This window comes from Balaenoptera physalus, assembly GCF_965194825.1.
Source record: "Balaenoptera physalus genome assembly, chromosome: 10".
Classification (NCBI taxonomy): Eukaryota; Metazoa; Chordata; class Mammalia; order Artiodactyla; family Balaenopteridae; genus Balaenoptera; species Balaenoptera physalus.
The window spans coordinates 16,115,145-16,403,502 of record NC_138889.1 but is presented as its reverse complement, the minus strand read 5'-3'; the positions used below and the strand labels follow the sequence as shown (position 1 = coordinate 16,403,502).

General features: G+C 43.0%; 7 protein-coding genes and 4 long non-coding RNA genes across 28 annotated transcripts in view; 5 read left to right on the top strand and 6 right to left on the bottom strand.

Moving 5' to 3' along the window:
- Positions 1–88,964, bottom strand: part of SIK3 (SIK family kinase 3) — a 249,758-nt gene extending 160,794 nt beyond the window's left edge. For 2 of the 9 annotated variants that reach the window (XM_082411038.1, XM_082411041.1), the window contains exon 1: positions 88,636–88,956. In XM_082411038.1, the coding sequence (XP_082267164.1) occupies positions 88,636–88,908 (273 nt within the window). In that variant the 5' untranslated portion in view covers positions 88,909–88,956. Of the gene's footprint in view, positions 1–88,635 lie in introns of all 9 variants that reach the window. The other 7 variants (XM_082411040.1, XM_082411042.1, XM_082411043.1 and 4 more) reach the window with 5 other exon arrangements.
- LOC309637122 lies at positions 30,377–48,914 on the top strand. The gene is made up of 2 exons (XR_014250424.1): positions 30,377–35,142; positions 35,567–48,914. It is a non-coding gene; the product is annotated as an uncharacterized lncRNA (long non-coding RNA).
- LOC309637125 lies at positions 48,615–52,675 on the bottom strand. Its single transcript, XR_014250427.1, has 2 exons — positions 52,261–52,675; positions 48,615–50,451 (listed from the first exon to the last, which is right to left on the bottom strand). It is a non-coding gene; the product is annotated as an uncharacterized lncRNA (long non-coding RNA).
- A 2,624-nt stretch (positions 88,965–91,588) lies between the features above and the next one.
- On the bottom strand, positions 91,589–133,381 carry LOC309637108. The gene is made up of 5 exons (XR_014250396.1): positions 133,296–133,381; positions 132,456–132,485; positions 125,361–125,465; positions 94,687–94,799; positions 91,589–91,821 (listed from the first exon to the last, which is right to left on the bottom strand). It is a non-coding gene; the product is annotated as an uncharacterized lncRNA (long non-coding RNA).
- A 41-nt stretch (positions 133,382–133,422) lies between these two features.
- On the top strand, positions 133,423–158,291 carry PAFAH1B2 (platelet activating factor acetylhydrolase 1b catalytic subunit 2). The gene is made up of 6 exons (XM_082411178.1): positions 133,423–133,571; positions 139,667–139,754; positions 148,652–148,741; positions 149,571–149,687; positions 151,312–151,434; positions 154,788–158,291. The coding sequence occupies exons 2-6, from the start codon at positions 139,674–139,676 to the stop codon at positions 155,064–155,066; spliced, it is 690 nt and encodes a 229-aa protein (XP_082267304.1). The 5' UTR covers positions 133,423–133,571; positions 139,667–139,673; the 3' UTR covers positions 155,067–158,291.
- A 7,823-nt stretch (positions 158,292–166,114) lies between these two features.
- Positions 166,115–182,842, top strand: SIDT2 (SID1 transmembrane family member 2; the record flags this gene model as incomplete). Of its 2 annotated transcripts, XM_082411068.1 has the most annotated exons (27): positions 166,658–166,840; positions 168,466–168,587; positions 168,875–169,039; positions 169,128–169,173; positions 169,589–169,690; positions 169,799–169,882; positions 170,673–170,772; positions 170,970–171,035; positions 171,952–172,045; positions 172,385–172,437; positions 172,793–172,804; positions 173,500–173,571; positions 173,719–173,799; positions 174,864–174,982; positions 175,285–175,358; positions 175,467–175,533; positions 176,088–176,161; positions 176,306–176,429; positions 177,288–177,405; positions 177,898–178,034; positions 178,235–178,343; positions 178,576–178,652; positions 178,828–178,874; positions 179,141–179,246; positions 179,880–179,990; positions 181,186–181,299; positions 181,373–182,842. In XM_082411068.1, the coding sequence occupies 27 exons, from the start codon at positions 166,658–166,660 to the stop codon at positions 181,433–181,435; spliced, it is 2,520 nt and encodes an 839-aa protein (XP_082267194.1). In that variant the 3' UTR covers positions 181,436–182,842. The 2 variants fall into 2 exon arrangements, with proteins under 2 accessions (XP_082267195.1, XP_082267194.1); XM_082411069.1 differs by lacking the exon at positions 172,793–172,804 and having other exon boundaries at positions 166,115–166,840.
- LOC309637121 lies at positions 182,557–184,600 on the bottom strand. Its single transcript, XR_014250423.1, has 2 exons — positions 184,158–184,600; positions 182,557–183,373 (listed from the first exon to the last, which is right to left on the bottom strand). It is a non-coding gene; the product is annotated as an uncharacterized lncRNA (long non-coding RNA).
- Positions 184,601–184,717: 117 nt separating this feature from the next.
- On the top strand, positions 184,718–190,043 carry TAGLN (transgelin). Its single transcript, XM_082411190.1, has 5 exons — positions 184,718–184,861; positions 188,252–188,443; positions 188,548–188,725; positions 189,013–189,115; positions 189,460–190,043. Exons 2-5 carry the CDS (start codon positions 188,264–188,266, stop codon positions 189,602–189,604), a joined length of 606 nt encoding a protein of 201 aa, XP_082267316.1. The 5' UTR covers positions 184,718–184,861; positions 188,252–188,263; the 3' UTR covers positions 189,605–190,043.
- Positions 190,044–190,294: 251 nt separating this feature from the next.
- On the bottom strand, positions 190,295–212,443 carry PCSK7 (proprotein convertase subtilisin/kexin type 7). 3 transcript variants are annotated; one of them, XM_082411070.1, is made up of 17 exons: positions 212,334–212,381; positions 210,650–210,771; positions 209,733–210,215; positions 208,870–209,004; positions 208,094–208,259; positions 206,804–206,894; positions 205,835–205,889; positions 205,243–205,381; positions 204,304–204,404; positions 201,623–201,790; positions 201,063–201,170; positions 200,542–200,644; positions 193,786–193,942; positions 193,170–193,264; positions 192,272–192,365; positions 191,939–192,056; positions 190,295–191,671 (listed from the first exon to the last, which is right to left on the bottom strand). In XM_082411070.1, the coding sequence occupies exons 3-17, from the start codon at positions 210,201–210,203 to the stop codon at positions 191,309–191,311; spliced, it is 2,364 nt and encodes a 787-aa protein (XP_082267196.1). In that variant the 5' UTR covers positions 210,204–210,215; positions 210,650–210,771; positions 212,334–212,381; the 3' UTR covers positions 190,295–191,308. The 3 variants fall into 3 exon arrangements, with proteins under 3 accessions (XP_082267196.1, XP_082267197.1, XP_082267198.1); XM_082411071.1 differs by lacking the exon at positions 210,650–210,771 and having other exon boundaries at positions 212,334–212,443; XM_082411072.1 differs by lacking the exons at positions 201,063–201,170; positions 212,334–212,381.
- A 460-nt stretch (positions 212,444–212,903) lies between these two features.
- Positions 212,904–262,591, top strand: RNF214 (ring finger protein 214). 6 transcript variants are annotated; one of them, XM_082411084.1, is made up of 15 exons: positions 212,904–213,036; positions 214,603–214,718; positions 217,211–217,256; positions 218,408–218,467; positions 223,053–223,193; positions 225,818–225,957; positions 258,131–258,227; positions 258,442–258,530; positions 259,120–259,210; positions 259,414–259,512; positions 259,711–260,087; positions 260,222–260,354; positions 260,569–260,673; positions 260,949–261,044; positions 261,960–262,591. In XM_082411084.1, exons 2-15 carry the CDS (start codon positions 214,606–214,608, stop codon positions 262,023–262,025), a joined length of 1,653 nt encoding a protein of 550 aa, XP_082267210.1. In that variant the 5' UTR covers positions 212,904–213,036; positions 214,603–214,605; the 3' UTR covers positions 262,026–262,591. The 6 variants fall into 6 exon arrangements, with proteins under 6 accessions (XP_082267210.1, XP_082267206.1, XP_082267211.1 ...); XM_082411080.1 differs by having other exon boundaries at positions 217,211–217,721; XM_082411081.1 differs by lacking the exon at positions 212,904–213,036 and adding an exon at positions 213,066–213,084 and having other exon boundaries at positions 217,211–217,721.
- Positions 262,592–265,919: 3,328 nt separating this feature from the next.
- BACE1 (beta-secretase 1) lies at positions 265,920–287,951 on the bottom strand. 2 transcript variants are annotated; one of them, XM_082411103.1, is made up of 9 exons: positions 287,171–287,951; positions 272,568–272,656; positions 270,834–271,050; positions 270,216–270,353; positions 269,372–269,506; positions 268,291–268,392; positions 267,785–267,934; positions 267,351–267,522; positions 265,920–266,705 (listed from the first exon to the last, which is right to left on the bottom strand). In XM_082411103.1, exons 1-9 carry the CDS (start codon positions 287,429–287,431, stop codon positions 266,464–266,466), a joined length of 1,506 nt encoding a protein of 501 aa, XP_082267229.1. In that variant the 5' UTR covers positions 287,432–287,951; the 3' UTR covers positions 265,920–266,463. The 2 variants fall into 2 exon arrangements, with proteins under 2 accessions (XP_082267229.1, XP_082267230.1); XM_082411104.1 differs by lacking the exon at positions 287,171–287,951 and adding an exon at positions 275,909–276,108.
- Positions 287,952–288,358: the final 407 nt, after the last annotated feature.

Below are 288,358 nucleotides of genomic sequence, written 5' to 3'. Positions count from 1 at the left end.
TGTGACAGGTGTCCCCTACATGGAGAGAGCTGATAAACCAGAGACAAGAGGATTAGGCTGCTATGTTCTCACAGGTATTGGAGGTGAGGCATGCAAGACCTACGAGAATACCAAAGTCTGACTTTTCTCTTTTTTCCACCTCAACTACCCTCTTCAGTTCCCAAGGACTGTGCCTATTACATCACCAGGGTTGTCTCAGCTTAGCGTGGGACTCTTCTTTCCACTCCCTGTCCCCAAGGCCACTGTCCTATTGAACTCTTCCTTTTAAGTGTTTAAATGCTATTCCTATGGAGGAAGGCCAAGGTTATCTACCCCACTTCATTAAATGACATTATATGAGTCAACCAAACGGTTACTATGTTTTTTAAAGAAATATATCTATATAGTGTAGGATGAAATCTGAAATCCCCACCACCCCTCCCCCCTCCCTTTTACAAATTGAAGCTGTAAAAGTTTTGTAGTAAGATTGCTGATCTGTTGCAAATAGATTAGTCAGGCTAAACCACAATGGGGTGAGAAGGAGTAATAAGAAGAAAGGCTGAATGGGACTGTTTAAACATGTTTATATGAGTATTTAGGGATGTATTATGATTACATTCTTAATTCCAAGAGATAGTTTTGGATGAGTCATTGTGTTGTACCATCCAGAGAAGAATTTCTTTCCATTGTTACACATAATAGAGAGTGGACTATTCCTAACAGGTTATTTTCTACAGAAATTAAACAGAAAAAACTCTTTTTTCCCAGAACCAGAAATTCTGTTGAGATTGGTGAGATTCTCAAAGAATTCAACATCACTTAGCCATTTTTTGGCGCTGAGAGAAGCTTCTTGGGATTTACTGAGGCTTCATTCATACATAAAATTCTGAAAGGTATAGCCGAACAACTACCATAAAATAAGGTTTGCTGCTTTGTAGTTTGACTGTCAATACAATTCCAATCTGGTTATTTCTCAAACACATAAAAAAAAAAAAATTCCTATGTTGTCAAGGGCCAAACAACACCATTTATTAAATCAGAGCAGATTCAATGGCCTCTACACAGGCCTGAAGAAGAACTAGAATCCTCACTATGCAATCAAACTTGAAACAGTATACTTTTTTTTAAAATAAATTTATTTATTTTACTTATTTATTTTTGGCTGTGTTGGGTCTTCGTTGCTGCGTGCAGGCTTTGTCTAGTTGTGGCGAGCAGGGGCTACTCTTCGTTGCAGTGTGCGGGCTTCTCATTGCAGTGGGTTCTCTTGTTGCGGAGCACGGGCTCCAGGCGCGCGGACTTCAGTAGTTGTGACACGCAGGCTCAGTAGTTGTGGCTCACGGGCTCTAGAGCACAGGCTCAGTAGTTGTGGTGCACGGGCTTAGTTGCCCCACGGCATGTGGGATCTTCCCGGACCAGGGCTCGAACCCGTGTCCCCTGCATTGGCAGGCGGATTCTTAACCATGCACCACCAGGGAAGCCCGAAACAGTTTATTTTTAAAACTTAGACCTCAAGAAGGAAAAGAGCTGCCTAAAGTCACAAAGGTAATGTCATAGCCAGGCCTCTAGAATGAAATATAAGTCCCTAGACTCTCAGTCCAGTGTTCTGTTTACTACATGATGCTGACTGCTAAGGGCCTCATCTACACAAACAGAGTGCAGTTTATTTTAGGGCAGGATCCATGCCCTACGTATCTCTGTGTCTTCCACTGACTCTTCCATATAGCTGAAGTTACAATGAATACTTACTCACTAATTACACCTAATCAACTAACACTTAATGATCTAATAATTTCAGCTCTTAAGAAATTTAAATGTTAAAGATAAAGCAATAAAACTTTTAGAAGCTAATATTAGAGGTTATCCTCATGACTTTATGTCACAAGCAAGATACAGAAAGCACTAATCTTACAGGAAAATACTACTAAATTTCATTACATTAAAATTAAGAACTTGTTTATCAAAAGACACCATTAAGAGTGAAAAGGCAAGTCAAAAAGGTATCTGTTAACACGTACAAACAAAAACAAAAGGACTCCTATCCAAACTATATAAAGAACTATCACAAGTCAATAAGAGAAAAAGACAAATAGCTGAACAGAAAAATCTGCAAGAGACTCAGACATCACAAGTGGCAAATAAATTCATGAAGAGGTGCTCCTACTATTAATCAAGGAAATGCAAACTAAAATCACAATGAGATACCACAACACTCCCATTATATAGCCACAGTTTTTAAAGTTTGACAATAACAAGTGTTGAAGAAGACGTAGAGCAACAGGAACTCTCCTATACCACTAGTGAGAAAATGAACTACTACAACTACCTTAGAAAAAAGTTGGGCAATATTGAGTAAAACTGAAAATAAGGAAATCTCATGACCTAGTAATAACTTCATTTCTGGGTATATGTCCCAGTGAGGCTGATATGTACCAGAATACATATATAAGAATGTTCCTGCCAGCAAATTCGTAATAGCTACAAATTGGAAACCACCTCAAATGTCCACTAACAGTAGAATGAATAAATTGTGGTATATTCCTGCAATGGAATACTATACAGCAAAGAAAAAGAACAAACTATTGTTATAAACATAACATATAGACAAAACCTAAAATTGGGCGAAAGAAGCATACGTATTTTCTAATTCCAATTACATAAAGCCAGAAACTAGGCAAACTGTATTGTTTAAAGAGGTACATTTAGGAGGCAAAACCATGAAGAAAAGCAAAGAAGTGAATATCAAAAAGTTAACATGTTTGTACACAAGAAGCTGGCTTCTGACATGCTAGGAATGTTCTATTTCTTGATCTGTGTGTGGTACACATGAGTATTTATAGTACAACAATTCACAAAGCTGTACATTAATTTTATTTTGCACTTTTCAGTATGTCTATTTTCTTTCCCCAAAAATAGGTTTTAAAGGAGCTAAGCACAGGCTAAGTACATAGTAAGCACCAATAAAACATATTATAAGCTTTTTTTTTTTTTAAAGGCAAGATACTATTGAATTGATGTGACACACTTTGGGAGAATCAAAGTACCTGTGAGCATGAAGCAGTCACATATGAAAGCAAAAGCAGTTTGACTCCTGACTGAATACGTCATTACCCCACGGAAAATAAACTGGTTGCATAGCTCCTTTACAGCCAAAGGAGGTAGAAGCAATTAAATCCCATATATGAGAAAGCACACAGTTCCTGGAGGCAGACAATGTGGATTTCAATGTTAGCTACTTGGCCTTGAGCAAATTACTTAATGTCTCCAAATCTCAGTTCCTTCATCTGTCAAACTAAGAAAATACCTGCCTAGCTACATAGCATATCATGAAGTTCAAATAAAACAATGTTTGTAAAAGCACTTGCTGAGTGGTAACATACCAAATATACGGTATTATTAAGCTATTGTACAATATTATTTTAGATATGGGTAAATCAAGCATAGAGAAGAAAATACCATGGAACATGAAAATATGAATACTTCATACCCCATACCCTACCTTTCATTTAGGATGTAGGAAGAGATGATGCCCCTAAATTGACATAAAATATGAGCCCCTAAATTGGCATAAAATATGAGAGGGTAGGAGAAGAAAGGATGAAATCCCAGATAATGTGAAAACTGAATAGCACCTTAGAGGAAAACCTGCAGCTGATACCTAAATACAATAGTACTCACTAATTCTGACCAAATGACAACTCCAAATGAGAGCGTCACTCATCAAATACCATTGACCTAGTCCTAAAACGTATTATTTTTGATGGCAGGAACTGATCTTAATCATCTTTATAGAAGCTTTAGGTGTAATACAAATAGAACAACAGGAAAGAAAGAGCCCCCTGTCAGTCCAATCAACTCCAATCCTCAGCAAGTAGGCAAATGTTGCTGGGAAGAAAGCAAGAAGAAAAAGAAATGCTATGACCATATGCCTCAGAGAATAGCAATTCTGAAAATGTGAAAGACTGGATTATTATAACATTTTAAAGGAAATGAGTAGATTGCAGAATCTCAGAAATGTAATGGACACTAGCCATCATAATAGAAGTCCTAATTTTACAAATGGAAAAATGTGATGCCTCAAGAGAATGAGAAGACAAACCGCAGACTGGGAGAAAATATTTGCAAAGACAAGTCTGACAAAGAACTATTGTCCAAAACATACAAAGAACTCTAATTTAAACTCAACAATTAAAAAAAAAATCTGATCTGGGGTCTTCCCTGGTGGTGCAGTGGTTAAGAATCCACCTTCCAATGCAGGGGACGCGGGTTTGATCCCTGGTCAGGGAAACTAGATCCCACATGCATGCCACAACTAAGGAGCCTGCAAGCTGCAACTAAGGAGCCCTCCCGCCACAACTAAGACAGGCACAACCAAAATAAATAAATAAAATTTAAAAAATAAAAAAATCTGATCTAAAATTGGGCTGAAGACCTTAAGAGACACCTCACCAAAGAAAATACACAGATGGCAAATAAGCACGTGAAAAGATGCTCTACATAATATGTCATCAGGAAAATGCAAATTAAAGCAGCAATGGAATATCACTACACACCTATTAAAGTGGCAAAAATCTAGAACACTGTCATCATCAAATGCTGGCAAGGATGTAGAGTAATAGGAACTTTCATTCATTGCTGGTGGTACAGCCAACTTTGGAAGACAGTTTGGCAGTTTCTTACAAAACTAAACATACTCTTACTATACAATCAATAATTGTGCTCCTTGGTATTTACCCAAATGAGTTGAAAATTTAGGTCCACATGAAAAACTGCACATGGATATTTATAGCAGCCTTATTCGTAACTGCCAAAACTTGGAAGCAACTGAGCTGTCCATCAGTGGGTAAATGGATAATTAAACTGTGGTACAACCATACAGTGAAATATTATTCAGTAATACAAAGAAATGAGCTAACAAGCCATTAAAAGACATGGAGGAAACTTAAATGCATACTGCTAAGTGAAAGAAACCAATCTAAACAGGCTACATACTCCATGATTCCAATTATAATATGACATTCTGAAAAAAGCAAATTTATGGAGATAGTAAAATAATTTGTGGTTGTTAGGGTTAGGGAGAGGGAGCAATAAATAGGTGGATCCACAGGATTTTTAGGGCAGTGAAACTACTCTGCATGATACAACCCATAATGCTGAATACATGTCATTATATGTTTGTCCAAACCCACCGAATGTACAACACCAAGAGGGATCTTTAAAGTAAACTGTGGGACTTTGGGTAATAATGATGCGTCAATGTAGGATCATCAATTATAACAAATGTACCACTCTGGTGGGGGATATTGATAATGGGAGAGGCGATGCATGAGTTGGGGTAAAAGGTATACAAGAAATATCTATAGTACCTTCCACTCAATTTTGCTTTGAACCCAAAACTGCCCTAAAAAATAAAGTCTATTAAAAGAGAGAGAGAAAAAAAGAAAAAACAAAATAAAACAAACAAAAAAACAACAACAAAAAACAGTCCAAAGACTAGAACTGACCTACTGAAGGTCACAGTAAGGGGCAGTTTTATTAGTAAATACTTACAAAGAGAGTTCAAAACAAAGTTCCCATAATAAACAGTTAAGACATTCACAATTAACAAAGCTCATGAGAAATCAAAATCTCCTCCTCTCCTCTTCTCCTCCCACTATTTAAGCTTAGAAATCAACCTTTTCATAACAGACTGCAAAATGTAGATTTTAGCCCCTGTAGGGCCAAATTCTCATTCATTCTGATTTTGTTCACTACTAAGCAATAACGTTTGACTTTAGGGAAGCCAACAGCAAAATCCTGCAGTTACAAAGGTTTCTAAGTGATAAGGCAGATACTGGAAATGACATTTTCCAAGTAAAGAATCTGAAACTTTAATCACTGAGGTTCAAAGTGGACAGTATATCAGGAAACTAATATTCTCTCTTTTTTTTTTTTTTTTTAAGGATCCTTAACATTCTTGAAGTTGGCCAACAGGTGATCAAATGGGGCAAGAATGAAGTTAATTTAACTGGGAAATTAAATTAATTATCTATCAATGTCCTTTTAAGAATTAGAAACTACTAAAAAGACTGAGATAAACTTTAATTTATATTGTACTTTAGGTTTGGACAAATCCAAAAACTGTAAATAATTGTGAATAATAATTATTAAGGGTCACAACTTAATGCTTAGGTGCCACATAACCACAAGACTAAACTAACAGAACAGGTTTAAAAAAAAAAAAAAACCTGAAATCACTGGAAGAGTATTTTATTTTATTTATTTATTTATTTTTAAATAAATTTCATTTTATTTCATTTCATTTCATTTTTGGCTGCGTTGGGTCTTCGTTGCTGCGCGCGGGCTTTTCTCTAGTTGCGGAGAGCCGGGGCTAGTCTTTGTTGTGGTGCACGGGCTTCTCATTGCGGTGGCTTCTCTTGTTGCGGAGCACGGGCTCTAGGCGTGTGGGCTCAGTAGTTGTAGCTCGCAGGCTCTGGAGCGCAGGCTCAGCAGTTGGGGCACACGGGCTTAGATGCTCCACGGCATGTGGGATCTTCCTGGACCAGGGCTCAAACCCATGCCCCTGCATTGGCAGGCGGATTCTTAACCACTGTGCCACCAGGAAAGCCCTGGAACAGTATTTTAAATGATTGTTTTGTTCCCTTAATAATACTGTCTAAGAATAAAGGGAAATTTGCTATTTTGAATTTAAGTGGTATAGAAGTTTCCAATAGGCACACATCGAACCAATTAAACAGAAGCCTCATATGCCCCACACAATTTCAGGAGCAGTGAAACTGTAGATCAGTGGCCTTATGTAAGGCACAGTGACGTAAATTCCATCTCCCTTGACACAAGATAGGGGTTGGATTAAGAAGCCTGCAGGAATTTCATATCACATTTCCATTCTTCAGTACTCATTCATTTGTATCATTTTGCTGTGACCTTCCTCTCCAGAGACATATATTACCGGGACCAGACACATAATCTCTATTAACCTGAGACTCTCCTACTAATAGGACTTCAGGCTTGGCAGAACAGAGGGCTGATGTTGCTTCTTCTTTCCTCAGTATGAAATAAAAATACTTTTTCCCAAAATGTACATGGATAATACTAATAAACACTGTGTTCAATATTAGAAAAAGAGATATCTCAAGAAATCCTTGTTAACTAATAGCAGGACTACAAAACAAAATCATTTTCTGTCCCTGTATTTTCCTTAATCAAAGAAGAACCTACAAAACAAGTATTTACTGATACTACTGAACCATAAGGGGCTACACTATTTCTACTTGAAAGGGAAGGGAAGTTCAAAGTGGCACCTTCCCCAAAGAAAAGCCCCACCTCAACCACCTCAATTACTACTAGCTAAAACAAAAACAACGACACAAAAAGAAAAACAACCTCCCAAACCAGAGGCTTGACTACATGAGCCAGATGAAACTATATATTCGTTTGTTCAGAAAAAGTAAGTGTCACAGCCAACTTGGCCAGTTCTCACAAAGCACACACCCTTGAGAAGAGCCTGGGTCATCCACGGTCATTTGGGCAGTTTCTCCACAAGAAGAGCAAGCACACCGCATGTGTAGTGAAAAACAAACACTGAACCTCCAGAACTATTTGCACAAAAGAAAAATGGGATCAATCTGGGCTGAGGAGTGGTGCTTATCAAAGGTCAACCACGTAGTACACGTTTGCTCAGTCTCCTTGGTAAAGAGCAAATGCACAGAAACCACTCCTTACCCAGAATTTTCCAAACATTAACCAATGCCCATAACAGCCTAGTGAGGTGAGTGAGGTTTTACAAACAGGGGGAGATGCCCTGAGGATACAAAAAGAAGTGAGGACCTGGCCCCTGGGCCAATGTCCTCTCTGCCTTTGACTTGGTATACAGACTACTCAAAAAAGACTGCCTGAAGCCTCTGTTTTCCACCTTAGTATAGAAAGCACCTCTCAATTCTCAATTTCACACATAAGAGACTATGTTTGAAGATATAAAGTCTATACCAAAGGTAGCAGGGCTGCTTTGCTTACCCCTTTGTCAATTATTATCAAAAATTCTATTAATTGGTTAAGGAAGACCTTCTGTCTATATATATACAGGCTTTATTACCAAAAAAAAAAAAATAGTTTTAAGTAAATTTTACTTTGTATTATTTATACTACCAGTCGCTACAGAAACAAAGTCCTGATCATTTTGTACTTGGGCATGTCAAAATCTTTTTATTATACAAGTAAATATGTCTGGGAACTGACTAGAGGAAAGCACAAGAGAACCACGTGGATGACAGAAATGTTCTATCTTGATTAAGGTGGTGGTTATAACATTTATCAAATCTCACTGAATTGTATACTGAAGATCTGTGCATTGCCCAGTATGCAAATTTTCCCTAAAAAATACAAGCATCAAAGATGATTATTTAACAACCAAACACGTGAGTTAGGAAGCACCAAGGGGAAGCCACGTATCACACCACAAAAAGACAACAGTCTCAGTTGAAAAACTTGCTCTTTTTTTCCTCAGCCTGTTATCTCCAACTTCTGTGCACTAAGTAATTACTAGGGAATCAAGTGGCCACGGGGCCTTCACAGCCTCCACTAAACAGAGAGGGGAGGGTCTCAGGGCAGTGTGGAGAATTGCATCTGCCTGTGAGCATGTAAACCACGTTCATCAACTAGAGTTGCCTCAGATATCAGGCAAAGTAACACAAACCATCCCTGTGTCAAAGGCATCATGGAAAAAAGCATAGATATCTCCTCTGAGGCAGATTAAGAAGAAATGAATTGAAATTTCATTGGTAACCACATGGCCCAAATTAGTCTCTCATAATTGTCAGTGAGATGCTTATCAGGTTGTGCAGAGCAAGTGAGGAATGTAAAATGGTACAAATGTAAATTGCCACTTTCATCAGCAAGTAGCTAAAAGAACATTTTTAGCTGAAAAGCCAGGTCTATTTTGTTCAGAAGTAAACCCTGAAATGAGTACATAACAGGATCTCTATTTCAAGGGTTAATAACAACACCTTTTACTCTGAAATTTTAAAAAGGGGTTGGCGGGGCGGGGAGAGTTCCTTCTTGATAGAAATGCCAGGTTTAACCATTGGCATGTCGGAGAAAACACAAGTGACACCCAAGATAACTAGTGTAAGCTAAATTACGTGTTCATTTTTTAAAATAGCTCTTTAAAATAACTCCAGTGCAACTCCAAAGTCATTCTTATTACTAGCAGTCTTAAAAAAAAAAAAAGTATTACCAACACTGGCTACATAAATGTAATTACCCATGCTCATTTCTGACATTTGCCTCTTCCCTAAAGACTACTAAATATAGCCACTTCAGCATGTAAGAATAGACCATCTTGGAAGATAAACAGGGCTTCAATAGTGCTTTATAACACTAAACTGATGTAAGGTTGCAATGTTCCCATGGGCTCATCCGGTGACACTACCAAAGTTAAAGCTGCAATGTTTTTCAGTCTCCTAGGCTGAAACATGACCTTAGAAATCATCTAATGTGGTTGTTTTCAAACTTCCAGATGACTTTCCGCCTTCTTTTTGCCCCATCACACTAAAAAGACACAGAATCATCCATCAATAATAACAGATGCAGAAAAAGAGCCACGGGTCATTTGGAAATGTGCAGCTACCACCACACCCCACATTTCCACTCTGTGCCCAGTCTAAACAGCTTTCCCCATATTTCTATCCTTATTCACAAGCAAACCAGGAGGCTACTCTACAGAGTCCTGGGACTCTGGGTAAATAGAGCTTGAAAAAAATCACTGATCTGGTCCAACCCTTCACTTTACAATTAAAAGTAAGATGAGAGGCAGTATGGTGTAACTAAAAAGGAGACCATGGAATAAAAGTCAATTCTGGTCCTAGCCCTTGCCAGGTGTATGACCTTGAGCAAATCTCTTAAACTCTTTACACTTCCTCATTATAAAATTGGTATAATCATGTCTCCGCCCAGTATTTTCTATAAAATTGCTTTGTAAACAGCAGAGCATTACATACAATATGGTGTTTTTTTGTCTTGTTTTTGGCCGCCACGTGGCTTGTGGGATCTTAGTTCCCCGACCACGGATTGAACCCACGCCCACAGCAGTGAAAGCTCAGAGTCCTAACCACTGGACCGCCAGGGAATTCCCAATAAGGTGTTATTTTTATTGTTAGGTTATTATAAGCCAAGACAACATGGTGAGTTAAGAGCACCGCCAGACCTGGAACTAGAGGCTCCTGACAGCCTCTCCAAGGCTTTTCTCACTACTTCACACAATACTTGTGTTCATTGCTAGACCATTCTTATTAAATTCTCAAACTTGGGTTTTATAATAACGATTTTTATCAGGAAAACAAAATGGTACCATGCATAAAGCAAAATCTTTAAGATTACGTGAAATAAATGTAAAAGCAAGGAATTTACAGTCTCTGCAAGCCAAAAAGGGGAAACACAGATAAAGGGGGTACTTGCATTTTGCACGATGATATATTGTGAATGCTCACCAAGGTACTAATGAAACAATTCTGACCATTCTGAGCTGCTGTGTGCTACTGATGTGCTGAAGAAAAAAATAAAAGCCTACAATGGGGCTTAATAATAACTTGAGGGCATACACATTGATCAGAACCCAACCGTTATTTTTAACAGTTAAAAATGTCACAAAGCAATACATGGTTGAACTCCAGGTCAAATATAAATACAATTGGACAAAGTAATCTAACCTACAAATCATACATTAATAAAAGACTGAATGGGCATATCTCTGCCACAAGCCTTACCACCTGGCTGCTGACCATTTAGTGCTCTCACATCTACTGACCCTCCAGCCACTGAGCGTCCCCACTCATAAGCCTAAAATGAGTCATTGCTGTTTCACCTGCCTAAAGGGTGAGGAGGAAACAGTGAATTTAAGAAACCAGATGGAAAAAAGGATGGAGAAAATAAAGCCAGAGACGTCATTAAAATGTAGCATGAATGGGGAAAAAAATGTGTGTATACATATATTATTCAAAGAATTTCTAAGACTAATGGAAAGCTTCTTCTCACCCCCAACCCCTCCAAAAAAACAACCCTTGGAAAATACTACCAACGTAATTTTTTTTTCAGAACACAAAAATTTCTTTTTCAAGTCATGTTTATAAGCTCATGTATATTCATAAAGTGATTCATTTGGTAGGAACACATAGTCATCCAGAAGCAGTGAACAAGCTATAGCTTTAAGTGCTCAATCTACCCATCTAGACTTAAAGGTTACAGTAGCATTTCTGGAAAACATATTACTCATCACTGCTCTAACTATACATCTCTGTATAGAAAACATGGAAAACAGGGTGGATTAGTAGTACACAAGTTTGTCACTGACAATGGTTAGAAAAGTCAAACCACGTTAGAAAATAGCATGGAACTCTGTTAACATCTGCATAGCTCATCATCCTGGAAATTTCACATCACAGACTATAAGCATAGGGACTACTTTCAGGGAAGGCTGTTTTCTGAAAATGATTCACCCTAAACCCATCTTCAGTGTCTAAACATGTGATGAGACAATGCAAAAATAAAGCAATGGGTCAATAATGCAACCAAATTATAGCCAAGTAAGGTAAACTAAACTATCTTGTAATTGATGGGTATGTCTTCCCTAAGTTCTGAGTAATTCTCCTCTTATTTCAATGAAGATAGTGCATTACACACATGCAGCCTGAACATACAGGATGCTTTTTATTACTGATACTAATACTAACTAAAATTTACAGAGTATTTATTGTTTAAAAAGCACTTGTATTATTATTACTACTACTATTATTACCTCCATTTTGCAAAAGAACTGAAGCTCAGAGAAAGGAAATGAATTGCCTAAAATTATGAAGACAGTAAGAAGTAATGGTAGGATTCAAATTCAAGTGCTATGACTCTAAATTCTGTGATTTTCCTTAAAGTTAAACCTTTTTTCATTTATCAGCATGAAATCCTTCTTCATGAAACCTTTCGTTCATTCATTCCTTTATCTAGTCAAGAAATATTTATTCAACATCTATGTGCTGCACACCATTCTCTTCTTAAGGAAACAAAAAGGGTATGCCTGCTTTAGGTGGTAAAGAAGTGTATATTACAATCTAGCATAATGGTCAAGGAAAGATTAATCCCTAAAAAAAAAGATACCAGTGTAGGAAGTGGCAAAAAGAAATGGGTATGTGGCACAATGGGAATACAGATGAGGAAGCCCTTAACTCTTCCTATAGAGGGCAAGAAAGCTTCCCATAGGAGGTTATAATGTTACCTGAATCTTGAACCATGAAAGAAATCTGGCCAGTAGATAGGGGAGGTAGGGGGCGTGTAGGAAATAAAAACAAGATGGGCAAAGGCCAGAAAATCCATATATAATATATTGAGGAAACTAGCTCAGCATGACTAGGAGCCAAATCAGGCACCACCAGTGAAGAAGATGGAAAACAGGTAGGGGCCATGGCGATCAAGACCAGGGTCATCGATGTAATGCTAAGGAAAATGGGCTTTGTTTTACTGGAGATAGAAGACAGTGAAGGTGAGTAACATGCTGAAATTTATGCTTTAAAAAGATCAAACTGGTTTTAGTGTGGAGGTTGGAACTGAGGGATAAAAGACCAGAAACAGGAAAATCAGTTAAAACTCTACTGCAGTAGTACAAAAAATATGAGTGCCTCAATTAAGGCAGTGAAAAGGAGAATGAAGGGCAGGTAACAAATCAGAAGTCTATTTCGAAAACAGGATCTTAAAACTTAGTGATTGACAAGAAGTCGCCAGGCAAGGTCCAAGGAGTAATCTAGGCTAACTCTCAGATTTCTGGCTTATACTACTGGGTGAAGAAGGAGAAGCTGTTTTGGTTAGATAAATAATGAGTTCTGTTTTAGATAACTGAATTAAGTCTGTGATATCTATGTGGCATAAGGTCAAGATGTCCAAGATACAGTTAGAAACTGGGCCCTAAAACTCAGAAGAGATATGGGATTTAGGAGTCATTTGGGTGTAAGTTGTAGTTGAAGACATGGACCCGTCGCTGGTTAGCCCAGAAAGAATATATATAGAGGAGACTGAGAAGAGAACATTAATGAACCCAAATATTTAAGGGATAAAGAGAAACAATGTTGGAAGACTGAGAAAAAGACAGAGTTGTAGGAGGAGAGCCAAGATAAGATGTTTGGAAACCTAGAGAAAAGAGAATTCAAGAAAGAGCAGGGGGGCACTTCCCTGGTTGTCCAGTGGTTGAGACTCTGTGCCCCCAATGCGGGGCCCTGGGTTCCATCCCTGGTCAGGGAACTAGATCCCGCATGCTGCTAGAAGATTCGGCGCAGCCAAATGAATGAATGAATGAATGAATGAATAAATAAATAAATAAATAAAAAAGAGCAGGAGTTACTGCAATTAAAAAAAGAAAGAAACTAAAGAATAAAGTTTTACAAAGAAAGGGGAGTATGAGGGGACGTACACTGAAACAATATTTCTGTAAAGTGTTCGTATTTGGCAATGTGTAAAAGTTTTCAAAAGCCTGTAATATACCTACACCCGATGACACAGTAATTCCACATCGAAGAGTCTATTCTAAGGAAGGAATCAGAAATCCTACAGTGGTTTATGCACAAAAATGTTCATCACAGGATTATTTATAACAGCAACAGAATGAAAATTTTTTTTGGCTTCATAAAAAGATAGTTTTGTTATAAAATAAAACATGGATACAGAAAGAAAAAGTAAAAGCTTGATAAGCTAAGGTGAATATTCTTTGTACCTGACATCGAGGCCAAAAAATAGAATGCTGCCAGCCACCCCAGGAGCTTCTCTTTGTGCCTCATCCCAATCATAACCCTTCTCTGTCCTCCAAAGTATCCACTATCCTGGTGTTTACAGTAATCACCTCCTTGTATTTTAATAGTTTAATTACTCAAATGTGCATCTCTAGACAATATTGTTTAATTTGGCAAAAATATTTAAAATGTATGAGAGGAATGGTTAAATAAATTATAGTATATCCATACAATGAGTATTAAAGTTACTAAAATTATGTTCATGGATAATTTTCAGTGATGCAAAAGATTCATGGTAATGTTTGTTGAAAAGAGCAGGACACAACCCCCATATTCAGTTAATTATGTAAAATTAAAATGCATAGAGTCAAAAAAGAAAAAGGTATAAAACAACAAAATGTTAGTGGAAGTTATATACAGGTAGTGAGATCACTTGTGTTTTTTGTTTTCTTCTTTAGTCTTCCTTTTTGCATGTACCAAATTTAATAATGTTCATGTATTAGTTTTTCCTTCTTCTTAAATTAACCTTTTTTTTTTTTTTTAGTATATCTCATTGAGGCTCTACTTTGAATCCCGAATAACTACTGCTGAACATCTCTTCCTGTGCTTATGCGCCATCTGCATATCCTTGTCAGTCAAATGTCTCTGCATGTCTTCTGTCATTTACTAATTGGTTTTTTTTCACTATTGAGTTTTAGAGCTCTTCATATATTATAGACACTAGTCTTTTGTCGGACATGTGGTTCACAAACATTTTCTCCCAGTCTGTAGTTTATCTTTTCATTCTTTTAACACAGTCTTTAGCAGAGCAAAAGTTTTTAGTTTTCATGAAGTCCAGTTTATCAAATTTTCTTTCTATGAATCCTGCCTTTGATATCAAGTCTGAGAAGTCTTTGCCTCGCTCTATATTCCAAAAATTTCTCCTGCTCTTTTCCTAAAAGTTTTATAGTTTTATGTTTGCATTATTTAAGCCTATGATCCAGTTTGAGTTAATTTTTATATAATATATGAAGTTTAAGACAAAGTTCATTTTTTTGCTTATGGTGTCCAACTGCTCCAGCACCATTACTGAAAATGCTATCTTTCCTCTATTGAATTGCTTCTGTATATTTGTCAAAAATCAATTGGGCAATGGCTAACAGGTACAGCGTTTCTTTTTTAGGTGATGAAAATGTTCAGGAATTAGATAGTGGTGAATGTTGTACAACTTGGTGATTATACTAAAATTCACTGAACTGTACACTTTAAAAGGGAAAATGTTATGGTTTGTGAGTTACACCTCAATTTAAAAAAAAATCCACTGGAGATATAGGTATAGGTCCCTATTCTGTTACTCTGAGTTCTCTATTGTTTCCATTGATCTATGTGTCTGTCCCTCACACAAACTCGATTATTGTAGCTCTGTAAGAAGTCTTGAAATCAGGTAGCATGATTCCTCCCACTTTTTCTTATATTTTGCTATCCTAGTTCCTTTGTATTTCCACAGATATTTTATATTGAGAATAATCTTGTCTATATCTACAAAAAAAATCTTGCTGAAAGTTTTATAGGAATTGTACTAAACTCGTATGTCAATTTGGGAAGACCTGATATCTTTATTATATTGAGCCTTCCAATCCAATATACACTGTTAGTATATTGAAATGCAACTGATTTTTGTGTGTTTATCTTATATCCTGTGACTTTGCTAATACACATATTATTTCTAGGAGTTTATCAGTAGATTGTTTTCTACATAGCCAATCATGACATCGGTAAAGAAGGAGATTTTATTTCTTCCTTTCTGACCTATATTTCCTTTGTTTCTTTTTCTTGCCTTATTGCACTAGGTAGAACTTCCAGCACTATGTTGAATAAGAGTAATGAGAACAGACATCCTTGTCTTATTCCCAATCTTAGGAGAAAAGCATTCCATTTTCACCATTATAATGTTAGCTGTAGGGTTTTTTGTAAATGCTTTATATCAAGTTGAGAAAGTTGTGCTCAAGAAGGCTGGGCCCTTCTGAGATTATGTATGAAAAGAGTCTGCAACTCGTCAAGGGGAAAGTAACTACTTGTATCTCTCTCTCCCTCTCTCATGTATATATATCCAAAGATCATCCTATTAACCTCAGAAGGCAGTATATGTACTATCTAAGCAATCCACTCTATGGTAAATTATCTACACTTGACTCTTTAACAATGCTAATTAAATTCAACCATGATCTTTCCTATCAGGCATTTCCTACCAGAATAGCTCTGTCATAAAGGTAAGACAATAACTTTGTTTTTTTTTTGTTTTGTTTTTTTTTAATAGATTTTTTTAAAGGAATTCCTTTATTTTTATTATTTATTTTTAGCTGTGTTGGGTCTTCGTTTCTATGCAAGGGCTTTCTCTAGTTGGCAGCAAGCGGGGGCCGCTCTTCATCGCGCTGCGCGGGCCTCTATCGCGGCCTCTGTTGTTGCGGAGCACAGGCTCCAGACGCGCAGAGCTCAGTAGTTGTGGCTCACGGATCTAGCTGCTTCGCGGTATGTGGGATCTTCCCAGAGCAGGGCTCGAACCCACGTGCCCTGCATTGGCAAGCTGACGCTCAACCACTGCGCCACCAGGAGATCCCTAACTTTCTGTTTTAAACTAGTAACCTAGATAACTTGGACAATTAGATTATTAAATACAGTAACGGCAGAGACTATGCCACACATTGCTTATATTCCTACTGTGCCTTGAACAGAAGCCAGAAATAAATCAAGCTATTGATTTAAGTCACTATTTTATGGCATCACTATACAGTTTTTTAAAAAGGAAAGGCCAAATGTTTCAACCCCTTCGAAGTGAATTATAATGGACTACATCACTATTTAAGTATGATGGATATTTACAACCTATAGAGAAACACAGTTTGTTTCCTACTTCTCAAATATCTCATCCAAATAATAAAAATGGGCTTCTTTTTCACATGTACTAAGAGGAGTCTGGATGAAAGGGGGGAAACACCCCTTTCAAGTTATAACAACTAAAGACTTAATATGCAGCAAAAATAATAATAAACATTACTTGTCTACTTTTTGTAGATTCCTTAGGAATCTTTCCATTGATCAAGATTCTATTAATAGTCTGAAGCATTTAAAATATTTTCCCTTCGATGGCTATCATAACGTAAGGTGGGGAAGGCTCAAAATGAGCAGACTGGTCTCTATTCAGGGTGTGTGTGTAATGTACACAAAGTCAGGTCCTCCTTGCAAAACTTTTTAATTTTTTTTTGAATTTTATTTTATTTATTTTTATACAGCAGGTTCTTATTAGTTATCCATTTTATACATATTAGTGTATATATGTCAATCCCAATCTCCCAGTTCATCCCACCACCACCCCCGCCCGCCCCCCCCACCACCACTTTCCCCCCTTGGTGTCCATACGTTTGTTCTCTACATCTGTGTCTCAATTTCTGCCCTGCTTATAGTCATTACTTATTCTGGAAGTCAGGCTAACCCACAAATTAAAGCATTTTTCAAAGATTTTATTTTCAAGCCACTAACTTAGAAATGTTGCTTTATATAAAAGCACTCACCCTGTATATGTCAGTATAACCGAAAGCAATAAATATCTATCTGCCATTTCAAGCAGAATAGAAGTTATAAGTTCCTACCCCAGCTCCAATATTTGGTGAGTGTTTACTCTTAGTTTGATTTCTTCTAGGCCTAGAACCGACTGACCCACACTAATTTGCTAAATAAACAATGGGCCTAAAGCTTAACTACTAGTTGTTAGTCATCAAAAAAAAAAAAAAGCGGTTTCTACTCCCCCAGTTTCTTTTTACTTCTAACTGGAACACAACCAAAACCCAGAAGGTAAATTCAAAAGAGAGAAGGGGGCAGGGAAACATGGCTTTGAGCAACCAAAAAGAAAATCAAAAGGTTCATGCAACCAAAGCTCATGCATTATGTTGAAGAGAAGGGTCTCTCGGGTCCTTACTAAAATCTTATTTTATATAAAAATCATTATTACATTTCTCTCCTGGTTTCCAGCCCACAGCATATTAAAAGGGGAAAAAAGTAGAAAGAGGAACCAGGAGAGAAAAAAATCCGTTAGAGTAGCAGTGACGGAAGAGACAGAAGTATTACAAAACAGAATTCAACAAAACATTTAGTTCATTCAATTCATGGGAAAGAGCCCTATACACTTCGGCACAAAAAATAATGTTCATAGTGATGACCCTAAGTTATCAAATAAATTTAAATTATACTCATATGTTCTGTTTTAAAAAAAAGAAAATATTAAATACATTAAACATACATATTCAGGAAAAGTGTCACTATTAAGCTCATGAGTCAAACAGATCTTTAGACTGAAGCATGTACTGGCTCTGTAACCTTGGACAAGTTACTTATATTCACTAAGACCCAGTTTCCTTATATGTAAAATGGAGCTAATAAAACACGCCTCATTGGGTTGTTGTCTGGTACTAAGAGCTCAACAATTATTAGTCATTTCTATTACTACTGCTCCACTACCACTATTATTCACGTTAAAAGGATTTCTATTCCAAATGGTTTTTATTGAGGTATAATTACACACAATGAAACAAACATATCAGTGTACCATTTGATGACTTTTGACAAATGTATGCACCCATGTAACTATCACTCCAATCAAGATCTAGGATACTCCCTCCAGAAAGTTCTCTCCTCTTTTCTACTCAATTCCATCCATCCACCTAGAGACAATCACTATTCTGATTTCCATAACCATCACTTAGTTTTACCTGTTCTACTATTCAGATAAATGGAATCATATAACATGTAGCCTATTGTGCCTGAATTCTTTTATTCAACATAATGTTTTTGAGATTCATTTCAAGTTTATCTTTTTAAATTTCTTTCACTGAAATCATAAAAAATTCTTTGTATGAATATGCTACGACGTATTTATCTGTTGGTTGTTTCAAGCTTGGGGCTGTAATCCACGTATTTTTTTAAATCATAGGGTATATAATGAAGATTCATTTACCAGTAGTATTCGCCATATAGAATACCTTACCATCGATATTAATAAAAGAAGCATTAATATAGAACATGTAGATACTTCAAGGTCTATAGAGGGCCTTTTAATGATTAAATAGTCCATACTTCTCACGCACCAATAAATATATAATTGAGATTTCAGTTACTCATAAAGCAATCTTTCATCATATCTGATGAATATTTTTTAATTCTGCAGATGATAAAGAATATCCTCAACACTATTAATAAATTAAAATCCTATACCTAAACAGGAGGAAGCTCCTGTGCCAACACTACTCTGGTTGATCCATTTAATGGAGAACTTCAGCATAACAGTCTTATATGAATTCAAACTCCCGATACAGATGCTAAACAATTTTCTGCCTATAGGAGGACAGTTCCCATCCATGCCCAGTATTGCTGAGTGCAGCAATACATTTTTACCAACATCCCTTAACACTGGTTTACAAGAAAGAACCTTATTTCCTGCGATGAGAAATAAGGCACGAGTTTAAAGAATTCATCTCTTTAGTCATTTTTAAATAATTAACTAATCTGTATAGCCAAAACCCATGCTCTGGCTGATAATATCAATAATAATGCAATTTCTCCCAACGCAAATACATTCTAAGTCAAGTTAACTCAGGGAGGAAATTCTGACTCATTAGTGAAGACCCTATCCTCTGTGAATTTAGACAATGACTAGGCTTAGAACTAGTTATCTAAGGAGAGTGGTTTTCAAAATAATGTCCAAAAAATACCAGGACTTTAGCAAACATTTACATTACTTTCATTTATTAAATAAACTGTAACTATTTTTAAGACTTCAATAACAGAGGTGCACACAGATGTGTTATGCCAATTTTAATAAAACGGAGACAAGCTCCAGGCAACTTCACCTACCAGGTTAACTTGCTTTTGTGCAGGACTCAAAATAAGGCTTCTCCAGCCATTTCTGTCCATCTGCTGAATGTGAAATTCTTTAAAATATGCCCTTGACTAGAAAGACTGTAGTCGTACACTGGTGTTTGTTCTTGTTGTTCTTCTTCTTACTCAGGACTGTGTATATCCACTCATGTAAAATGGTACAAGCACACACATATGCTGCACTCCATTAGTTGTCAGGCAACACTGCCTCAGCACATGCTCTAGATGACATAGCATGACTGTCACAAAATAAGTGAACCTGTAACATGAAAGTTTGGGTCCTTCTTGCCCTACTTTTATATTTATGATAGTATTATCATAAGCTTTCAATACTTTTTCAATAACTTAATGTTTGTGGTAAGGTAAAATGATTAATGAACAGTATCAATGAACCATATCAAAATATGATTAAAATTCTGAGATTGAAGAAAAATATCTAATAATGAATATAACAAGATTGGTCAGGCTCAAGGCAAATTGAAAATTAGTATTAGAAACCAATACCAACCAATTGTTCAACCATTATCAAACACACTGATAATAGTATGTGAAATGAAAGACTCTCATATCAATAAATAAGGTAATAGCTCTTTGTCAGTGGAGGTCACCTTCTACAGCAAGAAAAGATATATATCTCAACTCCTTGATACGTTTAGTGAAGTTAAACCTTACAAAATAGATTTATGATCCCTGTCAAGTTATGACATAGTTTGTTGGGAGGAGGGGGGAAGAGTGAGCATTAAAATTAAGCTTAAGGTTATTGGGGGGGTGGGGAGAATTCAAACAAAATTTAAATCTAACAATGAAAATACCACAGCATCGTTCAAGGTAAGTTATCACACAGAACATGAATAACTAGTACACACTCTGGAGGAAAAGCTTATTAAATTCTATACTACTAACACTGTAAAGAAGTTTATTGGATGAATACACTACTGTTTAAATATAATTATAACCATTATTTGAAACAAGAAACTAGAGAAAATCATCTACAATACTTGAATAATTGAAAGGCTAAAATTATGTGAAATCTCTACACTTTAACTAGGCAAGGTCATGAATGTTGAAAATCTCAAATTTTTTAAATGATATATTCATGCAAGTGATGATGCAAAGGGTTTATTTGTAAAACATGCACAATAGGAGGGAAAAAATTAATATTTAGATAACTTTTTAGTATGCCCTCAAATAAATTGGTTAAAACATAACGAGATATGTACTAGTGGTAATAAAACAATGACAGGAAAAACTGCAGAAGTAGTGTCTCTTATAAAAACTATTACCTAAATATAGTTTAAGTAAGAATGGCATGTTCCATAGATAAGCACGAGCTGTTAAGGAGATGCCAGTATGATTCAAACTATCAATTTATTAAGGCATGGTCTGTAAATTTCAAACTTCACAGAGTTATTTGTAACTATATAATGAGTTCCAGAAACTCTTCTTTCATTTGTGAAATTTGTTAGTTATCTAACCACAAGTCCTATTATAAACAGTTCAAATAAAGCCCCCGCCCCCCCAAAAAAAAAACTTGCCTTTTTTACTTTTCATTACTAAGAAACTCCTTTAGTATCTCTCAGTTACAACACAGCTGCACCAGCTGGCGCATCCTGCTAATACTTTAAATAATTCTGCCAAGCAAGATGGTGATGCTACCAAGCTTTACAACTGCAAATAATGTCAACGATAAAATTAAGACAAAATCTCAACTGAACATACAAAACAAAATATATTTATCTGTTTTAAAATTTTGAGTGAATAAAAGACAAAGACAGGCAAAGAGGATTCTTTTTTTTTAATGACTCCGATAATATTTTCAAACACGCAATGAAGATTTAAATTAGCCGAGAAACTTACTCAACAATCACTCCAAATTGAACAAGTATGAATTAAGGAATATCAGTGATTCTACTAGGAAATTAGAATTTCCCGCTACTCCATTTTAAAACTTCTAGAGCAGATTAACTGAAACGTTTTCAGAGCAATACAAACATGGCACAATGGTTAAAGGCACCAGATTTGAGCCTAGCTCTGCCACGTATTCACTATCTGTAAACTTTGTATTAGTTACCTTAACTCACTGTGCCTCAATTTTTTCATTTGTAGAGATAAAAGTAACTACCTACATTACTGGGTTGTTGTGTAAATCAATACACATAAGGCTCTTACCAGGAGTCTAGTGCTTGGGTGCTCAGAAATGTTAGATGCCGTTGTTGTTGTTTGTTGTTGTTAGGCAGGGTGGTCTTAAAAACTGTTACCATTTACAAGGACCCTTCTGTATAAACCAGGATTTTTTTTGATACTGCGCAACTGAAACAAAACACAAAAATAACCTAGAGCTCCCTAGAGCTCAAACATAGACTGACTTTCTTTAAAATTCAGCAAACTTAAAAATATATTTATACTAATTTATCAGTTTTGCACTCATTAGGGCTCCAGATAAAAATTCATTTACAAAACCTCACACTAGGTCAAAGAGCTCAGGACAGAAATTTTGGCTATAAAAGTGTTCTTTGAGAAACCAACCCAATCAGAAGTGGTCTTACACTCAACTTTTAAAATATCTGATATAAGTAACAGTGCTAATTCATCCAAGCTCAAAATTGGATGCTCCCAGGTGAACCTCTTTTCAAAAGAATAAAAATATTTCAAAAAATGTTTTGGGAAAAAAAAAGACAATGAATTATTTTCCTCTCTGTGAGTAGCAAGATAATCCTAGTAAGGAATGTGTGTGAGGCTCAGATGAGAGAATTGTTTTCAGTGAGAGAAGAGAAACAATAAAGAAAAAAATACAAAATTACAAGGGAAAAATAAAAATTAAAACAATGTTATGTGTGTTTTACCGCAGTTTAAATTTTTAATTAAGTCAAAATAAATTATTTTCCATGACCCCATGCATAGCATATAACTGTACTTCTCTAAAATCCAAGATCCATTCTTTTTGGACAGGATAGAAATAGGAAATAAAAGTTTCAAAAATAATAATGTAAGTAATAAATTGTTTCTCACAAAAACACAAAGAATATGTAAGTTGTGTTTTCCTGAAAGTTGAGATATTGTTATATGGAGATATTTTACAAACAGTCCTCAGAAAAAAATAACCGTAACAAAAGGAAATGTGGAAATATGGATGCTATGGGGACAATTCATGGGTTCATGGGCTCATTCAAAGCTTTGGAAGGCCCACTCTGACTCTACTTAAAGAAGAGTCAGCATTCTGACTATACTGAGAGAAGAGTCAGAGCTCCTGAAGACAAAAAGCTTTGAAACCTAAGGTAGTAATCATCATGGGAAATATTTTAGGAAATAACTCGAGGTTTGTGTTTTCCCCACAATTTGTTAGAGGGAAGGAAAAAAAAATGAAGATCTAACTATATCATCTCAAGAGCTCAGAATAGTTCCTTTAAAGTAAAATTTTAGACTCTTCTCCCCAAACAAAAATTGACATATCTATTGTCACAATGCCATCACAGGCAACTTACATTAATGTACGGTTAGTTCCTTCAGAATTGTTATATGCCACCAAGCCAAAGTCAGCACAGAAAATATATTAAATGACTCTCTGGCAAAACAGTTAGAGCTTCCAACAGGGCAATGATAAACATAAAATAACTCTCATGAAAGTTGGGGTATTATATAAAAATATGCAGATTCCTTTTAAATTTGAAATCCCCAATTCATTAAGAAATAAATCCCCCCTTAAAAGAAACTCAGAGCACCGTATCAACCAGGTCATTCATTCCTAATGTTACAGAGTGAATGCAGCAAAATTAGAACATGTTTTATACAATATTAACTGGTCATGTGAGATCTTAATTTTAAATGTTTGCTTGTTTACCTGCCCCCATGGCTAAGTACTGTACATCATTCATTTCTGTCTTTAAAATATTTGGTGGAAAATTAAAGCTAAGTAAAGGATACTATCATTTTCCCTCCAAACCAAAAAACTACTTAAGGTAAGTATTAATCTAGGAAGACTCTGGTGCCTGGTCTTTACCCAGAATCTTGGTTGTGTCTGTAGGAAGGGGGAAATACTGCTTTCATCAAGGCCAAAGGCAAACACTGTGCAGCCTGAAAAGTCTAAAAGATTCTGAGTTCTTATGAAATGTTCTAAAGGATCCTCTTGCCATTTGAGAGACAAGAAAACTTCCCAGGGTAAATCCAGGGAAAAATCAGAGTCACTGTAAAATGTATAGGGAATAATAAATCAACAACAGCCCTTGTCCTCAAGCAGCTTAATATTAACAATAAAAGTCAACTATAAGAGATAACACAAAGCAAAACAAGATTAACTGCCACATAACTCAGAGACAATTAGGCTGAGTTCAAAGGAGGGAATGGATCACCTGGGCCAGAATAAACAGAAAGTTTCCCTAAGGCTAAGAAGCATTTAAGCAAGGTAATGGGCAGAAGTTCTTAGAACCAGGAAGGGCACTCAGGCACTGTGCCTGTACTCTCATACTGATGAAGGAGGCCACCTTGGAAGGAAGTGGATCTGACACCTTTTATCAGCATTAAGCAACTAACATGAATGAGGATGGAAAAGAAATATAACTGATTTCCAGGTTCCTGCCACTCCCAAATAACGCAAGCATCAAGACCTAAACTGGGTAAAACAAACTTCAGTGACTCAGCTTAGGACCAGCTGTAAATGAAGTTCTGGTTAAACAAAACAACTGCTTTCTTCGAACTTGCCTCCTGTGTCAATAGGGTAATTGCCCTAGATAAAGAGACATCTTGGAAGGCAGAAATTATAAAGCAAAAACAAACAAAAAACACATGCACAACAAAAGAACCACCACAGAGCCAGTGGTTCAAACGATGCCTCGTTTCCTTGCCAAGAAACAAGTTAATTCCTATGCTAAATACCTTTCCTCTGTTTTCACGTGGTTTTTCAAATGCTGAATGCATCAAGAAATCATACCACTTAAAAAGTTCTAATGTTTTATGGCTTCTCTGTTTTGTTGTGTGTTCTGTGGTCGAGATCTGTTTTGTCTTATTTCTGAATCAAAAGAAAGCAGAAACCTTAGCCAGAATAATTTACACCAGATATGTGAATTTACATATCAGACAATTTTTTTTTAATTTATTTATTTACTTATTTATTTATTTTTGGCTGTGTTGGGTCTTCATTTCTGTGCGAGGGCTTTCTCTGGTTGCGGCGAGTGGGGGCCACTCTTCATCGCGGTGCGCGGGCCTCTCACTATCGCGGCCTCTCTTGTTGCGGAGCACAGGCTCCAGACGCGCAGGCTCAGTAGTTGTGGCTCACGGGCCTAGTCGCTCCGCGGCATGCGGGATCCTCCCAGACCAGGGCTTGAACCCGTGTCCCCTGCATTGGCAGGCAGACTCTCAACCACTGCGCCACCAGGGAAGCCCTCAGACAATATCTTTAAAAACAGAAACATCCTCCTGGGGACTCTTCTTATAAGATGATTGAACTAACGTGGCCTAAAGACAACCTTTTCCCCCTTCCAAGAACAATCTTCCTGTTCTCTCAGCCTCATCTGAACCTGCTCAACTAAACAAAGAATCACACAAAGAAAATTTCACAGAATACCAACTTCAATAATTTACAGACAAACCAACACATCCCTGGCTCCAGTCTAGAATAAGTTACAAGATTCTTTATTTGCAATGACTCTGCGCTCCTCTTCTCTTTATCCTCTTATCTCCACTCCTAATAATCTCATATTTCTTCCCTATACATGAATCAAAGCTAAGATTCTTTGAAACATCCCATACACTCACGCAGAATCTCTCAGATCAGAATCACCTCAGCTCTACATCGAGACTACAGCAACTCTCAGCACAGGAAGGTGACTCTTGAGGGTGCAGTTTAAAAGAAAAAGCATAATTAATAAAATAAACCTTATTTGATCAATAAAAAGATACTCATTGTCTTCATATTACAAACGCCAAAAATAAAGCTCAAAAATGAGAAAATATTCAGAACAAACTCAGTTTAAGACAGGGTTGCCATTAATGTACATTTGTAGGTGCAATGTACACTAGAAGTCTTACTGCATATCATAAATAGAAATGTTTCCTCTTCTCAGATAATAGTTTAATTTTGATAATTTTTATTTTAAGAGAGTATTTTTACTTTAAAAATAAGACAATTTTGTACCTATTTCAAAATACTACAAAAGGCGATAGGCATGAGATTTTTATGTTTATCAAAAGAGGCGATGAAAGCAGCAAAAATCTCTGATCAATGGCTAGAGCCACAAACTGAGCAACAAAGCCAACATCTCCTACAAAAAGTGAACTTACTGAATAAGAAAAATGTTGGAACCTAGTGCTTTGAGCTCCTAATCTAGTGCTCACTTATTTGCCATGAAATAGAGAACAAATAACCTAAATGTTGGACTACCATCTTCCCCAAATTAGAAAATAAAATAATGTGAAGTAGAGGAAAAGAAAAAAAAGAAAATCATAAAAAAAACAGATCTATTTAATACTTTCACTGAAATCTGAAGGTCTAAGTTCAAAGGGCATATTTTTTTTCAAAGAGAGAAGCAGCTAGTTTTACATTAAATAAAACTTCCTGTTCTATAAGTAACATCAGTTGAGCACTTAATATGTACTGGGTACCATGCTAAGTGCTTTCCATGATTATCTGGTTTAATTCTCCCAAAGACACTAATGAAGTACCTACTGTTATTTTACAGAGGAGAAAACTGAGGTTTAGAACAGTTAAGAAACTTGCTAAACTAATAAATTAGGAAGCTGAAACTCCCATACAGGTCTTCAGACTCCAAAGCCTGGATTCACCACTATTCCCTCCACAAGGAAAGCAGCAGTTTCTAGCCTAGCACTGACTCTTCTTGGCTATACATAAAATCCTGCATCTCCCCATACACTCATCTCTACCACTCCCTCAACCCACCTGAACTCTTGCTAATTGTTCTTTGTCATTTAGAACTTCTTACATGGCTAGATAAATGTCAACTTCAAAAAGGTGATAAGGAAAGTACCTTACAATCTTGAAACGCAGCTGATGGGCCCCTTTTCCAAAGCCTGGCTTGCTCATTCATTCATTCATTCAGATACTCACTGAGCACCTACTATGGGAAGCAGTGCTGTGTACTGATTAAGAGCATGAGATTGCTTAGGTTCAAATCCTGGTTCCATCACTAACTTAATATGTGACTTTGAGTAATTTACCTCTCACTGCCTTAGTTGCCTCATCTGTAAAACAGAGATACCTATAGGACTGTGGTAAAGGATTAATCATGTAAAGAACTTAGAACAATGCCTGGCACTTGGTAAACAAATGTTAGCTTGTATTATTACTCTGTGTGGGGGACATTTAAGCTAGGAGCTATGGGTGATATAAGTGATATGGCATGGTATGCCCTCTCTTCTCAAGCTTGCAAAACATCTGCATAAATAACCACAGACCAATCTGTAAATACTACTACAGGTGTTAGTAAATAAATGCTACATGTCCGAGGAAGGAGAGATTACTTCTAGCTAGACATCAGGGGAGGTCTCATGGAAGAGCTAGAACTTCAGCTAGACCTTAATATAAAGGTAGAGAACATTCCAAGTACACAATAAAATCACAGAATAGTAAAGAAATTGAGCTCCAGTAAGGAATTATCATGGGAGAATAGTAGTGAAAAACCTGAAAATGTGGGTAAGACTGGGGTCCAATTATCAAGAAACCTGAAGGTTCAAATAAGGAGTTCACAAAAATACTATCATATTTTAAAATGTAAACTAGTATTAATATTCCCCCCAAGTGGAATACACACATGGAAACGAGAGAGCGGAGGCGGGGGCAGGTAATGCGGGGGGGAGGAGTGGGAAAGAGAAAAAAAAATAGCAAAGCAAGTCAGGGGAGTTGCAGAAACCCAGGCTTACAGGTAACACAATCATATATACCAGCTTTTCTCAAACTGTACTGTGGCCAGCTAAATTTGAGAAAAGCTACACGCTCCACCCCGTTTCTCTCTTCAGGGATTCACAAGGCACACTAGTATTTTAAGAACTCTCAGATGTCCTATAGCAAAGAAACAGACTAATTTGGTTCACTGTTTTGTTATTTTGTTGTGGAACCCCTATCAGTCCCCAAACTTACCTGATGATTCTTTTCCTCCTAGAACATATATTTAAACATTGAGGGACACTAGTGTTCTACAGAACTTATTTTGGAAAACTTTGATACTAAATATCTGGGAAAATGGGGTGTGATCACATAAGAGAAAAGAGGTATCTTGCAGCCCTATAATCATTTTTTGAAAGGCCCTTCTAAGATCACAGACTACTCTGGAAGTCTCCCTTATTTTGTTTTATCCTAAGTGGCAAATAAACGAACTAAAGGAGTACCATGAGTATCATACTTTTTTTTCTACCTTGAGAACAACAAAAATTTTAAGACTATACTCCAACAACAATACAACTTGAATTAACTTTTAATGTCCTTGCCCAAAGTGGCCCGAGAATTTCACAGATGTATTTCCCTTTCCTAATCCAAAAATAAAAGGACTGGTAGAGCCTGTTTATGCCTACTCTCGTGTCTTTTTAATCTTTTTCTTTCCAATTTACCATTCTCTATTCTTCCATCCATAAGTGATTTTCCCTTTACTGGCCCACTTTTTTTTTTTTGAATTTATTAATATCTTTATTAATATTAATGTAACATTGAGTGAGAAGATTGTGAATTATATCAAAAGACAAAGTAGAAGTGAATAAATACAGGAAATACACAAAAAGAAATTTAAATCTCCAATGCTTGATATAGGCACAAAATCTTCACCAGATTGTAGAGTTACATCAGAATTAATCTTTATAACAGCAGTGATGTATATCCTGAAAGTGTATGTGCCAATTAATATAAAATATTACTTGTTAAAAAAAGAAAATAGGCTCCAAGAAGAATTTAACCATCAAAGTGCAAAATCTTAACTCCCTGAGCTTTGTATATGCTCATAGGCATACAAGAACATGTGTGTGCACACATTCATGTACAACAAACCTCAGTGTAGTGTGGTTATTAGACATGATATCTGGACACTGTTAAAAACAAGAAAATTAGCCCCAAAAGTAGTCACAAATACTAAGTCCCAGGTCACTATAATTTAGTCACTATAATTTAGTTTTAACTCTCCCAGAAATGCACCTGGGTGGAAGGCAGCAGGGTAAGGGAACCTAGGAGAACTGCTCTGCCATGTGGCTTGCGGTCTCAGGTTTTATGATAATGGAGTGAGTTTCTGGGTTGTCTCTGGCCAATCACTGACTTAGGGTCCTTCCTGGTGGTGATAGCATCACTCAGTCAAGATGGGTTTCAGCGAGAAGGATTCTGGGAGGTTGGTAAGACATATGGACTGGAGTCTCCTCTCTCCTTTTGACCTTTCCTGAATTCTTCCAGTTGGTGGTAGCTTGCTGGTTCTGCATTCCTTACCAGGACCTCCTGTTGTAAGATAACTCATGCAAGTGGTTTCTTTTGTGTCTGGCCAGGGCGGGTGGTTTCAGTCAGTAGTTTCCCTAACAACTCCCCCCTGAGAGACTTCATACTCAAGATACTTCTTGGGAATTGGGGTGGAGGTCCTACACCCTGCAGCTCTTACCCCAAAATTTGCCTTTGTTTCCTGGGCCCAGATATGAGCATCCTGTTAGGCCTCCAGTTTGACCCCTGTCTGTTTCAACTGCTTACAAGGTTCATCTCTGACAGGGTCCAACAGTTTCAGGCTAAATTGTTGTTACTACGAGGGTGAATACTGGTTTTGGGCGCAGAATACCTTGATTTAGATCAGGTGGAGAGAGATTTCTACTCAACTAGGCAAGATTATGCCCACTCTCAGCAGGAAGTAGTAATAGAAGAAAGAGACCGCTCCAAAGAGGTAAGGGAGGAGCCAGGATATATAGGGGTTTTTGCAACAAAGACCAGGTAGTCGGAACATCAAAAGATTAATTAAAGAAAACCAGATATCTCAAGTTAAGGAATTTAGCACTTTTCTGTTTATGGGAAGATGCAAGAGTCAGAGCTCAGTGAAATCATTCCTTTGATATGACCTTAGCTATCTAAGGCCAGTATCCTGTTCTTTCCCATCCTGAGTCCCCTCAGGATGCACCCTTGGGGGTGGCTGTAGTGGCTCGATGGCAGGAAATATTTTTCATTCCCACTTGCCATAACCTACCACCTTTTTAACCTAGTATAACTTCCTTATTTCTGCTCCCTTCTGCCTATAAAAGTCTTTCATTTTTTTTTTTTTTTTTTTTTAAGAAAGAAATCAGTTTATATTACAACAGAAAACATAGGCTTTAAAAAAATATCTTCAGGAAGTAGAATGAACTGGATTCTGGGTAATAGATAGTAGGTAAGAAGTAAGGAGACATTAGTGATATTCTTAGGAAGACATATTTGTAACCTCAATCAAAAAAAATAAAAGACAGTTGAAAGTTCTAAGTAAAATATACAATAGTATAAAAATGTTACAATCAGGATATGAAGCAAACCAAAATATGACATAATTTTATGTAGAAGGAGTATAAGAAAAGACAATCTATTTAACCTTAACTAGGAACATTTTTCTTCAGGTAAACCAATTGTGACATTGGACTAATGCACTACTTGGCTTTGAATCGAACAATGGTTACATAATCCCAAATTTTGATTCTAAAAGTTAAAAATCCAATAAACACTACTACTACTATCCATTTTAGTATGCTTCATCTGTGGAGTTAAATCAGTATTTCCCAATTTGAAAACACTGGATGTGTACTGGCCCACTTTTGTCCTAAATACCTCTGTCTTCTTTATTTCTCCCAGGTCCCTGTTGAAATTATTATCTTGAGCCTTTGGGCTCTCAGTATGATCAGAGAACACGTTCAACGTAGGTGACGACACCATGGGTGATAGACAGAAGGAGCACATGCTGCAGTTTCCCCATTCCAAACCCTAGTAGACACTGCCCATCCACCACAGCACTCCTTCCCACTAAACCCGAAGTGCTCTCAACAGCTATTTCCAATCTCCTGAAAGTGAAACTGATTTACACATAGGTTCTATAGTTCCCATCTGCATTCTTTAGATTCCACTGGCTGAAATGTGAAATGCACTGGCAAACACATCTTACAGGTTACAAAAGAAACACAGATGGTCTTGAAGGCTGGAGTGGTGTCTTATTGCACATCTGCATGAGTCTCGGTTTTAAAAGTCAGTACCTGCATCACAAGTGCCTGAGACACACACAGGGCCTTACCAAAATAGTACCACATCCAGGAACCTTCGTCCAGTTAACATACGTATGGATGAATAAAAATAATGAGGATAAACTTTAAAACAACCTTGAAATATTTTACCTTCTAGGAGGCTTTCCTCTACCCTAACTGAATGTTTTCAGTAAGTATGCATTTCATTATGCATTCTTCCTGAGTTGGATTTCATCTAAATGTGGATTACCATTGTAATTAAGGAAAACCAATTGGCAAAAATGCTTTAAGAGCAAGACCTCTTTTAAAATAATTAATATCTGTCTCTGTTCAACTAAAAATGTGGAGTGCAGCAGCATGAAGGAAAGTATAAGATTCATTCAATGACGGCACATAACTAAGCTAATTAAGATAAGTAAAAAAACTGTTTACTTAGTAGCCGCCAAATTCTATAAGGAAAATAACTGTTGCTGTAATTATGCAGTTTTGTATCTCATTAGCCACCATACTGGAAGATTATGTATTATGCAAAAATGATATTTGTTGAACCAATGAAATCTGAAGCTACTGTCAAAAAGTTGTGTTTATATATCCCTTTAGAACACTAAATCCTTTTTTCGCTTTTAAAACTAACACATGCCCACAAGAGTCCCCAAAACAGACTCTATATTCAAATTACAACTTATTTACTTCATCAGAGTTTCTCTAACCTGTGAAACCAGAGAAACGGTAGTACTTTTTGATTCAGCAAAAAGCATCACATCCTGCCCCACAAAGATGCCATGAAATAACACTACAAACTAAGGAAAGGGAAAGTTTAATAACTAAAGGAAAAACAGAACGGAAATATAGCAATTTCTAAACTGCAATTCACTTCTTTTTCTATCTCAATATTAAATCCGTACTTATCATATAAACAAAAACCTATTACCATATAAAAATAAAGTGAAACTTCAGTCCTCAGCTCCTCAGCCTAGGTTCCTAGACTGTCCCCTCAGCACAGTGAAGTTTATTTATTTATTTATTTTAAAAATCTTTACTGGAGTATAATTGCTTTACAAAAGTGTGTTAGTTTCTGCTGTATAACAAAGTGAATCAGCTATACATAAACATATATCCCCATATCTCTTCCCTCTTGTGTCTCCCTCCCACCCTCCCTATCCCATCCCTCTAGGTGGACACAAAGCACAGAACCAACCTCCCTGTGCTATGTGGCTGCTTCCCACTAGCTATCTATTTTACATTTGGTAGTGTATTTATGTCCATGCCACTCTCTCACTTCGTCTCAGCTTACCCTTCCCCCTCCCGCTGTCCTCAAGTCCATTCTCTACATCTGCATCTTTATTCCTGTCCTGCCCCTAGATACATCGGACGTTTTTTTTTTTTAGATTCCATATATATGCGTTAGCATACGGTATTTGTTTTTCTCTTTCTGACTTACTTCACTCTGTATGACAGATTCTAGGTCCATCCACCTCACTACAAATAACTCAATTTCGTTTCTTCCTATACCTGAGTAATATTCCATTGTATATATGTGCCACATCTTCCATATCCATTCATCTGTTGATGGACACTTAAGTTGCTCCCGTGTCCTGGCTATTGTAAATAGAGCTGCAATGAACACTGTGGTACATGACTCTTTTTGAATTATGGTTTTCTCAGGGTATATGCCCAGTAATGGGATTGCTGGGTCATATGGTAGCTCTATATTTAGTTTTTTAAGGAACCTCCATACTGTTCTCCATAGTGGCTGTATCAATTTACATTCCCACCAACAGTGCAAGAGGGTTCCCTTTTCTCCACACCCTCTCCAGCATTTATTGTTTGTAGATTTTTTGATGATGGCCACTCTGACCGGTGTGAGATGATATCTCATTGCAGTTTTGATTTGCATTTCTCTAATGATTAATGATGTTGAGCATTCTTTCATGTGTTTGTTGGCAACCTGTATATCTTCTGTGGAGAAATGTCTATTTAGGTCTTCTGCCCATTTTTGGATTGGGTTGTTGATTTTTTGATATTGAGCTGCATGAGCTGCTTGTAATTTTGGAGATTAATCCTTTGTCAGTTGCTTCATTTGCAAATATTTTCTCCCATTCTGAGGGTTGTCTTTTCGTCTTGTTTCTGGTTTCCTTTGCTGTGCAAAAGCTTTTAAGTTTCATTAGGTCCCATTTGTTTATTTTTGTTTTTATTTCCATTTCTCTAGGAGGTGGGTCAAAAAGGATCCTGCTGTGATGTATGTTATAGAGTGTTCTTCCTATGTTTTCCTCAGGAGTTTTATAGTGTCTGGACTTATATTTACGTCTTTAATCCATTTTGAGTTTATTTTTGTATATGGTGTTAGGGAGTGTTCTAATTTCATCCTTTTACATGTAGCTGTCCAGTTTTCCCAGCACCACTTATTTAAGAGACTGTCTTTTCTCCATTGTATATTCTTGCCTCCATTATCAAAGATAAGGTGACCCTATGTGTCTGGGTTTATCGCTGGGCTTTCTATTCTGTTCCATTGATCTATATTTGTTTTTGTGCCAGTACCATACTGTCTTGATTACTGTAGCTTTGTGGTATAGTCTGAAAAGTCAAGGAGCCTGATTCCTCCAGCTCCGTTTTTCTTTCACAAGATTGCGCTTGTTATTCGGGGTCTTTTGTGTTTCCATACAAATTGTGAAATTTTTTGTTCTAGTTCTGTGAAAAATGCCATTGGTAGTTTGATAGGGATTGCACTGAATCTGTAGATCGCTTTGGGTAGTATAGTCATTTTCACAATGTTGATTCTTCCAATCCAAGAACATGGTATATCTCTCCATCTGTTGGTATCATCTTCAATTTCTTTCATCAGTGTCTTATAGTTTTCTGCATACAGGTCTTTTGTCTCCTTAGGTAGGTTTATTCCTTGGTATTTTATTCTTTTTGTTGCAATGGTAAATGGGAGTGTTTCCTTCATTTCTCTTTCAGATTTTTCATCATTAGTGTATAGGAATGCAAGAGATTTCTGTGCATTAATCTTGTATCCTGCTACTTTACCAAATTCATTGATTAGCTCTAGTAGTTTTCTGGTAGCATCTTTGGGATACTCTATGTACATTATCATGCCATCTGCAAACAGTGACAGTTTTACATCTACTTTTCCGATTTGGATTCTTTTTATTTCTTTTTCTTCTCTGATTGCTGTGGCTAAAACTTCCAAAACTATGTTGAATAATAGTGGTGAGAGGGGGCAACCTTGTCTTTTTCCTGATCTTAGTGGAAATGGTTTCAGTTTCTCACCATTGAGAATGATGTTGGCTGTGGGTTTGTCATATATGGCCTTTATTATGTTGAGGGAAGTCCCCTGTATGCCTACTTTCTGAAGAGTTTTTATCACAAATGGTTGTTGAATTTTGTAGAAAGTTTTCTGCATCTACTGAGATGATTCTATGGTTTTTCTCCTTCAATTTGTTAATATGGTTTATCACATTGATTTGCGTACACTGAAGAATCCTTGCATCCCTGGGATAAACCCAATGGATCATGGTCTATGATCCTTTTAATGTGCTGTTGGATTCTGTTTGCTAGTATTTTGTTGAGGATTTTTCCGTCTATGTTCATCAGTGATACTAGTCTGTAGTTTTCTTTTTTTGTGACATCTTTGTCTGGTTTTGGTATCAGGGTGATGGCGGCCTCATAGATTGAGTTTGGGAGTGTTCCTCCCTCTGCTATATTTTGGAAGAGTTTGGGAAGGATAGGTGTTAGCTCTTCTCTAAATGTTTGATAGAATTCGCCTGTGAAGCAATCTAGTCCTGGGCTTTTGTTAGTTGGAAGATTTTTAATCACAGTTTCAATTTCAGTGCTTGTGATTGGTCTGTTTATATTTTCTATTTCTTCCTGGTTCAATCTCGGGAGGTTGTGCTTCTCTAAGAATTTGTCCATTTCTTCCAGGTTGTCCATTTTATTGGCATATAGTTGCTTGTAGTAATCTCTCATGATCCTTTGTATTTCTGCAGTGTCAGGTGTTACTTCCCCTTTTTCATTTCTAATTCTATTGATTTGATTCTTCTCTCTTTTTTTCTTGATGAGTCTGGCTAATGGTTTATCAATTTTGATTATCTTCTCAAAGAACCAGCTTTTAGTTTTACTGATCTTAGCTAATGTTTCCTTCATTTCTTTTTCATTTATTTCTGATCTGATCTTTATGATTTCTTTCTTTCTGCTAAATTTGGGGGTTTTTTTGTTCTTCTTTCTCTAGTTCCTTTAGGTGTAAGGTAAGATTGTTTATTTGAGATTTTTCTTGTTTCTTGAGGTAGTCTTGTATAGCTATAAACTTCCCTCTTAGAACTGCTTTTGCTGCATCCCATAGGTTTTGGATCGTCGTGTTTTCATTGTCATTTGTCTCTAGGTATTTTTTGATTTCCTATTTGATTTCTTCAGTGATCTCTTGCTTATTTAGTAACGTATTGTTTAGCCTCCAAGTGTTTGTGTTTTTTACGTTTTTTTCCCTGTAATTGATTTCTAATCTCATAGCACTGTGGTCAGAAAAGAGGCTTGATATGATTTCAGTTTTCTTAAATTTACCAAGGCTTGATTTGTGACCCAAGATATGATCTATCCTGGAGAATGTTCCATGCACACTTGAGAAGAAAGTATAATCTGCTGTTTTTGGATGGAATGTCCTATAAATATCAATTAAATCTATCTGGTCTCTTGTGTCATTTAAAGCTTCTGTTTCCTTATTTATTTTCTGTTTGGATGATCTGTCCATTGGTGTAAGTGAGGTGTTAAAGTCCCCCACTATTATTGAGTTACTGGCGATTTCCTCTTTTAGAGCTGTTAGCAGTTGCCTTATGTATTGAGGTGCTCCTTTGTTGGGTGCATATATATTTATAATTGTTATATCTTCTTCTTGGATTGATCCCTTGATCATTATGTAGTGTCCTTCATTATGTAGTGTCCTTCCTTGTCTCTTGTAACATTCTTTATTTTAAAGTCTATTTTATCTGATATTGCTACTCCAGCTTTCTTTTGATTTCCATTTGCATGGAATATCTTTTTCCATCCCATCACTATCAGTCTCTATGGGTCCCTAGGTCTGAAGTGGGTCTCTTGTAGACAGCATATATATGGGTCTTGTATCCATTCAGCAAGCCTCTGTCTTTTGGTTGGAGCATTTAATCCATTCACGTTTAAGGTAATTATCGATATGTATGTTCCTATTACCTTTTTCTTAATTGTTTTGGGTTTGTTTTTGTAGGTCCTTTTCTTCTCTTGTGTTTCCCACTTAGAGAAGTTCCTTTAGCATTTGTTGTATAGCTGGTTTGGTGGTATTGCATTCTCTTAGCTTTTCCTTGTCTGTAAAGCTTTTGATTTCTCCATCGAATCTGAATGAGATCCTTGCTGGGTAGAGTAATCTTGGTTGTAGGTTCTTCCCTTTCATCACTTTAAGTATATCATGCCACTCCCTTCTGGCTTGTAGAGTTTCTGCTGAGAAATCAGCTGTTAACCTTAGGGGAGTGCCCTTGTATGTTATTTGTCGTTTTTCCCTTGTTGCTTTCAATAATTTTTCTTTGTCTTTAATTTTTGCCAATTTGATTACTATGTGTCTCGGCGTGTTTCTCCTTGGGTTTATCCTGTATGGAACTCTCTGTGCTTCCTGGACTTGATTAACTATTTCCTTTCCCATATAGGGAAGTTTTCAACTATAATCTCTTCAAACATTTTCTCAGTCCTTTTCTTTTTCTCTTCTTCTTTTGGGATCCCTATAATTCAAATGTTGGTGCGTTTAATGTTGTCCCAGAGGTCTCTGAGACTATCCTCAATTCTTTTCATTCTTTTTTCTTTATTCTGCTCTGCAGTAGTTATTTCCACTATTTTACATTCCAGGTCACTTATCTGTTCTTCTGCCTCAGCCATTCTACTACTGATTCCTTCCAGAGAATTTTAAATTTCATTTATTGTGTTGTTCATCGTTTGTTTGCTCTTTAGTTCTTCTAGGTCCTTGTTAAACGCTCCTTGTATTTTCTCCATTCTATTTGCAAGATATTGGATCATCTTTACCATCATTACTCTGAATTCTTTTTCAGGTAGACTGCCTATTTCCTCTTCATTTGTTTGGTCTGGTGGGTTTTTACCTTGCTCCTTCATCTGCTGTGTATTTCTCTGTCTTCTCATTTTGCTTAACTTACTGTGTTTGGGGTCTCCTTTCTGCAGGCTGCAGGTTCGTAGTTCCTGTTGTTTTTGGTGTCTGCCCCCAGTGGCTAAGGTTGGTTCAGTGGGTTGTGTAGGCTTCCTGGTGGAGGGGACTGCTGCCTGCGTTCTGGTGGATGAGGCTGGATCTTGTCTTTCTGGTGGGCAGGACCGCATCTGGCAGTGTGTTTTGGGGTGTCTGTGGCCTTATTATGATTTTAGGCAGCCTCTCTGCTAATGGGTGGGGTTGCTTTCCTGTCTTGCTAGTTGTTTGGCATAGGTGTCCAGCACTGTAGCTTGCTGGTCGTTGAGTGGAGCTGGGTCTTAGCGTTGAGATGGAGATCTCCGAGAGAGCTTTCACCGTTTGATATTACATGGGGCTGGGAGGTCTCTGGTAGACCAATGTCCTGAACTCAGCTCTCCCACCACAGAGGCTCAGGCCTGACACCCGGCTGGAGCAAAAAGACTCTGTCAGCCACCCGGCGTAGATCTCAGCAACCTCAGCATATGATTTTCTTTCTTTCTTTGGCAGAGAACTTTCATCTTTTCACTTCAAGGAAGCAATTTACGGCTTCTCTTTGGCATATCTGAATTGCCAGCGTCACTACTCTGGTGCTTTGTGGCCATTATTAAGTAAAATCGGGGTCACTTGAACATAAGCACTGCAATACCACGAGGCACGAAGTGACGAATGGCGGGATGCGCTGGACAAAGGGAACACAGTGAAGTTTAAATAAAATTTAAAAATAATACTGAAATCCATCTTATATTCAACTCTCATAACTAAAGAGTAACAACACTACCACTTACAAAACCAACTCCAGGTGACATTTTCATGGGAGTTCCCCCAAAATGCCTGAACTCTTCATAATCCTGCTAAATATACTAATCATGCCTTAACATAGCTTGAACATAACAAAGCTTAGCTTCTGTATCATGTCGCTACTAGGATGAACATTAAACTGAGCTTCTCAGCCATAGGGCCCATGTCTTACTATTCAACCATATTTTGGCCTCCAAATCTAATTTCTGTTTTCCCTGGTTCTGAACTTAAGTTATATTTTATAGTATTATTGTATTTACTTCCTGTCAGTATTTCAAATCCTTTGTAGAACAAAACCCAGTATAAGTAATGTTTTATTCACCTTTGTGTCCTCAGTATTTAGTGCAGTACCTGGCATATAAATTCTTTTTTTTTAATTAATTAATTTATTTGTTTGTTTTTATTTTTGGCTGTGTTGGGTCGTCATTGCTGTGCACGGGCCTTCTCTAGTTGCGGTGAGCGGGGGCTACTCTTTGTTGCGGTGCGCGGGCTTCTCATTGTGGTGGCTTCTCTTGTTGTGGAGCATGGGCTCTAGGCATGCAGACTTCAGTAGCTGTGGCACTCGGGCTCAGTAGTTATGGCTTGCAGGCTCTTGAGCGCAGGCTCAGTAGTTGTGGCACATGGGCTTAGTTGCTCCACGGCATGTGGGATCTTCCCAGGCCAGGGCTCAAACCCGTGTCCCTTGCATTGGCAGGCAGATTCTTAACCACTGCGCCTCCAGGGAAGCCCGGCACATAAGTTCTTCATTCATGTTTCCAGACTTGAAAGCTACTGCCCCAGTGCAGTTCTAGCTCAATAAAATACCTACGGCAAATGACTATAGCAAACCTTAGCAATATTATTTATTGACCTGGATCAGAAGCTACATGCCCTGAGCTGGTGTTCTAGACAATGTTTTTGTCAATGAACAAAGGAATGTCAAAACTCTTTTTAAAATTGTTTTATTCCTTGAATCTTTTCAAAGAAAACAATCATGTCATTTTTACATAATAAATATAAAAACTCAAGTAGATGAAAGAGATTTTCAGATTTCAATTTGAATAACCATTATTTTTACTTACTTTTCTGTTTATTTTCACTTTCCAGGCTCTTTTCTTTTGAGTAGATGACAAAGAAACCTATTAAAATGCTTCTAAAATAATTTTTCATTTATCATTTATTTATTTATTTATAAAAACCTATCTCATCTCAGTGATCACAGCAGACCTGTATCAGTCTATTTCCGTACATGGCAAGGCATAGTATATCTATAATATAATTCCAGTTTGGACAAGATTATGAGTCCTGGTGACTATATTTTAATTATGACTCATTCAGACAAGCCAAGACATACTACTAAAAAAAAGTAAACTGCTGACTTAAAGATCTGATGATACAAAACACAGTAGATTCTGCCAGGTAATAGTGTTTCCCTCTTCAGCAGCAAAAGGCACCAAGCCCAGTCACTTTAAAGATAGACCTCTTCACCCCATATTTTGTGCTGCCCCCCCCAAAAAAAAAGTTAAAAACCTTAGGGTCCAATCTAAGTACCTACCTAACTGAGGCAAATCACTCAAACTATCCAATATTGAGGATAATAAATAAAGGACAATAACATATGCAAATCAGCCACTATAATTTATCCAGTTATCTTTCTTGGACACAAACAATGGAGACGATGTTCAAGAACAAATATAAGAGATAAAGACTAGTGACAGGAGTTAAATAGATAATATTTGTACACATTAAACTACCACAAGTCAGTTCTACCTACTTCATTATTCTCCTTAAGCTCCAAAAACACAAAACAGAAGAAAAGTCTTCTTTTCCAAAAGTTGTTTAGAAAGGATCTGTCAATGTATAACCAAATATCTGCTTACTGACGGGAAAAATCTCTGTTCACCAGCCAAGGGACTTTGGAGAATGAGAACTGCATGTGGCATCTCCCCTTCACAGCCTCCTAATTCCACACCAGTTTGTAGTTATTCTTGTACTACAAGAGTATCGGTTTCAGAATGTAAGCCTCATAAGCCCCCAGGAAAGCCATTCTAGTGGAGCTGTTCCAGAAAGTTTCACTTTAGTTCCACAAAGAATCTAAGAGGCCCAGTCCATGACAAGAGTGAACAGTAATTGCTCTCTTGGTTTCCGCCTCTGACCTATAAAGAGCAAAGCTTGGAGCTGTCTGTAATCCATAATCCATTTTAATATTCTGCTAGAACATTACAAAAATGTGGCTTTCACTAAAGGCCCTGGCATGAAGCTAAAATTGGGATTCTCAGTTACTAATCCTGTGTAGAATTTGTTCTAATTCTCAAAAAAGTAGAGGAAATTCTCCTTTCCCTCCCACCCCGCAAATAAAAAGGGCAGTGGTGAGGCCCACAACACTTCTGACAGGCTGTATAACACACTGTCTTAACCACACTTCAGATAAATAACAAGTAGTAGGCTATTCTTCTCCACGACAAGCAAGTAATCTCCATTATTTTGGCATCTATTTCTTAAAGTTTGCTACAGCTATCACTTCCAAAGCTTAGGCACTGTGTAAAAATGTATGGAGTAAATTGATGATTCTTCATTTCTGAGCTAGATCATCATCCAGTTTAAACTTTTTTTTATAAAAGGAAACTAGAGTTCAAATGTGTTAAGTGATTTGGCCAAGGTCACATGGCCTAGGGTAGAGTCAGGACACGAACTGGGGTCTCCTGACTCCAATCTCATGTTCATTATGACCAGAGGAACCAGACAATGAGACAGCTCTACTATTCATCAGTGCTAAGTGCAGTGGGCACTTTTCCTATCCATCTGTCTTCTAAAAGATACAGTCCCTCTCTGTTCTGCACAATAGCCTATGTGGAAACAGAGCACATATGAGCTATATCACTATTCAAGGGTCATTTAAACAAGCATGATGCAACACTGAGGCACAATGCCCATGTTAAATAAGCAGCAAAATACAACCAAATAAAGGCTTTATTTAAGCCAAATTATGTGTATATGTCCCCACTCCATCATTCAACTACAAACCTTCTTTAGGGCAGAAACTGTTTCTTCTTGATCTCTATATACCTTGGAGCATTATCTTCAAAAAGTTTTGCTTATATACCCCCTAAAATAAAACTGGGAGGAAAAAATCCTTCCTTGAATATTTTTAAGTTGATACTGAAATTTTTTTATCAATAGTTTAAATCATTGCAAAGGCTTGTACTTTCCTTTATAGATCAATATAGGCCAATTTAAAACTGACAACTAAAAAAAAAAATTTTATGTCATTAATTTAAATACATCCAATGAAATCTAAACACTTGAGCAATCTGATACCCACCATCCTCCATTTTAAAACTATAACAGAATCTTCATTTCCTATATGAAATGTTATACTATTTCTTTTTCTCCTTGAAATTATATTGCTATTCTTCTTCTTCCATACTATTTTATTTTAATATAAATAAAAATAAATAAATAAAAATTTTAATATAAATTTTTATCATCCTTTCCTGTAACGTATTGTTTTTTTATTTATTAAAGTATTTCCTTTGGATTGAGTTCCTGTTACTATTACTGGTAGCTGCAGTTGGTGAAAACAATGCAAATGTACTATAAATTTTGATAACTAACCATGAAAAGTTATTTCCAGTTTTGGAGATGCAGCTATTAATAAGATGTATGGAGAAGGGTATACACCTTGATAAAGAGAAGTTTCACAGTTGATGCCAGTGTCACAGCTATCCTTTTGTTGGAACCCTGGAGTATTTTACACCTCAGATAAACATACATCAGTGAGATTCAAGATGAGTGAAAGGTATGGCTTTTTCTTTTGTCAACCAGAAGAGCCGGAACTAAAGGGAGAGTAGGAAAAGAGCGAGGATTTTGCCAGTCTTGTCTTCAGACAACAATTTCAGGAAAGAGTATAAATGAACACTGAGAACTCTCAAAAGTAGCCAGCCTAGACAGCTTTAGACGTGCACCCCAGTTTGAAGGTCACTGCTCTAAAGCACCCAGCTGGCTTCATTTATTGGAACTTAATAAAATGACAACGATGCCTGGCAGACAGGAAGAATCAGTGTACACTTCCTGCCATTAGGCTAATCTTATTTTTCCCCATCTCTCATACATTTATTTAAATAAGACTAAAGTCTTAGTCAGATATGGCAGTGTGATTTATTTTTAAAACATACATAGGACTTCCCTGGTGGCGGGCGCAGTGGTTAAGAATCCACCTGCCAATGCAGGGGACAGGGGTTAGAGCCCTGGTCCAGGAAGATCCCACATGCTGCGGAGCAACCAAGTCCCTGCACCACAACTACTGAGCCTGCGCTCTAGAGCCTGCGAGCCACAACTACTGAGCCCACATGCCACAACTACTGAAGTCCGCGCGCCTAGAGCTCGTGCTCCGCAACAAAGAGAAGCCACCACCATGAGAAGCCCACACACCGCAAAGAAGAGTAGCTCCTGCTCGCCGCAACTAGAGGAAGCCCGCGCGCAGCAACAAAGAACCAATACAGCCAAAAATAAAGAAATTAATTTAAAATATATATATATATATATATATATATACACACACACACATATAGCTCAGTCTGCCAAAGAATAATTGATCAAGTTGGCTACCGTCTTGGTACCACTTCTACACATATAATGATTTTTACACCACAAACATTCAGATTACTTTGCAAAAAACCAGAAGGCTTTTTAAGCATATATGAAAAGAAAAGTGTGTCACTGATGAAAATCATATTTTGGACACTTTTATGAAAACCCAAGGTGATTTACATTTCAAAAATTAATAAAAATACTTTTAATTCTATAAGGCCTATTAAAACTTTCCTTATAATTCACTATGAGACAGATTTCTCAAGATCTGTGAGGTACACATCCAAGACGGAATGGCAAGAACTTTAGCCTATAGAATTTAACAGGTCAGAACCTGCTTTGTTTAAAATACTTCTTGATCTCTCTCTGTGTTAATGTATCTGTCTGGATTCTAAGGGATGGTAAGTCCATCCTTATCTGATCTGCTCCTACTTCTACTCTGCCCACTAGGGTTATAGGGCACTGAGCAGTTACCAGGCTTAGGTCTGACAAAGTCACCCCCTTCTCCCACTAACCTTTGGCCTCACTTGGAGCTCAAATGTAAGTAACCTTATACTCCTATTCCATCACACCAGGCAAACAGGTGACACCCCAAACCACATCACAGTTTAATACAGGAAGTTGGGAATACATTTTTTTGAGATATAATTCGCATACTATAAAATTCACCCTTTTAAAGTACATAATTCAATGGTTTTTTGTGTATTTAGAAGATTGTGCAACTATCTCCACTGTCTAATTCTGGAATATTTTCATCACCCCCAAAAGAAGTTCCATGCCCATTAGCAGTCACTCTCCACTCCCTCCTCTCTCATCCCCCTGTAGCTCCTGGCAACAACCAATCTACTTTCTGTCTCTATAGATTTGCCTATTGTGGACATTTCATATAAATGGTATCATACAGTACGTGGCCTTTTGTGGCTGGCTTCTTTCACTTAGCAAAATGTTTTCAAGCTTCATCCATGTTGCTGTGTTATCAGTACTTCATTATTTTTTATGGCTGAAATATATTCCGTTGTGTGGAAATACCTCATTTTGTTTATCTATTCATCAGTTGATGGGTATTTGGGTTGTTTTCACTTTTTGGCTATTATGAATAATGCTGCTATGAACATTTGTGTACATATTTTTGCGTGAACATATGTTTCAGATTTCTTGGGTATATACCTAAGAGTAGAATTGCTGGGTCATACGGTAACTCTATGTTTAACTTTTTGAGGAACTGCCAAATTGTTTTGCAAAGTGGCTATACTATTTCATATTCCCACCAGCAATGTATGAGGGTTCCAATATGGAAAATAAATTTTATTTTCCAAAATCTCTTCCTTTACAAGCCTTCTGCCTTCTTTAAAAAATGAGCATGAGGAAAATAAACTCTTTTCTCCACAATCCATTGTGTGTTTTAACAACTAGCTTATTTTTTAAAAAACATATTCTCTGTGAAGAATATAAGCATTAAAAGAGAATACAAATGGTATGGCTATAAAATATTGAGACTATCTTAACCAACACATTAGAATATTCACATCTAAATGAGTACTGTGCCTCATTTAATTACTTAAGGAGGTTATACACCCATTCCATCTTTGGAAACTCCTCTTTTGAAATTGCTTTCAAGGCCAGCTCATAAAAGTAGATAAAATCAGTCTTACGGTATCATATAGCCATACCTTTTTCCTGTTAAGGACCAGACACCATACTACCCAGCTTGATCACCCACCTAGTTTGTTTTGCAGACATGAGTTCAAATGATTCCTGGCCACTTCCACAAGTCCAATACAGCCTTTTGTTAAAAAAAAAAAAAAAAAGGGGAGAAAGAAGGAAGGAAGGGAGGAGAGTTTTTTTCCTACCACTGAGAATATTCTTCAAAATGGAGTTTTTAAATGGACCTTGTATTATACTACAATTATATAAGATATCATCATTGGGGGAGGCTAGCGGAAAGGTACACAGTACTCTATGTGCTATTCTGCAATTTCTTGTGAGTCTATAATTTTTCAAAATAAAAAGGTTTTAAAATACAGACCTTAAAAGAGGGGCAGAGGGACTTCCCTGGTGTCGCAGTGGTTAAGAATCCGCCTGCCAATGCAGGGGACACGGGTTAGAGCCCTGGTCCGGGAAGATCCCACATGCCGCGGAGCAACTAAGCCCGTGTGACACAACAACTGAGCCTGCGCTCTAGAGCCCACAAGCCAAACTACTGAGCCTGTGTGCCACAACTACTGAAGCCCAGGCGCCTAGAACCCGTGCTCTGCAACAAGAGAAGCCACCGCAATGAGAAGCCCGCACACCGCAATGAAGAGTAGCCCCCGCTCACCGCAACAAGAGAAAGCCCGCGTGCAGCAACAAAGACCCAACGTAGCCAAAAATAAATAAATACATAAATTTATAGAAAAGAAATCTCTTCTCTGAATCATTAAAAGGGAAAAGTTTTAACATTTCAATCTTTAGCAGACTTAATAAGAATAGAGTTGAAAAGGCAGAAACAGCTCTACTCATACTCAACAAAACAAAACAGGTCTGATAGAAAATAGACTTTCTAGCTTTGGACTGTGTCCCTTTAATCAAAAAACATTAGAGGTTCTCTTACACTCTGGGAGAAACTTCCTGCAAAGACCACACGCCATTCGCTGCATTCTGCCTGCTATAGGTAGGAAACTTCATTGTAATATCAAATTTCTGGTTCAAGAGCTCACTGAGGTCCTAAACAGACAGCTCTGTGTCTCTAATGCCATACTTTCAGAAAGCAATCATTTCCAGAAGATGTAAGACACTGACTGCTGAAACGCGGGAGGATCCAGCGCTTTACTATGGGCCAAGCAAACAGCACGACTGATTCAATGTTTATTGGGGGCCGCTGTGTACTAGATACCAGTGACACAGAGATGAGTAAAAGACAAGTTCTGCCTTCAAAGAAGCCACTGTCTATTGGGAAAAATACACCAAAAGAGTAACTGTAATAAAGGTGTAAATGCTATTGTAGACGTATGTAAGAGGTGCTTTGAGAATAATAATAATAACAGCTAATATTTATGAACTACTTCATATGTGCAGGTTCTATTCAAAGCATTTTTCTTATATTAATTCACTTAATCCTCACAATAAGAGTAATATTATCCACTTTTTATAGATTAGAGGCACAGATAGGTTAAATAGTTTTATCCCACTTCTACAGCTACATTATTAACCAAGGCAGACTGACTCAGGGATTTTAACTACCCACTACATGGCCTCTTAAAAAAGGACCAATTAATGTTGCCTGGAAGGGCAGTTAAGACTAAAGAGAGGAAAAAGAGTAGATTAACATATTTATCAATGTACCCACTCATCACTGAAGGAGGACCAGAAATTCACCAGACAGATGAGGAGTTTGGGGTGGAGCTTTGGGTGCTTATTCACAGGGAGTGGTTGAGGGGGCAGCACCCTAAGCAAAAAGAATGAAGAAGTAGCAATAACAGGGGAGGGACAAAGGCATGAGTGTGTGGTGCAGTCGCTGAAGCGTCAGCAGTCTAACCTATAGACAGTGTAGGACCCAACAGTTCCAGGAACAAGAGATGAGGCTACAAAAGAAGACTGTGGGTCGTGGGCCTTGCGGGTTCACATGGCAGGTAAGAGGGACGCATCTGAGGCCTTTACCGCTGAGTGACATGAGGAGATCTGCCTTCAATAAACATAAATCCATGAAAGGTGGGAGGTAGCCTGGAGGCCGGGAGACCAGTTAGGAGGTAATAATAATTACCAATAATTATTGTATTATTGGTAACAGTAATTCTGTGAAGAAATGATAAGGAGTGGACGAATGCAAGCAGATGCTTCTGAAGGAGAATCAACAGTACCTGGTGACTAACTGCAGGTGGAAGATAAGGAAGAGAAGGCAGACCGAAGAAGGTATTTCTCAGGCTCTTGTTCCAGGCAGAACAGGGCAAAAGGAAGATCGAATTTTGGGAGGAATCATAATAAATAATAATAAAGTAAGTCCTATTATTATCACCCTTTCGAAAATGGAGAATTTGAGGCTTAAAGAAAATAAGTAATTTAGCCAGAGTCACTAAGCATTGAAGCCAGAGAAACACCTCAGATAGAGTTTAAGGTACCTAGGGAGGTATCCAAATGTGAGTCTTTAGTAGGCAGCTGAATATCTTTGTATGGACCTCAGGAAAGCTGGGAGTCCTAGAGATACAGAGTTACAGTAACAACACAACCATACTATTATTACTATTCCTACTACTAGTATTTATTAAGCACTTGCTGTAAGTGAGGTAGGGTTTAAAGGTTTTACATACATTATTTCATCTAATCCACATGACCCTGAGGTAGGTATCACTATTCTCCTTCATACAGAGAAAGAAACAGAGAAATGAAGTAAATTGTTCAGATCTCTCAGACAGAAAATAATGGAATCAGATTCAAACATGGGTCTTTCTGATCTGGAGGAGGGACGAGAAGGGAAAGAGGACCTGAACATGAGTTGGGAGTAAGAGCTAAAGGACTGAATCCAGAAGAATATAAACACTTAAAAAGCAGGGAGAGAAAAAGAGTCACAAAGGGGCTTAAGAAGTAGTAGTATATCAGTGAAGGGAAGAGAGAAATAGGAAGGCACTTCTGTTTTGAAAACTAAAGGAAAGGAAGTTTTAAAAAAGAACAGGGTAATTAATAGTGTCAAATGATATAAAGAACTCAGATAGAACAAGAGTTTAAATTAGGTAACTAGGTTTATCAATGAGGCACTGAAAACCCTCCTCAGGTCAGTTTACCTGAAACTGCCGGGATAGACAAAAGATTACCATAGGTGTAGGAGAGAAAGAGAGGTGAAGAAACAGAAGTTAGGTGGTAAAAAGAAATAACATAAAAAATAAAGAGGTACTAGCGGGGTCAGTGAACTACACACTGTGTCCCATCTTTTCCTTTGTTTTTTTTAAGCAAAGCTTTAAAAGTGTAAAAAGCATTTTTAGCTGGGATATACAAAAACAGACTGCAGGACAAATCTGAGCAGTAGTTTCCCAGCCCCTTTTTAGAGCATGGTGGTTAAAAGCACATACTTTAGAGCCAGACTGACTGGATTAATATCCAGCTCCTCATTATCTGGGTGACCTTGAGCAAGTCACTAACTTCTCTGCATCTTGCTTTCCTTACCTGCAAGATGGAGAGAATAGCGGGAGCTACCTCATAGGGTCTTACGTAAGGATAAGTAAATACAAAAAAAGCATGTGGCTGCTGAAGAAAAGCCCTATTGATGTGGAGGATCTGTTAGAGGATCGGCAGACAGAAGAGAGCCAACAGAGGAGGTATGGAATGGAAAAGGTCTAGTTTTTAAAAGTCCCAAAGAAGAAACGGAGAAATAGAATGAAGACAGTGAAGGTGAATGCACAGAGCACAGGCTCTATCCCAAACGTTGGTCAAAGTATAAACTGGTTTGGAAGAGAGCCTGTCAACTTTTATCAAAATTTCAAATGTGCACACCTTTCAATCCTTTCTCCTCTTCTAAAACGTGTCTGTGCATGTATATCCAAGCAAGTATAAAGCTATGAATGCAAAGATGTTCCCCCTTCAGTAGTGTTGGGAAAATGAAAAAATGGAAATAACTTAAAAGTGCATCAATTAGGGGAAAGGTGAAATGAAATAATGCATACAGTGGAATCTTATCTAGCCATTTAGAAGAGATAAATATGCTGACATGGAAAGAGTCTTATAATTTTTTAGTTAAACTTTTATTCTGAGATAACTGTAGAGTCACACGTATTGTAAGAAATAATACAGGGAATTCCCTGGCTGTCCAGTGGTTAGGACTCGGCGCTTTCACTGCCGTGGGGCCGCGTTCAATCCTTGGTAGGGGAACTGAGATCCCACAAGACACGCAGCGCAGCCAAAAAAAAAAAAAAAAAGAAAGAAAGAAAGAATACAGAGGGACTTCCCTGGTGGCGCAGTGGTTAAGAATCTGCCTGCCAATACAGGGGAAAGAGTTTCAAGCCCTGGTCCGGGAAGATCCCACATGCCACTGAGCAACTAACCCCATGCGCCGCAACTACTAAGCCTGCGCTCTAGAGCCCGCGAGCCACAACTATTGAGCCCGCGTGATACAACTACTGAAGCCCATGCACCTAGAGCCCGTGCTCCGCAACAAAGAGAAGCCACTGCAAAATGAGAAGCCCACGTACCGCAACGAAGAGTAGACCCCGCTCACAGCAACTAGAGAGAAAGCCCGTGCACAGCAACGAAGACCCAGTGAGGCCAAAAATAGATAAATAAATTTATTAAAAAAAAAAAAAAACAGAGCTATCCCATATACTCTTTACCTAGTTTCCCTAAATAGTGACCTCTCGCAAAGCTATAGTTCAATATAAAACGTTAACTTTTAATATAAAAAACAAACTTAGAATAGTATGCGTATTATGTACACTCCCTTTTGTGTATTTTAAGAGTGCGTACAGTTTGTACATGTACAGAAGAAGGCATACACTTGACTGCTAGTAGTTGATAACTCTGGAAAATGGTAAAGGTTAAGGAAGAAAGAAAATGAAGGACACTTCCTTTGTGTACATTTACACTAATTGTTCTTACAGAGTGCATATATTGCTTTTACGATATCACAGGTAAACACGTAGAGGGATTAACTTTTGAAATAAATAGGGCACTTATTCTTTCGATCAAAGGGATTTAACATTTGGAAGCAAAGGGGAAGGAAACTGAGGACAGTCACACTGAAAGCTTCTATTTACTCAATTAAGCAGAATGGCAGCTGTGACTCATTCTGTCACAGCCTACTCACTGCCGGGCTCTGTTCTAGGCACTGGAGAATCAAAAATTAACCAGACAGGTGCGATCTCTGAACTCAAGGAACTCGGCACCTACCAAGGAAGGGAGACATTAACCAGAAATGACACGGTTATAACTACCGGTACAGTGCAGCACAGCAGTTTAGAACAGGGGCTCTGGGGCCTGACTGCCAGGGTTCAAATCCCAACTCTCCTACCAGATGGCTGTGTGACTTTGGACAAGTGACTTCACCCTCTTCACTTCAGTTTCCCCATCTACAAAATGGGGACAATTCTAGGCCCTATTTATTTACCCATCTATCTATCCCATCGGGTTGTTGCGAAAACTAAAAAAGTCCACATGTATAAGTGCTTAGAGTGGTGCCTGACACACAAACACTCAAATGTTTACTGTTATTGTTGTTACTCTCATGACCATTAACTATTTCAGGGAGAATCTGGTCTATCTTCAGGTCCATGGAAGGTCAGCAAAAGCTTTTCCAAGCAAGTGTCATATAAGTCCCAAAGAGGAGTCTGAATTAAACACCAAAAGAGAAAACCCGTCTGGCAGAAGAAAGAGAACCCTATGCTAAGAATGAGCTTGGCGTGTTAAGGATCTGAAAAAAGCCCGTGAAGTGGGGCCTCTGAGAGAAGAGAGATGGCTGGAAAACTAAAAAGGGCTGTTAAACTTGCCAGCTTATCTTTATCTGAATAACAAAAGGTGTTATACGGAAATAACAGATGTGCTGGGTTTTCTTAAATGGAGCACGTGGAATCTTCTGTGATAGAGGGAGGTGAACCTGAGCTCAACAAAAATGGGTAAAGATTTAGAAAGAACAGTCATTCTGGTGAAGGAGAAATGAAATCAACTACAGACAAGTAAGAAGACTACTAAAGAGAATAACAAGCATAGATGAGGGGGGAACTCATGAATTAGTAACAGAACAAATTAATACGATTCAATCATTTCTTGAAGCCCTACAGCAGGAACACGGAAAATGGGCAGTATTGTTCATCCACAGCTGGAGATCTGCATGACATGTGGGAGAGAAGAACAAAGGTGCAGGAGAACTGAGGATACTTATGACTCATCGCAAGTGACCAACTATGGTGTCCATATGGGATAAACCGATGCCAGGAAGAATGTCACAAATTTGGAGACAGAGAAGATTTAATGGGCTGGAGGCCTCAGTGAAATCAGAGAATACGTTCAGCAAATGGCAAACTGAGAAGGCAGGAAACTGTGTTCAGAGAGCCAAATTTCCAAATTTATGATTTCAGAGGTGGAAGTTCTGACTGGCCACAGGAACAGACTGCTACAGACAACGGGAGGGACAGATAGCTGCAACAAAGAAGATCAAGCCAGAATGAGATTAGGATATTGGACAAGTAAGCAAAATGGACATTAAAGGCACATGAGATCATGGAAGGAGTAAGAGTAAACTATTACAAGGATCAGAATTAAATTTTCAGTTACATTCTTAAATATAATACCATGAGGAATGTGTTTTAAAGTATCTGGACTACAACAGGGATGCCTTGCTAAAAAACAAAGCTTCACCCATTCATTTAGCCAAATAATTTTCAAAGACTTCCCTGCTATAGTAGGCATTCCTGACTAAAGCTCTTAGACAAACAGAGAAAGAAACTTTCTTGATTATTTGTCACAAATGGAGAGCAACCCTCATGGTAATGGTAAAAACTAAAGGCATAGACAAGCCAAAAACTGGGAGGAAATCTTTGCAAAACATATATCTGACGAAGGACTGGTATCCAAAATAATAATACTAAGAACTCTTAAAAGCTCAATAGTAAGAAAAAAAAAATTTAATGGGCAAAAGACCTGAACCTCACCAAAGAAGATACACACAGAGCAAATATGCATATGAAAAGATGCACAGTTTCGTATGTCATTAGTGAACTGAAAATTTAAAAATAAGATATCACTACACACCTATTAGAACAGCCAAAATCCAAAACACTGACAATACCAAACACCAGCAAAAATGTGAAACAGGAACCCTCTTTCATTGCTGGTGGGAATGCGAGATGGTACAGCCACTTTGGAAGACAATTTGGCAGTTTCTTACAAATCTAAACATACTCTTACCATATAATCCAGCAGTCATGCTCCATGGTATTTACCCAAATGAGCTGAAAACTTAAGTCCACACAAAAATCTGTATGTGGATGTTTACAGCAGTTTTATTCATAATTGCCCAAACTTGGAAGCAGACGAGATGTCCTCAGTGAATAGATAAATAAATTGTGGTACATCCAGACAATGAAATATTATTCAGGGATAAGATGAAATCAGCTACCGAGCCTCAAAAACACATGGAAGAACCTTAAATGCATATTGCTAAGTGAAAGAAGCCAACTTGAACAGGCTATATACTCTATGATTCCAACTATATATGATTCCAGAAATCTGGAAAAGGCAAAATTATGGAGACAGTAAAAAGGCCAGTGTTTGCCAGGGAGCGGGGGTGGGGGAGGGAGGAATGAATAAGTAGAGCATGGGGTAGTTTTAGGGCAGTGAAAGTATTCTGTGTGATACCATAATTGTAGATACATGACATTAGACTTTGGTCCAAATCCATAGAATGTACAAGATAAAATGTGGACCCTAATGTAAACTATGGACTTTAGTTTAAAATGATGTATCAATATTCGCTCATTAGTTATAACAAATGTACCACACTAATGCAAGATGTTAATATTAGGGGAGAGGGAAGGTAAGGAGGTATATGGAAATTCTCTACATCCTGCTCAATTTTTCTGTAAACCTAAAACTGTTCCAAAAAATAAAGTCTATTAATTAAAAACTAAAACTAAACTAAGGGCATTACCATGTGAGTCACACAAGAGAAAATAATGTCTGCTACTGGTGAAGAAATATATCCAAGAGGTTAAGGGTGCAAACTGCTTGAGCTTGATCTGGCTCTTCCACTTACTGGCTGTGTCACTTTGGGCAAGTCTAAGTCTCAGTTTCTTCACTGGTAAATTGGGGATGCTAATCATCACGGAGTTAAGAAGAGTCCATACATGTACAGCACTTAGAATAGTGACCAGAATAAATTAAGTGTTCAATAAATATTAGCTCCCTGTTACTCAAAATAAGGTCTATAAGCTTGTAAATCAACATTACCTGCGGGCTTGTCAGAAATGCAGACTCTCAGGCATGCCCAGATTTACTGAATCTGCTTCTTAATAAGATCCCCCAGGTAATTTCTGTGCATATAAGGTTGAGAAGTGCTGTGTCAGGTGGTATTACTAGCATCACAACTATTCTTCAACAGTGTCACTAAAAAAGGAACATAAATACTGGAAGAATCCAAATTATCGTTTGCTGATGATGATGACAGTCTAAAAAACAGAGAGATTGAATCGATTGTAATAATTAATGAATTTTGAAATATATGCTAATGTGACAGTAATTAAAACATGTAGTACGGATACACAGTTAGTACCCTTTATCAAGAGTATATGTTAACAAGACCATTTCAAACATGTAGGTAGTAAATGATAAACTACTAGGACAACTGGCTATCAATATTTTTTTTTAATTATTATTTTTTAATGCTATTCTTGTCTGCTTACATTCTTTTTATTTATGTATGTATATATGTATGTATGGCTGTGTTGGGTCTTCGTTTCTGTGCGAGGGCTTTCTCTAGTTGTGGCAAGCGGGGGCCACTCTTCATAGCGGTGCGGGGGCCACTCTTCATCGCGGTGCGCGGGCCTCTCACTATCGCGGCCTCTCGTTGCCGAGCACAGGCTCCAGACGCACAGGCTCAGTAATTGTGGCTCACGGGCCGAGTTGCTCCGCGGCATGTGGGATCTTCCCAGACCAGGGCTCGAACCCGCGTCCCCTGCATTGGCAGGCAGACTCTCAACCACTGCGCCACCAGGGAAGCCCTATCAATATTTTTTTTAAGTTAGATCCTTATCTCACACTATATTGAAAAACCTAAATATTAAATTTACAAAACACTAGAAGAAAATACAGGCTATTTTAAATGTTCACGTAGGTATCTACATTCCTAAGCATACCATAAAACCCAGAAGTCATACTAGAACTACAGTTTTTTAAAAATCTTTTATATGACAAAAAATACCACAAAAGTTAAAACTTAAGATAAATGATATGCGGAGAGAAAATACACCATATGTAACAAAGGATTAATAACCATAATATGATTTTTTAAAGGTCCTATATATGAATAAGAAAACAAACAACAGTCTTTCAAAAGCTAACAGAAAAAAATGGGGGTGGGGGAATAAAGTAGGTTTCATGTGCAAAGAGAGTTACAAAAGCTACAGTACAACAAAATAAAATAAACGCCCCAAAATTTATCTACAAATGTTTGTATGTACACAGGAAAAGGTATGGAAGAACATATACCAAACTGTTAATAGTAGCTACCTCTAGAGAGCAAAATGTGGGAATGTGGGACTGTCTTTTTCTTTATAAATTTCTACATAGGGGCTTCCCTGCTGGCGCAGTGGTTAAGAACCTGCCTGCCAATGCAGGGGACACAGGTTCGAGCCCTGGTCCGGGAAGATCCCACATGCCGCGGAGCAACTAAGCCCGTGCACCACAACTACTGAGCCTGTGCTCTAGAGCCCGCCAGCCACAACTACTGATCCCACGTGCTGCAACTACTAAAGCCCGTGTGCCTAGAGCCCGTGCTCCACAACAAGAGAAGCCACAGCAATGAGAAGCCCGTGCACCACAACGAAGAGTAGCTCCCACTCGCCACAACTAGAGAAAGCCCGTGAGCAGCAACGAAGACCCAACGCACCCAAAAATAAAAATAAATACATTTATTAAAAAAAAAAATTTCTACATAGACTGAACTTTTTACAATGAACATGCCTTTTTTTTTTAACTTACCTATGTTTAATTATAAAAGAAAAAATACTGATAGTTTTAGTGTAAAAGGCTAATATTTTCAGGAGAAATCACAAGCTTCCTGGTTTTCCCAGCAACTACTTAACCTCAAAATCATATGACATTTGGAAAATATATCTTCACATTATCAAAATTTTCCTAAGAATTCTTAACTAAAAATATGCCAACTTTTTGTCCTCACCAAATGGGCCACTGTATTCAATTTCCAGTGGCCCTCTGTTCAAAGCCGGTTCCAACCTAACTTCAAAAGTGAAGTGTCTAAACCAGACAAGAAATTTAGCAACATAACACAAAATATTGATATGGAACTCCCATGTCCAAAATATGCCTAACAGTAACAGACAGCAACTGTTTAAGGGTAACTGCAAGTAACTCCATATCCACTTCAGTTTCAATTCTGAATCATTTCTCACTAAACTGGAAAAAAAATTTTTTTGAGCCATTTGTCACCTCTGACTAAACACAGGCTTCAGCCCCCAAATCGCTAAGTGTGGAAAAAGTACATGCCCTCGAGAAGACTGCCAATGGAAGGGTTCTTCCAGAAAAAGTGGTTCGCACACACAGCAGGAAAATCTTGTATAGAGGGAACTCGGCTACCATGTTCATTCCCTCAACCAATTTGAAAACTACTGGAAGTAAATGACTAAGAAGTAAAACATGAGACAAGATGAAAAAAATCTTACATATTGAAAAACACATAAAGTGGTTCAAGTCTGTTTGTTTTAAAAAGTTGTCTTTTGCTGAAATTAGAATATTACATTCTTTTGCTCTGGATGAAACAGAAATTAGCTTTACTAGTTTCCTATAATGCACTTAGAAGTTTTTAGCTGCTATCATGGATTATATGACTACTTTTCTTACTACTTATACTTAACAAAATGTATTACATGTAGATTTGCCTAACTATTCTTCACATCATTAGACCTATTAAATTATTAATTAAATTCTATTAAATTAGAATTTAATAAATAAATAAAACTACCAGTTGTTGGAATTCAGCACCCTCCCCTTTCCCTAACACTGTCGCTCAAACAAGTTTAAGCTAAAATAATCAGCATCCATGTCTCAGAAGATGTGACCATAACCACAATGAAACCTTAAATTAGTGAGGTTGGAAATCTTCCACAAAGCAAAGCAAAGATTCATTACCTTTCACCATTTATGTAACAGGCACAGTATCTTGGTTTCTAGAGCGGCCAGACTCAGAACCACTAAGCATGGCAGCACCCCCTGCTTAATCTAAATTCAGCTGCCAGGATATCTGCAACCAAAACAGACTGTAGGGCCTAGCTTCCCTTGTTCAAAAGGTAAACAATCCCTCTGGCCTGACTTACCAATAAAGATGTGAGTAAAAAGAATTATCAGGAGGAGCGCATACCCAAGTTTTAAGCTCTTAGTCCTCAGTGAAGTTTCTTAAGATTCCTCACTTAAAAGAGAAAGACAAACCTTGTCAGTAATGTTAGAAATGGCACACTCGGGGCTTCCCTGGTGGCGCAGTGGTTGAGAATCTGCCTGCCAATGCAGGGGACACGGGTTCAAGCCCTGGTCTGGGAAGATCCCACATGCCACGGAGCGACTAGGCCCGTGAGCCACAATTACTGAGCCTGCGCGTCTGGAGCCTGTGCTCCGCAACAAGAGAGGCCGCGATAGTGAGAGGCCCGCGCACTGCGATGAAGAGTGCCCCCCACTTGCCACTTGCCGCAACTAGAGAAAGCCCTCGCACAGAAACGAAGACCCAACACAGCCATAAATAAATAAATTAATTTTTTAAAAAAAAGATTTAAAAAAAAAGAAATGGCACACTCTACTCCAGGAAAAACAAAACAAAAAAAACTTCTTAAGGTACACTGATAACTTTATCATACACCAATGAGCATATTATCAGAAAGATCTAGGAAAAAATGTGCCTGGAAGAGTACAGCATTAAAATTCATAGACTGGTCGAGAGAAAAAAGACCCAAAACTAAGGTCAAAATCCCTCAGTATTTTTAATGTTGGACTTGCTCCTGTCCTGAACAAGCTCCTAAGCTTGCTCTCAAGTGTAATTTGTCAGTAACTGCCAAGAAAAAAATTTTAAACAACACAGAGTGCTTGTTTTATCCAATTTATAACATACTTCATTATCATCAAACACTAAAAGTTACATAACCCTAAGTCTTTGTAATTATCTCCTAAAGACATTTTAAATGAAAACAGCCCTACTATTTATTGCCTCCCTTTCTTAACTCCTTTTTCTTTATTTTTTGAGATTACTGACTCTCAAAACTGGATAATAGAGACTGGTTCACCCTTCCTCCAATTCATCTACCAGGCATTTGACCTTCAGTGGTAGTTTAGTGTTTAACCATCATTCACATTTCTTTTCTACTGATAAACACTGCCACAAATTAGGATGAACAATACAATTTGGCATGTTATCTTATCAGACTGTGTACTTAAAATTATTGGCTGCTACCCAGATCTTGACTGGTCTACTCTTACACCTACAACAGCTCCTTTCGGAAAAGCCACCTTAAAACAGAACTTCAACTTAAGCTCTTTCTGCAGAAAAGGCAGGGTAATTAGTAACTAAATGGCCTACAAATTGAGTTCTCTTGAAACACTCAAAAGAGTAAAGTAGTAGATCTTAACTGCATTTGACTTTTAATTGCTAAAAATCTTGTGCTAGAGAGAAATCAGGAATAGATCCCATAGAAAATAATTTGTCTCTAACGATTTTTTTTTCACATCTTTGTTGGAGTATAATTGCTTTACAATGTTGTGTTAGTTTCTGCTGTACAACAAAGTGAATCAGCTATACATATACATATATCCCCATATCCCCTCCTTCTTGAGCCTCCCTCCCACCCTCCCTATCCCACCGCTCTAGGTGGTCACAAAGCATCGAGCTGATCTCCCTGTGCTATGCAGCAGCTTCCCACTAACTATCCATTTTACATTTGGTAGTGCTTATATGTCAATGCTACTCTCTCACTTCGTCCCAGCTTCCCCTTCCCCCTCCATGTCCTCAAGTCCGTTCTCTACGTCTGCGTCTTTATTCCTGCCCTGCCACTAGGTTCATCAGTACCGTTTTTTTTTAAGAGTCCATATATATATATGCGTCTCTAACGCATATAAAATGGAATGTGGCTTGACTTCTTGCCCTGCTCTGATAAACCCCAAACTACTTTATTACTTTAAAAACTGAAAGGAGAAAATGAAGACTAAATTTTTAACTTTAACAGCTACTTAAAACAGTAAAATAAAAATAATCACACTAAATAATACCTCTCATTAATGAAGGAAATGAATTTTCCATTTTTCGTGCAGCAAATCAGACAACCCATAAACTTTTGAAAATAATTCATGAAAACAAATCTTAAACCTTACACGATATTTCATTTGAGAGCATGGAAACTTAAGTATGCTATAAGATAAACTATTCCATGTAAAGGAGTTTAACAAAATTGATGTATCTGTTATAACTATAAATGGCTATTTTCACACAAATCTAGCACCTTTCTTCAGTATCTTCAAATTTTTTAAAATCTTCATAAATTGATTTTAATAAAGTTTATCCCCTGAGCTAAGATTGATTGATTGATTTTTTTAAACTTCTGTCAATCTAAGATCCCTGACATCTTTACACCAAGGAGGGAGTCTGGTCTTCACTAGAAAACATGATTTTTCTATAAACCATGTTAGATATGGACGGGTATTATCCACACAAATTACTTATCTTTCAAATATTATTAAAATCTGATGATTAGTAAACAACACATTGCCATTGCCCCAAGTACCTGAGAAGTAGCTGGAAGACAGTTTGCATGTGCTTGAGTTATGGGCTAACAGCAAGGATTTCTTAGATATGATACCAAAAGCACAATTCATAAGAGAAAAATGGATAAACCGGTATTCAAAATAAAAACTCTTGCTCCTAAAAGACACTGTTGATATATGTATAACTGATTCACTTTGCTGTACACCTGAAACTAACACAACATTGTAAATCAACTATGCTCCAATACAAATTTTTTTAAAAATAAAATAATAAATAAAAGACACTGTTAAGAGGATGAAAAGATAACTCAAAGAAACGAAGAAAATCTTTGCAAAGCATTTCTCTGATAAAGGACTTGTTTCCAGAATAATAAAGAATTCTTGAAACTCTACATTAAGAAAACAAACAACCCAATTTTTTAAAATAGGCAAAAGATCTGAACGAGTACTTCACCAAAGAAGATAAACAGCTAGCAAATAAGTACATAAAAAGATGTCAGTATCATTAGTTATCAGGAAAATGTAAATTAAAACCACAAGATAGCACTACACACTGATTAGAATGGTAATGGCTAAAATGTTATCATACTAGTGTTGGCGAGGATAAAGAGCGACAGGAACTCTCACACACTGCTAGACAGAATGTAAGACAACACAGACACTTTGGAAGACAATCTGGCAGTTTCTTAAAAAGTTCAACACACACCTACTAACCAAAGGATCCAGCCATTCCACTCCAAGGTATTTACCCAAGAAAAATTAAAACATAAGTCTACCGGAAGTTTCACAACAAGTTCATAGCAGCTTTATTCATTATAGCCAAAAACTAGAAACAATTCAAGTGTTCAACAGATGAATGGATAAACAAATCCTGTTATATCCTAACAATGTAACAGTACTCCCATATACCACTCAGCAATAAAAACTAACAAACTACTGATACAGGCAACAACAATGAATGATCCTAAACACAGGATGCTGATGAAAGAAGAGTACATCCTGGATAAGGCTGTTTACATGAAATTCCAGAAAAGGCAAAGCTAACCTATGGACAGCAAATCAGTGAATTTCTGGGGGTAAAGAGGTGGGGGAATGAATGCAAAGGGCAGTAAAGGAACTTCTGGGGATAACAGAAAAGTTCTTATATCTTGATTATGTGACCATTATTTGAGTGAGTGTATCTGTCAAAATGCAAAACGTATATCTAAAATGGTTCAATTTTACTGAATGTAAATTATACATCAATCAAGTTGATTAAGAATATTAAAAGCAAGATACATATTGGTAGCAATCAGAAGCATAAGGTAGGGGCGTAACATTACACTGGGCAGATTTATCAATGGCAATGAAACAGCTACCACCAAACAAACAGACAGGACAGGGGATAAACAAAGTGATGGGTCCTGATCTGCTAAAAAATCCTAGCTAGAACCACTTTTAAAAATTAAGGGCTGGGAGGGACTTCCCTGGCAGTCCAGTGGTTGGGACTTCACCTTCCAATGCAGGGGATGAGGGTTCAATCCCTGGTCAGGGAGCCAAGATCCCACATGCCTTGCGGCCAAAAAGCCAAAAAACATAAAACAGAAGCAATGTTGTAACAAATTCAATAAAGACTTTAAAAATGGTCCACATCAAAATAAAAATAAACTTAAAAAAAAAAAAAATTAAGAGTTGGGAATTCCCTGGCGGTCCAGTGGTTAGGACTCCACACTTCCACTGCAGGGGGCACGGGTTTGATACCTGGTTGGGGAACTAGGATCCTGCATTCCACAGGGCACGGCCAAAAAAGTAAAGAAAGAAAAAAAAACTTACGGGACTTCCCTGGTGGCATGGTGGTTGAGAATCTGCCTGCCAATGCAGGGGACACGGGTTCGATCCCTGATCTGGGAAGATCCCACATGCCGTGGAGCAACTAAGCCCACGTAACACAACTACTGGGCCTGCGCGTCTGGAGCCTGTGCTCCGCAACAAGAGAAGCCACTGCAACGAGAAGCCTGCATACCGCAACGAAGAGCAGCCCCTGCTCGCCGCAACTAGAGAAAGCCTGCGTGCAGCTACGAAGACCCAACGCAGCCAAAAATAAAAATAAAATAAATAAATTTAAAAAAAAAATTAAGAGCAAAGCAAAATATATATTCCCAAGAAGAAAGTGGGGTGAGAAAAGGCAGAAAATGCTTAAAGTCAACATTACCTATATGTACTACACATCTCAAATACAAAAGAATACCAGTTACACGGAAAACAATTACCTTTAATTAAGTAAAGGGAGTAGAAGGAGCTCAGTACCCAAGATATCTGATCTGAACCCAGATCTGCCACTGACTCACACTTTATTAAGGGCATTAACTCTGAGCACCTCAGTGTCCCTCCCCTTTTTGAAACAGAAATATTAATTATGGTCCCTGAATAGCCCTTTTGAGACACTGCAGAAATAATTTATGTGAAAAAAGTTTAAGTTATACAGGAAAGTTATATTCTCCATGCAAAAGCATGCAACTAAGAATATATATACATTATCATCAAATCAAATTAATAACTGGGTATCTTAAGAGTCAAAAATGGCTCTCCAACCCAAAATGTCTCCCTATAGCCTATAAAGGCAAGCCCAAATGCCTCAGCTAAAAATTCATGTCCTTTATGAACTGACCCAATCCCATCTATCTAAAACATCTTGTATCAATCCAAATTCAACTACTCCTCCCAAACGTAGTATTTTCCCTCCCTGGACATGCTGTCCCCATACTTCTGTCAGCAATGCAACTCCTATACTTTGTTTAAAGGTGACCCCTAAGTCCGCTGGCCTAATAAAACCTGCTTATCCCTGGGGGAAAGGATAAATTAGGAGGTTGGAATTAACATATACACACTAGTATATATAAAATAGATAACCAACAAGGACCTACGGTAGCACAGGGAACTATACTCAATATTCTGTAATAACCTATAAGGGAAGAGAATCTGGAAAAGAATATATATACATACATATATATGTATAACTGAATCACTGTGCTGTACACCGGAAACTAACACGATATTGTAAATTGACTATAATGCAATTTTTTTTTTAATGGTTAAAAAAACAAAACAGAAACTGCTTATCCCTAACCAAAAATGTCCTTTCCTTTTTCTTAATTTCTAGTGCTTACTCAGCACTATAAAACATGGCATTGAATTTTAAACCATAGTTTCCTATTCTCTAATTATGTATTGCTTTTTAAATCTTATTTCTTCACCTACAGAAAGGAAGAGCCTTAGAGATGCATAGTATGACTTCTACCCCGTTGTAATGTACCACACTGTTGGGAAGACAGAAAGTAGACCTTGTTGCTTTCTCGATGATGCTGTATTACAGACAGTTTACCAACTTGAGGGGATGGAAATCTAAACCACATTCCATTTTGGCAACATCAGCAAGAATCTATGGTTTTACTTGCCCCATCTGGAGTTAAGTTCGAAGAAGGCAGAAGTGTAGCTTTGACAATTCTATACCTAAGTTGTTGGGCTTTTTGTTTTTCTGTGGGTTTCGGTTTTTTGCTTTTTTCTTTTTTTTTTAGTTTTTATTATTATGGGAACTTTCAAATATACACAAAAGTAGAAAAAAACTGCATAGTGAAACTCCTGTACCCATCAGCCATCTACAACAATCATAAACACATAGCCATTTGTACCTGTACTCCTGACCACTTCTTCCTCTCCCCAGCAGATCCCAGATACCATATTAGGTCATCTACATTACGTCAGTATGTATTTCTAAAAGCTAAGTACTTTTTCTTTTCAATATGACCACAATATTATTACTCTATCTAAAAAGATAATAATAATTCCTTAACATCAAATATCTAGTCAATGTTCAAATCTCCTTATTGTCATATAATAATTTTTTTATCAATTGGTTTGTTCAAGTCAGGATCTCAGATTACTTCAGGAGGAAAAATGGTTTCTTTTCTCCTGCTCTATGGCCTTCCACTCCTGCAATTTCATACCCTACCTCTCTTAATTTTTAGGTGTATGCAGAAGAGCATTTCCTTTTCCCAGTACCCACTACTCTCCTTCTTAATCAAGAAAACATCTCTTCTCAGTCCCGATACTGAAGTCTACCATTACCTCAGAGCTCTTACCACATTTAGAAAAACATTTAATCCAATGACACAGCCTCCTTCCTTCACAGTTAAGCTGCCCATTTCATTTACTACTCCAAAGAGTTTTGAACTCTAACATCATATAAATATAAATAATGTAGCCCCATTAAACGATTATTTTTCCATTTCTATGAATCTCTCTGAGGAGCTCAATTTTAAGTTCTTACTTTGTCAGCTTCCCATTTTAAATGAGTTACTCTTAACAGTTCATGAACTAAGGCACAGTAGGTAGGGCATTTAAGCCCAAAAGATTACAGGTACAACGCTGAGAGATCAACATTGGGTTGGCCCTCTTCCTTAGCTATGAAATTCATCCCTCACTAGTCACAAAGGGAACCAGGTAAGAAGCTATGTAATAATCAGCTCAAAAACAAACCCTAATAATCAGCTCAAAAAAAAAAAAAAACCCTTCATTAGAAATAATATAAATGCAGACAGTGAATCAGTGGGGTTATTTTCATTCACTGTGACCATAGATTAATAGAAGCAGATAGCAAATGTTAGGAAAACAACTAGGAGAAAAGAGAAAAAGAAAACATAATCTTCACAACTACTTCTAAACCCTAAGAGCTAGTAACTTGGACATTCAGCAGGGCAGGATGAATCAAAACCCTTTTATTACCCACTTGCTTGGACTCAGCATTGTGGAGGACAAAAAACAACATGGCAGTCTCTGTCTTTAAGGAACTTACACTCTGGTGAAATGAGACTAAGGTATATCAATAAGCACTAAGTTGTGTAAAGTGGATTTAAAGCAGCGGAGCTCATGGAAGGGATGGGTCAGCAAAGGCTAAAGAAGTCAAAGAGAATTATGCAACGGTCAGAAGAGCTGAACCTTGAAGGCAGGACATAACAGGAATCAGTAACACTAGGACAGACTGTAAGCACGTGAGGGTGGAGACCATGTCTCTTTCACCACTCCAGCCTAATGCCTGGCACAGAGCCTAGAACACCGCCGACCCTCAAATATTTGTGGATGAATAGAAGGACAAATAGAAGGAAGGACGAATGGTAGAGGGGAAAAAAGAAAAGAAAGAAGGGGGGGAGAAAAGAATAGGCATTCCAGATAAGAGGGTTTTTAAAAATTATTTTTTACTGGAGTATAGTTGAAAGAGTTTTTTTTTTAAATGAAAGATTAAACATGGCAATTTCATGAGGTAGTAAGGAAACACAGAATGGTGAGAAATTAGGTAAAATGAACCCAGCCTATCCAGTTTTAAAAGGCAGCCAAAGAGATATAAAACTGCTCCCATATTAAGTACTAAAATGAATATGTCCAGAAAGCACATTGTTATGTTTCCACTTTTCAAGAATACTAACAAAAAGTATAAATGGCCATTTTTCCTAAAATGGTCATTCATCTTTGTAATATTATTGGGCATAACCTAGAAACTGTGCTAACATTTCCCCAGAGGTGAACTAATACCATTTGCTGGTAAAGATGAGTAATTCTTTTCCTGAATACTTTTACTATCTGGAAATGTGACTGGGTTATCACTAAGGTCAGTCTCTTTGGTGGCTGTTTAATCAAAAGCCTGAGACTCACCACAATTAAAGCAAGAGACGGCTGAGTGCAACCTAGCATAAAAGCCAGTGACTAATGCTGAATCACAGCTTCCAAGCGGTTATTTCACCATAATGTCAACCTCCCATATTAACACCCCCTACAGTGGTCCTTGGAAGTACATCAAAAGTATTATCTAATAGTATTCTCCAATATTTTGCAGGATAATGCTAAAGAATTGAGGGCAGTGAAATCTAGTAGGGTCTTCAGCCTATAAGCCAAAACTTGTTAAGTCAAGGAAATTCTTACCTCCTCAGACTACACAATGGCAGGAGTATTCATGATTATGGCATATACTCAGTGAATACGAATTCCCCAGACATTTACCCCCCAGAAATGTTCCAGGTCCTGGCTACCACCAGCTACGGTCTTCAGTGGCAGCTATATAATCACTATATAGAAGGACTTGAGGAACAGCAATCTAATGAGGGAAGGGGACCGTGGAGAATTCATCATAAAGCTATATATGCATGGTAAGTGTATTACTTTCATTTAAATTCTATGCATATTCAGAGTGAGTTTGGCCTGCTGTTAGCATCTCCAGTCATTTTCCTTAGCATTCCTTCTACTCTTCCAGCCCAAATCATGAGAAAAAGGCAAGTTGTCTGCTTATAGATTAACACTGTTATAATTACAGTGATAGAATTCTGGTTATTTATAATTTCACTGTTCCATTTGGGTGCCTACCACCTGGTAAGATGGAAAGAACAAGAGTCCTGGAGTCATACTGACCTACTTATAAAATCTCAGCTCTACCACTTAAAAGATTTGTGACCTTGAACAAGTTACCAAACTGAACCTCAGTTTCCTCTATGGAAACTAGGTATAACAACAGTTTCTCTGCAAAGCTGTTGAGAGGTTAAGCATGAAATTGTATGAAGTAAGCAGAACACAGTAGGCACTTAGCATATGGTAATTATGATGGGAGGCTGGTGACCGGGCCTATACTCAGGTTTCCAAATAGTATTAACTATATAATGAAAGCCTTTATCAGCCTCATTCTCTCTAGTCCAGTTGTGAGGTGACTTACCTACCCTTGCATAATCTCATCTGCTGTCTAGAGGAAAAAGGCTCCCTCCCACTAATCAGTCTTGAGGCCAAAAGTGACTCTGACATTACAGCCATCTCCTTGCCATGCTATCATCTCCTCCCTGACTCTGGAGCCTCTAGAAAATCCTGTGTTTTCTCTATTGCCTATTTGTTTCATGGCCTTAGGCTGCATGCACTCCCTTAACAGATTTTGAATGCCCAGTTTTGCCCCCAATCTATTCTAGGAAACTCTGAAAGTATCCAGTTTCTCAAGAACGACCATGTTTTGGTTTGCCCTACTACTATACTCCAAGAGGGCAGTCAACCCATCATGTTCTGCCAATGCCTAAAAACCTTTTTGTCTCTGTCACAGGCTGATTGCCAGCTCTTCTCTCCCCTGGTAAGCGGGATCCTGATTTCTAGAATGACAGGTACATCCCTCTCTCTCACAGGCTTGCCTCACTCAGGTTTATTTCATCTTATTCTCCCACCAGCACTTCCCTACATCCCCACAACAGTATTTCTAGTTTGGGAAAAGTGGAAAGATACTCAAATCAGAGTTAAAAGACCTTGGTTCTTCTACCTCGACCTCTGTTACTCAAATTTATTCTTCTTTGTAAAATGCTGTGCTTATCTCTTTGTAAAATGCTGTGCTTACCTTGCAAGATCGCAGTAAGGCTCAAATAAGACATTTGTGAATATGTTATAGAGATCCAAGATATTATTATAACTATAACAAGTTTCTGTTATGACTTAACATTTACTTTTTTTATTTTTATTTTTTGACTGCATCGGGTCTTAGCTGTGGCGCACGGGATCTTCGTCGAGGCATGAGGGACTTTTCGCTGCAGCGCGCGGGCTTCTCTCTAGTTGTGGCGTATGGGTCTTCTCTCTCTAGTTGTGGCATGCGGGCTCTCTCATTGAGGCATGCAAGCTCAGTAGTTGTGGTGCATGGGCTTAGCTGCCCCACGGCATGTGGGATCTTAGTTCCCCAACCAGGGATCAAACTCGCGTCCCCTGCATTGGAAAGCAGATTCTTTACCACTGGACCACCAAGGAAGTCCCAACATTTACATTTTTTTTTTAAACATCTTTATTGGAGTATAATTGCTTTACTACGTTGTGTTAGTTTCTGCTGCATAACAAAGTGAATCAGCTATATGCATAGGTATATCCCCATACCCCCTCCCTCTTGCATCTCCCTCCCACTCTCCCTATCCCACCCCTCTAGGTGGTCACAAAGCACCTAGCTGATCTCCCTATGCTACTCCCTGTGCTATACGGCTGCTTCCCACTAGCTATTTATTTTACATTTGGTAGTGTATACATGTCAACGTTACTCTCTCACTTCGTCCCAGCTTACCCTTCCCCCTCCCGGTGTCCTTAAGTCCATTCTCTACGTCTGCGTCTTTATTCCTGTCTTGCCCCTAGGTTCATCAGAAGCATTTTTTTTTTAGATTCCATATATATGTGTTAGCACACGGTATTTGTTTATCTCTCTCTGACTTACTTCACTCTGTATGACAGACTCTAGGTCCATCTACCTCACTACAAATAACTCAATTTCATTTCTTTTTATGGCTGAGTAATATTCCATTGTATATATGTGCCACATCATCTTTATCCATTCATCTGTCGATGGACACTTATGCTGCTTCCATGTCCTAGCTATTGTAAATAGTGCTGCAATGAACATTGTGGTACATGTCTCTTTTTGAATTATGGTTTTCTCAGGGTATATGTCCAGTAGTGGGACTGCTGGGTCATATGGTAGTTCTATTTTTAGTTTTTTAAGGAACCTCCATACTGTTCTCCATAGTGGCTGTATCAATTTACATTCCCACCAAGAGTGCAAGAGGGTTCCCTTTTCTCCACACCCTCTCCAGCATTTATTGTTTGTAGATTTTTTTTGATGATGGCCATTCTGACTGGTGTGAGGTGACAGATACCTCCTTATAGTTTTGATTTGCATTTCTCTAATGATTAGTGATGTTGAGCATCTTTTCATGTGTTTGTTGGCAATCTGTATACCTTCTTTGGAGAAATGTCTATTTAGGTCTTCTGCCCATTTTTGTATTGGGCTGTTCGTTTTTTTGATATTGAGCTGCATGAGCTGCTTGTATATTTTGGAGATTAATCCTTTGTCAGTTGCTTTGTTTGCAAATATTTTCTCCCATTCTGAGGGTTGCCTTTCATCTTTTTTTATGGTTTCCTTTGCTGTGCAAAAGCTTTTAAGTCTCATTAGGTCCCATTTGTTTATTTTTGTTTTTATTTCCATTTCTCTAGGAGGTGGGTCAAATAGGATCTTGTTGTGATTTATGTCAGAGTGTTCTGCCTATGTTTTCCTCTAAGAGTTTTATAGTGTCTGGCCTTACATTTAGGTCTTTAATCCATTTTGAGTTTATTTTTGTGTATGGTGTTAGGAAGTGTTCTAATTTCATTCTTTTACATGTAGCTGTCCAGTTTTCCCAGCACCACTTATTGAAGAGGCTGTCTTTTCTCCACTGTATACTCTTGCCTCCTTTATCAAAGATAAGGTGACCATATGTGTGTGGGTTAATCTCTGGGCTTTCTATCCTGTTCCATTGATCTGTATTTCTGTTTTTGTGCCACTGTCTTGATTATTGTAGCTTTCCAACATTTACTTTTGAATATAAAACCCTAACATTTTTTAACTCCTCTAGCATTATTTACATTAGCAAAGGATCAGAAATAACTCAAATAGTCATCTACTAGGGGATTAACTAAAAAAATATATGATACATCTTTTCATGGGAATACTGTATAGCGTTTTTTTTAATTAGAAAGCTCCTTATATAGCTACATGTAATAATCCTTAAGATATAATAGTGAAAAAAGATGCAGATCAGTGAGTATAATTTACTACAATTTGTTTTAAAAGAGGGGGTACAGTAAATAGATACACACATTTACTTATAAACACATAAAATATCACAGGATATATGACACTGATAATACTGACTATATAGGAAGGGGATCTGGATCGCCATGGGGTATGTGCAGACAGAAAACTTTTCTCTGTATTTCACTCTTTTGTAGCTGTTAAATTTTTGAAGCCCTAGCCCCTAGATGGGGTAGAAAAACCATCTCTTCATACAACTATAAACCTGATAAATAATATGGACCATTAATGAGGATGACAGCATAGCTGACAGTTCATTTCCTGGGCCAGCGTCAACATCAAAATTACCACCACCTAAAACAAACTATGTTCCCTTCCATGATCTCATTCCATCAAGTGACCAGAGTTAATTTATTCCTTCTAGTCAAACTTCCTGACTTGCTAATTATGTATCCATGTGCTATGCATTTCCACACTCAACGCTATTTATAAACTCTTAAAAGGTATTGTCTTAAGGGATCTACTGCAAGTCTTAGAAAGGCCCTCTGAACCATAACATTTTCCACCTTCAGGCCGGGTCAAGGATCATTCCAATGCTAACTTTTCTGAACCAAAGACTGAGTTCTTCCTCTTAATTACTCAAGGCTCACCACAGGATCCAAGCAAATCACTAATTTGAGTCTCTATGGTTACATGACTCTACTGCAGACCATCCCCCTACTCAGAGAAGAGTAGATTATGTTAATTTCCTCTAATCTGGCAGAAAAACACCCCTTCCAAACCTTGCAAAATAACTCTTCCAGGGCGATAAAAAAAATGTATGGAGGCAACATCCTCCCAAATCTAAATTGTAAACAACATTGCCTTAAACATGACTTTAGTCATGCTGGAATGACATCACAGGAGCTAAAACACTGCTCAAAACAGCAGCAAGTGCTACCTCCATTCTTGCTGTCCTATGACAAGCAGGGTATTTTTGGACCTAGCCTATGAAGCAGCACTCTGTTGATTATGAGCTCCATCCTCTGAATTCCTTTCACATTCAACCCTGGTTTTCACTTTTCTGGCACAGCACTCCAAAACCTCAATGTAATACATAATGAAATGCTGGGTTACTTTAGCACAAAAAGGTCAAGCCTCCAAAAGCTTTCTAATTAGGAAATCTCTTCAGTGAAAGCATATAGAAATGTGCTGACTCCTTTTCCCTTCTCTCTTTTTCCAACAGCTATTTGCTTTCTCCGGAGCAAATCTTCAGTCAAACACAAAAACCAACCACCTAGCAAAGCTCAAATACAGACAGGTGTTTTGCAAGCACAATTAAATCTCAGGAGTAACTGATCAACATGAGATAACATCTATTAACAAGGTGCTTATTGGTGTGTTGGGACAGTTAACTGCCTAAAACTCTCTCAGTTAAGACTAGCATTGAGAAAAATGAGGAATACAACTAAAAGAAAAAGTAAGCCCACTTTCCACCAACAGAAAACTTGCAAAAGAAAGAATCACGTTAAGTCAACTAGTCCTGCCACACAAAAACACTTTATTCCAGGGTTATTTTCAGTGATACTTAATTCCATGGTGCAGACTAAGGACCGTAAACAAACCTTTTTGAGTATTTTTCTATTTTAATTCTACTAAAGTCCATGGTTAGGCTTATTAAGAAAAAGTCTGAGGGAGTATGACAAAACCATTGGTTTTTTTTTTTTTAACAAAATGGGTACTCATCTGAAAATATACATGTAAATTAGCAGTTATTTAGAATTAAGAGTTTCGTTGAAGCACTCTAGAATTATGTTCCAACTGAAAAGAAAGCAAGGATCTTATCACAATAGGTATGCCCTGTTCCATTAGCTCTGTTCCCCAAACATCAAGTTTCTCTGCTTTAAACTTCTTTAATACTCACAAGACCCTAAAGTTGGTTCCTGCATGAGACAGACATGACAGAAAATCCCAAGAGAATGCTAATTTCAGACTGTAAGAATTTCTAATGTTTAACAGAGAAAAGAAGGCTAAAGAAAAAGAAGTGATTATTTAGCAATGTTACCTGGGCTTTGCCCAAGTCATATCCGAATCGATTTACTGCGCGCCACAGGAGGTAAACAAGTCAAGCACAGGTGAAAAATCAAGGTCACTAAACTGAATTCTGTATAGCACTTTTAAGTAGTATCTGTTTCACCATGGGCTTTGATTTCAGCTGGGTGCCAGCGCAATTTCTTGATGCCTTTTCTGCCACCTACCCTCTCTCTCTGTATTCTGCATTAAAAGATTGTGAGGAAAATGTTATGTTTTCTAGAGATATCCAAGATTATAAAATGAGAGGTGTTTTTTTTTTTAAAGACACAGGATGTCAAGCCAGAACGAGGTATGTCATATCCTAGAAAAGCTCTTCAACAAGTAACACTCCCAGATCATTTCTACTTTGCAGGCTCTCAGAATGCATTAAATGTTTCATAAGTTAAATGAATGTTTTCTAAGTGAGAGCAAAGAGTTTTACTAAAGGAGATTCCAGTGCTTCCCAAACTGGTATTATATTTAAGAATGTTTGAGGCTGGCCTTCCAAATATACTTTAAGTACTATAAAGCTATAATAATTAAAGCTGTACAGTATCGAAGCAAGTAAAGACAGCACATCAATGGATTAAAAGAATTCAGAAATGTACCCAAGTATCTGGAGATTTTGTAGACAAAGTAGCTTTTTAAATCAAGAGGGAAAAGATGGATTATTTAATAATATTGTGTTGGGACAGACAACAAACTAGACATCTGGGGGAAAAGATAGATTCATTCACTCAATAAATGGAGGGCCTATTACCGGCAAGCAGTGTGCTAGGTACTGAAAATAACAACAAGGGAAAAACTGCACAATCCATTGCCCTCAAGGAGCTTCCAGTCAAAGGGAAGAAGAAAGCCATTAATAACGACAAAAATGAATGTAAACCTACAACTCCAATAAATTCCAAAACTGATTCCCTTCTCACCTGGTTTAAACCAAAATGCATTCCACGTGAAACAAAGATCTAATTTTAAAAACAAAACCATAAAAATACTTGAAGAAAACATGGGTAAATATTTTTATAAGATTAGGATGAGGAAGAAAACTGAGAAACCTTAAAGTAAAAAACAAAAAAAATCTGACTACATGAAAATGTTTACATTTCATAGTAAAAAAAAAAATACACACACACATACACTGTCGAGACAAACACAGAAACATATCTATAATATTTTAATAGGTAACTAATTTCCCTAATATTCAAAAAGCTATGCACATTAATGAGAAAAAGCCAAAAAGCCCAAAAGAAAAATAGACAGGACACAGAAAATTCCAAGAAAAAATATGAATAGCCAATAGACAAATTAAATGATAGTCAAATTCACTAATAAATAACTACAAACTAAGATGACATTTTCTTACCTGTCAGACTGACTCCCTAAAAAGATGGTTGGTTGCCAATGTTTAAAGAGAGCAGAGGAGCACTGTCATACACTCTCAGCTGAGTGAATTAGCTTGGCCTTTCTTGGAGGGCAATTTAGCGACATTTATAAAATTTTAAGCACTCACACTTTGACTCAGGCATTCCACCTCTAGTGAATTATTCTATTAAATTACTGAGAAAATGAAGAACTTCGTTTCTAACATTGTATATATCATAATGGAAAAGAACACATAACTTTTGGGAGGTTTACTCTAGGTTGGACCTAATAAAACACTTGTATTTTTTTTTTCTTTTTTAGTTGTGGCTCGCAGGCTCTAGAGCACAGGCTCAGTAGTTGTGGCACGAGGGCTTAGTTGTTCTGTGGCATGTGGGATCTTCCAGGACCAGGGATCAAACCCTGGTGTCCCTTGTATTGGCAGGCAGACTCTTAACCACTGCACCACCAAAGAAGCCCTTTTTTTTTTTTTAATTTATCTCTTTATTTATTTATTTGGCTGGAGAAGATCTTCGTTGCAGCACGCGGGATCTTTAGTTGTGGCATGAGGGAATCTTATAGTTGCGGCATGAAGGAATCTTTTAGTTGTGGCATGCAGGATCTAGTTCCCTGACCAGGGATTGAACCTGGGCCCCCTGCATTGGGAGCGTGGAGTCTTAACCACTGGACCACCAGGGAAGTCCCCAAAACACTTGTATTTTAAAAAATTAAATTGAATCTGAGATTTATGAGTCTTTTGAATAATAAACAGTGCAAAAGCAAATAGAAAACTAGTACAAGCATACAAATATAAATGTGCAGAAACTGTTAAGTGACATATAATTTGAAATAAAAAAATAAAAGCCGGAAACAACCCTAAACCTATCAATAGGGCACTACTTAAATAAATTATAGTATATCCATAAAATGGAATACTCTGCAGCATTAAAAAGATTGAGACTAGAGCAAAATATATTGATGTGATAGAATGTGGAGATATATTATTAAAATAAAAAATGAGTAGCAAAACCATTATATATAAAATAAACAACAAAAACCTGTATAGCACAGGGAACTATATTCAATACCTTGTAATAACCTATAATGGAAAAGAAGATATACATATATACTACTGAATCACTTTGTTATACACCTGAAACTAACACAACATTGTAAATCAACTATACTCCAATTTAAAAAACAAAAAACCAAATAGCGAAGAAAACATTGGCAGTACATTCTTTGACATTGATCTTAGTAATATTTTTTGAATATGTCTCTTCAGGCAAGGAAGCAAAAATAAATAAATAAATGAGACTACATCAAACTAAAAAGCTTTTGCATAGTGAAGGAAACCATCAACAAAACGAAAACGCCACCTACTGAATTGGGAGAAGATATTTGCAAATGATATACCCAATAAGGGGTTAATATCCAAAATATACAAAGAACTCATACAACTCAACATAAAGAAAACAAACAACTCAATTAAAAAATAGGCAGAGGATCTGAATAGACATTTTTCCAAAGAAGACATACAGATGGCCAACAGTCACATGAAAAGATGCTCAACATCACTTATCATCAGGGAAATGAAAATCAAAACCACAGTGAGATATCACTTCACACCTGTCAGAATGGCAGGTCAAAAAGACACGAATAACAAGTGTTGGCGAGTATGTGGAGAAAAGGGAACCTTCGTGCACTGTTGATGGGAATGTAAATTGGTGCAGCCACTATGGAGAACAGTGTGGAGATGCCTCAAAAAATTAAAAAGAGAGCTACCATATGATCCAGCAATTCCATTCCTGGGTATTTATCCAAAGAAAACAAAGCCACTAATTAGAAAAGATATAGGCACCCCTGTGTTCACTGCAGCATTATTTACAATAGCCAAGATATGGAAGCAACCTAAGTGCCCATCAACAGATGACTGGATAAAGACGTGGCATATATATATATATATATATATATATATATATATATATATATATATATATATATATACACACACACACAATGGAATATTATTACTCAGCCATAGAAAAGAATGAAATCCTGCCATTTATGACAACATGGATGGACCTAGAGGGCATTATGCCAAGTGAAATAAGTCAGACGGAGAAAGACAAATACTGTATGATTTCACTTACATGTGGAATCTTAAAAAATAAAACAAATGAATAAACATAACAAAATAGAAACAGAGTCATAGATACAGAGAACAAACAGGTGGTTGCCAGAGAGGAGGGTGGGTAGCGCAAGAAGAGAAATAGGTGAGGGAGATTAAGAGGTACAAACTTCCTGTTGCAAAATAAATGAGTCGCGTGTATGAAATGCACAGTGAGGGGAATACTGTCAATAATTACGTAATATCTTTGTATGGTGACAGATCGTAACTAGACTTATCATGGTGATCATTTTGAAATGTATAGAAATAATGAACCACTATGTTGTGTAACAAGAACTAACACAGTACTGTAGGTCAATTGTACTTCAAAAACAAACAAACAAACAAACTCACAGAAAAAGAGATCAGATTTGTGGTTACCAGAGAGGGGCAGGGGGAGAAGGAACTGGATGAAGGGAGTCAAAGCTACAAATTTCCAGTTATAAGACAAATAAGTACTACCGATGTAATGGTACATGATAAATATAATTAACAGTGCTATTATGTTATATGTGAAAGTTAACAGAGTATATCCTAAGAGAAAGAATTTCACAAGGAAAAGGAACTTTCACTTTTGATGTTATTTATTTTGTAGAGTCTGATTATTTTATAAGACACATGTACCAGATAGATACATAGATAGATGTTTTTAAAGAGACTTTGCGGCTATAAAATGTCCTGGAAAAGGGAGATCTATCCCAAAGTGAGAGAAAGGTACAAAATGAGTACAGAGGAAAATATTTCAATAGAACATATAATTTCAGAGTTAGAATAACTTTACAAATAAGGAAACTAGAGCATCAAAATTTAAAACCTTTGTGCTGCAAACAAAACCATCACAAAAGTGAAAAGACAACCTACAAAATAGGAGAAAATATTTGTATGTCATATATCTGATAAAGGACTTATATCCAGAATATATAAAGAATTCTTACAACTCAACAATAAAAAGACAACCCAACTAAAAAAATGGGCAAAGAATCTAAATAGACACTTCTCCAAAGATCTACAGATGGTCCCTTAGCACAGAAAAGATACTCAACACCATGAGTCATAAGAGAAATGCAAATCAAAACCACAATGAGCTACCACTTCACATTCACTTGGATGGCTAAATCAAAAAGAAAGAAAATAAGTTTTGGTAAGCATGTGGAAAAACTGGAACCCTCATACATTACTGGTGGGAATGGAAAATGGTGCAGCCATTTTGGAAAACAGTTTGGCAATTCCTCAAAAAGTTAAATATGGAATGTTTATGATGCAGAAATTCCACTTCTAGGTATATGCCCAAGAAAAATGGAAACATATGTCCACACAAAACTTTGTACACGAGGGGCATTCCCTGGCAGTCCAGTGGTTAAGACTCCACGCTTCCAACGCACAGGGCATGGGTTCCGTCCCTGGTCAGGGAACTGAGATCCTACGTGCTGCTCAGTGCGGCCAAATAAATAAATAAAAGAACGTAATCTAAAAAAAAAAATTTGTACACGAATGTTCACAACAGCATTGTTCATAATAGCCAAAAGTGGGACTAATGCAAATATCCACTATTTCATGAATGAATATACAAAATGCAATATATCCATACAATGGAATATTATTCAGCCATAAAAAAGAAGGAAATTCTGACATATGCTACAACATAGATGAACCTTGAAGACATTATGCTAAGTGAAAGAAGCCAGACACAAAAGGCAATATGTTGTATGATTCCATTTATATGAAATGTCCAGAATGGGCAAATCTATAGAGACTGATTAGTGATTGATTAGGGCTGCAGGAGGCAGGTTGAGGAAATGGACAGTCACTGCTAATGGGTCACTTCTTTCAAGAGGAATAAAAACATTCTAAAATGGATTGTGGGGGACTTCCCTGGTGGCGCAGTGGTTAAGAATCCGCCTGCCAATGCAGGGGACACAGGTTCGAGCCCTGGTCTGGGAAGATCCCACATGCCGCAGAGCAACTAAGCCCGTGCGCCACAACTACTGAGCCTGCGCTCTAGAGCCCGCGAGCCACAACTACTGAGCCCGTGTGCCAGAACTACTGAAGCCCACGTGCCTAGAGCCTGTGCTCCGTGACAATAGAAGCCACCACAATGAGAATCCTGCGCACCGCAACGAAGAGTAGCCCCTGCTCGCCGCAACTAGAGAAAGCCCGCGCACAGCAATGAAGACCCAACGCAGCCAAAAATAAATAAATAAAAATAAAATAAAATAAAATGGATTGTGGGGACTCCCCTGGTGGTCCAGTGGTTGCGAATCACCTTCCAATGCAGGGGACACGGGTTGGATTTCTGGTCAAGGAACTAAGATCCCACATGCTTCAGGGCAACTAACCCCGAGCACCGCAACTACCGAGCCCACGTGCTCTGGAGCCCGAGCGCCACAACAAGAGAGATGCCCGCATGCTGCAACTAAGACCCATCGAGCCAAATAAATAAATACTTTTCAAAATAAAAAATAAAATGGATTGTGGTGGGGAATTCCCTGGCGGTCCAGTGGTTAGGACTCTGTGCTTTCACTGCTGGGGCCCGGGTTCGATCCCCGGTCAGGGAACTAAGATCCCGCAAAACGTGCAGCGCAACCAAAAAAGGAAAAAAAAAAAAGGATTGTGGTGATGGTTGCACAACTCTGTGAATATACTAAAAACACTGAATTGGGTGAATTGTACAGTATGGGAATTATATCTCAATACAGCTGTTGAAAAATATACATTAAAAAGAAACTGGAAGGGACTTCCCTGGTGGCGCAGTGGTTAAGAATCCGCCTGCCAATGCAGGGGACACCGGTTCAAGCCCTGGTCTGGGAAGATCCCACATGCCGCGGACCACCTAAGCCCCTGCACCACAACTACTGAGCCTGCACTCTAGAGCCCGTGCTCCTGTACAAGAGAAGCCCCCGCACTGAGAAGCCCGCACACCGCAACGAAGAGTAGCCCCCGCTCGCCACAACTAGAGAAAGCCCGCGTGCAGCAACGAAGACCCAGTGCAGCCAAAAAATAAATTATTATTATTATTTTTTTTTTAAAAAGAAAGAAACTGGAAGCCCTATGGGGTTAAGTGACCTGCCCAAAGAGAGCTGCCAGGCTAGTAAAAACTGAGACGTGAAACACGTGCCCTGACTCCCACAGCAATGCTCAGTGTATCACTTAGACTGCCTCGAGCTGCTCTGATGGGCCAAAAAGGTTCCCCAAAGACTGGAAAAGCAGAAAACACTGCTACTAGCGTAAGGAAAGGAAGAGAAATTTAGGTAACACAACTGAAATGTTTTCAAATTTTAATGTGACTCCAAAATTGATTCTTGGCCTAAAAGTCTAAACACCATTGATAGAAGAGGTTGTGACTTAGTAGAACAGTACCCCTTTTACTAAGAGCTCAATCAGAGCAGGGCACGGGATGCAGCTGCTGGCTGAAAAGGAAGAAGGAAAATGAGATGAGAAGAGGCAGCAGGCTGAAATCACCGGCCACTCTTCTGCATATGTCAGAGGCCAATGGCTAACAATGCTTCAAACAAGTCTTATTCTTGAGGACTGTGAAATCCTGTACTGAGATCCGAAAGTACCATCTCAAAACTGAATTACCTCCCAGAATTACTATACACATATAAGATATTTAGGAATAAAAAATGAACATGGTATCTCTGCAGCTAGCTGACTTGGACACAAAGATCACTGCTGGAATACAACTGCCCCATTTGACTAGAATAACAATATCACTGTTGATGCAGAAGTGGAAAGTAAGCCAAGAACATACAATCACTAAAAACATTATTTTGAGGGTTTAAAAAAATGAGCTACCAAAAAACCTCATCTATTGTCAGAACACTGCTTATGCAACACTAGAACATTTTGACAGAAGGAAAGGACAACAGCAGGCAGGAAGCAGAAAGAAAGAAGTAAGAAATCCTGCAGGTGCCCAGCTAATCCTAATAAGAAACACACAGCTCTACTCCTGCCTTCCACAATAACAACAATCCTGTTCCTTGTGGTATACGAACCAAGATTTCTTTTGCCAGGAACAGAAAACAACTTACTACATGAAAATGTCAACTTGTTCCATGGAACGCTACACTGGCAGTGAACAGATATAAACCTTTCAGACTACAAAGTTTTGGCTGTTTCCTCAACCAAATTTTTAACATCACTGGCCTATTGTCAAATTCAGTCCAGTTCATGCAAACTCTAACACAAGTGGACAAAAATACTACTCTGAAGTATGCACTATAAATAAAAAACTCTATAAAATATCTTGTACTCAAATTTCTAATAATTTGGCTTACTTATAATTATAAAATTAATGTAGAAGTTCTCTTAACCCACCACCTCTCAACCAACCTGCCGAAATAACTGATGCTTCCCCTTTCCTCTGTAAAACAACTGGGGCCCCAGCATGCAAGCTGGCCCCAATTAATAGCCACTCCCTCTACTCCTGGATATTTCTGCTCCCAACCATTAAGTTGCATGCTTACCAAGAATTAAATGGTTTTCCCCAAACCTATTTATACCAGTTGTTCTTGTTATTATAGTAATGCAGTTTAATTATCTATGTAAACGGATGAGAAACCCGGGAGAAAAGAAAGACATGTTTCTTTGAAAACTAAGTTGAAAGCTTAAAATGACTTGGTAAAGTCAAATCAGATGTGGATGAGACAAGTGTAAAAGACTAGGGGGAGAGAATCAAGAACTCGAGAGATTCTGTACTCATATTGCTTCACAAATGCCTTTAAATTCCTACTCTGCTTTAAAAAAGCAAAACAAAACTGGAAATCATAGATGATGAACTATGGGTAGGTTTAACACAAACATGATGAAGAACTTCAATCAGGACATCAATATACAGAGAAAGGTCTACATCTAAGATTAGTGAATGTGTTTCTTAGACAGATTGCAAAGAAAAAGAAAAGGAGGGGAAATCTATAGAGTAAAACAAACAATTTTTTTAATACAAAACTTAAGGGACATCAATCAATTATAATGTATGGACTTTATTTAGACCCTGATTCAAACAAACAAGTGGTTAAAAAAAGAAAAAAATATATATATATGTATACACATATATATACATATACATATATATGACAATCAGAGAAACTTTAACACTAATTTGATACTTAATGACATTAGAGAATTATTGTTAATTGTTTTAGGTAGGATAATGGTACTGTGGTTATGTTTTTTGAGAAACAATCCTGGCCTATTTAGAGATACATGCCAAAATATTCACAGATGAAATAAGATTCTGGGAATTGCTTCAAAATAAACTAGGGAGAAAAGAGAAGCTGGAAGTGATATGGGTGAAAGATGGGCCGTGAGGTAATAACTGCTTATGCTGGGTGATAGGTCGATGGGGGTTCATTATATCATTCTTTTTAATTTTGCTTATGTTTGAAATTTTCCATAATAAACACTTTTTGAAAAAGATTAGTGGATTAATGCATATTCACATTTTAAATTAAAATAAAATGTTAAAAGTATATATGCATCATTATTTCTGATTTCCCTGCTTCATTCATTTCTTTCCCCTAATTAACTAAGCAAATCATAACCCAAACTTACTGTATAAAAGGTCTTCTATTGGAGATAAAAGAAAAGAGCATATTGTCAGATGCCTAAAATACAGCAGTGGTAACCCCCAAACATTCTAAGAACAATATTCCACATGACCCAATTACCCTTGAAAACCTCATAAATAACGCATAAAGTACAGTGCGTAAAGTAAATACAAACATAATAGGACTGGTGTATCACCATATTTATTCACATAATTATTTCCTTTACAATTTCCTCACCATCTTTTTACCATTAAAAAAAGAGAGGAGTAATTTACAACCTTCATCAATCTCTGAAATTCTCACTCAGGTTTACCGAAGGATAGTTATTTAAAAATCAAAGATTCAGGTAATCAGAGTCTTTCTCATTAACCTTTCTTCTCTCCTTCAGCAATTTCTCCAATTTAAGTTTATGTCTCTTTGTGAAAGACTAGGAGAGAATGATGATTCATAAAAAACAACTGAAAAGGTTAGAGTCACACGTAACTCTTTTCATTCCTCGTCCAGGTTTGGTTCAGGGAAGGAAGGATTAGGCAGCTGCTCCAGCCCTCTTTTAATGTGTCCCATACCTACTGCCCTACGTTTAGAGGTGCAGCAGGGACTGAAAAGCCCTACACTCCCAAACCAAGGAGGGCAGAAGCGGAGACAAAATAAAAAAAGAAGATTTCATTCACTTCTGGGAGGCTAAACCCTGGCACAACCTTTCTGGAAAGCAATGTGCCAATATATGAATCAGGTATCTTAAAAACATGTATACCCTCTGACCCAATAATTTCACATCCAACAATCTATCCTGAGAAAAAATCAGAAATGCTTCAAAGATTCAGGCACAAAAATGGTCATCACAGAAAATTTCTAACAGTGAAAAACTGGGAAGAACCTTAAATTATGAAAAAGGTTAAAAAAATAATGGCAGTCATACAACAGCAAAGTACACATCCATTAAAATTGATGTTTACAAATAGTTTCAAATGATGAGAAAATGCTTATAATGATAAGGGGGGAAGAAATAAAATACTATATCAATATGATCTCAATTATATATTTTACAATATTAATAACTGTTGCCTCCGGGGGGCAGGATTATGGGTGATTTTTTTCCTTCTGCTTCTTTATAATTTTCTGAGTTTTCCCAATTATAATCAGAAAAAAATAGGGCAAGGTGGTAGAAGTGAGCCAGTAATAATAAGCAACTGGGTTGAAGTAAGAGAATTTATGCTCAAGACCTCTTGTATTCCTCCTCTTATCAGGTCCCGGCTGCGAGCATTCAACTGCTCCTTTAACTTAACCCTTTGCCCACCCTGACAAGAATAACACTTATCCTCCTGTCTTCTAGTATCAATAGCCGCAACTTTTTGCCTACAGATGACAGAAAAAATACTATTTGAATGAATCCATTTAAGGTAAGGACCAATAAAAGTAACCCATTGAAATTAAGGACCAGTGACAGAAAAACAGTAGTTATTTTAATCAGCTCACTTAGTATAAAGAAAAGAACAAGTGGTAACTCCAACAAAGAGTGTGAAGTTATTTCAGGAAGTGCCAGCAGCCCAAGACAGCATAGTGGGTCTGCAAAGAAGAGGCTCCTAGGCAGAAGAGGGAAAACAAGGCACTGGCTGACTATACTGACTGTACCCATGAGACCTTCTCAAGGAAGTAACCCACTGGGAGCCTGTATGTGTAAGAACCTTCTCCTTAAAATAAGGGGCTTGAATTTAAATTGCAGGATTTACTTTAAATTATGCTGAACTTCTTAATAATGAAAGTTTGAGATATGCCAAAAGTAACTTGCCCAGAAAGGCTGTGAAATCTCCTTACCTAGAGATTTGTGACAAAAAGGTAGAACATTATTTTTCTTTAACATCTTAACTGGAGATAGAAAACTTCAATAATAAAATTCTAAGATGCATTAAGAGTATAAAAAACAAACTCAGCTCCCATTTTTTTTTTAATCCTTACATTCACTCACTAAATGAGTATTTACAGGCATTGTAGTAGGCACTGGGAATACAGCAGCAAACAATAGCTTAAAATCCCTGCCCGCATGGAGCTGACATTAAATTATCACCCTGTGCCTCCTAACAAGCTTTAAAAGTTAGGTATTTTCTTCTTTTTCTTTTTAAGTAAAATGATTTTTAGAAATTTCAAGCATGTCAAAACACGGCCAGAAAACAAACAGCACCTAGCATTTGGACTGATCCAGAGACGCCCTTAATAAACACTGGGGAAACAAGACTAAAAAACTGTGTGTCTGAGGCACTGGGGTGGCAGGCAGACAATTTCACTATATACGAGTTTGCACTTTTTGAATTTTGTGCCATATATCATTCATTCCTAGTTTTTGATAAACAATTTTTCAAAAGCTTATTGGCTGGATGGATGGAATGAATGAATGAAAAATTTCTTCTCCAAAAAATTCAGTCTCAAGATATGTGGTTAGTTAACCTAAAATTTCACATTCAATTCTTCTGGAGGGAGCAAAGAGAAGTAAAGCCTACTGCTGGTAAGCATGGGCTGGAGCTGAAACTAGGCAGAAATTTGAGGATTTCTCAGAAATTCCTAATCAATACCTAAATATAGGTAAAAGTACCCAAATGAGTGAGCCCAGCCTACACAGGGGAGCTTAAACAGGCGATGGGTTTGCATCTCCTTCCTTTTCAGTTTCTGGGAAATGAGACTGAGTATTTACAATCTGATTCCTAACTCTCTGACAAGCTAAATTCTGAGAAGAAATACTTATCAGTGTGGCCAGAGACTCCTGGTCTACAGTGGATCACACACCTCCTGAACAGAAATATGTTCTAACATAACTTCGCCACGGCTCATCCAACAGTTTTGTCCTTAGCTGATGGAATTTTACTCTGAACAGATCCAAAAGAAACCCTCTCAAGCTAATTCATCCACGACTGTTGAGGGCTTCTCAGAGACATTGCCAAGGCCATTATACACATTCCCGTGGACAAAAGTCCACGAGAATGTATATAATTTTCATCCTCTGGATGTTATCAGTCATCCACAACACAGCATGACTACACTATTATGCCAGAAGGGACCAAGCTACTATTATAAAGGAGGTCGGGACTCACCTGATGGGTGAGGTCATTCACCTGGGGAACAGGCCAAGCTCTTAGATCAGAAACTAGAACCACATAAGAGGAGCCCTAGATAAATGGTTCTCTTGGCCCTCACCTGCATCATCAAGGTATGTATCTTGGTGACCAGTTCTCTTAATGAGTTATAAGATGGCACCATCCCGTGGAAACTGGTAGTGTTCTGGTAAATAAGGAGTCCACCTAAGAAATGTACCTTCAAAGACAGACCAGACCAACCCAACAGAGCAAAAGTATAATTACTCATGTTCCCTGAGTGTGAGCTAGATATAGTGGCAAAAGCAAACTATGTAAGGTAGACTGTGTTTACGGTCATTGCTTTTTCTGTGTTTCTTTCTCTTTTTACTTCCTTAGCATTTTGAAAGGCTTTTTTGACACCTCAGTCATGTCAAGGGAGCATCAAGGGGCATTTGAGTAGGAGATTGAAAGGCAAAGCAGTGTACCCATGGAGGACTGCAGGTAAGTGACAGGGGTGATAGAGTGAAACAATGCCATAGGACAGGTTAAATACAGTGTTGGTATATCCTCTACTTGGAAAATTTTCCTCTCATCATGACTTCTCATCTTTGGAGTTTGTTTTAATAGAGAGGATAAATAATCTTAGACTTTAATTAGTAGGTGTATCTTGTTTCTCTAATGAAAGAGTAAGTATTCAGAGGGCAAGGGCAATGTTTTCTATGATTGGAGGAGTCAGGGTAGAGTTAACTAGGAGTAGGGATACCTGGATTCTATTTCTACCTCCCCCACTAACTAGCTATAGGATTCTGGGCAAATGGGGGGTGGGAGAGATACAGAAGAGAGCTGTGAGTCTAGCAGATAATTGGTCTAAACTACTTTGATGGCTCCTAAAAGCCTGAGATTCTAAATTCCGTTAAGTCCATCTTTCTAGACTCTAGAAAAGAAAGAGTTGGAATAGAACATCTCTAAGATCTTTTTTCAATACATTCATTCATTCATTCATTCATTCATTCATTCTGTGTTGGGTCTTTGTTGCTGTCCACCGGCTTTCTCTAGTTGCGGCAAGTGGGGGCTTCTCTTTGTTGCGGAGCACAGGCTCTAGGCACGCGGGCTTCAGTAGTTGTGGCACGTGGGCTCAGTAGCTGTGGCACGTGGGCTCTAGAGCACAGGCTCAGTAGTCGTGGCGCACGGGCTTAGCTGCTCCGTGGCACGTGGGATCTTCCTGAACCAGGGATTGAACCCGTGTCCCCTGCATTGGCAGGCAGATTCTTAACCACTGTGCCACCAGGGAAGTTCCCCAACATGAGTTTTTAAAAATATAAATCAGATAATGTCAGTGCTCTGCTTTGATATCTTCTGAGGTCAGTCCCCTGTTTCATACCCAATTCCATAAAATGGCCTATAAGACCCACATGATCTGGCCCCTGTCTAACTTTCTGATCTCATTCCTTACCATCCTTTCTCTTGTTCACTAAGCTCTAGGCACCCTGACCTTGGGTCTAATCTTTGGACAAACCAAGTTCATTTCTACCCCAAGGCCGCTACACGTGCCATTCCTTCTGCACTGAATATTCCATTTTCTGAATCTTCCCAAGCTGGCTCTTTCTCATCATTCAGTTGTCAGCTCAAATATCACCACCCTGGAAAGGCCTTCCAGCACCCTGCCCCAGACACTCTCTAGCCCATTTATTTTCTTCATAGTATTTGTCACTATATAAAGTTATTTGTTTACATGTTTCTTGCCTGTCTCCTCCCATCGGAAAATAAGTTCCAAGAAGGCAAGAGCTTTTTTTCTCTTTTGTTTTTGGGGTACTCGAGAGCCAGAGTAGAACCTGACACAAAATCTGCATTCAGTAAATATACGTTGAATGAATGAATGGACAAGGGAAAGGTTCCATCTCTGTGCAGAGAAGTTTTAGGTGTTTTTTAGACTTACAAAGGCTCTGGTAAGAAGAGCACATTTCTTTTTCCTTCCAAAGCATCCATTTTGTTCTCTTTTATGCCAGGAACTAGAAAACATTAGCCAGATTGATGCTTGGAAAATGAAAACAGCACTTCTGGCACAGAAATAACTAGTCTGGGCACCTCTGGCTTGAGCCAGATCTATGACTTTCTAGGGAGCTGGCACCAAAGTCAGAATGTTAAAATAAACAGTTTTGATGCTGAAAGTGGAATACTGGTATTTCGACTCTGGAAAAACTAGTCCAAATCAGTCTTAGCTCTTCACAAAGTTTCAACAAACCTATCTCAAAATGAAGTTAGTTGTCTTTCAATAGTCATTTCTAGATTATCTAGGGATGGAACTATCCTCCTCAAATGTAACTAATATAAATCTTGCTTTCAATTTCTTTTTGACATAATTCTCTTTTCTATTTGCTAATGAATCTTGTTTGCAGCCTTCTAACGAGCACAAGCACCATCCTTAGAAGTGAAAATAATACTATTGGCCCACTGTGAGCTGTCCTCCTGGTGGAAATGAGTTTGCACTAAACCGCACAGCACACAGATGTGTCCTGGCTCGTCAGTGTTTGGAAGGGGTCAGGGAGCACAGTGGTTTTTCTGCATAATATCTACAGTTAAGAATCCTGACCTTGGCCCTCTGAGTAGCGCACCCTGCGCCCAAGTGCAAGTGTCTCCTTAAGCTTGTAGGAATATTTCTTCATATTCTCCATGAAATTCAAGGGAATCTCTGGAGAAAAGACTGCATTCAAACAAACTCTGTTCTGTCACCAATCTGACAAAGTGTAGCTACACAAACACCCTGAATATTCAAGGCAGCCCAAATAAAAGCCAGTGTTAGTCACAGTTTTCATTAGACAAGTCTCATAACTATTTAAAAAGTTTAATGGAAAACTATATTTTTAAATGTCAATCGCATGAAATTAGCCCATAGTCCACAGGAATTAAATCCACTCTCTCAAAGAGGCACGTGAAATAATAGCAAACTACTTTTCTAACCTGAAAGCAGCACATCATCAGGATGACATCTACCTACACAAAACAAATGGCACTCATGAACTATTCCAAAAGGGTGAAAAGCAAACAAAGGGGACTATGTCTTACTCATTTTTGTTACTACTGCATCTGATGATGATGATGAAGAAGATGGTGATAACATTTACTATATACCTACTATGTGCCAGGTACATTTGTTCTAAGAGTTTCACATATATTATCTTACATAATCTTCATAACACCCAAACTTGTGAGGTAAGTACTATTGTTATCTCATTTCATAGATGAGGAAATCCAAGCACAGACAGGTTAAATTACCCAGCTATTATGCAGCAGAAGGTCCAAACCCAGGCAGTCTCAGCCAAAGCTCAAGCTCTTACCACAAACCAATAAACAGGCAGGCGATATATCAATATATTTGTTAAAATACATTTTTTAAGTATTTGACCAATGGCCTTTAAAGCCATGTATACTCTTCTTTTAAATGCATACAAAATATATCTACTCTTCGTTCCCATTCATCCAACCAGTGAAAGTATAATTAGGTACAGGCAACCAAATAAGCAATTGAGAAGAGAAAATCTTTTCTTTTTTTAATCTCTTTAATATTTTATAGTGTCCTACCAAAAGAATAGGGCCAGAGAATCTCAGACCAAGGCTCCTCCAGGAAAGGGAACTCAAAGAAGGTAGGACAAAGACAGCCAGGGTGAGCTGCTGACCAAAGTATGTCACAGATGAATATTCTCTCCTGTTAACTGTTCTGCAGTGACGCTCTAAGCACTGCAGTGCTGCCAATATTAAGTCTGAGCTCATGAATGCCGTGCTGCAAAAGTCACCAACAGCCAAATAGGAAAATATTTCCCTTTCTCTGCTGATTTTATTCATCCCAGAGTCCTGATCTAGGAGGTTTGAGAGTTAACAGAATTTGGGAAAGGGCCAGCTTTACCACTTATTGTTGGACGGAGCACAGTAGCTTAGTCAATAAATAAAGTTTACTTCAGCCTCTCAGTCCATGGAATAGGTAATGTGTGTAAGAAAAGGTGACCATAAGTATTGCTCTGATGTTCAGAAAACACCTACTACCTAACCTCTTTCAGACAACACAAATATCATCTGAATTACCTAAGTCTGATGGTTATATATGGTTATAGGAAAAACCTAGACCATTCAATGGCCTACAGGGAGAAAAAGGAGAAAGAAAAAAAATCACATACCTCCAAAAAACAAAACAAAAAAATGATACATTCTGAAAAGAGATGGGGAAAAAAAATAGCTAGCTCTCTTTGGTTCCAAGTGACCTGACTGCAGAAGTAAGATAAACACTGCAGTGCATGGGAGAAAAATCTATCTACCTGAGTAACGGAACAGCAGCTTCTGCCACTGCCAATACCCAGGCACCTTCCTTGCCATTATATAACCAAACCATGGCCTCAATAGGCCATCATACTGTATGGCAACAGTTGTTAGACACATCTGAGCTGTCAGCATTTGAGAAACCTTTCCAAAGTGGATTCAGATAAGCATGAAGCAGGCCAAAATATGTTGATCATTTACTCAGAGCACATGACAGCTCCTTGTGAATTAAGCTTCACTCATGTCGTCAGAGTAATTTAAGCAGAGAAACACAGGGTGCCTATAACTGTAACTAGGAAATTGCACACCGCTACAGAAACACAAAGGAGTGCTGGTGTGGTCCTGTCACACATGCAAATCATTGTCCAAGCCACTTCAGCCTCATTCAAGATTTTGAATATTTCCATACATAGGAATTGCATAACTGCACACCACAAATGATCAAAGAAAAAACCAACATAAACAGTGACACCCATTTATAAACAAGCTGATGTTTAAAATGCTGCAGTCCTAAAGGATACCAAGGACTTTGAGAAAAACTTAGACACAGACACACAGACACACACAGACACACACAGACACACACACACACACACACACACACTGGAAAATTAGAAAGCAGGGAGACCAGCCATAATTAGCCACTGGCTTTGCTGACTACCGAAGATAGAAATGTCTCTATTATATATAAAGCCAAGAATCAACTGTTTGCAATTACATTTACAAAAACATTCAACCCTCTCTGTCACAGATTTTTTTAATCAATATTTTGGTGTATCCAAGGGCTGTAAGATACAAAATTCTTTAAATCAGAGATACCATAAACCAGGCAACCAATTAAGTTCATAGAGTCTGTCCCCCAGAGGTCAGAGCAAAATAATCACAGGAGCTCAACGTGATTACTTAGGTGGGAGGGGTAGCCTCGGAGAAAGGAAATACCAAAACAAGGAACAAGGCTCCAACAACTAGAGCTGTTTGTAAACATAAATTTGGCTTGGCTAACAGTAAACACAACTGGAAACACTCAGGGGGGCAGAGATGCACCAGAGTCTTGGCTCAGTCTACTCCCCGCCGGGGGGCTGAGGGGAGCGCCAGGAAACCTGGGACTTTGGGATCTCATTCAGCTCAGACCTGCAGACTTGAGGCCCTCTGATAGACACTGACAAAAAGGCTGAAGGGGGCCCCCCAGAGGAAGCGAAACTGACCAATCAATTTTCCACAGCCACCCCCCCAAAGCCACCCTGCTAAGAAGGGCCCCTTACAGTCTGACAAAAAGGAGGGGAAAAGGGACTTCAGGTCATAAGTGAGCAGGAGACAAGGCAGAGGTAAGTCACTGCCTTCTGAAAGCAAGGGACTGCCATAAGAGCAGAAACAAGGTAGGTGACAAGAACCAGAGACTAGGCTGAGGAGGTGAGGGGAATTGACACGGCTTTGGTAGGAAGCAGCAGCAGCTGTTAACAGTTCTTCATTAGTCAGGGTGAAGGAAACACAAATTGCAGCTTTAAATATAATGAATGACTACATCTAAAGTATTCGTTCAAGTGAGAGACAGAGCAAAGAAAGAAATCCGGAGTACAAATGGGCTTGTGAGTCCTGTCAAAATCAAACAATTCCTCCTCCTGTCTTCGATTCCAATACTTCCAATGAAGAAGACCACAGGAAAGAGCTAACCATATTTCCTCCAAAAATGAATTTTCTATGTAAAATGTTAAATGTATATGGCTATGGCTTCCTAATTGACCTTGCCCAATTTCACCACCACAGCTCCACAAATCCCTTGGGAACCAAAGGGCCCCATGAGTGTCTGGGTTCCTCACACACCTCCTCAGTCACCAGGCTTTCCCCTCACCACTGACAGCCCACCCTGGGCTCTATAAGGCCCACAGTTCTGGACCCTCCAACAACTAAATATAACCAGCAATCCAGCTCTCCCAAACTGTTTAACCCCTGAGTACCTAGGGCCACCACAAACCTGGGCCCCCTCCCTGGGCCTCTGTTCCCTGACCCCCTTCCTGCAGAAAAATAAAGTGATTTTTTTCCTCCATATTTCCCCATTTTTTTCATCGCCTCCTCCAATAATCCTGTCTGTCCTCAGACTCCCATTCCCACCATCTATCAGTCTTGGACGATCAAATGCTGACTGGTGCCTCTGTCAAAAGGTACCAGGTCCCTCATACCTCCCAGTACCCGGTACCCACCACATACCCCTGGTACGTGCCCCAGCTATCCTCGTTCCCCTCATAACCTCACATCTGCGGGCTGCCGGTTTCACCCTTGTTTTCCCCCATCCTCCGGGTCCACATTTCCTATTCCCCTGCCCTCATCCCCTTAGGATTTCCTAACTGCTGGTTCCAGAGGCTTCTTAGCTTACTGTCTCCTGGCTCCGGGAGAGTTCCAAACCTCTTCTTTCCAATCATCCCTTCTACGACCCTCCGCACAGCCCAGGGAGCCCCCTCCCCATCCCCGGCTCCCTAGTTCCCCAGGTCCCCGCGCTCAGTGGCCCCCTGCGTCCCCTCTGCCGTGCAGTTACCCGCTCCCGGGTCCCCCGGTGTCCCCCACCTTCTGCTCGCCCTCTCCGCACTCTCGCCCGACAGCCCCCTACCCGTTTCCCCGGTCCCCAACGCTCTCCCGAGCCCCGCTCCCCGCGCCGACCCCTCAGCCTCGGTGTCGCGGGGCTCTCCTGCGCCCGCCGCACTCGGACGGTCCCGGGCCGCGCAGCCCCGCCGCCGCCCGGTCCCACCGCGCCACTACCTTGGCCTTGGTGACGAGGTGCGTGGCCCGCTTGACCACAGCGAAGTTGCCCTTGCCGATGGTGCGGTCGATCTCGTAGTAGCCGATGCGGGCAGGCACCGGCCCGCGGGAGGCCGGGGCTGAGGGACGCGGCGGGCCAGCCGCCGGGGGCACAGCAGCGGGGGCGGACGGGGGCCCCGAGGCGGGCGGAGGCAGCAGGCGGCCCGCCGGCCCGGCTCCCCCCGCTCCGGCCCCGGCAGCCCCGCCAGCTCCGCTCGCCGCCGCCGCCGCCATCTTGTTGTGCAGTGAAACCTCCGGGGCCGCGGGGAGCCGGCGGGGGGGAGGGGGGGAAGGGGGCAGAGGGGCGGGAAAAGAGGTGGGGGGGAGCCGGGGGACGTCACTCCGGGAGGCGGAGCGCCCGGGCCGCCGGGGCCTGGCGCCATGGCAACCGCTCGTCACGTGCCGACGCGCGTCACTGCCTAGAGCCATGGCAACCGTGACCTCACCGGCGAGCTCGACCTTCCCGCGTGGGCCCGGTTCCTCGGGTGTCAGCTCCCGGGTGCCCCCCTTCGGGGAGGAGACAGTGGGCACCGCAAGTGTGCCAGCAGGTTCCAAGCCGCCGCAGCGTTGCCCGAGTCGGGGGGTGCTTATGCCTGACCCAAACCCTCCCTCGAGCCCCCCGGAACCGCTAATGTGACCCCTAGTGTGACCTCTGTCCCAGTTCGGCAATCACCCAGCCTCCTTTAAAACAAAGTATTTCCTCATCACCAGAAATATTAGCACTGTCCCACTTTAGCCCTTGAGGCCCCAAAGGCAGGAATAGCTACAGTATCGAAGCAACTGTAACCAAGTCGGAAGCGAGGCAGGGGAATTCTTCAGTAAAATTCCTTCCTCTTACAAAACCCAACTCACCCGGTACAACCACTCTAATTGTCACCGAATGTAGAGGAATGGGGAAATTAGGATTTGCGTGTTCAAGGGCGGAGAAACCAGCCCAAACACGCATTCCAGTCATTGGGTGGGTGAGGGCCAGAGCAGGGACGTCATTTTCCTTCCTCCCACCCCGTCTCTGAATAAGTCTATAGCTAGATGATTGTCAAAGAAGTGCCTGCGTCCTATTTCTGTCACTTGTTTAACCCTGATGAAGCCGTGGTGCGCATTGTCCAGTGAGTCACATCATGGTTAAATACGTTACGTCTGTTGGGCAAAATAAATAAGTAAATAATAAAATAAAAATTCACCCTTACCAGCGACTCTCCAAGGACATTAAAGGTGATCAGATCAAATTCCAGCAGTAAATCTCATATCCCTTTTTCTTCTCTCCTGTGTATCTGCCATTCCACACCCTCCAGAGCCCTCACCAACTCCCAGGTTTCCCCCTCCTTTCCCCCCCCCCCGCCCCTTTATTAAGTAGATGGGCTTTAACAGCTTCAGGTAGGGCCGGGGAGGGGTAGGCTACTGGGCTATCAATAACAAGATGGTCTGGTCAGGCAAGTGGGGAGGAGGGAAGACTGTGAGCACTCCAGTGCTGAAATGTATTCCTCCTTCCGGTCCTGACCCCTCCACATCTATGTCTCTCTCGATGGCAGAACTGTGTTGTCAGGTCACTGCATGTACAATAGTAAAAACTGACACCCAGGGCACTGTGAAAGTATGAGAAGCAGAGCCCCTATTTACTCTCTCTGACCAAAAGATGTTTACTAGCTCTCTGATTCCCCATCTGACTATGAGTAATGGCTGGGACGAGGACAGGACAGGGAGGTCCTTCCACAATTGCCTTGAATCAATTCCCTGGTTGCTGTTCCAAATTACCAACACAATTAACACTAATTGGCTTCTTTACTAGCAAATAAGGATAAGGATGAAGTGGTCCTCAGCTTCTTGCAGTGGTTAAGCCCTTTCATTGGTTGAGCTCATTCAATTGCAGATAAATGATGGCATGTGGCCAGCCTCTCATCACTTTGACCCTACTCACCTGCCTCGAACAGGGACTGTACATTAACTTGGGTGCTGGGCCCCAGGGTCCCAGTTATCCTATCTCCCTAAGGAAAGGAGGAGGATGGGGGTCTCAACAGAAAACTTATGAGCAGTAAGGCAAGGGGAAAAAATCTTTTGCTCCGACGGCTGCAGGAGCAGCACTGAAACCATTCTCATAGCAACTTTACAGCCCCTCCTCCACCGGTGGAGATCATTTGAACATCAGGTACGGCAACTTCTGCTGCTCTCTGGAGGGTGTCAGAAACAAAGAAGCCTCTGGGGAGAAACTAGAAAATGGAGCGTGGGTCTAACTTCCCAGAAGAAGAGGTAGGCAGCTCACTCTTGTCCCTAGTAATGGCCAGAATGTGTATGCTGTGTATTCTGTGATTTACGCTCTGTGCCTGTATGGATAGAGGCCAGTAGATGCCGTGTCCTATTGAGACTTGGACAAAGACTTGCTGGAGATTTCCCTGAAGGGTCCTCTTTGGTGAGAATAATATGGAAAATTAGGGAGGGGATTGATGAATGAAGATCATCAGGGAAAAAGGAAAACAGTTTAGATGTATGTATTTAATAATTATTTGTCGAATACCAAGAACTGAGTTAAGTTTGGGAGGAACTCACAATAACAACAATTTGCCAGGCACTATGCTAAGTAGTTTATATAACTGAACTTACTTAATCTTGAACAACCCTGTGAGACAGAATATATTATTATCCCCATTTTGCAGATAAGGAAAATGAGGCACAGAGGGATTAAGGGAGTTGATCACGGTCATAGGGCTAGAAAGTGAATCCTAGAATTAGGATTCAAACCCAGGAAGCTGAGATCCTCCCCCACTGGATTATAAACCCTGTCAGAGTAGTAGCTAGTAGGAAAAGTAGTTTCCCCCAAAACTCAGTTTAGACCCAGGGAAGAAGAAGACTTGGAGAGTTCTGGAGAACAGGGCAGAGCAGGCACCGAAGCATATCAATAAAGAACAACAGATAGCAAAACTGATTGAAGTGATGGCTTTACTTGCAAGTAGCTCCATGAAGAGACTCACTACTTATCGTGCAGGAGTTTTGCCGCCCTTAGAAAACAGACGGGAAGGTGTGTTCCTGCCCTGCTGCAGACTCAGAGGGGTGGCTTGAGGGCTGGATTCTCGGGAGTCCTGCAGTCCAGGGCGGAGACAGAGAGCTAGCCGCCACCCAGCTTCCAATCCACCACCATAACCAATTCGCTCTTTTCTGGAAAAGCAAAAGATAGATTCAAAGATGAAAATGAGACATTTTCCTCCATAATGTCATTGCGTTTTGTTTCTAATATTTGAAAAGGGCAAACCAAGGCATTCTTGATGGATATGATAGGCCCTTAGGAACTTCTGGACGTGATGCAAAACCTCTGAGGACCTAAGGTCTGAGTGGGGAGTGATATAAGCAGTGGGAGGGAATACGTTAACTCTTTTATGATTTTAAAGGCCCACTTAGCCTGTCTGCAGAGCAGTTTACCAACAACCCGAAAGGAAACTGCAGCCTCACCACATAACTCCATAGATTCTCAGAGGCATCGGGGCCTTGAAGAAAGTCTAACCCCTCACTTTACATTGTCCCAGCTCATTACTGCTCTGAAAGAAACTAGCATTATATGAGCATTCAGTGACACAGAAGCATTATTCAGAAATTCTGTATGACAAAAGGCAACATCATATAATGTTTACATGCCACGTATTCCCAAACAAGGCCATTATTAACCAGTTATAAATTCTGCCGTCACACAGAAATCAGGTCACTGTTGGATACACATTGTCAGGACACTCAGTGTGCCCTGGTCCTCGGGGTGAGCTGAAGGTGCATCTTCTCTCTGCTGGGGCAGTGCTCTGAGATACCACCTCAGCTGTGTGGCTCTTGCCTTTCCTTTCCTATCCCAGACCAACCTAGTCATGACCACGTGCATCCTCTGGGTGCCCAGAAACAGGTCTGAGCAAAGTAAGTACATAGTCTCCTGCTGTAAAGTATCTTGGGGAGGGGGCTTGAGAGCAGCTTTCAGTCAAGGATTTTCTGTCCTGCTTGCCTACATTTTTCTTTTTAATGGAACCATTCAAGCTACTCAATGAAACATAAAAATTACCCTTGCTACTCTGCATATGTCCTAGGATACGGTTTAAGCATTTTTAGATTATTATTAAATAATTACCCTTTAGATCATCCAAAAGATCTTTAAGTGTGATTTTTTTTAAGGTTTTCTGCATTCTTAGATGTGACTATATTATCATCTGGGATCAATGTTTTCCTCAGGTAAATACACCTGTGGTTTTATAAGGAAAATCAGTGGGAAAATATATTTAATAAAGAAAAAGAGCTCATTCAGAACAACTTTTTTCACAAAAGGATATGATCCTTAAAGTAAGTTACACTTACGCTGTGATCAACTACCAAATATCTACACTAATTAAAAAAATATGTTTGGGACTTCCCTGGAGGTCCAGTGGTTAAGACTCTGCACTCCCAATGCAGGGGACACAGGTTCCATCCCTGGTCAGGGAACTAAGATCCTGCATGCTGCACATCTCGACCAAAAAAAAAAAAAAAAAAAAAAAAATATATATATATATATGTTTAACAATTTCTTTCTTTCTCTTAAATGAAAAGTGTGATAATCAACAAATATTAAGATTTTGGCATATTTGGATCCTTTTCTTTCCCTTGAATATAGAAGTGTATCTCAAGTCTAGGAATTCACCACATTTCACAGAAAATAAAGGCACGCTTCAAAGGTCTACGTTAGACAGAAGTTATTTATTTCCCTGGCTCTAAACCGACAGAACTGCAGCTTTCCTCTTTTCACTTTATCTTCACATCTCTCCTGACTACAAAGCCATCATCTCTGCTACACCTGCCTCGGGAATTGCCTCTCAGTTTTTAGTGCTCACCTTCAAACAGCCTTGCATTGTTTTGGTAGACACTACAGAAACACAATTTTTACGGCAGCTTCCTTGCATTATAATTGGGGTTTGCTTAATTTTTCTACCAGTCTTTCCAGCTGTTGGTTAAGAAAAATTTATACTATTGGGATTGATTTCTGTAGATAGCTAACCTACCTTCGATTGCTTCATTCCCACCACAATTTTCCTCAGTTAAACTAGAAAATCCATCATCTGCCTCTAAGGCCGAAAGTAGCCCTCTCCCTTGTCTGCAGCGACACCTGCTGGTCAAAGTTCTAAACTACATGATTCCTAGCTGGACTCCCTTTTCCATTCCACTTAGGCTTTCTAGTCCTCTCTGTTTAAACTACAGGCAGTTGAAAACCACAATCCCACAGCAGGAGCCAGGAAGCTGGAATCCAAATGGAAGCCGGCTCCAGGAAGCTGGATGTCTTTATGGCCAAATAGAAAGTACAGTGGGCTAAAGTTACAGTGGTGCTTTGGGCTGGGATAACAGTCCACAACTGTGGCTTTGTGCCACCCAGGGATGTCTCCGGTTATCCCTAGAGTCCTCGTGGCATTTTAAAAGACTTCTTAAGGATGAAATTATTTCTGTTTGTTCTTATTTTTAAAATAATTTTATTCTTTTGGCATGTTTAAAGGGCAGCCTGGAATAATGAGTAAAAAGAGTGAGGGTTAGACCTCGCTTAGGCAGTTAGACCTAAGCTTTCCAGTGGGCTTTTCCACTTCCAGGTTCATCTCTGAGCCTCAGTTTCCTTTTCTGGAAAATCACTCCTACTTCGTGGGGTCTTTAGAAGAATCAACTATCATAAATACGTAGAGGAACCTGGATTAGAGTCTGGTACATAGCATGCACTCAAGTATTAATTTTCTCCCTCTCAGTGCTAAAAGCATATAAACAATAACATGCTGCTTTCCAAATCACTTTCAAAAGATTAGGAAGACTGAGAATAGAATTAGGGCTGTAAAAATGGATTAACTTCAGAGTTAAAAAGAGAAAATTATAGTTTTAAATGTTTTGGTTGGTTGACTAAGAATGTACAGTTCAGTCTTTGGAGGTTGGACATATTTGTGTTTATGGTGCAATTCTATATGTCCAATGAAAGCACTCTCACAGCTTCATAAAGTAGTTATTATTCCACTTTATAGATGGTCAGTTTACTTGACCAACCTGATGATTGGCTCACACAGCCAGGACGCGGTGAATCTGGAAGCAAATCCAGGCCTTTGAATCTCCAAAGTGAGTTGTCTTCCCAAACTTGAGAGTATTCCAGTGTCTATGGTCTGTTTAAAATAAAAGATGCCAATGATTTTTTTCTTCTAAAATTTATTCAAAGTATATACGTAAGAAAAATACTACAATATTTTTATCATTACTATGCAACAGTCTGAGAAATTGTGTGCATTCCCAAACTTTCTGCAGAATGCAAGTGCTCTGTGAAAACACTATAGGAGCTCTATGAGAAAGAAAAGTTCAATCCTGGTGGCATTTTTTCCTTCTAAAATTCATTTAAAACCATATACGTAAAAATTACTGATTATACTTATAATAATGTCTTTATTTTATGCAATAATCTGCCTTTAAGAAACTAAACACTTGTATGTGGTTTTTAAGTCTATTTTTCAAAATAAAATTAAAACGCCCTAATTTCGTTTTATTTTTAATTAAGATGATAACATTGAGTTAAATTCTAAGTTAAAAATAGGGGCAAGATATGATGAAGTAGGATAATAGGGTTTAACCTCCGACCCTACCACAACTCTAAGCTCTGAGTTGAGCCACATTCCACTAAAAGCTGGATGTGGAAACCAAAGTAGGAATCAAATCCTTCCTCCTTAATTTCATACCAATTTTAATAACAACTTTGATTTCTCTAGAGATTTTTTTCCTGTGACTTCCAAGCATCAAGTATTTATGGATTTATTGTTTAGTTAAGTCCAATTCAAAAACTCTTGCAACCTGGCAGCAACTTCTTTTTCAGCTTCTCAAGTTTCGTGTATCTTCCCACCCAACCCTTCTCCACCCAGGAGCACCGTGGGCTCCTTTCCTGTCAAAGTACATTCTGCACTTTCTCCTTAACTTTTGCTCCTGCTTCTCCTTGTGTTTGGAATACCCTTGAAGCTCACCCATCTGTTACCTGAAATTCTACTACTTCTTTAAAGCACAGCTCAGCGCAGGAATTTTACAATCTCCGTAAAAATTAGTCACAGCATTTTTTTTCCCCCCTGGGGCTCCCAAGCATGAGTTCACATCCTGACTCCACAATGTATTAGTTGTGTGATCTTAAGAAAACTATTTAACCTCTCTGGGCCTCAGTTCTTCAACTGTAAAATAGGTATAATAACAACACCTATTTCACAGGAGTATTTGGAGGATTGAATAAATTGCTACATTTAAAATACAGTAGTGATAATTGGTGCTCTACGAATGATTGCTAAAATTATTATTATTATTAATCTATTGTAGCATTTTTAACAGCCTAACTTATTTTTAACAGTCTAAGCACTTTACATGAATGGCTCTCTAATTAAATAGCAATCTCCAGATAGGCAGGAACGTATCTGTTTTGTTAGCTACTATCCAGGTCTTCACACTGTGCCTGGGACACAATAAATACTCAGTAGATATTTCTTAAATAAATTAATGCCTCCCCGTTAAATTGTGATTTCCTTGAGGCCAAGGACTTCTGTATGTTCAGAGCATTTCTTCATCACTTTATTTCAACATGTACAGAACCTAACGCAGTGCTGGTACCTTGTAGCACTCAGCATATACTGGCAAAAGTAAAGCAAGAGAAAAATAGGAAAGTTTTATCCGAAAGTGTATACTCTCTCTCTTCTGAGAGTTCAGGCAGACATGACTGGCGCTCTAGGGCTGTCATCCAAAATCTAGCTTTGTTCTGAACAGTTTATCTTGCAGAAATGTGGGGATCCCAAGGCACTTCTTAAAAAGCCAAAAGAGGGTTTCCTTGGTCACGCAGTGGTTGAGAATCTGCCTGCCAATGCAGGGGACACGGGTTCGAGCCCTGGTCTGGAAGGATTCCACATGCCGCGGAGCAACTAGGCCCGTGAGCCGCAACTACTGAGCCTGCGCATATGGAGCCTGTGCCCCGCAATGAGAGAGGCCGCGACAGTGAAAGGCCCGCGCACCGCGATGAAGAGTGGCCCCCGCTTGCCGCCAACTAGAGAAAGCCCTCGCACAGAAACGAAGACCCAACACAGCCAAAAATAAATAAATAAATAAATAAATTTATTTAAAAAAAAAAAAGCCAAAAGAAAAGTGAAGGGTTTGCTGGGCAATCAAGCACCCTCCAGAAAACTGAGCACATAGGACTCTGCCCCTGAAAGGAAACAGAAGGCTGGAAGAAGGGTACAAGAAGGGGTAGTTGGCAAAGATCCATTTGGACTTCGATTTAAGAGAAAGGAAAGATGAAAGAGTCCTAACTACCATTAAATCAGGACCCCAAGACTGCATAAGAGCTAAAAATAGTTTCTCCAAAGAGGTAGTTTAATCTCGTTTTGTCCCCAGGACAAGTGGGAAGCCATTGATTCTACTTCTTCAGTGTCGTTATTTGTTAGACTCTTTCTAACCAGGTCTCCAGGGAAAATAAAGCCTTTTAAAAACTCTCCTGTCCACTCTTTCCACCTCTTTTAACATTGTACCAGAGGTTCCAGAAAGGGCAATTAGGCAAGAAAAAAGAAATAAAAGGCATCCAACTTGGAAAGGAAGAAGTAAAACTATCTCAGTTTGCAGATGACATGATCTTGTATATAGAAAATCCTAAGGTATCCACTAAAAAACCATTTGAACTAATAAGTGAGTTCAGCAAGGTTGCAAGCTGCAAGAGAAATGTACAAAAATCAATTATATTTCCATACACCAGCAATGAAAATTCTGAAAATGAAATTAAGAAAACAATTCCATTTATAATAACATCCAAAGGAATAAAATACTTAGACATACATTTAACAAAAGAAATGCAAGACTTGTACACTGAAAACAACAAAACATTGTTGAAAGAAGATCTAAATGAGCGGCAAGATGTCCATAGATTGAAAGACATAATATTGTTAAGATGACAATGCTCCTGCAATTGATCTGCAGATTCAATGCAATTCCTGTCAAAATCCTACATGACTTCTTTTGCAGAAATTGACAAGTTGATCCTAAAATTCACATGAAAAGTAAGGGTCCTAGGATAGTCAAAACAATCTTAGAAAAAGCAAAGTTATAGGACTCACACTTCCCTGTTTCAAAACTTACTACAAAGCTACAGTAATCAAGACAGTGTGGTACTGGCATAAAATCATATATATCAATGCAAAAGAATAAAGTTGGTCTTCTACCTCACACCATACACAAAAAGTTAACTCAAAATAGATCATAGACTTAAAAGTAAGAGTTATAAAACTCTTAGAAGAAAATGTAGGAGTAAATTTTCATGACTTTGGGTTGCCAACGGTTTCTTAGCTATGACACCAAAAGCACAGCAGACAAAATAAATGATAAATTGGCCTGCATCAAAATAAAAATGTAAATAATAATAAATAAATTTGTGCTGTAAACAGTACCATCAGGAAAGTGAAAAGATGACTTATCAAATGAGAGAAAATATTTGCAAATCATATATCTGATAAAGACTTGTATCCAGAATATATAAAGAATTCTTACAACTTAATATTAAAAAGACAAATAATCCAGTTTAAAAGTAGGCAAAAGATTCGAATAGGTATTTTTTCAAAGAAGATCTACAAACGATCAATTAGCACATAAAAATATACTCAACACCATTAGTCCTTAGGGAAATGCAAAACAAACCCATAGTAAGATACTACTTAATGGCCACTAGGATGGCTAAAATAAAAAAGACAGACAATAAAAAGAGTTGGTGAGGATGTGGAGAAATCAGAACTTTCATACATTGCTGGTGGGAATACAAAATGGTACAGTCATTTTGGAAAAATAGTTTGGCAGTTCCTCAAAAAGTCAAACACAGAGTTACCATATGACCAATTCCAACTCCTACATATAGCCAAGAGAAATGAAAACATGTTCATACAAAAATTTGTACACGAATGTTCGTAGCAGCGTTATTCGTAATAGTGCAAAAACAACCCAATGTGTATTAACTGATGAATGGATAAGCAAAATATGGTATATCCATATAATGGATTATTATGCAGCAATAAAAATAAATGAAGTCCTGATACATGGTACAACAGATGAACCTTAAAAACATTTTGCTAAGTTAAAGAAGATACAAAAGTCACATATTGTATGATTCCATACATATTAAATGTCCTGAATAGGCAAATCCATAGAAACAGAAATTAGATTAGTGGTTGGCTAGGGCTGGCAGCATTGGGCTATAGAGAGGAATGGGTACGATTACTAATGGACACAGCGTTTCCCTTTCGGGTGGTGAAAATATTCAAAACTTAGATTGTGGTGATGATTGCACAAGTCTGGGAATATACTAAAACCCTTACCTTGTACACTTTAAATAGGTTAATTTTATGATATGTGAATTATATCTCAATAAAGGTGATAAATTTTTTTTATTAAAGAAAAACTCATCAGGAAGAAATTCTCTACCAATAGAGACCCGGCTAAAAGGAGTTCAGTAAAGGCGGGGTGGGGGTGGGGGCAGGAATCAAGCTTTTCATCCAAACACCAAGGTCTTTGTGAGAAGAGGTGCTTTCAGGGAAGCCAGTGGGGAGGGTGAAAGTCTGAACTACTCTTCGACCTGTAGAATCCAGAATCAGAGTCAGTTTTATTTCTATAAAGAACACATACTTCAGGGAAAGAAGAGTGTATGAGAACTATCTCGGGGAGGGAGAACTTCACAGGAGGAGGAAATAAAATATCTCCCCATTTCCATTCATCAATTTTATTGAACAAGAGCTCTCAAAGATACAAACCCAGCTTCATATGCAATGACTTAAATAGGCCACACAGCTGATCCCACTGATCAGCTGGCAACCTTGTCCTGCAGTCCCTGAAGAATCCCTCACAGTTATAAAAAGCTCATCTCGTTCGGTGGCAGTAGCAATGTCTGCTTATTTCTTGTCTATCCCTTGTTGATAGACCCCAAGGGTTGTTGACTGCAGTCTCATTTGGAGGTAGTCTCATGGGCTGAGTTATTTTCAGCTACCACGTGTTTATGTAGTACCCTGTATGTTGGAGGAGGTCATCGAAAGGATGTGACTGCTGGCTGACCCTTCAGGTGGACCCGGGCAATTGGAGGCCCCTCACTCCCTTCCCTGTCCTTGGAATGTACACTCTGCCTATCTTTCCCTCAGTAGGAGCTGTTCCAAGGATGCAGCCTTGAGAGAGTAGGGTGCTGTTGAATCCATCTGGACTGAATATGTGACTGAACCCAGTTAAGACCTCTATATAAACATTTAAGATTCTAGTGTGGGGGTATGGAGACCTATTCATCTTGCCTCCGCCCAAGACAAGCGTTGTAAATAAGTTCCCTTGTTTATTAAACCTGCCACCTACCAATTTGGAGAGGTTGGCCTCTTTCTTCATTCTCTCCTTGCCCTCTGTGTAAGAGGGCCCATATGCAAACCAACCCTGTCGACTTGGGGGGGAAAAAAATTGAACACGCATACCGCTAAAGCTGGGGTTTCACAGCAGCAAGGATGCAGCCACAGGACCAGCTGTTCCAAGTATTTGACAGACCCAAGAGGAGATCATGAATTACATCTCTTCCGGGATGGGGTTTGAGGTATGAATTGGGGAAAGAACTAGAATGATATTTGCTTACCACACCAAAATAATGGAAAGAGGTTAGCAAAGTTTCCATAGAAGACAGTAGTACAGCAAAGCTGTGCAAAGTACATCAAAAGTAGTGGGATAAAGAAAAGATCTAAAAAAAAAAAAAAAAAAGAAAAGATCTAAAACAAAACAGAGCAGACCACTTAACTTCAAGTTATATAAACCAACAAGCCATAAACACCTCCTACATTGTATACATGAACTAGCTTCAGAGAAATGAACTCCCTGTCTTTGAGAAGCTGGTCTAAAATTTTTTTTCTTTAATTTACAAAGACAATACTATGCTGTAGTTGATTCTGAAGCAAAAATTTCCTTTCCCAGGGAAACAGCCAAGGTGTACATTAGCATTGCACCTGATAATATGAAATATATGATCAGCACTTAGGTAGAGGGACAGATGGAATGTCAGAATTTGTGGCTGATAAAAAGGAATGCTGGGTAGTCAAGAGACAGAAAGCAACAGAGAAGGAACCTAGGATGCCAGTTCAACTCGATAAAATCAGAACATTTCATACCAGAAAGGATCCTGTATCTTGTTTTTCAATCCCCTTATGTTGCAGCTGAGAAAACTGAGCCTTAAAGGGATGAAGCTATGAAAGGACTTGTCTGAGCTCACACAGATAGTAGCAGGGTTGGAATCTGAAACGACATCTTCTGACTCTCTCCTTATGAAGCCAGCACTTTTGCCTTCACACTGTTTCCTCCCAGGAGCAAGTCAAGAAAAGCCTAGGAACCAAAGGACCAAAGCAGCAATGAGGGATCCTCTCCTTACCATTACTATGGCAGGCGAGAGATCTGGGAGTCGGCAAAGAAAGAGTGGGCTATGAGGTCTGTATTAGTTAGCTCAGGTTGCCAGAACAAAATAGATAGATTGGGTGACTTACACAACAGGAATTTATTTCTCACAGTTCTGGGAGCTGAGAAGTCCAAGGTTAAGATGCTAGCAGATTCAGTTCCAGGAGGAAGAGTTTCTTCCTGCCTTGGAGATGACTGCCATCTTGCTGTATCCTCACCTCTCAGAAACAGAGAGCTCTGGTCTCTCTTCCTATAAGGACACAAATCCCATCATGAGGACCCCATTCTCAGGAACTCATCTAAACCTAATTACCTATCAAAGGCATCACATTGGAGGTTGGGGCTTCAATATATGAATTTGGGGGGCGGACACAAACATTCAGTCCACAACAAGGTCTCAGAGGTCCAAGCAAGAGAAGACCCCAAACACAAGACAGCAAGTTGAAAAAGGAAGGAAAAATGATGAAATAAAAATGGGTTGCCCTGGACTTCACTGGTGGTGCAGTGGTGAAGAATCCGCCTGCCAATGCACAGGACACAGGTTCGATCCCTGGTCTGGGAAGATCCCACATGCCGCGGAGCAACTAAGCCCGCGAGCCACAGCTACTGAAGCCCGCGTGCCTGGAGCCCGTGCTCCGCAACAAGAGAAGCCACCACAATGAGAAGCCCACTGCAGTGAGAAGCCCGTGCACCGCAATGACAAGCAGCCCCCGCTCACTGCAACTAGAGAAAGCCTGAGCGCAGCAACGAAGACCCAATGCAGCCATAAATAAATAAGTAAATAAATAAATAAATAATTTAAAAGAATCTTAAACCAAAACTAAAAAAAAAAAGTGTTGTCCTTAGTCCTCTTTCACACTTCCTGCTGAGATGGGGAGGATAAAGAGAGGTCATACAGAGGGAAGATTGAAGCTAGGTTGAGAGTATAAGCACTGTAGGTGGTCCCTGATGCGCCTGCAGTGCCGTAATGGTAAGAGACCTGTACTGGAGTCAGTTAATAGGGGGTCAAGGCTCAGCTCCACCACTGAGGATCTTGGGGCATCTTGACAGCTTGGAACATCTCAACTGCAAAATGAGGATACTGATAACCTAACTACAGGGTGGTTGTGAAAGCTAAATGAGGTAATGTTTATAAAACTACTTTGCAAATTATGAGGAGTTGTGTAGGTTAGTTTTGCTGAATGTTAGGATAGTTATGGGACTATGCTAGTGTTACAGACACCAAAGGAGTAGAAAGCATGGTTTCTGATCTCCAGTATCTTGTGATCCTACAAGTATAAATAAGGCTTACAAACATGAAAAGCCTTTAGGATAGCACATGGCTGCACAGGGTTGATCAGGGATCTCATCTTGTCCATTGCAGGTGACTCCGTTATGGCTGGTGTGTCTGCCTAGCTGGTAGGGTGGCTTTAAGGAAGTTTATTTGCCAGAAGCCTGCGGTGCCTTATATGAGAGACCTCCTCCTAGGGGAATATGGAGTCAGGCATGACAGGCACACCAAGAATTAGTGCCTTGGTCACCTGGGTGGAGTGTGGTTGGTATTACTCAAATGCAACACTGCCCTAAACACTTAGCTGAAGATCCAGGCCTCAGAGAAAAGACAAGTCTGTGGACATTGAAAGAGCTGTTTGCCTATCTCTGTAACACACTGGAGCTCAAACAACATGCTCTGGGACCTCTCTCTGAGTGTATAACACAAAAGAGTGATAGAAATTATTCCCTACCCTGCTGCAGACCATGTGCTCCTTTGATACCCAGTAGACATCCAGTGGAGCAATGGGAAAGACCCAGAGAACCCGGAAGAAAGAGCAGAGTCATGGCAGTGCCAGCCTGCAGAGGTGTCAGTTTCCAGCAGGGACTGCAGCACAACAACTGAATGCGACAGTGTGTGCATTGTTGCCGTCAGAGCGGTGACAGTCCCTAGCAGAAACTGCCATGCCAGGCAGCGTGGTTGGAGGCAGTGTTCGTAGATCGGCTCAGAGCAGCAGCAGCCCTTGATCAAGCACTGTGGATATGTTGGGAATGAAGGATGTTAGGTAGCCTATGGAGCTTCCAGGAACATTGGGGTGGGGGTGGGATTTGCAGAGGGATGGGGCCCCTATATTATCAGGTGAGCGGTAAAAGGCCAGCAAAAATGTTCATGTAATACAGTCATTTCAGATAACAAAAAAGGTCAGTAGACTGGAATCACTGACATCACAGAGGAGGTGGCCACCGGACCTTGAAGTTGTTCACCATGCATGTTTAAATACTGAAAGACGCCTCTTAGCCCACAAGTCATACAGCAAACATTCAACTATTAATTCTCCAACACCCAAAGTGCCAAATGAGTTTTAAAAGAGCCATTTTTAACACCACTGTGCCAGACTAAGAGGTAGCAAATCTCCCTCGCAGGTAATTCTTGCCATTTGCCTATACCCAGAGCAGCTGCTGCCTCTGCTTTTTCCAAAGAAAGCCTTCTCTGTGTTCTCCCTTGCCCCAGGGACCCAAAGGAGACAGAGGCTCCTTAGCTCTACCTCTGGTGAATAGGTTGGTTGAGTCTCTCATGTCTCCCAAAAAAAGTCAGAAACAAGTGGTAGCTGGTGATACAATAGATCTAGATTATGCATAGCCCTTGCCCACTGAAGAGTCCCTGCAAAGATGGTTGCCAGTGTTGCTTAGGGAACCTGCAGCAGTAAATCTCAAGTGGTATGGTGGTTGCCATAGGCAACACTCTATCGTCCCTGAAAACAAGAGACAGGTGTTCCCTTTGCATCTTTAATACATTGGGGATGAAGCTATGGGGGTAGGGAGAAAAATTGATTGTCCTTAGTCCTGAATTTATTTTGAAGGTGACTACTCAATGAATTGGAAGCTGAATCTCCTTTAGGATTTCCTATGGCGGAAAGGATTTTTCAGTCTCCTGTTTTGGAGGAGAGACAATAACCAGCAATCTAGCTAAGTTACAAGTAAATCAAATGGAACTTAATGATGATAATAAAAGTTTCAAAGTTGATAAGCTTGTTTCCTGAATGTAACCAAAGAAAAGGGTGTAAAATCAGTGGTTCTTAACCTTTAGTGCCCCTAATAATCAGCTAGGAAATTTGCCTCAGGAATTCTAAATCAATAAGTCTTAGTTGAGGCATAGGCGGTGGCACCCTTATTTACCCTTCTTTCCACCACTATCAAGAGTTTGCAAGCAACTTATTCAACTGAAACTTTGGAGCCTTCAACAGACTTGTAATGAAATGATTGGGAAAAAGCTAAGTAATTCATAAAACATAGGAGCCTGAAGACACGATTTTCTCCTTGAATGCTGATCCTTTCACTGATAAATTCCTTCCCTGTCCCAAGATACCACCACTTCTGAGATTGGAGAAGTTTGGAATATACCTAGAGCAAAAGAGATGTAACAGCTATTGGCAGGATTTTACCGGTGCATTCTTCCTGTTGCTATAGAATAGCTACTCTCTGGGCTACAGATCCTAGAAATGGTGAAGAGGAGAAAATTAGAGTCCCAGTTGGGCTTCAGGTACCAATCCTCCTCTAAACATGTAAAGGTAAATTTCAGGCTTCTGGTGGTTGTATATACTGCCCTGATGGCCTTCCAATTACAAAGCCCTTGATCAAATTATTATAAGATCAGTTCTGACCACATCCTCTACCTAGTTCTGGTTGCTGGTTATCTTAGCTCAGACTGCCATAACAAAACACCAGAGACTGGATGACTTATACAACAGAAATTTTTAAAGTTGATTTATAGTTGATTTACAATGTTTGAGGTGTACAGCAAGGTGATTCAGTTATATATATATACATATATGTGTGTATATATGTATATTATTTTTCAGATTCTTTTCCATTATAGGTTATTACAAGATATTGAATACAGTTCCCTGTGCTATACAGTAGGTCTTGTTGTTTATCTATTTTATATATAGTAGTGTGTAACTGTTAATCCCAAATTCCCAATTTATCCCTCTCCCTCCCTTTCCCCTTTGGTAACCATAGTTTGTGAGTCTATTTCTGTTTTGTAAATAAACGCATTTGTATCATTTTTTTTAGATTCCACATATAAGTGATATCACATGACATTATACAACAGAAATTTATTTCTTACTATTCTTGAGGCTGGAAGTCCAAGATCAAGGTGCCTGCATGGTCAGGTTCTGGTGAGAGCTCTCTTCCTGGTTTGGAGAAGGCAGCCTCCTGGCTGTGTCCTCACATGGCAAAAAGCAAGGGAGCTCTGGTCTCTTCCTTTTCTTATAAGGACACTAATCCAATCATGGGGTCCTACCCGAATGACCTCATCTAAACCTAATCATTTCCCAAAGGTTTATCTCCAAATAGCACATTGGGGGTTAAGGCTCCAACGTGTGAATTTGTGGGGAACACAAATATTTAGTCCATAACAGTGGTTGATTGCTTTATTTATTTATTTTTTTAATTCTCGGAGTCCCATTCTGCCCAGGACACTTCCCCCATTCTCTACCTTTTAAAACTTTTTATTATGAAACATTTCAAACACAGAAATGTAAAGAGAACAGTACAATGATCCCTTATTTGCCTATATTCCAACTCAGTTATCACCTCTCTGCCACTCTTTTTTCATTGGTCCCAACCTCCAACACAACAAGACAAGTAGTTTCTATGAAGACAGAAGCTGTGTTTATTTGGCATCCCTAGCATCAGGTAAAATGGCTGGCTCATGGCCACTTAATAAGTTGTTGCTGAATCAATCCACTATGAAAATGACACTGTGCAAATGTGCTAGATGTTACGGGAGGTGCCAAGATAAATTAGACCCAGTTCCCGCCCTCAGGAGTTTATGATCTAGAGGGGAAGTAATGGAGTCCACCTCACGTTGGGTGAAAAACACCTGCCAGAGTCAAGGGGATTCTGACTGCTCTTACACAGAAAGTGTATCTGTGTAAGATATCTAGGTATCTATTCCCTGGGGCACAGTCAGACTCTAATCAAGGAGTTACTCTTCCTACCAAAGGAAAAGAGTCTTATTTACCTCATCTCTACAAGAGAGGTGGCAAGAACACCAAGGGCTCAGATAAGCACTCAGAACAGAAACCTGCAGGGTCAGACAAATGAAAAGAGAACTCGTTCCTGGGAAATGGGCATTTCACAAGAAGTGATAATATGAGCAAACCTCTTCTGAAAGAAGGTGGCCAGGAGTCGGGTACCAAAAAGGAATGGTAAGCAATTGCAGTTGATTAGCTGGAGAATTGTCCACTAACAATAAGGGCCCTGATGCAAGAGGTCACATCCTAACCTAGATCGGATGGGATAGGAATAGCAGAGTTGCATAGAAAGTGGAGCAGGAGAATCTGAAAGAGATGGGCAGAGGAGACCAGAAGTCTTCAAGCCATAACTGCTTAAAGACCTCAGTAAGAAAAGAACTATAAATTACTATAAGAACCCTACTCTAAACTAGCTTTTAGTAGGTCGCAAACAATTTTGTTCAAGTTAACTCTGTGGTGAATTGTATTATGTTTCTCATTCCAGGTTATGAGTTCATTCTAAATAAAATCCTTAACAAACATGCCCTTAAGAAGGTGTATTTCCATCAGGGAGTGCCCCACATAGTGCTAAGACATGTATTCATACAGATGCAATGCAAGATGCCCACAGAAGACACAGGTGAAGTATTATGGAATCTCAGAGGAAGGAGAAATTTTCTTTTCAGCTGTTACAATCAGGGAAGCTTTGTGGAAATGGATATTTCAATTGGATCTTGAGAGATGGGTGAGATATGGACACATATGGGAGACCAGAACAGGACATTTCTTAATAATAGCCACCTTTTTGTTCGTTTGGTTGGTTGTTGCTTTGTTTTTAATACAAACTACGTACAATTTTCAAATTTAGGAACTGGTAATAACCTTTGGCTAAGAAATGAGTGGTTAAGAAATGAGTTTGGATGCAGTTCCAGATCTTCTGTGTACCCACCCTGGGCTTGTTTCCTCCCTGTTTAGTTGGAATGTTTTCTTGGCTCAGAATTCTGAATTTTATGCGTTTACTCAAAATTCAGTCTATATTGGACCCACTCCCATTCCCACCATCACCCCATCACCCCATCAAACCCAGGTGTGTTCTCTTCCTTAGCTTTCTCAATGCACATGTGATGATACGTAGATGATAAATACAGAAGGACATATTAGGGGATTTGCTTGTTTGTTTTTAATCAATAGACTAATTTTCTGAGCAGTCAGGTTTACAGAAAAACTGAGCAGAAAGTACACAGTTTCCAAATACCCCTTACCACTCCCGCACCCACATTTCCTATTTTATTAACATCATGCATTAGTGTGGTACATTTGTTACAGTTGATGAGCCAATATTGACACATTATTATTAACTAAGGTCTGTGTATGTATGGTCCATAGCTTATGTTAGGGATCACTCTTGATGTTGTACATTCTATGGGTTTGGACAAATGTATAATGACATGTATCCACCATTACAGTATCATACAGAATAGTTTCACTGCCCTAAAAATTCCCCTATGTTCCACCTATTCATTCCTTCCTCCACACCCCAACCAGTGATCTTTTTACTGTTTCCATAGTTTTGTCTTCTATAAATGTCCTATAGTTAGAATCCTATAGTATACAGCCTTTTCAGATTGACTTCTTTCACTTAGTAATATGCATTTACGTTTCTTCTATGTCTTTTCATGTCTTGATAGCACATTTCTTTCCAGTGCTGAATAATATTCCATTGTCTGGATATACTACAGTTTGTTTATTCGCTTACCTACTGAAGGACATCTTGGCTGCTTCCAAGTTCTGGCAATTATGAATAAAACTGCCTTAAATATTCATGTGCAGGTTTTCATGTGGACTTAAGTTTTCAACTCATTGGATAAATTCCAAGGAGCATGATTGCTGATTGCTGGATCATATGGTAAGAGTTTGTTTCATTTTGTAAGATACCATCAAACTGTCTTCCAAAGTGGCTGTACAGTTTTGAATTCCCACCAGCAATGAATGAGCGTTCCTATTGCTGCACATCCTTGCCAGCATTCGGTGTTGTCAATGTTCTGGATTTTGACCCTTCTAATAGGTGTGTAGTGGTATCTCATTGTTTTATTTGCAAGTCCCTAGTGACATATGATGTGGAGCATCTTTTCCTGAGTATTTGCCATGTGTATGTTTTCTTTGGTAAGGTGTCTGTTCAGATCTTTTGCCCATTTTTAAATTGGGCTGTTCGTCTTCATATTATTGAGGACATTTGTTTTTGTTTTACAAAACAAAATGAGATTATGTGTTTCTCTCTATCTTGCTTTTCTCACTTAGTACATTGTGGAAATCCCTCTAAATCAACTGGCATAGATCTAATACATTCTTTTTCATGACTGGGTAACATTCCATGGTATGAATGGTCCACAGTTTATTCAAACATTCCCTGTGGATGGTTATTCCCCTTGCATCTGGTTCTTGCCATTACAAACAATGCTGCAGAGCATACCCTTGCGCTTATTTCCTCCCACCCTGGTGCTTTTGTTTCTGTTATGAAAGGAGGATTTAGTTGGTGGCTAGGAGTACAAGCCCTGAATTCAGACAGCCTAGATTTGAAACCTAGCTCTTTACTTATGATCTGTGTCTCCTTGAGCAAGTCACCTGATCTCTCTGTGCCACGGGTTCTTCATTACTCCCTACAAAACAAGGATAATAATACCTCACAGGGTTGTTGTGAGGATTAAATGAGATAATATATTATTGTGCATGGAACAGAACCTGGCACAAAATAAGTACTCAATAATTGTCACCCTTGACTGTTTACAAGATAGATTCCTGGCAGTGGGATTGCTTGCTTGAAGGGTATGTGCATTAAAAATATGTTTTTTTACTGATTCAATCTTTTTATTTTTTTTAAATTTTATTGACATACAGTTGATTTACAATGTGTTAATTTCTACTGTACAACAAAGTGATTCAGTTATACATATGTATACATACTTTTTCATATTCTTTCCCATTATGGTTTATCACAGGATATTGAATATAGTTCCCTGTGCTATACAGTAGGACCTTGTTGTTTACACAGCATTTTAAATTCTAACAGATGTTTCCATATTGCTTTCAAAAAGTCAACAAGGTTCATATTTCCACCACCATGAGAGTCCTTCCTTTCTATGTCACTGTCAGCAGTAGGCAGTATTACTCTTTTTAGTTCTTGCCAATTTGATAGGTATAAATGACAGCATTGTACTTGAATTTGCATTTCTCTGACTGCTGGGAAGATGAGCATCTGTTTATATGTTTTCTTGTCATTTGTATTTGCTCTTCTGTGAATTGTCCATTTATATCTTTTGTCCACTTTTCTATGTGTTGTCTTTTTGTTACCAAATTGTGAAAATTCTTTACATTTATAGGTCTTAGTCCTTATACGTTCTTTGTATTGCAAAAACTTTTCTTGGGACTTCCCTGGTGGTCCAGTGGTTAAGAATCCACCTTCCAGTGCAGGGGACATGGGTTCTATCCCTGGTCGGGGAACTAAGATCTCACATGCCATGGGGCAACTAAGCTCGCGCACAGTAACTACTGAGCCCGCGTACTCTGGAGCCTGTGCGCCACACCTAGAGAGAAGCCTGTGCACCACACCTAGAGAGAAGCCTGTGCACCGCAGCAAAGATCCCGCATGTCGCAACTAAGACCCAATGCAGCCAAATAAATAAATAAATACTAAAAAAAAAAAACAACTTTTCTTAACATATTAACACTCTCTTTGTTTATGGAATCTTTTTCCACAAACAGTTTTTGGGGGTTTTTGGTATTGTTAAATCTATTCTTTTATAGCTCCTGGGTCTCCTGTCTTGATTTACAGGTTACATAACATTTAGTGTGTGTGTGTGTGTGTGTGTGTGTGTGTGTGTGTATAGGTGCCTAAATTTTCTTCTATAATTTTTATTGTTTACATTTAAGCAGGGGTTTTTTTGCATATGATGTGAGGTAATGATCAAACTTCATTTTCCCTCTAGGCCATTTATTTATTTATCTTATTTTAATTATTTTATTTTTATTTATTTATTTATTTATTTATTTTCGGCTGTGTTGGGTCTTTGTTTCTGTGCGAGGGCCCTCACCAGTTGCAGCAAGTGGGGGCCACCCTTCATCGCTGTGCGCAGGCCTCTCACCATCGTGGCCTCTTTTTTTGTTGCGGAGCACAGGCTCCAGACGCACAGGCTCAGTAGTTGTGGCTCACGGGCCTAGCTGCTCCGCAGCGTGTGGGATCCTCCCAGACCAGGGCCCGAACCCGTGTTCCCTGCATTAGCAGGCAGACTCTCAACCACTGCGCCGCCAGGGAAGCCCTAGGCCATTTATTAAAGCCACTTTTCTCCAATAAGTTCAACTAGCATTTTTAATATAGAAAATTATATATTTTTTGATATATTTCTGGATAATCTATTCTGTTCTCATATATTTTATTACAGGGGCTTTATAATATAAATATCTGTTATGGTTACTTTATCACTGTTGTTCTTTTTCATAATTTTCTTGGCTATTTTTAAACATGTTTTCTTCCACATAAACTTTAAGATAGTCTAATCAAAATTAAAAACCCTGTTATAAATATCACAAAGTTTGCAACTATCTCCAACAAAGTATGCATATTCATATATATACTATCTTCCAAAGGTATACACACAAACACACATACTTTTTCAATGCACCATTTGCAGTGCACATTACATTCTAATATATTCTAACACATGGGTAATTTTATTTTCATATGGGAAGCAGATGAGGATATATTTATTTTAATATGCAAATGTGACAAAATATTAACAATTGTTGAATCTAAGGTGTTCATTTGGTTGCTTGAACTATTCTTGCAGCTTTTCTGTAAGTTTAAATTCTTCTAAATAAGCAATTGAGGAGAAATTAAAATAATAAATAATCTGGGAATGTAGATTGGGGGATAGGGCCAGTAAAATAAAGCCATAAGTTGATAATTATTTAAGCTGGGTGATAGGGACATAAGGGCTCACTATATTATTCTATTTTGTGTATTTTTAAAATAAGAAGTTGATTTTTTTTAAAAATTGAAGTGGGATTTTCATTGGAATTCCATTTAAATCATGTAGTAAGTTGGTGACATCTTAGTTGTGTTAAGTCTTCCCATCCAAGAACATGGTAGATCTTTCCTTTTATTCAAGTCTGGTTTTATGTCCTCTGGTAAGATTTCTCTTAGGCTTCAGATTGGTCATTCATTGTTCCAATAAGTATTTGCTTAGGTTCTTACCACAGGCTAGGCACTGTTCTAGAGGCTTGGCATCCATCAGTGAGCAAAACAAAGATCTCTGTCTTTTTGAAGCTTAATACTAATGAGGGGAATCCAACAATAAACTATAAAAGTAATCAAGAAATAATATAATATGGTAGAAAGTGACAAATGTGATGGATAAAAGTAAAGTACAGCAGGATAAAGGATTCAATAGTGCAGGGAGTGGGTGGTCAGCAAAAGCTTTATTGATGGTGGTGACATTGAATAAAGACTTCAAGGAGGTGAGGGAGTTAGCCAAAAAGAAACTGGAAGAAAAATATTTGAGGAAGAGGGAAAATGTTTGTATGCTGAAAAGAATTATCTGATAAAGAGTGAAAAATGATGACTAATAGGAAGGAGAAGGGACAATTGCTAGAGTGATGTCCTTCATTAGATGACAGGGATGGAATCTATGGTGCAAGTGGAGGGACTGACTTAAGGCAGGAGCACAGAGAGTTCACTTATGATCATAGGTAGGAAGGTGGAGAGGTGTGGTGTTGGGAGTTTGTGAAAGTCTTCTGGTTGCTTCAACTTTCTCAGTAAAATAGGCGGCAAGGTCATGATCTGGATGGGAGTTAAGACGTTTTGAGGAGAGAGAAGCTATGAAATTCTCATCGAGACAAGTGGATGAATGAATGAACTAGGGGTATATACCATCGTTGCCGGGCAGCACTGAGACTCACTTGAAGTTCATGGGACCAGTTAGCTAGGCTATGTTTTTTCTCCAGCCACTTTCAGCTGCTCAGAGCAAGTGAAAAGTTTTTATGTATCTAGAGTTGTGGTTATTACCAAATAAATATGATTATATACATGGATTTAAATATAGTGACTGATCATGGAATTTAAGTTAGATCAAGAAAGGAGAAAGGCCACAAAGGGAATAAGGTATAGTGAAAAGGCAGTAGGAGGACAGGAGGTCCTGGGGGATTAAAGAATTGCAGGTGTCAGGGTACTGAAAAGAGTGTTAAGAATCCCTGCATTGGCAGGCGCAGTGGTTAAGAATCCGCCTGTCAATGCAGGGAACATAGGTTTGAGTCCTGGTCCGGGAAGATCCCACATGCCATGGAACAGCTAAGCCTGTGCGCCACAACTACTGAGCCTGCACTCTAGAGAGCCTGCAAGCCACAACTACTGAGCCCCCATGCCACAACTACTGAAGCCTGCAAGCCTAGAGCCCGTGTTCTGCAGCAAGAGAAGCCACCGCAATGAGAAGCTTGCACACTGCAATGAAGGGTAGCCCTTACTCGACACAACTAGAGAAAGCCCACGCGCAGCAACGAAGACCCAACGCAGCCAAAAATAAATAAATTTATTTTAAAAACTGCAGGGGTCACATCATCCGATGTGGGACGAGAAAATGGGTTTTCCTCCTCCTCCCAAATAATATTCTGATCCAAGTAGACTAGCATTAACCAAATACCCTGTGTTCTGTGGCTTTTCTCTTTACTTTCTTCATTGCCCTGGTGGTTTTATCCCACTCTGTAGATGAGACACTGATGCTCAGAAAGGTCCCAAGGTGAGTAAGCATTGAGGTCGGTATTCATCATTAGACTGCCTCTCTTGGAAAGGCAAAAATGATAATAAAAACATTTCAGTTTATTACGATACCATAGGTGGCCTTATTGCATCTGAGAGTTGAACTGATAGATATGCAGTTCCTTCTTTGACATCTAAAAGTAAAGGAAATAGGGCTTCTCTGGTGGCGCAGTGGTTAAGAATCCGCCTGCCAATGCAGGGGACACAGGTTTGATCCCTGGTCCGGGAAGATCCCACATGCTGCAGAGCAACTAAGCCCGTGAGCCACAACTACTGAGCCCGTGTGCTGCAACTACTGAAGCCCATGTGCCTAGAGCCCGTGCTCCGCAACAAGAGAAGCCACCACAATGAGAAGCCCACACACCGCAACGAAGACCCAACACAGCCAAAAAAATTAATTTATAAAAAAAAAAAGAAAGTAAAGGAAATAAAACTAATGACGTTGAAAGTAAAAAAGTAAAGAAATAAAATAAGATAGTAAATACATGAGGTGGGTATATTGGGATGAGAAGAATATCAGAAGATGCCCGAAGCTATTACACAGAGTGGGTGATGTCTGAAAACATGAGATTCTGAGCTTGGGGTTATCAGGGAGGAAAGACTGAGAATGATCTGAAGATAGCAGGACACCTACCTGATGTCCGGGCCCAATAATATGACAGTCGTGGGAGTATATACATACAGCCACCACTTTAAATGCAAAAAGATGAAGGGAATGTTCAAGAAATATTTGAGAATATAGGTGATTTTGCTGATAATGGATCATAAAATTTAGAGTAAATAGTGGAAGAATTTTAGGAGTTGGGAGGGGTGAGGGGGGGACAGAGTAGGGGATATGCCAATCTTTATGAGGCTTCCAATGTGGGATAGGGGGTGTCATGGGAGAACCCCAACCTCACTGAGGAAGGCAAGAAGTAACAAGACTCCAAAGGTGCTAACTAGGCAAGCAAGCAGGTTGGTCTGCCACAACTCCTTGGGGGCTAAAAGTTGACATTGAAACTTAATGGGTCAGAGCAAAACAGTTTCTTACAGCACAGCAAACAACAGGAGTATCAGCCTAACTGTGCTGATTCCCCTTGCCCTTAGGCCCCACAGGATGATAGAATAGGCCCAGATGGATGCCGCACATGCAGTGGGTTGTGCCACAGCTGAGAATTTCAGGTCCAAGCCTCAGTATCTTTTATAGTAAGCAGCAGACAAGCCAGCCCCCCTCCCCGCGGAAGGTACAGTTGAGCAAGCAGACAGCAGTCACACCGTGGTCACCTTGAGCTACTTAGTTGCTCCTCTGACTATCGAAACTGCTCAATAACATGGGATAAGTCTCGCAGTTGGTACCCTCTGCAGGGATGTCCAGGACCCACAAGGGACTGCCTCTCCCAACTTCATGGTGATTGACATAAACAGAGATGAAAGACATAATGGGATTAGTTCCAAGGGATGCAAGGCAGAAGTTCAAGTCTGTTCAGTGTGGTTAGGGAATAGGGAGTGGTGGGTGTCTGGGTATCATTTTTTACCCCTGTTAATAGAGGCAAGGAAGTCTAGGGATTCGAGATCTCAGTCCCAGTTCGTGTACCCCTCTTGTTCTCTGATGATGCAGGTAGAAAGCCTGATGGAAGGGGAAGGTTATAATCAAGTTCTCAGGAGCTCAGGTTCACTCTTGGCCCTGTTGGTGGAGGGGCACATTTACACCAGATGCAGAGTCCACTTTGATACCTGCTGAAGGAGTTGGGATTTCTCAGGAAACCAGGGGTTAGTCTAAGGTTAGAGAGCCCCTCTTTGATCACATGATGTGAATAGAAGACCTGAGAGTTGTGTGGTCTTAGTTCAGTGCACGGACCAGTTACACAGGCACACCCTGCACTCTCTTTTTTTTTTGGCCGTGCCACACGGCTTATAGAATCTTAGTTCACTGACCAGGGATCGAACCTGGGCCCACAGCAGTGAAAGCCAGTGAAAGCGTGGAGTCCTAACCACTGGACCGCCAGGGAATTACACCCCCTCTGCTCTCTTGATGATGGGGTAAAAGAACTCATGGAGACATGGTCTTAATCCCTATATACCAGTTCACTCAGACTCCTATTGGGGAAGGGCAAACTTGTTTCTTCAGTCTTTGTCTTTTTTTTTTTTTTTGGATAATATATATATATATATAAAACACAAAATGCACCATTTTAGCCATTTTTAAGTGCACAGTTCAGTTGCATTAAGTTGCAAGTTGCATTATATCGTTGTGCAACTGTCACCGCCATCCATCTCCAGAACTTTTTCATCTTCCCCAACTGAAATTTTGTACTCACTAAACACTAACTCCCCATTCCCCTCTCTAAGCCCCTGGTAACCATCATTCTACTTTCTGTCTGTATAAATGTGACTACTCTAGTACCTCATATAAGTGGAATCATACAGTGTTTGTCCTTTTGTGACTGGCTTATTTCACTTAGTATAATGTCCTCAAGGTTCATCCATGTTGTAGCATGTGACAGAATTTCCTTACTTTTTTTTTTTTTTTGACTACGCCATTCACCTTGTGGGATTTTAGTTCCCTGACCAGGGACTGAACCCAAGTCCTTGGCACTGAGAGCACAGAGTTCTAACCACTGGCCCACCAGAGAATTCCCGAGAATTTCCTTACTCTTTAAGGCTGAGTAATATTGCATTGTACACAGACTACACTCTGTTTGTCCATTTATCCATCAAGGAATGCTTGGGTAGTTTCTGACCCTTTTGATTAAAACATCTGGGGAAAATAGAAGGCCCCTTTTCCACCTTGATGGGGAAAGGAAGTCCACACACTTCGATTATAATCATAATTCAAAATCTTTGGTATGTGTGTACTACTAATACTGATCCATGTATGGTCTTATTTATTTATTTATTTATTTATTTATTTATATAATGAATTCACTGTCTAACTTAAAAAATGGAACTTTGCCAATAATTTACAATCTATTCATTTGCTTCTTCCTTATCTTCTTCCCTTGCCCACCCTCAGGGTTTTTTTCATATATTTTATTGCACCTTATTCCTGAAATATATACTGTTCATGACACTACCCATTTATAAAAACTGGTAGAACTTTATAGTACAAAGAGTGAATCTTAATGTATGAAAATTTTTAAAAATCAACCAGGAGGACAGAAGATTCTAGGATGGAATATAGACTATTACAAAAGAATCTATATTATAAATGACATTATTTCACTGAAGTGGGTGAGGAAAAAGAGGTGTTGACTTAAGTAACTTTGGAAACTCTGGAAACTGGAAGACTGAAAAGGAACTATACTTAAGCTTTGTCCTCAGGTTGGTAAAGTCGTTTTCCTTGGAGGTATGGGTTAACAATTCTAAAACCACTCTACGCGTAGACCGGGAATGAACAAATAAGTATATGAATGGCAGATGATGGGAACCCGGTTTCTTACTGTTGGAATGAGAGGGTACAGTTAAGAAAGGAGGGAAAGCTAGAGTGAACTATGTGATACTGGATTATAGTGAGAGCTATTAGCATGAGCTCGTGTTTAGCTTAACACAGATACTGAGAGATGATGATAGTGTTGTGTATACACATATAGGTACAGATATGGTTATTTCCTAGCTCTGTCCTATGAGAGGCCTGCAAGCAATAACACCCTGTAGCAACGAGGACACCCATTAGATCTTGGTGTCCAAGATCTCCATACCATTCTCCAACAATATATTTTAGGTGGGCTTCACCTTATATATTCTCTCTCTCTTTTTTTTGGTTTGTTTGTTTGGCGTGATACCTGTATTTTTTTGGCTTTGGTTTGGTTTGTTTGGCCATGCCACGCAGCTTGTGGGATCTTAGTTCCCCGGGCCCTTGGCAGTGAAAGTGCTGAGCCCTAACCACTGGACTGCCAGGGAATTCCCTACCATGATACTCTTTTTTTTTTAATTAATTAACTAATTTATTTATTTTTGACTGCATTGGGTCTTCGTTGCTGCACGTGGGCTTTCTCCAGTTGTGGCTAGTGGGGGCTACTCTTCGTTGCAGTGCATGGGCTTCTCATTGCAGTGGCTTCTCTTGCTGCGGAGCACAGGCTCTAGGTTGGTCAATTACAATTCTGTAAAGTAGAGCTATGACCAAACTGTATGACTGTAAAGTCTGGGGAATGCGGTAATTACCTACATGTTGTGATTTGAGAGACACCAGAAAAGGTCTTTGCTTGAGTGATAACTACAGCGTCTGAAATTCCGCCGTCAATGTTATTATTCCTTGAGGTTAAATAAGTCTACTATCTCTGTGAATCCCTCTGTTAAAATCCAAATTCCACAATGAAAATACAATCAGCCCCTACTTGTGTTATTGCTTTATATGTTTCAAAATTTTTTCGTATTTATTATCTTATATTACCCTTTCAATTATGTGATATGGTGGGGTTGATATTTTTACTATTTTTGCCATTTTGCAAATAAACTAATTGAGGCTCAGACAGCTGAAAGTGACTTAACCAAGTTCACACAGTCACTTCCATCCCTCCTGAAACTCAAGTCAAACATTTAAGTAAGTCTTTATCCTTCCTTTCCCTGCTATCTTATATTCGAGGCATGAGAAGATGTTATCAGTTCTACCTCCAAAATATTTTAAAATCCATGTTCTCTTCTCCATGTCTACTGCTATTTACTTTATCTACCATATTTCTACATCATTATCATCTCTACCCTATCGTCTCTCACCTGGACTACTGCGATACCCTTCTGACTCTTCTCCCTGCTTCTACCTTTACCCCCACAATGCATCCTCATAAAGTAACCAAAATGATCTTTTAAAAACAGAAAGTGGATTTTTAACAAATGGTGCTGGATATCCACATGCCAAAGAATGAAATTGGACTCTTACCGTACACCGTATACAAAAATTAACTCAAAATGGATGAAAGATCTAAACGCAGAAGCTAAAACTATAAATCTCTTAGAAGAAAACATAGAAGAAAAGCTTTATGACATTGGATTTGGCAATGATTTCGTGGATACAACACTAAAACCACAGGCAACAAAAGAAAAAATAAATAAATTGGACTTCATCAAAATTAAAAACACTTTGTGCATCAAAGGACACTATCAACAGAGTGAAAAGACAACCCATGGAGTGGGAGAAAATCTTTGCAAATATCTGATAAGAGATTAATATCCAAAATACAAAGAACTCCTACAACTCATCAACAGAAAAACAAACAAACCAATTAAAAATGAGCAAAGGACTTGAATGGACTTTTTCTCCAAAAAAGATATACAGATGGTCAATAAGCACATGAAAAGATGCTCAACATCACTAATCACTAGGGAAGTGCAAATCAAAACCAAATGAGATACCACTTCACATTCATTAGGATGATGAAAGAAAGAAAGAAAAAGAAAGAAGAGAGAAAGTGAAAAGAAAAGAACAAGAGGAAAAGAAGGAGGGAAGGAAGAAGGAAAGAAGAAAGAAGAAAGAAGGAAGAGGAAGGAAGGGAAGGAGGGAGGGGGAGGGAGAGATGGAGGGAGAGAGGGAGAAAGGAAGAGAGAGAGATGAAAGAAAGAAAGAAAGAAAGGAAGGAAGGAAGGAAGGAAGGAAGGAAGGAAGGAAGGAAGGAAGAAAGAAAGAAAGAAAGAAAGAAAGAAAGAAAGAAAAAGAAAGAAAGAAAGAAAGAAAGAAAGAAAGAAAGAAAGAAAGAAAGAAAGAAAAAGGAAGGAAGGAAGGAAGGAAGAGAAAGAGGAAAGAAGGAAGGAAGGGAGAAAGAAAAGGAAAGAAAAGAACAAGTGTTGACAAAGATATGCAGAAATTGGAACCCTTGTGCATTGCTGATGGGAATGGAAAATGGTGAAGCCACTGTGAAAAACAGTATGGCAGTTCCTCAGAAAATTAAAGAATTAGGGAATTCCCTGGTGGTCCAGTGTTTAGGACTCCACACTTTCACTGCTGAGGGTCTGCGTTCAATCCCTGGTCAGGGAACTAAGATCCTGACGTCTGTGCAGCATGTCCAAACAAACAAACAAAAGAATTACCATACAATCCAGCAATTCTACTTGTGGGTATGTATTCAAAACAAATGAAAGCAAAGACTTGAACAGATATTTGTACATTCACAGGAGCATTATTCACAATAGCCAAAGATGGAAACAACACAAATATCCACTGATGTATGAATGGATAAACAAAACATGAGGGGGTTTTTTGTATATACATTCAATGGAATATGCTTCAGCCTTAAAAATGAAGGAAATTCTGACACATGCTACAACATGATGAACCTTAAAGATATTACGCTGAGTGAAATAAGCCAGACACAAAAGGACAAATACTGTATGATTCCATTCATATGAGGTACCTAGAAGAGTCAAATTCATAGAGACGGAAAGTAGAATGGTGGTTGCCATGGGTAGGGGGAGAGGAGAATGGGGAGTTATTTTTTAAGAGATACCGAATCTCACTTTAGGAAGATGAAAAAGTTCTGGAGATGGATGGTGGTGATAGTTTCACAACAGTGTGAATGTACTTAATGCCACTGAACTATACACCTAAAAATAATTAAAGTGGTAAATGTTATGTATATTTTACAAAAACAAACAAACCAAAAATCCCTCCAAAGCAGAAACCTGATCTTCTCAATCCTCTCCTTAGGATCTTTTACTGATTTCTGTTTACGGTTAGCATGGACTGCAAGGCCCTGTATTACCTGGCTGATGTTTACTTTGCCAACCTCATTTTGGGAAGGAAGAAAGGGAGGTAGGGAAAGATAAAGGGAGGAATCAGAGCTGAGATTCAAATCCAGGTCTCCTGACTCTCAATGATATAGTCTGTCTACTGTAATTACCTGCCTCCTATATTTGTAAGTTAAACTTTATCAGCTAATTAACACCTTAGATCAAATAATTTAGCAAATTGTTTTCCAATGTGATACCTTGCTCAGAATCCAGTCCTTACCTACATAATATGATAACTTTTTCATGAAGAAAGATATCCTGAGCAGGTAGCACTGGAAAATAAAAGCAGAGTGGGGAACTGCAGTCAGTTCTGATTTGTTCTAACTGGGGAAGCAGGGGAAGCTTTACAGAGGAAGGGCTATTAGAACTCAGCAAAGCTTTAAGAAGAAGTAGAATTTCCATGGGTAAAGGATGGTAAAAAGGACACTGAAGGCAGAGGACAGCCAGAGCAAAGACAAGGAAAAATGCACGAGTGGAGAATGCCTGGGAACAGTCAGGTAGATGGAAGGGTGGAGCAGATGGGAGTGTAGACTGGAGGGGTGGGAGATGAAGCTGGGGAGGCAGTTCAGGACCTAAAAGGGAGAAGGGAACTCAAAGCCATGATAAGGAAACTGGACTTTAAGAGAAAAGGAGAGTGAGTCACTGCAGTGTAGAATCAGAGCCCAAGGAACCCCAGGAGTTTTGGGTGGAGAGAAAGGGAAAGGGCAACGTCATGGGCCAAGTACCTGCATCTGAGCATGTGGGGACTTAGGATGGGGAAGGCAGAAAGATGGGGAAGAAAGAGGAAGGTCTCTTCCGGACCTATGCTCAGAGAGGGAAATTAAGAGGAGGGGACCAGAGACAGATGCTAGACAACTGTGGTACTGTTTGAAGAACTCTAAAGAGTGTAGTTTGCACAGGAAACTATATTAAATATCTTGTGATAAACCATTATAGAAAAGAGTGTGAAAAAGAATATGTATATATGTATAACTGAATCACTTTGCTGTACGGCAGAAATTAACACAACATTGTAAATCAACTATACTTCAATAGAATAATTTTTTTAAAAAAGAGTGTAGTTCGAACCTGGAATCAAGAGACCTTAATGAAAAAAGTAACGGAGGTGGGTGGATCCTAGAGGGTTTTGATAAAGATCTTAGATAATTTCCTTATTTTAGAAATTTTAGCCTAAGTCCGTGAAAATTGCACTAATACCTCTGGTTGACTGGCTATCTACAACAGCAGAGTGAATGGAATAAATAAATAAGATTTTTTAAAGTTCAATGTTTATAGACATATTTATTTTAAAAATGACTGGGGACTTCCCTGGTGGTACAGTGGTTAAGAATCTGCCTCCCGACTCAGGGGACACAGGTTTGAGCCCTGATCCGGGAAGATCCCACATGCAGCAGAGCAACTAAGCCCTTGTGCCACAATTACTGAGCCTGCATGCCACATCTACTGAGACTGCACGCTGCAACTACTGAAGCCTGTGTGCCTAGAGCCCGTGCTCCGCAACAAGAGAAGCCATTGCAATGAGAAGTCCGCACACTGTAACGAAGAGTAGCCCTCGCTCGCCACAACTAGAGAAAGCCCACGTGTAGCAAAGAAAACCCAACGCAGCCAAAAAAAATTTTTTTTAACAAATAAATAAATAAAATTAAAAAATGACTGAATTAGAAGACGTTAAATAATGTTGATACACACCAGGAAGGGATTAGGCAAGGAAAGGTGCATTATTTCACCACAAGAAATAAAGACCATAGTTAGAAGTTAATGACCAGCCAAAGCTTTAGATCTTGTGGTAGGTTTCCTAGCTCCAGAGGATCATTATGGTGGAAACTTCTTTATGGTACTTAGCTGAAATAAACAGATGGCAGTTGGAGAATTTTACTCTGTGACCCGAATGTATTGTTAAAAAGAAAGCACTCTTTTAATAAGTCTGGTATGTGAGGAGGGAAGGCACAAAAATCCAAAATGGTTTGGTGATACTGAAAATCCTATTAAGTAAGAGGGCATAGTGAAGCTCCAAGAGGGCAGAGATCTCTGTAGCCCAATCCGCTAGAAAGTGACCAGCACACGGAAACATTCAGTAAGTATTGTGAAAGAATGGATGGATGCAAAGGTATGGATTCTTGGCTTTGTCTTAACCTAGAAGATCTCCAGCAGTGAGCCACAAAGCTCTGAGCTTGGTCCTGAGCTGTTACGTTCTTTTGATTGAAGAAATACAAAGTATGCTTACCAAAGAGCCATCAATAATTAGGGCTGGCGAGTAATACACTGGCCTTAGAAGAAAATTCCCTGTCAAGTGACTACTTAAATCAGAATTTGAGTAAATATCTGTAAGTTGTGCTATAAATAGATTTCTACATGACTTCTCACCTGAGATGCCTTCTAACTTTCAAGTTCCCCGATAATGATTATGTTACTCCTTATACTTAAGCAGCCGCAAATGTTCCCTATTGCCTATCTAAGTAACAATTTCCTCTTTGCAATGCCCTGCTTACTTTGATCCTACTCTCCTTTTTTTTCAGCACTTTTGAAAAGCTTTTTCTCATCCCACACAGAGGCCTGTTCTACTTCAGTGGTTCAAAGTTTAAATAACCTAAGTGTTGGATTTAGAAGGAACTGGCTCTGAATTCCAGATCCACCACTTGCCGTGGGGCTTTTGGTAAATTACCTGACTTCTTTCAGCTTTAGTTTTATCATAAAATGGGGATGATGATGATGATGATGATGATGTGTTTTCTGAGGATTAATAAAGATCATATGGAAGTTCCCAGGACTGTGTCTGATACTTAGTTCTGTCATCTTTCTTCTTCATGGATTTTTTTCCCCTTCTGTCAGGACCATACTATTCACTGCCTAATTGCTTTTGAATTGTTTCACCTGTTTTCATTTTAGCGTTACTACTAGATTGTTATGGAATCCTGGAGTCTGTAAGCAGGGTCCAAAAAGTTTGACCTCCAGTACCTGTAGTACTTGTCTATAAAATGAGACAGCTGGACCAAATAATCCTTTTATCTATGAATTCTGTTATTTCAATATGCCTTTTGTATCCCTGAGGTGGCTTGCACAGTCTGACACATAACTATTTGTTAACTGAATGACTAAAATCTCTTCATTGTTACTTCTCTCTTTTCTATTTACAGTAGTCATAGTATAGTAGTAGGATCAATATAGTAGGATCAACTAGGATAATGTATATGAAAGTAATTTTAAAACTTGAAGTCGTAATTATATGTGTGTATATAAATTATATATTTATATATATTATATGTATACATAAGCAGTACATAATGTATATAAACTACCATCTATATATATCCATATATAAATATATGTAAATATATAGATATAGATAGATAGATAGATAGATGATGTGGTAGTTGTAATAGTAGAAAGAATAGTGGTAATAGGACCATCCATGATTTGAGGCAATTCTAATTTACTTACCAGTGTAAGACTGAGGCTGGACTTATGTGACCCCAGGCCCAGCTTATGCTTGTCCAGGGTGATTCTCTGACAGCAGAGAGGTCCCATGTCATTGGGAAATTATTATTTATTAGTTTTACAGCGCATTGTACACAGAATCCATGCTCTGTGTTAGTCAATGTGAAGAAAATAAAGCTGATTCAGGCATGATCCCAATCTGGTGAAGGAGACAGCTAATATGAAGTTATCACCATAATATTTTATTCCTGAGAGATATTAAGCAAGGGAGATTTTTCTCCTGCTGCCTCTTCTCTTCAAGCCTTTAATCTTGCTGGCCCCTTATCTCTCTCCTTTACCCTCTCTGCTTTATACCTGGCAATTCCTATTTATTCTTTTTGTTTTAATTAATTAATTAATCTATTTATTTTTGGCTGTGTTGGGTCTTCATTGCTGCACGCAGGCTTTCTCTAGTTGCAGCGAATGGGGACTACTCTTCCTTGCGGTGCACGGACTTCTCATTGTGGTGGCTTTTCTTGTTGCGGAGCACGGGCTCTAGGTGCACGGGCTTCAGTAGTTGCGGCACGCAGGCTCAGTAGTTGTGGCTCGTGGGCTCTAGAGCTCAGGCTCAATAGTTGTGGCACACAGGCTTTGTTGCTCCGTGGCATGTGGGATCTTCCCAGACCAGGGATCAAACTTGTGTCCCCTGCATTGGCAGGTGGATTCTTAACCACTGCACCACCAGGGAAGTCCTTCCTATTTATTCTTTAAGACTCAGTTCAGGTACACAATGTTTCCACTCCCCCCACACCTTACCATCACATTACTAAAGGCCTATTTATAGCAGTTTCTTTTAGCTAGTACATCATGTTCAGCAATCAAGAAAAATTAAAAGGCATATTAAAAAGCAAAAAAAAAAAAAAAACCTGCAATTTGAAGAGGTAGCTCAAGCATCAAAACCAGACATCTAACCAGAGTTATTAGAATGATCAGACCTGGAATTCAGAACAACTATGATTAATGTACTAAGGACTCTAAGGGATAAAGTAGACAGCATGCAAGAACAGATGGGTAATGTAAGAAAAGAGATGGAAATTCTAAGAAAGAATCGAAAATAAATGCTAGAGATCAAAAACACTGTAACAGAAATGAAGAATGTCTTTCATGGCTTATTAGTAGACTGGTCATGGCTGAAGAAAGAATCTCTGAGCTTGGGGACGTATCAATAGAAGTCTCCAAAACTGAAGAGCAAAGAGAATAAAGACTGAAAAAAACAGAATGAATATCCAAGGACTGTAGGACAACTACAAAAAGTATAAGATATGCATAATGGAAATAACAAAAAGAGAAGAAACAGAGAAAGGAACAAGAGAAATATTTGAAACAATAATGACTCAGAATTTCTCCAAATTAAAATCAGACACAAAATCACAGATCCAGGGAGACTGGAGAACAACGAGAAGGATAAATGTAAAAAACCTACACCTAGGCATAGCATTTTCAAACTACAGAAAACCAAAGATAAAGAAAAATGCAAACATATAAAACTCCTAGAAAATAACATAGAAGAAAAACCTAGATGATCTTTTAGATATTAATACAACGCCAAGGGACTTCCCTGGTGGTGCAGTGGTTAAGAATCTGCCTGACAATGCAGGGGACATGGGTTTGAGCCCTGGTCCGGGAAGATCCCACATGCCGCAGAGCAACTAAGCCCGTGCACCACAACTACTGAGCCTGCGCTCTAGAGCCCGCGAGCCACAACTACTGAGCCCGCATGCTGCAACTACTGATGCCCGCGCACCTAGAGCCCATGCTCCGCAGCAAGAGAAGCCACTGCAATGAGAAGCCCGGGCACCACAACGAAGAGTAGCCCCTGCTCACCGCAGCTAGAGAAAGCCCACGTGCAGCAATGAGGACCCAACGCAGCCAAAAATAAATGACTAAATAAATTTTTTAAAAAATACGCAGCCAAAAATAAATGACTAGATAAATTAAAAAATAAAATACAACACCAAAGGCACAGTCCATGAGGGAAATAATTGATAAACTGGACTCCATTAAAATAAAAAACTTCTGTACCACAAAAAACAATGTCAAGAGACTAAAAAGACAAGCCACAGAATGGGAGAGAATATTTGCAAAAGACATCTAATAAAGGACTGTTATCCTAAATATACAAAGAACTTTTAAAACTCAACAATAAAGAAACAAACAACCTGATTTTAAAAATGGGCCAAAGTCCTTAACAGATTCCTTACCAAATATACAGATGGCAAATATGCATATGAAAAAATGCTCCACATCATATGTCATTAGGGAATTGCAAATAAAACAACGAGAATATCACTACACACCTATTAAAATAGTCAAAATCCAGGACTTCCTAGTGGTCCAGTGGTTAAGACTCTTGAGCTTCTACTGCGGGTTGCATCCTTGGTGGGGTAGTTCTGCATGCTGAACTGTGAGATCAAAAAAAAAAAAAAAAAAGTCAAAATCCAGAACACCGACAACACCAAGTGTTGACAAGAATATGCCATTGGCTGGTGGGAATGCTAAATGGTTTAGCCACTTTGGAAGACAATTTGGTGGTTTCTTACAAAACTAAACATACTCTTACCATATAACCCAGCAATCATGCTTCTTGGTATTTACCCAAATGAGTTGCAAACCTAGGTCCACATGAAAACCTGCACATGGATGTTTAAGGCAGCTTCATTCATAATAGCCAGAACTTGGAAGCAACCAAGATATTCTTCAAAAGGCAAATGGTATATCCATTCAATAGAATATTGTTTATCACTGAAAAGCAATGAGCTATCAAGCCATGAAAAGACATGGAGGAATCTTAAATGTATGTTACTAAGTAAAAGAAGCTAATCTGAAAAGGCCATATACCGTATGATTCCAACTACATGATGTCTGGAGAAGGCAAAACTATGGCGGCATTAAAAAAAAAAACCAGTGGTTGCCAGGGTTTGGAGAGGGAGGGGGTAGGGAGGAATAGGTGGAACACAGAGAAATTTTAGGGCAGTGAAAACACTGTGTGATATTGTAATGATGGATACATATCATTATACATTTGTCCAAACCCACAGAAAGTACAATACCAAGAGTAAACCCTAACGCAACTTATGGACTTTGGGTGATTATGATGTGTCAGTGTAGGTTCATCACCTAGGGGCAGGACAGGAATAAAGACGCAGACATAGAGAATGGACTTGAGGACACGGGGAGGGGGAAGGGTAAGCTGGGACGAAGTGAGAGAGTGGCATGGACTTATATATACTAACAAATGTAAAATAGATGGCTAGTGAGAAGCAGCTGCATAGCACAGGGAGATCTGCTCCGTGCTTTGTGACCACCTAGAGGGGTGGGATAGGGAGGGTGGGAGTGAGACACAAGAGGGAGGAGATATGGGGATATATGTATATGTATAGCTGATTCACTTTGTTATAAAGCAGAAACTAACACACCATTGTGAAGCAATTACACTCCAATAAAGATGTTAAAAATAATAAATAAATAAATTAAAAAATTTTAAATGTAGGTTCATCAATTGTAACAAATGTACCATCCTGTTATAATAGTAGGGGAGGCTGTCCATGTGGGTGGGCAAGAGGTATATGGGAAATCTCTATACCTTCTTCTCATTTTGCTGTGAACCTAAAACTGCTCTTTAAAAATTGTCTTAAAAAAAAAAATTCAGACCAGGCATCATTTTCTCCTAGAAGCCTTTTCTAACCACCCCACCTCCTCCTTTCATTTCTTAGAACATTCAATTCTCTCCTCTATCATTGTGTATTGTATTAGAATCATTTGTCCTCACTATCACTAGATAGTGAGTTCCTTGAGGAGAGAAATGTTACCTTACTCATCTTTTCTCCCCATTGTTTAGCAGAGTGCCTGACACATAAGTAAGAATTCAATAAATACCTACTGAAATGAAAAGAAATTCAGTGGGCCTAAGATCACTTTGTCAATTACTTGGACATTGCCTTTAAGAATATCCAGCTTTTCAAAACATACAAGAAGATGCAAGAAACTGTCTGCCAGAACTAATTTGGACGATGCCCGGTTACCTCCTATGTTCCAACTTCCCACTGCATTGCAGCCTTTTAGGATTCCAGGTGCTTATTCCTATTCTTGACCTCGGTTCCAGCATCTGTTCCCCTCAGCTTTAACAGTCTTCTTGAGACCTGAAAATTAACCTTGACTATTCATCCATCAAACATTTACCAAAAAATATTTATTATGCCAGGCACTTCCTGGTACTGGGGTTACAAGCAAACAAGGCTCCTACCCCAGAAGAACTCATTTAGTCAGGGAGAGAGACTTGTAAACACATGGGTAAGAGAAAGGTAGACATTGTGATAGAAACAGCCATGGACTTTTGGCACTCAGAACTCAGGGTTTTATCTTGAGAGAGACCCTAAAAATCCATGATATAAGGATTTGTCATTTTTAATGAGGTGGAAATTTGAATGAAACTATCTTGAAGGTTGGTGGGCAATGAAAGCAAAGCACTTAGCCAGATGTCTAGACTGGGTGTGTATTTTGGCCTGGCATTGAGGTTCTTAACTCCTTCTCAAGCACATTGTTACATTCATTACAGATATCAAGCTGATTGTTTAAATTTTTCAGGTACATTTAATCAGAGAGTAAATGCTATTGTAGGGTTCCCCAAAATGGGGTGTTCTCTAAGACCTCAGGAAAATGTTCTTATGAATGTGAAGGATATATTATATGTACTTAAGGATAAATTTATTAAATATATAGACCTGTACAATGAAAGTTACAAAATTTGCTGAGAAAAATTAAAGATGATCTAAAATGATGGCACAATAAACAGTATTCATGAATCAGAAGACTCAATGTTGTTTTTAATTCTCCCCCAAATATGTATTCAATGTATCCCAGTCAAAATTTCAAAAGGCTTTTTGTAGAAATCAAGAACATGATTCTAAAATTTATATGGAGGGAATATCCTGGCAGTCCAGTGGTTAGGACTCGTCGCTTTCACTGCTGGGGGGCCTGGGGTTCAATCCCTGGTTGGGGAACTAATATCCCGCAAGCCACACAGCACAGCCAAAATTAATTAATTAAATAAAATTTATATGGAAATGCAGAGGACCTAGGAGAGTCAAAACAATTCTGAAGAAGACAGCTAGAAGACTTACACTATCTGATTTCAAGAGTAACTAGTTACAGAAATTGTGATAGTCTGGTATTGGTATAAAGATAGACATAAATATAAATGGAACAGAATATAAGTCCAAAATTGACCCACACATATATAGTCAATTGTCTTAAAATAAAGCAGCCAAGATGTCAATAATTCAATGGAGGGCTTCCCTGGTGGCGCAGTGGTTAAGAATCCACCTGCCAATGCAGGGGACACGAGTTCAAGCCCTGGTCCGGGAAGATCCCACATGCCGCAGAGCAACTAAGCCCGCAAGCCACAACTACTGAGCTTGTGCGGCACAACTGCTGAAGCCTGTGCACCCAGAGCCCGTGCTCTGCAACAAGAGAAGCCACTGCTATGAGAAGCCCCTGCACCGCAACGAAGAGTAGCCCCTGCTCGCTGAGAAAACCTGTGCACAGCAACGCAGACCCAACGTAGCCAAAAATAAATAAACAAATAAATAAATTGCACTGGGACAATTGGACATCCATATGCAAAAAAATTAACTTTGTTCTTTACTTCACACCATACACAAAAATTACCTTAAAAAGGATTACTGGGCTTCCCTGGTGGCGCAGTGGTTGAGAATCTGCCTGCCAATGCAGGGGACACGGGTTCGAGCCCTGGTCTGGGAAGATCCCACATGCCGCGGAGCAGCTGGGCCCGTGAGCCACAACTACTGAGCCTGTGCATCTGGAGCCTGTGCTCCACAACAAGAGAGGCCGCGACAGTGAGAGGCCCGCGACCACGATGAAGAGTGGCCCCCGCTCGCCACAACCAAAGAAAGCCCTCACACAGAAACGAAGACCCAACACAGCCAAAAATAAATAAATAAATAAATAAATTAAAAAAAAAAAAAAAGGATTACTAACTGAAATGTAAAACTTAAAGATATAAAACTTCTAGGAGAAAACATTGCGGAAACTCTATTGTATTGATAACTAATTGTAGATAAAGATTTATTAAATAGAACACAAAAATCACACACCATAAATGAAAGAAAATGATAAATTGTATTTTACCAAAGTTAAAAACTTCTGTTCTTCAGAAGATACTGTAGAGAATTCCCTGGTGGTCCAGTTAAGATCCCGCATGCCGAGTGGCATGGCCAAAAAACAAAACAAAAATAAAAAAACAAACAAAAAGACACTGTTAAGAAAATGAAAACACAAGCCACAGACTGGGAGAAAAAAATGTTTGAAATAAATATACTGACAAAGAACTTTTGTTCTGAATATAGAAGAACTTTTACGATTCAGTAATAAGACAAATAACCTAATATTTTTTTAATGGGCAAAAGAGTTGAACAGGCACTTTGCAAAAGAAGATATATAAATGGCCAAAAAGAATATGAAAAGATGTTTAATATCATCAGGGAAATGCAAATTAAAACCACCATAAGATATCATTACATAACAACTAGAATGGCTAAAGTTTTTTTAATTGATAGTATTGTGTATTGCCAAGGATACAGAGCAACTGGAACTCTCACAGTCTGCTGATGGGGGTGTAAAATGATAAGCCACTTTGGAAAACAGATGGGCAGTTTATTATAATGTTAAACATACACTTGCCATATGACTCAGCATTTCCAGTCTTAGGTCCAAGAGATCCAAGAGAAAGGAAAACACACGTCCACACAAAGATTTCTACATGAACCTTCATCTTCATTTTATTTATAATAAGCAAAACCAGAAACAACCCAAATGTCCATTAACTATTGACTGGATAAACAAATTGTAGAATATCCATCAACAGAACACTACTTGGCAATAAAAAGGAGTGAACTATGTACTGGTACACACAACAACATGGATGAATCTTAACATATCATGTTAACAGGAAGAAACCAGAAACAAAAGTTGATTCTACTCTATGATTCTATTTATTGAAATTGTAGAAAAAGCAAAATTAAAGTGACAGAAAGCGGATCAATGTTTGGTCATGTCAAAATGACTCAGGAGCCAACTTGAATGGGATCATTTTGGGACAATCTGGTTATCAATAAGCAAAATAATTGTAATGAATGAAACATATCAAATGTGTTTCAATCCATGAGTTTATAATGATACTAAACCACACATACACACACACACACACACACAGTTAAAAAAATATAAGAATATGACAAACTAACAATTTTCAGTTGGGAAGACAAAAATGTTATAATATGTTCTTTCTTTTTTTTTTTAATAGATCTTTATTAGAGTATAATTGCTTCACAATACTGTGTTAGTTTCTGCTGTACAACAAAGCGAATCAGCCATATGCATACACATGTCCCCATATCCCCTCCCTCTTGAGCCTCCCTCCCATCCTCCCTATCCCACCCCTCTAGGTGGTCACAAAGCACCGAGCTGATCTCCCTGTGCTATGCTGCTGCTTCCCACTAGCCAACTATTTTACATTCGGTAGTGTATATATGTTGATGCTACTCTCACTTCACCCCAGCTTCCCCCTCCCACCCCATGTCCTCAAGTCCATGCTCTATGTCTACATCTTTATTCCTGCCCTGCAACTAGGTTCATCAGTACCATTTTTTTTTTTTTTAGATTTGATATATATGCGTTAGCATATGGTATTTGTTTTTCTCTTTTTGACTTACTTCACTCTGTATGACAGACTCTAGGTCCATCCACCGCACTACAAATAACTCAATTTTGTTTCTTTTTATGGCTGAGTAATATTCCATTGTCTTTACATTATTTCTAACAATATCTTGACCTGACCACAAAGATCTTAAAATTGAGAAATAAAATACTTACTGACCATATGGTTACTGATTGAAAGAAATCGAGGCAAATGAAAATGTGTTAATTTGTAAGAATGGGAGTGAAAAACTTTTTTCCTGTTGAAACATTTCTTAATGTTGTTTTAACAATCAATAAAACTCTGAAACCCTTTTTCTATAAACCATCTGACCTTGCGTTCTACCCACAGAAATTCCCTGAATTCACACTGTGTGTCCATTCTCAGTCCACATAGCTTTTCTTCCTTCTTTTCATATCTGAAATGCCAGGTCCCCTGAAGTCTCCCAGTTTAATTACTGTAAGTGATGAAATGCCAAACAGTCTCCTAAATTCCAGGCCACTTGGGTGGTGTTTTGACACTCATTCTCAAAGTCCTAGGTTTACATTTGATCATGTTTACATTACTCCAATCAGTCCATAGACCTTTTGTCAGGGTTTCTATATTTTCTCCCTTTGGGTTGGCATGCAGTCATGAGGGAAACCAGAAAGAATCCGGATGGAATCATTAAACCCATCATCATTAATGGAAAGACAACTTGAAGGGCAAGCTCTCCTGATAGCTTTCAGTCAATTTGTCTCATAGTCAGAAAACAGCTATTTTTACCTATCACCAGCTGTATGGTGATATGGAAAACTGTATGGAAAACACAGACCCTGAATGGGGCCCAGGGGAAGGGGAGGTTGTGTGTGGGAAGTGAAGAGTGAGATAGGGTTGTATGCCCCAGAATCATGTTCCTGCAAGGAACTGAGGGGATAGTGGAGGCTTAGAGCTAAAAAGAACCTCAGCAATGACCTAGTCCATCCCTTTCACCTTACACATTAAGAAACAAAGGCTCAAAGAAGTAAAGTGAGCAATAGCCTTCAGAGAAGAACCCAGGGCACCCTGAAGCTTAGTTTAGGGTCCTTTCCACTCTACCACCTGCATTTTTAAAATGAATTATTTAGAAAGCTGAAACAGACATATTAGGAGACAACCTCAATAAATTTCAGGGTTCGGTGACATTCAGATTTTGCCAAAACACTAAAAACTGCCTGAGCCATAGAGGTATTCAAATATTTGCAGAGGCTAGTTTAACCAGCTCTAGTGTTCCCTGGGGCACACTTCCCTTGTTTATGTTTCTTAATTAAAAAGCTGAAAACAAGAAAGTATAAAGATAGGTCATAGGGTCCACATAGGCACAAATTCAACCCTTGATCATTCATTCCTGGTTGAGCAATACTTAATGAGTGTCTGCTATGCATCAGGCAGCATGCCAGGTGCTGGGAATCCACACAACAAGGTCTCTGCTCCCTCAGAGCTTAAGTATAGCAAGGAAGACAGTGTATTAAAGTAGTAATTACATTAAAGTGTGTTGAGTGTTAAAACTGAGGAAATTCAGGATTCTATGGATTTATCCCTGGAGACTAATTCAAGCTGTGTCTTCTGTTATCAGTATATTTCTGGGCTCTTTTTATAGCATCATTTGAGTTCCCCAAACACAAATTCTTTTCGATAAAACATTTAAAGCAACATTTACCTGCTGGTGTGCCATAAATTGTGTGAACATCTGCAAGAGAATTACGAGGTAAATTAGCGTTTTATAGGAGGACAAATTATTTTGGATTATATACGTCTGATAAATTTAGTACCATTTGACAGTACAGGTCACCTGAAAAATAATTTGACATATCTTGAAACTTTAGGCTTCCAGGTTTTCACAGTAATTCTTAACGGGTTTTGTCTGCAAAACCGACCCCCCTTATCATTTTCAGAACTCTGGAAGGCTCTACCAATTCAGACAAGGGTCTTAAAGAATCCTATCCATTTTTAAAGGGCCAGCTCAGGGCGCTGCTCCACCAAACGTTTTCATAGCCTGCGTACATCTTTTGCCCCTCCTCTCTGTTATAGATTCCGCATTTATATAGGATTTAGCACATCGTCTTTTCAATATTAACTGTGTGTATATATATATATATATATCTTCCCCGAAACTGGATGGATCTCTAAGGAAAAGACTGTCTCTCCATCCCCCCTATAGTATCACCTTAAGAGGCGGTCATCCAAAATCCGTACATTCATCATAGAAACAGAAATTCCACCCATAAATATAAGGGACTGCCTCATTAACCTTGGGGCCCTATTTCCCTCCCACTGGCAGCAATCTGGTTTATTCCATGGGGTGGAGAAGGAAGTCAGGTTGGCGGGGTGGGAAGGGAATGGCGTCAGTGCGAGGTCACAGCACATTGTCCCGAATGCCATCTCCACACTAGGATGACATGAACCCAGGACTGAGGGATGCAGTCGGAGGAAAGATAGAGGCCCAAGTCGCGCAGACTACATGCAAAACGAGGGCAGGATAGAGAACAAAGCGTGGAACCTTGCGGGGCGTGGCAGGACACCTGGGCGCCGGCAGCGAGCTCCCGCAGAAGGAAAGTGAGGAGAGGCGAGCCGAGCCAAGGCCTGGCAGGATGGGGCGGGACTTCCGCAAGCCATTTGCCTGAGTGGCAGGGGAACCGGAAGTGGGGGCGCTGCAGCGGGTGCTGAGGCCGGAGGAGGGACGCGCCGGAGCGGGGCCGCCAGGACTGAGCGAGCGACAGACGCGCGACCCGCCGACGCCGCAGCCGCTTGGGGCCCGCACGGACCCTGTGCCTGAGTGAGTGCATTCCGGGGCTCGGGGAACCGGTGGCTTAGAGGTGGGGGTTGGAAGAGGCTGCTATTTGTTATTGTGAGAGGCCCGCGACCTCCCCTCCCCCACCCTGCCGGCCCCTCCCCCGCGCCACCCCTCCCCCCCGAGCCTTGGGGTGCGTCCCGCGCTCGCCCCTTCTCGGCTGGCCCGGCGTGGGTTCCCTGGCCGCCCGCTCTGCCCCCCCCACCTCCAGGCCGCTCGCCGCCTCCCTCGGAGCCTTTCCCCAGTACCCCACCCCCAAACCTGCTGCCTCCTCGGCCGCCCAGCCGCCCCGCCTCTTCCCGCGGCCGAGCACCGTGGCGGGGCGCGCCGCCCGGCCCGATCCGGCCCTGCCCGCCCCCGGAGCAGGCCGCCCTGCATCCCCCGCTACCCCGGCCCGGGGCTCGCCGCCTCCAGCCCCATTTCCAGCCACGCTTCTGCCTCGGGTCTCGGCTGTTGCCTTTCCCTTCTTCCCGAGGTTGAACCTCTGACCCTTTTCTCCCCTTTCCTCTGTCTGGGAGGCCGTTAGCGCGGGGTCAGACCCGTTACTGTTTTTTTGACGGAGCACTTTTTCCCACCCGTCAGAAACTTCTCCGTTACCTCCTCTAGTATATTTAAAAATCCATAGGCTGTCACGACTTAGAAGGGCTTATTTCTTAGAGGGCTGTCTAGTCCAGCACCTCACTTTAGAGATGAGGCCCAGCGAGGCTGGTGATTTGCCCAAGGTCAACCAACTAGTTAAACCTACCAATGGACAGGTTTTCTTAGGTGCTTTTTACCTGGTCCATGTCCATGTACCAGATCAGGATCTTCTGGCCTTCAGGTTTGTGATGTACCCGTTGCACGGTGACTCACTATTCTTTCCATACCTCCCAGGCCAGCGTTGCTTTTCATAGTGTGTATACAAACCTTAAGAAAACCAAACACATGAAGCTTTGGCCTCTTTTTAGAGCTTACCCATGGAGAAAGGGAAGACCACCTGGACCCACCCTAAGGCCTCATTTTGTACAGCTTTAAATGGGGGGGGGGTCATGTTGGGGAAGTGGTAAAGGTATGGAGAAAACACGGGGTATTGCCTCCTTGAGCATCTGAATACGCCTTTACCTTGGATATGCCTTGTGTCTTTGGATTCTTCTCCTGGGCACATTGTTCTGATATAAAGGTTGCCTCCTTGTGCGGGAGCAGGGGAGGAGTATGAAATCACTGTGCTTTAATGCGTTGGCTTGGGCATTTGATAATAAATTCTGAATGTGCTGGAACCCCGGGACCCATCCACCAGCCCACAGAGGCAGGGTACTAGGGATGAGGCCTGCCTTGGCCTTTAGAATAACCCTGCCAGCTCCATCTGAAACAAAATGAAGGGTCTGAGGTCAGAGTGGAAACATTCTAAATCTTTTAATTCTTAGTGCAACTTTCCCCCTCCATCTGTTTCCTGGTTAAACTAAAGAAACATCCAGCTCAGCTTGAGTATTTATAATTCTTTGTTGTTGGAACTGGTTTTTGATTAGACACACACTACACCACGCTGGTATAAGCATTTGGAAATTCTGGTGTTAAGACTGTCATAGTCGGAGTTAAGTAGAGAAGACAGAAAATGCAGGAAAATTGGGAAATGCTGTGCAAGTCACTTACTCCTCATCTTCCCAGAGAACTCATTTTAGTGGACAGTTAAAGCTTCCCTGGAAGAGTATGTCTCCTGATAAATTAATTTCTTCGGACCTGTATTTCCATTCTGTTGGGTTTTTCTAACTGAACATGCTGTTTGTTACCTCAGAAGTTAATGACTTGCTGCACAGAGGCGATTATTATGAATCAGTGAGGTGAGATGGGAGTCAAATCCCTCTCTGTTGCTACTTTTTCTGTTGTTACTAATTACAGCATTCTGAATACTTCTGTGCCACGATATTGCTCTCTTCGTGAGGCAGGAAACCCCAAATCACTCAGATTTTTGTGACCCACCACAGGCTGTTCTCAGGATGGCTCCTGATTGATTATTCATTTTTATTATAAACAGTACACAGTTTTTTTTATCTAACTCCCGAATTATTTGAATCCCCTAAATGCATAGTCCCCAGCTTGGTTCTTCTTTTTTTCTTTTCTTTTATTTCTTTCTTTCTTTCTTTTTTTTTTTAAATCCTTTGGCCTCACCGCATGGCATGTGGGATCTTAGTTCCCTGACCAGGGATTGAACCCACGCCCCCTGTGCGGAGTCTTAACCACTGGATTGTCAGAGAAGTACCCCTAGTTTGGTTCTTAAAGAGGAGATTACGTGGGTTTGCCCCTCAGTTGTTGTTTTTTTTTTTAACCGCTGTTTAAAAATGTTACCAAGCCATAGGCACAGGTAAAACTGAAAGCTACCTTGTATTGTAAGATTTTGATTTGGCAAAATAATCCAAAATCCAAGTGTCTGAAGGCACAAAGAAACAAATTTTGCTCAGAGGAGGAAGGAGGATGACCTTGTATTCATAGTTAAAGAAGAAAAAGACTAGCTAATTGGGAATATTGTGCTAAATTCTCTCAGTTTTACCTCCCTAGTAACTTGAGATAAGTGACATTTTGTTTCTCAGTTTCTCTGTCCCTACAGCTTTTTCATTTTGCTCATGACAAAATTTAGGACTGAGATGAAAGTGTTTTGCTCAGGGTATCAGAATGCCATTAAATTTGGGTTGTAGTAATAGGATATATAAGTGAATTGACTTAGTAAATTAGAATTTATCATTGTTTCATACAGTCTTTTCTGTATAGAGCCTAATGCCCTTTGCTCAAGAGTAATAGGTTTTGGAGGGTAGTATATCACCCTGAGTTCAAATCCCAGCTCTCCCTATCATGGAGCAGTTTCCTTAAATCTCCCTGAGCTTCAGTTTTATTTAAATAACAAAGCTCCTAGCACAGTGTCTTGTAAATAGTAAGTTCTTAATAAATCTTTATTGCAGTTATTATTTTTTGATCAGTTGTTTACCTGTTGGAGAAACTCTAAAAATCCATGTCTGTAAATTGAATCATAGATCTAAAGAGATCTTACAGTTTATATAGACCACTGGTCTTGAAAGTAGAGTATGTGTGCTGCCTTGGGATGCATAAGGAGATCCATAGGCATATAGGAAAATATTTAGAACCTCTTTTTACATTCATTCTTTTTTACGTAAAAAAGGAAAAAATTACGAATATTTAATATACAGGTTAACAGCAATTCACATCTAATTTATAAATATACATATATTGAGCAACATTTCAAAAAGATTCTAAAACATTAAAAAATGTTTGAATCCCGCTAATCTGGGCCAGTCTTTACTCATATGCTTTAGTTCACTTTATGCTTTACTAGTAGGTGTTCACCTAGTCTCTGCGGCCCCTTGGGAGGAATCTGCCTTGAGAGGCAGGTCATGTCATTTGCAGTTCTGTTTGTTAGAAATTTGTTTCACTGTACATTGTGTCTACTGGCCTTGTCTTCCTATTTGGGGACATGCAGAATAAGCCTAAAGTCCCTTCCTAGTAATCTTCAAATACTTTGACAGCTATTTGTCCCATGATTTCCTCTTCCTCAACCAGTTTTTCTGCAGATTATAAGCATACCTGTTTCTTTCAACTATTTCTGATATGACAGGTTTTCTAATTTCTCACCATCTTGGCTCCTTTCCTTGAAACACCCTCTGGTTTGTCAAAATTCTTAAATTTTTCAACAAAATCTGAACATGGTGTTCCAAGAACTGAAATGTAGTTGGAGTGCCTGCATTGTGTCTTTACGTGGTGAGGGATGAATTTGGATACATTTTATTGTGGCGGCACCTCATATGTACAGTTTTGTCATCTTTGTTCTTTTAACAATCCCCAGGAAAAATGGTTTCAATTACATAATCACACAGTGAGAGGGGGGCAGATTATTTTTCTCCTTTTTAGTAGTGATCACTCAGTTAACCCTGTGTCAGTTAACTTTTGCCTCAAAAATACCTAACATGTTAAGAGTTTCTCCAGGTGGGAAAATGAATGAGAAATAGTTGGGTTTTTAAAATCTATTTTAAAAGTTAGGAAATAGACTTTTTCAATTAGTGAGTGGAAAATGGAGCTGTTTTGTTGCTGTATTTCTTTACATTATATATCTAATTTTGAAATCCAGAAAATGGGAAAAGTTGCTCCTTGTTGGTCTTAAGGACAATAGAGCTTTTTGATCAGCGGGGAAGAAAGTTACTTACTAAAATTAAAATGATTATTAAGTGCCATATCAGATTTAATCTGAATAGCCAGACTTGAATCAAGCATTGAACGTAGACCCCAAGAAACTTTTATATGGAAGATTTAGAATGTTTTATTGGCTAAAAACAAGAAGTTTCTGTGTGGCTATTTGTTTTAACCCTGTAATCCTTTTTTTTTTTCTTTTATGTATCTTCTGATTTTTCCACACTTTGCTTAGACAGTGAAACTCCAAACAGATATCATAGTCTGATTGGAACTATATAGGTTCATCTTGCAATTCTTCCCGATTCTTGCATTTTACATTGATGTTTTTAGCTCCGTGTGGTATGTCATAAGTCTTTTGGGTGACGTGGTTAGATATAGGTCCCCTTTAGGGAGTCAGCGTGAACTGGTTTGTGATCAGTGGGCCAGATGTGACGTAATTGGGGTCAGACAAACCTCATTTCAGTCACTGAACAAAGTACCTAAATTATCTGATCCTCGTTTTCTTCATTTTGCAGTACTTTTGTGAGGATCGGAGGTGGTATGTATAAAGCATAGAGTAGATAGTCCTTCATAGGTAGTTATTATTTTCTGATGGTTGCAAATTTTAGTAATCTAAAGAAATATACACAGGTTGTGAATGATATTTTACATCTTTAGTCAGATATAGGCTTAACCCTGAGCCCAGTTTTTTTTAGACCTAGTGTCATTTGGAACTGATCGAATTTATTTACATAATTAGTGTTAAAATTGTTTGCTTCTGTAGTTTATTTTTCATGAAGGTTTGCTTTCATGTTTAGGGTTTGTTACTTTTTGATCCTCAAAAACTACTACCTTGGTAATCCAGGGTGTTTTGTTTACTCAGTGAATACTTATTAAAAGGCTATAACTCAGTCCTCTTTCTGAGAAAGTTTAGTTGTATTTGAGGATGGCAAAGGAAAGAAATAGAGAGTATGGCCTTTTTTTCTATAAGCCACAAAACCCCAGCTTTTTCTCTTTCATCATCCTTTGCATTTTCCAAGTAATCTCTTGAGCCTAATGTCTCTAGTATGTATTCTCCAGAGTTGGTTGAAAACAGTCTGGTTTCTTACTTGTCTTTCTAGAAGATTAGCATTTCTAATTTTCCTGAATTTCACTTATTCCTTCTTCTCCACTATCAGATGCCATATTTAGGTTCGTCGTTAATCAAATTTTTTTTAGTGGATACCTGTCAAAAATAGAAATACCTAGTAAACATTTGTAAAAAACCAATGCCAGGAACTTCCCTAGTGGGCTAGCGGTTATTAACACTCTGCTGCGCTCCCACTGCGGGGGACATGGGTTTGATCCCTGGTCATGGAACTCGATGCTGCGGGGCACTGCCAAAAAAATTAAAAATTAAAAATAATAATAAATAATAAAAATGAAAAAACCACTGCCAAAGCCCACGACTAGTTTTGTCATCATCTGTAATACAGGTATTTGTGTGATGTTTAGTGATCACTGGATTCTAATCGGTGCTGTACTAATTCTTAAGTGTGTAACTCTAGCAGCCTAAAAGGCTCTAATGTAGATGTCATTGAACTTGAAGGGTTTAATTCCTTGTCATTTGGTTCTTACAATAACATGTATTTATGAAAAATTAATATAGGTGTAAGGTATATACTGATGTAATGCATTGTTCCTGAATGATATTCAAACCTGTCTGGAAGTTTAGTAGTGCTAGATATTTATGGGACTTAGGCAGTCATGTCCTGGACCTCGTCTCTGCTGAAAATAAACTCCAGTTGCATCATTTCTAGGCAAAACCCAATGAAATTTATTTAATTCTTATTCTTATTTAAAACCTGACATGTAATATTTAAGTAAGTGGTAACAAAGAAACATTCCTGTCAGTGAACAAAACATAACATAGACTTTTTTTTCCTCAGGTGTAGAATGAGCCAAGGAGACTCAAACCCAGCAGCCATTCCACATGCAGCGGAAGATATTCAAGGAGATGACAGATGGATGTCTCAGGTAAAAGGAGGTGCACATGCGTTATTCACATAGATGAGTCTCTTCAATTTTTAGAGTCTTTTAACCAGAGCTACAATGGGGTGTTTTTAATGGTCAACAAGAATTGATTACTGTAAATAAAAATCTAATGTTAGAGATGTCATTCCTAATCACCATGTGATGTTGGAACTGAGGAATATTTTGAGAGCATGGGCATTGCGTACTGTTAATTTTAATAGATGACAGTGTCTCTACAGTATTCTTTCTTTAAGCTTTTTTAAATTTTGAAGTAATTTCAAAATTATACAAATATTACAAACACTTTAGAAGGAACTTCCTATATCCTTCATCTAGACTTGCACCTTGTTAACATTTTGCCACATCTGCCTAATCATTCTGTCTGTATCTGTACCATTTACCAACTTACAGTTTTTTCTGAATCATTTGAAAGTATGTTGCAGTCATCACAATGCCCCTTTACCCCTAAATATTTGAGTGTGTTTTTTGAAAACAAGAACTTTTTCTTACATAACTACAATACAGTTATTAAAATCAGGAAATTTAACACTGACATTATACTGTTACCTAATCCAAAAACCATATTCAGATTTCTGTAGTTGTCCCAGTAGTGTTGTTTATATCAATTTTCTTCCCAGTCTAGGATCACACATTGCATTTGGTTGTCGTTTCTCTTCATTCTCCTTTAATCAGAAACATTTCTTAGCCTTTGTTTTTCATGACCTTGACCATTTGGAATAGTATAGGCCATTTATTTTGTGAAATGTCCCTCTCTTTTCTCATAATCAAGATTCACATTATACATTTTTGTCAGGAGTATCAGGGAAGTGATGTCTTCAGTGCATCACATAGAAAGCATGTGATGTTGATTTGTCTCATTGATGATAGTAGCTTTGATCACTTGGTTAAGATGGTGTTGGCCTAAACCAATTCTATTTCGTTATAATATGGTCTCACAGGTTCTTATTTTAGTCAAGTGGGTTATAATCCACTGTAATTTTGAAACTCATTGTCCAAGGTTTAGCAAGTGGGAATCCCTTCAGGCTCTGGCCCCTTTGCCCTCTCAGTATGTCCCATTGTTTTTTTTAACACTTTTTTTTTTCAGTATTTGTAGCTTGCTTTTAATAAGTGTTGTCACTTAACAATAACTATATTTAACCTTTATCTGTTTCCAACCGTATTACCTTTTTTTTAATATAGATTACTTTATTAATTTTACTTTTTTTTTTTTTAAAGCAACACAAGTGGACTTTTTTTTTTTTTTTTAAGGGAACGCTATTTATTTATTTATTTATTTATTTTGGCTGTGTTGGGTCTTCGTTTCTGTGTGAGGGCTTTCTCTAGTTGCGATGAGCGGAGGCCACTCTTCATCGCGGTGTGCGGGCCTCTCACTGTCGTGGCCTCTCTTGTTGGGGAGCACAAGCTCCAGACGCGCAGGCTCAGTAGTTGTGGCTCACAGGCCTAGTTGCTCCGCGGCATGTGGGATCTTCCCAGACCAGGGCTTGAACCTGTGTCCCCTGCATTGGCAGGCAGATTCTCAACCGCTGCGCCACCAGGGAAGCCCCGTATTACCTTTTGAACTAACAAGTTCTATATGATTTTAAGTCCCCAGAGTTTCCTGTTTTAGTATTTAGTGATTCTCTTTATACTCTTCATAGTTGTATTCTCTTTCTGTTTTGGTCGTCTCAGACTTAAAAATCAGTCTTTCAACTAGCTTATTTTGAGTGGTAGTTTTTTGTTTTTTGGGTTTTTTTAATTTTTTAATTTACTTATTTATGGCTGTGTTGGGTCTTCGTTTCTGTGCTAGGGCTTTCTCTAGTTGCGGCAAGTGGGGGCCACTCTTCATCGCCGTGCGCGGGCCTCTCATTATCGTGGCCTCTCTTGTTGTGGAGGACAGGCTCCAGACACGCAGGCTCAGTAATTGTGGCTCACGGGCCTAGTTGCTCCGCAGCATATGGGATCTTCCCAGACCAGGGCTCGAACCCGTGTCGCCTGCATTGGCAGGCAGATTCTCAACCACTGCGCCACCAGGGAAGCCCTGAGTGGTAGTTTTTTATTTTGACTGCTCTGCTATGGATCAATTTCGTGATTATTCTTTCTTAATCTTCCTCATTTGTTTATATCTTTAAAAAAGTATTATGAAATATTTTGAGCATCTGTGTATTTGCTACTCACCCTAAAAAAATAAAACATTGCTAAAAGAATTGCTGTTCCCTGTATACCCCTCATTGATCACATTTCTTTCTCTTTCCTACCTCCCCACCCCCAAGCCAGTAATTTCATGTATTTACATACTACATATATAATCCCTAAACAATATAGTTAGTATTTTTGCACTTTTTTTTATTAATTAATTAATTTATTTATATTTGGCTGTGTTGGGTCTTCATTGCTGCCTGCGGGCTTTCTCTAGTTGCGGTGAGCGGGGGCTACTCTTCGTTGCGGTGTGCAGGCTTCTTCTCATTGTGGTGGCTTCTCGTTGCGGAGCGTGGGCTCTAGGCGCGCAGGCTTCAGTAGCTGTGGCACACAGGCTCAGTAGGTGTGGCTTGCGGGCTCTGGAGCGCAGGCTCAGTAGTTGTGGCACACGGGCTTAGTTGCTCCGTGGCATGTGGGGTCTTCCCAGACCAGGGCTCGAACCCGTGTCCCCTGCATTGGCAGGTGGATCCTTAACCACTGTGCCACCAAGGCAGTCCCTTTTTGCACGTTTTTTTTTTCTTTTTTTTTTTTTAAGTTTTAATTTTTTTTTAATTGATTGATTGCTTGATTGCTATGTTGGGTCTTCGTTTCTGTGCTAGGGCTTTCTCTAGTTGCGGCAAGCGGGGGCCACTCTTCATCGCGGTGCGCGGGCCTCTCACTATCGTGGCCTCTCTTGTTGCGGAGCACAGGCTCCAGACGCGCAGGCTCAGTAGTTGTGGCTCACGGGTCTAGCTGCTCCGCGGCATGTGGGATCTTCCCAGACCAGGGCGCGAACCCGTGTCCCCTGCATTAGCAGGCAGATTCTCAACCACTGCGCCACCAGGGAAGCCCCCTGCACGTTTTTAAACTGTACATAGTATCTTTCTGAATGTATTTTTTTCTGCAGTAATCATACATATTAAAAATATAGCTGTAGTTTATTCATTTTTTTCTCTTCAAGTAGTATTCAATTATTTTATATGAAAATAGCACAGTGGGTTGTCTGTTATCTCATTGATGTGCATTTAGGTCATTTATAAGTTTACTAAAAGTAGTAACTAAGACTAGATGCCTTTGTTGTTTCTGGCGTAAATTAGAAGACTTTAAATGATTAGCACTGACTGGGAAAAAATTAGTCAAATGGAAGAAAAACAGATATGAATATTTAAATTTTTTTGAAAACTTGTATAATATGGAAGGACTAACTTATATTAAAATATATTATATACCTAGATCTTGGTTTTTAAATACAGTTCTCCAATGAAAGGAACCAGGGCTCCTTGGAGAAATGATTGATTCTATAGCTGGAGCAAAGAAAATAAAAATATGGGCCTGTAGCATCTTGTAGTGCAAGAAAGCAAGAAACTACTCAAAAAAGAAAAGAAAAAAAAAAGATGGACGGCAGGAATATCACTGAAGTGATGGGTCCCCAGTGCATCACATAGAATACATGTGGTATTGGTTTGTCTCATTGATGATACTAACTTTGACCACATAAAAGACCTGAAAGAGCCCCCAGAGTGCAAAGTTGAACATTTTGAGCAGTGTAACAAATGATGGTATTACTGGTTTATAACTGAAAGAATAAAATAAGTGTTCATTAATCCGTTCTGCTATAAATAAATGAGTGGATGAATAAATAAATAGGGGAGAAGGGCTAAATCTTCCTTACAGAATAATTTTAATTAATAAATGTAGAAGTAAAGAGGGAAAAGAAAATCCTGGATAGAACACTGCAGTAATAATTACTGTAGGCAAGATCCATTGATGAATACTAACATTAGTGGACACAACTTTAAGGAGAAACGGTATATTTGCCTAGCCTTAGAGTATCTCCCTGTAAATTACTTTGGTGGTTCTAACATACGCCCACATATTTTTTGATACCCCTCCCTCTAGGAGTTGGAGCTGAATTTAGTGTCTTGCTTCTAACATATAGAGTATGGAAGGGAAAATAATAACTTGATAGTGGAGAAAACTGGCAAACACCACCTTACCCAAATGATCAATATTAACATCACCAGTAATAAGTCATGTTCCCTGATATGATACAACAAGGGCACATCACCTCTGTGGTAGTCTTCCCCAAAAATCCATAACCTCACCCTATTCATGGGAAAACATCAGACAGACCCAAATTGAGGGACTGTCTACAGAACACCTTACCGCAACTAAATGTGTCAGGTCATGAAAGACAAGGAAAGACCAAGAGACTGTCCCATATTGGAAGAGTTAAAGGAGATGTATAGATTAAATGCAATGTGATATCCTGATTGATTCAGGAAATGGACGTTAGTGGAAAAATTAGTGAGATCTGAATAAACTTTATTTTAGTTGATAGTATTCCCTAATGTTAATTTCTTAGGTTTGACAAATGTACCATGCTTATATAAGATGCTAACATTGAGGGCTTCCCTGGTGGCGCAGTGGTTAAGAATCTGCCTGCCAATGCAGGGGACACAGGTTCGAGCCCTGGTCCGGGAAGATCCCACATGCTGCGGAGCAACTAAGCCAGTGCGCCACAACTGTTCTCTAGAGCCTGCGAGCCACGACTACTGAGCCTGCACGCTACAACTAATGAAGCCTGTATGCCTAGATCCCGTGCTCCCCAACAAGAGAAGCCACTGCAATGGGAAGCCCATGCACCACAGTGAAGAGTAGTCCCCGCTCACTGCAACTAGAGAAAGCCCGCACACAGCAACAAAGACCCAACGCAGCCAAAAATAAATAAATAAAAAGTAAATAAAATTAAAAAAAAAAATCCTTACACCTGAAAGTTCTGTTTTTTAAAAAAAAATAAAATAAAAGATGCTAACATTGAAAGAAGCTGAGTTAGGGATATATGCAAATACTCTACAATCTTTGCAGGTCTTCTGTAGATAAATTATTTAGAAACAAAACAATAAAAGAAAAGCAGTCATGATTAAGTATTGAAGTGATACTCAATACTACTTACGGAGTATTGCTAAAATATCCATCCCTATTCTAGACTTAAGTACCACATATCAAGAAGTACCTGGAACAGATGAACATGTCCACCACCACCACAGGAATGCAGTCAACAGAATCCAGACTATGGGAGAGTCTATAGGTCAGACAGTCATATTCCTTAAAAAAAAGTTTGGAAGGTGGTCGCAGAGGGAGGGGAAACCTATAGATTAAAAGGGATTTAAGAGACAAATTGTCTGGATCCTGATTTTAAAAAACATCATAAAATAAAATTTTGTGACATTGAATTTGAACACTCACTAGTTATTTGTTGATATTAAAGGATTACTATTAATTTTAGAGGGATAGAACTGGTATTGTGGTTATATATATTTTTAATCTTTTAAGAGCTACATGTTGAAATATTTATACATGAAATGCTATACCCTCAGTTTGCTTCAAAATAATCTAAGAATGGGATGGGGCAGTAGTTTCTGGAATGTTGAAATCATAGTGACCGTAAATTAGATGATTGCTGTATCTGGTGATGGATACACAGAGATCCATTGTGTTATTCTCTCTGCTTTCCTGTACACTTGATATTTTCCATAATCGTAAGTTGTTTTTAAGGGTGATATTAAAAGACTTGACTGTAGGCAAATTTAATAACAGTCCGTATCAAAACATTAACCACCTAAAGAAGGCTTAGCAGCAGACTGACAGAAATATTTGCAGTAAATATTACAGATGAAGCATTGATATTTTTTGTTGTATTATCAATAAAAATATCCTCAAATATACTAGATAAGTGTCTCAATGAGCATGACAGGAGCTTTAACTTTTTGTTTCCAAAAAGTACAGATTAAAACAATGGGAAAAGAAAGGAGGGAGAGAAAAATATTAATAACCCGTGCCGGTGCAAGTATAGTAAAATGAGTTCTGATACATTGCTGGTGTCAGAATAGATATAGCCAGTAGCCATTTTGTTAGTAATTTGGAAGTATTTCCAAGATCCATGAAAGTGTTAATCCCCTTTGCCCTAAAAATTCCCAACCTGTAAAAGAAAATGTGTGTGTGTGTGTGTAAGTTTCTTCATCTCAGTCAATAGGAGGCTTCTGGCAAATCTGTCTTTAGGATAAAGAGCTAAAAAAAATGAATGTGCCACTGGATGCATTAAGTGGTGTTAAAAATTATGGTTATAGGGAATTCCCTGGCGGTCCGGTGGTTAAGACTCCGTGCTCTCACTGCCGAGGGCCCGGGTTCAGTCCCGGTTGGGGAACTCAGATCCTGCAAGCTGTGTGGCGCTGCCAAATAAATAAATAAATGAAGATTTAAAAAAAAAATTACACGATAGGGGCTTCCCTGGTGGTGCAGTGGTTGAGAATCTGCCTGCCAGTGCAGGGGACACGGGTTCGAGCCCTGGTCTGGGAGGATCCCACATGCCACGGAGCAGCTAGGCCCGTGAGCCACAATTACTGAGCCTGCGCGTCTGGAGCCTGTGCTCCGCAACAAGAGAGGCCGCGATAGTGAGAGGCCCGCGCACTGCAATGAAGAGTGGCCCCCGCTTGCCGCAACTAGAGAAAGCCCTCACACAGAAACGAAGACCCAACACAGCCAAAAATAAATAAATAAATAAAATTTTAAAAAAAAAACTGCTAAAAAAAAAATTAAAAACAAAAAATTACACGATAAACTCTTTTTAAAAAATTATAGTTATGAAAATCATGTAGCTACATAGAAAAATATTTCTAATGTTAATGCAGTTATAATGGCTGTTCTTTATTGAGTACCTACTGGGTGGCAGCCAGAAGCTGGGCCCCTTTTATAGAACTCTCATCTTCACAACTCTAAAACAGAGTTGCCAGCAGATGTGTAAAACAAAACTCGGGGTTATGTACTTGCTTAAGGTCACTGCAGTAGAAAGTAGATAAGCTAGACTTCAAACATAGGTTTTTCTGTCCCCAAAGCTATTGTGCCTTAAGGAGATATACATACGTTTCAACTGTGTTGCAGGGGGATGTGAAAAAATAATGAGAAAAAAATACCCTAAAATGTTAATAGGTACTGGGTTAAAATGGTAGGATTATAGATGTTTTGCTTTGATCTTTTCTGTTTTTCCAAGCTCATTGCAACTACTTTTATACTTAAAAAGAAAATTTAGAGCACTTAAACCTTTAGAACAGCAGAGCTTAAATTCCATGACATTCTTTTTTTTGTTGTTGTTAGTTTCTGCTTTATAACAAAGTGAATCAGTTATACATATGTTCCCATATCTCTTCCCTCTTGCATCTCCCTCCCTCCCACCCTCCCTATCCCACCCCTCTAGGTGGTCACAAACCACCGAGCTGATCTCCCTGTGCTATGCAGCTGCTTCCCACTAGCTATCTATTTTACATTTGGTAGTGTATATATGTCCATGACACTCTCTCACCCTGTCACATCTCACCCCTCCCCCTCCCCGTATCCTCAAGTCCATTCTCTAGTAGGTCCATGACATTCTTTAAACGTAAGCTGTTTTGTTGGTATTGAGAGGTAGTTGGCACTTTAGCATACACAGTAGAGAGACGATGTGATGTGAAAGAGCACCTACTCAATAAAACTAGCTAAAGTTTTATTCTTGCTCATCTTATCCCTTCAGTTTAAAAATGCTTATTGAAACAATAGTAATTTTTAAAAATTGTTTACACAAGACATGGACCCAAGAGAAAAGAAAAAGTTATCCCAAATCCTGTCACTGTAAAAGAGATGTCTTAATCAATTGTCAAATTATTTCCAGAAATATTTTTGTATTTTCACTAATAGCAGTGAAATATCTCAGTTTCACCACAGTGTCATCTGCACTTGTATTATCAGCAGAAATACTTAAATAGTAATTCCATCTTAAATAATTCCTAGGGGAAGCATAATTGAATGTAGAGTTTGAGAAAAAGAAACAATATTCAGACCTTTCCCTAGAACTGGGTTAGAGACCTGCTAAAGCATCATGTTAATTTGTTTCAGGGATGAATATGAAAATTGAAGCTATGTCCTTCAGTTTAGCATCAATGGGTGAAATCTTTTTAAAGGTGTCTTATGCCTTAAGAGCAAAGAGAAGCATGCCAGGGCTAGGTCACCCCTGCTTAGAAACTTGAATTAGACTGAAAAAGCCTGAGTCCCAGTTTGCCAACATCTCACATTTAGAGGTTAGCAGACATTTTCAAAGGCCATATTAAAATCATTCAAATGAAGTGCATGCCTTTTGATTGGATCCTAGTTCAAAAAATAGATACATATAATACTTTTGGAACAATTGTGAAGATTAAATGTTAGATTTTATGGGATTATTGTTTATTTTCTTAGATGTGATAATAGTTCTGTGGTTTTATAGGAGACTGTCCTTATGCTTAGGAGATGCATGCGAAATATTTAAAGGTGAAGAATCACAATGTTTGCAGCTTACCCTCAAATGATTCAGCAAACACACACAGATAAAGCAAATGTGGGAAAATGTTATTGTTGAATGTAGGTGAGTGTGTACAGGTGTTCATTATATTACGTCAGCTTTAAGTATATCTGAAATTTTCTTTAAAAGAGTTGGAGGAAAAGGTAAGCTTTTAAAAAAACATGAACGCATTTTTCTGTTCTGGTTTTCAGAAGGGCCCAGGAGTTAATAGCAGATTGAGAGGAATCAGCTTTAGGGACAGACCAAATAGAATGTTTAACAACAGAGTAACTGGTTGGACGACTGTTCTGTCTAGGCCAAGAAATCTCACAGGGAAAAATGCCAGTTTCTGATTGTTCTTTCTTCTTCACACCAGCACAACAGATTTGTCCTGGACTGCAAAGACAAAGAGCCGGATGTCCTGTTCGTGGGGGACTCCATGGTGCAGTTGATGCAGCAGTATGAGGTAAGGTGCAGGGGTGAGGGTGGTCCTTGGCTGCTCATGTCAACACATGCGTGACACATTCGTGGATAACAGACTTGCATTCATTCCACTCTAGTTCAGAGTAGAAGGGAAATCAGACCTACCTGATGGGATTCTTTGTGCCATCAAGCATGATGAGACAAAGGAAAAAATACAACATTATTTATAACTAAGCTCCCTTTTTTGCCTTGACTTCCAAGAAGCTTCACATTATATTTGTTTGTTTATATTTGTCCTAGTCATGATTTTCAATTCTTATTTGTATTTTACTATTTTCTTATTTGTATATGCTCATTTAGGTTTGTCTTAGTCATGATTCTCAGTTCTTATTATTTGTGTTTACCATTTTTATATTTTATATATTTTTGTAGTGAACTGTTTTGAATCTTTTTGAGGTTAGGCATTCTCCCAAGGGAAATTTAAAAGAAAAGATAGCTTTATATCTTTTTGGCTCAAGCACTCTAAATTTTTTCATCTCATGTTTCTGCTTCACCCTATTCCTTTAAATGGTTGAATAAAGGGAAAGGAGAGTTTATTGAGTTGGCAGCTTAATTATAAATGTTGGTACCTAAGTGGCATCAGGTTGAGCTGTGACTTAGGTCTTGAGCTGAGATCTAAAGCTGCACTGAAAACTGAGTTACACAATGGCATCTTCAAAGCCCTTTCAGCAGTTGGTAGAATACCGCTTGCAGTGTTACATTTGAATACAGAAAAGGGAAACTTATTTCAGATGCCTCACAACACATTGCAATTGAGGGATTTTATTTCCCACTAATTTCAGCTTAAATAAATCAAGTTTTTCTCTTTTCAGATATGGCGAGAGCTTTTTTCCCCACTTCATGCACTGAATTTTGGAATTGGGGGAGATACAACAAGACATGTTTTATGGAGACTAAAGAATGGAGAACTGGAGAATATTAAACCTAAGGTGAAATGAAACTTATTTTTTTTTTTTTTTAAAGAATATCCTTAATCTTGAGTCTTTTGCAGATAGTTAAATTGTCAGAAACTGGTAGTAAAAAAAAAAAAAATTGCTTCTTTAAAGCGTTATTTCACTGTTGTTCTTTGCTTCGTGCCCCTTTAAGTTAAATGATATTGTTTAAGAACATTCCACATACATGCTTAATTAAGAATCAATGTATTGCTTGCTTGGTTTGTACTTGTAATTGTTATAATTATCTTCTGCTGTAGGAAGAGATTTGATGGTAATAAGGTATGCTATTCTGTTGACCTGAGGCAGTATGAGGGGGAAAGTGCTCAGAGGTGGGCGGTGGGAGCAGGGCTATGATTCACTTGAGGAGGTAATTTTGGATCCATTTAAACATATAAACAGATTGGTAATCAAGGCCTCCAAGTTCTTCTGAAGAAAATTTGAAGCAGATGTGAACAAATGTTCAGCCCGAACATGTACCCAGTGCCTTATAGCATTATCAACATCCTGAGTTGGCACACTGCATATAAATTTTTTCAACCCCAAACAACAAAAAGAAAACAAAGCTGAGCCATTGATAACAGTCTCTGTAGTTGAAAGTATTTTATTTTTGCCTTTCTAACAGAAAAACTCATGCATATTCCTTTCTTTTGTGACAGGCGGAAATTACTTTGGGTTACGTAGTAAGATGTATGTCTCTAGGTGATAGCCACCTTGTAAAATTATTTTTTTAAAGAGAAAAACTTTCAAAAACTATATCCAGCCTCCACCCCACTGATTCTTTTCCTTGAGTAGAACTGTGTATTTATACCCACTACACTCCCTTGGGTACTTTTATTTTTTCTAGAAGGTACTTTTACTAAGGGAGTCTTATGATGTTGCAAGTATTTTCCCCCATGTTTCTTAGATTTCACTCTCTTTTTTTTTTTCTTTTTTGACTTGCAGTGGTTTTATTTTTATACAGTTGAATTTGTTATCTTTTTTGTATAGCTTCTGGATTTTAAGAGATTAGCTTCCAACTCCACATAAAAGAATTTTCTCATCTCTTCCTAGTACAGTTTTCCCACTTAAGTGTTTTTCTGTTTGGAATTTATCCTGATGTATATGAGGCATACATTAATATTTTAAGATGGCTGCCCTGTTGAAGTTACCAATACCATTTGAGAAGTTCATCTTTCCTTCTTTGATTTTTTAAAAAATTTATTTATTTTATTTATTTATTTTTGGCTGTGTTGGGTCTTCGTTGCCGCTGGTGGGCTTTCTCTAGTTGCGGCGAGCGGGGACTACTCTTTATTGCGGTGCACGGGCTTCTCATTGCGGTGGCTTCTCTTGTTGCAGAGCACAGGCTCTAGGCGTGCGGGCTTCAGTAGTTGTGGCTCGTGGGCTCTAGAGCACAGGCTCAGTAGTCGTGGTGCATGGCCTTAGTTGCTCCGCAGCATGTGGGATCTTCCCAGACCAGGGCTCAAACCCGTGTCCCCCGCATTGGCAGGCGTATTCTCAACCAGTGCGCCACCAGGGAAGCCCCTCCTTCTTTGATTTTTGAAGTAAGATTTTCAACTAACTAGTGGACATTCCTGAGTATTTATCTTTTTTCTCTTTTTCTTCCTTCCCTCAATTATAGGTCATTGTTGTCTGGGTAGGAACAAACAACCATGAAAATACAGCAGAGGAAGTAGCAGGTGGAATCGAGGCCATCGTACAACTTATCAACACAAGGCAGCCACAGGCCAAAATCATTGTATTGGTATGTGGTCTTCGGGTGGGTGGAGACCTTGGTATCATTAGGTAAGGTGGGGAGTCTTTTTAGAAATGTGATCACTCATGAATATAGAGAATCTTTAGGTTGGAAGCAGTTTATCATGCTCCTGAGAAGCTGTTCTCTGATATGTCCCATCGTCTTACTGGTCTCATTTCCTAGAACAGCTGTGGGGTCATCTTTTTTCTGCTCATCCTTGTTTAGAAGTGGAAATCCTCTTTGTTGCCTCAGGTTGCCTTAATTTTTTTTTTTTTTCCCTTGACTATCTTCTGATAATTTTTTAAGTTGCATATGAGACTTCTCCTAGTTCCTGAGTCTCTTTTTATTAGACCTTAGTTTGGATTAGCCTAGATGTGTTGTTTTGTTCCATTGTTAATATGGTAAAGGTGGTGTATTTATCAGAATCTCTGAATTCTTTAAAATATCAGAGATTCCATCAAGAAGAAAATGGGTACTTCATAGTCTTACCACTAACAGGAAATGCTACCCTTTGTAGAATGAAAGCATTGTCTTCATGGTCTCAGGGATAAACAGCTGTCTATTTCAGTGTTAAAGTTTACCTGTAGATATTCTTAACCCAGATAAAAATGTATGTTTTTGAGAAATCTGACATGTATTCAGTTCTTTAATGAGATATAGTGTTAATAAGGTAGTCATTTATTCAACAAACATGCGAGAATCACGATGTACAAGGCACTATCCTAGGTCCCAAGCATACAAAAATGAGTAAGACAGTTCCTCTCAAGGAGCTGGTGGATGGACACAGCAATATAAACAGAATTATTACACTGTATGCTAAGGGGAGAACAGGGTATATTTTAGACATAAAAATTGACATCTGAGTTTAGTTTTAAAGAATTCATTGGTTTCCAGACAAATAGAGAAATGAAAGAAGAGAAGGTATTACAGAGAAGAATGAGAGCGAGAGAAAGGGAGGGAGGAAGAAAGGAAGGAAATGATCAAAGGCTTATACATGTATGTGTTTGTTGGGTGAGTGAAGGAGGGTGCTAGAAGAGTTTTAGGGTTATCATTGGAATAAAGTTCAAGTCTGGGATAGTTAGCGAGAAGCCACAGCCCGGTCCCATGTTAGGAGTTTGGATATTATCATATAACAGGGTTCTGGGGAGCCAGGTCTTATTTTTTTATTACATGGTATTTAATTAATTTGTTTATGTATTTATTTATATCCTGCATTATTCCAGAAAAGACTACATTGTGGTTAAGAGTCCATCTCTTAAGTACAGTGGGTGGTACATTGTAGTTGGCTTAGGACATATTTGTTGCATGAATGTTGCTGAATAAATCCTCCATAAATATTCTTTGTTTCAATGAGACTTTTGAATTTGATATATAGTGGTGTTATCTACAATACTAAAACATTGGAAATAACCTAAATAATCAACCCCATTGGGGAATGATTACACAAGTCATTGAATATAATAGCACTAATCATATGACAATTAGGAGGACTGTGTGAAAACAGAATTTATGATGTATTTAAGTGAACAGTCCAAATACTAAACGGTATGTATATTATATTTAGAATTGCTTGAAAGTAAATATGCAAATTGGAAAAGGAAATAAAATTAAAATAGTTGTTACATGGTAAAGGAATTAGGAGTGTAATTTTTTTGTCTTCTTTAAAATAATGTTTTAACAATTATCAGTTATTATAGAGAAAAAACCACATGGCATACCCCTGATACTCATTTATTAAGGAAAATGTTATGCAAGTACATAAGCTATTTTTCTTATCCTTGCTTGACAATCCCAATAGGTATGGCGCCCTGCTCTTGAGGCTTAATCCTTTTTTATGGCTTTAATTACTATGGTATTCTTTGAAAGTCAGAATAACATATGTATTTATTGGTCACTGGCCATCCTTCCTGGTTGCTCATTATATCTCAACCAAGCTTTGATGTGCCAGCGCTGAGGGCTGCTTTTCTTTGTTAACTATTAGATGCAGAGCCTTATACTTTTAACAGTTATATAAACTAGGGTTTAGGATTGACCTTGTCTTCACTTGACAAGGATGAAAGGAGATGGATTGGGGTAGCATATTCATAATTCTCTATAGTTCTCTTTGGAACTTTACAGTCACACAGTAAGTTAATAATCGAGGTCCAACGTTTTGCTGAAAAAATTTAAAGCAGACATGAATAAGCGCTTACTTTGGGCATAAAAATTTTTTTGATTTTTTTAGTAGAACGCCTACAGAAAACCCGTTTTTATGAAATAAGACCTCTTATCATACCCTGTAGGAGAAACAGGTGACAACATTTTTGCCTAAATAACGATAACTTGCTGTGTGGCATCATTAGCTATAAACCAACTAAAAGGTTGGGGATTTCTAACAATTTTATAATTGGATCAGTTATCTGTATAAAGGCGATTTCTAGTTTGAGATGATAAAACCTTGCACTTGCCATATAAGAGCTGGCTTTTATTTACTATAGTAGAAGGACAGACATCTGATTTATCTGAAAATTATATTAGATCATTAACAAATTAAGTTAAAAATGAATTTAGAACACATCTCTGTTTTATACTAGCAGATATTATGTGGCTCTGATTCATCAAGACAGCGTTTGTTCCAACTCCATTTCTCGTGTGTTCTAGTGTAGCTTCCATGTGGCATTAATGAATAGATGTGTATTTGAGCTAGATTATTCTAGCTATGTGGCGGACTATATGGAGGATAAATTGAAGGGGTAATACCACTGGAGGTAGGAAGAGCAGTCAGGAGATTTTACGTTAATTGAGGTGAATATTGATAAGTTCCCTAGCCATAGCAGTGTCTATAGTCAGAAAAAAGAATGGATTGGAAAAATACTTAGGATGTAAAAGCTGAGTAATTTAATGATGAATAGATAAGGTACATGGGATGAGAGACTCAGGGATGTTGGAATGATCAGTTGACACAGAGAATGTAGAAGGAACATAGTCTGTGGGGGAGATGATGAATGGGTTTTTGGACGTGTTAAGTTGGGTGTGCCTCAGGAGCATTCAAGTTTGGTTCTATACCTGGACGTTCAGTACACAGTTCTGAAACTCCAGGAAGAGATCTGGGCTAAAGTGTGTAGGGTGGAGAGAGTACTGGGCCAAGGACAAAACCCTGAAGAATACCAGCAGTTAAGGGACAGGAGGAGGAGGAGGAACTCAGGAAGAAACCTAGGAGGAATAGTCAGAGAACTTTCATTAAGACCGGTCTAGTCCGGTGTTTCAGAAATCAAAGGTATAACAAGTGCCAAGTAGAGAGTTCCAGGGATATTTGAAATCACAAGTAAGTAGGAAAAAACAGTGAGTCTTCTCATCTTATATTCTTCTCTGCTCTTCCCCAGGGTTTGTTACCTCGAGGTGAGAAGCCCAACCCTTTAAGGCAAAAGAACGCCAAGGTGAACCAGCTCCTCAAGGTTTCCCTGCCGAAACTTGCCAATGTTCAGCTCCTGGATACAGATGGGGGCTTCGTGCACTCGGACGGTGCCATCTCCTGCCACGACATGTTTGATTTTCTGCATCTCACAGGAGGGGGCTACGCAAAGATCTGCAAACCCCTCCATGAACTGATCATGCAATTGTTGGAGGAAACACCTGAGGAAAAACAAACCACCATTGCCTGACTGGCTCCCATCAGTGTTAATAGCGTCCCAGCTTCCTCAGATCAGTTATATCACTGGCACTACAGAATCCTTCTCTTTCTTAAGGCACTTTGCATTGTAGAATGTTCCTGGATGTTCATATCTAGTGTTTGAAGGGGAGGAGGGATTTAAACTGGTCCTGTACATAGAAGGTTTGTTTGACACAGGAGAAAAATTAGCCAAGGAAGATGGTTGTTTAAATTCATTGGAAACCAGAAGGGGACTTTTTAGTTGTATGTGTGACACATTCATTGACTTATCACTGTTTTTCCTAGGACAACATCAAGCCTAAGTACTGAACAAAATGAAGATTCTTTCCTTGGCCTTTCTTTCTATGGATTATGTCATATATAATAATAATTAGAATAACACCTTCTTGGCTTTAAAACAGATGTTTTTCCAGTTTTTAAAGTTCATAATTTAGCCTTTTGTTTTTTATTTTGCTTTACTCATACGTATTCTCAATGTTATAGCAACATATAACATCAGATTGAACGTGCTTGTCATTCAGATATGGGAGATGCTATGGTTACAGGTGAATTTGTTCCACTCTGTTAATCTTTCCCATGCTTAACAGTGAAAAATAGGTTTTGCCCCATTTGGGGGACTCAGTGGAGGGTATTATTTTTATGCTGCTGAATATCGTGTCTGTAATAGACCCATGCATGCAGCCTTTCCTCTTTTCCCCCTCATCCCCTCTTTTTTTTGGTGGGAGGGGTCCTTGTTAACATTACAAGCTTTTAACACGTTTTTGACCTAGGAGCTCTGTTGCTGGCAGTATAAATCCCCAGCCAGTTACTCTCACGATGATATTACTGATGTGTAATTCATTCTTGTGTGGTGGTCTGTGCTGTAGAGTCTGTGTAGTGCTATCCGTATTCAGAGTTCTGGTTTGTTTGTTTTGTTTTTCCCTTAAAACCTGTTACAGTTTTCCTTCTTTTGGGGGGAAAAAAATCAGAACTCTGTTTCCCACTCCATAAGCCCTGACTTTATTTCAAGTTTTGTAGTATTTTAAGGTGTATATTTTATTTTATTTTTATTGGCTTAGTTTTTAAATTATTATTAGTCCAGAAAAATTTGGCCTCTTCTCATGGGGAAATGGTGAAACTGCTCTTCCGAATAGACATTCTGCTTGATCCCACTGTTTTAGTAAAAGAGAACTAGTAAAAAAGAACTTCGTTTAACCTTCAGGATTTCTCCTTAATACATCTTCATCTGAGAATTTCTTTCAAGAGAGCTCTTTATAATCTTAATGGTTTGTTGAGCTACAAGACCTGCCATTTAAAAAATAATAGGACAACAGGTGGTTTATTGTTTAATATACCTATGGAATATGTACAAACTGGATTTACAAACAAATACTTTAAACTGGACCAGGTGGATATTGAAGTAACCCATCAAAATGTGCTCTGCAGTGATTCTGCTTAACGTTCAAGTTCAGTAACTAAGGCGTATGTTTCTTACTCTGCTTGCAAGGTTCAAGTTCAGTAACTAAGGCATATGTTTCTTACTCTGCTTGCAAGGCACATGGCATTGCTTTTGTGTGCTGGAGGGGGATTTGTGGTTTGTGCTAAGAGCCGCTTCTGACTGAAAGGGATGGAACTTGGGCTGATTTTTTCTTTTTTTTTTTTTTTTCCTCGTCGAGGCTTTTTCTGGGAATTTTGTTTTTTGGTTTTTTTGTCTTTAAAAAAAACAAAAACAAAAACTTTCCTGAATGTATCATGTCTTCATTAACAACTGAAAATATACGTGGTGTTTACTAAACTTGTTTACTATATTAAATTTTCCTTTTTATTTTTAGTAGCCCAGGTTCTTGAGTTTTTCAAGACAGATTTTTTTTTTTTTCTTAGCTGAGGTATAGTTCTAGGGAGGAGATTTAATTAAGCCACAATTTTGTGTGTGAAAAGACAGTTTCCTATCCAGGTCTTTTTCTGTTGTCAGAGGGAAGGAGTATGGTCCAAACAAACCCCATTAGGTTACTCCTGCAGCATGTGCTTTTAGCTTCTCTCTTGACTAAGGATCAAATATCCCTTTGTGAGCTGGCCTTCAGCTCCTTTGCTTCTGTGTATAAACCTTGGATGTTAACTACATTTTATATTTACCAGAGCTATTTGAGCAATAGTATTTGAACCACTAGCCTTTTAAATAAAAGTCTGCCCCGTTGCTAATGTGCAGATACTGAGTCCACTTTCATTTCTTGCCAGCTTTCTTTGCACTGCTTTAGGCAAAAAGTGTTCATCTGTTTTTCTTTGATTGACACCCCAGTTTGTTGCAGTGACAGAACTTAATGCTTAATCTTTGGATTTCATATATATATATATATATATATATATATATATATATATATATATATATATATGAGAAATATATACACACACACACATACATGAAGTTTAATGCACTGTCCAAGTGAAATGTCCTACTTGTGCTTGTGATTAAGGGGCCAACTTTCCAGGCAGCCAGCAGAGGTGTTAATTCTGTTTGTCTCCCAGCAAACTTTCATTCCTTTGCCCACCCATTCCCACTACACTAGATGGCAGCTGGTGATGGCACAATAAAGATTTCTGCAGTCCCGTCTTGAATGTGGCAGGTTGAAGATGTACTGCCAAGGGTGATCTAGGGCATGTTGTTTTGCTGCCCACATATTCTAGACTGCCATGGGCAGTGCTCTGGCTACCACCTTGAGTCGATTTGAACATCTGTCTAAGCCTGAATTTTTTGTCAAAAACCTGAACCCAACAAAACAAATCTTGAGTAGCTCATGCCCTGCTCTTAGGAATTCTGTCGTTGTTTAAAAATAATGTTCAACTTTCTTTATCTTTTTTATTTGTTTAACCTAGTCACTGTTTACAGTTGTATGCTAAAGCCTGAAATATTGTCTGTGCTGTGGTATATGAGCATTGCCAATTTTATATTTATTGCAGCGAAGAAGAAACTAAAGATACATGAAAATGAGGAGCCTGGCTGTGCTCCTGAATCTGTGGGGTGCATGTGGGAGAAGTGAGTTGGGATCTCTTGAAAGGAGGCTTTTTGGGGTGGGGTCTCCCAGGCTTCTCCTTGGTGTTCCTGCTTGGGGATCACTGCTGCTAGTTGACTGGACCTCCCCAACGGAAGTTTGTGTTTCCGCTTTGGCAAAGTTTCATTGACTAGTAGAACTCATTCTGTTTTAGTGCATATTTCAATATAAATGTAAACATTTCACTCAAACTTGCTGTCTTTCTGTCTCCTTTATCATAGTTTGAATTCCAATGAAGAGAGAAGGGATGTTTTTTTTCTACCTTATCACAAGCAAATTGGATACTTAGATCATCCTGTTGCTTTTCTGTGGCACTGAATGTACCAAGCTGACCCTCATCACTTATCTCCTTGGGGGTGCAGAATGGCAGGGTAGGATGAGCAGATAGAAGGAATCCTAAGTAGTTAAATGGAAATATTGTCAAGCGAAATGTTTCAGATTTGTTAATAGTATCTGGTAGTTAAAAACAGAATTAAGTCATTAAATTGACCTCTTGACCCTTTTTCCTAATTTCAAATCTTTAGAATTTTATTCACATTAATTGTCCCAATTTCTACAGTTTCTCCATTCCTCATGCTAATAATCACCAGTTCTTCTTTTTTACACTTTGGAATATTTCTTTCTACTGTTACCCCCAGCTTGGACTTAAATGCCTCAAATTAATTGGAGTATTCTGAGTTCCTGTGTCATCTAGGGAGAAAAGCTTCAGGATAACATTTCCCATAGATTAACCACCTAAGCAATTTAGGTAGGTGCATTTCCACTTTCCTGTTGGCTGGGAGGCCTCGAGAAGTTTTCTGTCTTGTCAAAGATGAGTCATGTAATGTAAATGGTTGAGCTGGGATTCGAACCCAGCTTTACCTGACGTCGAAGTCCTTGCTCTTAACCACTACTCATGCAACCTGGGGTGTCTTTTTAGCTCTAGATTCCGATTCACTGAGTTCATTGCAGATACATCCCTAGTTTCCCTTCAGTTGAAAGTCCTGGGAATGAAGTGACAATCTTCTCACCTGGACCAAAGGCAACAGCTTCCTTCAGTCTTTCTGCAATCAATATACTCCCTTTCGATTCCATCCTCCACGTGGCCACGGAATTATTAGAATTTATTTAAAGTGCATTATCTGGCCATCTTGTTTCCCACCTTAAAACCAGCAGTAGAATTTAAATTGTGTTTATAGAGCCAAGAATTTTTGGTGGTACGCGTGAAGGGGTTCCAAGACTGGCAACTGTATTAACATGTCAGGAAGTTCAGATTGACAGGAGGATACTACCTGGGTAAGTGAAATAAGATTTAAAGTCTAAAACAGGAAAGTGTAAGTACAGTCAGTAATAAATGGCAGAATGATTAAAATAGGAGTTGTCAGCTTCCATATGCTGAGGGGTGGTGGGGGCCACAAGTGCAGATGGAAATGCTGAATGAGGGTTCATGTCAGACCTTCAGAAAACAGCTGCCTCCCTTGAAGTCCACTCCATACCTGAGTCCAGACAGTTCTGCAGGTGGGTTTCTGTGGATGTGTGCTGTGGACCACCTCATCCGACCTGGGTGAATGGCCTCAGTCTCAGTATAACAATGTGGCTGCTAGTGACAATGTGGACATAGTTCTCCTTTATCACCCTCGCCTCCCCCAGCTAACACATCTGCCCCAAGGACGACCTCTTTAGAGCTGTGTGACCAGAGCAAGGGTCACTTACCTGGCCCATTAGGGCCTATCCTGATGACTAACACCACCAACCACGCCAGCGATGATTACAGCAGATTGATATGCCAATAAAATGTTCCTTAGCAGCTAAAAGTGTCTATGGTTTTTGCGACATTCCCTTTATCACTTCTCACCATGGTGAGGCTATTGAATTAAAATGATTTACTCCTATAAAAGGATAAAATTTGGAGATACTAAACTGAGGTATTTTTGTTTTTCTACTTGCCTCCCCCTGCCCACCCTCCCCATCTAATCACACCAAGTTCTGCTCCACCCACCCCCCAGAGGCATTGCCTTGTGAGCTGGTCACAGGTTCCCCTTAAATCACAGGACAGCAGTGAAAGCAGCCTGGGGCCTGAGGCTTTGCTGATTGTTTCCAAACTATGCCATGTGAACCTCTTCAGTGGCCCAGAAGTGGAAGAGAGGGTAGTGTGGTGGAAGGGGAAGCTCCCTCACCAGCATCTACTTGGGGAAGGAACCAGCAGGAGAATCCATCCCTGCTTTTCTCCAGCCAAGGCAGGGGTGAAACCTTAACTCAGCTACATATTTTTACATAGCCACAAAGCAAAGACCTTGTTTTGCTAAACACATAGTCTTTCTTGGGCCTGATTTTATGCTATGCCTCTTGCCTCTTGCTTATTTGCTGGCTTATTTTATCTTAAATCACATCAAAAATATGTATCAAAAAAACAAATTTTACACACTGATAAAGCTTTGACAGCACCCCTGGAAAAATTAATGACGGATCAGTGTACTGCAGCATGTTCTTTGATAACCACTGATAGTCCAAGCTATTAAATATAACATCCAGTGTGCTCCATGACCTGGCCCTCTTCAGTTCGTTTATATCCTCCCACCTCTTACTTTGAACTTTCATGCCAATAGCATTGAACTCTGAGTCTATGGCTTTGCCCCAAGTTGAGACCCTCTGTCTGGAATATGCTCTTGCCCATTTGCCAAGCTAGCTCCTACTCATCTTTTAAGAATCCTTCAGAGAATCCTGGAATGTTTTCTGATTTCTCCTATTTTCAGCTCATATCTGTACTAGGTCTCTCATCTCTGAATTCCCATAATACCCTGTGTAAATCTTTTATCATTGCACTTAATCACTTTTCTACACTGCTAGATATGAATTCCTTAAGAACAGAGAATGTGTTTTAAGCATCTCTGTGTTCCCAGCACCTAGCTTAGTGACTAGTACACACTAGGCACTGAATGAATGAATGGATAGGAGATCGAGTTATTTCTTCATGATCATCTAGCCAATAACGGTCAGAATTGAAACCGGAATACAAATCGTTTGACTTCAATTTCTGTCCTTCCAATGGTATTATGCTGCTGCTTGTAAGAAACAGTAGACATTATTCCAGCTAGTGAAAAATTTACTTAAGAACAATGAAAAACAGAAAGATGCAGTATATACCTATTACAAAAATTATTGAGACATTTTCTGGAATTGTTTGATTAGAACTAGATGGAATTATGAAAGATACATGCACTCCAATATTCATAGCAACATTATCTTCAGTTGTCAAGACATGGAAGCAACCTAAGTGTCCATCAACAGATGAATGGATAAAGAAGATGTGGTATTATATACACAATGAGATACTACTCAGCCATAAAAAAGAATGAAATTTCACAATTTTCAGCAACATGGATGGACATGGAGGGTATTATGCTAAGTGAAATAAGTCAGAGAAAGACAAATACTGTATGATATCACTTGTATGTAGAATCTAAAAAATACAACAAACTAGTGAATATAATAAAAAATAAGCAGACTCACAGATATAGAGAAGAAACTAGAGGTTACCAGTGGGGAGAAGGAAGAGGGGAGGGGCAAGATAGCGGTAGGGGATAAAGTGGTACAAACTATTATGTGTTAAATAAGCTACAAGGATATATTGTACAACATGGGGAATATAGCCAATATTTTATAATAACTATAAGGAGTATAACCTTTAAAAATTGTGAATCACTATATTGTATACTTGTAACTTATATAATATTGTACACCAATATAATACAAGTATACTTCAAAAAAAATAAAAAATGAACTAGATGGAATTAATAAAGACGGTTTTTATAGGAAAAGTGAAGCTAGAAGAAAAAGCTAGACTGGTTCAGAGGAACAAAAGTATCGTGAATGAGAAAATCACCTTTGTGAAGACTCTAGGAACCAATAAAATAACAGAAGCAGCTATGGGATGTAGCCTGTGTCCGAGCCAGAGTGTAAAGAGAGGGGACCTGTTCTAATAAGAACAACTTGGAATAAAGACTGGGTAGCTGTATGTGAGCTTTAGATACAGTCAGAGAGGAGTGAAAGGTTCTTCAGTTGCATCTTCTGATTTCTTAGCCAGAGACCCAAGCTTTCTTGAAATAGGAGGATGGCTGGCTCAGTTTTATCAGTGATCTTTGGAGACACAGATTTGAGTTGATCAATTATTCATCTGCTTGTTTTCAGCAACCTGATGACCAGCCTCATTTCCTGGAAAGCCCTGATGTTGGTTCCATCACATGGCCACAGGGAACCGGATGCAGGGCCTGAATGCACTGTGCACATTTCCCCTTCTGAATGGTGAAAACGCAGGTTTAGGAAATGCAAAGTGGCTGATCTGTCTCTGGCAGAAAGTCCTGGCCACTTGGTCAAAGCTCTTCTCCCTTGACTCCCCTTCTACTCTTTAGACAATAGTTCAGGATGATGAATTCAGTCAAGCCCAGCTCCACTGTGTGCGGCATTTAGGAGGACAATGGAGATGAGAGGTGGACCCTGAAGGCTCAGAAATTGCAATTTGCCTAAGATGCACAATACAGGGAATTAAACATAGAACTTTCTATCATCAAAGTCCTTGTTTTTTCCACAACACCATGAAGCTGTGGGACAGGTATGAGACCTTATCTCCAGAATGACAAGAGTAAATACTGTATCTTTAACTGATTCCTAATCTGTTGTGCACCCCCTTTTCACAGTCCTTGATGGAGAGATAAACAGACATGAGGGCAGCTCTGGGAAAGAACAGAACTTGCATGGTGGGAAGAAGGGCTGTGCTCTTGCTTCTGGGGCTGCCTATACCCAGGACAATTCTATTTGAGCTCCAAGTAGATACACTGAGCCCTTTTTACCGTCACAGTGAAAACAGGGAACTTCAAGTTCATTTCCTTCAGGGGGACTGGTTTTGCAACCTTTTTTTCTGGGTTAAAGTTATATACCATTAGTTAATTCTAAAGTCTGTTTTGATTCTGCCACCCACCTACAGACACGGCCACTACCTACCACCCAGATTCCTAAATTACTTGATCGGATTCAGCTAATCCATTTACTGTGATTCCTACAGCATCCTGCTCTTGGTGAGTCTTAAGTTCATTTTAACAATACCCCTGAGCCAGCCGAAGCTTCCTTCCTGTCTTCTTGCTCCAAACTCTGAAAATCTTGTGACACAAAATGGAGCTGGACCCGTGGAAAGCTGTGAACCTTGTCAGCTGCCTGGTGAATGGTCCCATTTCCCAGGTCCTTTCTGCATTCAGGCTCAGAAGGATGGCCCACAGGGAAACGAAAGGAACTCATCCAGCCTTGTGACCCAACACTGCCTCCTTCATCGCCAGGGCTGGGGTTGGGCTTTTTATATAACATGGCAGAGAATGCAGTAGCTGGGCCTGTGCAGAAGGCCAGGGGGCCTTCCCTCAGGACTTGACATCTCCTTGCACTTAGACGTCTGGCTTTGAGACCCAGCACTGCCCTTCTTTTATGCTGACTGCTGCAGCCAACAAAAAAAGCCTTCTCTCCACTCAGGGCTGCCAAACCTCAGAAAGGGCCTATTCATAACAGGCTTGTGCTGTCTCAACCCCAGCCCCCAACCCTCCTACCCACCGTGAGTGGGGCAGCAGGGCTGAGGAAAGTTCTGCAGACCTGAGAACAGCAAGAAAACACAGGGCTGCTGCCTTCCCACCCTGTCTGAACACTCAGGGTTAAGCCCTTGAGACCTTGAAAAAGGAAAAGATGTTGCCGGGAGAAAGGGAGCAAACAGAAATATTGATCGTCCACAGTTGTTTGGCCCCAGAACAGTAGTTCTCAAAATTTATTGTGCATAGCAAACTTCTGGAGTGCTTCCTAAAATGCAGATTCCTGGGTTCCACCTCTAGAGACTGTGATTCAAAAACTGCAAGTAGGGTCTCCGTGAGCATTTTAAACAGGCCTAGAGGCACATTTTGCCCCAAAACCTGAGGCAGAGTTGGAATGTTTGTCCCCACCCCCAAGCCCAGCCTGGGATTATTCAGTACAGCCTCAGCACCAACCAGCCTATGGCAGAGATGCTCCGGTCCTCAACTTGTGGTCCTCACAGAACCCGGGAAAGTTCCTGGCACAGACAGCGTAGACCAGTTAAATCACATCAGCCTCAGTGAGGAGCTCAAGCTCAGGGTGGCAGTATTTCTTAGAGTTCCAGATTTACTGGGAGGTTTGTGATGAGAGAAAAAGTGAAGTCCAGTTGGAATGTGGAAATCTACATTGACTCTCCACAGTGGGCTGCTGACTGCATGGAGGGCTCATTATGAAGATACATCTTGTAATCCTGAGGGTCCTCCGATTCCGATTCAGGTTTGTATAGATGTGTGGGATGGAATACTGGACCAAGGCACAGGGGACTTTAGTGAGCTACTCATGAGCTGACTTCTTCTGGGCTTCGCTCTGCCTATCTGTAAAATGAGGGGTTGGCCCAGGAGTCTGCTAAGGTTCTAGAGTTCTCTAGCCCCTGCAGCTTGCTTCTGGTCTTCACCCTCACGTATGAATGCTTGGGCAGGGGCTAGGTCTAATTCTCTCCCTCACTGTTTGCCCAATATAACTAGAACAGTACCTGGTACCTAGTAGGTGCTCATTAAATATTTATTGCAGGAATGAATACATATTTATAACAGGTCAGAAGCTAAAATAGTCCTCATTGGAACAATGCCCAGGTAGTAAGGCAGGGGCAGGGACTGAGTCTGCTGGAATCTTGCAAGCAAGAGAACCCTGACAAGCCAATGACCTAGGTGGCTTCATCAGGGTATCTGACAACTTCAGAGGTGGCCTTTCTTTCCCTTTAAACATACCTAATTTGTCTTAGATATGTTCTTAGAATTTGTGTACATTGTAGAAAATTTATAAATTTTTAAAATATATTAAATAAATTTAAAAACCATCCAACCAGTGATCTTTTTTTCTTTCTTTCTTTCCTGAACTTGTCTATACTTTTGGAATTAGAGGAAAATGATATGACACATGTTATTTATTTAAATTTATTTTTATTTATTTATTTTTGACTGCATTGGGTCTTCGTTGCTGCGCGCAGGCTTTCTTTAGTTGGGGCGAGCGGGAGCTACTCTTCGCTGTGGTGTATGGGCTTCTCACTGTGGTGGCTTCTCTGTACGGCCTCTCGGCGCAGCCTTCAGTAGTCGTGGTGCGTGGCCTCAGTAGCTGTGGTGCAGGGGCTTAGTTGCTCCGCGGCATGTGGGATCTTCCCGGACCCCGTGTCCCCTGCATTGGCAGGCAGATTCTTAACCACTGCGCCACCAGGGAAGCCCGATACATGTAATTTAAAAAGCCACCTGTAATTCAAAGGTAATCATTGCTAAATTTTATGCAGTTTTCAACGTTTTTCTATGCATGTCTGTGTGTTTGGAAAACCTACGGTTTATATAGTGTCATAACCTGAATTCTCTGCTTGCATGTCCCTTAATGTCTTAAGCATCACTTTCAATGGCTTCATGAAAATAGTACATTTAAGCACTCCCTCATTATGGACATTTAAGCTGTTTCCTTTAAGCTTTGTATTATAAGGATCACAGTGATAAGGATATTTGCCCACACGTTTTTTATCTGTATTTCTTATTTCCTTAGGATAGCATCCCAGAAGTGGAGCGCACAGGGTTCCTCGGGCATTTCTGTCTCGGCTTCCCCTCCTTGGGCAGTTTCCTAGTTCTTAGAAATTTTTCTTTTCTTAAGATAATTAGGAGAAAAAAAAACGTCCCGGGGTGGAGGATGTTAGTGGTAATGGCAGTGGTGGTGGGGGTGAGGGTGATCCTTACGTGTGAAAAAGAGCATTTGTCAACGAGAATCCAACACTTGGAGATCCTTCACGGAAACATCCATCTAATCCAAAGTGAGCTTCCAGAGAAGGTCAGGATAATGAAAGAGGAGCCGGTAACAGGATAGGAGTGGGAGAAGGCCTCCAGCTGGAAAGCGGCGGCCCCTTTAAGGCCCCAAACGAGGCCTGGCCCTTTAAATCTGTGTCAGTTTCCCCTGACGTCAGCGGGCGGGCCGGCAGCCCTGCTGTTTACCGCCCCGCGGCGTTGCTCGCTCCGCGGAGTTCTGAGCGCCGAAGCTGGCGCCCCAAAAACTCGCCGCTCCGCGCGGCGTCGGGTCGCTACCACCTATCACGCCCCTCACCCTCAGACTCTCCTCCCTTCGCGGCCGACCCCGCCGCCGGCTTCCCCTCCCTCCCTCCTTCCTCCCTCCCTCCCTCGCTCCCCTTTCCCGGCGTCTCCAGGCTCCCAGCAACTAGCCGCCTCCGGGCTGTCACGGCCCTGGCGGGCGCCCGCCGGATCTCCCAGCCGTGCTCAGCCCCTCGCGAGCTGGGGCCCCTTCCTGTGGCCCGTACCCCAACCCCTCCCCACCCCCTCCCAGCCGCCCCATCCCCTCCCTGGCCGCTGAGAGCGTGTCTGCGGCTCCAGGGGAGGGACCGTTTCCTAATCTCAGGCCGAGGTTAAAGTTCTGGTCCTGGTGAGATGCTGGAAGCTGCGGCCAGAGCCGCAACCCGCCCTGGAGGTGACCTGTCGCTTATCGTCGCCGCTGCTGCCGCCACTGCCGCCCGGCCGGGGCCATGTTCGCTCTGGGCTTGCCCTTCTTGGCACTCTTGGTGGCCTCGGTCGAGAGCCATCTGGGGGTTCTGGGGCCTAAGAACGTCTCGCAGAAAGACGCCGAGTTTGAGCGCACCTACGTGGATGAGGTCAACAGCGAGCTGGTCAACATCTACACCTTCAACCATACTGTGACCCGCAACCGGGTGAGGGAAGGGGCTGGGCTCGGGGCTGGTGGTGAGTGGGCGAGCGGACCAGGGCTCGGCGATGCTGTCAGTCCACAAGAACAGCCGCCCCACTGGGTTTCCCAGAACCACACTGGACCCTCTTGCCAGTCCTTCTTCCTTTGCCAGGGATGTTTGTTCTGAAGCTACCAGTGGACAGTTTCTGAAGTTGCCTCTTTCCCATCTTCTCTTTGATCCCTTCCTTTCTACCAGCTGTAGTCTGAGCAGGACTGGCCTGCTCCCTACCCAGCACCCAGAGTCTGACAGTGCTGTGGGGTCAGGGAGCAAGGAAGCAGGCTTGCTACTGGGCTTGGCCCAGAAAACCCCAGGGGGATGAGACAGGCCCAAACTGAAAGGCTCTGCCCCCAGGGAGTTATAGCTGAGACTCCCCAGGGAAATGAATGCAGGACTTCCCAGGCTGCTGGGACCTTCCCAGCCCTCTTCCTTCCCTTGGAAAGACAGCTGGCCTTGTAAGCTGAAGGTGGTGGAGATACAGCCAACCCCAGGTTGGGTGGGAGGGGAGAAGGAGTTTGCCTACCATGGAGAAGCTTCCTCACCCTGATTTCTCTTTCATTTCTCCCCAGCTGTGAGTTGAACATGGGCACAGCTAGGTCTGGGAAGTCTAGACCCCAGGCAGGGCTGAGATTTGGAGCACTCTTGCAGCCTGGCTCATGGTCTCCTGCTCAGCTCTCACCAGGACTGGATTTACTAAGAAGTGGTGGAGTTCGGAATGGGAATCTGATTTTTTTTTTTTTTTTTTTTCCAGAATGGGGAGGGATTGGGTTTTGATGGCAGGCCAGGATCTGCCTTCAGTGCCTGGTTCTCCGAAGTTTGATCTCATCCAACTTAGAGTCCTTTCTCTTTTTGCCCCCACATGTGGGGTTACCCTGAGAACGGTGGCCTCTATCCGTCTGGGAGGTGCTGCCCTAAGGGCTTGGGTTTCAGCAGCCCAATAACAAGCAATCCCAGGATTTATTTTATTTTATTTTTTTCTTTAAGCTCCGACTGTCCTATATACTTTCCTCCATAGTGCCAGTGGTGGGAGTGTCTCCATTTTATAGAGGGGGATGTTGAGGCTCAGAGATGTAAAGTGACTTTTCCACAGCCCTATCCCTCGGTCAGAGCTAAGGATAGAACTTGGCCTTCTTGGCTTTCAACAATTCCTGTTTCCCCACCGCCCTGTGGCCTCTGGCCACCAGATGAGTTGTTGAATAGGAACTTCCTGGCTCACAAGGAAGAAGGTTGGGGAGCACTTCTTGCTCTCCTGTGTCCCTGTGTGTGCGCATGTGTGTACATGCACGTGTGTGCAGGCGCATGTGTGTGCAGGCGTGTGCATCCGTGAACTTTTATAGCAATGGGGTATCCTGGGCATGCCTGAGGTCTCCACTGTGTTTCCCATCCTCTCCCCTAAGTCCCTCCTGGAGTCTGGGGGCTGCTCTGGCAGATGAAGGGGCATAGGTAGCTCCCCATCTCCACCTGGATGGGGAAAGCACAAGCCGTCTGCTTGAGGGAGGGCAGAGCTCACAGTCTCTGGAGCCATGTGTTCCCGTGGCAGAATTAGAGTCACCGTGGGCTTGACTGAGGGACATTTCCGTGTCATCTTGCAGACAGAGGGCGTGAGAGTGTCCGTGAATGTCCTGAACAAGCAGAAGGGGGCTCCTTTGCTGTTTGTGGTCCGCCAGAAGGAGGCGGTGGTGTCCTTCCAGGTGCCCCTGATCCTCCGAGGGATGTGAGTAGGACCTGGGGACCAGGGAGCGGGGATAGGCCCAGGCCAGGCCTTGTCCAGGGTCCCCGACCACCTGGGTGCCCCTCTGTTTCTCCTCCTCATTCCCTGAGCCAGGAGGCTGGTCAATGGCACAAGGGCCCAGCCAGCTGACCTGGAGCTTGTCAGCCTAGTGGAGGTGGGGTAGGGAGGTAGTGGGACCAGAGCGGAGGAATTGGGGCTCTGCTCCCCTGGAATGGCACGCTGGCTGTTACGGGACCGCAGTCATGTCTCGACTCTGCCTCGGACCATAGGTTTCAGCGCAAGTACCTCTACCAAAAGGTGGAGCGAACGCTGTGTCAGCCCCCCACCAAGAATGAGTCCGAGGTCCAGTTCTTCTACGTGGATGTGTCCACCCTGTCACCAGTCAACACCACGTACCAGCTCCGTGTCAGCCGAATGGATGACTTCGTGCTCAGGTCTGCAGGGGAGAGCGAGGGGGCCACGAGACTGGCCTCCTTCCCAAGCTCTGGGAGTAACGGTGGGGGGCTCTTCTCTGCCCCATAGGACCGGAGAGCAGTTCAGCTTCAATACTACGGCGGCGCAGCCCCAGGTAAGACCTCCCTGTCAACGGTGCCTCCAGAGGAGAAATGGGGAAGCTTGAACTTGGGGGTGGGAGTGGTCAGCACTCTTTGCCAGGAGTTTCAGGTTGGTTGTACTCTCCGTGGAGGACTCTCTAGAAACAGGAGCACTGGCCCTAAGGTGGTGGGGGACAGACAGTATAGGAAGTGCAGAGACAGGGGGTCTGGCTGCCATCTTTCCTACTTGCCCCTTGGGCACTGTCCTGAGTGCCCAGCTGAGGTTGAGGGGAGTGGTGTATGGGAAATGGACCTGCTTGTGGGCAAGGCCTTTCTTCCCAGAGAGCCTCCACTGCCCAACCCTGGGAGGATTCACACTCTTCCCTTCTAGAGGGGCAAAGAGAGCATCCTCATGGGATGGGGCTCTCCCCGCCCTCCCTGTGCCCTCAGTACTTCAAGTATGAGTTCCCGGAAGGAGTGGACTCAGTCATTGTCAAGGTGACCTCCAACAAGGCCTTCCCCTGCTCAGTCATCTCCATCCAGGATGTCCTGGTAAGTAACCTGCCCTTTTACTCTCCACCGGTGGATAGCAGGGCTGCTGAAGAGAGGGGACAGGGCCCAGGACCCTGCCCATCTGTCTGTCCCCTCCTCCCTCTGTAGTGCCCTGTCTATGACCTAGACAACAACGTAGCCTTCATTGGCATGTACCAGACTATGACCAAGAAGGCAGCCATCACCGTGCAGGTAGGAAATGGGCATGGCCCGATGGGGGATGTGGCCAGGTGATTAGCTTTCCTGACCCTCGCTTCTTTTCCCCTGCCCCATTCCTACCCTACCCACAGGACTGAGTCTTGGCTGTCCAGTCCCGGAGACTTTGGGTCCCCTGATATATGCAAGCATTGAATCACAGTCCCAGTTGCCTTTGGGGACAGGAAAGAGCAGAGCAGCCTTTATGGCTGCCATGTGTGCTTCATTCACCACAGCTGGGAGAGGAAAGGGCCCTGGCTGGTGATGAGGGCTGCCCTTGGCGAAGGCTAAAACCTGTGCCGGGGGCAGGGAGGGAGAGGCATGTGCTCACCTCACGACATCTAGTTGTGCAGCTGACGAGGCACCACGGCCCCTCCACTTTTTCTCCTGACTGATGCCCAGACTATAATAGGGCACCCGTGGGTTCCATGATGATGGGGCATACCCTCATTTGCTCACCTGGCACTAGTGTTAGTGCAGGGTATGGGCTCTGGAGTCAGATGATCCTGGCTCTACCACTTACCGGCAGTGTGACCCTAAGCTAACGTCCAGCAGGGATAATGATAGTACTTACTCCTAAGGATCTTTGTGAGGATTCAGTAAAACAATATATGAGCAAAGAGTTTAGCATAGTGGCTGGCCTGAAGTAGGTATTCAGAAAAGGATGGTGCTGGTGATGACAAATGATGACGATGATGTGATGATGACAGTCGTCTTCATCATCACCATCCTCACCATCCTCCTCATCGTCACCATCATCACCATTATCACCGTCCTCATTCTGCAGCGCAAAGACTTCCCCAGCAACAGCTTTTACGTGGTAGTGGTGGTGAAAACTGAAGACCAAGCCTGTGGAGGCTCCCTGCCTTTCTACCCCTTTATAGAAGGTATGTTTTGCGCCCTGGGCCTGGCCAGGGGTGGGAGGGCTTGGACACTTCCTGGGAGGTAAAAGAGCCTGTGTGGCTGATCGATGGATCTGATGGGATGTGGGTTTTTGGCTCCAGACTCTCCCAGGCCTGGTCCCACCAACTCTAGCCAAGCTCCAGGCAGGCGCTTGTTTGCCAATTTGCCATTTTACTTCCAGATGAACCGGTCGATCAGGGGCACCGCCAGAAAACCCTGTCAGTGTTGGTCTCTCGAGCAGTCACGTGTGAGTGTGGGTGGCTGAGTGGGGATGGCCTGGCCGCTGGCTCTTCTTTCAGGCCTGGGGTAGGGAGTGTTCTCTGAATGGGAAGGGTGAGGAGGACCTACTCGAGCAGGCTGACAAGGGTAGGAAGGAGGAGCGTTCTTGGAGGGCTTCATGACGGGAGGCGGGAGGGTGAGTAATGTGCTTTGGAGCATCCATGAGTAAAGAGATGGAGGGACTGAGTTCTAGATCTGTCTCTGCCACTGTGGGCAGTGTAATCTCATTGAGCCTCAGTTTCCCCATCTCTGTAACAGGAGTAATAGAATCTGTTAGTCTCTATTAGTCCCACTAAGTCGGTTTAGCACAAAATTAGTAGGAAAGTTCCAGGCCCCTTAGTCATGCTCGATAAATGTTTACTGAGTGATTGAATAGAGCCCTGTGTAAACTGGAAAGTATAAGATAAAAATAAAGGATTGTGACGGGAGGGGAAAGAAGCTGCCTCTCCTACGTGGATTCCTTATTCAGCACATTTGTTTCGAGTCCCTTCTGTGTGCTTGGTGCTGTGCTCCAGCTGTGGTCCTTAGGGTGCCCCTGTCTAGAGCCCGTTGCTATGCAGGGTGCTGAGGGCTGTGAGGAGCCCAGGACAGTCACTGTGGGAGGTCAGGGCAGAGAAAGCCTCCTAGAGGACACAGCTCCTCAGCTGTGTTTTGAAGGTTAAGTCAAGGAGGGGTCTTGGAGAAAGAAGTAGGGGAGAAAGTTCTAGCAGAGGGAGCTGTGTGAGCAGAGCCAGGAATCATGTCGAGTTTGGCATATTGTTGGCACTGGCTGGGTCATTCCACCGAGGGGAGATGTGGAGAGAGATGAGCCTGGGCCCTGCGTGCTGTGATGGGCAGACTTGGAAAGTGCTGGTGTATTTTCCTTCCCACTTCCCTCCCCACAGCCGAGGCCTACGTTGGCGGTATGCTCTTTTGCCTGGGCATATTTCTCTCCTTCTACCTGCTTACCGTGCTCCTGGCCTGCTGGGAGAACTGGAGGTAAAGTGGGACCGCTGGGCCCTCCCCCGCTCTGGGGTAGGTCAGGCAGAGGGAAATGGCCTGGCAGGATCTGTGTGGCCCTGGATAATCTCCATCCACGAGGCATAGGAATGCAGGTCCCTGTGAGGGTCTGAGGTCCCTGGGCCTCTGCTCTGGAAACCAACCCCTCCCCTCAACCTTCTTCCCAAGCAGGGAGACCCCGCATTGCTTCCCAGCCTGGGAGGACCCCAGGGATCATGGATGGAGGACAGGGTGGAGGGGGTGGAAGGCAGGCCAGCCCTGCATAGGAGTGATCCTCCTGCTGCCCTTCTGGTTTGTCTCTGGATTCTGTCCCTGCAGGCAGAGGAAGAAGAGCCTTCTGGTGGCCGTGGACCGAGCCTGCCCAGAAAGCGGTACCTCCAGAGGGTCCGGGTCGGTGGGCTGTTTGCTTTGTGGTTTGGAGGGGATAGTGGTGGATGGTTCCCTTGGGGGTTGGAGGAGGAAGGTCCCACTGGGGGTTTCTGGAGGTTCAGATAGGGAGTAACACTGTAGGTGGAAATGGGGCTGGGGCAGTGTGCCTGTTGGTCCCTAATGTGCCCGTCTTAAAGACTGTCACTTGATTCATTCAGTGTCTGGGTCTAGGTACACTGTCTGCCCCTTCAGACAATGCGACTTACCATCTCTGGGATTATTAACCTTTCGTTCTCTTTCCCTTTCTTCTACCCCTCTCTCTCTATCCTCCCTCCTGCTTGGGACCTTCTCTCTCAGCTTCTCTCCTTGGTAAGCTCCAGGTGCTGTGGGCAGAGGAGCTGGAGTCCAGAGTGGGGAGGGAGGGGAATTAGAGGGGTGTCTGGGTGGGACCCGGGCAAGCCGATGCTGGTCTGTCCTTGCTGCTGGTAACTTAGATGGTCAATTCCTTGACTTTGCTGTCTTTCTAGGGAGGAAAGAGGGGGGTGAGAGTTTCCAATGGGGCAGGTGGTGGTGGTGGGATAGGTGTTTGCTGGTATAGGTGCTTATTCTTTGCTGCCGCCATGGCCCCTCTGTGTCTCTCTTTGGATTCTTCCTTCCCTCTTCTCCCTGGCTTGCAGCCTCTCTCTGTTTCCAAGGCTAAGGGGTCCTTGACTTCTTTCTTTCTTTTTCTTTTCTTTTTTTTTTTTTTTTTATGACTCATAAATTATAGTTTATTGAATTTTTAGAAACAGAATAATTAAGCATTGCAAATTTGTTTTAACATTTCTGTTGAAAAACCTTTAAAGTGTATTACATACATACTTTAATAACCACAAGATACTCTATGATATTTAATTTTTCATGGTAACAAAGGGCTTTGAATATTAATCCATATGCTAAATACTAAAACTACTGTAATATGTAATATGTACAAGAGATTTCCTAGTACATTATTCTCATTTTAGCCCGGTAGCACCCTGCAGATGAGGAAGATAATGTAAGGTGTCCTTGACTTCTTGTGGCAGGTCACCCTCGGGTCCTGGCCGATTCCTTCCCTGGCAGCTCCCCGTACGAGGGCTACAACTACGGCTCCTTTGGTATGCGTCCACACCTGAGCTCATGCTTCCCCACTCGGCCGGGTCACCACCTCCAGGGTGGCCTCCTCGGTGCCCCCTGGAGACGGGTCCAGAGTCCCCTGCCCTGAGGTCTCTTCTGCCTGCCTCACCATTTACTATTCCCTACAGAGAATGGTTCCGGCTCCACTGGATCCACCGACGGTCTGGTTGGCAGTGCGGGCCCTGGGGACCTCTCCTACAATTACCAGGGTGAGTGGGCCAGGCGGGGCAGAGCTGTGCGGTGCAGGGCTGGTGCTGGCTGCATGAACCATGACGATGGGCGGTTGCCTCTTCTGCCAGACGCTGGAACCAGGGAGGGGCTTGCTGTCTCCCCACCCCTCTCCTCCCTCATTCCTTCCTCCTTGGTCCCACTTCCCCGGTAACTTTCCCTTTCCTTTGAAGGGCACGACCAGTTCAAGCGGCGCCTCCCCTTTGGCCAGATGCGGCAGCTGTGCATTGCCATGGGTAGATGTGGGGAGGGCGAGCGCTGCTCTACTAATCATCTCCTGCCAGGGTGGTTGACTGGAGCCAGAAGGCTCTAGGACCAGAAAGATGCTTTGTGCATGGCTTCCCCATCTAATGCCAGTAATTGCTAGCTCGTGTGTCTTTTGAGATAGGCAGGCACTGGCCCCTGTTGCTGGCAAGCTGGCACCCCAGCCTCCCCCAGGCCAGATGTTCTGGTTGGCTGTTGTGTTTCCCAGCACCTCACTCTCTGGCCTTCTGGGGCTCATGGGCCGGGGTGTCATGTCCTGGCTTCAGGGGCCTTTGGTCCGCAAGGTTACAGGAGGAAGCTTCCGAAGGCATGAGAAAAGAACAGGATAAAGGATTAGAGAGGAGGCAGCCTCTCACCCTTACCTGCACCCCAGGGCCCACTGGGTCTTTACCCAGTGGGGGCCAAGGCAGTGTCTTCTCAGAACCCACACAGCTGGGCATCTTCTAATCAGCGTGACTTCTACCAAATTCCGTCCTGCTGCTCGTGTCTGGGGCCCGGGGTCGGCTCAGTGTCCTGGCCTGGAAGCCCTAGCTCAGTGAGGGGGCAGGGCCGGAGCGGTCCCTGTTTGGTGGCCTCTTCGCGGAGTCCACCCTTGTTCCCCTCAAGGACTTAGGAGCACCTGATCCCTCCTCCCCAGGCCTGAGCCCACCTCCAGCCCCGCTCTGAGCCCACAGTTTGCCTCTTCCCACTGTCTAGTAATTGTGACAATTGTCCCAGGTGGGTGGGGACAGACCTTGGGTTCTGTGCCCACTAGGTCACCCTTCCCCCCTTTCTGCCCCAGACCATTCCCTTGATCCCGTGGGCACGCGGCCACGACTGGACTCCATGAGCTCCGTGGATGAGGACGACTACGACACATTGGCCGACATCGATTCAGACAAGAATGTCATTCGCACCAAGGTGTGACCCCACGTGGGCCGGCCCTGGTCACGGGTTCCCGAGGAAGGGAGATTCTGTGTCCAGCCCCAGCGTATCTCCCCACTGGGTGGCATGTTATGAAAGCAAAGGGAAAGAGCTTGGCTGGGGTGGCACAGATTCCAGGGGAAACTGCCTCGGCTCCCAGCCCTCCGGACCGCCCAGAACCCGGCCCGCTGGAATTCTGGCCTGTGGGAGGGAGGCCCCCCCCATGTCCTCCTCTAACCTGGGCGAGAGGGGCTTCTCTGGGGCAGTGGGGCAGGGGACTCACTCAAGCTTCTCCGCAGCAATACCTCTGCGTGGCTGACCTGGCACGCAAGGACAAACGCGTTCTGCGGAAAAAGTACCAGATCTACTTCTGGTGAGTGGGCGGAGCAGGCCGGCCTTCCTGTCATTGACAGGATGTTGCGGTGGGTTCTCGGGTTCTTTCTCGGTGCTGCCACCTCACTGCCGCCCTCCCACTCCTCAGGAACATCGCCACCATTGCTGTCTTCTATGCACTTCCTGTGGTGCAGCTGGTGATCACCTACCAGACGGTGAGCGGGCAGGGGCCGGCTCCCCAGGGCCCATGCTAAGTGCCCTCGAGGAGCTGCCACAGGCTGGGGCAATGCCCCAGTGCAGAGCCTCCCAGCCTGCGGCTTTGGAGCCAGCACAGGTCCTAGGTCATGGGTCCCGGGTTCCCATCCCAACTCTGCCTTACCAGCTGGGTGGCCTTGAGCAAGTCACTCAACCTCCCTGAGCCTCAGTCGGCTCATCTGCAAAACGGGGGCAGCAAGCCAGCAATGATGGCACCTCCCCCAGGTTGTGGGGATTTACGAAACGAAAGTGCTGGGACTTTGTGAGTCTCGGTTTCCCTTCCCTCTTCTCTGTACTGTGGGGCAAGAACCTCCGTCATGGTCATGCCTCAGGGTTTTCAGCCACACCTAGCGAGGGGGGCAGTGACTTTACCAAAAGTGGGGCTTGCTGGTGTCATGTGCGCACACGTGCTGGCCATGGCGGCACCTCCCATCCGTTGCAGAACAGGACTGGTGGTGGCGCAGGCTGTGGACTGAGGCGCTTTAGCAGCGCCCCCTCCCTGCTCCCGCTGCAGGTGGTGAATGTCACAGGGAACCAGGACATCTGCTACTACAACTTCCTCTGCGCCCACCCTCTAGGCAACCTCAGGTGGGGATCCACTTGGGAGGAGGCCCCTTTTCCCGTCGTACGGTGAACCGGGGCAGGGGCAGGGGCTCTGCAAATGCCCGCCTCGGGTGGGGAAGCGGCCAGGGCATGAGGCCGAGGCAATGCGCCCGGTGTCACCCCTTCCAGCGCTTTCAACAACATCCTCAGCAACCTGGGGTACATCCTGCTGGGGCTGCTCTTCCTGCTCATCATCCTGCAGCGGGAGATCAACCACAACCGGGCCCTGCTGCGCAACGACCTCTACGCCCTGGTGAGGAGTGCGCGCCTGCCCGCTGAGGCCTCAGGCCCAGACCCTTCCTAGCAGGCGGGGCCTTGCCCAGCCCTGCCCAGCCCTGCCCAGCCCTGCCCAGCCCAGCCCAGCCCTGCCCAGCCCTGCCCAGCCCTGCCCTGCCCTGCCCAGCCCTGTCCAGTGCTGCGCAGCCCTGCCCTGCTCTACCCAGCCCAGCCGTGCTCAGCCCAGCCCAGCCCAGCCCTGCCCTGCCCAGCCCAGCCCTGCCCTGCCCAGCCCAGCCCAGCCCAGCCCAGCCCAGCCCAGCCCAGCCCTGCCCTGCCCAGCCCAGCCCTGCCCTGCCCAGCCCAGCCCAGCCCAGCCCAGCCCAGCCCAGCCAGCCCTGCCCAGCCCAGCCCAGCCCAGCCCTGCCCAGCCCAGCCCAGCCCAGCCAGCCCTGCCCAGCCCAGCCCAGCCCTGCCTTGCCCTGCCCAGCCCAGCCCTGCCCAGCCCAGCCCTGCCCAGCCCTGCCCAGCCCAGCCCAGCCCTGCCCAGCCCAGCCCAGCCCAGCCCAGCCCAGCCCAGCCCTGCCCAGCCCAGCCCAGCCCAGCCCTGCCTTGCCCTGCCCAGCCCAGCCCAGCCCTGCCCAGCCCAGCCCTGCCCAGCCCTGCCCAGCCCAGCCCAGCCCTGCCCAGGCCTGCCCAGCCCTGCCCTGCCCAGCCCTGCCCGGTCTTATCCTGCCCAGCTTTGTTGTGCCCAGCCCTGCCCGGCCCTGCCCTTGCTAAATACCCACTCTACCCCCCATCCCACTCCTTTCTCATGATCTCCCTCTTTAGGGCCCCTTCCTTCCTCCCTTCCCATCTTACCTCATTTCTCCCTTCCCTTCTCTCTCCACAACAGGAATGTGGGATCCCCAAACACTTTGGCCTCTTCTACGCCATGGGCACGGCCCTGATGATGGAGGGGCTACTTAGCGCTTGCTATCATGTCTGCCCCAACTATACCAATTTCCAGTTTGGTGAGCGGGGCCTCCCTCTTCCCTGGCTGAACCTCAACAGGAATCTGCCCGAGTCCGCCATCCCCATTCACCCGCAGGGATTGGGATCCCCAAGACACAGCCATGTGGGAGACTCCAGGGCTGGAGGACTTGTGTGAACACACATCCTAGCTTGTAGAAAATAAGCGTCTGGATGCTATTTCTTGCATCTGTCAAGCCTTTCCTATGGAAAGGCATGTGCAAGCACTGAGAAAACAAAGATAATTAAGATACAGTCGCTGATCTCAGAGTGCTCGGACTAAGTTGTCCTTGTCGTCAGGGGAAGTCAGACTGGGGGTGACAGCCAGTGAGGCGGCAGTGTGGTGTGGCAGGGACAGTTAAGGAGCTGGATGGAGTTCAAGCGCCAGCCCGCCACCAGCTCGCTCTGTGGCTGTGACGAGGTGTGGGGACCGGGGTTCCGTGCCCGGGCTCCGCGGATGTTTCCGTAGCTCACGTCCACGTCCCTCCACCTAGACACGTCATTCATGTACATGATCGCGGGGCTCTGCATGCTGAAGCTGTACCAGAAGCGGCACCCAGACATCAACGCCAGTGCCTACAGCGCCTATGCCTGCTTGGCCATCGTCATTTTCTTCTCTGTGCTGGGCGTGGTGAGGCCCCGGCCTGCTCTGCTCACCCGTAGGAAAGGTGCACACGTGTGCACACACCCCCGTCCACCCCTGCAGGAGAGAGCCCTGCTCCTTCCCTAAAGTGCCCTCCCAGCCTGGCGGGCTTGGAGCGGCTCTCCCAGAGGAAGGGCGGGCCGGGGGAGCAGCTTTCTCCTCACCCCTGCCTTCGGTGGCCCCAACAGGTCTTCGGCAAAGGGAACACAGCATTCTGGGTCATCTTCTCGGTCATTCACATCATTGCCACCCTGCTCCTCAGCACACAGCTCTACTACATGGGCCGCTGGAAGCTGGGTGAGCGCTCGCCTGGGGCCCGCTGGGGTTGGTGGCCGCGGGGACCTGGTCTCATGGGAGACTTTTGGGTTCTGCCCTCTCACAGGGGGCCCAGGGGAGTCACTGGGTACGGAATTCGATGAGGCCTTGGCACAGCTGTGCCCCCGAGAGGCCCTGGCTCCTCTCAGCTGGTGCAGCCCAGGGGCCGGGACAAAAGGGTGCCCGTGCCTTTCAGCACCTTCCCTTCTTGCAGACTCAGGGATCTGCCGTCGCATTCTCCACGTGCTCTACACGGACTGCATCCGGCAGTGCAGCGGACCCCTCTACGTGGTACCTGCCCAGCTCCCCAGGCCCCTCCTCCTCTATCTCCACTCTTCCTCTTCCCTCCACTGGGGGGGCGCGCGGAGCGCAGCTGAGAGTCCAGGGGTGGGCTGGGGACCCTCTGACGGGCCTCCCCCCACTTCTCTCCCTGTCTCTCAGTTCCCGTGTCTCTGCTTCCCTCCAGGACCGCATGGTGCTGCTGGTTATGGGCAACATTATCAACTGGTCGCTGTGAGTCCGGCCGTTGTCTGTGTAGCCAGGCTGGGTGGGCAGCTCGGCGCTTGGCCAGCCACGGGCTTCCTTGGGGAACATGGACAAATTTGGCCATGAGACATGGGGGCTGGAGAGAGAGGTGTTGGCCCCTGGGGTTCTAGAATCTTCTGTGGGCCTCTGAACCCAGCCCCACATCCTCATAAAACATGGGTTGGGGGCAGGGAGAGCCCTTTCCTTGCTCTCGGTCCTCCCCTGCTTCACCAGCTCTTCCTCCCTCCTGCCAGGGCTGCCTATGGGCTCATCATGCGTCCCAATGATTTTGCCTCCTACTTGTTGGCGATTGGCATCTGCAACCTGCTTCTTTACTTTGCCTTCTACATTATTATGAAGGTGAGCGGGGGCAGCTGAGGCCCCTCAGCCAGCTGCTCTGCTTTGTGGGGAGGGAGATGGGCACAGCCTCCCTGGGGCAGCACCAAGAGGGAGTGAGAATTTTTCTGTCCATCTCTCCACGCTACTGAGTCTTGAGGAGGGGAGAGGCTAGTCTCTTGCACGTACTCCCCGGGAGCCATATCCTATATCCTCAGACCCGTTTCCTGAGCCCCTTCTGTATTCTAAGTAAGGCCCATAGAACTGGTAGCACTTCAGGCCACAGCTGGCAGGAGCCCCGTTCTGTGGAGAAGGGGTTGAGGAGGTGGGGCTTGCTGAGTCTGTGTTGGGCTTGGGCCTCTGAGGGCTAGGTGCTTCCCAAGGGCCCCTCGTGCCATCCAACGTGAGAGGAGCCCCCTGGCCATACACCCCCCGGCACAGGGTTCTGGGCACATGGATGGAGGCCCAGCCAGGGTGGACCTCAGGGGTGAGGACACCAGGCTGCTAGTGTGGGGACAAGTTGAGCTGTGTAGGGTGATGGGATGGATCCAAGAAGGCTTCCTAAAGCATCCATCCTGAAAGCCTGGGAAGGCGCTTCAAGGGCAGGCCAGGAAGTGGGGCAGGGCCCTCAGGCTGCTCTTCCCCATCTTCCCCCAGCTCCGGAGCGGGGAGAGGATCAAGCTCATTCCCCTGCTCTGCATCATCTGCACCTCGGTGGTCTGGGGCTTTGCACTCTTCTTCTTCTTCCAGGGGCTCAGCACCTGGCAGGTGAGTGGTCCTCCTGCCAAGAGGCTACGGGAGTCGCCCACAGGCTCATCGTGAGCCCACAAACGGCCAGTTCTCTTTTCAAAAATTGTTTGTGAGCATCGCCCTTGCTCTTTCACAGCTGCTTTCTCATTTAATCCTCCTAACATTCACCATGCCAACGTGGAAGTATCCCCATTTTACTTATGAGGCAATTGAGGCTCAGAGAGACCCAGTGACCTGCCCAAGGTCACACAACCAGTGGTGGCACAGCTGGGGTTTGAAGCCAGAAATGTCAGGCTCTTCCCTCTGCCTCGTAGGGTACCTGCTGTGATCAGAACTAAGTCTGGCAGCGTCTCTGCCTTTGAAGCACTTATAATCTAGTTCCAGAGAGAGAGAGACTGTCAGTTCCTGGCTTTTCTTTACAACATGGTACATGAGATGAAGGGTAGTAGACTAGACAGGTAGGGGATGTGCAGGAGGGCAGAGGACAGAAAGGCTTCTGTGAGTTAGGAGGTCCAGGAAAGCTTCTTAGAGGAGGCAGGGCTTGCTCTTGGCCTTTAAAGACCCTGGCTGATGGGGAAGGGCCCTGTGGCCCAGAGGTGCTGTGACTTGAGTAACGAGGCAGAGGCAGCTTAGGGGTCAGTGACTGCATTCTCTTGGGAGCTGAGTGAAGACTGTGAGCTCCTTGAGGGCACGGCAGAGCTTTCTTGGTCGTATCTGCGGTCTCAGCATATGGCACTCCAGACAGTCCCCGGACACAGAGTGAGGTCCAGCCAGTGTTTGCTGGACAGAGGTTGGGGAGAGAATGGCGGACCTTGAGGGCCTCGGGTCATGGCACACCGGTCCTGGCTACTGTCGTCCTCGGGTAGGGCTGTGCGACCTGACAATAGTGCTTTGGAGAGAAAGTGAGCCGGGAGGAGCCCTGGAGGACTAATTGGAGCCGGGGGCAGAGTCCAAGGCAGGGAACGGGGTTAGGAGGCTTTGGTGGCTTTCTAGTCCTTCAAGGGAATCATGACCAGTGCTCCCAGGGAGCAGTTTGCAACTAAAGGCCAATTCTTAGATGTGGGAGATGAGGGCAAGGAGTGAGCCTGAAAAAGGATGCTCTCCAGCCTAGGGCTGGGGCTGGGAATGGAGAGTGCCTGGAGGGGATGGGAGCTGGTCTGGCCCAGCCTCGCAGGGCGGTGTCAGCAGGCAGCTCTCCCTGTTCCGCCCCCAGAAAACCCCTGCAGAGTCACGGGAGCACAACCGGGACTGCATCCTCCTCGACTTCTTTGATGACCACGACATCTGGCACTTCCTCTCCTCCATCGCCATGTTTGGGTCATTCCTGGTATGTCGGGGAGGCTGGAGAGGAGGCGGAGGTGGCCTCCTTTCCTGTGCTTGACTCCGCATCCGCCCCCCAGGTGTTGCTGACACTGGACGACGACCTGGACACCGTGCAGCGGGACAAGATCTACGTCTTCTAGTGGGAGCCGCGCCCGTTGCTTCTCTCACTGGGCCCTTAGCTCCTCTGCTGCACTGCCCAGAGCCTCCGTAGTGCCAGGGGCGTGAGTCCCAGCCCTGCTGCCCAGTGCCAGGTGGCCGTGGGACAGCGAGGTCCAGCCCAGGCTCGGCCCGGGACAGTCACAGGGTGGCCTTGAGCCTTGTTCCTGCCCTCTGCCGGGGAGGAGGCCTGCTCCCCTGAAACCCCGGATGTTGGCCAAATTGCTGCTTTCTTCTCAGTGTTGGGGCCTTCCACAGGTCCCCGTCCGTCAGCTCTCTGTTTGTCATCTGCAGGAGAAAGGAGGGAAGTGTTGCCTGCCCATCTCATGCCTTGCATTCTGCCCATCCTTCCCCTGCCCACTGGCCTGGGACCCAAAGCCCTTTCTTCTTCCCCGAGCTTCCACTCCAGGGCCCTGGTCTGGGGCCTGATTCTCTGTCCTGCATCAGGGTTCTCTCCACGTCTCCTGGGTCTGCACCTGGCTGCCATCACTGCCCACTCAGCTCAGCCAGGATGGATGGGGCTGTCGGATTTTGGGGACTGGCCAGCTGGTGCTGGGCTTTTGGTGCTAAGGCCTGCGAGGGGTCCCAGGCAGTGCTGCCTCCTACCTCTGGCCTGTGCTCAGGGCTGGCTCTTTAGCAACGAGGGTCAGCCCACATTGTCAGAACCACCTTTGCTCGAAGGACTGAATTCAGAGGTCACTTTCGTAACCCGTCAGCCCCCAGACTGATGTTGGCACCAGGATTGGAGGGAAAAAGCAACTCACTTTCCTTCCCTTCCTTTTTCTTTCCAGGCCCTTAGTCCTGCCAAGCTCCAGTTGGGGGCCTTTCAGTGCCATTGACACTGCCCAAGAATGTCCAGAGGCGAAGGAGGGGAGATACAAAGAGCCCAGCCCAGCCCGCCTCCTCCACGGCCACGGGAGCCCCAGTGCCTATCTTAGAAAGGGGCTCAGGGAAGGGACATGACATTCCCCTCTGTGTCCCTGGTCCAGCCTCACTCGAGGACCCAGGGCTGGCTTCTAAGTTTCCGTCCAGTCTTCAGCCAAGTTCCGTGTCAGTCACACACATGCACACACATGAAATCTTGGAGTTTACACTGAGTTGCCCCAGCTCTGGTTCCCCCGGCTGCTCTGCGCCTTGGATCCTCTTCGCCCTTCCTGGTCTGTTCTAGACGCCAAGGTTGGGGGAGGTCAGGTCAGGCCTCGGCCTTGGGGATGGGAATGTGTTTTATTCTCCTCAGCTTGTTTTTATAGCTCTCCTTTGGGCTGGGGAGAGGAGGAGGGAGGCTCTGGATCTTTTTTCAGAGCTCCGTTTAATGTCTGTTTCCATGCTATGGTTGCATTTCTGTTTTCTATGAATGAGTCTGCATTCAATTAAAGAAACAACCAGATGCAGTTCTTGGGCCCATGTTTGCTCCCTCTTTCTGGGTGGAGACGTTGAGAATGATGGGTGGAGCGGGGCGCCCCCATTTCCCAGGTCTTCTGGTCTACCTTTCTCTTCCAAGCCCCAGTCCCATCGGGAATAGGAGTCCCTCGATACCCCGTTTTTTTCTCTCCTTTGAGCAACAGCATCAATTCAGTCAACATTCACCAGGGGCCTGCTCCATGCCAAGTGCCATGAGGGTGGAGAGGATAGCGTAGTGAAAAAGCCTTAGCTGTGCCATCTCACCTCTGGGAGTCTCCCCTTACCTGGCAAATGGCAGCAGCCTCTGCCCACCTGGTCCCCACCCACCAGTCAGACGAGCTTCACTTCTGATCTGAGCCTCTCCCAGCTCGGCGGGCTGCAGGCCGCAGGCACAGGCAGTACTCCCTGACCTGCTTTAATGGACAGGTGGTACTCTGGAAACACCAGATGGTGATGGATGGTGGGAGAGTGGGCATGTGGATGACATGCAGGCTCCAAGAGGAAGGCGATCTGAAATGACCCTGGAAGGTTGATTTAGATTTCCGCAGGCTAAGGAGGACAAGATGGGGAGCGGGCGGGGGTGGGAGGGGGCTGGCGGTGGGGAAGCTGGTGAATTCAGGACACAGCCAGAGGTCTGGGCTCCTCTCCAGCTGATCCTCGGCTCCTCTCCATGCTCTTCCCCGCAGATGCCACTGGGGGGCAATATAGCTCTTCGCGCCACTAGGCTCTGGCGTCAGGAGCTGGCTGTGGTGGGCAGACCCTCCCTAGACTGCCTGGTCCGGCCGCCCCTCTCCTGGTGGTGCCGGGGGTGTGTGTGTGCCGGGTGTGTGGTGGAGAGTGTGAGCCCCTCCCTGCCAGGCTGCCCTAGGATGGGGCGGTGCCACAGCAGGCAGGCCAGAGACCCCGCTGGAGGCCTCTCACCTTTCTTCACTTCCTATCCGTTCCCAGTACCCCACCACCACCACCCCCGAAGCAAGATTTGAGCAGGTCTCCTTCCTGGGTGATGGGGTCCAGTCTGTTTTCCAGGGTAGGTAGGGACTGTTTAAAAGGGAGGGAGGGATGATAGCAGCCTCTGAACCTCCTACCCCAGTGTTGGTGTCTCAGGCCCTAGAGACCCCCTGGATGGGGCCAGGGTCAACTGAGCTGTTGCTGAACCCTCAAATCCCACCCCCAACTAAAGCGTGTAACTCAAGACCCACCCCAACTGTAAACTCTCAACCTGAGCAGGGGGCGGGGCAGGGATGGGCGGGGGCGGGGGGTGGGGTGGTCGGCAGGGATGCCCAGGTTCTGCCACTCAAGACTTACCACGTGGCCTTGGGTAAGATGCACTCCGAGCCCTCGTTTCCTCATTTGTAAAATGGGATAGTAATTTCGCTGTCACGATGCAGCTGTGAGTATGAAATGAGCGTATGTGTAAAGTGCCCGGTATGTAGCCGGTCCTCAGTAAAGGTGAGTTCCTATCTCCCACTGGAGCCAAAAGCCCCTGGAGGAGAGGGTGGCTGGTTAGTCCCCCACAAACCTCAGGGAGGGGTCCCCCTAGCCTCTTTCGTCTTTCCCTGGACAGCCCCCTTTTGAATTTCCCCCTCCCCTCAAACTCGGAGGCAGGAAACAGTGTTGAAGGAGCAGCCGTAAGTCCAGACAGCAGGGAAAGCCTTCACGGTCCTGTCCATAAAAGGCTTTTCCCGGCTGTTCCCCGCCGGCAGCGCGGCCCCGCCCCCGCCCGCTCCATCTCCAAAGCACGCAGAGAATGTCTCGGGCAGCCCCCGGTAGACTGCTCCAACTTGGTGTCTTTCCCCAAATATGGAGCCTGTGTGGAGTCACTGGGGGGGCTGGGGGTGGAGAAGGAGCCGGTTTCCTCTAGCAGGGAGGGGACCGGGGTGAGCCAGCAGCGGGGAGGCTGACATCACCGCGGTGGCAGCCCTTTAAACCCCTCACCCAGCCAGCGCCCTGTGCTGTCTGTCCAAGTCCAGACAGAGCTCACTTCTTCCTGCGAGCCCCGAGGAACGCCTGTAAGTGCATCTGTCCCAAGGATGGAGGGGAGTTGGGCTGGGGTTTGGCAGTAGCAGTGGGTGTATTGCAGGCAGGGCTCTCGGGCGCCCTGCCTGGGGAAGCCCACCCTCTTCCAGCATGCATTCCTAATCTCCACCTGTGGAGCTGGTCCTAGCTTGATGGGTGGGATGGGGTTGCTGGAGTCCCGTATCTCTTAGACTGGGCAGCCTTGGGCTCACTGAAATGCCCAGGGAGACTTGGCTGGTGCACAGGGATTGATGGTGGAAACCTGGGAACTGGGGTGAGGGAGGCTCTCCATTTTCAGCCGTAGTCACACCCATGGGGGTGTGATAGGCTCCAGGTGGTGTTGGTTTAGACCCAGGTCTTGTAGTCTGCTATCTACCTGGGAGGATGTCCGAGGAGGTGAGGAGGCGTGTGGTACGCCAGGGCTGGAGAGCAGTGTCCCACTGGTGGGTCCCCAGGTCCTGAGCGGCATCAAGAGAGCCCCTGGGTAGCCACTGCGGCAGTGGGCAGGACCACAAGACTCGTCTTCTGGAACAGGCTGGGGTGGCAGGGTGCAGGGCCAGTGAGAGAGCTGCCTTTCCAGGCACACAGCTCCCTCCATACTCTGAGTGGAAGGTCCCCCACTACCGGGCAGAGGAGTTGGGGTGAGCACTGCCAGGCGCTTTGGAATGATAGCCTGGGTGGTGCAGGCAGGGCCTTCCCCAAGGGTCTGACTGCTTCCCCTCAGTGGTGACTCTTCAAAGGGTAGCAGTGAGTCGGAAAAGTCTCCTCTGTCCCCAGAATTTAGATGAGCCACCCCTCCTGCCTTCTCAGATCCACGTGTGCTCATCCTATGTGCTGTGTTTTATTCTGAAGAGAGAGGGGCACAGCAGTCCTGCAGAGACCCCTGGTTCTGCCAGTTTTTCTGGGTTCCTGCTGGTAGGAGGTGCCAGCTTTGCAGCTGGACTTGTATTTTTCTCAGGGGAGGGGAGGCTGCTGGAGCCACAGGCTAGGAGGGTCAAAGCAGAGCCTCAGGCTGCCCTGCCCAGCCTGTCCCAGGAGCCTTTGCCTAGAAAGGCCTCTGGTTGGGCTGCCCTGCCGCCCTCGCCCTCGCCCTCTCCTCACCCCTCGCCTCCCCAGCAGCTCCAAGGTGGGCCTGGGGAGGGCTTTGTCAGAGGACTTTGAGGGATTCTTGGAACCCTCCACTTTCAGACTCTACCAGGAGCGGGGGGGTGGGGGGTGCCTTTCATCCTCCTTCTTTGTTCTGATCAAAACCCAAATGTTGTCTCTGGATCTAGGGGCCGCGACTTTGTGTACTTGTCACTGTGAGCCTTGACACCTTGACTGTCCTGAATCTCCTGAGACTGGAAGCTAGGGGTGGGGGACACACTGCTGGCACCCTGTTCCTCACGGGCCCAGCGTGAGGTCTGGGAGGGGAAGGCAGATGGGAGGGGAAGGCAAGAAGGTCTGGGCATGGAAGGTGGGGAGGGTGGTGGTGCCCGGACCACAGGGATGCACCTTGCCTGCCTGGGATGGTACGGTGAAGGCTGAGATGAGGAGGGAGGGCGGGAGGCCAAGACGAAGGATGGCCTGGTCCCAGCTGCTTGTGTGTTTTGACCACAGTTCTTCACCCAGGAGTCCTTGGGAGGCTGGGAAGCAGGGATGAGACACACAGCGGGGTGGGGAAGGGAGGGACTTGGCCTTTGGATTCTTTGGCCCTCACTTTACAAATAAGGAAACAGACTCAGAGAGAAGTGAGTTGCCCAGTGGCTGGAATTTAGAGGAGCCCTTCTTCTGTTCTTCCTCTCAAATTTCGTTGTCCCCTCAGGGAATGATTTTGAACAGGGGTGGAGGCTGGAGCAGGAAGAATACTTACTGTTTTTCACCATTTGGTCAGGGGCTGGCTTTCCCAGGTCGCTACCAGGAGACCGGCTCTGGGGACAAAGGACTGACATTTTGAGGAGCTCCGCTGAGGGGCAGGCAGTGTGTTCGGTAGCCACAGACAGGGCCTCGTGGAATGTTCCCAGCCCTCTGGGGTAGATAACATTATCCTCCCTGCAGAGACGGGGCATTCGAGCTCAGAGAAGTTGGTCGTGGGGAAAGAAGGGCAGGGCAAGTGAGGTTTGGCGGCCGAGCTGGGCCCATGTGAAGTGATAATGTTCACTGCCTCCCATGGGGGTGGGTGGGGAGAGAGACTCAGCTCTGTTAAGACAGGGAGTTGAGAAAACGCGCTGACTACCTCCATCCGCAGACCGTTCTCTCCTCCCAACCTCTGACCTCTCTGAGGGCCAGGGGATGGTTTGGCCTCGTTTGGTTCCTCTTCGAAGGGTGATACCTGAGGCAGGTCAGGTTCCTCCTGGCTGGCCACATGCTGGTCTGCCCAGCGGCCTGCCTGCCTGGCCCTGCTCCTGCAGCCTCCCCTCCCTCTGTAGGGCTCTCCTGAGCGAGGCCAGCCCCAGGCCCTAAGGCAGCAGCTGCTGCTGGTCTGGACGGGGAGGGCTTCCCATGCTCTGGTTGGCAGATTCCTGGCTCACGTCCCTGGAGAACTCTGGCTTCCTGGTTACTCAAGCTCCCACCGTGGTGAGAGCCTGAGGGCACGAGGGCAAGCCGGTGGGTGTGCCAGCTCGAAGCCCTCTCTCATCTGGCTCCCCTGGGGAAATGCAGCTTCTTGGCCCAAAGCTTTTGGGCTTTGCTGGTTTCCTAGCCCTTTCCAGGGGTGGGTGAGCTTCGGCCTCTGTAGCTGCAGGCCGGAGGCTGAGCTGAGCTGGCAGAGAGCCTGAGTGCCGGAGTTCCCGCTTCTGGGAGAAGTGAGAGCTGGAGATACCTCCATAACTTCGGGCACAGCCGCCAAACCACCTCACTGGACAAAGACATCTGCTGGCTTTCTTTTGAGGGGCAATGTGACCTCTTCTGAAAGGCCTCTGCAGTGCCTCCATGGTCAGTCTTGGCAAAGAAAGAATGCTCTAGACCAGGGGTTATCAAACCCACGGGCTAAATACAGCCTGCCATCTGTGTGTGTAAATAAAGTTTTATTGGCACACAGCCATGCTCACTTGTTTACACACTGCCTAAAGCTGCTTTGGTGCTGCAGTGGCAGGGACCTTATGGCCTGCAAAGCCTAAAATATGACCGTCAGTAAAATGACTGTCTGGTTATTTACCAAAAAAGTTTACTAACTCGTGCACTAGAGTGCCAAAGATCTGGCCTCCAAGTTCAGAGAGGCTCCGTGGACTGAGGGGACGAGCTGGCCCAGGTGAGCAGTGCCATGGAAACAAAACCAGGAAGCAAGGGGAGGTAGATAACCGGCTAGGCTGGTTGCCCAACACAGAGCTGGAAGGCCTGCCCGGCACCGGGGACAGCAGAGCTCTTCTCTGAGCCTCTCCCTCCTCCGGCTTGTGATGCTTTAGCTCCCCGCCAACATGGCCAACAAGGGTCCCTCCTACGGCATGAGCCGTGAAGTGCAATCCAAAATCGAGAAGAAGTACGATGAGGAGCTGGAGGAGCGGCTGGTGGAGTGGATCATAGTGCAGTGCGGCCCCGACGTGGGGCGCCCGGACCGTGGGCGTCTGGGCTTCCAGGTCTGGCTGAAGAACGGCGTGGTGAGTGGCACCCGGGGCAGGGGGGCTGGGTCTGTGCCATCCTGCCGGAGTTGTGGGGCAGACCCCCCCAAACCGAGTGCCAAGCTACCTTCTACACCTGGCAGATTCTGAGCAAGCTGGTCAACAGCCTGTATCCGGATGGCTCCAAGCCGGTGAAGGTGCCTGAGAACCCGCCGTCCATGGTCTTCAAGCAGATGGAGCAGGTAGCTCAGTTCCTGAAGGCAGCTGAGGACTATGGTGTCACCAAGACTGACATGTTCCAGACTGTTGACCTCTTTGAAGGTACAGAGAGAAGAGGGGTGGAGGCAGGTGGGGGACAGGAGGCTGAGGCAGGGACGAGGGATGATCAAAACTGCCATGACGATGGGTCTGCACGGCAGGAGTGGGATACGCCAGGAGAATCCCACACCCGCAAGGGCGTACCCTGGGATCTACTGCGCCTCTTTCGATTTTAGGACAAACTCTGCCCCGGGTTGGCCATTTTTCTGAGAGGTGTGGGCAGGCTCTGCCTTGGAGTCCTGTTTACACAGTCCTGAAGATCATTTCCCCTCCCCTCTTTCTACTCACAGGCAAAGATCTGGCAGCAGTGCAGAGGACCCTGATGGCCCTGGGCAGCTTGGCAGTGACCAAGAACGATGGACACTACCGTGGAGATCCCAACTGGTTTATGAAGTACGTGGCCACCAGGGTTTCCCTGCACCCTGAGCTTGGGTCTCTGCAGGAGATGGGCTAACCCTGTAGTACAGTGATTTGGGGAAGCAGATAGCCAGGAAGGTATGAAGTGAAAGTCTAGGATGGGGGGAAATGGGTCCCTAATACTTCTTGACTCCTCCCTTTCTACCCTCCTGTCTCAGCCAGTCTCAATAGCCTGTGCTGTGGGGCAAGCTAGATTGAGGAAACAAGAGCGGTGAAATGGGGAGGGAATGGGATCGGGCTAGGAAGTAACAGAGGAAACCAAAGATGGGTGGAAAACACACAGTCCTGGCAAGTCTTTGTCCTGGTTCCTCCTCTCCTAGGAAAGCCCAGGAGCATAAGAGGGAATTCACAGAGAGCCAACTGCAGGAGGGAAAGCATGTCATCGGCTTACAGATGGGCAGCAACAGAGGGGCCTCCCAGGCTGGCATGACAGGCTACGGCCGACCTCGGCAGATCATCAGTTAGAGGTGGAGGGCCGGCCCCCGGCCCCGCCCTTGCCCAGCTCGCAGGCCGAAGCCCTCCCGCCTCGCCCGCCTCACCCACACCCGAGTAGTTCCTTCAGCCCCGGCCAAGCTTCGAGGCTCCGTCACTGAGCAAAGGTGACTGCACTTGGGCAGCTTGCCTGCACCCCTCAGCCTCAGTCCAACTTCTGACCCCAAAGCACTGCTCCCCTGGCCCACCTCCCAGCTCCCCGGCCAGCTCCACTGTCTCTCCATCCTGGGCCGAGCAGGGGAGACGTGGGCTGGCGGTGGCCGGGGTGTGGGCAAGTCCACCGTCCTCCTGGGCAGCTGATGCTCATAGAAGGAGACCCAGCCCAACCGCCCCCGATTTTTTTGCTGGAATATTTTGGAGGTTGAAATTCAAAAGGAAAAAAAAAAAAAAAAATACATCAATCTTTTCTCAGGCCTGGCTGGCAGAGTCTGATTTGTCCTAGTCACTTCTGTTCTGGTTACAGGAAATCTGAGCAGGGAACAGGCAGGCAGCTCGGGTTTACGTGTGTTCCTGGCTGCCATCCTCTGAAGGACCCCTCGAGTTCCAGAATTTCAGGGGCTGGAAGAGGAGAGTGAATCTCGGGACTGAAGGGAAAGAGGAGCAACCTGGAGACGTGCATTAGCTTTGGGGAGGCGGCAGAAAGGAGATGGGAAGGGGCAGAACTGTGTGGAAGGTTTTTATTTTGGAAAAGCTGTGCAGAAAAAATTCAACAAAATGTTGCTGTGAAAAGAGAAAACCAAATCTTAAGCGTTAAAAAAAAAAAAAAATTCAAATCCACCAACTAGCTCAGAAGAGGGGAGGAGGCCAAGAATGGGAGGAAGAGTCGCAGCCCACCACGCAGATGGCTGGCCTCCAGCAGGCAAGGCCATTTCCCTGAGCACTTTGCAGAGGAAGACGGGTGGTCGCAGGGCTAGAGGGGCAGTGGCTGATCCGACACCTGCCCCAGTCCTGCCGCAGACTCCCCCAGGATGTGCCCTAGCCCTGCCAGGCGCGTCGTACCGATCCTTCAGGATGAAGGGTGGGCGTGATGGTGAAGGGGTCAGGGGGTGTGTTCAAGGTTGGCTTCTGATCAGGGCTAATGGAGGCAGCTGCTTCCAGGGCATGTGTGCTGAGCTGAGGGTTGACTGCCGTGCCCATATGGCCAAGGTCCAAGGCTTAGGCTGGGAGGTGAGGGGGAGAGAGGAAAAGTCTGCTGTTTCTGGCCCCGGGTCATTAAAAGGACAGGCATATCCGGGGCTCTTCCCAGCCTCCACCCCTAAGCCCTCTTCCCAAGTGACCCCAGTGATGTTTCTGCTGAGATGCTCTTCTGGCCATGTGTGGGTGAGGGTCCCTGTGACCAACACCACTGGCCTGCCCTGGAGAAACGAGGATGCAGGCCTGCCCAGCAGGGGCCCCAATCCCTTGTCCGAGACCTTCTCGCCAAAAACTCCCGTTGGGTTGGAGGAAGGTTCCATGGCTGTTGCGAGACTGTAATCCGGCTCCGCTTGTGCCTTCTGAAGGCCCTTGCCCTCCCTGAGTGTGGTCTTTAGCCAGAGGGTGCTCTTTAGGCCTCTGGTCCCAGGTGGAAGCATCGGGGCTGCCTTCTCCCCAGAGCTTCCGGGACTGCGGAGCAGCTTTCCAAGCTTCCCCAGTCTTAGGAAGTTAGAGCCTCTCCCACGCTGGCTGTCAGGCCCAAGGTCAGCAAATCTGCGCCTCCTTCCCCTGCAGCAGGTCTGGGGGCAGGTGCTGAGGGCAGCCCAGGGCACTCCTGCTCTGGGATAGGCTCCAGTCCCCTTGATCCAGCAGGTCTGGGGCGTGGAGCTCAGAGGTGGCGGGAGGGCCCTCGCTCTCCATCCCCACTCCACCTGGATCCTGGCTGCTGCAAAGGGGCACTGATTCCAGTTCTGTCCCCTCCTCCTTGGCTGTTCGGCTTCGCTGGGGCCGGTGGCAGGGTCCACTCCTACAAACTGGGTGAGAGGCCACATTCCTCTGGCTCAAGTAGACTTCCAGCATGTAGTAAATGGTCCAGAAGACGGCGAAACAGCCTATCAGCACCAGGGTCTGGGGGAAAGTCAAACACCTATGTAAGGGTGGTTTCCCAGAGCAATGAGCTCAGAAACTCTCTCTCTTCCTAGGGGCTGCCTCTCCCACCCCAAAACACTCCCCCAGTTCCCCACACACAAGGAATGCCCTGGAGAGTTAGCCTGTAGAGCGGGGACCTAGGTCTTCCCAACCCCTCACTCCCCAAGTCACCTTGAGTCTCCCACCAAGGACTACATCCCTCAGGACATTCCTGCCTCCCTGCAGCTTGGGTTTTGGCCCTCGTACCTTGAGGGTGTTAGGGGTGATGGTATAACCATCGTCCTCTGGGATTTTCAGCCCGGGAGGGCAGGGCAGCGTGAAGCCATCGTGCAGGTATTTCCCACTCATGGCACTTTCTAGTAACCTGTGGAGAAGAAAGGAGACGAGGATGCCCTACTCAGCTTGGTTCCTCTACCGCCTGCCTCGCCCATCCTCCCACCTTACAGCCAGACAGAGGGAAGCCCCATAGCAAACAGGGGAGGGCCACGCTGTGGGTTCCCAGGGAGGTGGCACTCCCTAAGTGGCCTTCCCCCTGCCCCCGTGAGTCCCCCTCCCTCTGACACATGTGTCTACACCTACCTTTGTCTGTCCCTGATGTCTACTGGACTCCACACAGAGCCATATAGGGTCAGCTGCCATTGCCGGAGGATGCCGGCCTGGGACGTCTCATCTCCTAGAGCCACAAGCGGGGCGGTCCGTGAGCCACGCCCCGCTGTTGGCCACACAGACAGCAGAGGCCCTGCCCACCCCGCCACCCAGAGGGACTCAGACCACATGAGCGGCCACAGTAGTTGTCTAACTGTGTCCCACTGACCCCAGGGTACTGCAGACGTGCCTCTCGGGGTGCCCTTAGGAATGGAAAGGCGGAGGTGAAAGGTGGCACTCCCAAGTGGAGAAGTTTTGCCTCTTTCATATTTTGGGGTTTCAGCTGGGATTTTTCTTGGGAAAAAAAAAAAAAAAGTCCTGCTAAATTAAAGGAAGGTTTGAAAACCACCAGTCTGGTGATGAACACCTAACTTGGCTGGAAGTTGGGAGGGTTGGGTTCAATTTCCAGTCCTCACTGAGATACTGTGTGACCTCACACAAGTCACTTCAAACCTCTGCGTGGGCCTCAGTTTAAAAAAAAAAAAAACGGTGAAAATTAGTCCTGCCCTTACCTGCCTACCAGGGCTGGCCGGAGGATGGTTATATGTGAAAGAACTTGAAATGTGGTTTCAACAAGGAATTTTTGTTGCTATCCTGAGGAAAAATGGATCAGTCACTTCTCCAAGGAATATGAGAGGTAGTATAAATGAATAATTCTAGGTATCAATGCCCGTTTTTTTGGATGGGGCATACGTCTTGGCATCTACCCTCTTGGTCCGATGGCAACCCTATGTATTCCACCTGGGACAGTTTCTGTGGGGACTCTGAGATCCAGAGGGACCAGATGACAATCACGAAAGGCAGGGCCCTGGTGGGGGGCAGGCAGGCTTACCTACATCCCTGATGACGAGTCTGTAGGTCCCTTTCGCTCTTTCCCCCCAGCACCGCACAGTGGAGAAGGTCCAATCATTGAAGCCATTGGGGTCCCTGGGGCAAGAACAGAGGAGACAGAGGAAGGCATGGAGCAGGGAACTGACCCCTTTGCCCAAAAGCATTTTCTTACTGTAGTAGCAGTTGTTGTCTGAGCTACAGCCATCGGGAGGGTGCCATGAGGGGCCCTCAAGTGCTGGCCCTTGCCCCTGGGATCTCGGGGGCTGAGGGACCTGTGTCAACGTAGTGTAGTGGAAAAAGCAAACGTGGAGAGAACACGGGCTTGGGAGTCCCATAGGTCTAGGCTTACTGTTATTCTCTCAGGCACTTAACTAGCTCTGTGACTTGTTTCCTCATTTGTAAAGGGTTACAAAGTCTACCCTGCATCGTCCTTACTAGGATTAAAGAAACTACACTTCAAGTGCAGTGCCGAGCACACTGTAAGCACTTGAACAAAGCAGGTAATAAAGCCAGTGCCACGGTAGCTTAGGACAGTGCCAGTGTCCACTCCTCCCATATCGTTTCCTGGAAAAGCCCCCTGTTGCAGAGAGAGCTCAGGTGAGGGCACGTGTACGTACGAGTCCAAGCTGCGGGGGGTGCCAATAAGGGACATCATGCCACTGGGGCAAAACAGCTTCAGTTCCAAGCTGCCACGTCGTGGATGAGTGATGGAGACGGTCACGGCCACGTGCTCCAGGGTCTTCAGCCCCGACATCTCCAGGTCCATCCTGCTGACTGTGGGAAGTCAGGCTGGGCAGCTGGGAAACCAGCCCCACAAACACTTACGCCCTCACTTCACCCCAACAGACAAAGGAACATACTCATGGAAGACACATACAAATACCTTTGGCAACCCTGACTGAACCTCGTGCACACTAGTAAACGGAATGCAGTTGCTGCTTTCAAGTTTACAGTCTAGTTTAGAGTCCAGTTGGGAGGGCAACACATACTCGAGACACAGTGGAAGAACCAAACGGAGCAATTTCCGACTTTCATTCACCCGAAAAATAACTTACTGAGTACCTCCTCCATTTCAGACACTGTGCTAGTTGCTGGGAATATAAAGAAAAGTTGGGGGCTTCCCTGGTGGCGCAGTGGTTGAGAATCTGCCTGCCAATGCAGGGCACACGGGTTCGAGCCCTGATCTGGGAAGATCCCACATGCCGCAGAGCGACTGGGCCCGTGAGCCACAACTACCGAGCCTGCGCGTCTGGAGCCTGTGCTCCGCAACAAGAGAGGCCGCGATAGTGAGAGGCCCCCCGCGCACCGTGATGAAGAGTGGCCCCCGCTTGCCGCAACTAGAGAAAGCCCTCGCACAGAAACGAAGACCCAACACAGCCAAAAATAAATAAATAAATAAATAAATAAATAAAATTTAAAAAAAAAAGTTAAAAAAAAAGAAAAGTTGGACATGGTCTCTGCCTTCTATGTGCAAGTGGAAAATGATATGGTATGCGGTCTACATAACTGATGCTAGAACAGGGATGAGTCAGATGGGTTTAGGCACGCAGCCGTGAGACACACTCTGAGGGAGGAAGTGAATACGGATTGGTGGAGAGTGTTGGTAGAGGGTATTCTAGAAGGGGAAATGGCATGTAGAAAGGCAGAGGTGGACATGAACAAGTTTCATACTGAAGGAAATACAAATTAAAAAAAAAAAACTACTGAAGTGAATACATTTCAAGGAAATTGTGCTGAATGAAAAAAAGCCAATATCAAAAGGATACACAGTGTGTGATTTCATTTACATAATATTCATGAATGACATAACTGTAGCGATGGAGAACAGATTAGTGGTTGCCAGGTGCTAGGGATGGTGCAGAGGGGATGGGTGTGGCCATAAAGGGGTGACACAGAGGAGTCTTGGGATGCAATGGTTCTGGATATTGGCTGTGGTGGTGATTACACAAGGCTACACATGTGGTAAAATTACACAGACGCACACACAAACACACACACACACAGAGAAATATGAGTCTAACTGGTGAAATCTGAATAAGTGCTCTGGATTGGACCAATATCATTTTCTTGGTTTTGCTATTGTCCTAGAATTAAGACATTTAACATCAGGAGAAGGGTGCACAGGACTTCCCTGAACATTTCTTTGCAACCTCCTGTGAATCTACAATTATTTCAAAATAAAAAGTCAAAAAACCCCAAAACAAACAAACAAAAAACCCCCCACCAAACTACTGAAGTAGAAGACTCAATTGGGGGATATTAAGAAATTAGGCTGCAATGAGAAATGATTCTTTCCAAAGCAACTTTCCTTTCATTAATTCATGCCGACAGGCAAAGCAGAGAGCAGCACCCCCATTTCACAGATGAAGAAACCCAGAGAGAATATGAAAGTATGGGCAGGGGACCTAGCATGGGAAGGGCTTTAACATTTTTATTTTAAACAAGCAACTGAGAGCTATTAGAGATTACCGAGCAAGGACAGAGTTTAAAAAAAAAAAAAAAAGTGCTAAAGGAAGGTTACTCTTAACAGCTGTGGGTAGGCTGAATCGGAGTAGGAAGAAGAAACAGGTGACAGGAAGCCCAGCTAAAATGATTGATTCTAAGGGTAAGCCGGTGTGAGCGTGGATAACTGATCAAAGAAAGAGGGGGGAATTCCCTGGCTGTTCAGTGGTTAGGACTCCGTGCTTTCACTGCAGGTGAAATAAACCCTTTCTCAACTCTTGTGCCTGCTGGTGCTAATGGCATGGGCTCTGGAGCCACCCAGCCTGGGTTCAAATCCCAGCTCTGCCATTTACTAGCTATGAGAATTAGTTTCTTTATCTGTAACGTGTCCCCGTCATAGTTCATGGTTTATCATTTTAAGGTACACTCTCTGTCTCTTATTTTCTACTGTACCTGGGGCCCCGGGCTCTGGAGAATAAACTTCCCAACTCCTGCCCGGAAAAGGCTGCTAAGGACGGGAGAAGACACCTGGGAGTCTACCTTTTAGTTGATCTCTCGTTTTACTCTCACACCTCATCTCTGTCTTCTGTAGTGCATGGGGCCCCCGAGTCCTGAGCCTTTGGGGATTCTGAGGCATGAACGAGCTTGCTGCCTAGGCTCACCTTTACAGATATTTGGTTTGCAACTTTCTTAGCCCTGCCCACTTCTCCACTCGTTTTCCGTCTTCCAAAAATGTGTTGCAATCTCTCCTTTGCTGTGGCCTCCTCTCTCATTCTCTTTGTCCTTGTGCTTATACCACTTTTATTCCTTTATTCTCACTTTGGTGAGGTTTTGGGAGTAAGCAGAGATAAAAGCACGTGTTCAATTCACCGTCTTTAACCAGGAATCTTCTTCTGTCCCCACGAATTGTTCAACCCACTGCAGTCTAGCTTTTGCCCCCATGAACAGACTGAAACAAAGTACTCTTGGCAGTGGAAGCACGGAGTCCTAACCACTGGACCGCCAGGGAAGTCCCAAAGTATTCTTCTTAAGGTCACCAACGGCCTCCTTGATGAACCAGGGACGCCCTCAGTCCTTGCCCGCTTGCCCGCTCCCATCAGAACTACCCTAGATTCCAGTGACACCATCCTCCTGTTCTTTTTCCAACCTCAGGCATCTCTTCTCAGTTTTCTTCTGAGGCCCTTTTCCTCTGTCCACTCCTTTAATGTCAGCCTGTGTCCTAGGTCCTCTTTTATCCTTGTCTACCCCCAACCCTAGTGATCTCCTTCTTTCCCAGACCTTTCTCTCCCATTTTTATGCGGGTGACTCCCAAACCATTACCTCCAGTCTAGACCTTCAAACGTATTTATTCAGCTGCTTTCTGAATACAACCTTTAGATGTTGCATAGACGCCTCAAACACAGCAGAGCCCAAATTCTCTTCCTCACTTCTTCACACTCCATAGTCCTTACCCAAACCTCTTCTTCCTCCTGGGTTCTTAATCTCATATGATGGCACCGACAGAAATGAGAGAAACTTGGAAAGCAAGCTGGCTTTCGATAGGCGATAGTGAAATCTAAGATGCTGTACATTTTAAACGTAATGTATTGATGGGATATCCAACAGCACACAGCGATTTAGGAATAGAAAGATGGAGGAAAATATTCCTGGCATAGTTGAAGGAGAGCATTAATATGGAAGATAAGGGCCTAACAGAGAGTGAATGACACGTTATAGAGCACGACAGAACAGAATGGAATCCAAAAAGAGCCCCGCGAGTGCTTGTCTGTGTTAGCATGTGTACGGAGAGGCACGTTACATGCATTTCCTTACTGGGGTGTACAGGGACTTGGGCGGCCAGCCGTGTGGCAACACGAGAATTATTTTATCAGAATTAAATGAGTTAATCCTTAAGCCAGTGCTTGGCACATAAAAAAGCACTCAAATCTTAGCTGACGATGATCATCATATTATTTTGCCTTTGGCAAGCTGGGGTCTTTTTCAACCACCCTCCCCCACCCCCACCCCACCCCGAAGATCCCAGGGATTTATTTGCCCATAATCTTGTGGAAGCTAGCAAAATCTCTACCTCTCTCACTGGTAAGGGATCAGAATAAGAGATGTTGATCTAGGAATCATTTGTGGAGAGGTGGCAGCTGAAGCCATAAACACAGCTGCGCCGTCGAGGGAGAAAACGTAGAGGGAGGGTCAAGAACACGGAATGAGTCGTAGAAGGCACTCATGGTTTGGGAGTAGTGAGGAGAGCGAACAGAAAAACCAAGTTCCTTGGGCAGAGAAGCCAGAAGAGGGCCATGGAGCAAAGGAGGTCACTGCAGCCGCAGGAGGAGGGAGGCTGCCACACAGGTCTCGTTAATCCGGTCAGAGAACAAGAGGGCTGAGAAGGATGGGCTGTGAGCTGGTCCCTGGGTCTGAGCAGGAGAGGGGCGCTGTGAGTGATGAAGTAAGTCTTCAGCGGTGGAGAGGGTGTGATAAAGGCAAGCAATTGCTTTGGTTAATTCATTTGAAAAGGTTACTGGTTGGAGGGGGACAGGGACTTAAAGGTGTTTCCTAACAGATGCTCTGAGGGTGTTTGAAGGCAGAAGGAGGAATCAGTGGGGAGAGAAAGACTGGGCAGGAGAGGAAGATTCAGAGCCAGGAAGGAACAGGACGCAAGCATGGCCAGAGGGGGAGCCAGCACTCGGGCTGCAAACAAGGATAAAAGGGTAATTGCAAGTGGTGTTCAGGAATCTTCTGTAAATACACACAGGCTCCCTTGTGTTTTGGATACTCCTCCCAAACCCCGCCCTCCCTCCCACCCTCTGGTAGAGATTTCAGACCCAGAGTCAGAGCTAAAGGAACCGAGGGGCTCCAATCCCCTTCCCCCTACATCCTCCTCCTGTCTTGCTCTAGAGCCGCCCTGCCCAAGAAGGTGGCCACCAGCCACATGTGGCTATTTAAATTCAATTACAATAACACACAAATTTAGTTCCTCAGCCACACGAGCCACATTTAAAATCTTCAATAGCCTCACATGAATTGCACAGCACAGATAGAGAACATTTTCATCATTGTAGAAAGTTCTCTTGGCCACCACTGCTCCAGTCTTAGTGGTATTGCACCCCTTTTCCATCTCAGGGATGTTCAGTTCCTTCTACCTTACAAAAAAGTTCACCTTGGACAGCCCTTGGACACTGACTCGCTGTGTTGGTGGGACCTGGGTCCCACCACTGACCCAGGTCTTGGTGGGAAAGACTGTTGCTTGGCTATAGGGAAAGAGGTTTACTAACTGTCCGGGACTAAGTTGCTCAGCTCTACGTGAACTGGACTTTCTGCAGCCTCCAAGCACGCCCACAAGCGTGGACCTTCAGTTCTGTCTGCTCAGGGGTGAATGGAGTCACAACAGAGGGGAAGACACCTTTGCTGACCTTGAAGATCAGCAGTCCACTTGCTGCCCTCCAAACCAACGAAGGGCTCCATTAGCAAAACTCGCTGAGTCTTCACCTCCCTTCTCTCCATCCTTCTCTCCCCACTATCCCCACCTCCCACTCTCCTCTGCCCAGGACAACCTGTCCTTCTTTCTCTTGCTTCCTAGTGACAAACAAGCAGGTGCCAGATGCCTCTATACCGAGGGAAGTTTGTTAGACATGCCGGGGAACATCCCTGGTTAGTGGGAAGCAGAAGATGATGAAGCTGGGAAGGACCCTAAGTCGACCCCCTCATTTCATGGATGCGATTGCGGGTTAGCAGCCCTGGATGGAAGGTAAAAGTTAAAAGACATACTGTCCCCAAGACATGCAAGTGCAAAGCCCCGAGGTTCCTACTCAACTGCATTCCTGGGAATGTTCCTGCACTTCTCTGCCTTGGCTGATGCTTTATGCCCTTTCCAAGATAGCATTCCTTTTACGGAAAATGCAATGAACTGGGCCCATGGATTTCCTTCCACGTAGAGGGGAAACTGGGCAAGTGCTGGACATGGTTAGGGAGAGAGACAACGGGACTATTCCCAGTGAAACCTCCGCCCCAGGGATGCCGTCCCCACTCTCCCCTCCATGCTCCCATCTTTGGCCATTCCTCCTCTTGCCATTGTTCTGGTTTGAACACTTCCTAGGAGAATGGGAAATGCGAAAACAAAGTTCCATTTGGGTACAAAGCATGACATGCTCCAATCTTCACAAAAATTAGTGAATAACTCTGCCTGTCAAAAATCCTTGAAGAAAAAAAAATCCCCAAGGAACTGGAGGTAGGGAAAACTCCCCAGTGGGAAGTCCGGGAAATCTGCAGACAGAAGACCCTCTTGCTCAAGTATCCCAATCCAGCTGCCCTCTTCTCTGGGAAGGGGTTCAACCTCTGTGCGCAACGTAAGACGACATCTCTGACTGACAACACACGGCCCTCACCCCTTCGGATAGTCCTAGTGGCCCCAGGTGTGATGGACGCGTGGGCAGAGGGAGGGCCACCACAGTCTAGGGAGCCCTCTGGGCACTGCTCTGTCCTCCCCCTACAGGCCCCAGCTGACTCTCTCTGTATTAGACAGGCCTGAGAATCAAAGGAAGACATTCTCAACTCCTTCACTCCATCCAAAGGCCACCGGGTTGCAGAGAATCGTCTGGCAAGTTCCTAGCATGGAAGTCAAAGGAACGTCTTTCAACTCGTGCCTTGTCTCCCAGGTCCCAGTCCCAGCCCTCCCACCAGCCTTCCTAATCGCTTGCTCGGCAGCTCCTTTCCACCACCAGTAACTCAGGAGAAAGGTCTCGTTTAAGCAGCCGGGGGGCCAGCCAACTCAGAAGCAGCAACATGTCCTAAAATGGTCAAAGAAAACTCCACAGGTTTGGCTGGAGCTCAGCTCCTAAAGGAAGGGGGTAGGATCCGGCAGGGAGGATGAGTTTAGCTTCTCCATCACCCCGCCCCAAACCTCAGGCCCACGATTAACCCCCTTTCTGCTGACTGCTTACCATTCCACAGGACCTCCAGGGGGCGGGCGGACAGCGGGATGGCCTTGTTCTCTTTCAACACGGGGCTGACGTAGGAAGCTAAGTAAGGGACAGACGTCCAGATCTATGAAAGGAAGGGGGGACGGCGAATGAACAAACACGATGGACCCCACACACCCACTCTCATCTACTTGACCCCTAGGGCACTGCTCTTTTTATTTCTCCCTTCCTCACCACCTCCTTTCGCTCCTGAGGCTCCTGCGGACCACCTGGACTGCTCCCTATGGCACCAAAGCAAGGACAGGCTGTGTCCAGGACGGCAGATGAGGAGCAGAGCACCCTGAGGGTTCCAAACGATACTCAGGTCCCATTTACTCTCCACCGACAGCTTAGAAACTTTAATTACAGCGTTGAGCCGGCTTCTTCATTTGTAAAATGGGTCTCAGATGAACGAGCATTTATTAAACACCTACGATGTGCCAGGCAGTGTCTTAGGCATTCTCCCCACCCCCTTCGTCATTCCACGCAGGACACCTGATCACCTTGGCTGCGTTCACAAGTCTCCAAGCATTGAGCAGGCCGAATCCGTGCTGGTGGCTGTGGCTAAAGCCGGCCTCATTGGTGATCCAATCCGCGCGGCGATCCTCATACTGAGAGGACAGGGGTCCCGGTTAGTCTCTCGGATTTTAAGTTTCCCTGCTCGCCCTGCTAGCTGATCCAGTCCAGACTCTCCCACCAAGGCTGCTAGGAATGGATTCCCCAAGGAAAGCTGGGACAAAAGGGCAAAGGCCTGTGATGTCACCAGCCCAGTGGCCTGTTTCTAGAGAAGGAGCCAGGAGCCACAGGCTCCAGAGTCAGGAGCCCAGCCGGAGCTCTCCTTTGCAGGTAAAAGGGCAGCAGCAGAAGAGGTGCGAGTGAATTTAGGTCTGTGGTCTTGATGGGGTCCCCACCCTTGTTCCGTGCACGTGCAACTCTGGACGGGATTTGGCACCTAACGCCTGGGACACCTAGAATCTGAAGCCTCCTGAAACCTCCAAGTCCTTGGGACCGAAAGTCTGAGGTGGGCTGGGCCAGGCCATTTGTCCACCTGCGAGGATCTCACCGGGGTGGCTGTGAAGACGATGATGTGCTGGACGTCACGCCACGTGAGGCAGGGCCGCACCTGCAGCATCAGGGCTATCATGCCGGCTGCCAGAGGGGCCGCGGCTGAGGTCCCCGTGTGGCCCTCGGTGCAGCCTGTGCCCTTCTGAAGGTCCCAGTCTGTGGTCACCTGGGAAGCGGAATGGAGAGGACGGGGACTGGGTTAGGGACTGAATTCCCAGGTGCTGTGGTGGGAGGGGTGTGGGGTTGGGCCTCAGCGCGAGCCTCAGTGGTGGGGGGGGCCCTTCCGTTGCGAGAGCTGAATGTCTAGCAGGTCGGACGAAGGAGATTCTTCCTCCTTCTTCGCCTAACAAGAGAATCTCTGGAGAGCTGAGAAGAATGAAAGAGTTACTCTGCGGGTCTGGTTACAGCGGGGGAGGGGGCGGAAAGAAGCTGGAGAGAGGGGAGAGGCCTCACGTGCAGAGGATGGTTTCCTGATTCCGGCTCCTCTGGTGACCCCTTCCCAAATCCTCCACCCACCCAGCCCCGCCCCTCCAGCCCCCGCAGCCCTTGGAGACAGAGGAAGTGGCCGGGGAGCTCCTGGGCCCCAGCTGGAGCTGGGACAACAGTGACGGCACCAGTCAAGGAAATCCAAATTGGCAGCTCAGCGACAGGGCCTGGAGTGACATCAGTGCGAACAAAGGGAGTGTGTTCCCGGGGAGAGGAAGCTGCCCCCTTGCCCACCCGTGGGCTCAGCATGGGTGTACCATCTACACCCCCTGCCCACCCTGGCCCGGGGTGATCCACAGGCCGAGCTGCCTCCCTGCGCTGGGCCTGGTGCCTCGGGTGGTTTCCACAAGTCCCCCCTTCTCCACCTGTGGTCCTGAGGTGGGAGGTGAGAGCGGGGGTCTGGGAGACGCGGCATCTGTCTGGCATCCAGTTCTTTTCACACTCTAAGCCACCCTGGGGCCACAGAGGGTTTAGCTGAGGGGGGCCCTGCCTAAATCTGCTCCAGGCCATGGCCCTCCAGATCTGGCACGCGGTGCCCAGGCTAAGACCAGAAAATCTTCTTCCAAGCTTCTCTCCTGGGTCAGATATCAAGGTGCTAACTTCTCCCAAGAGCTGCCCTTTCTCCACTGTACTCACTGCTCGCCTTCCAGCTGTTACAGCAGCTGCCAAGAGATGTCATTTTCACTCAGACATCGTGCGCACGGAAGAGGAGGCAAAAACTCTCCAAGTGGAAGTCTCAATGAGGGTGGAAAGCCTGGTCTGTGCCAGGGAGCAGATTGATTTTTTCCTGTTACGGAAACAGCCTCACAGTGACAGTCTAGTGTGTAGCTGTGAGGCCTGTGAACTTGCCTGTGGCGGCAGGAGCCCCGGGCAGCCACAGGAAAGGGCCGGGAAGGGCTCTGGGCAGCAGACGGTGGGCAGCCTGTACCACCGTGCCCGCCCTCAGGAAGGCAGCCCCACCGAGCTGGTAATTGAACAGAAACTGGCAACTGGTTTCCAAGCCAAGAGCGTCCCAAAGATGGGAGCCTGGCTAAACAAACTCTCTTTTCATTTCCGGACAAATTATAGCTCAGTTGGAACGTGGTAGGGGTGGGGGTGAGATGCGGAGCTGCGTCAGGAGGAGAAAGGCAGGCAGCGCACAGTAAGAGGAACCATTATGCTCGCCAGCCTTCGTGGTCCCTCGCTGGGGTCGGGTAGAGCGGGTTCCTGAGAGTTCTGCCAGGATGTCCCTGCTCTTCCTCCCAACCCAGCCTGGCCTGGGGTGGGCGTGGGCGGTGCCCTCTGCACCCAGACCCCCGCCTGCGGAGCGGAGCCTCCTGCCCGCTTACTTTAGTCAGCTCCCTTTTTTCTTCTCCCGGGGTGGGGAAAGGGGCTGGGGTCACCGGACCCCGAGCCTTAGAACACTGTGCTGACCAGAAGTCATTTAGTGGCAAAACAGAATTTCAGTTTGGGAAAGTGAATCTGACCCAGAGGAAGCAGCCTAATTCCCAATGGCCCTGGAGAGCGCTCCCAACCCGGAGCCACTGGAGAAATGTGACACCACCTGGCTGCAGCCCAGCTCTGCCCGAGAGCCCCTTGTCCCCGTATCACTCTGTTGGGGCATTGGGGACAGGCAGGGAGCTCTAGGATGACGGGATGGAGCTCAGCCAGCTGGGTGTAGGCACTGGACCCTGAATTCTTTCACAGGTTCCCACAGCTTGAGCAACTCCACTCCCTTGCTCCAACCTCTTGTTTGCTGTGGCTCCAGTTCCAGCTCCAAGGAAAGAGCTGTCTCTCGGGCTGACTGAGACATTCCTGACTCCTTTTCCCGCCCATTCAGTGCCGGCAACCACTAGCTTTACTCCCAAGGATGATCAGGACCAGAGCTCACAGTATTTACATAAGGGCTGCATAGCAGTGGAATGATGATCCTTTTTTTTTAAAGGCCACAGAAATTTAGCCAAAGACCATATTCTACCAAAGGAAGACATTTCAATCAATGTGATACTTAATCAATGTGATAGAGTGATTCCTATGATAACATGCATATTCGTAAGTTGAATTTTTAAAGATAAAAACCCTTTACACAGATATATTTAGAGTCCTCAGCTCCATTCTTCCAACAGGGGCAGACCCTAAGGGACACAGATCTGCTAGGGAAGAGGAACCCGAGGGCCCGGGGCAGGAGTGGAGGGCCCGGCGGGGGGCACTTACGATGCTTCGGAGCATCTTGTCCCCACCGCTGAAGGTGACCGCCAGCATGGAGGCACACTCCTCTGCGTAGAAAGGCATCCGTCCCTCCTCGTCCACAGCACCTGGGGACAGAGTAGGGGAAACGGGAGCAGAGATAAGGGCCTGATAACATCAGAGTCATCTCTGAGTTATCACCCGGGGGGTTGTCCTGAGTTTAAAAAATGATCTCAGTGGTCCAAGTCCTTCAAGTACCCACACTCCTCACCAGGACAGGCAGCCTCAAATGGCAGAGGGTATTCTGTGCCCTAAGACCATTCTTTCAACAGGCTCCAGGGTGAAACTGGGGGGCGTTCCATCTCAATACCTACTCATCCATTCGCACATGCATTTTCCTCAACATGTATCAATTACCTACCGTGAGTCGCACACTGTGTGAGGCATGGGGGCCATGGGAGAAGGGCACAGACCTGATCTCAAGGAGCCCAGAGTCAGGGAGGAAGTCCGGTAAGTAAATAAAAACAACCGGGATGGTAAATGCTATGGGAGGGAGCACAGGTAAAGGGCATTTGGGGGTCAGGGAAGGCTTCAAGCAGGAGGGAAGGGACCCATGGAAGAGAGGCCAAAGCAGAGGCCTAAGCAGCTGTGGGGAGTGGAGGCGGGGGTGGGTTTGGTATCCCAGATGATGGGTGGAAAGTGTTCCGGGGTATGACTTCTAAGGAAGTCCTGACATCCTCCGAGAGCAGGGCTAGTCCCTCCTAACTATCAGAGCCTGAAGAGAAGAGAAGATCATGCATACACTTTTAGACAGACACACGGAAGCTGGGGACACACCCACATACACGGTCCCCTCACCACTGAGTGACACACACGCACACCCGGATACACGGTCCCCTCACCACTGTCTCTCTCACACACACAGGCGTGAGCACACGTGCACACTCGGGGCCACCAGGCCACTACCTATGGTGACTGTATAGATGGAGTTGGCGTAGCCATCGTAGTTGCAGTTGTCGTGGTGCTGGCCCCCGTTGCCACTGGCTACCACGAAGATGCTCCCAAAGCCCTGGCGGCCAGCGATCACCCCGTGTTGCAAGGCAGCCTGAGGAGCAAAACGTCCGGGTCAGCTGAGGAGTTCATAGGAAGACCCCAACCTCCATGCCGCTCACTCTTTCCTCCCCTTCTAGAAGGAAAAGAAAAAAAGCCAAGGGCACTGGACATGGGAGAAAGAGATTTAGAGATGGACTCAAGGGGAAGAGGCTGTTAGTGGAACAGCTGTATGAAGGATGGGCTCTGCTTATCAGAGAGGGTAGGGCCAGAAACGGGGAGCCAAGCACAAAACCAGAGCGAAACAGTCTCAAAGCGCTGCTCCATTTCTCTCTAAGAACGCCTCCACACTCCCCCAACCCCAGGTCAGGAGTGCTCTTCCCAAAGGAGGCACCAGGGCTACATGGTAGGTCTGGCCCTGCAAATGGGGGTGGGGCGGAAGCAGTTCCAGGAACGGAATGAAGAGGGGGTCCTAGGTCTCCAGAGTGTCCACGCAGTTCCCAGTTACCTTCCCAAGCTGATGGGGACCGTCCACCGTCTTTCCATCGTCATCTGGTCCCCAGCTGTTAAGAGATACCCAGTGGGAAGAGCCAGAGCCAGGCCGTGGCTGCCCACCCAGGCCCCCCAGCCTCAGCTGGCCATCCCTCCGCCTGGGTCCTCCCTCTCCTCCCAAGGGCTCCAGCTCCGGACTCCCATGATGAAAGGACATAGGGATCAAAGGTCCAGCCCTCACTCCAAAGTGGAAAACAGAAGTACGTGCTAAAGTTCTTCTTGTCCTTGGAAACTTTCCCAGTTTAGGACTACTTTAACCTGACCCTAAAAACCCTTTCTCAGGTCCCCGGGGAGTACAGAGTGGTAGAGATGGATGGGACCTAGGGATCTAACGCTAGGCTTGATGGCAGAGCACCAGCGAAGGAAGTATCTGTGAAAGCTCTTGGGTCTGAGGAGTTCTCTATTCTTTCTCTGAAAGGAAATGTCCATGTGGATAATGCCATGCATTTACAGGAGACACTGGTTGGGGAAGTGCAGGTGCCATCAATGCTGGGGGGGCAGCCCAGCCTCAGCTCCTCCTTATCAACCACCCCCTCCCCACCATAACCGCAATCTGGAGCTGCAGGTGTGTTTCTGGGGGGTGGTGTGATGGGGCCTGGTGCTGGGTGGCCAGTTCCGCTGTGGTTGGAAAGGAATGCCCAATTCCTTCCAGAGCCTTCTGAGTTTGATAAACAGATAAACACGAGGCAGGATGCAGCACTCCTCGAGTGGCAACCTGATTACTGGGGTGACGTGGGGCTTAAGACTGAGAACCCAGACGCTGTGGGTCTGGAGAAATGAGGGCAGTGGACTTACAGGCTGAACCCAGTGGGGAGAGCCCTGCTGGGACCTGCCCGAGTCAGCCCATCCTGCTGTTCTTTGGTTGGAGGATTCGCCCAGTGCCCGAGCCTATGGCCCCCTCACCTTGTTCCTGGCTCTGCCTCACCTGCAACTGTAGATGTCATTGATCTGATAGTGCTTGTTGAACGCCACAGCCTCCATGCTGTCTGTCAGGGGTCCATCCAGTACCCGGATACCTAGGCGGTGAAGGCCACACCAGCTCCTCAATAATGCTCGTCCCCTAGACGGGGAGCTGGGTGCTGGGGGGCCCCCCTGTGGAGACTTACTTTTCCCTCTAAGTGTTCTTGGATCTTTTGAATTTTTATACCATGTGCATGTACCTGTCCAGAAATATTTTTTAACGTCATGCTAAATCTTAGACTTTAAGGATCCTGGGGTCTGGTGGGAAGATGCAGAGCCTAGAATGTAGGGAATCCAAGGTTCCCTTCTTATGTGCATCCTGAAATCATGTAAAACACTGCAGTGGTGCTTGACGCACAGAGGGTATTCAATAGATGGTACTCATTAGCATTACTCCTCTCATGGATGCCTAATCTCACCCAATAAAATGGGGTGGGTCACACCCTGGTGACCACATAGGGCGGAACGGAGCTTTCAGAAGGGACTTGGGCCCTGGAGGTTTCTGGCTCCCTCTGTAGCCCCATTCACAGAGAGGGCTGCTGACCTCTGCTGGAGTGTAAGAGGAATACAGCCAATCTATTCCAACCTCGGAAATGCAGGTCCCAAGCATTTATGAGGAGTCACGCGGACAGTGTGTCCCCCTTCATCCCCTTCACCTTCTGCCTCGATGGACAAAGACTCAGAGGCAGAAGAGCCACAGAACCACCCCAGCGGGGGCCGGGGCTGCTCCGCTCTCCTTAGAGGATGGGGAGCAGACGGTGACCGTCAGAAGGGCTGGGAACTGGAGAGCTGGGAGAAGGGAGAGGGGCCTCCACAGACACACGGCGGGGGGGGGGCCAAGGAGGAAGGGGAGACCAGGAGGCACTTGGTAAACCATTAAAATACAAATACAGCCTGGATGAGTACAAGGAGTTATCATCACAATGAGCTGAGCATTGACAGGGCATAACCGTGATCAGAAAAAGGGAAGAGTCCTCTGAGTAGGTGGGGCTTGGGCCTCCATCTCCCATCCAGAGCATTTCGTACTTTCAGCTGTTTTATACAGTGGGGTTCACTGCTAAAAACATGTTGGAAACACAGTGCATTGAAAAAAATCAATGAACCGATATGTCCTGCAGACACCTATTTATAAGCTTAACCTTTGCTTTCTGCTGTGTGTTGAGAGTGAAATAAAGTCGGGTTGGAATTCATGGGGGAGGGACAGAGGATGGGCAGCTGTCACAGGAGGAGTGTACCGAGGCCGGACTGGAGGTACCTGCTATGCGGCTCCCATACGCCACTCCCACGGCACAGAAGCTGTTGTTGGGCACGGCAGCGATCTCTCCGGCACACCTTGTGCCGTGGTGGTTGCCATTCTCCATATCCGGGTGGGGCATGGGGTCAGGGTCATTAGAGTTGAGGTCATAGCTGCCCTCAGGGCTCTGAAACAAGGCGGGGGGTGGGGGGGGACGGGCAGGGCATGTGGTCACTCGCTGGTTACAAGGGGTCAGGTCTTGGAGCTCAGGGAGAGAGGGGAACTGGGATTTGGGGGCTCTAAGCCAGCACTGTGGGCCCATCTCTGCAAACCACATGGGCTGTGAGATATGAGGACAGGACACCTTGAGGCAAAACTGAGAAGCGCTGCAGCTCTTGGAAAATTTCTCTCTTGGCCATTATAGAAACGTGCCTAGGAGCCGCTTCCATGGTGTGGAAAGCCTGGGATAAAAGAGGTATGGGGCTACCTAAAAGTCAGGCTTTAAGGAACTTGTGCAGAGAGGGAAGTTGCCGGCAGGGGCCACTCCTTACTCCGCAGGGCAGGGAGTGGCAGCAGGAACCAGGAAGTGTCTCCCTTGCTGAGTTGGAGTCAAGTCCTGTGTCCTAGCTACCAGGCTGGAAGGCTGGCTGCAGAAAAGGAGTAGATGAAGAACACCATCCCACCTTCCAGGCCCTTGTATTTGGCCCAGTGACCTCTAAGAAAGGGGACAGGCCTGAGGGAACATCAAGAATCAGGTGAGGCCCGGCGGTGGGACGGGTCGTGCCAGTGCCACTCACATAGTTGGGTGCGATGTCCTGGATGGTGTGCTCCACACCGTCGTCCACGACCACCACGGTCACCCCTCGCCCGGTTACATTGCGCTCCCATACACCCGTCACGTTGATGTCCCTGCCGGGGTTCCGCCGGTTATTCTGCAGGAGAGACGGGGTCAGGAACTATCCTCTGAGCCCTGGGAATCCAGTGACACGCAGCATAGCCCATAGAGAGACAAGTTACAGCGAGCAGCCCCTGTGCACTCTTGGCCACCGTCAAGGAGCCAGAGAGAGGTTGTAGACCAATAAGGGTAGGTGGGGACAGAGCTTAGGAGGGACATGTGAGAGCTTTGCCACAGCCTAGGTCTCCAGGAAAGCCTGGCATCACTCATGGGCAATAAGGGTGAGATGGTGGCTAGGGTCAAGGGTTGGATAATATAATTCGTGGGCCATATGATATACATTATATTAACACCGTATAATATAACGTTACTAGTTAACTCTTGTAAAGTGTTTCCCATGTGGGCACAAGTACATTAGTTCACTTAACCATAACCATAACCATTACAATCTCCATTTGACAGAAAGGGAAACTGAGGCACAGAGAGGTTAAACAGTGCATCCAAAGGTACATGCTAGTCAGTGGCAGGCGGCCCAGGCAGCCTGGTCCCAGCACCCACGCCCTGCTGTTGCAGCCCGCCGGCTCTCTGGATGTGAGCACAGGGCAGGTGGAGCCCGAGGACGAAGCCCACTGTGGAAGCCCACAGAAATGCCTCCTTAGGCAAAGGATGGGGGCCACTGAAGAGTAACACAGACAAGAGCCCACTAAAGCACCGGGTACCCCCTGCCTAGCCATCTGAAGCCAGAAGCTGCAGGGCTGGACTCACCAGGTGCCACTGCTGCGGGTACTTGGGGTCATTGAAGTGGACGCTGCGCTTGGTCCGCTTGAGCAGCCTCTGCTCTGAGTGCCAGCGCACAGCTTCGTGCCTGGCCAACACGGCCTCCACCTGCTGCCGGACGGCCTCCACCTGCGGGGCCTGCCGGTGCCCTGCTGGCTGGACCAAGAGGTAGTGCCCCTGGAGCTCCCCGATGCGTCCTGCATTCACCAGCCCTGCCGCCTGCGCCAGGGCATCTGCCCGCTGCTCCAGTGACTGTTCTTCCCTCTCACCTTCTGGGCTGTCCACATGCACCGCCCAGCTCAGCTCCCCCGGACCCTGGGCCCCAGGCCCACCTGCCCCCACCAGGCCCATCATCCAGGGAAGCAGTAGGAAGAGCCCGGCTAGCTCCAGGCAGAGGCAAGTGGGCCTGGGGCCCACGGGGGCATCTGAGTGTGGCACTTTCTGCCTCCCCTTGGGCATCAGAGCAGTAAGCTGCAAAGAGAAAGGACATCAGAGGTAAGAGCACGATAACATGGCACACCTGGAAATCCCTAAGCCATGCCTTTGAAATCATTAAACATGTGATCCTCTCCTGTTATTCACAGTTATCTCTGACCAACAGGGATAAGCCCCCAGGGGCAGTGTGGGCCAGCACGAACCCCGGTGGGTCCCTCAGTGGCATGATTATCACTAGATAATCAAGCAGGATGTCTAGTTGCTAACAGGCACTGTGCTGCTCTTTCCCACTGTTGCCATGAAAAGGGCTCAAAAGTCATAGGACTCCTGCAAATTCCTGGCAGAGTCATGACCGTTCTTTAGAAGAGACCCTCCTCCCTTTTTTAGAGGGGACAGAAATCTTTCCCCAGCTGACGTCTTGGTCCCGTTGTCCTGAGGGCTAACTCCCCGCAGTGGGGACCCGTTCCCACCTGGACCCTGAGTGAGGCTGAGCTCCTGGTCTGGCCAACCACCTCACGCTCATTTTGTGCACACGGAGAAAAGGCATCCCTTTCGCTGTGAGCAGTGGTGACTCCAAGCACAGACTGCAGACCTGTAGGCCCCAAGAAAACAAGAAATGGTGTCCTCCCAAACCCAGTGGAGCAGGCAGAGGCTGGCCATGGACTCTAGGACCCATGACCAAAGAAACTGCAAATGATTAAGTGTCATTTCCAGGAATCTCAAATAGGTCACAGACTAGAACCGAACTGGTACAGTAAGGCCAGATCAGTACATAACCCAGAAACCGTACTTCTCGACCTAAACATCAGGCCATCCTCTTTTCTTTCTTTCCTAGATGCCTAGAAGAGGGCTTGAACTCTTACCAAAAACCCCTCTTGAAAAAGTAGGTGGTACTGCTCCCTAGAAGTCTGGGTGGTAGCTAACTTCCTGATTTCTGTACCTGTGAAGGATGCCAGGGGAAGTAAGAGTAGGCGGGAGGCGGGTGAAATGGGGAAAACCCGAGCATGCAACGTGAGAGGCGTTGCCTCTCACGCCTTACTGAACAGGCTGGGGAGAAGGGGTGATTGGAAAGCAGCACTAAAGGGCTACTCTTAGTCACTAGCTCAGCAAGTCGGCTGAGAAGTGAGGGCTCAAGCTCTAAACCTGGGACTGCCACCCATGGTTTGACAGAAGGGCCAAATTAGAACTGGTGGGCAACTGTGGGGACAGAGACAGGTGAATGGGTGGCAGAACATGTGTGTCCCTATTGGTGGCTGGGCTTCAGAAGCATCTGCTCTCTACGGGGGTGGGGTGTAGGGGGGGTCACCTTGAGGTAGGGCTTAGTACCCACACACATACGCAAATGGATTAGTTTCAAAATATTACAGAAACATGGGTATTTTACCAGTCTCTTTGGAAAGGGAGAAGGGGACTTCCGCCACCTAACATTTCCCTCCCCAAATCTATATATCTCCTTCTCTCTTTTCCTCTGAGGTTCCCAGGCAAATTCCTCCCTGCCCTCCAGCAGCCTCGACTGTCCCAAGATATTCAGGTGTCCTTCCCAGTGTGCATACAAAAATCTTGTTAGATAGCCTGATAGTGACCCAACTAGGCAGGCTCCTTCAATCTCAGTAGAGCCCATAGATTTCCGGAAGAGAGGAGAAACCTGACCACTACATTCTCCGGTCCCTCTGGCAGAGCAGTACCTTAACCCCACCCCAGCCCTCACCCTAGGCTTCTGGGGAAGGAACCTTAAATACCCTCTGAAAGTAGATCTCAAACTTCACCCAACTGCTAGGTGTGTCTTTACAGCTCGGAGGTGCCAAGAGAGAAGAGGAATGATACGGGCAGCCCAGAGTCCAAGATTCCGCTCCCAAGAGACTGTCCTCCTCGCAACCTCTACACCCTGTTCCTAGAAACCAGGCTGCGTACCGGGGTCAGTTTCATTGATTTTCCCCCTCCCTGGCCTCGACTGCCCCGTGCAATGTGCCCCTCTCCTCAGAGGACCCACACTATCCTGGATCCAAGACTCCGTGGCCCCATCTCCCTGGGCTCCCCCACGCCGGGACTGAAGGCGCCCTCTGTGCGGTTTCCTCATCCTCAGACACCAGCTGCCCCCCAGCTCTAGGCCACCCGGACTTCCGATGCCCCGCCCCCACCGAGTTCTCAACTCACCCGCCTGGCCGCAGCTGCTGCCGCCGCCTCCTTGCGGAAACTCGCGGCTTCCCGGGAGCCCGAGAAGCCAGTGACAGTAGCATCACTTCCGCCCGGCGGCGCAGCCAATCAGCGACGGGTCCCCCGGCCGGCCCGCCCAGCCGGGAGCAACCGGCTCTAGGGGGCCGCCTCCTTCGGGCATCCTCCACTGAGAGAGCAGCGTGTGGTGGGTGCTTCTCGCGGGGGCCCACCGCCCCGAGTTCTCGGGACATCTTCAAGAGGGACCTTCTCTATAGGGACGGTCCTCTCCTTCATGGCGTCCTCTAGAAAGGGCATCTCGGTTGCGACCTTTAAAAACACCTCGTTCCTCGTCTTCCTCTGATCGTCATGACCCCGACTCTCCCTGTAACCTTCCTAGAGAGGGTCCTCCCTCCACCAAGTCTCCTTCCTTCTCGCGGTCGCATCTCCCTTAGTCCCTGCGCCCCGGGAGAGTCCACTAGTATCTTAGCGGCTTCCGCGGCGTCCGCGACCCCTTGACGGTGCCAGCTCCGGCCGCCAGAGGGCGCCGTCGGGGGAGGCGCAGTGCCGCCGCGGCCTCTCCTCTGCCGGCCGAACCTCGCCCCCGCCGCTCGTGCCGCCGGAAGTGGGAGGTGTCGCGCGCGGGCCGGCGCTCGACCCCTCCCCCCAGGCTCTGCCGCCCCCTCCCCCCGCTCCGCCCGCTCAGGTGAGTCCCGTCCCTCCCCCCTTCCCTCCCGGGGGCGCGGCGCGGGAGGTGTGTGCGGGGCGGGCGCGCGGGCGGGGGCTGCGGCGCGAGGGGCTGGGGTCGGGGCGGGGGGCGTGGAGGGAGCTGCGGGGATGGGGGGGCGGGGGTCCCGGCCTAGAAGTGGGACGGGGGTGGCAGCCTGGCGGGGGGCGAGGGCAAGGTGCGGAGGGGCTCTGGCCGGAGGAAGCGGCAGGCTGGGCCAGCCCCCTGTGGTGGGCGGCCGGGACCACCGGCGTCGCTTCTCCCCATTGTCCCCTTCGCGACCGTCCCCCGATCTCCCCCCGAGGACCCGTCGCTCCCAGCGTCGCCGTCTGGTCGCCGCCGGGTTGCGGTGCGGGGCTTCCTTTGGCTTCTTCGACTTAAAGCCCCCTGCCGCAGCCTTCTGCCAGATGTCCCTGCTCCTCTCCCCTTTGGGCTCTCAGCCACGGAGTCTCACGTAGGACCCGTGCCCTGTGGTTTCGTTTCCCGGGCGCCAAGGACCCCCGGCCCGGGCTCTGATGGGGCAGGACGTTTGCACCTGTGCGAGCAGTAATGGCGATCTGGGGCCCATTTTCTCCCGGGAGCCTCGTATAATTTGATGAGGGAAACTGAGGCACAGGGGGTCTCCGGCCTGGGACTGAAGTGTGGATACAGCCCAGCCTCCATGCCTGCCCTGTGCGCTCTTGGAGGGTCAGGGATGTACCTGGGATGCTATTAAAATAAAAAGAATTTAAACTAACCCTGTCTTACACCACCAACCACCCGCCCCCCCCAGCCCCAATATTCATTTTTATTCTTTCTCTTCACCATAGAAGGCGTGAGTTTATCCTGCAACATCTCTTACTTGGATTACCGTGTTTTTCAGCTTCTCATTTTCATGCTGGAGTAACCAAGATTCTCATACTCTGGCACCTCTAGTAACTCTAAAGAGTCTGTACTTTCCTCAGTCAGTGGTTGTCAGACTTTTCCCATCTGTGGGGAGCCCAGAGTAAAAGGGAAAGATACTTGGATTGCCCAATAAAATATTGCTTTTTCTCTCTCACGAACATCTCCAAATTAATGGAGAATGCTTTTAATGTAACAGCCATAAAATGATTTTAAAACATAAGCTATTATTGATATTAGGCCCAAAATCACATCCTTTGTAAATGATACTAGGCAAGGTAGGTAGGCATGTGGATCATTTGGAAGATTCTCATGGTCTGTGAGACTGCGTTTCTCCTAAAGTGGAAAAGCTTTGTGCACATATATATTTATATATATATGTGTGTGTATATATATATATATATATATATATATATATATACAGACACACATAAATATATATAGTGACGTTTGAGGATTGATATCCCTTGGGACCTATTGCATGTAATGGCTCTTTTAATATCCTACTAGAGAATACCCTTAAGTGTTTTCTCCTGGAGCCCAACTTTTTCTTTGTGTTTCTTTCCTGATATGACTCTGTTGTATGGACATTCTGAGAGGGTGAGATACATTTGTTTTGAAATTTTGGAACTTGTAGCCTGTACTTTGTTTCTGAATGTGCAGAGCATGATGGCGGCATCTGAGGTAGCTGGCGTGGTGGCCACTGCTCCCAATCCTCCGGAATCCTCGTCTAGTGTATGTGCTTCCAAACCAGACGAAGTTCTCCCAGACGGTCTAAGGTAACGTGTGGACTCTCAACTGGGAAGATTTCATTTGGGTAAAGGGCTTTGGAGATGGGCTTCTTACAGAAGTGTAGTTCGTCTTTCCCCTTTTTGGCTCTAGTGACATTGCATTAGATGAAGCTTTTTAAAGGTAGGGACTATCTGATCTATATTTGTATATCTGGTACCCAACACAGTATCTGACACTCAGCAGGCATGCTAATTATTTGTTGAATAAACAGATTAAAATACAGGGGGTCAAACTCATTTGAAAATGCAAATATTTCCCACCTTCTCCTACATGGACTATCTGTTTATTTAACTATATGTTTATATGTTACATCTGTGTGTGTGTATATATATATACACACATACATGTATACATGTACATAGACACGTGTATATGTATCTATGTCTATCTATAGGTAAATAGATAGCTTTGTTAATATGGCTTACTGCTTCACGTATGTATTTTGCCTTCCAGCTAAACTCTTGAGGACAGGAATTATGAATACCCAACCTCGTGTTTTACAGTGCTTAAAACATTGTCATGTATAATGTTGTACTAGGTTGACTATGTATCCTACCTCAACTCTTTTTTTAAAAATATTTATTTATTTATTTATTCATGGCTGTGTTGGGTTTTGTTTTTGCATGCGGGCTTTCTCTAGTTGTGGCAAGCGGGGGCTACTCTTCATTGCAGTGTGCGGGCTTCTCATTGCGGTGGCTTCTCTTGTTGCGGAGCATGGGCTCTAGGCATGCAGGCTTCAGTAGTTGTGGCATGCGGGCTCAGTAGTTGTGGCTCGCTGGCTCTAGAGTGCAGGCTCTGTAGTTGTGGTGCACGGGCTTAGTTGCTCCGTGGCATGTGGGATCTTCCTGGACCAAGGCTTGAACCTGTGTCCCCTGCACTGGCAGGTGGATTCTTAACCACTGTGCCACCAGGGAAGTCCCCTACCTCACTCTTTTGTAGAGTACCTAGGACCTAATACAACAGATAACACTGTGCTAGCAGCTTTACATGTGTTAACACATTTAATTCTCTCAACAATCTCAGCAGGTAGGTGCTGATGCTATTATTCCCATTTATAGGTGAGAGAACTTGAGACACAGAGAGGTTAGTAACTTGCCTAAGGTTACCAAGCTATGTTGGAGTCAGGGTTTGAACCCAGGCTCGTCTGACTCCAGCGTACTTAATAAATGTAACAAATCTGTTACATTTGTATTTATCATTTGTTATTTGTTATTAAGTGAGTAATGGGAAAAAATGTTAAGTAAACCTAACCATAAACTTGGATCTTCATTTTATAAATGAAATCAGACACATACTACTAGTAATAATAATAACAGCTAAGGTTTATTGAGTGTTTACTGTGTGCCAGAACTAAATACACCAGATGCTTTATCTCATGTAATCCTCACAATAATCTTATTAGGTAGGTAATACTATTTCTGTTTTACAAATGAAGTTAAGTAACTTGCCCAGAGTTAAACAGCCAGTAAATAGCAGAGTCAGGATTCACACCCAGGTACTGTATCTGCCCATATTTATAATTAAGTGTCCCCCCCGCCCCCCACTTAACCCCCAGCAAGGAATCAGCTTAGAGTATTTATAAAGATATTCATGTCACAAGGTGCTCTCTCTGTTGTTTTATTTTGAACAGTAGGTACTATTGAGGAAAGGAAGGCACAATGACCTGAAGCCTCAGTCAGTACTAGTTTGGAGTCCTTAAGGGCATAGTTGACAGAAGCAGTTGTTGTTGATTTTTTTAATAGCAAAGGGATTTAACACACATGATTCCTGGTAAAAGACTTACAGTCGTGAATGTTGGATGTTGTTGTAAATAGGTTTTGAAGATCTCTTAAAAGCAGTATGGTAAATGGTTGTAGCAAACAATAAAACAACGATTTCAGTGTATACATGTGTGTATATTTGTTATCTGGGGTAAAAGTTCTGCTGGCAGCTTCAATTTTGGAGTCAAAATTGTCTGTACTTCAGGCAACTTGGAGTGAAGATGCTATGCTCTGGAAGGCTGGTGGTGGTTCTGGTCAAAGATCTGTAAAATGAATTTGAATGAAAATTATTTTTGTGAAACGAGAGTGGAATGTAAAACAATATTTCTAAATTAATATTTTATTTATTAAAATATGTGTAACAAAATCAGTACATGTACCTAAATGAAATATTCTAACCAACAGTAGGCTATTTCATCTACATCCCCCCAAATTATTAAAATTGACTCCCACCAAAGTTTTGGTTCCTCAGAGTCATTTATGTGTGATCGTTTACTGTTGACTGTTCCAGAACCCAAATTCTTCACCACCACACCATACTCCCTGCATGTGGGATAGAAATCACTGGGTGGAAACTAAGTTCCTTTTCATTCGGGTAATTTAGAGGGGTTTATATAGTCTAGTTTTGTTCTTCTAGTGGGTATGTTGAAAGTATTATATATTTAAGCCTCTTTAAGATTGGGTGAAGAGAGAAACTTTTTATCTTATGTTTTTGATAGCCCCAAAGACCCTGCACAGAAGCACAAGAACTCGCCTCTGTCGAGTGTAAGTAACCAAACGATAACCAAGGAGAATAACAGAAATGCCCATTTGGAACACCCAGAGCAGAATCCTGGTTCATCAGCAGGTGACACTTCAGCAGCGCACCGGGCGGTTTTAGGAGAAAACTTGATAGCCACGGCCCTTTGTCTCTCTGGCGGTGGGTCTCAGTCTGATTTGAAGGACGTGGCCAACACAGCGGGAGAGGAGGGGGACACACGCCTCCGGGAGAGCCTCCACCCCGCCACTCGGTCTCTTAAGGCAGGGTGCGATACAAAGCAGCTTGCCTCCGGGAATTGTCCTGAAGAGAAGGCCCCACAAGCCTCCATCCTAAAGGAAGGGAGCAGGGACACAGGCTTGGATTTCCCACCTGTGGTGCCTCCAGCAAATGGGGTTGAAGGAGTCAGAGTGGATCAGGATGATGATCAGGATAGCTCTTCCCTGAAGCTTTCTCAGAACATTGCCGTCCAGGTCAAGTATCAAGTTTCTACTACTAAAACGGAATTTGGGCTTTTAATTTTTTTTTTTTTTTGAGGGCAGGAGATATTTCTTCATAGTTGGTGGAGAACTACTCTGTCTCGTTTTTTTACTGGCAACTCCTATACTATTTTCGTACGGTGCTCTGTGATGACTTCATTCTGGTGTTCAATAAGTAACAGCCCGTGTCTAATCGTGACGACCAGGAACTTCATGACCTACATACAATCACTTTCACTGAGTAATTGATGAGTGTAGGTCATTAGCATTCATATTTCCTATCTTCGACCTTGCAGAAGGAATCCTTGTTAATTCTCTCACCTACGTCTTAAGTATGGTGTATCCTGCCTTCTAGTGACTGGTGTGCTTTTTTGTAGCAGGAAGGATGAGCACAGTAAATTGTAGGGGCCAAAATTCTTATCTGAATCTTGAGCTTGTCTCTCCATCAGTTGTTGGGTCTTGTTCAGCTTATTTTGTGGGGTAAATGCTTCATGCTACATGGATGTCAGTGGACATTTGCCAGAACTACAGTTCTCTTGCTATGAAGCTGATAAGGGGAAGGAGCAAAAAGTTAACTTCTCAGTTCCTTGTGGCAGATTTCTCGGTGAAAGGACGAGAGCAATTCTGCCTTTTAGAATGTCTCTGAACAGTTCTGAATATAATTGTTTCTTTCTTTATAGACTGACTTTAAGACGGCTGATTCAGAGGTAAACACAGATCAAGATATTGAAAAGAATCTGGTAAGTAGTTAAACTGCAGTTGTTCATGTATGAAACCATTAATGCAGAAGATCTAGAGTCACATCATCTCAGTTGGAAAAGGTGCAGGAATCTCCTTTATAAAATCCCTGACAGATGGTCAGCTAACTTCTACTTGATCACCTCCAGAGGTGGGAAGCTTACTACTCATGAAGCAGCATATTGCATTTTGAAAATAGCTCTTATTGTTAGATCTTATTATGAGGTGAGAACAGAACCACTGAAACTTCTTGTTATAGTTCTCTCTTGAGCTACATAGAGTAAATCTAAATCCCTTTACTTGTTAGCCCAAAATATATTCAAAATGTCTTTTTAAATGCTTTTTCCTCTTATCCTTCAAGTCTGAACCTTTCCAGGTGAAACATCCCCAGATGTTTTTTTAACATTCTTCTTTACTTCATATGATATATTTTTCAGTCTTTTTTTTTTTTTTAATTTTATTTATTTATTTATTTATTTATGGCTGTGTTGGGTCTTCGTTTCTGTGCAAGGGCTTTCTCTAGTTGTGGCAAGCGGGGGCCACTCTTCATCGCGGTACGCAGGCCTCTCGTTGCGGAGCACAGGCTCCAGACACGCAAGCTCAGTAGCTGTGGCTCATGGGCCTAGTCACTCCGCGGCATGTGGGCTCGTCCCAGACCAGGGCTCGAACCTGTGTCCCCTGCATTGGCAGGCAGATTCTCAACCACTGCGCCACCAGGGAAGCCCCTATTTTTCAGTCTTTTCTTCAACCTGGTTACTTTTTCACCTAGACATGTTACATCTTCTCAATGTTTCTTTTAAATTGTGATCCTGAGAGCTAAATGTAGTAATGCACATACAGTATAATTACTTCACAATACAGTGGAACTCTTGTGCTCTCTCTCATTCTAGACACCATTTCCCAAGCTGGCATCAGCTTATTTTGGCCATCTCGTCGCACTGTTGAGCTTTCACTTATACTCCATCAGGTCTTTTTCTCATGTATTGTTTAGTTGTATCTTCCTATTTTATGCCTAGGTAATTGGTTTTTTTTTTTTTTTTTGAACATCACTTTTCAAATCTATTTTTTACTTAAAAATAGGTAATTTTTTTAAAAAATATTTATTTATTTATTTTATCTTTGGCTGTGTTGGGTTTTCTGTGTAAGTTGGGTTTCTGTGCGAGGGCTTTCTCTAGTTGCAGCGAGTGGGGGCCACTCTTCATCGCGGTGCACGGGCCTCTCACTGTTGCGGCCTCTCTTGTTGCGGAGCACAAGCTCCAGACGCGCAGGCTCAGTAGCTGTGGCTCACGGGCCTAGTTGCTCCGCGGCATGTGGGATCTTCCCAGACCAGGGCTCGAACCCGTGTCCCCCGCATTGGCAGGCAGATTCTCAACCACTGCGCCACCAGGGAAGCCCAGGTAATTGGTTTTTAAAACTTAGAGAACTTCACATTTATATTTGTTAAAGTGGTCCCCTTGATCTTTCCCTGGCATTTTGTGGCAAAACGTCCACCCTGTAAGTGTGTGGATATCTGAATGTCCATTTTTCAAGAGGAAGGATAACGCTAGAAAAGGCACCCTAAGTTCAAGAAGAGGTCTTTAGGGTAAGATATGTTAATTGAGTGGAAATAAAGAGGAAAGCCAGGTAAGAAAGTGGATATTTGGTGCAAGTTGAAGAAATTGAGGGGCAGATGGAAAGAAGTAAGTTATTGGAGTACATTAACCACATGAAAACTTTTAAATAGAGAGTAGCAACTCAGGAGTTATTTATAACAGGCAAGTAAAAAGATCCTAGAGATGAGAGACCTGATGGCGATGTGCTGGGTGAGAACCAGGCTAGGAGAGAACCTCCAGGGGAAGGAGGAGAAGTCACCTTTTCTTAAGCACTTATTCTAAGCACTTTACATGGAGTGTTTATTTGGTCCCCACAGTTGTAAGGCGGGGTTTCGTTGACCATATAGCAATTGAAGGGGCCAACTAAGAGGTTATAGATAAGCTTTAGCATCAGTCTGAAACGGGTGGAAACTGACAAGCCATTAGGCCAAAAGAGGCCCAGGGTTGTGTTTTGTTTGGCAGTATTCTTTCGGGTGGTGGTGTGGCCACATGCTGTAATTTCTTTTATTATTATTACTTTTAAAATATTTATTTATTTATTTAATTTGGTTGCGCCAGGTCTTAGTTGCGGCAGGTGGGCTCCTTCGTTGCGGCTCCAGGGCTCCTTAGGTGTGGCATGCGAACTCTCAGTTGCAGCATGCACGTGGGATCTAGTTCCCCAACCAGGGATCGAACCGGGCCCCCTGCATTGGGAGCGTGGAGTCTTAACCACTGTGCCACCAGGGAAGTCCCTATTATTATTATTTTTAAAACACAATATGATTATATTTTAATACACAACCAAAATACAAAACACCATAGTAAGTTGACAACAGTAGAACATGGTATTTCATTTGCATTGCATGACAGATGGTTAACATTCTTAGTTGTAAATGAGCTCTCCACATGCTTTTAAAAAGGCATTGGGACTAGGCAGGTATTAAGCTTAGTGGCAGTACAGGGAACTTTGCTCCTGTTTTATTTGCTACCCTTTTCATGCATTTACAGTAATTGCCCACTGCCTACATTTGAAATTGTGACTCCTGGCTCTCAGGACCAATTCACCATCAATGAAACAAAGTAACAATGTGTAACCCTTTGGCTTAAGATGAGAATTTTATCAAGTAATTTACTGTATGCCTTTAAGCCATCCATTTGTATGTACTAATAGTATGTACCTTGAGACTTCTTTCCCTGAAGACTAGAGTTTTTTCCCCATCCTGTGTTGTTATAAAGATGTATTATGGACAGAGAGGTACCATAAGGAAGTAGAGAGAGAAGAAAAGAATCCTCTAATCTACTAGTTTTCATCAGTTGGTTCTTAACCTTTAACTTTTCTTGGGTTAAGGTCCTCTTTCAGAATCTTTTGAAAACTTTGAATTCTCATCTCAGAAAATTTTATACACACCTATCCATAGACCTCAGGTTCAGAATCCCTTTAAAGTTATGATGCTAAGGTGTCATCTGTTTAGTGAGCATTAGTCACATTTCAGTACATGGACTAAGGACTAGCTTCTCCCAAAGCTAAAGTCCCATCTTGAGAGCTTATTTTTTTATTATCATAGTGTGATAAGTTTTCCCCCATTCACTTCTAAAACCTTTCTTTTCTTTGAAAGTAGTTATCGTCTAATGAACAAATTCAGTTTAATGCTCTGTTTAAATTTTACACCGGTTACCTTATACCAAATGTGTTTTAAATTGACCTTCTAAGTTTTAGTGTTCCTTTGAAAAGTAATCATTACTTTTCTTGATTTATTAATGTGGGGGAGGCAGAGCTGAACTGTGACCCTTAGAAACTTCATCTCTTTTATTGATTTATTTATTTATTGGCTGCGCTGGGTCTTCATTGCGGCACGCGAGAGCTTTAGTTGCAGCGTGCATGCGGGATCTAGTTCCCCAACCAGGGATCGAACCCAGGCCCCCTGCATTGGGAGTGTGGAGTCTTACCCACTGGACCACCAGGGAAGTCCCAGAAGCTTTACTTCTGCTCCCTGTTTATATGAGAGCTTGCCGATTTGACCAATCAATACCAAGTGCCCCAGAACTCTTTGGTGGATCTGCCAATTTGTAGTGCTAATGACCAGTAAGGAGTCCAGTTTCTGGATGCATTTTGAGTAGTTGACCTGTTCTTTGTTTTTTCTCGTTCTTCTTCCTCTTAATAGATAAAATACCTTATTTCTCTTATTCCCTACTGCAGGGAAATTAGCCTATAAAGGGTCAGTTAGTAGATATCTTAGGCTTTGTGGGCTATATGTGCTCTTTTGTAACCACTCCACTCTGCTGTTGTAGTGTGAAAGCAGCCAGCCAGCTGTCGGGTATGGCTGTGTTCCTATAAAACATTTACTTATAAAAATAGACGATGGGACTTCCCTGGTGGCGCAGTGGTTAAGAATCTGCCTGCCAATGCAGGGGACATGGGATCAAGCCCTGGTCCAGGAAGCTCCCACATGCCGCGGAGCAGCTCAGCCCTTGCACCACAACTACTGAGCCTGCGTGCCACAGCTACTGAAGCCCGCGCGCCTAGAACCTGTGCTCTGCGACAAGAGCAGACACCGCAATGAGAAGCCCCCGTGCTGCAATGAAGAGTAGCCCCCGCTCGCCACAACTTAGAGAAAGCCCGTGCAAAGGAATGAAGACCCAATGCAGCCAAAAATAAAATAAATAAATAAAATTAAAAAACAAAAACAGGTGATGGCTGGATTTGGCCCACAGGCCATAGGTTGCCATCCTCCATCTTAGCACTGTATTGTACAAAAGAATTTCCTTTAACGATGGAAGTGTTCTGTATCTGTGCTGTCCAGTATAGTAGCCACTACTCACATGTAGCTACTGAGCGCTTGGAATGTGGTAAGGTGACTGAGGAGCTGGATGTTTACATTTTTTATTGTAATTAATTTAGCTACAGCATTGGACACTGCAGCCATAGCGCCCTGCATGGTGCTTTGAACAGGGACATGGTGAATGTTTCTTGCAATGAAATTGGCGAATTAAACTTCTCATCTGTTGTTACCAATAGGATAAAATGATGACAGAGAGAACCCTGTTGAAGGAGCGTTACCAGGAGGTCCTGGACAAGCAGAGGCAAGTGGAGAATCAGCTCCAAGTGCAATTAAAGCAACTTCAGCAAAGGAGAGAAGAAGAAATGAAGAATCACCAGGTATTCTGCTTATATTAAAATTGGCAATAAGTAAAGCTATAGTCCCTAATCAGACTCTAATTTTGTTTTCAAATTAATAGAAATAAAAAAGCAGTATTTAACTTTTTAATGGTTATCATAGAATTTTAAGGATAAACAAGAACCTTCGAGGGCATCTTGTCCAAACTCTCACTCCTATTTTGGTTCAGAGAGGAAAGGATTATTTATTTAATATATTTGTTTGACTGCCTACCTGGAAAGTCATTTGATTAGACTCCTGTCTCACACTATATTTAAAAATACAATTCTAAGTAAATTAAAAATATACATATAAAAGCTGGAAAAAAATTTTAAATCAGAAGAAAATTTAGAAGAATATTTATATACCTTAAGTTGCAAGAGGTCATTTTAACCCAGGCAGAAAACCTAGAAGATTTTTAAAAATTAATTATATATAATTAAAATTTTTGGCATGGCAAATGATATAGAAAACAGTCAAAAGATCAATATTAGACTGAGAGAAGATATTTATAGCACATCTGATGAAGGGTTTAAGATGACATTCTGAGATTCCTACAAATTCATGGTAAAAGCCAAAAATCTAGAGAAAAACCAGGAAACATTACTGTATTACTCTCCTATTGTAATAGTTTTCTACTGTAATAGTTTCCCATTGCTGCTGTAACAAATTGTCATGAATTTAGAGCTTAAAACAACACAAATTTATTATCTTACAGTTCTGTAGGTCAGAAGTCCAACATGGGTGTCACTGGGCTAAAATCAAGGTATTAGGAGGGCTGCATTCCTTTCTGGGGACTCTAGGGGAGAATACATTTCCCTGCATTTCTGGCTTCTAGAGGCTGTTTGCATTCCTTAACCTGTGGCCCCCGTCTCCATCTTCAAAGTCAGCAACGTTGCATTTCTGTGACTGTTCTTCCCTAATCACATCTTCCTCTGATCACAACTGGGAAAGTTTCTCTGCTTTTAAAGACCCATTTGTGGTTAGATTGGGCCCACGCTGATAATCCAGGATTGTCTCCCTATCTCTTTTGTTATGGAAGGTAACATAGGTTCCAAGGAGTAGAACATGAGCATTTTTGTGGGGAAGGGCTTATTATTTTGCCCATAACAGTTACAAACAGTAATTCACAGAAGAGGAAAAGCAAATGGGTAATAAATGTATGAAAGTAAATTCAGCCTTACTAGTGTCGATCCATTTGTATAGCAAATATTTTTTGAATTCCTGATGTACGCTCTGAAGATTTAGTGGTGAACGAAACATAGTCTCTGCCTTCATTGAATGCTTATTCTAGTTGGAGGAGACAGACAATAAAAACAGTAAAAGAATAGGAGGTAGTGAAATGCTCATTAAAATTACTAGATACCATTCCTCCCTCTTTCCCAAGAGATTGGGAAAAATGAAATAAGTTGTCAAAGGTAAGGAAAAATGAACTCTTTTTAGACATTGGTAGGAGTGTGAATTGTTATGACCTTTTCAGAAAAGATATTAGGGGGACTTACCTGGTGGTCCAGTGGTTAAGACTCCAAGCTTCCAATGCAGGGGGCGCAGGTTCAATTCCTGGTCGGGGAACCAAGAATCCCACGTGCCGTGCAGTGTGCCAAAAAGTTAAATAAATAAATAAACAAGTAAATAAGTATATAAATAAAGTCTGAAGAAAAAGATATTAGGAATTGTCACTTAAAATTTTAAAGTGTATATATACCTTGACTTAGCAGTCTCATTGTTAGGAGTCTATTCTACAGAAATAAAAGCTTTTGTATGAAAATATAGGCATACAGAATGTTTATTGTAGTATTATTTGTAGTTACAAGAAAACTGAAATCAACCTTAACAGGATGGACTCTTAACAGAGAATGGTTGACTAAATTCGACGTGTCATGTCATGTTATACAGCTATTTTTTAGTTTTATCGATAGTATGCTCATGTCAAGTGAACAAAAGCAAGATGCAGAATAGTGTATATAAAATCACCTCATTATAAAGAAAACAAAAAAGCAAACACGTACGTAAGTACACATATATTTGTGTAAGAATGGAGAAAGATGTGAAAGCATAGAACAAAACGCTTAACATTGATTACTTTATGGGTAGAATTGGTGTGAATTAGGGGTGACTTAACTTTTACTTCTTGTTTGACTTCCTATTATAAATATATATGTATATAGTTAAATAATTTAAAAAGAACAAAGATAACCCCTACACATAATAAAGTAGAGCCATAACAAAACAAAACAAGACCATATTTGTTGGAAGTAGCAAACTCCCACCCTGTGCAAGAATGCCTTTCTCAGCAGTCTTGACAGGTGTTCATTCAGCCTTTATTTGAGCACCAGTAATGGAGAGCTTATTGCTTCACAAGGCAGTAAATTCCATTTTTGAACTGTTGTGATTGTTCAAAATTCTTTTCTCCTGTTGAATTGAAATCTGCTTTATTATAACTTACTCCCTTTTGGGACTTTTTTGACTGCTCTTGGGACTACTCATCAACCAGATTCCTTCAATTCAATTTGAAATCACTAAAGTCAATATGTTAATTTGAGATAGTTGAAAGTAACCTTCAGACCGAAAGAACTAATTCATTTCCTTCTTTATTTGTGTGTGACTATAATTGTGCGGGACTTAGGAGATATTAAAGGCTATCCAGGACGTAACAATAAAGCGAGAAGAAACAAAGAAGAAGATAGAGAAAGAAAAGAAGGAGTTTTTGCAGAAGGAGCAGGATCTGAAAGCTGAAATTGAGAAGCTTTGTGAGAAGGGCAGAAGGTAAATGATGCTGTTAAGAATAAAAACCCTGTGTTTATGTGTGTGTTTGTACATAACGGGCCGGTTCTGTTTGTGTTTCTACTTTCTTTTCCTTCAGTCTAATTTTTATTTGAAAAACAAGTGTACAAATTAAAATCCTTTAGTGATTTTAGCTTTTTTAGCACCCTATGTTAAATTTAATAAAAAGTGTTTCAGGGATTCATTAATACATTGAAATAACAGCAGCTCATTGTTTGGTCCCAAGTATGATCAAGATTTTGATATATATCGAACACCTATTTCACTTACCTTATCTGATGTTTTACAGTTTAGGCTATGAGGCTACTTTGATTATGTTAAATTCAGCACTAAAACCAAATTTCAAACAGTAACATTGCAAGCTGTTTGGAAGGCTATTTAATGTATCTGTGTCCTTTTCAGGGTACTGCAGCAAGGCTAAGGTGGGCATAGAATTTGGTCATAGTTTCAATTTTCTAAGTTTCTTAATGTGACCTGTTTGGAAGTCAGAATAGTTGTGAATATTGTGATTTTATTTAAATTCTACTAAAATGCATTTTTATTTATCAAGAAAATCTTGGCTTGCTAATGTGTCAGAGAGCTAAGTGAAAAGTAGCAGGATACTTGGAAAATGATTCAGCAAATGAGGAAAAATGATAAATAAGAAAGGACATTTTGGAATAATTGGGAAAATTTATTGTATCAATGGTAAATATTTTGCGTATGATTATGTAGAAGGTTCTTATTCTTAATAGATACTTGCTGAAGTTTTAGGGGTTAAGTGTTATGATGTCTATAACTTTCAGGTGGTTCAGAGCGGGGAGTAAAGTAAATGTGACAAAAAGCATTAACAGCTGGTGAATCCAGATGAAGGGCATGTGTTCACTGGACTATTCTGTTAACTTTTCTGTTGGTTTGAAATTTTCAAAGAAAAAGTTGCCGGGGTTGGGGTAGATATAGGGAGAAATTAGCCAGGCAACGAATAGGGAAAAAGACATTGCAGGCAGGGGACCTACAGACGAGAGAGATTAGCAACTGAGACCTGAGGTAGAGAGGAATGAGGCTAGTGGAGGAAGCAGAAGCCTGATCACAAAGGCTCAGATCCCGTGTAAGGAGTTTGAGATTTTCCCTGATAGTGAGAGACTAGAGAGTTTTAAGGAGGGGGTGGGGAGTCAAAGGATGAGATTTGCACTTTATTTATTTTAAGTTAAAAAATTTTTAATTGAAGTATGGTTGATTTATAATATATTAGTTTCAGATGTACAACGTAGTGATTTAAAATACTTATGGATTATATTTAAAGTTATTATAAAATATTGGCTGTATTCCCTGTGCTGTACACTATATCCTTACAGCTTATTTATTTTATACACAGTAGTTTGTACTTCTTAGCCCCCTACCCCTATCTTGCCTCTCCCCCCATCTCCCCACTGGCAGCCACCTGTTTGTTCTCCATATCTGTGGGTCTGTTTCTGTTTTGTTACATTCATTCATTCTTTTCACTTTTTAGATTCCACATAATAAGTGATGACATACAGTATTTGTGTTTTTCTATCTGATTTATTTCACTTAGCATAATGCCCTCCAGGTCCATCCATGTTGTTGCAAATGGCAAAATTCCATTCTTTTTTATGGCTGAGTAGTATTCCATTGTGTGTGTGTGTGTGTGTGTGTGTGTGTGTGTGTGTGTGTATGTATGTATTACCACATCTGTTTTATCCATTCATCTGTTGTTGGACACTTAGGTTGCTTCCATATCTTGGCAACTGTAAATAGAGATTTGCAGTTTAGATAGATGATGATGCCAGTTGGAGAATAGATTGGAGTAGTGTAGAGGACCAGTTAGGAGACTTATCTTTCAGAGCCTGTGTTAGAATAATGGTGGCCAAAACTGAAGTGCTGCAGTGGGGAGGAGAGATGTGAATCCATTTGTAAGGTGTTAAGGGTAACACTAATAGGTGGACAGGGAAGAGTTATAGAAATGCCCATATTTCTGACTTGGAAAATTGGGGAAATACTGGGGTTTTTAAATGAGATGTCTTATTCAGTTACCCACTTTACAAGTTTCAAGTTAAATTCTACCTCCTTTGTAAAATCTTCCTTATCTAGTTCTTCCTGAACTAATCTCTCCCTCCTCAGAACATCTATACAGCTCTCTGCTGATTTAGCTTATTTTTGTATTATACTGTACTCTACATTTTTTTCTACCTGTGTATGTCTTGGCTGGCCATTGATCTTGTAAGCCTCTTGAGAATAAAGACTGGACTCTCCCTCTTCATATGTATTTAAAAATTTTTTTTACTCTTTTGTGTTCTTTTACGCTTAGCTCAGTGCTATGTATCTGATAATTATTGGACAAGTATTTGTTGAATTACTGGATAGGAAATTAAGAGAATTTCACGTTGATATTATATAAAGATGAATTTACGTAATAGAAATTTGCTAAGTGCTTTCTACTGTTTGAAGGTAATCACTGTTTTTTAATGTAATTATAATTTTTAAAGAAGACACCATAAACTGACCAAAAAAAAAAAGACCAAATATTCAGTTTAGTCATGTATTTGATTTTTTTTCTCCTTGACACTTGGCTGCTTTATAATGGACATTGTCTTGCCTTTGTGGGGACACTGTCTAGTTTCCAGCTTGCATCCTTCAAGATTATTGCTGATATTAGAAAGGTGAGGCTTCCAAGCTAGTTCTCTTCTAGGGCTGAACTTCTTTTTAAGCTCCCTGCCTTTAATAGTGACTCATCGAGAATAATAGCAAATGGGGTTCTTCTTGAATAAAGATGGTGAGCTTGTGCTTTAAGAGACATCATCAGTTGATTCACAGAGGTAAGTTGGGACCAGTAGCAGAGAAACTGCAATATCAAGCAAGGATCTTCTTTTTTAAAATGCTCTGAGCTTGCCTGATGAACTTGTGATAGAGTGATAGGTAAATAGCAGATCAAGGGAGTTAATGTTGGAAGAATTACTTTGGATGTAATATAAGAGTTTATGCTATATTGAAATTGACAGGGCGCAAGAGGATTCTTTTTGGAAATTTCTCACCAAATGCTAGTTTATTTAACTGGCATGCTTTGAAGTCCTAATAGCTTGTCTGGCAATCAGTAAATCTAGTGAGTATTTCTTAGGTGCAAAGCAGTGAGCCAGACTGCTGCAGCATCCTGTATTTTGACCACAGCCTTCAGTCCTTCCAGCTTTCTGTCTCATTCCCAGTAAATGTACTCTTTGACATCAAGTCCTCTTTCTTGTTTTTTGACTTCATTCCATTTTCTCCCAGTCCTCCAGCTCCCTGGAAGCATTTCTTTCCCTAGCCAGACTAGACTCGTGGTCCATTACTTGAATTTCTCCCTTACCATTACCATCAATTCTGCTGAGGCTTGTTCCTTTCCTTTCATTTTTCCATAGTACTCCAGTCCTGGGCCAAGTCAGCCCCCCCGACATCTCTATTCTTCTTATACTTGGGCTGCTGAGGGATTGGAAAATTGGGGAAATAATGGGGTTTTCTAATAAGGAGATCACACAGCTGCAGGAGATCACACAGCTGTGTGTCTTGAGGCCAGAATAAATTTGACTTTCAAAAACACCCGGATCCTCAGGGCTCCCTCTTCCTCTGAGGGCCGTCCCTAACTATTACCTCTCTTTCTAAACTTTCTGTCTCCACCATTTCTCTCCTTAGTCTTAGCATATGATCTTACCTTTTATTTCACTGAAAAAATAGGGGCCATCGAGTAAACCTTCCTTCAGCTTCCTATCAGCAGATACATCCATCTTTTCTTCCTGTCCTTGTATCTGAGTCTAAACTACCTGTGTGTGAATCCTGCTCCCTCTTGCTTTTCCCACTTCTGCATAAGTGACACCACACTCTCCTCCAGTGACTAAGCCGAATAACCAAGTCATTCTGAATTCCTCTCTTAGCCCCTCTCTGCTTTACGAAGTCCTGTAGATTCTTAATATTAATTGTCCCTTTCTCTCCATTCACTCTGCCACTCTTAGTTCAGGTTTCTATCAGTTCTCCTAGATTCTGAGGCAGGCTACTAAATGTTCTTTGCCTCCAGTCTCCTCCATTTTCATTGGTCTAGTACAAATCTGTTGAAGAAATCTGTCGAAGAATACGGATCTGATAATGTCATTTCCCTGCTTAAAGTCCTTCATAGTTCCTAGGGTAAAGTTTAAACTCTTTAGTTTAATATAAGAGGCCCTCAATTACCTAGTCCCTGTTTATGTCCCTAGCTATATCTTTTACCACTCTGCCAGACCACCATGCTAGTTTATACCTAACTACTACATGTTGTATCCTGAACTCACTTAAAACTCAGCCTGTATCAACTGCTCTAGAAAGCTTTCCCAGATACTCCCCTTATCCTCCCCTTCATACACCCTGACCATTTAATTTAGATGACCCTCCTCCGTATTCACCTAGCATGGTGTGTATGCTTCTGTCATAACACTGACCTCTGATGGTCTTTTGTGTTTACTGGAACGTTTCCCACATTATATAGTCAGCTTCTTGAGGGTCAGGTATTTCGATTATCTATTGCTGTCAAAAAAACACTGTAAAACTTAGTGTCTTAAAACAGCAACAATATTGTATTATTTCTCTCAATTCTTTGGGTTGATTGAGTCTCAGATGGATGGTTCTTCTAGTGTCCTTTGTAGTCCTTCCTGTAGCTGCCATTATGTGGCAAGTGGGGCTGGAATGTACAAGATAGCTTCATTCATATTTCTGCCTTGGCAGGGACACCTGGAAAGCTGAGTTCCGGTGGGGCTCTGGGATGTCTAGGCCTTTTCACTCTATCTCTCTATGCTGTCTCAGGACTTTTTCCTCTCCAGGTGGTCTTTCCAGCTAAGGAGCCAGATTTCTTACTTGGTGGCTCAGGGCTCCCAAGAGTACAAAAGTGGAAGTTTCCAGGCTTTCTTAAGGCATAGACCTGGGACCAGTACAGTGCTACTACTGTGGCATTCTGTTGGTTAACATGAGTGACAGGGCCAGCCCAGATTCAGTGTGGGAGGGGACTACGAGGAGGAGGCCTGGATCATTGGGAGGACTCCATTTTTGGAGATTTGCTACCACGGCAAGTAACACATCTTGTTTAACTTTTTCTGCTCAGCATGTAATAGTTTCTTTTAGATATGGGAAATCATAGAAGTTATATAAACATAATTGGAGGTGTTTTAGACGTATGCAGGATGAATTATGAGGAGAGACAGAGGCTGGGACATCAACCAGTAAGCTCTTAGGATAAAGTGAGTTTATAAGAATTATTATAAGACTAATGGTGGTTGAATGAAAAGGGAGAAACGGATTTAGGAGGGATTGGTGTCGGATTATTTTAAGGATTAGGACAGAGGGAGAAGTCAAAAATAACTTCATTGTTTTGACCCTGGGTAAGTCTGTGCCGCCATGGACAGTAATTGGGAAGTAGAATACCAGTTCTAAATTTCGAGGATAAAGTAATACCTTTGATGATACAGGACATGCAAGTTAAAATACTTAGTAGGCAATTAAAAATGGGAGACTTGAGTACAGAAGAGATGCTATGTCTTCATTTGGAGTTGCATATAGGTGATAGTTAAAATGATAGGAGTGAATTTTCTGTGGGAAAAAGTATAGAGTAGGGCTCAGTTCTGAACTTTGAGGTACACCTGCAGTTTGGGAGTAGAAAGAGGAAGAGAAGGCAAAAAGAATAATCAGAGAAGGAAAAGGAAGCAGTTTAAAATAGTAGTATAGGGTTTCAAAGGGAGAAGGTGGTTAACAGCGTCAGAAACTATAGGGTAGGAAATGAGAACCAGGTCTGAATAAAGGCTATTGGTAATTTTTTTAAATTAATTAATTAATTAATTAATTAATTTTTTGGCTGCGCTGGGTCTTTGTTGCTGCGTGTGGGCTTTCTCTAGATGCGGCGAGCGGGGACTACTCTTAATTGCGGTGTGCAGGCTTCTCATTGCGGTGGCTGCTCTTGTTGTGGAGCACAGACTGTAGGCATGCAGGCTTCAGTAGTTGTGGCACATGGGCTCAGTAGTTGTGGTGCACGGGCTTAGGTGCTCCGCAGCATGTGGGATCTTCCCGGACCAGGGCTCGAACCTGTGTTCCCTGCATTGGCAGGCGGATTCTTAATCACTGCACCACCAGGGAAGTCCCGCTATTGGTAATTATTGAATGTAACCAATAGGAATTTTTAGGTAGGGGAATTAGGTTATTGGATTGATTTTTCCCCCAATATTTTATTACGAAAATTTTCAGACATTGAGAGAAACTGCAAGTATTGTACACTAACACTCACCACCTAGATTCAGCAATTAACGTTCTATTAAATTTGTTTTAACAGTATCTTTCCCTCTATCTATTCATCAGTCCATCTTATTTTTTATGCATATTACAGTAAGATGTAGTCATCAGTAAATTCACCTATAAGCTTGTAAACATGTATATCATTAATTAGACTTTAATATTATTTGTGTTTTCTTTTTTGTGGTAATGAATTGTATATGCAGTTAAATATATAAATATTAAGTTGTACCATTCAGTGAGTTTTGACAAATGTATATACCCTTGTAATTCAAAGCCCATCAAGATATAGAGAATACTATCATTAAACCAGATAATTCCTCATGTACCTTCCCTGTCATTCCCTGTCCTTACACTCCCAAGGGTAACCACTGTTCTGACTTTTTTCATCGAAGACTAATTCTGTATGTTCTAGAATGTCACATAAATGAAATCATACAACATGTACTCTTTTGTGTAAGACTTCTTTCATTCAGCATAATGCTTTTGGTATTTTTTTATGCTGTCTTTTTTATTCTTGAGTAGTATTCCTCTTGTTAATATACCACAGTTTATCCATCTTCCTGTTGATGGTAGGTAGCAGTTTCCAGATTTTTGATTTTGTGAATATTCAAGTGCAAGTCTTTGTGTGATCATATACTTTTATTTCTCTTGGGTAAATTCCTAGGAATAGAATTGCTGGGTTGTAGGGTAGGTATATGTTTAGTTTTATAAGAAAAGGCCAAACATATTTCCAAAGTGGATATACCTTTTTATACTCTACCTACAATGTTTGAGAGTTCTGGTTGCTTCATATCCTTGCCATTCAAGTGGTTGTGCAGTAGTATTTCATTGTGGTTTTAATTTGCATTTCCCTAATGACTAATGATGTTGATCACTTTTTCCATGTGCTTAGTGGTCATTCATTTACCTGTTTTTGTGAAGTGTCCTGTCAAATATTCCCCCCAACACACACCTTTTTTGCGGGGGTTGAGGTTTTGGCTTTTTATGATTGTATAGTAGATGCTCTTTATATATTCCAAATATAAGTCTTTTGTCAGTTACATGTTCCGTGAAAATTTTCTTCCAATCTCTGACTTATCTTTTCATTTTAAAATTGCATCTTTTGGTGAACGGAAAATTTACTTTCAATGATGTCTAATTTATCAAGTTTCCATTTATAGGTATTGCATTCTCTGTCCTAAGAAACCTCTGCCTCCCCTGAAGTAGCAAAGATGTTCTCCTCTGTTTTCTTATGGAAGCTTTATCATTTTAGCTTTAATATTTATGTCTCTGATCCATCTCAGATTAATTTTTGTGTATGGTGAGAAGTAGGGGTTGAAGTTAATTTTTTCCCATGTGGATATCCAGTTGTTCTGGCACCATTTGTTGAAAAGACTTTCCTTTCCCCACTGGGTTGCTTGACACCTTCGCCAAAAGCCGAATGACAGTATGACTCATTTGTATAAATAGTGGGTTTATTCTGGGTATAGTACCAATCTATTGCATTGATATATTTGCCTATCTTTATGCCAAATCACAGTGTTGTAATTATTATAGCTTTATAGTAAGTCATGAAGTCAGATTATGCAAAGTCTTCTGCTTTTTTTTTTCTTAACTTTTTAAAAAAAATAATTAATTTATGTATTTTTGGCTGCGTTGGGTCTTCATTGCTGTGTACGGGCTTTCTCTGGTTGCGGCGAGCGGGGGCCACTCTTTCTTGTGGTACGCGGGCTTCTCATTGCAGTGGCTTCTGTTGTTGTGGACCACGGGCTCTAGGCGCAAGGGCTTCAGTAGTTGTGGCACGCAGGCTCAGTAGTTGTGGCGCACGGGCTTAGTTGCTCCGTGGCATGTGGGATCTTTCCGGACCAGGGATTGAACCCATGTGCCCTGCATTGGCCGGCGGATTCTTAACCACTGCACCACCAGGGAAGTCCCAAAGTCTTCTTTTTGTTCAAGATTGCTTTGGATATTCTAGGTTGTTTGCACTTACATATATATATTTAAGAAGCAGCTTATCATTTTCTACAAAAACAACAGATTTTCTGAGAGTTCTTAATATGATTGGATGCTTAATTTTGTCAAATGGTTTTTCTGCATCTGTTAAAATTATCAAATGCTTTTTCTCCTTTATTCTGTTAATATAGTGAATTATGTTGATTTATTTTCAAATGTTAAACCAATTCTCCATTCTTGTGATTACACCCAACTTGGGCAAGATATGTTATTGTTTATATATTGCTGGATTTGACTTGCTAATATTTTTGAAGGATTTTTATGTCTACGTTTATTGAGGAACAGTGTTCTGTATTTTTTTTATTTTAAAAATTTAGTTATATCAGTTGCTGAGGGGGCGATGTTAAAATCTCTGTGATTATAGATTTTTTTCTCTTTCTTTTTAATTCTGTCAATTTTTGTTTCTTATATTTTGAAGCTGTGTTGTTAGATACATATACAGTTATGATTGTTATGTATCCTTGATGAATTCTCTTCATCATTGACATTGACATTTTATCATTATGAAATGTCTCTCTTTATCTTGTTCATACTCTTAATGTTTATTTTATGTAATATTAATATAGATATTGCAGTTATATATGCTTACTCTTTACACAGTATATATTTTGCCATCTTTTACCTTCAACCTATCTACATTTTTATATGTTTTGTAGACAACATATAATTGGGTCTTTCTTTTTGATCTATTCTGAGAAACTTACTTTTAATAAGAGGCTTTTAGTGTATTTGTATTTAATATGATTATTGATATGATTAGATTTAGGTCTACTCTTTTACTGTGTGAATTGAATATTAATTCATTGACTATTCTTTAGAATTCCATTTTAATTTGGCCTTTTCTACCCAGAATACACATCTATTTAATTCACTGGCAACATGCATCATAAAGACAAACTACATGCCTGTTGATTATGCTATATTAGAAAGAGTTGTAATTTTCTTGGATAAAGTATTTGGGAAATTTTCATAGTTTTAATTGTTGAAACTTAGAATTATCCTTCAGATTTTTTTTAAAAATCAAAGAATTTTAGGTATAATTTACATGCAATAAAATGCACTTATTTTAAGTTGCAGTTTGATGAGTTTTGACAAATTAATCACACGTGTAAACACTAACACAGTCAAGGTGTAGCACATACCCATTACCCTAAAATCTTCCCTGTATTCCTTCTTAATCACTGTGCTTCCTCCCCACCATTCCCAGGTAAACACTGATCTGCTTTCTGTCACTGTAGATTACACTTATCTTTTCTAGACATTCGTGTCTTTCTTTCACTTACATTTTTGAGATTCATCTATGATGTGATGAATGTGAACTATATCAATAGTTCATTGCTTTTTTTTAAAAGACTTAATTTTTTTAGTGCAGTTTGAAGTTTACAACAAAATTGAGAGGGGGTACAGAGATTTCCCATATGCCCCCTGCCCACACATGCATAGCCGTCCCTTTATCAATGTCACTCACTAGAGTGGTACATTTTTTACCAAAGGTGAACCTACATTGACACATCATAATCACTCAAAGTACATAGTTTACCTTAGGGTTCACTCTTGGTGTTATATACTTTATGATTTGGACAAATGTATAATGACATATATTTATCGTTATACAGAATATTTTTCACTGCCCATCCTTGGTGCTCTGCTTATTTATCCCCCACTCCCCAACTGATCTTTTTATTGTCTCCATAGTTTTGCTTCTTCCAGAGTGCTATATAGTTGAATCATACAATATGTAGCCTTTCAGATTGGCTTCTTTCACTTAGTAATATGCATTTGAGGTTTCTCCATGTCTTTTCATGGCTTGATAGCTCATTTCTTTTTAGCATTGAATAATATTCCATTGTTTGAATGTACAACAGTTTTTTATTTATTCATCTTTGAAGGATATCTTGGTTGCTTCCAAGTTTTGGCAATTTGAATAAAGCTGCTATAAATATACAAGTGCAAATTTTTGTATGGATATAAGTTTTCAACTCCTTTAGGTAGATACCAAGAAGTGTGATGGCTGGATCATATGGTAAGAGTATGTTTAGTTTTGTAAGAAACTGGCAAACTGTCTTCCAGAGTGGCTGTACTACTTTGCATTCCCAACAGAAATAAATGAGAGTTCCTGTTGCTCCACATCCTCGCCAGCATTTGTTGTTGTCAGTGTTCTGGATTTTGGTAATTTTAATAGGTATGTAGTGGTATCTCATTGTTTTAATTTGCATTTCCCTGATGACAAATGATGTGGAGCATCTTTTCATATCCTCATTTGCCATCTGTATATCTTTTTTGATGAGGTGTCTGTTAAAGTCTTTGGCCCATTTTTTAAATCTTTTTTTTTTTTAAACTGAGAGATGATATTTTTAATTTTATTTTATTCTTATTTTTTTGGCTGCACTGTGTGGCCTCCAGGATCTCAATTGCCCGACCAGGGATTGAACCCGGGCCGTGGCAGTGAAAGCCTGGAATCCCAACCACTAGGACACCAGGGAACTTCCTTATTGTTTGTTTTATAGTTGATTTTTAAGAGCTCTTTGTATCCTTTGGATAACATTCCTTTGTCAGATGTGTCTTTTGCAAATATTTTCTCCCAGTCTGTGGCTTGTCTTCTGATTTTCTTGATGCTGTCTTTCGCGGAGCAGAAGTATTTTATTTATTTTTTTAATTTATTTGGCCTCACTGCATGGCTTGTGGATCTTAGTTCCCTGACCAGGGATTGAACCCAGGCCCTTGGCAGTGGAAGCGTGGGATCCTAATCGCTGAACTGCTAGGGAGTTACCAGAAGTTTTTAATTTTAATGAAGTCTAATTTATAAAGTATTTCTTTCATGGATCATGTCTTTGGTGTTATATCATTCATTTAGGTTTTCTCCTATGTTATCTTCTAGGAGTTTTATAGTTTTGCATTTTACATTTAGGTCCATGATCCATTTTCAGTTAATTTTTGTGAAAGGTGTAAGGTCTGTGTTTAGATCCATTTTTTTTTTTTTGCATGTGGATGTCCAGTTCTAGCACCATTTGTTGAAGAGACTCTTTGCTCCATTTTATTATCTTTGCTTCTTTGTTAAAGATCAGTTGACTATGTTTATGGAGTTCTACTTCTAGGCTCTCTGTTCTGTTCCATTGATCTATTTGCCTATTCTTTCACAAATACCACGCTGTCTTGATTGTATAGCTTTATAGTAAGTCTGGAAGTCAAGTAGCATCAGTCTTCCACTTTTGTTCTTCTCCTTCAATATTGTGTTGCTTATTCTAGATCCTTTGCCTCTTCTTATAAATGTTAGAATCAATTTGTTGATATCCATAGAATAACTTGCTGGGTTTTGATTGGGATTGCATTGACTCTATAGATCAAGTTGGGAAGAACTGACATCTTGACAGTGTTGAGTCTTCCTGTCCATGAACATGGAATATCTTTCCATTTATTTAGTTCTTCTTTGATTTTGTTCATCAGAGTTTTGTACTTTTCCTCATACAGATCTTGTACATATTTTGTTAGATTTATACCTAAGTGTATGTAGTGTAAATTATAATTGTGTTTTTAATTTCAAATTCCACTTATTCTTTTTTTTTTTTTTTGGCCACACCACGTAGCATGTGGGATCTTAGTTCCCTGACCAGGGATTGAACCCACATCCCCTGCATTGGAAATGCACAGTCTTAACTACTGGACTGCCAGGGAAGTCCCAAATTCTACTTGTTCGTTGTTAGCATTTAGGAAAGCAGTTGACCTTTGTATATTAACCTTGTGTCTTGCAACCTTGCTTTAACCACTTATTAGTTCAAGGAGGGTTTTTTTGTCTATTCTTTCCAATTTTATACGTGGATGATCATGTCATTTGCAGACAAAGACAGTTTTATGTCTTCCTTTTCAGTCTGTATACCTTTTATTTCTTTTTCTTACTTTGTTACATTTTCAAGGACTTCCAGTATGATGTTGAAAAGGGGTGGTGAGAGGGGACATCTTTACCTTGTACCTGATCTTGGGAGAGCTTCAAGTTTCTCACTCTTGAGTATGATGTTAACTGTAGATTGTTTTGTAGATGTCTACCATGTTGAGAAAGTATCCCTCTATTCCTAGTTTACTGAGAGTTTTTACCATTAATGGATGATGGATTTTGTCAAATGCTTTTTCTACATCTATTGACATGATCATTTGATTTTTCTTTTTTAGTCTTTTGATGTGATGGATAATATTAATTCATTTTTGAATGTTGAACTAGCCTTGCATACCTGGGGTAAATCCCACTTGGTCATGATTCTTTTTATACTTTTTTGTATTGATTTGCTAATATTTTGTTGAGGATTTTTGCATCTGTGTTCATGAAAGATATTGGTCTGTAGTTTTTTCTTCTTTTGTTTTTGTCTGGTTATGGTATTAGGGTAAGTGCTGGCCTCATAGACTGAATTAGGAAGTATTTCCTCTGCTTCTGTCTTCTAAAAGATTGTAGAGAATTGGTATAATTTCTTCCTTAAATGTATGGTAGAATTCACTAGTGAACCCATCTGGGCCTGGTATTTTCTGTTTTGGAAGGTTATTAATTATTGAATTAATTTTTAAAATAGATATCGGTATTCATTCCTTTTTAATGCTGAGTAGTGGTCCATTGTGTGACTATCCAACAATTTGTTTACTCAGTTGAAGATAATATAATATAAATATTATATTATCCTTCTAATATAAACTGTCTCCTATTGTTTCTGATGAGAAGTCAGTGACAATTGTTTCTCTCTGTGTTTTGTGTCATTTTTTCCCTATGGTTTCTTTCAATATTTTCTATTCTTGGTTTTCAGCAGTTTGACTTTGATTTTCCCAGGTGTGGCTTTCTTCCTGTTTTACCTGTTTGGGGTTTTCTCAGCTGCTTATTCTGTAAAGTTATGTATTTCACCAAATTTGTGAAATTTTGACATAATTTTCAAATATTTTTCCTATTCCATTCCCTCCTTTCCTTCTGGGACTCCACTTTCACATGTGTTAGAACTTTTGACATTGTCCTATAGCTCATGGAGGCTCTTTCATTTCTTTCCAATTCTTTTTTACTCTGTTCAGCATATTGGGATAATATCTATTGATGTATCTTCAAGTTTACTTTTTATTATATCATTTTCAGTCTATTAAGCCCATGCATTGAATTTTATATTTCCAGTATTGTATTTTTCAGTTCTTTCATTTCAGTTTAGTCTTTCTTATTGTTTCTATTTCTCCGTGAAGAGTTCTTATCTGTTCACTCCTTGTGAGCATATTTTTTCCTTTATGTTCTTTTGCATAGTTAAAATAGATGCCTTAAATCTTTACCTGCTAATTCCAACATCTTGGTCTCTTTGGAGTCCTTTCTATTGATTGCCTTTTTTCTTCCAGGAGTCAGAATCAAAAGCATTATTCTAAATAAGAAACTAGATGCAAAAGGTATGCACTGTTTGGTTCTATTTACATGAAGTTCTAGAAGAGACAAAACTATAGTGAGAGAAAGCAGATCAGTTGCCAGTGGCTCAGGATGGAGGGAAGAGATTAACTGCCATATAGTAAATATTTGAGGCTTTGCAGACCACATAGTCTCTGTCACAACTACTCAACTCTGCTGTTGTAGCATGAAAGCAACCATAGACAATAAGTAAGCAAAATGAGCATGGCTGTGTTCCAATAAAACTTTATTTACAAAAAGAGATAGCAGCCTGGGTTTGATCTACAGACCATAGTTTGCAGACCCTGGTTTTCCTGTTTCTTTGTACATTGGAAATTTTGGGTTAAATCCTGGATATTGTGAATAATACATTGTAGAGACTCTGGATTCTGTTGTATTCCTCCATTAAATCTTGTGGATTGTTTGTTTTTTTAAATTTGTTTTGTCAGGCTATTTCCTTGGTTGGGCTTAAACATCATACATACATGTTTGGTGGGCAGCACCTGTGGTCTCTGTTGAGTTCATTTATCTGTAGATGGGTTCCTTGGCATCTCTTCTGTGCATGCGTGGTTCAGGGATCATCCAGAGATTTAGATAGATTTATATGCAGAATTGGGGGTTCCCCATTTGTGGCTTTTATCTTTTGGGGATTTCTCCCTCATTTTCTAGCTGTTATGGTAGCTCCCAATTTTGTCCTTTGGCTCTTGAGCTGGTAAGGCTGCAAGGCTTCTATCTCAGTTTTAGTCATCAGCACAGAGCTATCTGGGGTTTGCCCTTAGATGAATGATGAATAGCCATTAAAAAAACAGGAAACAATAGTGGTATTCACGTCTTCCAGTTGTCAGATCTTCTCCTGGTTTTTGTTTGTTCTTTAGTATCTTTAGATAGGTGTTTTTTAACATTTTGTGTAGAATCTATAGTTCTTTATCTGCAGAAATGGTTGGTCTATTAGGAGCAACTCTGCCTTTAGTGGAACTGGAAACTCTCCAGATTTAATTTTTAGAAGGACGACTTCGGCTGCATTGCGTTAGATGTGCTAAAGTGCAGATAAACTTATGTCAGGAAGACAGTTTTAACAAGATAAAATGAGGGCCTGATCTCAGTGGCAGAGAAAGAGAAAGGAGGGGTATTCTGAGGTAGGATTGCTGAGATTTGTTGATTGTTAGAGGGAGAAGAGGAGTAGTGACAATGAGATGGCTGGAATGACAGAGATGATGAATATAGGAAGTGGAGCAGGTTTAGGGCAGTGGCCTTGAAGGGGAGGTTGTAAATTCTTGTTTTAAATTCAGTTTTAAGGAGGTATACTTTATGTAAAATACACCGGTTTTTTTCCTACAAAAAGTGTAACGTTTGGGGACTTCCCTGGTGGTCCAGTGGTTAAGACTCCATGCTTCCACTGCAGGGGCCGTGGGTTCAATCCCTGGTCAGGGAACTAAGATCCCACATGCCATGTGGTGCAGCCAAAAAAGGAAAAAAAGAAAAGAAAAGAAAAAGGGTAAAGTTTTTTTTTTTTTTTAATGTATAACATAGGCAAAATTATTTAAATCAATAAGTTTTTCTGATTCCACCCACTGCCAAACACCTTAGTGGGGTTTTTTTTGTTTTGTTTTTGTTTTGTTTTTTTTAAATTTATTTATTTATTTATTTATTTTTGGCTGTGTTGGGTCTTCGTTTCTGTGCGAGGGCTTTCTCCAGTTGCGGTGAGCGAGGGCCACTCTTCATCGCGGTGCACGGGCCTCTCACTGTCGCGGCCTCTCTTCTTGCGGAGCACAGGCTCCAGACGCGCAGGCTCAGTAGTTGTGGCTCACGGGCTTAGTTGCTCCGCGGCATGTGGGATCTTCCCAGACCAGGGCTCGAACCCGTGTCCCCTGCATTGGCAGGCAGATTCTCAACCGCTGCGCCACCAGGGAAGCCCTGTTTTTGTTTTTTTTTTAGCATGCAACTTTTTTATTGTTTTCTAAATCTGAAGAATACAGTGATACAGTATACAGTGATATTATACTGCATCTACTCACGTGAAAAGGAACAAAGTATCGCCCCTGAAATAATTACTAATTACACAATACTGCAGACTGATAAACACTATAAGTACTAAAATGTTAACATTTCAACATACAATGTCAACAACATCCTGCTTTCTTTTTTTTTTTTTTTTAAAAGCTCTTGGACTGTCAGACGGGAAGTCATGCCCTTGAATCCCTTAAGGTGGAAGATTTTCTTTTTTATTTATTTATTTATTTATTATTTATGGCTGCGTTGGGTCTTCATTTCTGTGCGAGGGCTTTCTCTAGTTGTGGCAAGTGGGGGCCACTCTTCATCGCGGTGCGCGGGCCTTTCACTATCGCGGCCTCTCTTGTTGCGGAGCACAGGCTCCAGACGCGCAGGCTCAGCAATTGTGGCTCACGGGCCTAGTCACTCCGCGGCATGTGGGATCTTCCCAGACCAGGGCTCGAACCCGTGTCCCCTGCATTGGCAGGCGGATTCTTAACCACTGCGCCACCAGGGAAGCCCCTGCTTTCTTTTTTAATTGGTTAAAACATTTGTTAAGGTCATGCAAAATAAACACTTTATGAAAATGTTAGATTACACTCAAACATCAAGGCAATGAAACCCAAAAGAACAACTTTTTAACGTAATGACTGGTCAAGTAGATAAACTATTCAGCATATTAATAAAAATCCAGTGAGTGAAAAACATCAAAAATGTAAACACTAAATTTAGGTAACTGCTCGTCTACGATCTCACCACCTACAGTCTTATCTGTGACTGAAGATATACTGCCAAAATTGTTCTACATAAGTAAGCTATGTTAAAATGACCAAAAAAATGTCAGTGCATGATGTCAGGGTAAATTTCTAGTCCACACAATACTTAAATGTGATCATTCTCTTAACTCTGCTAACAGTAAATGAAAAGTCACACCAGATTTATCTTCTTTTTACTCTTACTTTGTTACATGTTTTTAAACTTTTGTCTACAAGTATTTCTTATGATCCTCCCCCAGAATTAACATGCTGCTTTAGGAACAGATGAAGCAGATAAACCCTGCCCTGGTATAGAAGGCAGTGATTTCGTTTCCCCTAACTAAATATTTCCTTGTCACTTGTCAACTATCACTGACCTTTCTGCTATAGTTATGTCCTCAGTCTCCCATTCCATAAAGATTTTTAGTGCCTATTATTATCCATGTCTCCCTGATTCTCCCAGAGAAAGAATTCATTTTTTCCCTCTCATCGCTAGGCTCACTAAGGGAAGCTGAGCACACAATTTTAAAGGAGTTACAGAGTAGACCAGGGCAGGTTCTCGGGCAGGTGGATGGTGCTTGAAGCCAGGTCTGGGATCTGGAGAGAAGAGCATCCAGGTCATAGGAAGGTGATCAGCCCCTCCCCACGGGCCACTCTCCTAGCAGCTCACAATGACCCAGTTACTGGGGCTCTACTTTGGGCACTGTTGACTCACTTTCTTACCAATTTTTAAAGCCCTCTTTATATTTTCTACTTAAAATTTAAAAACTCTTTGATAAGCAATTTGTCTATTATATAGAACACCGGTTCTCAACTTACAGAGCATTAACCTTTAGTCTCTAGGTTATTCCATAACCTAGTGTTTGGGTCATACTCTTCAAGATAGTCCTTTCAAGAATTTTTGCCCAATCCACAGTTATCATGTCAGTCAGTCTTCCCACAATTCTTTCAGTTGGGCTTCTTTGCTCTCTAATGAAATATGGACACACTTCAAAAGTTCCCCACGTGTCATCTTTGGGATCCAGTTTTCGCAAGCAGTTTTAGGACCATGTTTAGGGTCAGAGGAGATGGATCAGCCTGGTTCTGAATTTTAGACACTCTAGAAAAAGAGAAGCATCAGTTCCTATTGAAGAGTATGTCAAACTGAACAGTATGAGAAACTATAGGAATACTGTATCAGTAAAAATACCAGGTTTAACATGTACAAAGCCAAGAAAAACAATGATACCAGATACTGAATTTATATTAGCATTGTCCTTTGAACTCCCAGCAGAAAAAACTGCTGAATGCAGATACCACACAGTGCAATAAAATTCACCCATTTTAAAATGATGAATTTTGACAAATGTATACTGTTGTATAACTACCACCACAATCATGGTATAAAATATTTCCATTACTCCAGAAAGCTTCTTCATGACTCTTTGGAATCAATTGCCTCCTCTATCCTGAGCCATTGGCAACCACTGGTCTGCTTTCTCTCAGTGTAATTTTTTGCCTTTTCTAGAACTTCATGTAAATAGAATCATAGACTATATAGCCTTTTCTGTCTGTTTCTTATTTAAGATAAAGCTTTTGCAATTTATCTATGTTGTTGCAGGTATCAGTAATTTAATTCCTCCTTATTGCTGAGTAGCATTTACTTATAAGGTTATACCAAGTTTATTTACTGGTTGATGGACATTTGAGTTGTTTCCATTTTTTGTCTGTTATAAATAAAGCTGCTCTGAATATTCAAGTACAAGTCTTTATGTGGACATGCTTTCTTTTCTCTTGAGTAAGTACTTAGGAGTGGAATTGCTGGACCATATGTTTGCTTAACATAAGAAACTGGCAAACTGTTTTCCAAAGCTGCTTTACTATTTGGCATTCCCACCAGCAATGCATAAGTGTTCTGGTTACTCCATATCCTCACCAATACTTGGTGTTATCAGTCTTTTTAGTTTTAGCCATTCTAATAAGCATTAGGTAGTATCTCATTGTGGTTTTAATTTGCATTTTCCTAATAACTATTTTTTTTTAATTCATTTATTTGGTTGTGCCAGGTCTTAGTTGTGGCAGGCAGGCTCCTTAGTTGCTGCTCACCAGCTCCTTAGTTACAGCACGTGGGCTTCTTAGTTGCGGCTCACGGGCTCCTTAGTTGCAGCTTGCCGGCTCCTTAGTTGAGGCATGCGGGCTCCTTAGTTGCGGCATGTGAACTGTTAGTTGCGGCATGCATGCGGGACCTAGTTCCCTGGCCAGGGATCGAACCCAGGCCCCCTGCATTGGGCACACAGAGTCTTAACCACTGCGCCACCAGGGAAGTCCCAACATTTTCCTAATGCCTGTTGATGTTGAACATCTTTTCATGTCCATGCCTGCCATTTGTTGTTCTTTTTTGGTGAAGTATTTATTTGAATATTTTACCCATTTAAAAACATGTTTTCTTATTGAGTATTGTCAATACAGGTCCTTTCATCAGATATGCGTTTTGCAAATATTTTTTCCCAGTATGTAACTTGCTTTGCATTTTGTAACAGTGTCTTTTGAAATGCAAAAGTTTAATTTTTTAAAAAAATTTATTTTTTATACAATTTTAAAGGTTACACTTCATTTACAGTTATTACAAAATATTGGCTATATGCCCCGTGTTGTACAATACATCCTTGTAGCCTATCTTACTACACCCAATAGCTTGTACCTCCCACTCCCCCATCCTTATGTCGCCCCCCTCCCCTTACTGGCAATCACTAGCTTGTTCTCTGTATCTGTGAGTCTGCTCCTTTTTTGCTATATTCACTAGTTGTATTTTTTAGATTCCACATGTAAGTGATATTATACAGTGTATTTGTCTTTGTCTGACTTATTTCACTAAGCATAATGCCCTCCAAGTCCATCCGTGTTGCTGCAAATGGCAGAATTTCATTCTTCTTTATGGCTGAGTAGTATTCTATATATATAGAATATATATATATAGATAGATAGAATATATATATATACCACATCTTCTTTATTCATTCATCTGGGTTTTTTTTTTGTTGTTATTTTAAACATAGTGACATTTCATCCTACTTTTTTTTAATTTTAATTTTATTTATTCATTTATTTATTTATGGCTGTGTTGGGTCTTCGTTTCTGTGCAAGGGCTTTCTCCAGTTGCAGCAAGCGGGGGCCACTCTTCATCGTGGTGCGCGGGCCTCTCACTGTCGCGGCCTCTCTTGTTGCGGAGCACAGGCTCCAGATGCGCAGGCTCAGTAATTGTGGCTCACGGGCTTAGTTGCTACGCGGCATGTGGGATCTTCCCAGACCAGGGCTCGAACCCGTGTCCCCTGCATTGGCAGGCAGATTCTCAACCACTGCGCCACCAGGGAAGCCCTGGGTTTTTTTTAATATTTTCTGAAATTAAGATTTTTTTAAATTTATTTATTTATTTATTTATGTCTGCGTTGGGTCTTCATTGCTGCACGCAGGCTTTCTCTAGTTGCCGTGAGTGGGGGCTACTCTTCATTGCAGTGCGCGGGCTTCTCATTGTGGTGGCTTCTCTTGTTGCGGAGCATGGGCTCTAGGCACACAGGCTTCAGTAGTTGTGGCTCACAGGCTCTAGAGCGCAGGCTCAGTAGTTGTGTGCATGGGCTTAGTTGCTCCGCGGCATGTGGGACCTTCCTGGACCAGGGCTTGAACCCGTGTCCCCTGCATTGGCAGGCGGATTCTTAACCACTGTGCCACCAGCGAAGCCCTCATTCATCTGTTGATGGACACTTAGGTTGCTTCCATATCTTGGCAATTGTAAATAATGCTGCTGTGAACATTGGTGTGCATGTATCTTTTCGAATTAGTGTTTTTGGTTTTTTTTGGATATATACCCAGGAGTGGAATTGCTGGGCCGTATGATAGTTCTACTTTTAGTTTTTTGAGAAACTTCCGTACTGTTTTCCACAGATGGAAATTGGCTGTACCAATTTACATTCCCACCAACAGTGTATGAGGGTTCTCTTTTCTCTGCATTCTCACCAACATTTGTTATTTGTGTTCTTTTTGATGACAGCCATTCTGACAGGTGTCAAGTGGTATCTCATTATGGTTTTGATTTGCATTTCTCTGATGATTAGTGATGTTGAGCATCTTTTCATGTGCCTCTTGGCCATCTGCATTTCCTCTTTGGAAAAATGTCTATTCAGTTCTTTTGCCCCCCCCCCCTTTTAAAAAAATAAATTTATTTATTTATTTATTTATGGCTCTGTTGAGTCTTCATTGCTGCGCGCGGGCTTCCTCTAGTTGCGGCGAGCGGGGGCTACTCTTCGTTGCGGTGCACGGGCTTCTCATTGCGGTGGCTTCTCTTTGTTGCGGAGCACGCACTCTAGACGCACGAGCTTCAGTAGTTGTGGCATGCAGGCTCAGTAGTTGGGGCTCGCGGGCTCTAGAGCACAAGCTCAGTAGTTGTGGCACACGTTGCCCATTTTTTAATTGGGTTGCTTATTTGTTTTGATGTTGAGTTGTATGAGCTGTTTATGTATGTTGGATATTAATCCCGTATCGGTTATATCCTTTTCACATATTTTCTCCCATTCAGTAGGTTGTCTTTTCATTTTGTCGATGGTTTCCTTTGCTGTGCAAAAGCTTTTAAATTTAATTAGGTCCCATTTGTTTATTTTTGCTTTTATTTCCTTTACTTAGTAGGTGGATCCAAAAAAAAAATACTGCTGCAGTTTATGTCATACAGTGTTCTACCTGTGTTTTCCTCTAGGACAGCAGTCCCCAACCTTTTTGGTACCAGGGACCAGTTTCATGGAAGACATTTTGTCCATTGGGGTGGGGGGGATGGTTCAGGTGGTAATGCGAGTGGTGGTTCAGGCGGTAACGCGAGCGATGGGGAATGGCAGATGAAGCTTCGCTCGCTCACCCGCTGCTCACCTCCTGCTGTGTGGCCCGGTTCCTAACAGGCCATGGACCAGTAACGGGCTGCAGACTGGGGGTTGGGGACCCCTGCTTTAGGGGTTTTATAGTATCTGGTCTTTCATTTAGGTCTTTAACCCATTTTGAGTTTGTTGTTGTATGTGGTGTTAGAGAATGTTCTTATTTCATTCTTTTACATGTAGCTGTCCAGTTTTCCCAGCACCACTTATTGACGAGAATGTCTTTTCTTTATTGTATATTCTTGCCTCCTTTGTCATAGATTAATTGACCATAAGTGTGTGAGTTTATTTCTGGACTCTCTATCCAGTTCTATTGATCTATGTGTCTGTTTTTGTGCCAGTACCATACTGTTTTGATTACTGTAGCCTTGTAGTATAGTCTGAAGTCAGGGAGCGTGATTCCTCCAGCTCTGACCTTCTTCTTCAAAATTGTTTTAGCTATTCGGTGTCTTTTGTGTTTCCATACAAATTTTAAAATTATTTGTTCTAGTTCTGTGAAAAATGCCCTTGGTATTTTGATAGTGATTGCATTGAATCTGTAGATTACCTTGGGTATATTGTCATTTTAACAGTATTGATTCTTCCAATCCAAGAACACGGTATATCTTTCTATCTGTGTTTTCTTCAATTTCTTTCATCAGTGTCTTATAGTTTTCGGAGTACAGGTCTTTTGCTTCCTTGGGTAGGTTTATTCCTAGGTATTTTATTCTTTTTGATGTGATGGTAATAAATGGGATTGTTTCCTTAATTTCTCTTTCTGATATTTCCTTGTTAGTGTATAGAAATGGAACAGATTTCTATATATTAAGTTTGTATCCTGCAACTTTACCAAATTCATTGATGAGCTCTAGTAGCTTTCTGGTGGCATCTTTAGCATTTTCTATGTATAGTATCGTGTCATCTGCAAACAGTGACAGTTTCACTCCTTCCTTTCCAATTTGAATTTCTTTTATTTCCAAAAATTTAAATTTTGATGAAGTCCAGTTTACAATTTTTTTCTTTTGTGGTTCCTGCATTTTGTGTCCCAAGAAATCTTTGCCTAACCGAAAAAAGAAAAAATCAGTTTAGTTAGAAGAATGACATTGTTTACATTTTTGTAAGCCTCTTTAATGGAACAAGCTTAATCCTCCTATCTACCTCTGCATATAATCTCCTGCAATATGTTGTTTTGGTTAAAGTACAGGAAGAAAATCTAGTGATATGCAGGTACACAGTTGGAAAAGCAAGGAGTATTTTAATAGCCTTTTTAGATAACTGTGGATATTCTTCTTTGACAGTGCTCCAAAACTTGACAGCTGATAGTTTCGTAAAGTTTCGTTGCCTTGTGGAAACTGAAACCACATCATTGATTTTGTACTGTTTTATTAAAATTCATTGTCTTAACTTGCACTTTGAGTGGATCTTTTAACTGTGTTGGCTAGGGAAGGAAAACCTTTTCCCTCTATCCTAGTAGGTTCAATTTCTGAGGCCTGCAAATTAACCTGACAAAGGACAGAGTAAGGAGAAAAAGCCCAGTTTATGCATGCATGCAACATGCATACAGTGAAAGAATTCAGCAATGAGTAACTCAAAGGAACAGTTAGAATCTGGGACTTATGGGAGAACAAATGACTTCTTAAAAGTGGGGGAGAAAGGACACTATCTACACTTTCAGAAAGATAAATGGGTTTTCAGGAGAACAAGCAGGAGTTTAAATTTGTGATAATATTTATATATACAGGTATCAATAGTTTTTCCGTCTCCTAAAGGGCCATAAAATTCCACTGGAGAAGAGATTTAGGGTAGGTTTTATTCACATTCTTTCTTCTGGGAGTAGCTCTGCTCTGAAGAGGAGTTTATGACAGCCTTATTTACCAGAAGTTGCTGCTGTTAGCTAGAGAGAGCTCTGAGAAGGCTTTCTTTCCTGTGTCTGTTGAATCTCAGATGTTTTCATCTTTTTGTTGTTGTCGTTGTTCCATTTTATTTTTTATTTTTTTGGCCGCGTTGGGTCTTTGTTGCTCTGTGCAGGCTTTCTCTAGTTGCGGCCAGCGGAGGCTACTCTTCATTGCGGTGCGTGGGCTTCTCATTGCGGTGGCTTCTCTTGTGGTGGAGCACAGGCTCTAGGTGTGCGGGCTTCAGTAGTTACAGCACGTGGGCTCAGTAGTTGTGGCACACGTGCTTTAGGGCACAGGCTCAGTAGTTGTGGTGCACAGGCTTAGTTACTCCGCGGCATGTGGGATCTTCCCAGACCAGGGATCGAATCTGTGCCCCCTGCATTGGCAGGCAGATTCTTAACCACTGCACCACCCGGGAAGTCCACAAGTGTTTTCATCTTAAAATAATCTTTGTACCAATTCGTGGGTTCCAAGTGAGCCCCATCGTTGATTTGGTAAAACAATGCATTGATAATTTGGAAAATACTGGTTCAGAGTTACGCAGCTCTTCCAAGTGTTGATACATTTTATTGTACAATGTTTAAAGAATCACATTTGTTGGGACTTCCTTGATGGTCCAGTGGTTAAGACTCCTTGCTGTCAATGCAGGGGGCACAGGTTCGATCCCTGGTCGGGGAACTAAAGTCCCGCGTGCTACATGGTGTGGCCCAAAAAAGAAAAAGAAGAAAAAAAGAAAAATCACATTTGTTTATATCACTGTGGATCTCATCAGAATAGTCTTTAAGTAATGGGAAGCCTTCAAGCTCCCAGTGGCCCATGCAGACTTTCCAAAATTCTAATTTTTGCCTGAAAGCTCAAATGTTATTGTTGGCAACAAACACTGTCAGTTGTTTTCTTTGAAATAACAAGAGTAATTTGTTCATTTTCAAGAACGTGTCTGCTAAGTACTCAAATTCAAATAACCATAGTTTCTCAGTTGTTCTTTTAAGTAAAAATGATTTTACATGAAAAAAGAGGCTAGTTCAAGTCACAACTCAAACAGTCTCACATGTGCTTTTCCTCAAGACAACCATTGTATTTTGGCATGTAGCATTTCATAAACAGAATATTAAACAGTTATGTATTTAAGGGTTGAAATTTAATAGGATTATTACTTTTGATGGCTTCATCAAGGGCATCCTGAAGTAAAAGTGCCCCCCACTCCCAACTGCAAGTGTGTGGCAGTAAAGAATACAATGACTAGTAGTATAATTTTGATGCCACTGCCTTCATTTGTGTATGGTGCCAATATTTGTATCCACTATAATTTTCATACAAGTAGGAGCAGTGTAAGTATCAACACAATTGTTCTCAAATAAACCATGAGATTCAAAAGAGTTATTCATCTTGGATTAGGTCGGCATCACTTGTGTTTGTTGCCAGGAATTCATACATGATATCATCTTCAGTGATTAGTTGGTACCAATGCTAGATGAATGTAAACAAAATAGCAAGACTAGTCTTGTCTGTAGATTCGTCTATTTGTAAAGTAAAATTACAATTCTGCAGATGAGATATTAACCAAGTCTTCAAATTTGCAGCAAAATCTTTAATTTGGTGAATTAATATATCATTTAAAAAGGGGCACTGCCATGATTTATTTTACTGACTTCATTCAGCAGGCATGTAGCAATGTCACCTGTACCAAGCTGTGCTTCTCCAGTTAAGGAAGTACAGTAACTTACCCTAAGATGCTTCAGTGGCTTTTTCATTTCTAGCTTGAAAGGTGTTAACAATTTTTAAGAACTGTAAAGAATTCATCACATCTGCATTTAAAATATTCAACTACTTTTTCTTTAAATTCTGAATGATTGATCTCAAAATGTCACTATAACTTAACTAGCATAATATAATTAGAAAATGTTGCATTGCCTAAGATACAGTAAGATAAATTATTAACATCTATAAAGTCAAGAGAAAGATGACTCTTGTCACACTTTGGTTTCTTATTTACAATTTTGCCTAGTTTTTTTGGAGTAGATTCTTCCTTTCCATGAGTCAGATAACTCTGGGCCAGGTGCATCTTTTTTAGTATCTTTAAATGTATGTATTGCAGCTGTGGGTTGAGAAAGTAAGTCTTCTAATCTCCCTGTTTGGAGTCAATGATTCATTCTTAAATATAAATGAAAAATTACAAATAAATTTTCTTTTATTTTAGAAAAAATTAAATTCTAAAATAATACATTTTAGATATAATTTAAAAATTGAGAAGAGTTTTCCAAAAATTTTTGAAGTATTATTGTAAAACAAAATAACAAAAAGTACTTGTTTCTACCTGATGTGTGAACTTTGAAATTTTACAGTAATGATTTATTGGATAGTAATGAGATTATAGTAAGTATAACTAAAGATAGCTGTAAGAGCACAAACAGAAGTACTGAGAAGGAAAATACCTTAAATTATACCCTAAATCTACTACCTTAAAAAATGCTAGAAAACATTAGAATACAGAAGCATATATTCCACTAGCCATCAGAGTGATGATCTCATTACACTTTGTGTAGTCTCAGGGAAACTCCACTGTAGACTCATGAAAGAATGGGAGTGAAAAAGGCAAATGAATTTAGTGTTATCATGAAACTAATTTTGCTTCATAGACCAGGCCCTCAAAGGGTTTTGGGGACCATGGACTGTGTTTTGCAAACTGCTGTTCTAGATTATTTCTTCCATAATTAGGGCTTCTACTACTGTCTCTGTGCTAGGGACACTCTCATCTGTATCCCAGCCCAGACTACTTATATACCCCTTGCCTGCTGAACTACCTGGACTATTTCCTCAGCTTGATGCTATGTTTCTCTCTGGCATTTGCATATGCTGTTTGATCTGCCCAGAATTTCCTGTTCCTTTTGTTCACTTGGAAAATTACTGAATTGTGAGCTGCTTGGGTGCAGGAACTAGGCATCTTTATATCCCCAGCTTTTAGCAGAAATGTGTAGCACATTGTAGGCTGCTTAGTAGATGGTGAGTTAAATTGAATCAAGGAAGAACTCTAGCCTCATAAACAAAAACTTTGCAGTGCATCTCAGGGTAAAGTTTTTTCTCTTTTTGTCTGATCTCATTCATTCTATTGGGTTGGCCAGAAAGTTCCTTTGGCTTTTAAATAAAAATAAAAGACACATTTTTCATTTTCACCAAGAACTTTATTGAACAACATATTCACCGTTTTGGTCCACTACCTTCTGCCATTTTTCAGGCAACTTCATAATTCCATCTTCTCAAAACTTTTTATCTTTTTGAGCAAAGAACTGGTCCAGATACCTTTTACAGTCTTCCAGGGAATTGAAATTTTTTCCATTAAGAGAATTTTGTAAAGACTGAAATAAATGGAAATCCGAAGGTGCAATGTCTGGTGAATATGGTAGATGAATCAGAACTTCCCAGCCAAGCTGTAACAGTTTTTGCCTGGTCATCAAAGAAAGAAGCGGTCTTGCGTTATCCTGATGGAAGATTATGTGTTCTCTGTTGACTAATTCTGGATGCTTTTCATCGAGTGCTACTTTCAGTTGGTCTAATTGGGAGCAGTACTTGCTGGAATTAATCATTTGGTTTTCCAGAAGGAGCTCAAAATAGAGGACTCCCTTCCAATCCCACCATATACACAACATCACCTTCTTTGGATGAAGACCAATCTTTGGTGTGGTTGGTGGTGGTTCATTTCACTTGCCCCACAATCTCTTCCATTCCACGTTATTGTACAGTATCCACTTTTCATCACCTGTCAATTTGTTTTAAAAATGGAACGTTTTTGTTACGTTTAAATAGAGAATCACACGTGGAAATATGGTCAAGAAGGTTTTTTTCTGCTTAACTTACGTGGAACCCAAATACCAAAGTGATTAACATAACCAATGATTTGGTGCAAAAATCATTTGGTGCGAATGATTTTCAGCGCTTGATTTGGATATTTTGAGTATGTCGGCTCTCTCCCAAGTGGTATAACATTGATTGTTCTCAATTAATATCTTGATTTGATCGCTGTCTGCTTCACCTGGTCTACCCAACCGTGGAGCGTCGTCCAGTGAGAAATCTCCAGCAGGAAACTTTGCAAACCGCTTTTGACACGTTCGATCAGTCACAGCACCTTCTCCATACACTGCACAAATCGTTTTTGGGTTTCAGTTGTGTTTTTACCTTTCTTGAAATAATAAAGCATAATATGCCAAAAATGTTGCTTTTTTTCTTCCATCTTCAATATTAAAATGGCTACACAAAAATTCACCAATTTTGATAAGTTTTTTTTTTAAACGCATGGTGATATGACAGCTGTCACCATACAGTCTAACAAAATTATTTCGAATGAAGTTAAAGACAACTAAGCGCTACTGGACCCATCTTACGGAAAAAACCGAATGAACTTTTTGGCCCACCCAATATATTGGTTTGTATTAGTAGCTTCAGTTCAGAGAAAAGAATTTTATAACCTACCTCAAATTCAGGATGGCCAACTCCTATCTATATTAACGTATCCACCAGTATTTGTTTTGTTTCCTTTTGCCTTGTTTAGAGTATAATATATTCTGAAAGGAAGGTATTTCGGCTGAGGACTCAACATCTTAATTTTTAGTTCTGTCTCTGACTGTTGAGAATATTTCACAAGGCGCTTATCATCTGCTTCTCTGCATTAAAATCACCTGATTGCTACCACCACTTGTGGTGGAAAAAAATGTATTCACATATTTTAGTTTCTCTAACATCCAAATGATAACTAACATTTATTAAGTTCTTACTATATGCCAGAGACTGTCCTATATGTTCTACATGTATTAACTCATTTAATCTGCATAATGGCTCTGTATGAGAGGTAGATTATTTTATTATCCCCATTTATCTTTAGGAAAATGAGGCAAAGGTTACATAACTTGCCAATGGTTGCATAGATTGTAGATAGTAATAGGGTCTGGGTTTGAACTGTGAGCTTAGTTTGGCTCCAGAAGCTGTGCTTTTAACTGCTGTGAGAAGCTTCCTCTCAAATCTAATTACTTTTATCATTAACCTATGTTAGTACACATGCACAGATAGATGCTCGTTATAATATTTATAATTGTGAAATTGAAAATAAGAGAATACCTAAATCAATAATGGGATATATGTACAATGGATAGTTATTTAAAAATCACAGTTCTGAAGAATACTTAATGATATGGAAAAATACATTAGGATGAAAAAGTAAGATAAAAACCACAGTTTTTGTTTGAAAAGCATATATAATGGATTTATATGTTACATATGCGCATATATATATATACAAATATTTATTTTAAAAGACTGAAAAGAAGTATAATAATGATTTTTTGTGGGTAGAGCAAGTGTAATTGTAGAGCAATTTGTTGGATGCTTCCCATGGGCTAGGCACCATATTAAATTCTTCATGTGTGTTTTCTCAGTGAACTCTCCCATCAGTCCCATGATGTAGGTCTTACTCGTTTCTCGGATGAAGAAACTGAGACCTAGAAAGATTAAGTAACTTGTCAAGGGTCATACAACCAGTAAGTAGAAGAGTTGGGACCTCTGTATTAGGCTCTTGCTGTTTTTTTTTTTAATTGAAGTATTGTTGGCTTACAATGTTGTGTTAGTTTCTGGTGTACAGCAAAGTGATTCAGTTTTACGCGTGCGCGTGTGTGTGTGTGTGTGTGTGTGTGTGTGTGTATGTATGTATGTGTATTCTTTTTCAGATTCTTTTCCATTATATATTATTACAAGATATTGAATATAGTTCCCTGTGCTATACAGTAGGACCTTATTTATCTATTTTATATAAAGTAGTGTGTATCTGTTAATCCCAAGCTCCTAATTTATCCCTCCCTCCCCCTTTCCCCTTTGGTAACCATAAGTTTATTTTCTATGTCTGAGTTTGTTTCTGTTTTGTAAATAAGTTCATTTGTATCTTTTTTTTTTTAGCTTCCACATATAAGTGATATCATACGATATTTGCCTTTCTCTGTCTGACTTACTGCACTTAGTGTGATAATCTCTAGGTCCATCCATGTTGCTGCAAATGGCATTATTTCATTCTTTTTTATGACTGAGTAATATTCCACTGTGTGTATATGTGTGTGTGTATATGTACACCACATCTTCTTTATCCATTCATCTGTCAGTGGACACTTAGGTTGCTTCCATGTCTTGGCTATTGTAAATAGTGCTGCTATGAACATTGGGGTGCATTTTTTTTTGTTTTTTAAAATTTATTTATTTATTTTATTTATTTTGGCTGCATTGGGTCTTCGTTGCCGTGTGTGGGCTTTCTCTAGTTGCAGAGAGCGGGGGCTACTCTTTGTTGCAGTGCGTAGGCTTCTCATTGCGGTGGCTTCTCTTGTTGCAGAGTGCAGGCTCTAGGCATGCAGGCGTCAGTAGTTGTGGCACGTGGGCTCAGTAGTTGTGGCTCGCAGACTCAGTAGATGTGGTGCACGGGCCTAGTCGCTCTGCAGCATGTGGGATCTCCCCGGACCAGGGCTTGAATCTGTGTCCCCTGCATTGGCAGGCGGACTCTTAACCACTGTGCCACCAGGGAAGCCCCTGCATGTATTTTTTTGAGTTAGTAGACTCTTTCTGTTTTGTATTTTCTAAACTTTTTATAATTTGTATTATTTACATGATGAAAAGCAAAATTAATTTTTTATATTTTGCAAACATATTGGGACAAGTCAGACTTGTACAGTCTGGTAGGATTTATTCATTGGAACCATTGATTCTTTAAACTAGCTAAGCAAAATAACAGAAGCATGGGGCTTGAAAGAAATTAGACCAAGCATTTAAAGAGTTAAAACATACTCAGTGGTTTCTATTATATCAAGGATTTTTTTGGCCATCTACTATGGGCAACTGATTTTTTTTTTTCTAGCTAGTACCCCTTAGTGAAGTGAAATCTGTTACATATCTTACAGGCTAGTGAACGTATGGTAAGGCTGACCATTTTTATGACTGTTTAAGAATTCCTTAACCATTTTTGTTGTGGTTGCTAGTAGTTCCTTTTGTCTTGTTGGATCCCAAGGAGATAGATGTTGCCAAATGCCCAAAGGAAAAGATTTTTCTGTGTGTGAATTTATGGGATGTCCCCCATGGGCGTGGCAATATTTTTCTAATATAATTGTAATCCCTAGTTGATAAATGAATTTAATGAAAGTTAGAGGTGTTCGATGAACACTGATAGTCTTTAAGAACAGCATCATTCACAGAAAGCAGCTGCTGTGTTTTCCTACAATCATCCCACCGTCACAGAGTGTCTAGTAGGCTAAATGGACTGCTGATTGACCCCACAACGTATATCACATATTCTTACAGTAAGAGGATTCTGGGGCTTCCCTGGTGGCGCAGTGGTTGAGAATCTGCCTGCTAAGGCAGGGGACACGGGTTCGAGCCCTGGTCTGGGAGGATCCCACATGCCGCGGAGCAAGTGGGCCCGTGAGCCACAACTGTTGAGCCTGCGCGTCTGGAGCCTGTGCTCCGCAACAAGAGAGGCCGCGATAGTGAGAGGCCCGCGCACCGCGATGAAGAGTGGCCCCCGCTTGCCGCAACTAGAGAAAGCCCTAGCACAGAAACGAAGACCCAACATAGTAATCAATCAATAAAATAAATATATCTTTAAAAAAAAAAAAAAAAAAAAGAGGATTCTGACTCCTCATATATTTTTTCACTTGAGGAATATGTGCTGTATTAGGAAAATACATCTACTTATAAACCTTTGTCTAAAGAACTGTTAGAGAAAGAAAAAAAAAAAGAACTATTAGAGAATTCTTCCTCTGGCAGGAAGTTTATTTGGAGAGGACAACACATGGAGATTAAGGAAGAATATGCCCTCCTAGTTGTATCTATTACATGAGTTGACCTTGTCAGCAGAGGGCCAGACTGATGTTAGTGAATCAATAAATGAATGTGTGTGTAAGAGACACACAGACATACACACCTGTACTTTATGAAATAGCTAGCCAGGGATGTGTGGAGAATTGGGCAATGAAAAAAGGGACCTGAAACACTTATGTTAAGTGGATTGTTTCCTTTCATATTATATTTGAGGTTACTAAAAAAACCAGAAGATGAATAAAATTATTTCTCTCACCATAGAAAAGTGGGAACATTTTTCTTAAGACAGAATCCTTCCCAATCTTTTCTTCTTATTTTCACCTTTTAAAAATTCAGTGAAAATAATGTACACGTTTCCATACTATTCTGTCCACTGATCTGGGTAATCCTGTTGCTTTTAGCTATGAAACTCATTACATTACAGTCAAGTGTAATACAGGGAAATTCTTCTGCCGGTTCTGTTCCTTTGTTGGCATCTTCGGTCCTGAGTAGAATGATCATCGCCCCACATCCTGGGAAATCCCTCAGTCCTGGGCAAACTGGGACAGTTGGTCACCCTAATCCTAAGGGTGTATATTACACTCTAGGGATGGGGCTGGGGAGCTGGTGTAAGAATGAAGGAAACTGATGGAAAGGAAAAGTCCTGAGGTATGAAGACAACATTTTTTCCTTTTGAAGAATGTTTACTATAGCTAAGGAAATGTGAAAATCAGTAAGCCAGTATCTGTGTGGTTAGTAGTGAATTAGTGATTGCTGCATTAGCGATAAGTATTTTGGGTTTAGTCCTGCATTCTTCAGTACCCATACCAAAAGACAAGGAGTCAGAGGAATGCCATTTTGATTTGAGCACTCTTGGATCATAGAAGAACATTCTGCCTTCAGTGGGTTTTGGTTCTAAGTACACACTTTGTTCTGGGTAACTTTATTTTAGCAAATGGAGATGTGAACATTTTTACTTTCAAATATAGGGTGTTTATGCAATTTCAGACCACTTTAAACATAATTTGTATATATCTATAGTTAATACTTAGAGTAACACTTCCTCTAACATACTAGGTAGACCAGTTTCGGGTTTTACTTTTGCCTTGGTGTTCCTTAGCAAGCTTGTCTTTCTCCCCTAAGTCTTGTTCTTGGTTTCTTACCTTACAGAGAAGTGTGGGAAATGGAACTGGATAGACTCAAGAATCAAGATGGTGAAATAAATCGGAACATTATGGAAGAGACAGAACGGGCCTGGAAGGCAGAGGTGAGAAGAGCTGCTATGTTGAAGGTCTTGATTTTGGGCTTCCAGATGGTGTGTACTTTCGGTATAGTATCAATACTGTACACTAAGCTATTTAAGTATTATACCGTAGAGCCACTAAGCATTGTTTTAACTATTAAGGGTAGCTTTGTGTATGTAAAATTAATAAAGTGTGTGTGTGTGTGTTTGTGCGTATGTGTGTGTATGGTTTCCTTAGATCTTATCACTAGAGAGTCGGAAAGAGTTGTTGGTATTGAAACTAGAAGAAGCAGAAAAAGAGGCAGAACTGCACCTTACTTACCTCAAGTAAGTACCTTCCATTTCTAGGGTTTTAATGGCCCTGCAGTTTTGTGTTTTGGAGGGATTTCTTTTTAGGTTTTGAAACCCTGGGCCAGCTAGTCTGGCACTTATTCTGTCTTCACGGGAAGTCATCTCTGTGCGATAGTAATTTGTTCAGTGACTTCTCTTCCCATACTCTAAACTTCCTCACTCTCTGACTCTTCCCTTTCTACAGTTTTATAGTTTTGTACTTTTTATTGTATTATTTCCAATTGGATAAACAGTATCTCTTATGCTGTCAAGCATAACAAATGTCTTTGGAGATTTGTTTCTTATACAGTCATTTCTCCTCTTTCTGCCGTGAAATTTGGAGGACCCCCGTGGCATTTTCAGCCAGACAAGAGCCCTCTCTCTGTGGTTGGTCCGCTTTCTCCAATACTTGTTTTGCAAGACGCTGGAGTTAAAGTGAGGCAAACGGCTTAGAACCTTGGCCTTCTCCTGCACCTGCTCCGACCTCTTCTCTCCAGGCCCATTAGCCAGCTACTGTTCTGCTATCTCAGAGAGTTAGGAATTGGGTTTTCTTTAATTCTGTAAATTACTGTTGGTTTCTTGAAAGGTCAACTCCCCCAACACTAGAGACAGTTCGTTCCAAACAGGAGTGGGAGACAAGACTGAATGGAGTTCGGATAATGAAAAAGAATGTTCGGGTAAGTGTAGCGATGCGTGATCATTGAGTCAGAGTTCATCTGTGCTGAAACACTTCTGGCGAGAGGGAAGGACCTTTTGCATTGCCCTTAGGGCCTGTCCTACCACTCCTCTTGCTTTCCTGATATAGGATGGTGCTCTCTTTATAGACAGGCTCATTCTGCTTAGCAGTAAAGGATAATTCCTGCTTTTCTCTCTTTTCTAGGACCAATTTAATAGTCATATCCAGCTAGTGAGGAATGGAGCCAAGCTGAGCAGCCTTCCTCAGATCCCTACTCCCACTTTGCCTCCACCCCCATCAGAGGTAAGAGTGCTGGCTTTGGGGAATCTACCTTTGTGTGTTGGTGGCAGAGCCTAGAGTCTTTCACTTGTTCTTTTTATGAAGATATCGGGACCATCCTTATTTGGTACAAGAAAGAGTTGCTCACTGATTTCTGCTCCAGTTTCCTAAACTTTCGTTTTCTTTCTCTCCCACTTGTCTTCCACCTCTTCCCCTCTGCAGACAGACTTCATGCTTCAGGTGTTTCAACCCAGTCCCTCTCTGGCTCCTCGGATGCCCTTCTCCATTGGGCAGGTCACAATGCCCATGGTTATGCCCAGTGCAGATCCCCGTTCCTTGTCTTTCCCGATCCTGAACCCTGCCCTTTCCCAGCCCAACCAGCCTTCCCCACCCCTTCCTGGCTCGCATGGGAGAAATAGCCCTGGCTTGGGTTCCCTTGTCGGCCCTCATGGTCCACACGTGCCCCCTGCCGCCTCCATCCCACCTCCCCCAGGCTTGGGTGGTGTTAAGGCTTCTACTGAAACTCCCCGGCCCCAACCAGTAGACAAACTGGAGAAGATTCTGGAGAAGCTGCTGACTCGGTTTCCACAATGCAATAAGTAAGTATCTTTAAGGATTAATTTTAAAAGTGTTTTTCAGAGAAATGTTTATGGGTTAAAATAGGAGAGGTTTCATAGATATTCCTCATGAGTGTAGTATAGAATCTCTCCCCCTCAACATTTTTCTTTCTTAGGGCCCAGATGACCAACATTCTTCAGCAGATCAAGACAGCACGTACCACCATGGCAGGTCTGACCATGGAGGAGCTGATCCAGCTGGTAGCTGCGCGACTGGCAGAGCACGAGCGGGTGGCAGCAAGTACTCAGGTAAGAAAAGCTACTTGGCGGAGACCTCAGACCTGCTGAGGTGTTGGGGAAGAGGTAGATTTCAGAAATATTTGGGGTGGGAAGAAGCATTGCAGCCAGGGGTATCTGGCCTGCTTTCTTCCTTTGCTGCGCTGGGAAATGAATGACTTCTCTTTGTTAAATGCCCTGTTTCTCAGATGTTCCTCCCTCACTGTGACAACGTTTCTGCCCACAGCCCCTTGGTCGGATCCGGGCCCTGTTCCCTGCTCCATTGGCCCAAATCAGTACCCCAATGTTCTTGCCTTCTGCCCAAGTTTCATATCCTGGGAGGTCTTCACATGTAAGACTCTATTCTTTGAAAACTGGGATGTGGAGAAGCTGGGGGTGAGGAGGGAGTGGGTTTATAGGTGGAGCGCAGGAAGAAGCCATCATGTCCTCAGCTGGGTTGTCGACAGCCCCAGCTGGGAAAAGGCAGGTACTCTGTATTGGAACTTTTCTTTCTTTTGGTGTAAAATCTTTTTGCTACATGGGAAGAGTAGATGGAATCATGGGCATATAAGGCAAGGAGGCCCAGAGGTTCCTTACTCTTTTGACTGTCCCTCCTCTGCTGTGCAGGCTCCAGCCACCTGTAAACTGTGTCTAATGTGCCAGAAACTTGTCCAGCCCAGTGAGCTGCACCCAATGGCATGCACCCACGTGCTGCACAAGGAGGTGGGTGCTGCATGCCTTCCTCTTTTTTCCACTCTTTCTTTTTGACAGCTGAGGTAATTTAATTTTCTTGAACGTTTTACAGTGTTGATGCTCATCATTAATATCTGAACATAAGGTTTTCAGTCAATCGTGGCTTAACTATCAGCAGAATTCAGAATACTGGCAGCTAGGCTCTCCCAGCTTCCTTCTACCCCATTCCCTCTAGGGGACTGGACTGGATAAACAGTTCATACTAGAACACTGATAGTCACTGTCTTGGAAAATTGACAATAAGATATACATATCTAACCATTGTTTCGGATGTACCATTGCCAAGAGACTTTGCTTAGATGAGAGGAATGGAATAGGGAACCTCAATATGAGATTAGTAACTCCATTAATAAAATAGTTGGAAGGCTGACCTATTAGAGATTAGCTTCACAAACTGACAAGTTATTCCTCTCTTTTATGATGGTACCAGACGGAGTTAAATCTCTTAGCACCAGAGATGATTTCTTTTTTACTATTTTGTTTTGTTCATTTTGTTTTTCTAAGAGGTAGAAACTGAATTTATATCTAAATTCTTGGTAAGGGAAAATCCTGAATAAGATTTGAGGGCGATGGGTATTAGGAGATGGAAGCTCATCTCAGGCTAAATGGATGGTAAGAAGGAGCAAGCCTATAGACAGTCAGCAGAAAGCAGCTTCACACTGTTATTAGCTGGTTTTTAATGTTCCCTGTAAAACAAGATCAGGTTCACCTGCTCTGAAGACTCTTCTGGCGGTAAAAGCCAGTGAAGCAGCCCTTCCAGTCCCCCAGTGAGCTTTTCTGACTTAGTAAACATCCCTTAGACCTGTTGAACCTTAACAGCGCTCTCTCCCCTCCTTCCCTCCATCTTTCCAGATCAACCTGAGGTATGTCTTTCTTTCTTTCCAGTGTATCAAATTCTGGGCCCAGACCAACACAAATGACACTTGTCCCTTTTGTCCAACTCTTAAATGACGGACCTGACTGGGGAGGAAGAAGAGGAGAAACTGATGTGAACAGGAAGCGCGGGTTCAAGATTTCTAAAACTCTATATTTATACAGTGACATATACTCATGCCATGTACATTTTTATTATATAGGTAATGTGTGTATAGAAAGTCTGTATTCAGATGTTCGTAAATGAAAGTATGTATATTATGCAGAAATGGTCTGTCCCCCTCACCTTGCAATTCCTCTGGGGGAAGCAGATTGTAGGTAAGATGGTATTTAATTTGGCCTTGAAATTATGATATTCCTGCCTAGGGCTGTTTTCAGATACAATATAAAAACCATCTAGGAAGCTGCTCTTGCTCTAAGGCCACCCTGCTCTGATTTGGCTCAGCCTCTAGTCCATTTTCTTAAGGCTCATGTACGCAGATTTGAACCCTGGTGCTCACCTGCTGTCCAGCCAGATGCCTTGCTTATTGAAAGCCTCCGGAAGCCTCAGTGCTATTCTAGCCCTTCTACTCCAAATGGAGAAAATGAGACTGATTGAGGAAAAAATATATAACCCTGATAGTTTGATTTTTCATTGAACATTTTACTGTGTTAACACTCATTATTTGTACATAGACATTAGGTTTACAGAATAGTCTGTTTACATCAGCAAAATTCACAGTCCAAGAATAACAACATAACCAGGTCCCATTTTCCCCATGCCTCCCACAAACTTCTCTCCACCCTACTTCCTGGATAGTCATCTCTTTAGAAACTAGCATAGCCCACAGGTCTTTCCTGGGCCAAGCCATCCCTCTCCACCACTGACTTGGCTTCTGATCAAGCTTTCACAGACCAACCTTGTGAAGTCCTCACCACTTCCCCTTCACTTCTGGTCTTCTAGTCTAGCTGTCCCCCCTCCCCTTGAAGGTTAAGGCAGTTGGTTCACAACCAAGTTGTTTGGTGACCTTGGGTGAGTTCCAGGCAGGCACTGGGGTGAGGAGATGTCTGTGCAAAGTTCCTTTCAGGATGATCTTGGGATATGGGTTTGAATTTTTGAAGCAAGAAAGCTATGGGGGACATGCTTCCTGTCCGGGGAAAAATGGAGACCAAAGTGCTATGAAGAAGGGAGGTTAGATTTCAAGTTTATAAGTCATTTGTTCTATGGATAGCTATCTGGAACTAGGTCATTTTTTCACCTCTGCTTATTGAGCACTTCCAGTTTCTAGGTTTATACCTGGGAAAGCTGTGTTTCTATTAGAGCTTTGATCCTTTCCTATCCTTTCATCTTTACTCCTAATGGAAATGGCTTCAGCTCTCTTCTCTTTTGGAATTAAACAAGTAAAAATTAAGCAGTAATAAAAAAAATTAGCTCCAGGAAAGGATATTATTATATTACCAACAGGTGAATTTTTCCCATTCTGGGACCTGGAAATGCTTACTCGCACTAGTAGTACATATGAGGGTAGCAAAGATTTTTCCTTTCAGAGCCAAATAATTCTCTCTGTTCATGTTACTCTTCCTCGTCTTTCATCCTTGCCTGTCAGCTCATGAAAATACTCTTTCTCTTCTCTGGTCTTACTTGTCCAGGTTTATTGACTGGCAACAGTGTAAGGATATGGATTTCCTGGGATCTCCTTGGCATCTTGTAGGGTGATGGAAATGGCCTGAGTACTCCCCACTGTAGAGGTCAGATGACCCACTTTCTTTGGTTAATGAAATATTAATGACTCTAGTTTGGTAGCCATCATGAACAGGGAATGTGGCAAAATGGAAGACCAGTTCCTTTGTTCTTTTCATTTGGTTGGGCGGGGGGATTCATTTTTTATCTTGTAATCTTAAGATTTTATCTCCCCTCAACTTTACAGCAGCCTTTGGGCCACTTGCAGTATTTTTCAGTATCCAATGAAAATATAGAAATTAGAAATGGGTCTAAAAAATATCCTGTTTCTTTTCCACAAATCTTTGACACCAAAGGGGTAAAGAGAAAAAAGGAGGGGATGGGGGGCTTAACTGCTTCCTAGTGAAAGCCCCTGGAAACCAGCTGCAGCAGGAAGACAGTGTGGTGGAGGGTGTGCATGGGGGCCGGGACTCATCATCGCTCTTTGCTCTTTCTTGTTCAGGATCAATCCGAAAGCAACAGTTAAGTTTTGGCCACCCTTGTTCTCCCTTTTCCCTCTGTCCACTGGCCTGCACTGGTACAAACTGTGCAGACCCCTGGGGAAGGCCCCTGATGCAGGGAGTGGAGATGGGACAGTCATTTTTCTGGCATAGAATTTAAAAATAGAAATATAGAATACATATTTTTACAAGGAAGAAGCTGTTGTCTAGATTTTTTTTTTACACTTTAGAGTTCATGGTTTCAGGGTAGAAAGGAAGAAACTGTTAAAAGAAAAATAAGTACAAGTTTTCTCTTTCAAAGAAAAAAATAGGACAATGAGACTTACTACGGAAGGGGTTGAGTTTTATACCCTGGAAAGAGCTGGGGAAAAGCCAGTTTTCCCCAACGTGGGTCAAAATTATAAAGTGGAATGTAGCATTTTCATTTCACGGTAGCAATTCTGGAAGTTTATTTACACAGTAAGTTCCAAGCTGGAAGTGGACAGTCTCCAGTCTTCCTGTCAGTCTCTGTGGTTATGGGGTGTTCCCCGTCAGCCAAAGCAGCACCAAGTGCAGTGGGAATGAAGAGGACTTGGATAAAAAACTGCGACTCAGTATTCTTGTTTTATTGGTTTATGGCTTGTGGGCAGCTGGCTGAGGCCAGGATCTCCAGAGGCCCTCTTTGTATTTCCCTCTCCCTCATCAGGTAATTCTACACTGTGCGCGTCCCATACCTGGAAGCAGTGTGTTGACCAGAGAGGAATAGGGATCCAGTGGAATAGTAAGAAAATTCAGCTCTTCCCATTAACACTGGTATCATAGTCGACTGGCTTAGAACTGATAGGGAGGAAATGAACTTGTTCCCCACTGTCTAGCCCAAGAACCAGCCTGGGTACCCAAGTACTATTAGGAGCGAGGAATAAAGAGCAGGATAGGGGCAAAGGATGGCCTCCATCAAGGGGCTCTTGTGGTGAAGGGAATTAGGAAGCGCGGAGGCTGTCATCCTTTTTCCACGCAGCCTTGATACTGAATGCGATGCTGGTGGAGCCAGAAAGCCCTGTGTTCCTGACATTCTTCATATAATACTAGTGCCACTGTGGGATGCCTTAGCCAAATAAATGAGGGAGACCTTAGAGACAGGGAGAAGGCAATGAAACTGCTCTGTATCATGTCAAGATCTTACTACCACTTACAGCTGAACAGGAAGAAATCCAGGCAGGGGGTATAGGGCATCGACTCTATACCTGTTGAATGCATCTTCAGGAGTCTGCTTTCAAGGATTAGATAGGAGAGGTCTCCTATCTATTCTTAGCACCTCAGCTACAAAGCTCTGGAGAAATAGGACTGGGGGAGGGGTGAACAGGTAGCCAGGAAGACAAGGTGCAGCCCTGTTATATCTGCTCTATTCCGGCTGCTTTCCCATAGGGCACCTGGGGCTTCCAGGGCTGGGGGTGTTTCAGTGCTACCAGTCACGTGTAGAGTAGAGGGTTCAGGTAGGGATGAGGAATTAATAAGGTAGAAATTCATTTGTTAGATGGAACCTTTTAGTGGGCACTTTTCCTTTAAGAGAGTTAAAAAGAGCTTTTTGGCTAGAGAAGCCCTTCTTCCCATCATCGCACTTTTGGTCAGGCTGCAACCACAGAAAAGAAGACACTGGGAAGCAACACCCATCTTAGAAGATGGGATTCTATCTTGGAGATGCCGTCTAAAACTGGGACTGGCGAGCGGTCACGTTCTGGCCTTGCCTCGCTTTGATCCCAGCTTCCCTGTCTTTGCACTCCCTCTCCTTCTCCTCGTCCAGCCACCCCCATTTGTACAAATTATTTGTACAAATTATTTTTAAATTATTTTTTAATTCAAGAGGCAGTCTTTGCACCAATGTTATAGGCTTGTCTGTACAGTCCCTATCTCTAAAGCAAACAGCAAACGGTGCGTCCGTTCCCGCTGACTGTGGCCAGCAGGGAAACAAGATTGGCCCTTTTCTCTGCTAGGGTACTGCAGAGACACACACTGCGGTCACCTTACTTCTGGAACTAAGAAGAGAAGAATACTTTGGGTTGGAGAATCTAAAGGGATGGTGGACAAAGGTTCAGGGCTGAAGTTTCAAGCAGCAGAATTTCCCAGCTCAAGTTTGAGGTGACCAAGAGTATTCCCGCCATCAGAGCACTTCTTTCTTCCCTCTCCTGGTTCCTACAGGTGCAGTCCCTGCAACCCACCTTGCCAGCTTTTCCTTTCCTGTCAAGGCAGAGGCATTTGTGGGTGGGTGAGGGTCTTGAGGTGCTCTGGCCACAGGTGCCGTCTGTGTCTCCTCCTTGTGACCAGAGCAAACCACCAGATGTGGTCCAGGGGGATCTCTCTCTTCTGCCCGTGGGCCTCCTCACTTCAGCAGGGAGATGTCATCAGCAAAGTCATCATGCTGATGGCGCAGGCAGCGGAGGCAGCGCCACTGACACACCATGAGGCAGAGGGGCAGCATGAAGAGGGCGCAGATGGCAGCCATGACATAGGCTATGGTCATGAGGGTCGATTCATCTGTCTGTGGGATGTTGTAGCCACAGTCTTCCATGTCCAGGGTGACAAAAGGACCTTCTACCGCTGCTGTCCTGAACTCATCGTGCACTGGAGAGAGGGCAGATGTGAGTCACAGAGCAGTTTGGATTACACACCCAAAAGAACTTCCCGGGACAGGCCTTGAAACCAGCCCTTGAGGAGGCCGTAGAATCTCCCTCCTGGGGGATATTTAGGAGCAGGACAGAAAGCCGTTGCTAGGTGGGGGCATGGCTCTCCTCCCAGGTCACTGGGGACAGCAACCCTTTCCTGTCTACCTGTGCAATAGGAATGATACCTAAAAGTCAGTCATTCTAAGCTGACCAAAGAGCCAGCCCTGCATATACCTAGTAAACTCACCTGCTCCTGCTGAAATTCAGTTGCAAGACCCTGCCAGTAGCATTCAACCTCGGCATACGGCAGCTGACAGGGTCACTATAGGCCCAGCCTGCCACCCTTGGATCTAGAGCTTCCCAAGGTGCCGAGGCAGCTCTTGCTGTTCTGGGTCTCCAACAGAGGTTGCCAGTCCAGGCAGGGGTCAGCATGCCAGGCGATACAAAAACACAAGCACCAACACTAGCTTTTACACAATACGTGGACTCTGGCTTGAGGCAGCTGTTACTCCCTCCCAGACTGACAGGGGCCCGGGTACCCTCACCGCTGGACAGGGAGAACGCGGATAGACTGACCCCACACCCTCGTCCGTGGCGCTCTCACCATGGCAAGCGCTGACAGCAAAGCCAATTCGTTTCCGGGCCCGATCAAAGACAACGTAGAAGCCCTCCATGATAACAGCTCCCATGACAGTGCCCGTGGATGACTGTGAGATGGCGAACTTGTAACAGTCGTCTTGGGACGTGGCCACATCTTCCACTGGCCGCAGGTATTGCTAAGGATAAGCAATCAAAGAGTGAGAGTATGTCTTCCTCCATCCTTCACCCCATCTCTGCCTTCTTGGTATCGATGCCCTTAGGCTGCTCTTCCCTTTGCCAGCCCTGAGCTCCGAGAGGCTGGTTTTTCCCAGAGCCCTTTACCGCTGGATCCTCATCTATTTTGTCTTCCAAGTTCTAGGAAGCCATGCCTGCTCACTCTTTCTCAATATATCCTTTGTTCTCGTCCTGGGATCCCACCGATTCAGGCCAGGGACATACCTGTGGAAGGATGGTGATTCGGAAGGACTGATTGGTGACCTCACCCATTAGGTAGAGTGAGATGACCGGGAAAATGTTCCACGGGGTGGTGCCTGCTTGCCAGCACACCAGCTGCTCCCCGAGCCAGAAACCATCTGGGAACTTCTCCGTCTGTGTTGATGAGAAAAGGATAAAAATGAGGAAACGGCCTCTTTCACCATCTCGCCTCTCCCATTTTCAGATAACACTGGGCCCTTTACTTGCTTTTCCATGAAATACCCAAACTGGGGAAAGGTCAGCCGAAACCCAAGGATTAGAGGAAGAGAGCAAGAGAGTAAGGGCAAAACTTTGGGCTGGGGGATTGTGTGCTGAGCAAGCTGAGGCCCATAGCAGAGAACCGTTTTTTAAGAGATCTAAGTAGAGGGATCTAAGGGTAGACATCTTGGCTCTTGTGGAGGAACGTGCCTCTCACAGACTTCTTGTGACACTCTGTCATCTCTTGCACCCCTGTCCTTAGTCCCACTGACCGAGGAGGCTGCCTTGATGGATTTGACAGCAGCTTCAAACACTTTCTTGGGCAAACGAAGGTTGGTGGTGCCGCTGTCAACGATGCTCTTGTCATAGTTGTACTAAGAGGGAGAAGAGAGGGTCAGAACATCAAAAGCCTTTTTGAGGCCAGGCTTTGGCCAGAATTGGAGGGGTGAGGCTGACTGCTTGGGGTCCTTCCTGGGTTGGCATCCTGGCTTTGCCACTTCTTAGGTGGATCTCCTTGGGCAAGTTACTTAACATCTGTGCCTCAGTTTCCTCATCTGTAAAATGAGGATAATAATAGTACCTACCTCAAAGAGTTGTTATAAGCATTAAATGAATTAATATATTTGAAGTGCTTAGAATTGTGCCCTGCACATAGGAAGCATTCAATAAATGTTAACTCTTATTATCTTGGGTGGGTAGACATTCTCTAAATCTTGAAAATAAAAATACCTTGTATAATGCTTTTAACTTTTCATAATACGTTTGTATCTGTTCTAATTTAACATACATGAAGAATCTAGGTAAGGAACACCCAAATAGTTTAACTGCCATTTATTGGGTCTTGCTGTGTGTCAAGCACTGGGATAAACACTTCATTCACTTTCTCTGTTTTCACCACAGTCTTTGCAAAAGCTGTCTTTACTTCTGTTTTGCAGGTGAGGAAACTGAAACACAAAATAGTAACTTGCCTGAGGACACATAGCTAGAGCAGAGCTAGAAACCCAGATCTTTCTTACTCCGAAGCCAGACTCTTCTACTACGTCATGTCACACTGCCTCGTGGACGACTTGCCCAAGGTCATAAAGCAAGGCAGTGACTGGAGTCCAGATGTGTTTTTTTCCGTACCAGACCATATGTGACGCAGCCTCTGGGAAAGTGCTAAGCCAGTCCCTAGCCGCAAACCTCAGGTCCCGCTATGTGACTATTAAGCTCCTTGCTGTTCCATGCTCAGCCCCCAGCCCTCCTGCAGGTCCTGCACCTCAACCTCATCCTCCCAGCCTCATAACTCGGGGTCTGGCCTCACACGATGTTGCCTCCCCCTTGCCTCTCCCTGCTTCCCCCAGGTTTTATTACCTCCTTGCAGTCCATTTTCAGATCCTGTCCATTGATCTCCACCCGCACAATGATCACCTCATAATACCATTCCCGCCGGATGGGTGTGTACCAGAGGCTGCCCATGTACAGCGAGTGGTCGATACCCCCGATGATCTAGGGAGAAAAAGAGCCAGCACCCGTGTGCCAACACAGAAGGACAACAAGTCACCCAGAGGGCAAGCAATAGGATCAGTCATTTCTGGGGTGGCAAGGCACTCTACACATCGCCTTTCTCATCTGCCTGCTTCTAATCAAACCACGCCCTAAAGCGATTGATACTTTCTTACATGTGTTAAGGATGTGTTCAGGGGAAAAGGCTTTCCAGGATTTTTAATTGTTTCAGAATCACACAGCCCTTGATATAAAGTTATTTAAACCTAAACTGGCATAATAAATGTTGAGTGAATGATAATTTGCTTCTATTGTAAGTTTTATTTTCTCTGCTTGTTGGAGATAGAGAACCATTCACCAGTTGTCCTAAATGAATTAATAAATAGACTTTGAAACTCCTTACATCTCTGCCTTCTGATCATCAGACTGAATAGTCTTGATTTGAGAGGGCTTATTTTCATTTCCTTTGAAATTTTCCTAATCATCTGTCATCCTTTCCAAGTTTACCATAGGAGCCTCAAGTCCTTTCTGGAATAATGCAAGGAAGAAAAGGGTAGAAAAAGAAAAATGGAGGTGGGGAACATAAAGAGGTTCCTCTTGATTCTCAGTAGTGGAGCCCAAGGCTGTGGTGTAGCCTCAGAGGGTAGGGAGGCAGCAGGTACTCATGTCTCTGCCCAGTGCCAGGACCTCCCCTCTCCCAGGGCCTACTCACCATGCTCCCTCCAACTGAGGCCAGCACTTCCGACTGGTTGAGGGGGAAGCCTGCTCCACAGAGCTGCAGGGAGAAGAGATTGGGCACGTGGGTCTGCTTTACCAACGAGTCAAAGAATGGCTCCAGGGAGTCGTCAGGCTGTGACAGAGAGAGACAAGGAGTGAATCCTCGCACAGAGGGCCCTAATGGAAAGAGGAATGGGAGGGCAAAAGCAAAACTTGGGGGATGTTCCTTCGGAAAGACCATCCTGAGGGACTGAGATTTGGTGGAGAGAGGGACAGCAAGACACACTGGCAATGCAAACAGGAAAGATCTGTAGGATCGTTGATCCCCATCTGCTTAACCTGTTTCAGAGTTACGGGGGCCTCTCTTATTCTTAAAGATCTTAGCGTCAATAGAAAAGATAGCCTGTTCCTCTACCTGTCACCATAGTTCTGCCCTCTGTAGGGATGAAATTCAGACTGCCACCCTATCCCCCTGTAAAGTAATTCTTTAAACTGATTTGTTTCCCTCCGTTATTCAGTTCCCTCCCCTTCTCTCCCGCAACGCCGTCCCCGTGTAGCATGCAGTGTGCAACGTGCAGGCAGAGTGTCTAGGGCTAGGCCTTGTTCCTCTCACCCTGGCGATCTCAGCGTAGGCCAGCCCCAGGATGCCCTCCCAGTTGGAGCCATTGATGAAGAACTTGTCTGATTCAGTGATGGCAGCGATGTTGGCACGCACGGTGACGTTGGGGCCATGGGGGATGCTCACCAGGTCGGTGCCCAGCTCCCCCTCCCACTTGCCCTGGGTGTAGGGCACATACACGCCCTTCCGGAGGTCCCGGTATGTACTGGACCTGTGCAAAGCAGGCAGAGATCTGTTGGGTGCGTAACCACGGCTGGTACAGGGAGCCAGCATCTAACCTACTCCCAGACGCCTAATCTCATCTTGGTCATCTACATAAGACAAGATGCTGTCAGGCTGCTCAACAGAACATCCGTAGATCCTTCACCGGGAACAGAATAAGTGACCTTGCAGACAGACATGGGGAGCCGTCTCTGGGGCTCGCTCTCCTGTGTCCATAGCTCGTATTCCTAGATCTGGAGCTCAGGCCCCGGAAGAACAAGTCTAGGCTTTGTGTATTGTGACTGCTGCTGCTGAAGGGACAGCTAGCGGGCATCTCCCACCCCCCGCCCCCCGACCTTATCACGCTCTTAAAGAAAAGGAGCCATTGACTCTTTTGCTGCCTTGGGACCCAGTGGTACCATCTGAGTGAGAAAGTACCACTCTGAGAAAGTACCAAGTGGGTGAGTGTGGAACCTCTTCAGCAGATTCTTCCAAGGAAGGAGTTTGCACGAGCACCTCAGCGGGGCGAGCGGGCAGGACACACCACTCGGATGAAACATGTTCAACACCATGTGTCACCCCCATCTGTGTGGAATCACGCCTCTGACCAGGGCTGGTGTGTGTGATGGGGGCAGTGACGGGACACAGACAAGGAGCTAGAATGAATTCCCTTTCTTGGACCCTGGCCATGCCCCCTTCCCTGACTGCTTTCTTCAGATAGGGAAGTTAAAGGGCAAGGGGCCTAAGAAGGCGGCTTGGCATTTGCCTAGAAGTCCAAGAATAGGGTGTCAGTCTCGACTCACATGTTTTCACACACAGATACGCCTCAGACATGAGATGTCCTCTCGCCACTTCCTGCTTTTCTGTTAAAGGGGCTCCCAGATCATCCCTCACTGCCTCTGTTACCTTAAAAACCCACTTCCACCCTCCCTCCCACCTGTTAGCTAAGTCCAGCTGCTGGAACTCCCAGGAGGCAGGCAAGCATTTAGCTTTCAGTCTCTGATATCAGGCCAGGCAGTGGGGCCGTGGAAGGCTCTTCCTTCCCTTCCTTGAACAGTGCAAAGCCACCGAGAGTAGCCCCCAGGCGAGGACACAGCGAAGGGAGCTGGCACTGCAGCCTGCTCAGCCTAGACTTAGGTGGTGGTGTCAGAAAACCAGAGCCACTGAGGGGTGTGCGTTGGAGTCCCCGGGCCTCCCAATTCAGGCAGAGAGAAGGAGACCTCGAGATTGCACTGGGAGCTTTGGGGCTGCTCTCCTTCTGCTTTCCCTCCCCCAGGAAGCTGCCCTATCTCAGAACTTAAGCACTTCCTGGCTGCCCCTCAACTTACCCTTCCCATAGTTTTCCTCCTCAACCCTCCAGCCCCTCCACTCTTCTCTTCTGGTCACTGTTGCCTTCTTTTCCCTCCCTCCTCCCCAGCAGAAAGAAAGGCTCTGTGGAGCTGGTCCTTCTCCCTGCAGCCCTCCCCCGACCCTCCTTGGCCCTGGATCCTTGGGAAGAGCCTTCCCCCTTGCTCTCCCTGCACTCACAGCTGCCTCTGGTAGTAGCGGTGCAGGAAAGGGTGGGGGGCGGCCCCCACTGCGAAGTTACTGCTGCCTGTGTCCACCAGGATGTTGAGCTGTCAGAGAAAAGGGAGAGAAAGATGTTAGGACAGGAGGCCTGGACTCACTCCCTTCATTGTCCTGTCCCCTCCCCATCCCGCGGCTACGTGGTCTTCCTCTGGAGTGTCCAGTGAGAAGCTTCCAGATGCAGGACTGGACAGGCTGGCCCTCCTAGTACCAAGACCACAGACAGAACATGGGGTCCTGTGACGCCCTCAGCATGGCCTCAGAAACCTTGTGTCTGCTTTTGTCTTGTCTGCAGAATTGGAACATTTTCTATGTCATCAGAGCCATATAACTGGTGTGTGTGTGTGTGTGTGTGTGTGTGTGTGTTTCCATTCCTATTTCTCTCTACCTGCAGATGCCCTTCCTCACTCTGTACTGGCCCAGTCTGTCTGCAGAGCTTGCCCCTTCCCCTCCTCTCTGGTTCTCCTGGGAAGCACATCACCGGCAGGCAGCCTGTCTCATCGCCCTCCAGCTCAGAGATGAGCTATTCTAGGAGCTGGCACTGACCAGGGGCGCTGTGGGGACCACAATGGCATGTTGAGGCCCACGTGTTTTCTGACCCTGGCTGCCAGAATGTGGCTCCCCATGAAGCGCCCCCCTTCTGTCTCAGAGGTGACATAGACCTACGAGTCCCACTGTCAGAAATAGTGGGACTATAGCCAGGAGCCCCGTATGAGGTCCTGGTGAAAAGCCATCTCCTCGGGGCCCTGGTTTTGGCTCATTGAAGATGGACAGGTGTTGTCTTGCTGTTCCTTCTGTGCAGCTCCTTCTACGTCTCTTCTACCTTGTCCTCCTTCCTCCTGAGATGGCCTGACCCCTCCTCAGCCAGTCAGCCATTTTTTTGATGCCTCCTGTATCCTCACAGGCAAAAAGGAAAGGCCCCTGTCCTCAAAAACACAGCAATCTGTAAAGTGAATCCTCTCTCTCTTTTTTTTTAAAATAAATTTATTTATTTTTATTTATTTATTTTTGGCTATGTTGGGTCTTCGTTGCTGTGTGTAGGCTTTTCTCTAGTTGCGGCGAGTGGGGGCTACTCTTCATTGCGGTGTGCAGGCTTCTCACTGCGGTGGCTTTTTTTATTGCGGAGCACGGGCTCTAGGTACAGGGGCTTCAGTAGCTGTGGCTCACGGGCTCTTAAGAGTGCAGCCTCAGCAGTTGTGGCGCACGGGCTTAGTTGCTCGGCGGCATGTGGACCAGGGCTCGAACCCGTGTCCCCTGCATTGGCAGGCGGATTCTTAACCACTGCACCACCAGGGAAGCCCAAGTGAATCCTCTCTTGCCCACTTGTGTGTCCTTCACCTCAGCTTCTCCCCTGACCTCAGGGCCCTCCATTTCTGCATCACCTCTCCTCAGTGCAGTGAAGTCAGCTGACCTCGGCCTTGCTGCAGGCTCTGACCTTGTCACATAGGGCAGGTCACTGTGTTTCGTCCCCTCTGCCGGCTCCTCCGGCTCCTTCCTGCTCTCAGTGGTCCTTGGCAGGTCGGCTGACCGCACCTCCCCCGGCGCCCGCTCAGGCTTCCTGGCCTCCCCATGGCCACTGTCCCCAAGCTCTCTGACCCTGCCTCCTCCCTCCTTCCCAGCCCCCACTCCTGGCCTAGCTCCCACTTCCCTCCCCGCCCCTCTGCCCCTACTTGTCCCCAGTGTCCCTCTCCCCGGTCTCTAAGCAGCCACTGGCCCCAGATGCTGTGCTTTCAGAGAATCAATAGAGCTAGAGGCACAGCAGTTCAGATTTCAATCAGCCAGGTTAATGATTACAAAGACTTCTTCACCCACCCACTCCCCAGAAGCCGCTCTCCCACCAGCCAGGACTCTGGTCTCTGCGCCACGGCTGGCCTCAGGCTTACAGGCGCCCCTGCTATCACTGGACCCCAAAGAAAGAGGGTCTCCTCCCAAGCACTGGCGCTGGTGGCCGTAGGGGGGATGCCTGGAGTGTGTGTACCTGGCCGGCTCTAGGAGAATCCAACCACCTTTGACACTGGAATGGAGCTTTATCTGGGGCTCTGCTGGGCTGGTCCAGGCCCCCTCCTCCCCACTCCTCTCTGTCCCGTTCGGGAGGACCCCTTTCTGCAGGCCACTCCCTCCCCAGCCCAGGGGCCCATCATTCCTGGCGCCCTTCCAGTTCCAGCCTTTCTCCTCACCTGAGGAAGTTCTCCCCACTCCGCCCCCAAGGGGGTCAGGCCCAGGGAGGAATGACCTCTCCCCTCCCATTGCCCTCTCTTTAAACCCCCAGCCCCAATACCAGGAATTCAGGCCACCACTGCTCTCTCTGCTGCCCCCTCTCCACCCTCCAACCACACAAAAAAGGGAAACCAAAATAAACAGTTGCCACTTCCTCATGAGCAAATGTCCTTCTGTCTATTTGCCCTTTGCACTGTGATCCTGCTTCTGAGAGAAGTGATTTTGGTCCTGTCCTTCCAGCATTTCTATCATGAGCCCCCGGGCAGCCTGAAGGAGGAGGGTTTGCGTGCGCCAAACCTTAGCAGACGCCCTCCCCTCTAATTTCACCCAGCGGGGGGCCGTCAGATGACCCCCCCCCACCCCCCCCATCTCCCACAAGATCATTCCCACATGCCCTGTCCATCCTGCCTTTCCACAATCCCTCCTCCTGCCTAAGGAGGGTCCACCCCTCATGCCACGCCCCCCCACCCCCAAATCTGGATTCTTCCTTTTGGCATTTACAAATGCTAGTCTCTTCATTAAAAAAAAAAAAAAAAAATTCTTTAATCTCACATCCGCCTCCAGCTACCCTCTCTCTCCTCTCCCTTCACAACCAAAGTTCTCAGCCAAGCTGTCTTCATTTCTTCACCTCCTACTCATTCCTCACCCCATTCTCAAACTGAGTTTCGCCTCTATCCCTCCCTCCACTATAAAACAGCCCTTACTACAGTTACCAATGATTTCGTGTCACCAAATACAAAAGACAGTTTTCAAATCAATCCTCATCTTGCTTGACTTCTCTGGAGCATTCAACGCTGCCGACCCCTCCCTCCTTGAAACACTCTTCCCTGTCACCCTATCCCGTGCTTTCCTCCTACCTCTCTGATAGGATCTTCTGTCTACTTTGCAGCCTCACTTCTCAAGGCCTGGGCGTTGGTCCTCTTCCCCTCCTGCTCTACTCTGTCCTTAGGCCATCTCATCCATGGCAGCGGCTACAATTACCACCTATGTCCTTATGCCTCCTGAGCTTTCAGCTCTAGCCCCTTCCTCCCCTTTGAACTGCCTCAAAGACACCTCGAATTCAGGACGTCCATGGCTGACCTTACCTGGTCCTGCCCATCTGTTTTTTCTTCACAGTTTCCCACATTAGTCACCATCCATCTGTTCCATAAGTCAGCAACTTCAGAGACATCCAAACACCTTCGTCTTCTTCACATCTCCATCCAAGGCATCAACGAGTCCTGCCCAGTTAACCTTCTTAAAAGTCTCTGAATGTATTCATTTCTTGCCACCTCCTTTGCCACTCCTGGCCAAGCTATCATCATCTCATCCTGGAATATGACAATAGCTTTTCAACTGATCTGGGTACATCCACCGTTGACCTCTCCAACCTGTTTCTGCACTGTGGCTAGAATGATCTTTTCAAAGTGCAGATGTCACCATGTTACCCTCCCGTGTCAATGGCTTTCCTTTGCTATTATAATAAAGACTTAAAGCCTTAGCATTTCCTATAGGGCCCTTCATGGTCCAGCCCTGCCTACATAGCCAGCCTAGCTTGTCCCATACTTCCCCAAGCCCTCTGCCCACCAGCCGCACTGGCCTCATTTCAGGTCCTCCAATCAGCCATGGTCCCTCCCGCAAAGGCTGTTGGTCATTCACTCTGCCTGGACTATCCTCCTTTCCACTTGCAGTTTTGTCTACTCATCTCCTATCATCCTTCAGTCTGAGCTCAAAAGGGACTTCCTAGGGACCTCCCTGGTGGCGCAGTGGTTAAGAATCCACCTGGCAATGCAGGGGACACGGGTTCGACCCCTGGTCCGGGAAGATCCCACATGCCGCGGAGCAACTAAGCCTGTGCACCACAACTACTGAGCCTGTGCTCTAGAGCCTGCGAGCCACAACTACTGAGCCTGCGTGCCATGCTACTGAATCCTGCACACCTAGAGCCCGTGCTCCGCAGCAAGAGAAGCCACCGCAATGAGAAGCCTGCGCACCACAACGAAGAGTAGCCCCCACTCGCCGCAACTAGAGAAAGCCCGTGCGCAGCAAGAGAAAGCTGCGTGCAGCAATGAAGACCCAACGCAGCCAAAAAAAAAAAAGGGGGTACTTCCTAAGGGAGAAAGACCAGGTCATATTCTCTGATTAAAATGCTTCCGTAGGACTTGCCACTATAATGTCATACTGAATCTCACCTCCCCTTGTATCTAATTTTTAAAAAAATCCCCATTGTGTCCCTACTGGGTATCACAGTGGCTGGCAATAAGTATTTCTTGAATTAATGAATGCTTAAAGGAAAAAGGGGAAAGAGCTAATTTACCCTATTTTCGGGGTGAGGGAGGGATCTCTCAGTGGCCCCCAAACTATGGGTGTTTTTAGGTTATAGGTGTGGCTCTAGCTCAGACCTGCCTTCCTCTCACCAGGCCCCCTGGTTTGATACAGGCAGCCCAGAGTCCTGGAACCATCTTACTTCTTCCCCATCCCTTGGGGCCAGGCCAACTCAGAAGTCCCTGTAGAGTTTGCCTTTAGATGCCCAGAGGGCCGCAGCATGGGGTCAGGGCTAGGTCAGTGCCAATCACTTAACAAACAAATATGCCCCTGGGGGCCTCTGAGGGATGGCAGCTTCACGGGAAGTGCTAACAAGCCCCACAGGGAAAGGCACACTTGCCCATTCCATCCTGCAGGCGAGGGTCCCCTGGAGGAGTCTGCAGCAATAGATCTTGGCCGATGAGACAGATGTGGAGCTGCTGAGTTCAGGGTAAGCTCTTTGTTCCCAAATCCCACCTGTCTTGGCCCCAGCTCTCACTAGCAGATGGGAGTTGCTTAGATTCTTCTGGATGAAAACAGCCTTCAGGAGTCATCTGTCCATTGGCCTGGAGATATGGGAGCTTGTTCCAGTTCCGAAAGATCTCTAGTTATTAAGATCCACAACCTTTCTTGGCAGCCTATGCTAGGGTCTTACCACTATCGCACACCTCTGGGAAAGGGCTTTTTTTTTTTTTCTTGCCGTGCGTTGCCGTGCAGCATGTGGGATCTTAGTTCCCCCACCAGGGATTGAACCTGTGCCCCTACATTGGAAGCTCGGAGACTTAACCACTGGACCGCTGGGAAGTCCCTGGGAGGGGGCTTTAACTCTAATTTTTCCTGCTAAAGGAAAGTCTGTTTTCTTCTGTGTGGGCCTCAGAGTTTACGGAGGAAGAGCCCTTATATTCTTGTGGTATAAGCCTTTCTGCTGAAGCTGAGATGTAGGAGCCTTTCTTCCATTTCACAGAGGAGGAAACTGAGACCAAGGGTAAATAAAAACTTGACCCCTCTTACACATAAGCCACAAAGCTAGGACAAGAGCCCCTTGGCTCTGGCCAAGCCCCAAGTCTGCTCTTTCATCTCCTTGACCTTCCTGTCTCTCTCATTCTCTCTCATTTGGAAAGGAAATACATGGTAGATTGTTGCACTAATGAATCATACGCCCTGTATCCATGCCCTGGTGTGATCCCCTCTGACATTGACGCTGGGCTTGGCCATGTGACTTGCTTTGACCAATGGGACATCAGCAAAGGAGGAAAGCAGAGGCTTGTTAAGTGCTTGTGCACTGGGGAGAGACTGGCCTCTTGGAATGTGGCCCTGAGCTTGTATGTGAGGAGGCTCAGTCTTGCCTCCTTGAGGATGAAAGACTTCATGGAGAAAGAGGTCCAGCAGTCCCAGCTTAGTCCGGCCCCCAGCTGACCCACCCGCTGAATGCAGCCACACAAGGAGCCCAGGTAAGATCTGTAGAATCACAGCCAGCCCACAGAATCCTGAGAGACAATGGCTTTCGTTTTAGTTTGTTACACTGCATCAGATAACTGCTACAAAACTACCTGAATTAAATCCTGAGATCCTTGACTTTGGGGCGCCTACCCACCCATCGGTCAACTCCAAATACCATCTCTTATCACTTTTCCCCTCTCTCACCATCAAGTTTCCCAGTAGCACAATGATCTGTCACCTCTGCATATGCTGTTTCCTTTACTTGAAACGTTCTCTCCCTGTTTCATCTAACTTCTGTTCAATTTTCAAGTCGTGGTTTAAACATCCTTTCTCCCAAAGGTCTTGCCCTGATGCCCCAGCCCAGATTAGGTTCCTCCTCTCGTAGGTCCTCAAGAACACCTGTGCTTCTTTGCCTACCCTTTCATCCAACTTGAAATCATTTATCCAATGTCTGTCTGTCCTACACACTATGAGCTCCACAAGCGTAGGGAGCACATTTCTGTGCTTATTATCTAATTCTTACCTAGCCCTCAGTAGGTGCTCCGTAACAATATTTTTTAACTGTAATTGCCTCATTTGCTGCAGGTCTCTGTGACTCTACATAGTCTTGCTATTAGTTCTCAGCCCCAGGGTCCTTGCAGGGGTGATTTTCAGTCGGGTACTGTGTATGGTGACAATGGCAATGGATGCCCACCGTACCCACGAAACTGAGTAGCCGCCCACGTTCTTAGAGCAGTTGGAGTGATTTCAGGACTCGCTGGTCCCGGAGTCCTCTGAGTTAGCTTCATCTGCTTCCCTAAGTGGACATTCCCAGACCTGAGCTTGCCCAAGGCTGAGAGATGGGGGCAAGGAAGGACATGAGGAAGCTCAAGTCAGCAGCTGGTCATGGCTGAGAGCCAGCGCAGCACACAGCTCCTGCCTCGAACTGAGTCCGGCAACTGCGTCCCATCCAGGCTCCTCCCACCTTGACCAAATCAGCTGACCCAATGGAAATGGACTCCTTTCTCAGACATATCCTCTGCTTCCACTTCGCTCTCCAGGCTGAAGCTGGCAATCAATACCTGGGAGCAAGTAGGCTCCCTGGTGCCACTTACCCCATCTTGGGCTGTTTTTTTAAAGGAATCCCAAGGTGGCTGGGTCATCCCAAACCTTATCTAGGGCACCCTTCCCCCTTTAAACAGGATGCTCCATTTCCCCCAGGCTCAAACCCAGCTCAACTAATATCTATCAGTGCTTCCTATTCAAATGAGATGATGATGTGAATGGTCAAGAAACTTATATGTCTGTTCTTAAAGGAAAGATCTAAGACAATGGTGTTCAAACTTTTTTTTTAAGCAGTAGAACCCTTTTCCAATCTCATGCAGGATCCCAGTGTACCAAAGGGAAACAAGCAGAGATGCTCTGCTTTAGGGAGAGGTTTATTTCTTTGTCTCCATCCCCTCCCTGTGGTGGCTCTCGAGGCGTCTCTTTAGCACCTTCAGCCTCCACGGAACCCATCTGGGAAATCCTGCTTGGAGGGTATCACAGCCACTGCTACCTGCTTTTCATTGTCAGACAGTAAGTCCTTCCTGCTGTCTGACCTTGTCCCATCCACAGGTTACAGGGGCTGTAATAGTCTCTGAGTCTGTCCTCAGGACAGGAGAACGAAGCTGATCTCTGGCATAAGCCCACTTTCCTCCATGGTGCCTGGTTGTGCTCTGCACATAGGTCTGTTTGCTTGAGCCATTGGGAGATGCCAGGGTTCATGCCTTGTGCTATTTGGTGAAAACTCCACAGGCGCTGGAGTCGAACAATTGGTGGGGTTCACCAAACCTGAGAGGCCAACCAAGGAGACATCCAGCCTGTACATAGTGGGGTTACAGTGGCCAGCAGACAGGGTAGCCACTGGGCCCATCCTGCCAGGGGAAGCTCAGGGCAGCTCTAGGACCAGGAAAATGGTGTTTCCTTTCCAGAACTCCCCACTGCCCAGGCCTCCCAAGCGAGATGGCTCCCAGCAGACAGAGAAGTTAGTTGGCAGGTAGGAGGGCTTCCCTGAGAGATGTTTCTCTTCCTGGATTTTCAACTAAAATTTTCTGCTTAGCTCTTTACTGGAGATACCCAAGAAGGGCTCTTGACCATCTACCTTAGTGAGGGGGCACGGTCTTTCTCAATGCCTCTCCCACTCCCAGCTGAACTCTTTCTTTCCAGACCTGGGGAGGAAGAGCAGGAGATAGGTGTGAAAGGACAGCCTAAGAGTCCCAGCAGAGGCCTACGTGCAACCCAAGCCCAACCCCAGTCTATAGGTTGCCTCCCAGTGCCTGAGGCCAAAACTGTCTTGACTGGGGCTGGGCTTCAGGGTCATCTAACTTGGAGGGTGATTCTTTGAGTTCAAAGGTTTTTGACCTTTTAAGTACCAGAACTCAATCAATCAATCAATCAAACAAACCTGGAATTCCACTGTACAAAAACAACAAAAGCTGACCTATTCTGGGAGGGCCGGGAGATTTGGGGGCAGGTGGGACAGGGGAGGGCTTGGTGAGGGGAAAGGTGGAAGGTACAGTCATGCCTCTTACCTTTCCCCTAACCTCTCCCTCACCCTTGAGGTCCCTTTACAGAACCCCGCAGATCTCAGTTTGAAAACCATTCTAGGGAGGGGGTCAGGAAAACCACTTGGCATCTTCATGGGTTTTGAGATCCTGAATCCTCACAGTTTTCTACTTCTCTGATCATTTTCTTTTGCTCCCTTGATCCCTAGTCTACATCCAATATTCTTTCCCTAATCGTTTTCCTCTTCTCTCTCCATTCTCTCAAACAAGTTCATTTGCTAACTTGGCTTCCACAAGCACCTCTCTACAGGTGACCCCCGAATCTACCTGTCCAGTCCCAACTTGTCTCTTGGCTTCCAGATCCCCATTCTCAGCTGGTTGCTGGATACATCCACAAGAATTGTCCACTGGCACCTCAAAGTCAACCAACATGTCCCAGACTTTGGAACGCTGGAAAGAACCAAGTATTTGGACTTGGAATCCAAAGACCAGGATTTGAACCCTAGCTCTGTTCTTCCCTAGCTGTGTAACTTTGGGCAAACCACTTAATCCCCCTGAGCCTCAGTTTCCTCCTCCCCAAAACAGACAGGCTAATACCTTGCCCTTTTTAATTAAAGCAGAGTAATAAACATGGAATTTTGGTAAACTATATTGTGCTTTAAAAGCTTGCTCCTTTTGCCTTGTATCCTGATGCAAACACAGTCAGAGAAGTTCAAAGGAGGGAGACTTCTTCTCTTCCCTCTCACCCACCAGGGACAGGGAACACCTGGTTGACCTGACAGGTGAATGCTGGCTCTCTGAAGACTTCTTCTCTTTTATATCTTCTTTCCGGCCCACATGTCCTAATTGAAATCCTTGTCTCGGACTCTAGAACATCCAAGTTATCCTGCACCCTGGCTTAGTTTTCCTAGGACCAAAATTCACTAGACCATTTCTCTGCTGCCCCCAGAATGAAACCCAGCACCCACTCAGGCTCACAGCATCCCTGTCACAGCTTCCAGCCTCTTAGCATAGCTCACGTCTCTCTTTACGAAGTTTTTTCTCCCCACTCTCCAAATAGCAAAGCTTTCTCATCTTTCTAGGCCATATTCAAATGCTACCTTTTCTAGCAAGCCTTTCCTAACACTCTGTCAGAAGTAGCGGCTTGTTTCTTTTTTTTTTTTTTTTAATTTGTTTATTTATTTATTTATGGCTGTGTTGGGTCTTCGTTTCTGTGCGAGGGCTTTCTCTAGTTGCGGCAAGTGGGGGCCACTCTTCATCGCAGTACGCGGGCCTCTCACTATCGTGGCCTCTCTTGTTGCGGAGCACAGGCTCCAGACGCGCAGGCTCAGTAGTTGTGGCTCACGGGCCTAGTTGCTCCGCGGCATGTGGGATCTTCCCAGACCAGGGCTCGAACCCGTGTCCCCTGCATTGGCAGGCGGATTCTCAACCACTGCGCCACCAGGGAAGCCCTGCTTCTTTCTTTATACTTCCAAGACTCACTGTTCTTCTATTTGTACCAAATGCACTTGGTCTTGTGTGGTATTTAGGCATTTACATGTCTGTGTCTCACACCAAATCGTGAGCGCTCCAAGGGCTGAGACTATGACGTATTCTTCTCTTTTGTAAGTAGGTGCTCAACAAATATTTGTTAAACTGAAAATTGACCATCACCAGATTTCAATCCTAACAATTAAATTATTGGCCTGTGTTTGGATGGTGATGCTCATACCGTTATAATGAGATGACATCCTTTCATTTAAGCAAAGAGAATGAAAATGCTTTCTCCCAGATCTCCTGTTCTGTACTTACAGTGGCCCATCAACAGTTCTATTTAAAGGTCTTACACTTTATTTATTCATTTGCTCAACACTTTTTAGGTGCCTGTTCTGAGCCTGGCGCTGTCAGAGATATTAGCCAAAGAGAAATAAAACACTGCAAAAATTCATTAATTAAAAAAGACATTGTCTTCAAGAGCTTGGTGTTTTATGAGGGAAACAAACACAAAAACAGTGACACGTGCTGATAAGTGTAGTAAGGAAGACGTGAGTAGGTGTCAGGAGAATGGAAGCGGGATCTCTGATAAACTCTCTCTTCTTCTCAAATAGGTGGTATGGAAGAGTAGGGAGGTCAAGGGTGAGACACGGTCTCAGCTTACTGACCTGCCAATTATTTAATTTTTCAGTCCTCATTTCTTCTGCTAGAAGCTGCTAATGGTAAGACCTTTTTATATACTGCAGGAATTATTGTAAAGAACAAAATAGTCTATGTAGAATATATTTTAAACTTTTACAGGACTTACCTGGTGGCACAGTGGTTACAAATCCATCTGCCCATGTAGGGGACACGGGTTCAAGCCCTGGTCTGGGAAGATCCCACATGCCGTGGAGCAACTAAGCCCATGCGCCACACCTACTGAGCCTGCGCTCTAGAGCCCGCGAGCCACAACTACTGAGCCCGCGTGCCACAACTACTGAAGCCCACGCGCCTAGAGCCCATGCTCTGCAACAAGAGAAGCCACCGCAATGAGAAGCCCGCACACCACAACGAAGAGTAGCCCCCGCTCGCCGCAACTAGAGAAAAGCCCGCGTGCAGCAGCAAAGACCCAACTCAGCCAAAAATAAATAAATTAATTAAAAAAAAAACTTTTATAAACTGTAACCATAAATACAAGGATATATTTGTACACCCATAGTCCTAAACCATCCCCTCCTGCCAACTTTCTCACAAATGGTCTTGTCATGTTCTAATTCATCCCAGATCGGAATCTTGAAATCATCTTTGACACCTTCCTCCTCACCCTTCGCACCAATGTCACCGAACCTTGCATCCCGGTCTTCCCTCCTTTTTCCACCTGATCACAGCCTCACTCTGTCCTCGTCATAGCGCTCCACACTTGGACCTTTGTGACAGACCCTCCTGCTGCCTGCATCTCTCAGTTCCATTCTTCCTAAAATTCAGAAGCCTCTTCCTAAAAGATTGCTTTCTTTGTCATTCCCCTGAACAAATAAATTCAATTTCCCCCTTATTTCTGCAGACCAAAGTCCAAACCTTGTGGCTTGACATTTAAGGCTTTTGGCCACGTGGTTCTATCTTATTTACCCAAACCTGTAACATTAGCTGGCCTGGGTTTCTCACTGTCTCCTGAACGAACATGCATAAGCCCAAACACACATAACTCATTCTCTCATTCACTGTATCCTCGCTTGGTCTCAGGGGATAGGGTGGGAAGGAGTGGACACACAAATGAAGTGCAATCACAGTTCGGGAGGACCTTTCTGCACTGGGAATGGTCTCGACCCTCCTATCTATCCTTCAAGACCATGCTCACAGCATGTCTTCACGAGGCCTTGCCTGATTTTACCTCCTCCAGAACACCTATAGGGACTTCCCTGGTGGTCCAGTGGTTAGGACTCCACACTTCTGCTGCAGGGGGCTCCAGTTCGATGCCTGTTTGGGGAACTAAGATGCTGCATGCCGTGCAGCCAAAAAAATAAATAAATTAAAATAAATTGAAGAAAAGAACCTCTCCCTCAAAAGAATATAGATAGAAAAAAAAAAAAAAAAAAGAACACCTGTAGCACTCACTCACGATACTGCTATAAATCAATGCTTTCCAAACTTGAGACACAGCCCCCGAGGTTCTGACCTAGTAGGTGTGGGGAGGGGCCAGAGAATTTACATTTCTAACTGGCTCTGATGACAAGGGTCTGGGGGCCTCACTTTGAGTACAACTGCTGCAGATTACTTTGTACAAGCACTTATACTTTCACTTCCACACTAAGCTCTTGAGGTAGAAAATATATTTTCTGTCTCTTTGTGGATCAGTCCCCCAAAAGCAGCAATGAATTGCCCGGCATGTAGAAAGTGCTCCCCAAGTTTCACTGTTGCTCGTTTACAGTACTGTGCCTTTCACGTTCTCATTTGGTGCTTATAACAACCCCACTGGGTCGGGAGAAAGGGCATCCTTCTCGCAGACTGCGGAAGGCAGAATCAAGTCACCACAGAGCACAGACTGCCTGGCGTAGGCTCGAGTATGGAGCCGTAAGCCAAGTCATAGGGCTGCTCGAACTGTGGTCTCCCTGCCACTGGCTCCTTGGTCTGGTGCTCAACTTGAAGCCCACTTTTCCCTTCTCCTAGGAAGGAGCGGGAAGGACCTGACATTTATTGGGCAATTACTCTCTGCCAGTTTCTGGGCTGGGGGATGTACATATTATCTCAGGGGTCCGGGGAAGTACAGTAATGGGATCCCCCATTTACATGTTTTATGTGTAAAACATGGAGGCTCAGAACATCCAAGTTTTTATGCTTCCTTGCAGAGCAGAGGCAGGAGTGGCCAGACAAGTTAGGAGAAAGTGATTTCACATTTACTGGAGGTCAAGTGTGTGTCCAGGTGCATTGTTCCAGGTGCTTTCACCTACCTAGTCTCCGTGAATCCTCACAATCACCTTCCAAAGGAGATCTCATTTCACCCATTTTTAAAGACACGGCAGCAGCCTCAGAGAGGTTATATAATTTTCCCAAGGCCACACAGCTGGGAAGAGGGAAAGCTGTGGGTTGTGGAGCTGGAATTCCTGGTCTCTCTGACCCCAAAGCCCTTGTTGGTCCCATAGCCCCGTCCTGTGTCCATGTCACAGGGTCTATGCACAATTTTCATGGTGCATCGGTAGCAGAAACGGGACTAGGAACCAGGTCCACACAGCCTCCTTCTCCCTGACAACAGCTGGCATCCTGTTGGCTCAGGCTGCTAGAGGCCTGGATTCAGGCTCTGTCCTTACACTGATTCAAGACTGTTTATAGTACATAGGCAAGAGGAGGGGTAAGTGGGGAAGACCAGAGCCTTGGTTCAGCTGGGAGGTGGGAGGTAGGCCTGGGTGGCATGGACCTCGGAAGGCTCGCTTCCATCAGGTAATTGGGAAGCGGAGGCTTGTTTTCCCCCTAGATCTGGTGTGAGAGCTGTTTAGAAGTCCAGGAAGTGTGGTGGTTCCCTCTGCCCATAGACACACTCCCACCTTCACAGACCCTCCCAAGGACAAGCCTCCCAGACACAGATCAGGGGGAGGGGGGTGGCTCAGAGATGTGCAGGCTCAGATTCAAGGTGACACTCACCAGCACACACAGAGCCATCCTGCCACCCGTGCCCCGGCTCACCCACAGAGGTGGCAAATTCTCGCAGAGGGCAGCCACAGCACCCCGCGGAGGGCTGCTCATGGCACACTCCTACCCGGCCAGAGGTACAGAGGGTGAAAACTCCAACCAGCCACCTTGAGTGTACCTTGGAGGACTGTCAGAAAGGATGTGGGGGGGGGGGAGCTGGCAGGCAGTGTTTTCTCCATCGCTGCCATCCCCCACCCCTGAGCACCTATCAGCTCATGGAGGGAGTCTCATGCTTAGAAGGGGGCTCTGGCTCCTTTGCTCTATGCAGTTTATGATCTGTCCTTTCCCCAGGCTCAGTTCAGTTCCCTCTGGCCAGTACTTGGGAGGCATCAGGTGGGGGAGGGGCTGGAGTGCAGGATGCAAAGCTGGGGAGGAAGTAGGGGCAAGGGAAGGCAAGAGTCAGCCCGGGGCTTCTGGATTACAGTGGAGGTCACAAGGAACTCGGAAACCTTGCTTCGCTGTCCTGTGGCAGCTCAGACACGGGGAGAAAAGGGCCGGTCCAACTCATGCCAGGATTCCTTGGTCCTCAAGATGCTGGGAACCAATGGTCAGAACCCCAGATGCCAAGATTGGGTGACCAAGATCCAGAGCAGTGGGGTTGGGAGACTCAAGCTTGGTCTGGGCTGACACCTGTTCACAGCACCCCTGTTGTTTGGACTCTTCCCCAGGTCAGGCTCCCCCCACTGACAAGTTTCTCTTGCCCCAAATCCTTCCTGAGCCATGTGTGTGTGTAAGACTGAGAGAGAGGTGAGGGCAGACAGAAGCCTGTGAGGGCAAGGGAAGTGGGAATGGGGGCTTTGGGGCTGACTGCTGCCAGTATGATCCCAGAGGACAGGTTTGGGAGAGGGTCCCTCCAGCCCGCACCGTGCAGCCCATTTTAGCAGGAGCCGGCATGCTGCATCCCCAGCCTGTCTCCCCTCGTCTCGTGCAGGAGGGAGGGTAGGGCTGGCCCGGCAACCTTACCGTCTGTGGAGGGCTGCCCACGGTCATCTCCACGTAGTAGCCCTGACCGGACTTGCCCCTCAGGTTGTCCACCATCTCCACAAAGCTGCCCCTCCGGCTGGGCTCCTCGGGCTCCTCGTCGGTCTCCCGGGGCAGCCGCAGCCCCAGGGGGGCGCCCCCCAGCCCGCTTCGCAGGGGCAGCCGGATGCCAGGCTGGGAGCCGTGGGCAGGCAGCACCCCAGAGCCCATCCATAGCAGGAGCCAGGGCAGCGCTTGGGCCATGGTGGGCCCTGGCCTTGGGGCGCTCTGGGCTCACTCCAGCCCGCGACCGTCCCTGTGGCCTGACCCCAACTCTGGGTGCTGGAGGTGGCTTCTCAGGAGAGTGAGCGGTGAGGCATCAGGGCTCCAGCGCCTGCAGGCCCCTCGGCCAGCCCTGGGTCCAGGCTGTGGGGAGCGGGCAGGAGAGATCCACAGAGAGACAGGAGGGGAGGAGACGGATCCGGAGCCTGGCTACATCTGGCCAGCGGTCCAACCTCAACGGAGGTCCGGGAGAGGCCGGCTCGGGCCCCCCGGGGGGCTGGGCGGGGCGGGCATGGCAGGTCGGAGGCTGCTTTCCTGGTCCTCTCGGCGGGGCGGCAGCAGGGGAAGGGTCAGGGGCTCCGGGCTCCTACGGCTGCGTTTGCTGCTCAGGCCACCATAATCCCGCTCCCAGCTCCCAGGCAGCCTGGGGAGACGGAAAGACTTGTGGCAGCGGCTGTCAAAGCCAAAGGGTTTTCGCTTTTCCCTGGGATCGCTGGGAAGTGTAGTCTTCCCATGGCAGGCAGCCCGGCTTCCGGGGTTGGTGAGGGGTCTGGGATGCCCTCTGCCGAGATGGAGTCCACCCTGCAGGACCCTGGCAGGATGGGAAGGGCCGTCGGGATGGAGTGGTGGCAGACCTCTCTTGTTCCGTCAGCCTTTCATCGGGCATTTCTGGAGCACCCACTGTATGCCAGGCACTCTGCCAGGCCCTGGGGCTACAGAGAGAAATAAAATGCATATGCACCGCACAAAATGATGGGGAATTAAGGAGCAGGGATTTGGGGGACATCTGTGGGGTCTGGGAAGACTCAGCGGGAGGAGGTGGAATTTAATTTGAACCTTAAATTTGAACCTTAAAGAATGGGTGGAATTTCTACGAGCAGAGATTTGTGAAGCAAGAGTAAGGGGGGA

Coding starts and splice junctions, on each gene's coding strand:
- PAFAH1B2 (XM_082411178.1), top strand. CDS start 139,674: ATGAGCCAAGGAGACTCAAACCCAGCAGCCATTCCACATGCAGCGGAA. Junction 149,688..151,311: donor TGGAGAATATTAAACCTAAG/GTGAAATGAAAC, acceptor CCTCAATTATAG/GTCATTGTTGTCTGGGTAGG. Junction 151,435..154,787: donor AGGCCAAAATCATTGTATTG/GTATGTGGTCTT, acceptor GCTCTTCCCCAG/GGTTTGTTACCTCGAGGTGA.
- TAGLN (XM_082411190.1), top strand. CDS start 188,264: ATGGCCAACAAGGGTCCCTCCTACGGCATGAGCCGTGAAGTGCAATCC. Junction 188,444..188,547: donor TCTGGCTGAAGAACGGCGTG/GTGAGTGGCACC, acceptor TACACCTGGCAG/ATTCTGAGCAAGCTGGTCAA. Junction 189,116..189,459: donor GATCCCAACTGGTTTATGAA/GTACGTGGCCAC, acceptor CTCCTCTCCTAG/GAAAGCCCAGGAGCATAAGA.
- PCSK7 (XM_082411071.1), bottom strand. CDS start 210,203: ATGCCCAAGGGGAGGCAGAAAGTGCCACACTCAGATGCCCCCGTGGGC. Junction 205,890..206,803: donor AATGACATCTACAGTTGCAG/GTGAGGCAGAGC, acceptor ATCTCTTAACAG/CTGGGGACCAGATGACGATG. Junction 201,171..201,622: donor TCGTCTTCACAGCCACCCCG/GTGAGATCCTCG, acceptor CTGTCCTCTCAG/TATGAGGATCGCCGCGCGGA.
- RNF214 (XM_082411080.1), top strand. CDS start 214,606: ATGATGGCGGCATCTGAGGTAGCTGGCGTGGTGGCCACTGCTCCCAAT. Junction 260,088..260,221: donor CGGTTTCCACAATGCAATAA/GTAAGTATCTTT, acceptor TTTCTTTCTTAG/GGCCCAGATGACCAACATTC. Junction 261,045..261,959: donor CCCACGTGCTGCACAAGGAG/GTGGGTGCTGCA, acceptor CTTTCTTTCCAG/TGTATCAAATTCTGGGCCCA.
- BACE1 (XM_082411103.1), bottom strand. CDS start 287,431: ATGGCCCAAGCGCTGCCCTGGCTCCTGCTATGGATGGGCTCTGGGGTG. Junction 269,507..270,215: donor CCTCAGTTGGAGGGAGCATG/GTGAGTAGGCCC, acceptor TTTTCTCCCTAG/ATCATCGGGGGTATCGACCA. Junction 267,523..267,784: donor GAATCACCATCCTTCCACAG/GTATGTCCCTGG, acceptor GCTTATCCTTAG/CAATACCTGCGGCCAGTGGA.